General features: G+C 50.8%; 11 protein-coding genes and 2 non-coding genes across 50 annotated transcripts; 4 read left to right on the forward strand and 9 right to left on the reverse strand.

Annotated features, from left to right (window-relative positions):
• Positions 1–257: 257 nt before the first annotated feature.
• On the reverse strand, positions 258–8,033 carry CD19 (CD19 molecule). 4 transcript variants are annotated; one of them, XM_030924364.1, is made up of 16 exons: positions 7,891–8,032; positions 7,368–7,634; positions 6,847–7,050; positions 6,447–6,725; positions 4,385–4,495; positions 3,422–3,470; positions 3,023–3,111; positions 2,483–2,596; positions 2,244–2,348; positions 2,094–2,162; positions 1,937–1,993; positions 1,775–1,831; positions 1,021–1,077; positions 828–920; positions 621–727; positions 258–458 (listed from the first exon to the last, which is right to left on the reverse strand). In XM_030924364.1, exons 1-15 carry the CDS (start codon positions 7,976–7,978, stop codon positions 636–638), a joined length of 1,731 nt encoding a protein of 576 aa, XP_030780224.1. In that variant the 5' UTR covers positions 7,979–8,032; the 3' UTR covers positions 258–458; positions 621–635. The 4 variants fall into 4 exon arrangements, with proteins under 4 accessions (XP_030780224.1, XP_030780225.1, XP_010386954.1 ...); XM_030924365.1 differs by lacking the exon at positions 6,447–6,725 and having other exon boundaries at positions 7,891–8,033; XM_010388652.2 differs by lacking the exon at positions 1,021–1,077.
• Positions 8,034–15,353: 7,320 nt separating this feature from the next.
• Positions 15,354–38,242, forward strand: RABEP2 (rabaptin, RAB GTPase binding effector protein 2). Of its 3 annotated transcripts, none has more exons than XM_010388655.2 (13): positions 15,354–15,993; positions 16,484–16,696; positions 21,226–21,383; positions 27,361–27,471; positions 27,557–27,907; positions 30,984–31,079; positions 31,178–31,276; positions 33,698–33,853; positions 36,400–36,577; positions 36,719–36,730; positions 36,838–36,893; positions 37,149–37,262; positions 37,615–38,242. In XM_010388655.2, exons 1-13 carry the CDS (start codon positions 15,933–15,935, stop codon positions 37,714–37,716), a joined length of 1,707 nt encoding a protein of 568 aa, XP_010386957.1. In that variant the 5' UTR covers positions 15,354–15,932; the 3' UTR covers positions 37,717–38,242. The 3 variants fall into 3 exon arrangements, with proteins under 3 accessions (XP_010386957.1, XP_030780227.1, XP_030780226.1); XM_030924366.1 differs by lacking the exon at positions 15,354–15,993 and adding an exon at positions 16,243–16,296; XM_030924367.1 differs by lacking the exon at positions 37,615–38,242 and having other exon boundaries at positions 15,422–15,993; positions 36,851–36,893; positions 37,149–37,242.
• Positions 38,191–68,355, reverse strand: ATP2A1 (ATPase sarcoplasmic/endoplasmic reticulum Ca2+ transporting 1). 2 transcript variants are annotated; one of them, XM_010388654.2, is made up of 23 exons: positions 67,449–68,355; positions 67,117–67,134; positions 66,646–66,728; positions 65,222–65,326; positions 63,618–63,756; positions 61,570–61,650; positions 58,628–58,713; positions 58,179–58,476; positions 56,559–56,725; positions 50,631–50,719; positions 50,269–50,371; positions 49,923–50,054; positions 45,195–45,320; positions 44,868–45,086; positions 42,075–42,410; positions 40,572–40,792; positions 40,264–40,466; positions 39,985–40,070; positions 39,739–39,872; positions 39,504–39,621; positions 39,217–39,334; positions 38,918–38,961; positions 38,191–38,483 (listed from the first exon to the last, which is right to left on the reverse strand). In XM_010388654.2, exons 1-22 carry the CDS (start codon positions 67,564–67,566, stop codon positions 38,957–38,959), a joined length of 2,985 nt encoding a protein of 994 aa, XP_010386956.1. In that variant the 5' UTR covers positions 67,567–68,355; the 3' UTR covers positions 38,191–38,483; positions 38,918–38,956. The 2 variants fall into 2 exon arrangements, with proteins under 2 accessions (XP_010386956.1, XP_010386955.1); XM_010388653.2 differs by lacking the exon at positions 38,918–38,961 and having other exon boundaries at positions 38,197–38,483.
• Positions 68,356–72,125: 3,770 nt separating this feature from the next.
• On the reverse strand, positions 72,126–83,021 carry SH2B1 (SH2B adaptor protein 1). 6 transcript variants are annotated; one of them, XM_010388657.2, is made up of 10 exons: positions 82,847–83,021; positions 79,769–80,790; positions 79,372–79,473; positions 77,186–77,277; positions 76,900–77,075; positions 74,351–74,554; positions 73,933–74,144; positions 73,629–73,800; positions 73,070–73,169; positions 72,126–72,892 (listed from the first exon to the last, which is right to left on the reverse strand). In XM_010388657.2, the coding sequence occupies exons 2-10, from the start codon at positions 80,705–80,707 to the stop codon at positions 72,874–72,876; spliced, it is 2,016 nt and encodes a 671-aa protein (XP_010386959.1). In that variant the 5' UTR covers positions 80,708–80,790; positions 82,847–83,021; the 3' UTR covers positions 72,126–72,873. The 6 variants fall into 6 exon arrangements, with proteins under 6 accessions (XP_010386959.1, XP_010386958.1, XP_030780628.1 ...); XM_010388656.2 differs by having other exon boundaries at positions 73,576–73,800; XM_030924768.1 differs by lacking the exon at positions 82,847–83,021 and adding an exon at positions 82,460–82,840 and having other exon boundaries at positions 73,576–73,800.
• A 16,746-nt stretch (positions 83,022–99,767) lies between these two features.
• On the forward strand, positions 99,768–103,239 carry TUFM (Tu translation elongation factor, mitochondrial). The gene is made up of 10 exons (XM_010388659.2): positions 99,768–99,953; positions 100,066–100,257; positions 100,569–100,735; positions 100,994–101,098; positions 101,187–101,351; positions 101,498–101,630; positions 101,715–101,819; positions 101,948–102,099; positions 102,195–102,314; positions 102,896–103,239. The coding sequence occupies exons 1-10, from the start codon at positions 99,902–99,904 to the stop codon at positions 103,067–103,069; spliced, it is 1,365 nt and encodes a 454-aa protein (XP_010386961.1). The 5' UTR covers positions 99,768–99,901; the 3' UTR covers positions 103,070–103,239.
• Positions 103,240–108,581: 5,342 nt separating this feature from the next.
• Positions 108,582–124,223, reverse strand: ATXN2L (ataxin 2 like). 22 transcript variants are annotated; one of them, XM_030924896.1, is made up of 24 exons: positions 123,721–124,223; positions 121,868–121,904; positions 121,593–121,649; positions 121,432–121,503; positions 120,907–121,057; positions 120,303–120,427; positions 117,843–117,934; positions 116,652–116,852; positions 114,936–115,111; positions 114,656–114,766; positions 113,431–113,643; positions 113,263–113,334; positions 112,934–113,004; positions 112,461–112,756; positions 112,307–112,376; positions 111,615–111,761; positions 111,410–111,482; positions 111,132–111,319; positions 110,629–110,758; positions 110,417–110,538; positions 110,057–110,266; positions 109,693–109,882; positions 109,330–109,366; positions 108,582–109,064 (listed from the first exon to the last, which is right to left on the reverse strand). In XM_030924896.1, the coding sequence occupies exons 1-23, from the start codon at positions 124,017–124,019 to the stop codon at positions 109,335–109,337; spliced, it is 3,135 nt and encodes a 1,044-aa protein (XP_030780756.1). In that variant the 5' UTR covers positions 124,020–124,223; the 3' UTR covers positions 108,582–109,064; positions 109,330–109,334. The 22 variants fall into 22 exon arrangements, 21 of the variants coding, with proteins under 21 accessions (XP_030780756.1, XP_030780755.1, XP_030780754.1 ...); XM_030924895.1 differs by having other exon boundaries at positions 108,582–109,087; XM_030924894.1 differs by having other exon boundaries at positions 109,639–109,882.
• A 31,103-nt stretch (positions 124,224–155,326) lies between these two features.
• On the forward strand, positions 155,327–155,430 carry LOC115895363. Its single transcript, XR_004055565.1, has one exon. It is a non-coding gene; the product is annotated as a small nucleolar RNA U13 (small nucleolar RNA).
• Positions 155,431–162,544: 7,114 nt separating this feature from the next.
• LOC104682148 (eukaryotic translation initiation factor 3 subunit C) lies at positions 162,545–188,088 on the reverse strand. The gene is given in 22 exon segments (XM_010388681.2): positions 162,545–162,738; positions 162,836–162,998; positions 163,100–163,187; positions 163,271–163,336; positions 163,430–163,589; positions 165,587–165,950; positions 171,272–171,352; positions 171,354–171,497; positions 171,723–171,913; positions 173,515–173,608; positions 173,744–173,869; positions 174,064–174,205; positions 175,000–175,103; positions 175,228–175,387; positions 183,102–183,229; positions 183,616–183,725; positions 184,175–184,229; positions 184,416–184,541; positions 184,761–184,950; positions 185,050–185,115; positions 187,664–187,794; positions 187,933–188,088. Coding segments are annotated over 21 exon segments (2,742 nt in total). The 5' UTR covers positions 187,765–187,794; positions 187,933–188,088; the 3' UTR covers positions 162,545–162,655.
• A 6,947-nt stretch (positions 188,089–195,035) lies between these two features.
• On the reverse strand, positions 195,036–195,253 carry LOC115895383. Its single transcript, XR_004055581.1, has one exon. It is a non-coding gene; the product is annotated as a small nucleolar RNA U3 (small nucleolar RNA).
• Positions 195,254–201,895: 6,642 nt separating this feature from the next.
• CLN3 (CLN3 lysosomal/endosomal transmembrane protein, battenin) lies at positions 201,896–218,509 on the reverse strand. 5 transcript variants are annotated; one of them, XM_010388683.2, is made up of 17 exons: positions 218,373–218,509; positions 216,862–217,335; positions 216,555–216,676; positions 216,323–216,401; positions 213,557–213,653; positions 212,810–212,881; positions 211,820–211,899; positions 211,614–211,699; positions 210,730–210,802; positions 210,499–210,642; positions 208,367–208,479; positions 207,242–207,288; positions 207,093–207,161; positions 206,943–206,998; positions 206,721–206,814; positions 202,355–202,495; positions 201,896–202,253 (listed from the first exon to the last, which is right to left on the reverse strand). In XM_010388683.2, the coding sequence occupies exons 3-17, from the start codon at positions 216,598–216,600 to the stop codon at positions 202,134–202,136; spliced, it is 1,317 nt and encodes a 438-aa protein (XP_010386985.2). In that variant the 5' UTR covers positions 216,601–216,676; positions 216,862–217,335; positions 218,373–218,509; the 3' UTR covers positions 201,896–202,133. The 5 variants fall into 5 exon arrangements, with proteins under 5 accessions (XP_010386985.2, XP_030781496.1, XP_010386990.2 ...); XM_030925636.1 differs by having other exon boundaries at positions 216,862–217,037; positions 218,373–218,508; XM_010388688.2 differs by lacking the exon at positions 211,820–211,899.
• A 638-nt stretch (positions 218,510–219,147) lies between these two features.
• Positions 219,148–223,742, forward strand: APOBR (apolipoprotein B receptor). Its single transcript, XM_030925635.1, has 4 exons — positions 219,148–219,622; positions 219,972–222,767; positions 222,852–223,120; positions 223,207–223,742. Exons 1-4 carry the CDS (start codon positions 219,371–219,373, stop codon positions 223,274–223,276), a joined length of 3,387 nt encoding a protein of 1,128 aa, XP_030781495.1. The 5' UTR covers positions 219,148–219,370; the 3' UTR covers positions 223,277–223,742.
• Positions 223,743–224,132: 390 nt separating this feature from the next.
• IL27 (interleukin 27) lies at positions 224,133–232,230 on the reverse strand. 2 transcript variants are annotated; one of them, XM_010388692.2, is made up of 5 exons: positions 232,092–232,230; positions 229,145–229,317; positions 228,962–229,060; positions 227,388–227,546; positions 224,133–224,700 (listed from the first exon to the last, which is right to left on the reverse strand). In XM_010388692.2, exons 1-5 carry the CDS (start codon positions 232,120–232,122, stop codon positions 224,422–224,424), a joined length of 741 nt encoding a protein of 246 aa, XP_010386994.2. In that variant the 5' UTR covers positions 232,123–232,230; the 3' UTR covers positions 224,133–224,421. The 2 variants fall into 2 exon arrangements, with proteins under 2 accessions (XP_010386994.2, XP_030781498.1); XM_030925638.1 differs by lacking the exon at positions 232,092–232,230 and having other exon boundaries at positions 224,139–224,700; positions 229,145–229,387.
• Positions 232,231–260,757: 28,527 nt separating this feature from the next.
• On the reverse strand, positions 260,758–262,620 carry NUPR1 (nuclear protein 1, transcriptional regulator). The gene is made up of 3 exons (XM_010388693.2): positions 262,217–262,620; positions 261,417–261,566; positions 260,758–261,085 (listed from the first exon to the last, which is right to left on the reverse strand). The coding sequence occupies exons 1-2, from the start codon at positions 262,326–262,328 to the stop codon at positions 261,430–261,432; spliced, it is 249 nt and encodes an 82-aa protein (XP_010386995.1). The 5' UTR covers positions 262,329–262,620; the 3' UTR covers positions 260,758–261,085; positions 261,417–261,429.
• Positions 262,621–277,071: the final 14,451 nt, after the last annotated feature.

Here is a 277,071-nt window from a genome sequence, read left to right on the forward strand (position 1 = left end):
AGCTAGGACTATAGGCTCGCCACCACACCTGGCTAATTTTTGTATTTTTAGTAGAGACGAGGTTTCACCAGGTTGGCCAGGCTGGTCTCGAACTCCTGACCTCAAATGATCCACCTGCTTGGCCTCCCAAAGTGCTGGGATTACAAGTGTGGGCCACCGCACTGGGAAAAGGCCCTTTGTATGCAGAAGGCAGCCCTCCCTCCTCCGTGGGATTCAAGACACCTTTCCTTCCCTTCCCACACAAGGGCACTACTTCATAGGATTGGAAGAGCTCATTGAGTTTATTTAAGGAATACAAAAGGGACTGGAAGTGTCACTGGCATGTATACACACACACACACACACGTACACACATGCACACATCCTAAGCAACATTGCTCCAGAGGTTGGCATCATCTGCTCAAGGTCTTCAGATTTCAGAGTCAGGTGTGGATCTTGGGGACTTGAAGAGATCCAGGCTATGAAGAAGAAACAGTGATGGGGAGAAGTCCAGCAGCCCTCCCCTTGCCCACCAGGCCCTAGGAGCCCTGTTCCCTCTCCCTCCCTGAAAGCCAGCAGCCACTGTCATCCGTGCCTATCTCCCTCCCTCCCCCCTTTCCCTAGGGGCAGTCTCAGCTCACCTGGCCACCTGAGGATCACCTGGCACTCCAGGTGCCCATGTGGCCACCTCCTCCCCAGGCTGGGTCTGGCCCATCGGGATTATCCATGTTCTCATAAGAGTCTGCATCTGGATAGGACCAGGGAGGAGAACACGAGTGGCACTGGAAGTAGGCTGGGAGGCAAAGTCAGCCCAGGGGATAGCAGGGGACAGTGGCAGAAGCACCCACCTTCCTCATGATTGGGTCCAGGCTGGCCCCGAATGGAACGGAGCTGGGGGGCTGCATACAGGAGCCCTCTCATATCCTCATAGGACTGGGACCCTGCTTGGGCGGGGGATGGAGAATTGGAGGCTGGGGCACGGGAAGTACAGCCCATGGTAAGGAGGAAGAATGAGGGGCAGAGGAAGGTGAGGGGCATCACCTATGCTGTGCTGAGAAGGGGTGATTCGGTCAGCATCGGGTTTGGGGCCCCGGTTAGCTGTAGAGTCAGGGTTAGATATGGGTTAGATTATGGCTAGAGAAGGGGTCACGAACAGAACTGGGCTGGGCATGGTGGCTCACACGTGTAATCCCGGCACTTTGGGAGGCTGAGGTGGGCAGATCATTAGAGGTAAGGAGTCTGAGACCAGTCTGGCCAACATGGCGAAACCCCATCTCTACTGAAGATACAAAAATTAGCCAGATGTGGTGGCACGTGCCTGTAAGTCCCAGCTACTCAGGAGGCTGAGGCATGAGAATCGCTTGAACCTGGGAGGCAGAGGTGGCAACTGCACTACAGCCTGGGCGACAGAGTGAGACTCCAATTCAAAAAAAAAAAAGAGAGAGAGAGAGAAAAGGAAAAAGAAAAAACTGGAGGGAGCCAGAGTCATGAAGAAGCTGCAGAGTGAGCTGGGGTCTAAGTTGAGGTCTGCACTGAGGGGCTGAGGTGAGGTGGAGGTCAAGTCCAGGTTGATACTGGATCAGGATCGGTGTTGATATTCATAGTTAGGGAGGGGGTAAATATTGGGGGTCAGGATGGGGGATGGGGCTTAGTATTGAGGTGAGAGGAGTCAAATCCAAGGTCAGGACTGGGTTCGGGTTTGGGGTCAAGGTCAGGTCAAAGTTGGGTCTGGTGTCAGAGCTGAGGCCAGGTCACCCAAGCTGGGTAAGGCAGTCTGGTCAAAAGTATCTCTCACCCAGGGAAGTTGCTTCCCGGCTGGGGTCCCAGGCTGACCCATGGGGGCTCAGGAAGTCTGGAAAGGGAAGAGGGAGGTTATTATTCCTCCTGGCCTCCAGGCGTCCTCCACCTCCCCCCCCGCCCCCCGCCCCCCCCCCACTGTTGCCATCCTCACACACACCCATTGTCCTGGCGACCGGCTGGGTCAGCTCTTCATCCTCGTTCTCGTAAGACTCAGCTGTGGCAGAAGAGAGAGAACTCCAGGGACCCCTTCTAGGGGTGTCACAGCGCTGCAATTACACCTAAGTCTCTGAGGTCCCACAAAGGCCCCAAGTTACCGTTGGAGAAGGAGTCTTCATCCTCAGGACCCAGGGGCTCATCCTCAGGGTTCTCGTAGCCGCTGCCATCTGGTGGAGAAGGAGGGGTGTCCATGGGAGTCCACAGGCCACCGCAGAGAGGTGGGGGGCCACGGAGGAGGGCAGCCTTACCCTGGGAGAGTTGGTCCTGCCCAAAGTTGGAGTCGTTCTCATAGAACTCGGAGCCCTCCTCACTGTCGGGCTCTTCATAGCCCTCCCCTTCCTCTTCTTCTGGGCCTAGGGGTTTCGGGATGGGGATAGGGAACCGAGTCACGTCCCCTCTCCTCCAGGCCCCAGTCCACTATTCGGGCCACAGACCGCTCCAACCCCCTTCATGTGGGGAACGACCCTTCCCTCCCCCAATCATTCACCCGCTCCCGGAGGGCTCTGGGACCCCACGGCTCCATCCACTTGGACGTCGCTGCTTGGATTTCCATAAGACAGGGCGGTGCCCCCCAGGCCTGCGGCCCAACGCTGGGCGCGTCCTGGCGAGAGGGGCGGACGTTATAAGACGGGGTCAGAAGACATGGGGGCGGTCAAGGCTAAGGGTCCAAGCGGCGGGGTACGGGGAGAGAATGCTTTGGGCTCTGCAAATGGACTCTGAGTCTAGGAACCTGGCCTTGAACCATGGGGCGGGATCTAAATCTAGGGCAGAGGCCTTCAGTTCTGGGGCGAGGCTCTGCTCCTGATTTGGACTTCAGGCTCTGGGTCCTGGGGGCGTGGCTCTGAGCCCTGGAGGCGGGGCCCGGTTCTAGGGGTGGGGCTCATAGATGGGCGGGACTGCCCTCTCCGGTGGCGGAGTTCCGAGCTCCAGAAGGCATGGCGCACAGCGGATTGGAGGGATGAGGACAGTGTGGGTGGAGCCCTGGATCTGGAGCGGAGCTATAGGCTGGAGGGGCGGTGCCTCTTACCGAGGCCTGAGGTGGGTGTGGGGAGAGATAGCACGTTCCCATACTGGTTCTGGGGTCCGCTTCCCGGGGGAGGCGTCACTTTGAAGAACCTGGCGGGAGAAGGGGAAGTGCACAGTGAGGGCCAACTTGGAATGGAATGGCGGACCCACTCAAGATTCTGTCCAGGCCTTCAGAGATTAAACGTGATCACTTGTGCTGGGACAGCCAATAGAGGAGTCTGAGATGATCATTTCCAAGGAGGTCTTCACAGAGGAAGTAGCTTTGGAGCTGGGCTTTGAGGTTGGGCAGTATTTGAAACAGTAGAGACAGAACAAAGAACCCCTGGGCAGAGGAAACAGTAAGTGCAAGGCATAAAGTGAAGGTGGAGAGTGTTACCGAGGGGTGCACTGGTTGCATTACCTCCTGGTGGGGTCAGTCATTCGCTTTCTTTTCCTCCTCAGGACCAGGGCTGGTGGGAGTTAAAGGGAGTGATCAGAGGAGGGGCTGCTTGGCAGGATGAGGATTTGTGGGGCCAGGTACTGGGGAGGTCACTTGGTTCAACAGAGGAGACAGGAGTTCAAATTGCAAGGGGGACGGGCGCGGTGGCTCGTGCCTGTAATCCCAGCACTTTGGGAGGCCGAGGTGGGCAGATCATTTGAAGTCAAGAGTTTGAGACCAGCCTGGCCAACATGGTGAAACCTCGTCTTTACTAAAAATATAAAAATTAGCCGGACGTGGTGGTGGGCGCCTGTGATCCTAGCTACTAGGGAGGCTGAGGCAAGAGAATTGCTTGAACCCAGGAGGTGGAGGTTGCAGTGAGCCGAGATCATGCCATTGCACTCCAACATGGGCAACAGAGCAAAAACTCCATCTCAAAAAAAAAAAAAAAAAAAAGTTTGAGGGAGCCAGGGGCTGTAACTCACGCCTATAATCCCAGCACTTTAGGAGGATGAGGCCGGCAAATTGCCTAAGCTCAGGAGTTCGAGACCACCGTGGGCAACGTGGCGAAACCCTGTCTCTACTAAAAATATAAAAAATCGGCTAGGTGCAGTGGCACACACTTGTAGTCCCAGCTACTCAGGAGGCTGAGGCACAAGAATCACTTGAGCCTGGGAGGCAGAGGTTACAGTGAGCTCAGATTGTGCCACTGCACTCCAGCTGGGGTGATAGAATGAGACCCTGTCTCAAAAAAAAAAAAAAAAAAAAATGCAAGAGGCTTGGGAAGTTTGAGGGAGGCTAGAGGAAGACTAGGGGGAACAGGATTCTGGGGTCTTGCAGGGAGGGATGGGAGGAAAGAAAGATGGTTGTCAGACTGGCCAAAGCCGGCTTATCCTGGGGAAGATGGAGTAGGGTTTGGACAGACCCACTGGGGACATGACTCACCTCTTTGAAGATGAAGAATGCCCACAAGGGAACACAGGCAGAAGATCAGATAAGTCAAAGTCACAGCTGGGACCTTCCAGCCACCAATCCTCAGCAGCCAGTGCCATAGTGCTAGGGGGAAGGGGCTATGAGATGAGGACCCCAGGCTGGCATCTTATGTTCCAATCCCGAGATCTCAAAGAACCGCAAGTCTGGGGCACAGAGGCAAGACACAGACTTGGCGAGGTGCGGTGGTCCACGCCTGTAATCCCAGCACTTTGGGAGGCCAAGGCGGGTGGATCACCTGAGGTCAGGAGTTTGAGACCAGCCTAGCCAACATGGTGAAACCCTGTCTCTACTAAAAATACAAAAAAAATTAGCTAGGTATGGTGGCGGGCGCCTGTAATCCCAGCTACTTGGGAGGCTAAGGCAGGAGAATCGCTTGAACCCGGGAGTGGAGATTTCAGTGAGCGGAGATTACTGCACTCCAGCCTGGGCAACAAGAGCGAAACTCTGTCTCAAGAGAAAAAAAAAAAAGACAGACTCAAAATCCCAAAATGTGAGAAAAGCTCTCCTCTCTCTAAGGAGTCATGTCCCAGGAGGTCAGGGATTGTCACAGAGCCTGGCACATGACATGGGGCAGTGTCTTTTGAGCAAATCACAGACAAACCATGGCTGTATTCAGAGGCAATGTGTGGATTGAGGAGAGCATGATGATCAGTTTCCTGCTGCAATTAAGGACAGTCATGGTCAAAGTGAAGGGCAGAGTTGAGTTTGCAAGGTTACAGCTGGGATCCAGCACATTGCTTGGATCAAGTTTTGAGTGAAAGTTGGGGTTGGGTTTGTGAATTGCGGTTAGGATAGCATGATAGGATTGTATGAAGGAGAGAGAACTGGCAGAACACTGTGACCAGTTTGCTGGACAGGGTGAGGAAAAGGAAGGATGCCCAGGTTCTTAGCCTAGGCAAGGGAGCAGGTGGTTGTGCCCTCTGCTTACACAGGGCCACCAAGAAGATTATACTTGGGGAAGACACTGAGTTTGATTTTGTATCTGTTGAGCCTGAGGTGTCCATGGGACATCAAATGGCACAGGGGATGGCTGAATATGGAGCCTGGAATAGAGTCACCAAGGCATAGTGACCCAAAAAGCCATTAGGAGTCAAGGTCAAATGCGAAAGCGTGCAGACAGGGATAAGAAGAGGGCCCAGGGCTCCAAAAGTGAGGAGTTGGGGAGGAAGGAAGACTCCACCCAAGCTGGTGGGCAGGCACAAGCAATGGTAGGTGAAGACCCAGAAAAGTGTATTGGAAGTGAGGAAAGAAAGACTTGAAGTCTAGGCCAGGTGTGGTGGCTCACGCCTGCAATCCCAGTACTTTGGGAGGCCAAGGCAGGCAGATCACCTGAAGTCAGGAGTTCAAGACCAGCCTGGTCCAACATGGAGAAACCCCATCTCTACTAAAAATACAAAAATTAGGCCTGACCCTGCCCTGTGGCTCATGCCTGTAATCCCAGCACTTTGGGAGGCCGAGACGGGTGGATCACGAAGTCAGGAGTTCGAGACCAACCTGGCCAACATAATGAAACCCCGTCTCTACTAAAAATACAAAAAATTAGCCAGGCGTGGTGGTGAGCACCTGTAATCCCAGCTACTCGGGAGGCTGAGGCAGGAGAATCACTTGAACCTGGAAGGCGAAAGTTGCAGTGAGCTGAGATTGCACCATTGCACTCCAGCCCGGGTGACAGTGAAAGACTCCCCTCAAAAAAAAAAAAAAAAAAAATTAGCCAGGTGTGGTGGTGGGCACCTGTAATCCCAGCTATTCAGGAGGCTGAGGCAGGAGAATCACTTGAACCTGGGAGGCAGAGGTTGCAGTGAGCCAAGACGAGATGGCACCACTGCACTCCAGCCTAGGCGACAGAGCAAGACTCCGTCAAAAAAAAAAGACTTGGAGTCAATGTTCTGTGTGGAAGTTGGGGTTTGGGGTGAGGCTGGGAGTAGCCCTCAAGTTGGGGGAACCTAAGATTGACTGGCTTCCACTTCTTGCCAGTACCCCCACACAGATGCCTCCCAGTTGAGAAAAACTCTACCTGGCCGAGCAGTGATCTCCAGGTAGAATGACTTGGTCCAGTTGCCACGGTGACAATAATACTTTCCAGCGTCTTGAGCTGTGGCCCGGGTCAACAACAGACCCGTGTCCACTACCCACATATCTCTGTCTGGGCGATCGTCTTTCAGCTCTAGGCTCAACAATGAGGACTTAGGCCCCTTGGGGCGCACATGGGTCCAGGAGAGGGGGCCCCTGGACACAGAGTCAGGGGGTACCCCACAGGACAGCCAGAGTGTGGAGCCAGGGGCCATGGTGAGGTCTGGGGCAGGGAGAGATAAGACGAGGAAAGCCTGATCCTCAGGGTCTCACACCTCTTCAGTTTCCTCTCCCCTCCGTCTCTGGACCCCCACTTCCCGGCATCTCCCCAGTCATCACCTTACCCTGGCTCAGGCTCTGGTTCAGGCTGTCCCTCGGTGGGCCACACACAGGCTCTCCCTCCCAGATCTCAGGTCTGTCTTTGGCCCACACATACAGTTGGGAGCTGATGAGTTTCCCAGAAGGGGAGCTGGGGCCCTCTGAGGACCTGTTCTTCAGGCCACAGCCCAGGCCACCTAGGTCTGAAACATTCCACCGGAACAGCTCCCCTGGGAAGAGACCCAGAACCAAATGCAGAGACACCCAGGAGAGGGAGAGAGATAGAGACTCAAAGGCAGAGATAAATAGAGACAAAGACTCAGAGAAAGAGAGACAGAGAGAGAAGGCAGTGAGAGGTGGAGGGACAGGAAGCAGCTCATGCTGAAGCCACAAAGCCCCAGGAGTCTGCCCACCTAGCTCCGAGTTTCGCCCTCAATCCCTCCAGCCCCTCTTTCCAGCTCCATTGCGGCCGCGGACATCTTCTGTCCATGGTGGCCTCCCTTCTCTCCTCCTGCCCCTGCCCTAGCCCGGCCAGCCCGGCCCTCACCGCTGCCCTCCACACTGACTGTCCAGCCAGGCTGCCAGGCCTTCTCAGATGGGGGCCCCGACTGGCATAGGTAGAAGCCCCCCGTCTGGTTAGAGACGTTGAAGATTAAAAGCCAGATGCCCAGGGGCCCCATGCGGATTCCCATGCCTGGCAGCCCCAGGCTGAGATTTAAGAAGGGTTCAAACGGGGACTCCCGACACCAGACCAGCTGCTGAGTGGGGCCATCTGAGGTCCCCTCGAGGCACTGCAACACAGCGTTATCTCCCTCTGTGGAGAGAGAGGGAGAGAGGTGTGGGCATGGGTGGGGGGACCTCCAAGCCCCCCCACTCCTCACACCGGGTTATAGATCAGAGGACTCCAAAAACTGGGAGTGGAGGAGCCGGCAGAGTCCTTCTAACCCCTCCCTGAATTTTACAAATAAGAAAATGGAGGCTCAGAGAGGGTAAGTTACTCAGCCAAGGACACCCAGCCACAACCCAAGTTTCCACCTTCAATCCCTTCCCTTTCTGCCATTTGGACATACCTTCCACCTTCACCACTAGAGGTTCCTGGGGTCTGACTTCCATGGGGGTGAGGAAGAGGAGGAAGAAGAGGAGGCAAGGAGGTGGCATGGTGGTCAGACTCCCCGGGGCACCCAGCTTCGCGCAGGGGATGCTGGGGCAGGCAGGGGCCTGGAGGGCACTGAACCATGGGTGTCTGCGGGGGCGGCAGGCAGTCCCCCCAGAGAGGAAGGGGGTGGTCACGCCTCAGGCCCCATTCTCCAGGAACCCTCCAGACTCACATTTGCCTCCTCCCTGCCACGCTGTTTTATTTTCATCCCAGCTCTCACCACCATGGGAAATGATCTTGTGGGTTTACTTGTTCATTTGTGTTTTCTGCACAAGAATATGAGCCTCTTGGAGTACAGACCGTGTTGTTCACCACTAATTGCAAGTGCCCTAGAACAGTGCTGGGTACATAGTAGGCACCTGATAAATATTTGTTGCCTGAGCGGATTCAGCCTCCAGGGCTCCCTCCTTCTCCCTCTCCCTCCTCCTCTGAACCCCGGGCTCTGAATCCATGTCTCTTCACTCACACACACCCCATTCATTCATTCAGCAAACATTTTACCAGTCCTCCCTCTACCTCCACATCCACCCATTAATAGACTTTGGGCTCTAGCCGACCTGAGTTTGAATCTTGCGCCTCCACTATTTGGCTAAACTTCATCATTCAACACCTCAGTTTATTTCTCTGTCAACTGGGGATAATAATATTTCTATACAGGCTGGGCAAGGTGGCTCATGCCTGTAATCCCAGCACTTTGGAAGTCTGAGGCAGGCGGATCACAGGAGGTCAGCAGTTGCAGACCAGCTTGGCCAATGTGGTGAAACCCCATCTCTACTAAAAATACAAAATTAGGCCAGGCGCGGTGGCACACGCCTGTAATCCCAGAACTTTGGGAGGCAGAGGCGGATGGATCAAGAGCTCAGGAGATCAAGACCATCCTGGCTAATACGGTGAAACCTGATCTCAACTAAAAATACAAAAAAATTAGCCAGGCGTGGTGGCCAGTGCCTGTAGTCCCAGCTATTCCGAAGGCTGAGGCAGGAGAATGGCGTCAATCCAGGAGGCGGAGCTTGCACTGAGTCGAGATGGCGCCACTGCACTCCAGCCTGGGTGACAGAGCAAGACTCCGTCTCAAAAAAAAAAAAAAAAATTAGCCGGGCATGGCACTTAGGGAGGCCGAGGTGGGTGGATCACCTGAGGTCAGGAGTTCGAGACCAGCCTGACCAACATGGTGAAACCTTGTTGCTACTAAAAATAGAAAAATTAGCTGGGCATGGTGGTGCGTGCCTGTAATCGCAGGTACTTGAGAGGCTGAGGCAGGAGAATCCCTTGAACCCAGGAGGCGGAGGTTGCGGTGAGCCAAGATCACGCCACTGCACTCCAGCCTGGGCGCCAGAGTGAGACTCTGTTTCAAAAAAAGAAACAAAAGAAAACACTCCTATACAAATACTGTTTGTGAAGATTAAAAATGACAATATGTTCGGCACTATTAACCCAGTGTCCAGCACATAGCAAACCCTCAGTTAATGAGAAACAGCATCAATTAATGGCTAAGAGCTCAAGTCATCCTGCCTCAGTTCAAAACCAGGCAAAAGCTAGGCACAGTGGTGCATGCCTATGGTCCCAGGTCCTTGGGAGGCTGAGGTAGAAGGATCGCTTGAGCCCAGGAGTTCAAGGCTGCAGTGCACTATGATTATGCCTGGGAATAGCCACTGTGCTCCAGCCTGGGCAACACAACAAGACCCTGTCTTTAAAAGAAAAATCGTTTTAAAAGAACCCAGGAGTTCTAACTCCTGAATCTGTTCTTATTCTGCCCCATGCCTCTCCTGTCTCTCTGTCTCTCTGTCTCTCTCTCTGTCTCTGTGTGTGCGTGCGTGTGTGTGTGTGTGTGTGTGTGTGTGTGTGCGCCTCTGTGTCTTTTTCACTGCTGCAGGGACTCAGAAAAAGAGTTCAGGGACCCAAGAGACCCACTTTCTCAGTGGCTGATTCCCAGGCCCATCTCACCAGGCTGTGACTTCCTGTTTGCTGTGGGCAAACCCCAGGGGACCCTCCCTACAGGTGGCAGGGCCCCCACTTCCCTTTGGCCAGTTGAGGGGGCTGGGAGGCGGAAGAGTGAAGCACTGGGGAATGAAGGGGGCAAGTAGCAGGACTCAATCTGCCTTTCATTCAACAAAATCTCTAATCCCCTCATTAGCTACCCAGCTGCCCAGACTAGCTTTCACTAGAGCATGTCATTCCCCTGCTTAAAACATGTCAGTTACAGCCAGACACAGAGGCTCACGCCTGTAATCCCGACACTTTAGGAGACCAAGGCAAGAGGATCCCTTGAGGACAGGAATTTGAGACCAGCCTGTGCAATACAGCAAGACCCCATCTCTACAGAAATGTTTTAAAACACAAAAAATGTCAGTTACTTTTCATCTACCTAAAATAAAAACTCCAACCCAAGGCATAGTAGGCCGAGTGTTGCTGACCTACCTACATTTTCCACCTCATGCCTCACCACTCTCCCCCTTGCCAAGTGCTTCCCTGCCTCAGGACCCTTGCGCTTGCAGCCCTTCTGCCTGGATCTCTGCTGGGGGCTCTTTGGTTCTTTGCTGGACTGGTTCTTTTCATCATTCGGGTCTCAGTTCAAATGGTACTTCTTCAAAGAGGGCTTCCCTGTGCCCCCCGGTGCTTCAAAAATATATATATTATTATTTAAAAAAAAATATTGGCCGGGTGCGGTAGCTCAAGCCTGTAATCCCAGCACTTTGAGAGGCTGAGACGGGCGGATCACGAGGTCAGGAGATCGAGACCATCCTGGCTAACACAGTGAAAGCCCGTCTCTACTAAAAAATACAAAAAACTAGCTGGGCGAAGTGGCCGGCCCCTGTAGTCCCAGCTACTCGGGAGGCTGAGGCAGGAGAATGGCGTAAACCTGGGAGGCGGAGCTTGCAGTGAGCTGAGATTCGGCCACTGCACTCCAGCCTGGGTGACAGAGCAAGACTCTGTCTCAAAAAAAAAAAAAAATCTCAGGCTGGGGGAGGTGACTCACACCTCCCAGCACTTTGTGGGGTCAAGGCAGGCAGATTGCTTGTGCTCAGGAGTTGGAGACCAGCCTGGGCAATATGGCAAAACCTATCTCTACCAAAAATACAAAAAATTAGCCAGGTGTGGTGGCGCATGCCTGTGTTCCTAGCTACTTGGGAGGCTGAGGTGGGAGGATCGGGGGATGGAGGTTACAGTGAGCTGAGATGGCACCACTGCACTCTAGCCTGGGCAACAAGAGCCTCTCTCTCTATAGATAGATAGATAGATAGATAGATAGATAGATAGATAGATAGATAGATAGATATTATATGTTGGCTGGGTGTGGTGGCTCACGCCTGTAATCCCAGCATTTTGGGAGGCCCAGGTGGGCGGATCACTTGAGCCGGAGTTCAAGACCAGCCTGGGCAAAATGGAGAAATCCGTCTTTACTAAAAATACAAAAAAATGTATTTGGGCATGATGGTGCATACCTGTAGTCCCAGCTACTCGGGAGGCTGAGGTGGGAGGATCACTTGAGCCCAGGAGTTCAAGTCTAGCCTGGGCAACATGGTGAAACCCCATCTCTACATAAAATACAAAAAAAGACCAGGCACAGTGGTTCATGCCTGTAATCCCAGCACTTTGGGAGGCTGAGGCGGGCGGATCACTTGAGGTTAGGAGAACGAGACCAGCCTGGCCAACATGGTGAAACCCAGTATCTACTAAAAATACAAAAGAAAAAAAAAAAATAGCTCATGCCTATAATCTCAGCTACTCGAGAGGCTGAGGCAGGAGAACTGCCTGAACCCAGGAGGCGAAGGTTGCAGTGAGCTGAGATTGCACCACTGGACTGCAGCCTGGATGACAGAGTGAGACTCTGTCTTGGAAAAAAAAAAAAAAGAAGAGGAAAAAGAAAACCTCTTCAAATTCTCTTTACTCACATGCTTTTTTGATCTCATGCCCTTATTTCATTCTCAGCACTTGCCCCCAATCTCAAATTATTCATGTGTATTTGCTAGTCTTCTCATCTGCCTCCTGCACCAGAATGTTCTTTCTTTGAGAACAGAAATATTTACCATCCTTAGCTGTGCACAGGCATCTAGTAGACATCAATAGGTATTTGCTGGATAAAGGAAAGAAAAGAAGTTAGGGGCCAGGCAAGGCGGCTCATGTAATCCCAGCACTTTGGGAGGCTGAGGGGGGCTGATCATTTGAGGTCAGGAGTTCAAGGGCAGCTTGGCCAACATGGTGAAACCCTATCTCTACTAAAAATACAAAAATTAGCTTGGTGTGGTGACGCGCACTTGTAATCCCAGCCACTTGGGAGGTTGAGGCAGGAGAATCGCTTGAACTTGAAAGGCGGAGGTTGCAGTGAGCAAAGATCGTGCCATTGCACTCCAGCCTGGGAGACAAGAGCAAAACTCCGTTTCAAAAAAAAAAAAAACAAAAATAAGTTAGTAAGAAAACTCTCTCTCTTTTTTTGTAGAGACGAGGGAAACTTTTTTTATTCTGCTTTCTCACTACATTGCCCAGGCTGGTCTTGAACTCCTGGGCCCAAGAGATCCTCCTGCCTCAGTCTCCCAAAGTGCTGGGATTAAGGCATGAGTCACCATACCTAGCTGAAAGAAAATTTTCTTTTCTTTTCTTTTCTTTTTTTTGGAGATAGAGTCTCACTCTTGTTGCCCAGGCTGGAGTGCAATAATGCGATCTCGGCTCACTGCAACATCTGCCTCCCAGGTTCAAGTGATTTTCCTGCTTCAGCCACCCGAGCAGCTGGGATTACAGGCATGCACCACCACGCTCAGCTAATTTTTCTATTTTTAGTAGAAACAAGGTTTCACCATGTTGGCCAGGCTGGTCTCGAACTCCTGACCTCAGGTGATCCACCCGCCTCGGCCTCCCAAAGTGCTGGGATTATAGGCATGAGCCACTGCATCTGGTCGAAAATTTTATTTTCTCTTCTCCCACATGCACTCTATCATCAAGGCTAGTCCATTTTATATCCTAAATATTGATAGGATCAATTTTCCCCTCTGAATCCTTTCTTCACTATCAGAAGCAATTCAGCAGCCTCTCTCCTGGGCTCCCTGTCCCCTATGTCTTTTGGTTCCCATCTACACTCCGCATGTCAAGAGAACTTCTTTGATGTTAGTCATGTTCCCCTTCCCCTGCTCAATGGCCTTCAGTGGCTCCCAGGGCCTGCAGGATAAACTCAAGCCTGAGAGCTGTCAGGAAGGCCCTCCCCAAACTGACGGGAGGCTCATTTCTAGTCATCATTTCAGCCCCTTCCCCAGAAACCCTGCTGCATGCACAGGGAGTCTGGATTGATTGACTGATTGATTTTTATTTTTGTAAACAGGGTCTTACTCTCTCGCTCAGGCTGGAGTGCAGTGGCACAATCAAGCTCACTGCAGCCTCGGCCTCCAGGGCTCAAGTAGATCTTCCCCGCCTCAACCTCCTGAGTAGCTTGGAATACAGATGCACACCACCATGCCCAGCTAATTTTTTTTTTTTTCTCTGTCGCCCAGGCTGGAGTGTAATGGCATGATCTCGGCTCGCTGCAACCTCCGCCTCCCGGGTTCAAGCAATTCTCCTGCCTCAGCCTCCCGAGTAGCTGGGACTACAGGCACGTGCCACCACGCCCATCTAATTTTTTGTATTTTTAGTAGAGATAGGGTTTCACCGTGTTAGCCAGGATGGTCTTGATCTCCTAACCTCGTGATCCGCCTTCCTCAGCCTCCCAAAGTGCTGGGATTACAGGCGTGAGCCACCATACCTGGCCATGCCCAGATAATTTTTAAATTTTTTATAGAGACGAGGTCTCACTATGTTGTCCAGGCTGGTCTCGAACTCCTGGGCTCAAGTGATCCTCCTGCCATCGGCCTCCCAAAGTGCTAGCATCACAGGCGGGAGCCACCACATGCAGCCAGAGGTGGCCATTTTAGTTAGGGTGATCAGGGAAGGCCTCACTGAGGAGGTAACATCTGAACCGAGACCTCGGCTCAAAGCTTGGTGGAAAACACTTGGTTTTACACTTGGTGAAAAAGTAAGTGTGTGTTTAGTTTGGTTCAAAACTGCCATACTCTTTTTCCAGAGTGGCTATACCATTTCACATTTCCATCAACAAAATATGAGAAACCCAGTTTCTCCACATACTCACAAGCATTTGGTGTTAGCATTCTCATTTTAGCCATTCCAAGAAGTGCATAGTGATGAAAATGATTGTGGCTTTAATTTGTATTTCCCGAATAAACAGCTAATGATGTTTAACATCTTTTCATGCGCATATTGCCACCTGTGAGAGCAGTGAAATGTCCATTCATATCCTTTGTCCATTTTCTTTATTTCAAGTTCTGGGATACATGTGTAGGATGTGCAGGTTTGTTACACAGGTAAACGTCTGCCATGGTAGTTTGCTGCACGCATCAACCCATCACCTAGGTATCAAGCCCAGTATGCATTAGCCACTCTTGCTAATGCTCTCCCTCCCCCCACCCAACCCCCACCCCACAGACCCCCCCAAGTATGTAGGTCCCCTCTCTGTGTCCATGTGTTCTCATTGTTCAGCTCCCACTTATAAGTGAGAACGTGTGGTGTTTAGCTTTCTGTTCTTGCATTAATTTGCTGAGGATAACGGCTTCTAGCTCTACCCATGTCCCTGCAAAGGACATGATCTCGTTCCTTTCCATGGCCGTAGAGTATTCCATGGTGTATATGTACCACATTTTCTTTATCCAGTCCATCATTGATGGGCATTTGGGTTGAGTCCATGGCTTTGCTATTTTGAATAGTGCTGCAATGAACATACTCGTGCATTTATCTTTGTAATAGAATGATTTATATTCGTTTAGGTATATACCCAGTAATGGGATTTCTGGGTCAAATGGTATTTCTGGTTCTAGGTCTTTGAGGAATCACCACATTGTCTTCCACAATGGTTGAACTAATTTACATTGCCACCAACAGTGTAAAAGCATTCTACCTTCGGCCATTTTCAAACTGCATTGTCTGTTTTACAAAAATCACTCCAGCTGCTTTAAGGAGAATTAATTAATTAAAGAGCCGAGTCGACACTGTGGAAGTTCAGGAGAGGTGATGGGAGCTGGAACGGAGTGCTAGCGCTGGAGATGGAGAAAAAGGGGCACATTCTGGTATAGTCAGCACATTGGAAGTAGAGTTTACAGGACTTGCAGGAGGACACGAGAATCAAGGACTTCCAGGTTCCTGGCGTGTCCTTTACAGAGGGAGAAAAAGGTTTGGGGGAAGGGGAACCAAGGCTCTGGACATAAATCTGAATTGCCTGTCACCGTCCGGGTGGAGGTCACAGATAGAGCCTGATCTAGACACAGGCGGAGAGGAGAGGAGGGATTTGAAGGCGCTGGGAGGGGGAAAGGGGGGCCAGCAGGAAGCGGTGACTGGCTGAATAACAAAATGGGGGTGGGGACGTGCAAGTTTCAGACTCCGACTAACTACGCGGGGACTCCGAAGCGCTCAGAAAAATGAAGCCGACCCGGCCCTGCCCCGAGGGACACTCCACGAGGGCGGAGGTGCAGGGAGGGCCCCGCCACAATTCGCTGTAACGCAAGCCAGGCTCGGGCGGAAGGGCGGCCGGAGCCGATCAAAGGCTGGCTCCGGGCAGGGGCAGCGAGGGAGCGAGGGGGAGCGCTCGGCAGGCCGGTGTCCCGGAGGAGGCATAATTGGAGCAGGGCTTCCGAGGTCACGGAGAGACGCCTGGGAAGTCTTAAGGATCCTCTTCGGGGCTTGAAACGCAGGAGTACTCCCAAACCGCGCGACCCAGCCAAGAAGAGCCGGGGCGGGGCCTGGGCCGGGGGCCGACTCGGGAATCTCCGGCCGAGGCTCGCCAATCCCTCATCCTCCGTCCGGGGCCTCCAGCCCGGGGCCGATCCGGAAACAGCCGAGCGGATCCGGAAACAGCCGAGAGGACCCGGAAGCGGTGCGCTCTGTCACCAGGGAGTGCGGGAATCCGCCGTTTGCTCTGAGGCAATGGCGGCAGCTGCGCCGGTGGCCGCGGACAACGACGAGCGGCGGCGGCGGCCGGGGGCTGGTACGTGAGGGGGCGTCCGTGCATGCAGAGGGCGGTGAAGCTGGGGGCGGGGCCGACCTAGCCACCTGCGGATGGGGGGGTGGAGAGGGGTGATGGAGGAAGGGGCGGGGCCATGCCGTCGGGAAAGGGGGCGGGGCCTAGAGCTCTCGGCGAAGAGGGGCGTGGCCCGGCCATTCAAGGGGTAGAGCCAGTGACAGGTGCGAGGTGGGGCCCGGTGAGGAAGGGGCGCGGCCATTGGGAGGGCGGGGCAGGTTGGACTGAAGAGAGGATTGAGTGCAACTGGCCACCGCGAAGAGATGGAATGTAGGCAGCCCCCGGCAGAGCGAGTGGAAAGGGGGCGGGGCAGGGGCGGGGCCAGGTGAGCGGGGCGGGCCCAGGTGAAGGCGGTCCCGGGTGAAGGCAACAGTACCAGGTTGCAGGACTTGCTAAGCCGGTAGGTGGCCTGGGGTGTTAAGAGATGGGAAGAGAAGCTTATCCCTGTCCCCCACAGCACTGGAGGACCCCCAGCCCCAGGAAGGGGCAAATGGTGAGGCCGAGTCAGGTGAGCTCAGCCGGCTTCGGGCTGAGCTGGCAGGCGCCCTGGCAGAAATGGAAACCATGAAGGCTGTGGCAGAGGTGAGCGAGAGCACGAAGGCCGAGGCTGTGGCTGCGGTGCAGCGGCAGTGCCAAGAGGAGGTGGCCTCGCTGCAGGCCATCCTGAAAGGTGAGACGGGGGAATCACCTAGACTCCCCATCAGCCCCATACTGGGGAATGCATGACGAGAAAAGGATGAGGGGGCACAGATAAGCTGTGGGATAAGTTAGCAGGGCTGCCTAGCTCAGGGCATGCCTGTGGCCCGGAGGAAGGGCCGCCCTTTTAAAATTTGCATAGAGGCACTCCATGTGATAGCAGCAGCTCTGTCAGTTACAGCTAAGTTTAGCTCCCAGCTTCTATCTGTTGCCTTGCCCATGTCATTTCTTGTCCCTCACTGATGATTGATCAACCCTGAAGATGGGTGAGAAACTTCTCAGTTCCCCAGACCAACCTCATTTTAGTCTGGACTTCTGGGAAATAGAATCAGCCCTGGCCCAGTCTCTGTGAGTCTAATGCTCTGCTCTCTAGCCTTCCCCAGACACTCCCTCCTCCACCCCACGCCATGCACCAGCTTCCCTGCCTCCACCCCATGTTCTCTGTACTTGCTCCTCTGGCTCCAGAAGCCCCAGCTGCTCATCCTGTTTTCTACTCTCCTTCCTCTAGCAGAAGCCAGAGCCTCTGAAACAGATGTCAGAGCTGCCCCCGCTGCTCTGCCCCTGCTGTGGTGGGGCTCTTGTCAACTCTCTCCTGGACTTTTGTCCTAACTTTCTCATGGATCTCCCTCTGTAGTCTGGCCTTGACGTTGGCTTCCAGAGTAAACTTCCTAAAATTCCCTTCCCACCATGCGATTTCCCTTTCTAACAGCCGCTCCTGGAGACTTCTCTGGGGCCGTATTTCCCACATTTCAGGATCCACGTGCCTGTGCAATGTAGATACATCCTTGTACAACTTACTCTGCTATTTACTTAGTATTTGTTCTTTAAATAGATCCACATTTTAAAATTTTACATACATTTATTAAGGGAAACTTGTTATCTCTTCTATATAAGAAAAACCAGGTGTGTCCTAAATAATAACAATAGCTAGCTTTTTTTTTTTTTTTTTCTTGAGTCAATAAGAGTTTCACTCTGTCGCCCAGGCTGGAGTGTGTCACATCATGCTAGTGTGATCTCAGCTCACTGCAACCTCCAACTCCTGGGCTCATGTAGATCCTCCTACCTCAGCTTCCCAAGTAGCCGGGACTACAGGTGCATGCCACCATGCCTGGCTAATTTTTTGTACTTTTTGTAGAAACAGGGTCTCACTATGTTACCCAGACTGGCCTTGAACTCCTGAGCTCAAATGATCTGCCGGCCTTGGCCTCCCAAAGTGCTGGGATTACAGGTGTGAGCTACCGCACCTGGCCAGGTAGCATGTTTTGAGCACTCACTGTGTGCCAGGCACTGAGCTAAATGCTTTATGAGTAACTAATCTTCATAACAAACTCTGTGAGGCAGGAACTATTATCCATCTCCATTTTACAGGGGAAGCTCTGAGGCCGGGAGAGGTTAAATAACTTGCCCAAGGTCATACAGCTGGAAAACAGCCAAGCAGCCTAACAGCTGAACTTTTTTTTTTTTTTTTTTTTTAAGATAGAGTCTCACTCTGTTACCCAGGCTGGAGTGCAGTGGTGCGATCTCAGCTCACTGCAACCTCTGCCTCCCGGGTTCAAGCGATTCTCCTGCCTCAGCCTCCCAAGTAGCTGGGACTACAGGTGTGTGCCACCACGCCTGGCTAATTTTTTGGGTTTTTTTTTTTTTTTTTTGAGATGGAGTCTTGCTCGGTCACGCAGGCTGGAGTGCAGTGGCACGATCTTGGCTTACTGCAGGCTTCGCCTCCCAGGTTCACACCATTCTCCTGCCTCAGCCTCCCAGCTAGCTGGGACTACAGGCGCCTGCCACCACGCCTGGTTGATTTTATTTTAATTTTATTTTTAGCAGAGATGGGGTTTTACCGTGTTAGCCAGGATGGTCTCGATCTCCTGACCTCGTGATCCACCTGCCTTGGCCTCCCAAAGTGCTGGGATTACAGGCGTGGGCCACCACACCTGGCCCCATTTTTTGTATTTTTAGTAGAGATGGGGTTTCACTGTGTTAGCCAGGATGGTCTTGATCTCCTGACCTTGTGATCCACCCGCCTTGGCCTCCCAAAGTGCTGGGATTACAGGCGTGAGCCACCGCACCCGGCCCAGCTGAACCTTTACTTCTACTGTTAGTGCACAGTAATAGGTCAATCCCTATACAAACAAAAAATGACCAGGTTCTACCAAAAATAAAACAAGTCCATGTTACTCAGGTAAGAGGATCAGTTGAGGTCAGGAGTTTGAAACCAGCCTGGGTACCAAAATGAGACCCTTAGCTGGGTATGGTGGCAAGTGCCTGTGGTCCCTGCTACTTGGGAGGGTGAGGTGGGAGGTTCACTTGAGCCCAAGAGTTTAAGGCTGCAGTGAACTATGATTTCGCCACTGCACTCCAGCCTAGGTGACAGAGGGAGACCCTGACTCTCTTTTTTTTGTTTTCTTTTTTTGAGACAGAGTCCTGCTCTGTCACCCAGGCTGAAGTACAGTGGCACAATCTCGGCTCACTGCAACCTCCGCCTCCTGGGTTCAAACAGTTCTCCTGCCTCAGCCTCCCAAGTAGCTGGGATTACAGGCGCCCGCCACCACACCTGATTAAATTTTGTGTTAGTAGAGACAGGGTTTCACCATGTTGGCCAGGCTGGTCTCAAACTCCTGACCTCAGGTGATCTGCCCACCTCGGCCTCCCAAAGTGCTGGGATTACAGGTGTGAGCCAGGGCGCCAGGCCCTGACTCCCTAACAACATCAACAACAAAAAAGTCTATATTCTTTTTTTTTTTTTTTTTTGAGACGGAGTCTCGCTCAGTCGCCCAGGTTGGAGTGCAGTGGCGCGATCCCAGCTCACTGCAAGCTCCGCCTCCCGGGTTCACGCCATTCTCCTGCCTCAGCCTCCCAAGTAGCTGGGACTACAAGCGCTCACCGCCACGCCCGGCTAATTTTTTTGCATTTTTAGTAGAGACGGGGTTTCACCGTGTTAGCCAGGATGGTCTCGATCTCCTGACCTTGTGATCCGCCCGTCTCAGCCTCCCAAAGTGCTGGGATTACAGGCTTGAGCCACCGCGCCCGGCCAAAAAAGTCTATATTCTATCCAACATCACCTCCATCTCCTGCTGACCTGTAGGATAAGTTCCAAACCTCTTGGCGTCACATGCAAGGCCCTGGGAGCCACCTACTGCCTCCTTTCCAGTGTCTCCTTGGGTTCCTTTGCTGTTCCAACACCTCCAACATACCTCACCATGCCGCAGCCATGCCAGCCGCTCTTCCGCTGCTCACACTGGTCCTGTTAACTCATGCATGCTTTCCCTCCTTCACTGTCTACCACTGTCCTCTCCTTCCTGGCCAGGCAGGCAGAGTGAGGGCTCCTTCCTCTGCGATCTCCAAGCCCAGGAAGGGTCCTCTCCTTTACCTCTTCCCATACTGCATCCTAACTATTGCCACAGCCGCCCTCTTCATTGGACTGTGAGTTCCCGGTGGCAGGCTTTGTGTTGGATTGATTTCTGCATTTCCAGAGTCCAGCTCAGAGTCTGATCCAACGTAAATATTTATGACTATGATTAAGGGCCGGGTGTGGTGGCTCATGCCTGTAATCCCAGCACTTTGGGAGGGTGAGAGGGGAAGATTGCTTGAGCTCAGGAGTTCCAGACCAGCCTGGGCAACATGGTGAGACCCCATCTCTACAAAAAATGCAAAAATTAGCCAAGCGTGCTAGGGTGTGCCTGTAGTCCCAGCTACTCGGGACACTGAGGTGGGAGGATTGCTTGAGCCCAGGAGGCTGAGGTTGCAGTGAGTCATGATTGCAACACTACACTTCAACCTGGGCGACAGAGTGAGACCCTTTCTCAAAAATTAAAAAAAATGAGTCTGGGAGCAGTGGCTCACACCTATAATCCCAGCACTTTGGGAGGCCAAGACAGGTGGACCGCTTGAGGTCAGGAGTTCAAGAGCAGCTTGGCCAACATGGCAAAACCCCACCTCTACTAAAATAGAAAAATTAGCTGGGCGTGGTGGTGGGCACCTGTAATCCCAGCTACATGGGAGGCTGAGGCAAAAGAATCGCTTGAACCCAGGAGACGGAGGTTGCAGTGAGCCAAGATTGAACCACTGCACTCCAGCCTGGGTGACAGTGAGACTCTGTCTCAAAACAATAATAATAATAATAAAAAAAATTCTTAGTGTTCTTAAATATTGACTGTTCCTGGTATATATTAATAGGAACAGTGTCACATCTTCTGTGTGCCTGAGAAAGGGCTGGACACCTTGCCTGTGTCATCTCATCTATTTTTATTTTTTATTTTTTTGTACACTATCTTAGATATGTCATCTCATTTAATCTGTAGCCACCAGAAGGATGATCAGTAGTTTCCCCATTTTGCACCTAAGGACACTGATGCACAGAGAGGCTGAGTGATTGCCCAGGTCAATTTCTGCAAAGCCTGCCATGGCAACCGCTGTGGTAGACTGTCTCACAGAGTCAGTGCATCAAGAGTCCCCTGCTCGCCCACAGGCAGGGCCGGCTCATTGACCCTCCCTCTCCCCTACCAGACTCCATCAGTAGCTATGAAGCCCAGATCGCCGCCCTGAAGCAGGAGCGACAGCAGCAGCAGCAGCACTGTGAGGAGAAGGAGCGGGAACTGGGCCGCCTGAAGCAGCTGCTGTCCCGGGCCCACCCCCTGGACTCCCTGGAGAAGCAGATGGAAAAGGTTGGGGTTGGGATGGTTTCCCCACTGCCCTGGGATTTGGAAGGATGTTAAGGACTGTGGATGTCCCATTGCCTGGTCATGGGGTGCAGGGCACCCAGCAGTGATTCTAGGAATAGCACAGAGTTACCAGATGTTGTTGAGAGCTTGGCTCTGTGCTCCATAGGGTCCTGGCTTGCCCCTTATTAGTGGGTGACCAAGTTTGCTTGCTCCAAAATTAAGTTATGTAGAGGAAAGGAAACTTACACTTAAGGGTAACAAAAAAATTTCTTACCGTTATTAAATATTGACTGTTCCTGGTGAACATTACCGCTTGGTGATATATTGTTACCTCCTGGCTTGGTGCAGTGACTCACATCTGTAATCCCAACACTTTGGGAGGCCAAGGCAGGTGGATCACTTGAGGTCAGGAGTTCGAGACCAGCCTGGTCAACATGGTGAAGCCCTGTCTCTACTCAAAATACAAAAATCAGCCTGTAGCGCACACCTATAATCCCAGCTACTCAGGAGGTTGAGGCAGGAGGATCACTTGAACCCAGGAGGCAGAGGCTGCTGTGAGCTAAGATTATGCCACTGTACTCCAACCTGGGCAACAGAGCGAGACTTCGTCTTAAAAAAAAAAGATGGCCGGGCGTGGTGGCTCAAGCCTGTAATCCCAGCACTGTGGGAGGCCGAGGCGGGCGGATCACAAGGTCAGGAGATCGAGACCATCCTGGCTAACACGGTGAAACCCCGTCTCTACTAAAAAGTACCAAAAACTAGCCGGGCGAGGTGGCGGGCGCCTGTAGTCCCAGCTACTCGGGAGGCTAAGGCAGGAGAATGGCGTGAACCCGGGAGGCAGAGCTTGCAGTGAGCTGAGATCTGGCCACTGCACTCCAGCTTGGGCGACAGAGCGAGACTCCGTCTCAAAAAAAAAAAAAAAAAAAAAAAAAAAAAACATGCCTCTGATGCTTTAGGCACGGTGCTTAGTGCTTGACAGAGTTAGCCTCCCCAGTCCATTCCCTGTAAGGGAGGTCTATTAGATCCATTTATCAGATGAGTACGGTAAGGCTCAGGGAAATTCAGTACTTCTCCTGTTTATGCACATAAAAGGGAATGGAGTTGAGATTTTACAATCTAAGCAGAAGCCTGACTCATGCTTATAATCCCAGCAGTTTGGAAAGGCAAGGCAGGAGGATCACTTGAGGCCAGGAGCTTGAAGCTGCACTGAGCGATGATCTCACTACTGCACTCCAGCCTGGGCACCATAGCAAGATCCCATCTCTAAAAAATTTTTTTGTTAAATTAGCTGGGCATGGTGGTGCACACCTGTAGTCCCAGCTACTCAAGAGGCTGACATGGGAGGATCACTTGAGCCAGAAATCAAGCCTGCAGTGAGCTATGATCACATCACTGCACTCCAGCTTGGGTGACAGAGTAAGACCCTGTCTCTTAAAAAAAAGAGTCTAGGCATTCTGTTTTTTTTTTAACTGATTTATTTATTACTGAGAGAGTCTTGCTCTGTCACCCAGGCTGGAGAACAGTTGCGTGATCTCGACTCACTGCCACCTCTGCCTCCTGGGTTCAACTGATTCTCCTTCCTCAGCCTCCTAAGTAGCTAGAATTACAGGCACCTGCCACCATGCCTGGCTAAATTTTTTGTATTTTTAGTAGGGGTGGGGTTTCGCCGTGTTGGCCAGACTGGTCTCGAACTCCTGACCTCCAGTGATCGGCCCGCCTCCGCCTCCCAAATTGCTGGGATTGCAGGCGTGAACCACCATGCCCGGCCCAGGCTGGTTCGAAAGTGTTCTTAATCTCTATGATATGTCACCTCCTTTATTATTGCTGTTATTAACAATTATAGGAAGCACATATTTATTATCACATGCTTCACCTTTCAAAGCAAATTTGCATTGTTACTTCATTTGATCCTACAGCAGACCTGTGAGATAGATACTCCAATTAATATTCTTATTTCATGCATAAGGAAACTGAGGCTCAGGGATGGTGTCAATTACCTAGTTAGAAAGACAAAGATGAAGACAGGAGCCCAGGAAAAAAGACCTTCAAGCCACATCTTTCCAGCATCCGGGCTGCCCTGTGCATCCGGAATGTTCCTCAGGGAACACCTCAGCAGGTTGGTAAAGGACAGGGCCCCACTCAATGAAAGCCACCCAACACAGTGAAGGGAGCATCAGGGCTGGGCATGGTGGCCCACACCTGTAATCCTAGCCCTTTGGGAGGTTGAGGTGGGCAGATCACTTGAGGTCAGGAGTTTGAGACCAGCCTGGCCAACATAGGGAAACCCTGTCTCTACTAAAAAAGTACAACAATTAGCCAGCCATGGTGTCGGGCACCTGTAATCCCAGCTACTCGGGAGACTGAGGCAGGAGAATCTCTTGAACCCAGGAGGCAGAGGTTGCGGTGAGCCGAGATCACACCACTGTACTCCAGCCTGGGCAGCAGAGCAAGATTCCATCTCAAAAAAGAAAAAGAGATTTGGAGGATTAAACTGAGCTTGCTTGAGAAGATTTCAAGTGATTCAAGAAGTGGAAAGGGCATGAACTAGAAGTGGGGAGTGATGGGGACAGGGATGACTGGCAGATTTCTGCCTTGAACAGCTTGTGGCCAGCAGGGCCATTCTCGCTGGCTGAGTGCTTGTGGCAGGAAGAGCAGCATCCCTGAGTGGTTTGTTTTGGATGTCTATGATCAGAGGAGCCTGTGGAACATATAAGTGGAGATGTGTAGAGGCTGTTGTCTGCTCAACGTCAGCAGGATCCTAAGCTTGAAAAGAGATGGGAAAATATGGTCAGCTCTATGGTTGTGATGGGAGTGTGGGAGAACAAATCGATTAGGATGAAATTTGCCTGCATGTGATTGAAAACCCAAATTAACAGTGGCTTAAATGCGACATCTTTTTTTTTTTTTTTTTTTTTTTGAGACAGAGTCTTGCTCTGTCGCCAGGCTGGAGTGCAGTGGCACCATCTCAGCTCATTGCAACCTCCGCATCCCAGGTCCCGGTTCAAGCAGTTCTCCTGCCTCAGCCTCCCAAGTAGCTGGGATTACAGGCACGCACCACCACACCCAGCTAATTTTTCTATTTTTAGTACAGACAGGGTTTCACCATGTTGGCCAGGCTGGTCTTGAACTCCTGACCTTGTGATCCGCCCACCTTGGCCTCCCAAAGTGCTGGGATTACAGGCGTGAGCCACTGCACTTGGCCAGAAATTTTTTTTTTTCAGAGATGGAGTCTCACTCTGTTGCCCAGGCTGGAGTTCTGTGGTGCAATCTCGGCTCACTGCAACCTCCACCTCCCGTGTTCAAGCTATTCTCGTGCCTCAGTCTCCCTGAGTAGCTGGGATTACAGGTGCCCACTGCCACGCCCGGCTAATTTTGTATTTTTAGTACACACAGGGTTTTGCCGTGTTGGCCAGGCTGGTTTCAAACTCCTGACCTCAGGTGATCCATCCGCCTTGGCCTCCCAAAGTACTGGGATTACAGGCGTGAGCCACTGCACCTGGCTCAGAAATTTGTTTTTTCCTTCAAGTCCAGAGGTAGACATTTCAGGACTGGTAAGGCAGCTCGACAAGTTGTCAAGCAGGCTCCTTCTATATTGCTGTTTTGCCATAGGTAATATATTGCCTCATGGTCCAAGATGACTGCTTGAGTGCCAGCCATCATGTCCACATTCCAGCCAGCAAAAAGGAGGAGAAGGAGGAATAAAGAAAGGCACAACCTCTTCCTTTAAAGAGTTGTCCTAGGCCAGGCACAGTGGCTCACGCCTGTAATCCTAGCACCTTGGGAGGCCGAGGCGAGCAGATCATTTGAGGCCGAGGTGGGTGGTCTCAGAAGTTCGAGACCAGCCTGGCCAACATGGTTAAACCCCCTTCTACTAAAAATACAAAAATATTAGCTGGGCGTGGTGGCGTGCACCTGTAATTCTAGCTACTTGGGAGCCTGAGGCAGGAGAATGGCTTGAACCTGGGAGGTAGAGGTAGCAGTGAGAGGAGATAGTGCCATTGCACTCCAGCTTGGGCAACAAAAGTGACCTTTTTTTTTTTTTTTTTTTTGAGATGGAGTCTCGCTCTGTCCCCCAGGGCTGGAGTGCAGTGGCGTGATCTCGGCTCACTGCAAGCTCTGCCTCCCGGGTTCACGCCATTCTCCTGCCTCAGCCTCCTGAGTAGCTGGGACTACAGGCGCCCGCCACAGCGCCCGGCTAATTTTTTGTATTTTTAGTAGAGATGGGGTTTCACCATGGTCTCGATCTCTTGACCTTGTTATCTGCCTGCCTCGGCCTAAGAGTGAAACTTCTTATCAAAATAAATAAAAGTTGTCCTGGGCCAGGCACGGTGGCTCACACCTGTAATCCCAGCACTTTGGGAGGCCGAGGTGGGTGGTCTCAGGAGTTCGAGACCAGCCTGGCCAAAATGGTGAAACCCCATCTCTACTAAAAATACAAAAATTAGCCGAGCGTGGTGGCGGGGTGCCTGTAATCCCAGCTACTCATGAGGCTGAGGCAAGAGAATTGCTTGAACCTAGAAGGCGGAGGTTGCAGTGAGCCGAGATCATGCCAGTCCTCTTTAGCCTGGGCAACAGAGTGAGACTCCATCTAAAAAAAAATGTAATAATAATACAAATAAAGAGTTGTCCTGGAAGGTCCCCTTGGCTCATCTGTTTCTATCTCAGTAGCTGGAACTTAGCCAGATGATCTGTTTAGTTGCAAGGAAGTAGATAAATGTGGATGGTATTCTAGGATTTAGACCACATGCCCAACTAACAATGTGAGGTGCGCTGGACATTGGTGTAATCCCAACCCAGATGTTGGGAATTACACTTGTAATGCCAGCACCTTGGGAGGCTGAGGTGGGAGGATCACTTGAGTCCAGGATTCAAAACCAGTCTGGACAACATAGCAATATCCTGTCTCCACAAAAAATATAAAAATTAGCCCATTGGTGCACATGCCTGTAGCCCCAGCTACTCAGGAGGCTGAGGCAGGAGGATGGCTTGAGTCCTGGAGATGGAGGCTATAGTGGGACGCGATTGCACCACTGCACTCCAGCCTGGGGAACGGAAAGAGAGCTCATCTCTTTTTTTTTTTTTTTTGAGACGGAGTCTTGCTCTGTCGCCCAGGCTAGAGTGCAGTGGCCGGATCTCAGCTCACTGCAAGCTCCGCCTCCCGGGTTTATGCCATTCTCCTGCCTCAGCCTCCCGAGTAGCTGGGACTACAGGCGCCTGCCACCTCACCCGGCTAGTTTTTTGTATTTTTTAGTAGAGATGGGTTTCACCGTGTTAGCCAGGATGGTCTCGATCTCCTGACCTAGTGATCCGCCCATCTCGGCCTCCCAAAGTGCTGGGATTACAGGCTTGAGCCACCGCGCCCGGCCGAGAGCTCATCTCTTTAAAAAAGTTTTTCAAAAAGCCGGGTGCGGTGGCTCAAGCCTGTAATCCCAGCACTTTGGGAGGCCGAGGCTGGCGGATCACGAGGTCAGGAGTTCGACACCAGCCTGGCCAACATGGTGAAACCACGTCTCTACTAAAAATACAAAAATTAGCTGGGCATGGTTAAGCATGCCTGTAATCCCAGCTACTGGGGAGGCTTAGGCAGGAGAATGGCTTGAACCCAGGAGGTGGAGGTAGCAGTGAGCCGAGATCGTGCCACTGCAGTCCAGCCTGGGTGACAGAGCAAGACTTCATCTCAAAAAAAAAAAAAAAGGTAAAGTTATATTACAAAAGGAAAAAATGGATATTGGGGAAGGAAGATATGGTGAGTGACAGGGCCACAGGAAGAAGTCGTGACCTTCATCCTTGCCCTTATGCCCTGGGGCAAGTCGTGGAAGCTTCTAGAGCCTCTGTGTTCTTATCTCTGGAATGATGGTAGACAGCACCTTCTAGGGAGGATTAGGAGAGCTGATGTGCTTGGAGAGGAAGCTCTGAACAGACCTGGGGCTTCAGCACTCGGGAGGGGGGAACTACTGCTGCCAAACGCCACTCCCTCCAGGCCCACGAGGACTCGGAGAAGCTGCGGGAGATCGTTCTGCCCATGGAGAAGGAGATCGAGGAGCTGAAGGCGAAGCTGCTGAGGGCCGAGGAGCTGATACAGGAGATCCAGGTGAGGGCGCGGCCAGGGGGCGCTGGGGAAGGAGGGGTGCCAGAGGACCCTGGCCCCCCAGCCTCTTCCCTGCCCCCTTCCCTAGAGACGTCCCCGGCATGCCCCTTCCCTGCACGACTCCACGGAGTTGCTGCCCCTGTCCCGGGACCCATCGCCCCCGCTGGAGCCTCTGGAGGAGCTGAGCGGAGATGGGGGTCCAGCAGCTGAGGCCTTCGCTCACAACTGCGATGACAGCGCCTCCATCTCCTCCTTCTCCCTTGGTGGTGGGGTCGGCAGCAGCTCCTCCCTGCCCCGCAGCCGCCAGGGCCTGAGCCCTGAACAGGAAGAGACGGCCTCGCTGGTGTCTACGGGCACCCTGGTTCCCGAGGGCATCTACCTGCCCCCTCCTGGCTACCAGCTTGTCCCAGACACCCAGTGGGAGCAGCTGCAGATGGAGGTGAGTGTTGTGGGCAGGATGGTGGGGTGCGCCATCCCCCTCTCTGCTGGATGCTTCCCCTGCACCACCTGTTCAGACCCAGAGCTAGAGCCAGAGCTTCCATAGGGAGAAGAGAGGCCCCCCTCCTAGTGAAGGCAGGCAGATGTAAACATGCACAGGGGCCAGGTGCGGTGGCTCACACCTGCCATCCCAGCCACTCGGAAGCTGAGTGGGAAGATTGTTTGTGGCTAGGAGTTCAAGGCCAGTCTGGGCAGCATAGTGAGACCCTGTCTCTTTACAAAAATTAAAAAAAAAAAAAAAAGCCAAGTGTGCACCTGTAGTCCCAGCTACTTGGGAGGCTGAGGCAGGAGGATCGCTTGAGCCCAGGAGATTGAGGCTGCAGTGAACCAAGATCGTGCCACCGCACTCCATCCTGGGTCACAGAGTGAGAACCTGTCTCAAAAAGAAAAGAAAAAAGAAAAGGCCGGGCGCAGTGGCTCATGTCTGTAATCCCAGCACTTTGGGAGTCCGAGGTGGGTGGATCATCTGAGGTCGGGAGTTTAAGACAAGCCTAGATAACATGGTGAAACCTCATCTCTACTAAAAATATAAAAATTAGCTGGGTGTGGTGGTGCATGCCCGTAATCCCGGCTACTCGTGAGGCTGAGGCAGGAGAATCGCTTGAACTGTGGAGGCGGAGGTTGCAGTGAGCCGAGATCCTGCCATTGCACTCCATCCTAGGCAACAAGAGTGAAACTCTGTCTCGAAATATAATAATAATAATAATAGTAATGTGATGCAAAAAAATGAATTGTACATTTCACATGGGTAAATTATATGGTAAAGAACTTATAACTCAGTAAAGGTGCTTTTAACAAAAATGCACATGGATGCATGGGGAAGACATTGTTACCAGGGAGATGCCCAGAAAAAAAACTAAACAGGGTTGTGGGATAGAGACTGGCAGTGAGGGAGACTGACCTGGGTTCAGGCTGGAGCTGAGGCCCAGATGGTAGGAGGAGGAGCTCTTAAAGGGCAGGCTGGGCATGGTGGCTCACTCCTGTAATCCTAGCACTTTGGGAGGCCGAGGCGGGCAGATCACCTGAGGTTTCGAGTTCAAGACGAGCCTGACCAACATGGAGACAGGCGTGGTTGGCGCATGCCTGTAATCCCAGCTACTTGGGAGGCTGAGGCGGGAGAATCGCTTGAACCCAGGAGGCGGAAGTTGCAGTCAGCCGAGATCGCGCCATTGCACTCCAGCCTGGGCAACAAGAGAACAAGAGTGAAACTCTGTCGCAAAAAAAAAAAAAAAAAAGACCAGGGCACAAGGACCTGTGAGTTCAAAGGCCCTGAGGATGGAGAGACCACAGTGTGTCTGAGGAACAGGAAGCCCACCGGGGAGGAGAGAAGAGGAGACCAGAAAGAAAGGCAGGACCACATGAGTCCGGCCTTGGGGGCTGATTGTGCATTGTGCATCTTAGGAGATGTGAGAAGCACCTGCAGGGTTAATTTTAAGCAAGGGGAAGCCTCCCAGCTCCAGGCTTTCAAAAGCTCACTTGGGGCCAGGTGCAGTGGCTCATGTGTGTAATCTCAGCACTTTGGGACGCTGAGGTGGGCGGAATGCTGGAACCCAGGAGTTTGAGATCAGCCTGGGCAACATGACGAAACCCTGTCCTACAAAAAGATACAAAAAAGTAGCTGGGTGCGGTGGCATGCCTGTGATCCAGGCTACTCTGGGAGGCTGAGGTGAGAGGATTGCTTGAGCCCAGGAGGTCGAGGCTACAGTGAGCCAAGATCGTGCACCACTGCACTCCAGCCTGGGTCACAGAGTGAGACCCCATCTCAAAAAAAAAAAAAAAAAAAGCTTACTTAGGCGTGTGTTGGGGTAGGGGCCACAGGAGAAGCTGAGAGGCTGGGACTGTGGTGTACGGGAAGGTGATACCTTGGACCAGGGGATGGCCACAGAGACAGGAAGAAATGGGTGGATGTGGAATCCACTTTATTTTTTTTTTAGATGGAGTCTCGCTCTGTCGCCCAGGCTGGAGTGCAGTGGCACAGTCTCGGCTTACTGCAAGCTCTGCCTCCTGGGTTCACGCCATTCTCCTGCCTCAGCCTCCCGAGTAGCTGGGACTACAGGTGCCCGCCACCATGCCTGGCTAATTTTTTTGTATTTTTAGTAGAGACAGGGTTTCACCGTGTTAGCCAGGATGGTCTTGATCTCCTGACCTCGTGATCCGCTCGCCTTGGCCTCCCAAAGTGCTGGGATTACAGGTGTGAGCCACCGCGCCCAGCCAGAATCCACTTTTTTTTAAGATGGAGTCCCGTCCTGTCACCCAGGCTGGAGTGCAGTGGCCCAATCTTGGCTCACTGCAACCTCTATCTTTCAGATTCAAGCGATTCTCCTGCCTCAGCCTCCCCAGTAGCTGGGATTACAGGGGCCTGCCACCACGTCCAGCTAATTTTTTTTGTATTTTTAGTAGAGACTAGGTTTCACCATATTGGTCAGGCTGGTCTTGAACTCCCGACCTCGTGATCTGCCCACCTCAGCCTCCCAAACTGGTGGGATTATAGATATGAGCCACCGTCCCCGGCCCTGTTTTTTTTTTTTTTTTTTGAGACGGAGTTTTACTCTGTCACCCAGGCTGGAGTGCAGTGGCGCGACCTCGGCTCCCTGCAACTTCTGCTTCTGGGTTTAAGTGATTCTCTTACCTCAGCTTCCCAAGTAGCTGAGATTATAGGTGTCCCACCACCACACCCAGCTAACTTTTTGTATTTTTAGTAGAGATGGAGTTTCACCATTTTGGCCTGGCTGGTTTTGAACCCCTTACCTCAAATGATCCGCCCGCCTCAGCCTCCCAAAGTGCTGGGATTACAGGCATGAGCCACTGCACCTGGCACTGTGGAATTCACTTTGGAGATGGACCCGGCAGGGCCTGCTGATGGGTGGGGAGTGAAGGGAGAAGAAAGGATGGCTGGGCCTGTAACTCGATGGACTATGTGGATGAGGGCACCTCCCTGCAGAGGTGGGCCACGAGAAGTGTGGTGAGGGGGTCCTAAGTTCCCAGGAGATGCAGGCTGAAGGCAGGGTCTGTGGCAGGGCCGACAGCTGCAGAAGGACCTGGAGAGCGTCAGCCGCGAGCGGGACGAGCTCCAAGAGGGCCTGAGACGGAGCAACGAGGACTGTGCCAAGCAGGTGGGTCCCAGCCGCCACTGCAGCCCCAGCCAGGCCTCTGGTTGCCTTCCGCCCCCTGACATCCCCCTGTCCTCACTTTCACCCTCCCTCCAACCCAGATGCAGGTGCTCCTGGCCCAGGTCCAGAACTCAGAGCAGCTGCTGCAGACCCTGCAGGGGACTGTGAGCCAGGCCCAGGAGCGGGTACAGCTGCAGATGGTGAGTACCTGGGAGCCCTGGGGAAGGAGGGTGAGGAGTCCAACAGGAATCAGTTGCGTGTGGTGGAAGGGGGCACGTGGGAAGTCAAGGCACCTGTCCTGTCTCCAGCTGCTCAGGCCGCACCCTGGAACTGGTGCCAGGTAGGTAAGAGGGTTTTGGGGCAGCTGGTGCTGTGGCCAGAACAGGGCCTTTGCAGCCACACAGAGCTGTTTGATCTTGAGCTAATCCCAGACTCCCAGCCTCTGTCTCACCATCTATAAAACTGACATAGTGGGGCCTAGTTTTCAGAGTCATGAGGATTAAAAGCAAATCTGGCTGGGCAAGGTGACTCATACCTGTAATCCTAGCACTTTGGGAGGCCTAGGCAGTTGGATCACCTGAGGTCAGGAGTTTGAGCCTGGCCAACACAGCAAAACCCCATCTCTACTTAGAATACAAAAATTAGCCAGGCATCGTGGCGGGCACCTGTAATCCCAGCTACTCAGGAGGCTGAGGCAGGAGAATTGCTTGAACTCGGGGACAGAGGTTGTAGTGAGCCAAGATCGTGCCATTGCACTTCAGCCTGGGTGAAAGAGCAAAACTCTGTCTCAAAGAAAAAAAAAAAGCAAGTCAGATGCTGACCAAGACTGGGGAGGAGACATACGTGATTGAACAGGGCCAGGTGTAGGGCAGGAGGGCAGTGGGCAGCCTGGAACCAGAGGTTCCTGCAAGGTGCTCCTGCCTCTGGGCTCTGCTGACTGTGGCCACCTAAGAACACAGGTTCACTGCTGCCACATTTTCTGATTTTTCAAGAGAAACCAAAAATATGAATATTTGTGTATTGTCTCCTATTTTTTTTTTTTTTTGGAGACGGAGTCTCGCTCTGTCGCCCAGGCTGGAGTACAGTGGCCGGATCTCAGCTCACTGCAAGCTCCGCCCCCCGGGTTTACGCCATTCTCCTGCCTCAGCCTCCCGAGTAGCTGGGACTACAGGCGCCCGCCACCTCGCCCAGCTAGTTTTTTTGTATTTTTTAGTAGAGACGGGGTTTCACAGTGTTAGCCAGGATGGTCTCGATCTCCTGACCTCGTGATCCGCCCGTCTCGGCCTCCCAAAGTGCTGGGATTACAGGCTTGAGCCACCGCGCCCGGCCGTCTCCTATTTTTTTTTAAGAGTTGGTGTGATAGCGGCCGGGCGCGGTGGCTCAAGCCTGTAATCCCAGCACTTTGGGAGGCCGAGACGGGCGGATCACGAGGTCAGGAGATCGAGACCATCCTGGCTAACACTGTGAAACCCCGTCTCTACTAAAAAATACAAAAAAACTAGCTGGGCGAGGTGGCGGGCGCCTGTAGTCCCAGCTACTCGGGAGGCTGAGGCAGGAGAATGGCGGGAACCCGGGAGGCAGAGCTTGCAGTGAGCTGAGATCCGGCCACTGCACTCCAGCCCCGGAGACAGAGTGAGACTCTGTCTCAAAAAAAAAAAAAAAAAAAAGAGTTGGTGTATTGCTCAGCACCCAGGCTTGAGTGCAGTGGTACAATCATAGCTCACTGAAGCCTCAACTTGCTGGGCTCAAGCAGTCCTGCAGCCTCAGCCTCCTGAACAGCTGGGACTACAGGCTTACACCACCATGCCCAGCTAATTTATAAATGTTTTTTGTAGAGTTGGGGTCTTACTATGTTGCCCAGGCTGGTCTCAAACTCCTGGCCTCAAGTGACCCTCCCACCTTGACCGCCACCGTAGCCAGGATTATAGGTGTGTAGCACCACACCTGGCTTGTCTCTCAATTTTTAGAGTCGGCAACTACTTTAGGGTTTAAGAAATATATATGGGCTGGGCACAGTGGCTCACACCTGTAACCCCAGCACTTTGGGAGGCCGAGGCAGGTGGATCATCTGAGGTCAAGAGTTTGAGACCAGCCTGACCAACATGGTGAAACCCCTTCTCTACTAAAAGTACAAATATTAGCCAAGCATGATGGTGGGCACCTGTAATTCCAGCTACTTGGGAGGCTGAGGCAGGAGAATCGCTTGAACCTGGGAGGTGGAGGTTGCAGTGAGCTGAGATCATGCCGTTGCACTCCAGCCTGGGTGACAGAGGGAGACTCTGTCTCAAAAAAACATACTTTTTTAAAATTTAAATTTATATATATTTAAATAAATGTGTATATATGTGTGTGTGTGTGTGTGTGTGTGTGTGTGTGTGTGTGTGTATGGACCAAATAAAATACCCAGCTTGGGCCCTGGCAGCAGCCTGTAACCTGCGTGTTAGCAGGGACAGGGTGTCTGAAGAGCTTGGTAGCAAAAAGTGATCCTTCCTTGCTCAGGAGCAGAGGGGACATGGGCTCTCTTGCTGCCAGTCTGGGAGGAGGGTTCAAGGAGGTTTGGCCTCCTACGGACTGGAGACACCTGTCCTCTTCATTACTTTGTACTAACTGTCCATCCACAGGCGGAGCTGGTCACCACCCACAAGTGCCTGCACCACGAGGTAAAGCGGTTGAATGAGGAAAACCAAGGGCTCCGGGCTGAGCAGCTGCCATCCTCAGCCCCCCAGGGCCTGCAGCAGGAGCAGGGCGAGGAGGAATCACTGCCCAGCTCTGTGCCAGTAAGCCGAGTGTGGGCACTGAGAGCCTGGAGCCACCGTGAGGGCCCCTCCTCCCCAGGCAGAGCAGAGCATTGGTCGGGACCAGCCAGGGTGCTGTATATTTGCTTGGCCAACTCATTTGCCTTCTCTAAGGCTCAGTTTCCTCATCTGAGAAATGGAACCATACACCCTTTCCAGCATTGGCATCAAAAGAAAATGAGTTAACAGAATGCTTGGCAGGAAGGAAGCAGTCATTTGGTTGGTTTGCTATTTTTAAGTGACACGTGAGCCACAAGATTGAATTCATCATAATCTTTGGTTCATAGCAAGCTGCCATCATGGATCTGTGCCTGGCCTTTGTCAACTTAATTTCTTTATAATATGGCTTATTAGCCAGGCATGATGGCTTACACCTGTAATCCTAGCACTTTGGGAGGCTGAGGTGGGCAAATCACTTGAGGTCAGGAATTTGAGAACAGCCTGGCCAACATGGTGAAACCCCATCTCTACTAAAAATACAAAAAAATTAGTCGGAGCCGGGCGCGGTGGCTCACGCCTATAATCCCAGCATTTTGGGAGGCCAAGGTGGGTGGATCACCTGAGGTCAGGAGTTCGAGACCAGTCTGCCCAACATGGTGAAACCCCATCTCTACTAAAAATACAAAAATTAGCCTGGTGTGGTGGCGGGCACCTGTAATCCCAGCTACTTGGGAGGCTGGGGCTAGGGAATTGATTGAACCCAGGAGGCGGAGGTTGCGGTGAGCTGAGATTGCGCCATTGCACTCCAGCCTGGGCAACAAGAGCGAAACTCTGTCTTAAAAAAAAAAAAAAATTAGTTGGGCGTGGTGGTTCATGCCCATAATCCCAGCTACTCGGGAGGCTAAGGCAGAAGAATCACTTGAACCTGGGAGGTGGAAGTTGCAGTGAGCCAAGATGGCGCCACTGCACTCCAGCCTGGGCCACAGAGCAAGGCTCCATCTCAAAATAATAATATGGCTTATTAATAAATTGATTAGAAATAGATCACCTGGTGGCTGGGTACAGTGGCTCACGCCTATAATCACAGCAGTTTGGGAGGCTGAGGCAGGAGGATCATTTGAGCCCAGGAGTTCAAGACCAACCTGGGCAACAAAGCAAGATCCTGTCTCTACAAAAAACTAAAATAAAAGTATTAGCTGGGCTTGGTGGCTTGTGCCCATAGTCTCAGCTACTTAGGAGCCTGAGACAGGAGGATCACTCGAGCCCAGGAGTTCAAGATCAGCCTGGGCAACATAGTTGAGACCCCGTCTCTACAAAAAATACAAAAATTAGCCGGGTGTGGTGGCCTCCACCTGTAGTCCCAGCAACTCAAGTGTCTGAGGCGGGACGCTTGATCCTAGGAGGTTGAGGCTACAGTGAGCTGTGATCATGTCACTACACTCCAGCCTGGGCCACAGAGTGAGAGCCTGTCTCAAAAAAAAAAAAAAAAAAGCAAAAGACAAAAAACAATAAAAAAGATCTCTGAGGCGCCCTCCCCACTCTGAGATCCGTCCGCTTCCAGGCACCTCCTCCCCATTCCTTGACTCTGCTTTGCCCTCGCGGTCTTCTTTGGTGGTGTTTTCATTACATGTGTAGTGTGGTGCTTAACTTTCATTGTTCTTGAGTTTTACGAAAGAGTTTATTTTATTTTATTTTTAGAGACAGAGTCTCGCTGTGTCGCCCAGGCTGGAGTCTAGTGGCGCCAGCTCGACTCACTGTAACCTCCACCTCCTTGGTTCAAGCGATTCTCCTGCCTCAGCCTCCTGAGTAGCTGGGATTACAGGCGCGGGCCACCAGCTGGCTTTGTTGTTGTTGTTGTTGTTGTTTGTTTTTGTTTCTGTTTGAGATGGAGTCTTGTTCTGTCGCCCAGGCTGGAGTGCAGTGGCACGATCTCAACTCACTGCAACCTCCGCCTCCTGGGTTCAAGTGATTCTTCTGCCTCAGCCTCTCGAGTAGCTGGGACTACAGGCGCACACCACCACGCCCGGCTATTTTCTGTATTTTTAGTAGAAACAGAGTTTCACCATATTGGCCAGGCTGGTCTCGAACTCCTGACCTCGTGATCTGCCGGCCTCGGCTTCCCAAAGTGCTGGGATTACAGGCGTGAGCCACCGTGCCCGGCCTAATTTTTGTATTTTTAATAGAGACGGGATTTCATCTTATTGATTAGGCTGGTCTCAAACTCCTGACCTCACATGAGCCGCCCACCTTGGTCTCTCAAAGTAGTGAGATTACAGGTGTGAGCCCTCGCACCCGGCAAGGGGCTCTTGCTGTAAGTAATCTGCTGAACTTTCTGGTTGGGACTCTTCCTGAGCGCCCTCCACAGTGTGGGGCATGACCGTGTGTCCTGAGCTTCCTCCGCTGGGCCGGAGCGCGCCTATCCGCCTCCCAGACGATGGGCATTTTGGGGTCTTCCCTGCTTTAGCCATCTGCTTCCATCCTTCCTTCCTTCCCCGTTCCTCCTCCCCACAATCCCCGTCTGGCTGGTGGCCCCTGCCCTGCTGCCCTCCTGCCCCGGCCCAGCAGGTGACTCCTCGCGTCCCTTCCAGGAGCTGCAGCAGCTGCTGCGCCGCACGCGGCAAGAGGCGAGGGCCAGGCTGCAGGCCCAGGAACACGGGGCAGAGCGCCTGCGGATCGAGATTGTGACGCTGCGGGAGGCTCTGGAGGAGGAGACGGCGGCCAGGGCCAGCCTGGAGGGGCAGCTGAGGGTGCAGCGGGAGGACACAGGTGAGGGGAGGGGCACGAGCCCCCAGCCCCGGGCCCAGGGCCCCTGTCAGCCCTGCAAGGAGCCACCGGGGCTCCTTGGCAGCAGGGAGACAGGCGGTGGTGCACCGCTGGCCTTGACCTCTCTCTCTTTCCTTCCCACAGAGGTGCTGGAGGGTGAGTGTGTGCTGGAGGTGATCTTGGGGATCGCCCACCCTGGCTGGGCTAGGTGGGGAAAGGGAGGAGGCGTGGCCCTGACGTCTCGCCCTGCCCTGACTTCCCAGCCTCCCTGTGCAGCCTGAGGACGGAGATGGAGCGGGTGCAGCAAGAAGAGAGCAAGGTGAGGGGAAGGGCAGGGGGACTGGGAGGAAAGGGACCCTCCCCCACCCCTCCCGCCCTCTGTGTCTCCCTCAGGCCTGTTGGGAGGAACCCCGGGGGCAACGGCTGGGCTTGGCCGAGCCAGACAGAGGAGGTTGGAGTCAGGAGCGGTGTAGAAGGGGCTACTGTGTTGGGAACTCCCGTGCTGGGGCCACACACCCTCCCATCTGGCCCAGGCTGAGCCAGGCCCAGCTCAGTGTGGTGTCTGTCCCCGCAGGCCCAGCTCCCAGACCTCTCAGAACAGAGGGCCAAGGTGCTGCGGCTGCAGGCAGAGCTGGAGACCAGTGAGCAGGTGCAGAGGGATTTCGTGCGACTGTCCCAGGCCCTCCAGGTACGGCCTGTCCCAGCCCTGCCGGACTGGCTGGCTCCACTCCGGGTGACCTCTCCTGGGTCTTGCAAGGACAGTCCCCTGGTTAGGGGAGTCCTTTCTTCCTCCTGGGGCTGGCATGGTCCTGTCCTGAGCTATCGCTCAAAAAACCCTGAAACTCTCATGTGCACGTTGGTCAGTCACCTGAAGCCCTCAGTACAGGGCATGGTGGACGCTCAGGGCATTTGTGGCCTCAGCCCCACAGAGGTGGCCCCTGGGTCCACTGGTCCCAGGCCCTGCCCTTGGGGGCTAGCAGGTGGGGTAGAGGCTGCATTTCCCCACCAAGGCCGTCTGCTCCCCTCGTCTGACCGCACAGGTGCGCCTGGAGCGGATCCGCCAGGCAGAGACCCTGGAGCAGGTGCGCAGCATCATGGATGAGGCGCCACTCACGGACATCAGGGACATCAAGGACACCTGAGGGGGTCAGGGTGTTTTCCCCCCCCCCCGCCCTGGGAAAGATGCCTTTCCCCACTCCAGAACCGTGAGGCCTGGCTCTGGGGTCTTGGGTGGCTTCTCCACCGTCCCTGAGCCTGGGGTTGAGGGGACTGATGGGGCCACCACTGCCCTAGCCTCCAGCGCCTCCTCCCAGGGTGGCTGGGGCTCCTGCTCTCAGGGATTACACCTGGCTGAGGGGCCCAAGCCCCTCCTGGAACCAAAGGTGCAGGCTCAGGCCTGCGACTTTCTGGCTGCTGTGCTGCCTCCTGGGCTCCAGCCCTCCCCTGCCCCTAGCCCATCCCCTGCCCAGGGCACAGCTGAGCCATGGGGGCTGGGAGTCCCCATCAGAGGCAGTGAGGTGGGCCCTGGCCCTGGGACAGGCAGCTGCCTTCTGGTCTGCATGACACTAAGGCGCTTGTCCACAGCGTCGACCCACGCCTCCAAGCGCGCACAGAAGCAAGGCCAGACTTTTCTGTCATTTATTTTCAATAAATAAGCAGCTCAGCGCAGTCGGTTGCCTTGTCCCTGCAAGCCCCTCGGGGTTGGGAAAGGGGATTTACAAGGTTGAGAGGGAGGTGGGTGGCCGAGGGGGAAGGAAAGGGAAGGGGTCGTGTTTATAAACAGACACATGACGGGGCTGTGGGGGACAGGACAGGGGTCTGTGCCACAGCTCTGCCTGAAGATGCGTCACTATCAGGGTGGGGAGGACAGGGCAAAAGGACGTTCACTTCCTTCTTTCATCTTCTGGATCTGGAAGGGGAAAGAGAAGGGATGAGGCAGGCAGCGGGAGGACAGCGAGGTCCCTCCCAGGTGCATCTCCCAGGCACCTACTTACCTGGAGGCTCAGAAGCTTACCACCCCGCCAGTTCCTCCCTTACTCACCTGTGTCCCCAGACACCCCCCTCCCCACTGCAGCCCCACAGCAGAGACAGCCCAGCACACAGCCAGCGCAACGCAGCGCAGCAGACGGGCCCAAAGGCTGGCACTGCCCAGGGCCTGGGAGCCGAACTGACGCCCAGTGGGAGGCCAGCGGCCCACCCCGACTGGAAGCGCAGCAGCAGCAGCGGCAATGGCTCCAGGTGGAGCTGCGAGCGCAAGTGACCTTGGATGCGATGCGCAAGGGGCTGAGGGGCGCGGGTGGCAGGGGCACAGCAGCTGGGGTGAGGGCAAGAAGGGGGTGATACCTGTGACACGGGCTCAAAGAGATGGAGGAGGGGGAACAGTTATCCTATGGCCAGAGAGGACAAGAGGCACTGTTATCAAGGTGGGGAGGCAGTGTGGGGGCTGTGGGGGCTGAGGAGGCAGTGGGGCTGCCCTGGAGACGTGGCCCCTGCAGGTGCAGGGGAAACAGGTGGACACAGGTCCTGCCAGGGCTGAGGAACTTACCACCTGCAAAGTAGGGGGTGGGGCGGGGCAGGGGCAGCATCGGAGGGAAGGGGCTGTGGTGGAGCCAGGGCTTGGGGACAGAGAGGGCACTCCTTACCCTCTAGGTAGTTCCGAGCAATGAACTTGAGGATTTCGTCGAGCCCAATGACCGGCAGTGAGATCTTGAGGACCATGAGCCAGTGGGCGAGGTCCAGGGCCTGGAGCTTGAAGATCATCTGGGGCAGGGGACAAGCGCCCTCTCAGGAGCAGGTGGGCAGGGAGCCAGAGACTCGCACTGCCCAGCCCACTCCTACCAGCCTCCCACATCGGCATCCCTGGTGGGAGTGGTCATGCCGTGGGCTCCCCAGGGCTGGGGTGGGTGGCCCTGGGCGGAAGAAACCTCACCGGCAGGGGGTCAACGTAGAGGATGAGGAAGTGCAGGGACATGGAGAGGCAGATGGAGCCCACCAGCCAGATGTTCACCCAGGGTGGCATCCGCAGCAGGGACTGGTTCTCGGACAGGCTGCAGAGAGAAAGGGGAGGGAGAAGGCGCAGTGAGGAGGGAGGAGGCAGGTGGCACAGTGGAGGATGGGGCAGTGGCCTCAGGGGAGGGTGGCAGGCATAGCCGGGGAGGGCCCACCTGTTGAGTGCGTTGCACATCTCGATGGTCACCAGCACGGACAAGGCCATGGTCATGGGCTCAGAGGCCTCGAAGACCTCACAGTCTATGCCCTCGAAGTGGGCGTTGTCCTCGGTGCACTGCATGAAGTGAGTCTGCAAGGAAGGTATGGGAGACTGAGGTCCAGGGCCACCTCCATGCCACCCTCCTGGTCCCCTCCTGCATCCCCGCACCCTCCTGGTCCCCTCCTCTGTGGCCTCCCCCTACCAGCTGGCTGTAGTTGACATGAGGCCCGTCCTCAGCGTACATGAACCACCAGGCAGCCGCTCCCACGGTGGCTGCACCCACATAGCCTGTGGTGGAGAGAGGGGAGTTGGGGGTTAGGGCTGGGGAGATGGGGGGCATCGAGGGTTGAGGGCCTCAAGTGGCCATGGACAGGCTGGCCAAGGAAGAAGACCCTCTCAGCACCTGCGTGGGGAAGCTGGTGTCCCAGAGAGGGGGTTAGTCCCAAGGGGTGGGGAGGATCAAGGAACCCCTCCAGCTCACCCCCGATTGCCATGTAGCGGAAGAAGAGCCAGCCACTGATGAGAGGCTCCTTGGGGCTCCGGGGGGGGCGGTCCATGATGTCCAGGTCTGGTGGGTTGAAGCCCAGGGCTGTGGCTGGGAGCCCGTCGGTCACCAAGTTCACCCACAGCAGCTGCACCGGGATCAGGGCCTCGGGCAGCCCCAGGGCAGCAGTCAGGAAGATGCTGCGGGAAGGAGGTGGTCACATCTCTGTCCTGCCTCCAGACCTGCAGCCACCCCACCCTGACCCCGGCTTCTCACCAGACCTGGACGCCCACCCAGCTGCTCACCAGACCACCTCGCCCACGTTGGAGGAAATGAGGTAGCGGATGAACTGCTTCATGTTGTTATAGATGGCGCGGCCCTCCTCCACAGCAGCTACGATGGTGGAGAAGTTGTCGTCAGCCAGCACCATCTCAGAGGCAGTCTTGGCCACAGCAGTGCCAGATCCCATGGCAATGCCAATCTCGGCCTTCTTCAGGGCAGGGGCGTCATTGACGCCATCACCTGTCTGAGGGAGGAGGAGGAGGTGGGCTTAGGACACCTTCACACATCCCTCCTTTTTAAAAAAGTTTTCATTTTAGGGATGAGGTCTCACTATGTTGCCCAGGCTGGTCTCGAACTCCTGGGTTCAAACAGTCCTCCTGCCTCAACCTCCCAAAGTACTGGGATTACAGGCATGAGCCACCACACCTGGCCAAAAGCTCAGTTTAGAACAAAGATTGGCACACTTTTTTTTTTTTTTTTTTTTTGGAACTGAGTCTCACTCTGTCGCCCAGGCTGGAATGGAGTGGCGCAATCTCGGCTCACTGCAAACTCCGCCTCCCAGGTTCAAGCAGTTCTCTTGTCTCAGCCTCCTGAATAACTGGACTACAGACACGTGCTACCATGCATGGCCAATTTTTGTATTTTTTGGTAGAGATGGGGTCTTGCCATGTTGGGCCAGGCTGGTCTCAAACTCCTGACCTCAGGTGATCTGCCTGCCTCAGCCTCCTTAAGTTCTGGGATTACAGGCGTGAGCCGCTGTGCCTGGCTTTTTTTTTTTTTTTTTCTGAGACGGAGTCTTGCTCTGATGTCTAGGCTGGAGTGCAGTGGCGCAATCTCGGCTCACTGCAAGCTCCGCCTCCCGGATTCACGCCATTCTCCTGCCTCAGCCTCCCAAATAGCTGGGACTACAGGCGCCCGCCACCACGCCTGGCTAATTTTTTGTATTTTTAGTAGAGACAGGGTTTCACTGTGTTAGCCAGGATGGTCTCGATCTCCTGACCTCGTGATCTGCCTGCCTCGGTCTCCCAAAGTGCTGGGATTACAGGTGTGAGCCACTGCGCCTGGCCTTCATTTTTTTTTTTTTTTTTTTTTTTTTTGAGAGAGGGTCTCACTCTGCTGCCCAGGCTGAAGTTCAATAGTGCAGTCATAGCTCACTGCACCCTCAAACTACAGCGCTCAAGTGATCCTCCCACCTCAGGCTCCCAAGTAGCTAGGACCACAAACATGTGCCACTGTGAGGCTAAATTTATTTTTAAAGTTTTGTTTTAGTAGAGATGAGGTCTTGCTGTGTTGCCCAGGCTGGTCTCGAACTCCTTACCTCAAGTGATCTGCCCACCTCAGCCTCCCAAAGTGCTAGGATTACAGGCCCAGCCCACATACCCTCCTTTAGACTCTTCCTTCAGGATCTGAATCCCCACCCTTCTTGCATCTTACCAGGGCCCTCCTGCCCTGGGCCCCATTCTCTCCAGCACAGTCATCTGGTCATCTCTATGAACACTAAGGCCCAGCCGCCTGGGGCCTCTCACCATGGCTGTGATCTCATCGAAGGACTGCAGGTACTCCACAATCTTGGACTTGTGTGAGGGCTCCACGCGGGCGAAGCAGCAGGCACGTCGGCAGGCTTCCCGCTGTTCAGGCAGAGGCAGGTCATCGAACTCTCGGCCCGTGTAGGCGCGATCGGCCACCTCCTCGTTCTCCCCAAAGATGCCAATTCGCCGGCAGATGGCAATGGCTGTGCCCTTGTTGTCCCCAGTGATCATGATCACCCGGATCCCAGCGTCACGGCACAGCTGGATGGAGCCCATGACCTCCTTGCGTGGAGGGTCCAGCATGCCCACCACGCCCACGAATGTCAGGTCCGTCTGGGGAGATACAGCAGAGAGCCACTGGTCAGATGGGGATATGGAAAACTCCCCTGGAGGAAGCTGGTAGAGGGTAGCGATGGGGTGAAAGGTCAGGAAGTGGTGGGGGGGGACGGGAAGACTGAACCCTAGACTTGCAGCCTCAGGGCCTGGTATCAGACCTCAGTGGGGCCTTGGAAGCTCAGAGGCAGGAAATGTCTCATTCATCTAAGCACCTGCAGGTGCTGATGGTGCCAGGCCCATCATGGGTCCAGATCATACCTTTTTTTTTTTTTTTTTTCTTTTATTAGAGACAGGGTATTGCTCTGTCCCCCAGGCAGGAGTGCAGGCAGGAGTGCAGTGGTGCAACAGAGTGATCATAGCTCACTGCAGCCTCAATCTACCGGGCTCAAGCGATACTCCTACCTCACCCTCCCAAGTAGCTGGGACTACAGGCATGCACCACCATGTCCAGCTAATTTTTTTTTTTTTTTTTAATTTTTAGTAGAGAAAGGATCTTGCTGTGTTGCCCAGGCTGGTCTCAAACTCCTGGGCTCAATAGATCCTCTGGCCTCAGCCTCCCAGTGTGCTGGGATTACAGGCATAAGCTACCATGCCCAGCCCAAATCATGTCTCTTTCCTTTTTTTCTTTTTTGGTTTTTGAGATGGGCTCTTGCTCTGTCACCCAGGCTGGAGTGCAATGGCAATGGCATGATCTCAGCTCACTGCAACCTCTGCCTCCCGAGTTCAGGCGATTCTCTGCCTCAGCCTCCTGAGTAGCTGGGATTACAAGTGCGCACCACCATGCCTGGCTAATTTTTTAATTTTATAGTAGAGACTTGGTTTTACCATGTTGGCCAGGTTGGTCTCAAACTCCTGACCTCAAGTGATCTGCCGGCCTTGGCCTCCCAAAGTGCTGGCATTATAGGTGTGAGCCCTGATACGTGGCCCCCAAATTGTGTCTTTTTTTTTTCGGGACGGAGTCTCGCTCTGTTGCCCAGGCTGGAGTGCAGTGGTGCGATCTCTGCACACTGCAACCTCCACCTCCTGGGTTCAAGCGATTCTCCTGCCTCAGCCTCTGGGGTAGGAGGGATTACAGGTGCCCACCACCACACCCGGCTAATTTTTGTATTTTTAGTAGAGACGGAGTTTCACCATATTGGCCAGGCTGGTCTCAAACTCCTGACCTTGTGATCTGCCTGCCTTGGCCTCCCAAAATGCTGGGATTACAGACGTGAGCCACCACACCCAGCCAAAATGTGTCTTTCATAGAAAGAATGTGAACTGGAAGTGAGGTACTGCTTTCTGCTTTTGGCAGTGCCACTATGTGACCCACAACTTAAAAGAAATCCCCTGTATAAAATGAAAGGAGGAACTGGTGCCGTTCCGGGTGCTGGTCCAGTACAAGTAAGGAGTCTTTGCCAGAACACAGATCAATTGCCTCAAGACAGTCTCGCTACAGAAAACACAACAGCTGAACCCCCTATGTGCTCAGTGGCATTGGCTCATGTTCTGGTTCCAGTGGCTCACCTTGTCACCGAGCACAGATCACATTTAGAGTAACACTGGGCTAGACAATTCCCAAGGTTCATTCTTTCCTTTTGTGTGTGTGTGTGTTTTTTTTTCTATTTTGCTTTTAGAGACAGGGCCTTGTTTGTCATGCAGGCTGGAGTGCAGTGGTGTAATCATGGCTCACTGCAGCCTCCAACTCCTGGGCTCAAGTGATCCTCCCACCTCAGGCTCCCCAGTAGCTGGGACTACAGGTGTGTGTCACCATGTCCAGTTCATCTCTTTTCTTTTAACATTTTTAAAAATGTATTTTACTTTTTACCCAGACCCCCATGAATTTAACCAGCTAATTTAAAAAAAAATTTTTTTTTTTTTGAGATGGAGTCTCGCTCTGTCGCCCAGGCTGGAGTGCAGTGGCGTGATCTTGGCTCACTGCAAGCTCCGCCTCCCGGGTTTACGCCGTTCTCCTGCCTCAGCCTCCCGAGTAGCTGGGACTACAGGCGGCCACCACCTCGCCCGGCTAGATTTTTGTATTTTTTTTTTTTAGTAGAGACGGGGTTTCACCGTGTTAGCCAGGATGGTCTCGATCTCCTCACCTCGTGATCTGCCCAGTCTCAGCCTCCCAAAGTGCTGGGATTACAGGCTTGAGCCACTGCGCCCGGCCAAAAATTTTTTTTTTATAGAGATGGAGTCTCACTTCATTGACCAGGCTGGTCTTAAACTCCTGGGCTCAAGTGCTGTTCCCACCTCAGCTTCCCAAAGTGCTGAGATTACAGGTGTGAGCCATTGCACCTGGGCCTTCCAAGGTTCTTTGAAACTCTAGTGTCCTGTGATTCCATGGCCTGCACTAAGGAGCCATCGACTTGACTGACAAGGTAGGAAATGATCTGGGTGGTGAAGCTGTGAGTAGATGGCTGGGACCCAGCCCTTCACCAGCTTCATGAGAGTGGGAGGCTCCCAGCTGCTTACCTCATATTCTAGGAACCTGGCAGAGTCATCCAGGATCATTTCCTCTCGCTTCGGGGGGGTGTCCCTTGTGGCCAGGGCCAAGCAGCGCAGAGTGTCCCGGCCAGTGCCCCACTCCTTGATCACTGCCATGATCTTCTCCTTCACTGGCCCCGTCAGTGGCACCCGGGTGGTGCCAACTCGCACATAGTTACAGCGGTCGATGACGCCCTCGGGGGCACCCTAGGAGACCAGAACAGCATTCAGAGACCACCACTTTCCTTCCTGGGCACAGTGACAGGGGCCAGGAGTAGGAAGAAGAGGGGGCTGAGGCGCATTCTGATTTCTGACCTTGACAAACATCTTGTTGCCCACAGCAGCCCGGGAAGATTTGGCTGGGGAGCAATAGACAGACATGGACTTCCTGTCACGGGAGAACTCCAGGGTGAATTCCTTCTTCATTAGCTGGCGGATCACCTGGAGAGGAGACAGGGAGGGGAGACCAGGTCTCTTAAAAATGGTCAAAAAGAGGCCGGGCGTGGTGGCTCAAGCCTGTCATCCCAGCACTTTGGGAGGCCGAGACGGGCGGATCACGAGGTCAGGAGATCGAGACTATCCTGGCTAACACGGTGAAACCCCGTCTCTACTAAAAATACAAAAAAAAAAACTAGCTGGGCGAGGTGGCGGGCGCCTGTAGTACCAGCTACTCGGGAGGCTGAGGCAGGAGAATGGCGTAAACCCGGGAGGCGGAGCTTGCAGTGAGCTGAGATCCGGCCACTGCACTCCAGCCTGGGCGACAGAGCGAGACTCCGCCTCAAAAAAAAAAAAAAAAAAAAAGGTCAAAAAGAATCTGGAGGTCAGAGCAGACCCCAAGCTAAGGCTGAGACGAATGCTAAGTCTGGTCCCTACAGCACAAAAGGAGAAGATCCCAAGGCTAGTGTTGCCATGGTGCTTCAGGGTCCCAGGTTAAAGCACAGGAGAAACAGGATGGCCTATTGTGGCACTGTCCCATAGAACTTTCATTATCGGCCAGGCGTGGTAGCTCATGCCTGTAATCCCAGCATTTTGGGAGGCTGAGGCGGGTGAATCACTTGAGGTCAGGATTTCGAGACCAGCCTGGCCAACAAGTGAAAACCCATCTCTACTAAAAATACAAAAATTAGCCAGGCACAGGTTTCAGTGAGCCAAGATCGCGCCATTGCACTCCAGCCTGTGTGACAAAGCAAGACTCCATCTCAGATAAAAAAAACTTTCATTGTTTATTTTTATTTACTTATTTTTTCTTTAGAGACAGGATCTTGGGCTGTCTCCCAGGCTGAAGTACAGTGACGTGATCATGGCCCACTGCAGCCTTGGCTCTGGCAATCCTCCTGCCTCAGCCTCCCAGCCAGCTGAGTAGCTGGGACCACAGGTGTATGCCACCACTCCAGGCTAATTTTAAAAAAGTATTTTAAAGATAGAGTCTCCCAGCCTGGCGCAGTGGCTCAAGCCTGTAATCCCAGCACTTTGGGAGCCGAGACGGGCGGATCACGAGGTCAGGAGATCAAGACCATCCTGGCTAACCCGGTGAAACCCCGTCTCTACTAAAAATACAAAAAACTAGCCGGGTAAGGTGGCGGGCGCCTGTAGTCCCAGCTACTCCGGAGGCTGACGCAGGAGAATGGCGTGAACCCAGGAGGCGGAGCTTGCAGTGAGCTGAGATCCGGCCACTGCACTCCAGCCCGGGGCGACAGAGCAAGACTCCGTCTCAAAAAAAAAAAAAAAAAAAAAAAGATAGAGTCTCCCGGCCAGGCGTGGTGGCTCAAGCCTGTAATCCCAGCACTTTGGGAGGCCGAGACAGGCGGATCACGAGGTCAGGAGATCGAGACCATCCTGGCTAACCTGGTGAAACCCCGTCTCTACTAAAAAATACAAAAAACTAGCCGGGTGAGGTGGCGGGCGCCTGTAGTCCCAGCTACTCGGGAGGCTGAGGCAGGAGAATGGCGTAAACCCGGGAGGCAGAGCTTGTAGTGAGCTGAGATCCGGCCACTGCACTCCAGCCTGGGCGACAGAGTGAGACTCTGTCTCAAAAAAAAAAAAAAAAAAAGATAGAGTCTCCCTATGTTGTCCAGCCTGGTTTCACTCCTGGCCTCAAGCAATCCTCTTGCCTTGGCCTCCCAAAGCATTGGGATTACAGGCATGAACCACCACACCTGGCCCTATAACTTTCAGTAATAATAGAAATGTTCTGTGATCTTCACTGTACAATTGGTACAACTGAGCAATTGCTGTGGAGCATTGGAGGCGCTCTGTATATTATTTAATCTGAATTAATTTTTATTTATTTATATTGAGATGGAGTCTTGCTCTGTTGCTCAGACTGGAGTGCAGTGGCACAATCTTGGCTCACTACAACCTCTGCCTCCCAGGTTCGAGTCATTCTCCTGCCTTAGCCCCCCGAGTAGCTGGGATTTTAGGCACACGCCACCACGTCCAGCTAATTTTTGTATTTTTTAGTAGTAGACCAACCTGACCAACATGGAGAACCCCCGTCTCTATTAAAAATACAGAATTGGCCGGACGCGGTGGCTCAAGCCTGTAATCCCAGCACTTTGGGAAGCCGAGACGGGCGGATCACGAGGTCAGGAGATCGAGACCATCCTGGCTAACACGGTGAAACCCCGTCTCTACTAAAAATACAAAAACTAGCCGGGCGAAGTGGCGGGTGCCTGTAGTCCCAGCTACTCGGGAGGCTGAGGCAGGAGAATGGCGTAAACCCGGGAGGCGGAGCTTGCAGTGAGCTGAGATCCGGCCACTGCAGTCCAGCCTGGGAGACAGAGTGAGACTCCGTCTTAAAAAAAAAAAAAAAAAAAGAGAGACCAGCCTGACCAACATGGTGAAACCCCATCTCTACTAAAAATACAAAAATTAGGCCGGGCGCGGTGGCTCAAGCCTGTAATCCCAGCACTTTGGGAGGCCGAGACGGGCGGATCATGAGGTCAGGAGATCGAGACCATCCTGGCTAATACGGTGAAACCCCGTCTCTACTAAAAAATACAAAAAACTAGCCGGGCGACGAGGCGGGCGCCTGTAGTCCCAGCTACTCGGGAGGCTGAGACAGGAGAATGGCGTGAACCCGGGAGGCGGAGCTTGCAGTGAGCTGAGATCCGGCCACTGCACTCCAGGCTGGGCGGCAGAGCAAGACTCCGTCTCAAAAAAAAAAAAAAAAAAAAAATTAATTGGGTGTGGTGGCACATGCCTGTAATTCCAGCTACTCAGGAGGCTGAGGCAAGAGAATTGCTTGAACCTGGGAGGTGGAGGTTGCACTGAGCCGAGATCACCCTACTGCACTTCAGCCTGGGCAAAAGGAGAGAGACTCCGTCTCAAAAAAATAACCTCGCTGGGCGTGGTGGCTTGCATCTGTAATCCCAGCTACTAGGGAGGCTGAGGCGGGAGAATTGCTTGAACCTGGGAGGCGGAGGTTGTGGTGCGCTGAGATTGTGCCACTGTACTCCAGAATGGGTGACAGAGCAAGACTGTCTCAAAACAGACAAACAAAAAGAATGAAAGCCTTTTTCACCAAATGTATCATGGATACTTCTCCAAAAAATAAAACAAAAATAAAAGGAATAGAAAATCAATAGCCAGGAGAAATGGTGCATGCCTATAGCTTCATCTACTTGAAAGGCTGAGGCAGGAGGACCACTTGAGGCCAGGAGTTAAAGGCCGCAGTGCATTATGATCACACCTATGAATAGCCATTGTACTCCAGCCTGGGCGACAGGCCAAGACCCCATCTCAAAAATAAATAAATAAAAATTTATGTTTGCATTATAATTTATAAATGTTTAAAATTAATCCTCTCTTGATAAGTATTTAAGTTGCTTTCAGTTTGTTTGTTTATTTTTAAGACCGGGTCTTCCTCTGTTGCCCAGGTTCCAGTGCAGTGGTGCAATCACTGCTCACTATAGCCTTGACCTCCTGGGCTCAAGCAGTCCTTGCACCTTAGCCTTCCTAGTAGCCAGAGGACAGTTTTGCACCACCACACCCAACTAATTTTTTTCTTTATCTTTTTTTTTTTTGAGACGGAGTCTCGCTCTGTCGCCCAGGCTAGAGCACAGTGTCGTGATCTCAGCTCACTGCAAGCTCCGCCTCCCGGGTTCACGCCATTCTCCTGCCTCAGCCTCCTGAGTAGCTGGGACTGCAGACACCTGACACCACGCCCGGCTAATTTTTTGTATTTTTAGTAGAGACGGGGTTTCACCATGTTAGCCAGGATGGTCTCGATCTCCTGACCTCGTGATCCGCCCGCCTCGGCCTCCCAAAGTGCCGGGATTACCAGCGTGAGCCACCGCGCCCGGCCCTTTTGTTTGTTTGTTTGTTTGTTTGTAGAGATGGGGTCTCACTATGTTGCCTAGGCCAGTCTTGAACTCCTGGGCTCAAGTGATCCTCCCACCTCAGCCTCCCAGAACGCTGGAACTACAGGCGTGAGTCTCTGTCTCACCTGCTTTTTTGTTATATTAAATAAAGTAGCAATGAGCATTTTGCATATACAAAAAAAGAGAGAAAGAGAGAAATGTGGGGAATATAATTCACCAGAGAGAGGCGCTTAATGGAGACATTCAGCAAGTATCAATAGCAATAACTGGGAGTGACAGTCCCAGAAGTGGCCGGGTTCATCTGGCAAGGAAAGGCTTTCCCTGTAGGCGCAGCAGCCACATTTCCTCAGTCCTACGTTAGGGCTCATGATCTGCTGAAAACAAGTATGCTTCTAGAAACAAAGGGATAACAGATGAAGTTGGGGCTGCTCCTGGGTGGGTCCCTAGTAGTTTCCGTGTCCAGCTTTGTCCACTTCAACTCAGGACACAGCAGGCAGAAGTGATCATAGATCCATCAAGGGCATAGCTGCCAGGCAGCCCCAGGGACAATGGGTCCCACCCACATCAGCCTGCAGAGAAGCTGCGGGGGGCCGTCCACTGCCTAGGTGGGGTCCCAGCACAGGCACTAGGCTCTACTCAGTCCAACCAGGGCCTCTGCCTTCCTCTGGTCTGTGCCGCATAGAGTGGAGATGGCCCTGTGGCAGGGGTTCTGCAGGCTCACCGAGTTGCAGGCGTTGGCTCTCTCCACCTTCGAGAGGTTTCTCACATCTGTGTTGAATACATTCATCTTCTCCACCAGGGTGGTGAGTGCTGTCTCGGTGGCCTCGCCAACCTTCTCATAGACACCTTTGGCCTGAGATGGGCAGAGGAGGAAGAGGAAGTTGGTGGCCCAGGCTCCCACCTGTCACACCCACCTTCCACCTAGTGTAAGAAGGAAGCAAACCACTGCCTCCCTTGCACGCTGGCAGAGGACTGGGTGTACTGGGTCCCCTTCCTCCAACCCTTTCCTCCTGGCCTTCAGAGGAGGCTCAGACTCTGAGCCAACTGGAAGGGGAAGGAGAGGTTACCTCGTTGAAGTCCAAGGAGGAGTCATTGCAGAGGGCACAGATGGTGGCCAGCTCCACCAGCCCGTCATACTGCCCTGGCCGGACTGGCTTATCATTCTTCAAGCTGGCAGCAGGGTCGGAGGAGGAAGGGACAGAGACAGTGGAGAAGAACAGGGAATGAGATGCAGAGAGGGCACAGGAAGAGCAGGCAGCAGAGGGTCAGGAAGGACAGTGGGGAGAGCCAACTTGGATATCAGGAGAGAACAAGCTCAGGGAGGAAGGGGAGAGTGAAAGGAAAGCAAAACCACATGGAGGGCCCCAGGGAAAAAGGGGGTGTGGGGAGGGGCATGAGGAGCTGGGGAGAAGTTGCCTAGGTGACTTACACCTCTCCCTCTGGAGCGTAAGTGGAGCCAGTGATGGAGAACTCATTCAGGAGGCAGATGTCCCCATCCACCTTATCAATGATAAACATCTGCAGGGGAGAAGGGCAGGCACACAGATGTCCACCTCTCCCCATCCCGAGGCGGGCGCCTGCATCAAAGGAGGCCTACGCTGCCAACACCTACCCTCCCACCCTCCTACTCACCCCTCCCTGTCCCCCACCCCCCGTATACCCTACCCACTTCCCACCAAGCTATTGCAATCATTCTCCATCAACAGCCTTAAAACAATCGTTACTGAGACTGGGCGAGGTGGCTCACACCTGTAATCCCAGCACTTTAGGAGGCTGAGGCGGGTGGATCACCTGGCAGGAGTTCAAGACCATCCTGGCCAACATGGTGAAACTCTGTCTCTACTAAAAATACAAAAATTAGCCAGGCGTGGTGGCACGTGCCTGTAATCCCAGCTACTCCGGAGGCTGAAGCAGGAGAATCGCTTGAAGCTGGGAGGCAGAGGTTACGGTGAGCCGGGATCATGCCATTGTACTCCAGCCTGGCAACAAGAGCCAAACTCTCAAAAAAAAATAAAAAAATAAAAATAAAACACACACACACAAACAAGAGTGACTGCAGGCTGTGCTGGAGCTTCTGTAGATCAGTTAATAAAATAAGATGGAACACAATAAGGTATGGTGGGGACTGTGGCAAAGAGCCGACCTGTTGGCACCTGGACCATCTATAGCTCCAGCTGCATGTGGCCAGATCTTCCAGTTTTGCAGGAAGAGCTAGAAATTCAGGTTATCTTCCTATGAAATCTCTTGACTTTTTCTTCCTTTTTTTTTTTTTTTTTTGAGACAGGTTCTTGCTCTGTTGCCCAGGCTAGAATACAGTGGTGTGATCATAGCTCATTGCAGCCTCAACCTCCCAGGCTCAAGTGATCCTCCCACCTCAGTCTACCCAAGTAGTTGGGGCCACAGGCACATGCCACCATGCCTGTCTCTCTCGCTCTCTCTCTCTTTTTTTTTTTTTTTTGGTAGAAATTTGGTCTCACTATGTTGCCCAGGCTGGTTTTGAACTCCTGGGCTCAAGTGATCTTCCTGCCTTGGCCTCCCAAAGTGCTGGGAGTACAGGTACCCACCATGATGCTGGGAGTACAGGCATGCCCAGCCTCCTGACTTTCAAAAATATGGGCAATTCTTTTTTTTTTTTGAGATGCAGTTTCACTCTTGTTGACCAGGCTAGTGCAATCTCGGCTCACTGCAACCACTGCCTCCCGGGTTCAAGTGATTCTCCTGCCTCAGCCTCCAGAGTAGCTGGGAGTACAGGCATGCACCACCACACCCAGTTAATTTTGTATTTTTAGTAGAGACAGAATTTCGCCATGTTGGCCAGGCTGGTCCCGAACTCCTGACCTCAGGTGATCCACTCACCTTGGCCTCCCAAAGTGCTGGGATTACAGGCGTGAGAATTCATTCATTTTTATGAAACACGACAGGAGCCAAGTCACACAAGTGTGTGGTCTGGCTTTGTGGCCTGTGCATTAGAGGGATGTGGAGAACGCAGTGCCCAGGAGGAGTGGCCTACCCTGAACCCTGGGCAAACGCAACAGAGACTGGGCTTTTCATTCCCGAGAAGGGAGATTGTTAAGATGCGTTCCAAGACAAAAACCTGTGGTCAGAAAAAACCTTGGGAACCTCTGGGTTAAACAAAGCAGAATCCGTCATCTTTACACAGTCAGCCTCCTCTAAGGCTTTCAAATACCAGCAGGTGTTGTGGGTCTCTCCCAGGAGCCAAGGTTACAGCCTTTCTCGCCCTGATCTGACCACACAGCCCTCGCTTCTCAGAACAGCAATTTCTAGTTCATGGGTGTAGTCTTCCACAAAACTGTGTAGGGCAGGGGTTCTTGGCCTGAGGTCAGTGGAAGACCCCTCAAGGAGCCCAAGAACTGAGACAGCCAAGAAAAAAATGACAGCTTTTCTTGTTCTCAAGCTGACATTTGACATTTCCTTCCAGTTATGCATGTTGTCAACAGACCACATTAGTATTAGCAAAACCTGTGACTGTCACCAATTTAATCACAGATACTTTCCTCCTATCACATTACCGCTGTTGCAGATCTCTCAAAATAGCATAATTTATGCTCACCACTGCTTCAACACTATGATAGTGCTTAGACCCACTGCAAGAACTCCCTATTTAATGCCTTAATAAAGAAGCATGTATGTTGCCAAATTACAAACTTGTTTTTAAAATATTTTGATAGAACTATATTTCACAATCATTGGTTTCCTCTGTAACCCTATGTATTTTTCATATGTATTTTTATATTTTTTACTTTGTTATTTTCATTTTTTTTTTATTATTATTATTTGAGACAAAGTCTCTCTCTGTTACCTAGGCTGGAGTGCAGTGGTGCAATCTCAGCTCACCGCAACCTCTGCCTCCTGGGTTCAAGCAATTCTCCTGCCTCAGCCTCCCAAGTAGCTGGGATTACAGGTGCCTACCACCATGCCCGGCTAATTTTTTGTATTTTTAGTAGAGATGGGGTTTCACCATGTTGACCAAACTGACCTCAGGTAATCTGTCCGCCTTGGCCTCCCAGAGTACTAGGATTACAGGTGTGAGCCACCGCATCTGGTTACTTTTTTTTTTTTTTTTTTTTTTGAGACAGAGTTTTGCTCTTGTTGCCTAGGCTAGAGTGCAATGGCACGATCTCGGCTCACCGCCTCCGCCTCCCAGGTTCAAGTGATTCTCCTGCCTCAGCCTCCCAAGTAGCTAGGACTACAGGCATGTGCCACCACGCCCAGCTAATTTTGTATTTTAGTAGAGACAGGGTTTCTCCATGTTGGTCAGGCTAGTCTCGAACTCCTGACCTCAGGTGATCTGCTCACCTCGGCCTCCCAAAGTGCTGGGATTACAGGCGTGAGTCACTGTGCCTGGTCTTTTTAATTTTTTTTCAAGATGGAGTTTTGCTTTTGTTGCCCAGGCTGGGGTGCAATGGCGCGATCTCAGCTCACTGTAACCTCCACCTCCTGGGTTCAAGCGATTCTCCTGCCTCAGCCTCCTTAGTAGCTGGGACTACAAGCATCCGCCAACACACCCAGCTAATTTTTGTATTTTTAGTAGAGACGGGGTTTTGCCATGTTGGACAAGCTATCCTCGAAATTCTGACCTCAGGTGATCCACCTACCTTGGCCTCCCAAAGTGCTGGGATTACAGGAGTGAGCCACCGTGCCTGGCTTCCTATGTATTTTATTTTATTTTTTTTAGATGGAGTCTTGCTCTGTCGCCCAGGCTGGAGTGTGGTGGCACAATCTCGGCTCACTGCAAGCTCCACCTCCCAGGTTCACGCCGTTCTCCTGCCTCAGCCTCCCGAGTAGCTGGGACTACAGGCACCCGCCACCATGCCCAGCTAATTGTTTGTATTTCTAGTAGAGACGGGGTTTCACCGTGTTAGCCAGGATGTTCTCGATCTCCTGATCTTGTGATTCGCCGGCCTCTGCCTCCCAAAGTGCTGGGATTACAGGCGTGAGCTACAGTGCCCTGCCTCCTATGTATTTTTAAAATAGAATCCTGGCCAGACGCGGTGGCTCACTCCTATAAACCAGCACTTTGGGAGGCCGAGGCGGGCAGATCACTTGAGGTCAGGAGTTAGAGACCAGCCTGGTCAACATGGCGAAACCCCGTCTCTACTAGAAATACAAAAATTAGCTGGGCGTGGTGGCGTGTGCCTATAGTCCCAGCTACTTGGGAGGCTGAGGAAGGAGAATTGCTTGAACCTGGGAGGTGGAGGTTGCAGTGAGCTGAGATTGTGCCACTGCACTCCAGCCTGGGTAACAGAGTGAGACTCCATCAAAAAAAAAAAAAAAAAAAAAAAAAACAACAAAAACCAGAATTCTGTTTTATTTATTTTTTAATTTTCTATTTTATCTTTAAGAAGATGTGGTCTCACTGTGTTGCCCAAGCTAGTCTAAAATTCCTGGGCTCAAACAATCCTTCTGCCTCAGCCTCCCTAAGTGCTAGGATTACAGGCATGAGCCACCATACCTGGCCCTATTTTATTTCATTTTTTGTGTGTGTGAGGGTCTCACGCTGTCGTGCAGGCTGGAGTACAGTCGTGTGATCACTGCTCACTGTAGCTTTGACCTCCTGGCTCAAGCAGTCCTCTGGGTTCAAGTGATTCTCCTGCCTCAGCCACCTGAGTAGCTAGGACTACAAGTGCGCACCACCACATCGGGCTTTTTTTTTTTTTTTTTTTTTGGTAGAGATGGACTCTTACTATGTTGCTCAGGCTGGTCTCGAACTCCTAGGCTCAAGTGATCCCCATCCTCCCACCTTGGCCTCCCAGAGAGATTACAGGCGTGAGCCACCACCCCCGGCCTGTTTTATTTTATTTCATTTTATTTTACTTCTTTTCATTTCATTTTATTATTTAAGACAGAGTCTTACTCTGTCACCCAGGCTGGAGTGCAGTGGAGCAATCTCGGCTCACTGCAATCTCTGCCTCCTGGGTTCAAGCGATTTTCCTGCCTCAGCCTCGCCAGTAGCTGGGATTACAGGCACACACCACCATGCCCAGCTACTTTTTGTATTTTTAGTAGAGATGGGGTTTCACCATGTTGGCCAGGCTCATCTCGAACTCCTGACCTCATGATCTGCCCACTTTGGCCTCCCAAAGTGTTGGGATTACAGGCGTGAGCCATTGCACCTGGCCTGTTTTATTAGTATGCATTTGAAATATCATCCTGAGAAGAGCTCAACTGCAAAGGGGTGTGAGGCACAGAAAAGATTAAGAGCCCCACTTTAGGAAATGCTGTTCACGGTCAGTGTTGGCAGGCTGGGCGGGCCCTGTCATGAGTGACCATTCAGGAGGGCCATCCACTTCACAGGCAGAAGCTTTGGGGCCACACAGACTTGAGTTTGAAACTCAACTCTGTAACTTATTAACTGTGCATCTTGGGGGAAGTCATGTAATCTCTGAGCCTTTTTCTTCTTCTAAAAAAAGGAAGTTAGGTTGGGTGCTGTGGCTCACACCTATAATCCCAGTACTTTAGGAAGCCAAAGGGGGCACAACACTTGAGGCCAGGAGTTCAGGACCAGCCTGGCCAACATGGCGAACCCTGTCTCTATTGAAAATGCAAAAAAATTAGCCAGGCATGGTGGCAGACACCTGTAGTCCCAGCTACTAGGGAGGCTGAGGCAGGTGAATCGCTTGAACCCAGGAGGCAGAGGTTGCAGTGAGCCAAGATCACACCACTGCACTCCAGCCTGGGTGACAGAGTGAGACCCTGCCTCAAAATCATAATAATTTTTTTTAATTAAAAAAAATGGGCCGGGCCGGGCGCGGTGGCTCAAGCCTATAATCCCAGCACTTTGGGAGGCTGAGACGGGCGGATCACGAGGTCAGGAGATCGAGACCATCCTGGCTAACACGGTGAAACCCCGTCTCTACTAAAAAATACAAAAAACTAGCCGGGCGAGATGGTGGGCGCCTGTAGTCCCAGCTACTTGGGAGGCTGAGGCAGGAGAATGGCGTAAACCCGGGAGACGGAGCTTGCAGTGAGCTGAGATCCGGCCACTGCACTCCAGCCTGGGCGACAGAGCAAGATTCCTTCTCAAAAAAAAAAAAAAAAAAAAAAAAATGAAGTTAATGAGACAGTCCTCTGAATGGGCTATTGTGGGGGATGAGAGACAATGTGTGGTAGTGCCTGGTGCATGGATGGTGGTCGGAGTGAGCTGTCTGGCTGGGACACAAGGGTCCTCTCTGATCCCCTTCATGGCAGACAGGATGGTGTTCTACTGCCCTTTGAGCATTTTGCAAGCCCAGATGAGAAGCCAGCAGTGATGAAGGGAGACATCTATCTTTGGAGGGCCCATTTTACCCCCACAGGCAGCCTTCTGACTGAGTGCGCTGCCCACACTGCTCCTGACCTTGCAGACAGACATCTGGTTGGTGGTGAGGGTGCCTGTCTTGTCGGAACAGATGACAGAGGTGCAGCCCAGGGTCTCTACGGAGGGCAAGCTCCTTACAATGGCATTCTTCTTTGCCATCCGGCGGGTACCCAGGGCCAGGCAGGTGGTGATGACTGCAGGAAGACCTGTGGGGAGGGAGGGAGGGCGTGAGGGAACCTGCAAGGGGAGGGAGGGTATGGTCTATAGTCTGCTAAATAGTAGCCCCCAGCTGGGCACGTTGGTGCACACCTGTAATCCTAGCACTTTGGGAGGCTGAGGCGGGAGGATCGCTTGAGGCCAGGAGTTTGAGACCAACCTGGGCAACACAGCGAGACTCCTCTGATAATATTTAAAAATTAGCTGGGCATGGTGGTGATTGCCTGTGGTACCAGCTACTTGGGAGGCTGGAACAAGAGGATTGTTTGAATCCAGGAGTTTGAGATTACAGTGAGTTATGATTGTGCTACCATGCTCCAGCCTGGGCAACAAGAGTGAGACCCTGTCTCTATTAAACAAACAAACAAACAAACAAACAAACAATAATGGTCCCTAAAGATACCAGATCCTAATCCCTGGAGCCTGTAAATGTTACCTTACTTGGAAAAGGGGTCTTTGGGCCAGGCGTGGTGGCTCATGCCTGTAACCCCAGCACTTTGGGAGGCTGAGGCGGGTGGATTGCTTGAGCCCAGAGTTCGAGACCAGCCTGGCCAACATGGTGAAACCCCGTCTCTACTGAAAACACAAAAATTAGCCAGGCATGGTGGCGTGCACCTGTAATCCCTCCCAGCTACTTGGGAGGCAGAGGCAGGAGAATCACTTGAACCCAGGAGGAAGAGGTTGCACTGAGCCGAGATTGCGCCACTGCACTCCAGCCTGGGTGACAGAGAGAGACTCAATCTCAAAAAAAAAAAAAAAGAAAGAAAAAAAAGGCCGAGGGCCGGGCGCGGTGGCTCAAGCCTGTAATCCCAGCACTTTGGGAGGCCGAGACGGGCGGATCATGAGGTCAGGAGATCGAGACCATCCTGGCTAATACGGTGAAACCCCGTCTCTACTAAAAAATACAAAAAACTAGCCGGGCGACGAGGCGGGCGCCTGTAGTCCCAGCTACTCGGGAGGCTGAGACAGGAGAATGGCGTGAACCCGGGAGGCGGAGCTTGCAGTGAGCTGAGAGCCGGCCACTGCACTCAAAAAAAAAAAAAAAAAAGAAAGAAAAAAAAGGCCGGGCACAATGGCTCACGCCTGTAATCCCAGCACTTTGGGAGGCCGAGGTGGGCAGATCACGAGGTCAGGAGATTGAGACCATCCTGGCTAACACAGTGGAACCCGTCTCTACTAAAAACACAAAAAAATTAGCCAGGCATGGTGGCGTGCGCCTGTAGTCCCAGCTGCTGGGGAGGCTGAGGCCGGAGAATGGTGTGAACCTGGGAGGCGGAGCTTACAGTGAGCCGAGACGGCGCCACTGCACTCCAGCCTAGGCGACAGAGCAAGACTCCGTCTCAAAAAACAAAAAAGAAAAAAATAAAAGAAAGAAAGAAAGAAAGGAAAGGAGTCTTTGCAGATGGGATTGCAAATGGGAGGAGAAAAGAAAGGCTTTCGTACCTTCGGGGATGGCAGCCACAGCCAAGGCCACGGCAATCTTAAAGTAGTAGATGGCCCCGCGGATCCAGGAGCCCCCATGGACAGGGTCGTTGAAGTGGCCAATGTTGATGAGCCAGACAGCCACACAGATGAGGGAGATGACCTTGGAGAGCTGCTCCCCAAACTCATCCAGCTTCTGCTGCAAAGGGGTCTTGTCCTGTTCTGTGGCAGCCATTTGGTCTCGGATTTTCCCAATCTCAGTGCTCACACCGGTGGTGGCCACAATGCCCAAGGCCTTGCCAGCTGCAATGTTGGTGCCCTGGGAAGGGAAAGAGGAGGCAGGGAATCAGGCAAGAGGTGACCTTCATGCCGCATCCCCCCACGCCATCTCTTCTCACACTGCCATGTTTCTCTCCAACCCGGGCACCTGGCTTGACTAAGCGTGTGACAGCTGGTCCCAGATTGCTCACCGAGAAAAGCATGTTCTTCTTGTCCTGGTTGACAGCTCGGGGGTCAGGAACGGGCTCCGTGTGCTTGATGACAGATACAGACTCGCCTGTGGAGAAGGGGCCAAGGGGTTTTCGGATGACATCATGTCCTTCTCCCAGGCTTCCTGCGCCTAACTCCCTGCTCAGCAGGACAGCTCCTGGTAAGGACCAAGTAGCCATCCTGGGGGATGTCTGGACTCTAGAAGAAGCCACTGAAGGCAGCTAGGAAATCCATTGCTCCTTTTTTTTTTTTTTTTTTTGAGACAGAGTTTCGATTTTGTCACCTAGGCTGGAGTGCAGTGTCAAGATCTCAGCTCATAGGCTGGGCGCGGTGGCTCAAGCCTGTAATCCCAGCACTTTGGGAGGCCGAGACGGGCGGATCACGAGGTCAGGAGATCGAGACCATCCTGGCTAACCCGGTGAAACCCCGTCTCTACTAAAAATACAAAAAAACTAGCCGGGCGAGGTGGCGGGCGCCTGTAGTCCCAGCTACTTGGGAGGCTGAGGCAGGAGAATGGCGTAAACCCGGGAGGCGGAGCTTGCAGTGAGCTGAGATCCAGCCACTGCACTCCAGCCTGGGCGACAGAGCGGGACTCCGTCTCAAAAAAAAATAAATAAATAAAATAAAATAAAATCTCAGCTCACTGTAACCTCTGCCTCCCAGGTTCAGGCAATTCTCCTGCCTCAGCCTCCCAGGTAGCTGGGATTGCACATGCCATCACACTTGCCTGATTTTTTTTGTATTTTTAGTAGAGACGGGCTCTCACCATGTTGGCCAGGCTGGTCTCGAACTCCTGACCTCAAGTGATCTGCCCACCTCAGCCTCCCAAAGCGCTGGGATTACAGGTCACCGTGCCCGGCCAGAAGTCCACTGCTCTTAAAAAGACCTTGACCCGAGCCCAGCTTGACCACTAACAAGCTGTGTGACTTTGATCACCTAACTTCCATGTGCTCCTCTGTAAAACTGGGGACAAGGACATGTACACTGCAAAACAGTATCTTGGGTAAAAATCAAATAAGTGGACATATTTGGAACCACACTTTCAACTGTCAAGCATGTTTCTGGGAAGAAGGGGGACCCACCCTTAGAACCATGCCTCCCTCACCCTAAGAGCAAGGGCTCAGCAGCAAGCCTGGGCCAGCCTAGCCCTTGACCCCTGGGACCATGGGGAATGTTTTCTGTCTCTTCTTCGCTTCTCCCTGCCAGTGCAGAAGCAGAAGCAGCTATGGTGGTTTTATAGAGACAGGGTCTTGCTCTGTTGCCCAGGCTAGAATGCAGTGGTGTGATCATAACTCACTACAACCTCAAACTCTTGGGCTCAAGTGATCCTCCCACCCCAGCCTCCCAAACAACTGGGACTACAGGTGTGCAGTACAATGCCTAACTAATTAAAGAAAAAAAGTTATAGAGATGGGGTCTTGCTCTGTTGTCCATGCTGGACTCCTGTGGTAATCATAGCTCACTGTGGCCTCAAGCTTCTGGGCTTAGGCAATCCTCCCACCTCAGCCTCCCAAGTAGCTGGGACTACAGGTGCACATCACCCACCCAGCTAATTTTTAAAAATTTTTTTATAGAGATGGGGTCTCGCTGTGTTGCCCAGGCTGGTCTCAAACTCCTGACCTCAAGTAATTCTCCTGCCTCAGCCCCCCAAAGCACTGGGATTACAGGTATGAGCCACCACGCCCGGCCTAGCAGCCATGGTTTTCAGTGTATCTGAACCCCCTATCTTGTCCTAGAATCTCATGGCTCCTCCCTGGAGGATTTTTGAGGAGGCTGAAGGAGACAGGACAGTTCTCGAGGTGTGTGTGGCCTTATGTCCAGGTGGAAGGGGTGGGCTTGCGGCTATCTAGAGAGTGGGCAACAGCGTCCAGCCTTCTCCCACTACCCGTCCCATTTCAGGCTTGGGACAGAATGGAAACGTCAAGCAGGCTGGGCGCAGTGGGTGGCTCACACCTGTAATCCCAGCACTTTGGGAGGCTGAGGCAGGTAGATCACGAGGTCAGGAGTTCAAGACCAGCCTGGCCAAGATGGTTAAACCCTGTCTCTACTAAAAATACAAAAATTAGCCGAGTGTGATGGTGGACGCTTGTAATCCCAGCTACTCCAGAGGCTGAGGCAGGGAATTGCTTGAACCCGGGAGGCAGAGGTTGCAGTGAGCCAAAACTGCGCCACTGCCCTCCAGCCTGGGTGACAGAGCAAGATTCCATCTCAAAAAATAAAAAAGAAAACGTCAAACAGTGCTGCCACTGCCACAGCCACTGCTAGTGAGCCAGAGGGAGGCCCCAGTGCTGGGGTTTTTTTTTTTTTTTTTTGTCTTTTGCTTTTTTTTTTTTTTTTTGAGATGGGGTCTTGCTCTTGTTGCCCAGGCTGGAGTGCAGTGACATGATCTTGGCTCACTGCAGCCTCAGCCTCCTGGGTTCATGCGATTCTACTGCGTCAGCCTCCTGAGTAGCTGGGACTACAGGTGCCTGCCACCATGCCTGGCTAATTTTTGTATTTTTTGGTAGAGACAGGGTTTCACCATGTCGGCCAGGCTGGTCTCTAACTCCTGACCGCAGGTGATCCACCCACCTTGGCTTCCCAAAGTGCTGGGATTACAGGCATGAGCCACCTCGCCCAGCCTTTTGTTTGTATTTTGATAGAGACAGGGTTGCCCAGGAAGGAGTGCAGTGGTGTGATCACAGCTCACTGCAGCCTTGACCTCCTGTACCCAGGTGATCCTCCCGCCTCAGCATCCTGAGTAGTCAGGACTATAGGCCCTCAACAACATGCCCAGCTAATGTTTAAAATTTTTTTGTAGAGACAGGGTTTCTCTCTGTTGCTCAGACAGTGAGGGTTCTCTGTCTTTCCACTCACCTCCCCCTTGTTGTCTCTTCCTCCCCACATCCCACCCCCATGCATCTTCCCACCCAGGCCAGCAGACCTGTCAGGATGGACTGGTCAACCCGCAGGGTGGTGGATTTGATGGCGAGGATTCGGATGTCTGCAGGGACTTTGTCTCCCACTGTGGAGAGAGTAGGGAAGAGGGAGGTCACTTGGGAATGGAATTTTCTTCCTTCCTAAGAAAAACCCAATCTGTGTCTGACTCATTCTCCTCATCCATCCTTCAGGTCTCAGGGAGGCTCCCAGGGCTTGCATCAGGCCCTTGGCATGAGCTCCTGAAGCTGGCAACCACCCATCGTGACACCCATCCCTCTGCCCCTGTGTCTGGCGAGCTAGAGTCTCATTCTGTTCTCAGGTTGGTCTTGAATTCCCACATCTCTTCCCACTCGCTGTGGGCCCTGAGAAGGGATGGGCAGGCAAACTGCTCAGCACATAATACATGCTAAATAAATGCCCACTGAATGACTGGAGGGGAAATTAAGGACAGTCCAGCTGTAGGACAAGAAGCTAGAATTGAGAATGGGAGACAGGAGTGAGAAAGGCAAAGAGGAAAGGCAAGGAAAGAACTCAGGGAAAACAGGGTGTGTTAGAGAGAAGGGGTATTGGGGTGAGGGAATGAAGTGGACAGCCAGGAAAGGCAGGGAGAAATGGGAAAATATGGAAATTGAGATAATCGAGGGCAACCAAGAGAACAGTGGAGGGCAAGGCAGGAGAGGAGTGAGCGGAAGATATGAGTGGACAGGACTTAAGGCAGCAGGGGGCGTAGGGTGGTCATGGAGGGGACCACATATCAGGAACCTGACAGCTCTGTCTGAGCATCTCAGGGAGGCAGGGAGGTGAGGAGCTGGGGAGAGTAAGCTGGGAACATGGACAAGACAGGACGGATGGGGTGAGAGAGAAGCGGGGCATGAGCAGGAAATAGGTGTGGAGGAGCGGGGCGGGCAGCACAGGCTGGAGAGTGAATGGGTGGAGGTGAGGCCAGGGAGATGCACAGGTGGGTTGGCAGGCACATGGAAACCACCTTGGGGGCAGCTAGAGTGGTGGATGCCCAGCCAGACTCAGAGACCTTAGGAGGAGCCTAAGAACCTCCCAGGGCCGCTGCCTAAGTCCACACTGGTCCCACGGATGGTACTGGGGACAGGATCCAATCGCTTTCCTTTCCCTCTGTTTCTAAGGCCCCCTCCTGTGCCAGAGGAAATGGACCCAGGAGGGAGGAGGGAGGTCGGGATGGAGTCAGGCGGGACGCCCTGTCACCCAAGCCCGTGTGATATTTATAGACATTCATGGCGCTGACTCCACGCTGTCACGGCGGTAATGGGGCGCTGGGGTCTTCGGCCTGCCCTCACTCCCTCTCCCCAGGCTCCCTGGGGTAGTGACTTGGGTGTCTGCTACAGGGAAGGAGGCCTCAGAAGAGCCATTCCCCCTGGCAGGGGCCTGGAGCTTCGGGAAGGCCTGCTCAGGGCAAATATAAAAACCGCTGAAGGGGGCAGAATCCCAGTAATCTTAGCCACCCAGCCCCCACCCCTCCCTGGCCAGGCATTAAGTGTCCCTTGCCTCGGGCGGGGCCCTCCTTGAGCTCCCTCCTCCCCAGTCCCGTGCTCCGTGCAGGGCCTGAGTTTCCCTTACATGGCCGGGGGCTCGAGTCTTCGGCCTCCCTCCTCCCTTCTGCCCTCACTCCTTCCCCTTTGAGAGGCCTCAAGGGCACGGAGAGGTCAAGACTGAAAGCTGACCAAGCTTGGGGTGGGTGGAAGGAGGGGGAAGCCAGGCCCCGGGAGGGGGTGGAGACGGGGCCGTTGGCAGGGATGGGGTTCCACCTGTTGCCTGCAAGTGCTAGTGCAGGGTGAGAGGATGGAGAGCAGGGGGTCTGCCTGCAGCCTCAGGGACAGGACTGGCTGTTCCTGCTGAGACTCTGCTGGTGAAGGGGGGCCGTGGCCGGAGTGGCCTGGGATGACCTTCTGAGGAGTCGGAAAGAGAAGCAGACTCCGCCATCCTCCTGGACACCGGGATCTGAGCCTGACCAGCCCCCAGCGTCTCCTAGGCCTCGGTCCCAAAGCTTCGCATCCTGGACCAGCCGTCCCTGTCACTCACCAGCCACCTCCACGATGTCCCCGGGGACGATGTCCCGAGCCTTGATCCTTTGCACTGCCTTGCGGTCAGCCCGGTAGACCTTCCCCATCTCTGGCTCATACTCCTTCAGGGCCTCGATGGCATTCTCTGCGTTCCGCTCCTGAGGAGACAGGGTGGAGGAGGCACGGTTATGTACAGGAGGCAGGGTTATGGAGTTGTGGCTTCTGGCACAGGGGAGGCAACAAAACCCCACACAGGCAGGGGTGTGTGTGTGTTGAGGAAACTGTCACCTACAGCTGAAAACAGGTGAGAGGGTTTTGGGGAGAGAACAAAGAAGAATCAAAGAAAATCAGGCTGGGCGCGGTGACTCGCGCCTGTAATCCCAGCACTCTGGGAGACCGAGGCAGGTGGATCACTTGAGGTCAGGAGTTCAAGACCAGCCTGGACAACATGGTAAAACCCCATCTCTACCAAAAGTATAACAAAACAAAACAAACAAGCAAACAAACAAAAAACAAAGCCTGGCGTAGTGGCACGTGCCTGTAATCCCAGCTACTTGGGAGGCCGAGGCAGGAGAATCACTAGAACCCGGGAGGCAGAGGTTGCTGTGAGCTGAGATCACACCACTGCACTCCAGCCTGGGTGACATAACAAGACCCTGTCTCAAAAAGAAAAATCTAAATAAAAAATCAAAGAAAATCAGAGGCTGCCCTGCAGATGTTGTCCTAGACCTGCCAGCACCACAGACACAGTGGCTCTGCTGTACCTGTAACACTGGGGCAAAGAGAAAGTGCTATTTCTTTTTTTACTTTCTTATTTTTTTTTTTTTTTTTGAGACAAGGTCTCACTCTGTTGCCCATGCTGGAGTGCAATGCAATGGCACAATCTTGGCTCACTGCAACCTCCACCTCCCCGTTCAAGTGATTCTCCTGCCTCAGCCTTCTGAGTAGCTGGGATTACAGGAATCCGCCACCATGCCCAGCCAATTTTTTGTATTTTTAGTAGAGATGGGGTTTTACCATGTTGGCCAGGCTACTCTTGAACTCCCGACCTCAAGTGATCCGCCTGCCTCGGCCTCCCAAAGTGAGAAAGTGGCTATTTCTATCCTCAGTGTTCAGAAACCAGTGAGCACCAAAAAATGGCTTATAGCCTGACATTTCTTAGAACCAAAGCAAGGTAGCATTTGGGTTTTCACTTTGGAAACGACCTAAAACAAAACAAAACAAAACAACAACAAAAACCAGGAAGCAGAGGACAGGACATGAGAGGGTGGTCAGGTCAGAGGAAGAAGGAAATCAAGCTAGCGTCTATTGAATTCTTACTGTGTGCCAGGTACATCCATCATCTTAGTCGATTTCACACTGGATTGCTAGCCCCATTTTATGGATGAAGAAACTGAGGCTCAGAGGGATGAAGGAACTTGCTCAGGGTCACACAGCCAGGAAGTGACAGTGGGTCACAGTCTCCCACCTCTTCCCCACACTCCATCCCATTCCAGACCAGGGGATAGGACCACAGGAAGAGGCAAGTATGGGGGAGGTGATGGAGGAGGAGGAGACTGGAGGGAGGGTTGGCCTCTCCTTCAGTGTTGGGACATGAAGGGGTGAGGAAGAGTCAAAGCTAACCTGCCACACCCCCACGATGGCATTGGCAATGAGGATCAAGAGGATGACAAAAGGTTCAACAAAGGCAGTGATGGTCTCTTCACCTTCCTCAAACCAGGCCAGCACCTGGAGAGCAGGGGACAGGAGAATGACAGGTAATGAGGCACCGAAAGGGGTGGAGAAAGGAAGTGGCCCACTGCAGAGGGGAGAATTGCGCAGAAGCCAGCAGGGGGACCGGGTATCGTGGGGGCGCTGTGGCCTCACATTCGTCTGAGGGTCTGTCCACCCACTGCAGGCCCTGCCACCGCCTTACTCAGCGGGATGGGCGCGCACAGACTTGCACCACTAGGGGGATTAGCTGGGAATGCTTTCAGGTTTCCCTGACCAAGCTGCTGGCTTAGAAGCGAAGCTCGGTCCAACTCCCTGCACAGCCACATCCATCCCACGGGAGCCAAAACCCGAGAGGAAAAACCCTGTGGTCCTCGCAGGCCGTCTGACCCCCGCAGCCCTCCCCCTCGGCCAAGGCAGGGAAGCTCCGGTTTCACGAGGGAGCCAGAGCGGGGATAGGGTTACGGGGCCTCCTGCGCGCGCCCCGCCCCAGCTGTTGCCACCGCCAGGCAGCAGGCAAATGTCAAGGAGCAAATCTGAGAAGGGAGAGGAGAGGCCCTGCCAGCTTGTGCTTAACGCGACGGGGCCTGCGTTCGGAAACCAAGGTACAGGCAAGCTTTCGTTGCCTCCAGAGGCCCCAGCAAGACTCATGCTGCAGAAGAACCCGCGATACGCAGATGGACTGCGGGATGGGAAGTAGCCCCCAGGGAGGGAGAGGAGGCAGGGCCCTGGGGATGCCCGCGGCGGTGGGGGGTGCCTAGGAAGCGCGGGGAAGGGCTAGGGCCAGGCTGGGCTGGTGAGGCGAGGGATGCCAGTGCCCTCCCTCACTGGGCGCCGGGCTCCTTGGAGTCATCCTCGCACCGCCGCGCTTTCCCGCCACTAGGAGCGAGTCCTCCTCTCGACCAATCAGCGTCAGGCGGCCGGGGAGGGCAGGGAAGGGGCGCCGGCGGGCGCGGGGATTGGTGGAACGGCTGCCCGCCCGGGGCATGCCGGGAGTGGCAGTGGCCCGCGAGCTGCAGCCGGCATTGCTGCGGGACCCGGAGCCCGGGACTCGGGGGGTAACCCGAGCCCTCCAAGCTCTTGAAGCCGCGAGGGTGGCTTAGCTTCGGTGTTTTGGCTGAGAACACCCTTAAAGCTTAAAATAAAACCTGCCTGTGGGGTGCGGGGGAGGAGAGAGGAGGAAGCGAATCACACCCGCTGCTGCCCCCGAGCCCGCCCCGTCTGTAGAATTGGATGCTCGGGGCTCGGACGGGAGGATCCAGTGACTGCGAACCCCGCATTCACCCGATCCCAGCCTCACACCCCCAGCCAGCCCCCAGAGACCCTCCCACACTTACGAAGGAAATGCATGCGGCCAGGAGGAGGATCCGCACCAGGAGGTCTTCAAACTGCTCTATCACCAGCTCCCACAGGGTCTTCCCTGGGGGAGGAGGCAAGGGGAGGGCCCCGGGTTAAGGTCTAGGGGGTGAAGGTCTGGGATGGAGCGCCCTGGACTCCAGCCTGCAGTGAAGAGGCTCTAGGGTGGTGAGCAGGCAGCTTGGTGCCCAGAGAAGGGCTGAGAATCTCGCCTGGAGTCCAGAAACAGACTCCGCAAAGTGGGGAGCAGTTCAAGGGTTGGATGCTTCAAGGAGAAAGTGCCTGGGAGACTTCTGCCCTGGACAGGCTTCTAACCTTTAGGGAGGGAGATTTGCCTTTTGGGAAGGGGTATTTGCTCAAGAAATCTAAAGAAAAGGCAGGGAGGAGGGAGTGGGACGGGGCGGGGGAGAGGGGTGGTCATCTATGAGAGTCCAGGGATTTCAGTAACTTACCTTCCTCAGCAGGGAGCTCTACCCAGGAAAAAGAAGAAAAAGACAGATTCATTTGGGGTACACCCTCATGCCCCCCACACCCAAGACTTTGTGACTAAGGTAAGAGAATCAGGCCACCTTGAGGTTCATCAAGGTCATCCCATTAAAACCTCCCAAAACTCTGGATCTCGGAACTCTGTTTTCTCAGTATCCTCTTACCCCTGCGAGCATTGGACAACGGCCCAGCTCTTCCTTAAGATACCCTGAAGGGAGAAACGCGTGCATGCGTGTGCGTGTGTTTTGGGGGTGCAGGAGGGCATTAATTACCAGCCTCTCTTCCAAGGGACACTTACCATTGGGGCCGTATTTCTCCAGATTCCGCTTAACTTGGTCCGGGGTGAGGCCCGTGGTCTCACTCACCCCAAAATAGGCCAAACATTCCTCCGTGGTTTTAGCGTGAGCGGCCTCCATTGCGCTCCCTTCCTGGGGGCCGGGGCCGGTGTGTTCCTTCCAAGGGGTTCCCACTCGTGGGGGGTCTTCCTCAGTGTGTCCAACTGCCTGTCTGCCTGGGTTTCTTCTTTTTACTCTCCTGCTCCCTCCAGGTTTTTCTTCCTTCCACAAAGCTCTGACCCCCGTCCCACTTGAGCAGCCGGCCACCCCCCGGCCCCCGGCGGGTCCTTATGAGGGAGCAGGGGGGAGGCCGGGCTCCCCCCTCCTCCAGATCAGGGATTGGCTGGCTGAGACTCCAGCAGGAGGGGTCAGAAGAGAGATATTTCTGCTGACAGAGGGGGAACAGTGGGGCTGCAGCCTGAGATGTCACTCATGAGGGACGCAAAGGTAGCCCCAGCCCCAGGGAAGTGGGGTAGGGAGACTTCACTTTCTGTCATCTGCTACTGACCCCGCCACCCCATTGCCTCAACTTCCCCAGTTGCATTGAATTTCCCATTCCAAACTCATCCCCCCAGTTCTTCCCTGAGCCCTCTTCCATCCCCGGCCTCACCTGTCCCTTTCCTCACACCCCGCTTCCTGCCTCATCTGCCCGGAGCCTGTTTCCATTGCCGCAGTCTCCTTCCTCCTCACCTGCTTCGCTGAAGGAGTAGCAGAGATACCCCAAGCCTTTGGGGGACTGATGAAGGGAGACATCTTTTGGGGGCTAGAGGAAATGGCTCTTAGAGGGACAAGGGGAAGTGAAGAGGGGAGAGAGTCAAGGGGACAGGGCCGAAGATGGTAACCCTACCCTAGGGAGGGGTTGCCACAGCCATCAACAAGGGATTTAGTGTCCAGGCCCTGGTGAGCACTGCCTGTCTCTCCCCAAAACTGCCCCCCCTTCCCCATCGCTCTAACTCAGCCTCTGGGAACAGAGCCCTCAGGGCCGCCCCATCCTGGATAGGGAATCCCCCCCGCCCAAGAAAATGGGACACCAAGACAGCCAAGTAACCCAAGAGGCTACAGAATGTGCTGATGGCAGAGGGGGAGGGGTAACTGTCTCAGGATGGGGGCAGGGGTCACCCCAAGTCATGCACTGAGGGTCACCTCATCCCACACTGTGCTCTAATCCATGGTGTTTCCATGGCCAGCCCCAGAGGCCTGTGGTCTGTGCTGCACTCTGCCCTGCTGCATCTGCCCACGAGGGGAACAGGATCAGGCCCATGCTGTGTGTGCCGAGGAGCTGGGCAGGCCCCACAGAAAGGTGTCGGGGCCTGGGGAAGCCAGACCAAGAAGGGGTTCCAGATCAAAGGAATGGGGAAGGGTGGACTTCTGGGGACAGGTCTGGGGGAAATGAGGACAGATTAGACCTAGGGGGAGAGGGAGCAGAGACACAGAGTAACCAGGGTCGGAGGGAAGTCTGAGGAGCAGTGGGGAAGAGGGACAGCAGGGAGCCAGGTGGGCGGGGACCCCGGCGCTGGGTGCAAAGCCACAAGTTGTTGCTGAACACTGGCCTTGGTGTCAGCTTCCTCAGAGAAGCAGCTGCTTTGAGCTGCTCCTCCCCACCCCTGCTCCAGGATGGGGGCGTCTGTTGGTTACCACCAGGGCAGCAGCTGGAGGAGCCGAGGGAGGGTACCGGGGTGCAGGAAGGGGAGGACAGGCAGGCAAAGGCTGGATGAGAGTCAGTGTGAAAGGTCGGTGAGGGGAAGGGGCCTGGTGCCCTGGGCTCAAGTCCATCCTCCGTCTAGGCCTGTTTCCTGAAATGAGCAGAGGCGTGTGGACTTCCTAAGCGTGGCTTCTTAAGGCTGCTTTCCATTCTGGGGCTCAAACACCGAGGCAGAGGACAGAATAGGAGACAGCAAAGAAAAGGGAGGCCTCCACTTTTGGGGAGGGGGATGGCAGCAGGGGTGGATGGAACTTGAGGGTTCAGCCTCCCAGATGCATCTCTTCTGCCTGAACTTGGGGGAGGCGCGGCCTCCTGGGTGAGTTGAGGACAAGGCGTTCCTTCCCGCCTCCTTTTCACAGTTCCAACAAACTCCTCCCCTGAAGCAGAGTCCTGCTGTGACCTGAGGGGAGTGGGGGACAGTGGGCTGAATTGAGGGTCCAGGAGGGCATTAATTAGCAGTCTCTCTTCCAAGGGACACAGCCCCCGGCACCTCCACACAGCCCGGCACCCACCATCTCCGCTGGACTCAGACTCACACCCGCCAAGGCTTTTGGCGCTGGCCGGTGTCTCCCCACCAGCACCTGGAGGAGTGACAGGGGCTACTGTCTTACAGCAGTGGGAATGCCCAAACATGGAGAGGGGCAGACGGAGAGATGGGCAGCTTCAAGGGAGTTAAGAGCCTGAGACAGAGGGCAGGGGGCAGGCTTGGCAGCACATTCCTGCCAACAGGCCTTTAAGGTTATTCATTTCTACCTCCCCCAGCTTCCCAGAGGGGGAAATAAGCCAGGGAGGGAAAGCCATCCGCCAGGAGCTGCGGAAGGGCCACCCTCGGGGAGGCTGCGGATGTGAACTGCCATGGAGGGAGGCTGAGCCAGAGGCGCCCTTGGGGATCCCTTCCCATAGGGGTCTCCAAGCCCAGGGATGGAAAGTGATCCTCATATCACACCTGAGGGCTGGAGCTAAAAGCATGGAACACGGAGACAGCCTGGCCAGTCCCTGATGAGTGCAGAACTTTGGTTTAACCATCTGTAAAGAAAGGCTTAGAGCAAAAGTCTCTCAGGCCCCAACAGCCAAGACGTGCCGGTCTGAGGAGTGGGTGGGTGTCCCCGTCCCCCTCCCCTGCCCATCTTTGAAAGGCAGGTCCCTGGCAGGGCTGGGGGAGGGGAGCCTCAGAGCACCAGTTGCTGCTGGAAGATTAGGAGGGGATCAGGCCCTGCTTACCCCAGGGCGCCACAGCCTTCGCTGGTCATCTCACTAAGAACACAGCACCCGGCTCTCCAAAGTTTCCCCCACTTTCAAGGCTGGTCCTATCCCCAGTCTCCTGAGGCCAAGGTTTGGGGAGCCCCAGGAATTAGAGTAAGCAGGAGAGCCAGCAGGCTTCCCTCAGCTAGCCCCCCGCCTGGGTGGCCTGGAAACCCAGCTGTCTCCTGTCCATCTCCCGACAGGACACAAGGCCCAGAATAGCAAGGTCATGAGTGTGGGTAGGGCCTCCTGGAGGTGGGGGCTGAGGCTGAGGGGCATGAGGGTGTGGGCTCCATGCTGCCTGGGCGGGGAGTGAGGCAGGATGCTGAAAGGCAGAGCTGGACAGCGGGGAAGGGAGAGGGCCGAGCTCAGCGGGTGGGATTCTTCAGCCCTAGGCCCCTCCTTGTTGGCACCCAATGCTCCCAGAGCTGGGAAGCCCAGGGGTGCCCTCTGTCGGAGGGCACAGCCGCGGATCAGGAAGACTGATTCCAACAGCAGAGCCTGTGTTTAATGGGGTGGAGGGGTGTGCCACAATGTGGGTGGTATTATAAATTCAAATGCCCACAAGGCCAGGCCCTCCCAGGGAGCAAAGTGAGCTGGTGGGGATGGGGCAGATGTGGAAGTGGACCTGTACCACTGGATCTTCTGATTTTCAAGAGAAGCCAGTGAATTTTTTTTTTTTTTTTTAGACAGAGTCTCACTCTGTTGCCCAGGCTGGAGTGCAACGGCGCGATCTCCGCTCACCGCAACCTCCACCTCGTGGGTTTAAGAGATTCTCCTGCCTCAGCCTCCTGACTAGCTGGGACTACAGGTGCATGCCACCATGCCCGGCTATTTTTTTTTTTTTTTTTTGAGATAGTTTTGCTCTTGTTGCCCAGGTTGGAGTGCAATGGTGCCATCTCGTCTCACAGCAACCTCCGCCTCCTGGGCTCAAGCCATTCTCCTGCCTCAGCCTCCTGAGTAGCTGGTATTACAGGCGCACACCACCACGCCCAGCTAATTGTTTGTATTTTTAGTAGAGACAGGGTTTCTCCATGTTGGTCAGGCTGGTCTCGAACTCCTGACCTCAGGTGATCCACCCACCTTGGCCTCCCAAAGTGCTGGGATTATAGGCGTGAGCCACTGCGCCCGGCCTGTGATCTGAATTTTTAATGTGAAACTCAAATGGACACCATGTCCAGGCCAAGCAAACCATGTCAGCAGATGAAACTTCATATGTCACAGATGAGGATGCTCAGGCCCAGTGTGGCTACGCCTTGCCCAGGCCAGTGAGTAGCAAAACCTGGACAGAAGCCAATGCTCTCTGCCGTCCACCCTCCAGCCGGGCTCTGAGAAGGGGGGCATCGGGCCCCTCTGCGACTGCCACATTAATCTCTCCCAGCACAGCCACCGTGTCCCCCATCTCTCGCTGCCAGCTCTCTCTAGGGTAGGAAGCCATAACTCAGGAAGGGCCGCTGGAGATCCCTATGCCTGCCATTCACAGCACCGTCCCATGACAAGAACTCACAGGAGACCCCAAGAGCGTCATTTAGCGCTCCACAAACAAGGCTGTCAGAGACAGGGATGGCACCGAAAGCACAGCACTGCATAGTGACAGGGACTCAGCCTGGGCCAGCCCTCTGGCCTGTGGGCACTGAGTGAGCCGCCTTCCCAACCCAAATGCCCCAGTCCCCACAGCAAACACTGGCCATAGCCATCACGATAGAACCGAGATAAACCTTTTTATTTATTTATGCTTCTCCATTTTGTTTAAAACAACAACAACAACCACCTTAATATAACTGACAGCCCTTCCCCCTCACCCTGCCTCGGGCTGGGGGTGGTTAATGGGGAAATGGCCCCCAGGGTGGGGCTGACCAGAAGAGCCCCTCAAGGAGCTCATAGAGCCCAAATCCCCCGCCCTGGGGAGGGGACCTGTAGTGTGTGACGGGAGCTTCTCTTGAGCCTCTGCTTGTACCATCGAAGATGCCCTTGGCCGACAAGGGTCAGGAAGCACGGGGGAGGGATTTCGGCCTCCTCTGACCCTACTCAGCCCAATCTCACGAGCAGGGCTGGGGGGCTTAAAAAGGGTGGAGTGGGTGGGGTCGGCTCATACGAAGGAGTACTGGTTGTTAATGGCCCTGGGGTGGCCCCCTTCCTCTCCATCACCCCCTAGTGGTGACTGCTGCAGCTGCACCATTGGGGGCACCCCCGCCTCCCCACCAGACCCAGCGCCCTGGGCCTCGGAGCCTGGGGCTATGGCCTCTTCCAATTCAACCACGGGGACCAGCTCAACCACGGGGACCAGCTCTTCCGGGACCCCTCCACCGCCCGCTTTCTCTTTCTCTTGCCTCTCTTTGGCTGCTGCGGCTGCTGCTGCCGCCACTTCTGGCGCCCTCGACGCCTCTTCTGCCCCAGGCTGTGGGGGATCTGTCCATGAAGGGGGTTCAGGGGGCTGGGGTGGGTCATGGGAGGTGTTCGGTTCTGGATAGGAATGGTAAGAAAACAGACCAATTGTGGAGGCAGGTGAGCTCCTGCCGCGGCCTCCCCTTCACTCTGCCCTCCAGGAGCGTGGCTGTCTCCCCACATCCCATCTCCTGAGCAACCCCCCATCCATGGAAGATGGATCATGGGCGGTGGTGAGAGGAGGACCACACTTACACACAGTCACTCGCTCCGAAGGGCATGAGGGTGCAGGAGGCATCGGGGTGGCATCCATCTCCCTCGCACACCCCTGCATGGCTCCCAGCCTGCTCCCGGCCTGGGGGGAGGGGCAACGTGGGGACAGATGGGACGGTGGGGCAGGGGAAAGGGAGAGATCAGACAGGGACATGAGACATTGAGGGAGGAGGGAGGGGGATCAGACCGAGCGACCCCGGGAAGGGCAGGCCCAAGGCCAGGCTGCAATGGCGGGCAAAGACGAGGCCAGGATGGGTCCAGGAGACAGACAGACAATGGAACAGAGGATCCGATGGAATGGGGATGCGCCCGCCCACCTCTCAGCTGCCGCCCCGGCTCCAACCAGGAGCCTTCTACCTTCCTCTGTCCTATCAGCATATTTCTTTCCCTTCCAAACCCCCAGGCACAGCAGCCTCCTCTACCCTGCTCTCCCAAGCAAAGCTTCTCCTTGTCATAGCCCCCCCGCCCCATCTTTCTGGCACACACACCTCACTTCTTGGGTGCACGGGCACCTCCTCCCCTGCAGACCTGCTCTGCTCACCCTGCTGTCGCTGGGAGGATGGGACATAGCTGACAAGGACAACATCACTGGAGCCTCCTGACTCCAGAGGGATGGGGTGCACCCGGAAGTGCTCGAGCATATCGAAAATGGACTGGAACCACAGGTGCTGGACCCGGCACTGACCCTCCTCGTTCAGCGACAAACGCAGGTGCTGAGGGCAGGACGGGTGAGGTGAGGTAGGAGGCAAAGACCCTGCCAGGTACAAACCCCCTCCCCCAGCAGCACTCCGCCACCCCACCGCCAACTCTGCACAGAACAGAGCCTTTCCTGAAGGGTGGCTCACCTTGGCCTTGCCCTGGAAGTTGAAGGTGAGGACGTATTCACCCCGCCTTGTCTCACTCTGGCGCACCAGGAAGACACCGTGGGAGCCAGTGCCGCCAGTCAGCACCAACTGTGCAGCCTTGAGCCGAGAGAGCATCCCGTGGAACCAAGGATACCCTGAGAGGGGCTGGTCCCCCTCACCGCCCTCTGGCTCCCCCTGGAACAGGAAGGACCCTTCAGGAAGGAGAGAGGGAGGGAAACCGGGGTGTCAGGGCAGCCTCCCCCATCCTGGGAGAAAAAAGCCTTGCCTTCCCCTCGAGGCGCCTGCTCCCCACATGCGTCCCCAACTCCCCTGGGCCAGCTCCCTCGGGATCGCAGGAGAGGTGGTCAGGAAGGCAGGCACCCAGGCCTGGAGACATGCACACTCACACCTCCAGTACCTGTGGCTGTTTCCGGAGTGTCCAAGGGAGGGTAGGGGGCTGAGAGAGGATGAACTGTCCCTGCGGGGGGTCCCTCTTCAATGGGGATGCGGGGGGGCAACTCTGGGGGAAGCAGTTCCATCGAGTCAAAATGGGAGGCGGCAATGGAGGCAGAGCTGGGGGAGATGGACGCCGAGGGGCGGTCTGAGAGGCCCCCGTATGCCCCTGGAAAGAAAAAGGGCAAAGCTGAGAACCCAAGAAATTCCTCCTTAAGGACTGTCCTGGGCCCATTTCCTCACCAGTAGTCTACCCTGTGTGCAGTCGCTGGCCAGGATGCCAAACAGCTCTGTGCGTAGTGACCCCTGATGCTTGTACCAATGGCTCCCAGCTGATGCTTCCTGTGCTGCTGAGGGACTGCAGAGTTATTGCAAGGAGGTCCTAATGTCCAAATGTGTCTTTTTTCTGAATCAACAGCTGAGAGACTATTGCAGAAATGGAGGGTAGAATGTCTTAAATATATACATACGTGTTTTTGTAGAGAAGGGGTCTCTCTATATAATAGCCCAGGTCGGCCCTGAGTTCCTGGACTCAAGTGATCTGCCCACCTCAGCTCTGGGATCACAGGCGTAAGCCACCATGCCCAGCTGCCTCAAATATTTTGACATTCAAAAGGAGTCCTGGGCCGGGCGTGGTGGCTCACACCTGTAATCCCAGCACTTTGGGAGGTTGAGGTGGGAGGATCACTTGAGGTTAGGAGTTCGAGAGCAGCCTAGACAACATGGTGAAACACCGTCTCTACTAAAAATACAAAAATTAGCTGGACATGGTGTGCACACCTGTAATCCCAGCTACTTGGGAGGCTGAAGCAGGAGAACTGCTTGAACCCAGGAGGCGGAGGTTGCAGTGAGCCGAGATTGCTTCACTGCGCTGCAGCCTGGGTGACAGAGCAAGACTCTGTCTCAAAACACACACACACACACACATGGAATTCTGGCTGGACACAGTGGCTCACGCCTGTAATCCCAGCCCTTTGGGAGGCTGAGGTGTAAGAATGACTTGAGCCCAGGAGTTCAAGACCAGTTTAGGCAACATGGTGAGACCCTCTTACAAAAAAAATTAGCTAGGTGTGGTGGTGGAGGCACACGCCTGTGGTCCCAGCGACTTGAGCGGCTGAGGCAGGAAGATGGCTTGAGCCGGGGAGGTCAAGGCTGCAGGAAGCTGTGATTGCACCACTGCACTGCAGCCTGGGAGACAGAGCGAGACCCTATCTCAAAAACAAAAACAATAATTTTTAAAAATAAAAAAATTTTTAAAACACACAAGCAAAAAAAAAAAAGTGTCCTTTGTTGAACTATAGGACAAAGCCCCCTAACTCTAGGAGGCATCAAAGATGCTCCTTCTATTACTCCCCCAACCCACACCAACTTGATCTTTACCTTACCTTTTATTCATGTCTCTTCCACTTTAACCCAATTATCCCATCCAATTTGTCCCCATATCCTTGGCCCTCCCCGCAGGTCTCTGCTCTTGCCCTTTGCGTCCCCAGGCGTGTCCTCTCCTCTCCTCTCCTTGGCGTCGCAGTCCCTGTCTCTCCCACCTTCCTCTGCTCTCTTCCTCCCCTGAGCTCCCAACATGCTTCTTGCTTGTGCTGCTCAAGGGACACTAAGCTTTCTACAGGGAGTGATGTGAACCCAGCTGAAAACCTTCAGAGGACAAGGAGCTCATCTCAGGCATCCTAGCTACCCCATCCTGGCCCGGGACACAGCGCAGGGCCAGGTATGCACTAGGGGCATCCTCCAAGTCTGTCCAATGGGCAGGCCACAAGTGTCACAGGCAGGCAGTGCTCAGAACACAGGCATGTGGTGCACAGACAGCATGGCTTGGGAGACAGGGTGGCACAGCCCCTGTCTTCCTCAGTGACCCTCAGGTGTCCTCTCCCTGGTCTTAGCTACTGAGATCTGATGAGATGCAAGGTCCACTCTAGATCTAAGATTCCATGATTCATGTGTTCATTCACTGAATACAGCCTGTGTGCTAGGCACTATGCAGCTAGAACTCAGAACAGAGGGTCAGGAGAAAAGGCTATAGTGGAGGCCTAATCTGGAGATATGAGTTGGGACCAGGCAACACATCTTTGTGTGTTTGTGTGTGTGGGTTGGGTATACAAAAAGTACAGAGTCAAGAGAAAATGTAGTTGCCCCTGACAGACACAGAGATGCAGAGTAAGTGCAAAACAAAGATTTCTACGAAGTATTCCAGAAGCTTGGAGAAAACAACCATTATTTCCAGCTAGAGTGCTGGCCGGCAGGAAACTGACTGAAAAAGTGACAAGGCTGGGCGCAGAAGGCTGGCTAAGGTTTGCTTGGGGCCTGCGTGGGGTCGCGATGATTCTAAACAGCAAACTGTGGCTGTGTTCAGGGACAAAAGGCCAACATTTGGTGGGGTTGGGGTGGGGCATCTGGAAAACAGGGATGGGGGCACAGTAGAGTCTGGAGAGGTCATGGCGCCTGACAGCAGGGGCCCCGCAGGCAGGTTCTGAGGCTCCGAGCTCTCTAAGGCTCCACCCTTACCCTGCGACAGGCGGTCATTGCTCTCGCTGGGTCCAAGCAGCAGGTCCTGGCTGGGTAGACTCTCCGAGTGATTCAGGCAGGACAGCTCCAGGCTGTCTGTGTTCTCCCTTGTAAGGAATGAGGTCCCAGGGGCCAGAGGGAGGGTCATGGGGCGGGGACTGGTAGTAGGGCAGGGTCTGCAGAGACAGGGAAGATGGTGCTGGGAGGAAAGTCACCAGGTAAGAGGCGCGAGGCTGCTCCCCAACCCCACCCTATGTCCCTCAGCGACGGAAGTCAGGCTCCTCACCCTGGGCTCAGGCATTCTTGGATGTCAGACACCCAGGCCTTCACATGCTGGGCGTCCACTGTCTCCAGGATATACTCAGAGGGACCTTCTACCTACAGAGACGAGACGACGCCTCAGCTTGGGCAGGGGCAGGGAGGCGGCTTAATCCACACCTAATGAGAGCAATGTATGTAGGATGTCTAAAAACAAGATGCATTCCAATTCTTTCTGGAGGCCGGGTACAGAAGCTTACACCTGTAATCCCAGCACTTTGGAGGCCCAGGAGGGCAGATCACAAGGTCAAGAGTTTGAGACCAGCCTGGCCAATATGGTGAAACCCCGTCTCTACTAAAAATACAAAAATTAGCCAGGCATGGTGGCAGGTGCCTGCAGTCCCAGCTATTCAGGAGGCTAAGACAAGAGAATCGTTTGAACCCAGGAGGTGGAGGTTGCAGTGAGCCAAGATCATGCCACTTCAACTCCAGCCTGGGCAACAGAGTGAAACACTGTCTCAAAAAAATAAAAAATAAAAATAAAATAAAATAAAATAGGCCTGGTGCGCTGGCTCATGCCTATAATCCCAGCACTTTGGGAGGCTGAGGTGAGCAGATCATGAGGTCAGGAGATCGAGACCATCCTGGCTAACATGGTGAAACCCTGTCTCTAATAAAAATACAAAAAATTAGCTGGGCATGGTGGCGGGCGCCAGTAGTCCCAGCTACGGGGGAGGCTGAGGCAGGAGAATGGCGTGAACCCGGGAGGCAGAGCTTGTAGTGAGCCGAGATCGCACCACTGCACTCCAGCCTGGGCGACAGAGCGAGACTCCGTCTCAAAAATAAAAAATAAAAAAATAAAAACAGGCCGGGCGCGGTGGCTCAAGCCTGTAATCCCAGCACTTTGGGAGGCTGAGACGGGCGGATAACAAAGTCAGGAGATCGAGACCATCCTGGCTAACCTGGTGAAACCCTGTCTCTACTAAAAAATACAAAAAACTAGCCAGGCGAGGTGACGGGCACCTGTAGTCCCAGCTACTCGGGAGGCTGAGGCAGGAGAATGGCGTAAACCCGGGAGGCGGAGCTTGCAGTGAGCTGAGATCCAGCCACTGCACTCCAGCCTGGGCGACAGAGCGAGACTCCGTCTCAAAAAAAATAAAAAATAAAAAATAAAAAATAAAATAAATAAAATAAAATAAAGTAAGGCCAGGCACAGTGGCTCAGGCCTGTGATCCTAACACTTTGGGAGGCCAAGGGGGTGGATCACTTGAGGCCAGTTCGAGACCAGCCTGCCCAACATGGCAAAACCCCATCTCTGCTAAACATACAAAAAAATTAGCCGGGCATAGTGGTGCACGCCTGTAATCCCAACTACTCAGGTGACTGAGGCATGAGAATCACTTGAACCTGGGAGGCAGAGGTTGCAGTGAGCCAAGATCGCGCCGCTGCACTCCAGCCTGGGCGGCAGAGTGAGGCTCTGTCTCAAACGTAAATAAATAATAAAATTAGCCAGGCATGGTGTCACATGCCTGTAGTCCCAGCTCCTTAGGGGCTGAGGCAGGAAGATCACTTGAGCCCAGGAGTTGGAGGCTACACCAGACTACAGTGAGCTATGATCAGCCTAGGCAAAAGAGGGAGACCCTGTCTCTCTAAAACCACAATAAGGCCGGGTGCAGTGGCTCAAGCCTGTAATCCCAGCACTTTGGGAGGCCGAGACGGGGGGATCACGAGGTCAGGATATCAAGACCATCCTGACTAACACGGTGAAACCCTGTCTCTACTAAAAACTACAAAAAACTAGCCGAGCGAGGTGGCGGGCACTTGTAGTCCCAGCTACTCGGGAGGCTGAGGCAGGAGAATGGCGTGAGCCCGGGAGGCGGAGCTTGCAGTGAGCTGAGATCCGGTCACTGCACTCCAGCCTGGGTGACAGAGCGAGACTCCGTCTCAATAAATAAATAAATAAATAAATAAATAAATAAATAAAACCACAACAAAAACCCCACCGTTCTCTTTGAAGTGGAGGCATTATTCTTGAGTAAGAACATTTCCCTGTCTTTCCCTATCCCAGAAAAGCTGCAGCCCCAGGGACACACTCTCAAGGCACTGGACACATATACATACCTCCTTTCAGCGATGCCACTTGCTTAAATGCACTGAGGGCTTTCTCCTTAACACACTTAAGCACTGCCGGTGGGTGGGAAGTTGAATTCCTACCTTAACCACAAACGTATTCTCCCGGTCAGGCATCTCCAGGGCTGTGGTTGTCCGGACGTCTGTGATAGAAGAGCAGGGGATGCTGAGTCGGGGCCGAGAGGCCTAGGTCAGGAGAAAGAAATAGATCCAGGTGTTTGGTTTGCAAAGACCACCCTTCCCTTCCCTCTAGACATTCATCTTTCCTTCTACATCTTCGGGAAGTTAGACTAAAGGCAGCCACACTGCTTTCTCAGTCCTGCCCACAGCTGCTAAGAGAGCCAGGAGCCAGCTTTACAAACAAAAAGTGAGCGACGCCAGGGCCGTGGGTTGGTAAACCCCAGAGCTTATCTGCAGGGCTGTGACCACTCTGAGCACTCTCTCCCTCGCTCCCAGTCACCCACCCTCCATGGGGCCTCACCTTGGGTGGTACAAAGAACTCCAGGCGACTTCCTCCTCCTCCTTCTCCTTCACTTCGAAGCAGCAGGCGACACTTCTGCCACTGAGGCTGCCCTCCTCCCCCTGAAGGAGGCCCAGCCGCCCCTCCTCCCCGGCCCACTCCGGCTGGGTCAGGGGCTGCCTCCTCAGCCCCCATGAAACTCAGCAGCTCTTCCCTCTGCACCATCCCTGCTCCATCCTTCAAGGCGCCCCCTCCCCGACTGAGTCTCAGCCTCTCAAAACGGTGAGTCCATCTTTCCCCGGGGGACGGTCCATCACTGCCCAGTCCCCTACCAATAGTCCCAGCCCCGCCAGAGGAGTTGGAGTTGCTGTTTCCACCTAAGACTGGGGGACCTGATGAGGTCTCCAGGGGCCCAGCTGAAGAGGGAGGGTCAACGGTCCCCCGCCACTGCAGGATGCCACGGACTGAGCCTCGGACGGAGCGACCCACTGAGCGCAGGGAGAAGCGCTTCTTGAGCTTCGGCTTGGAGGAGGTTGTAGAGGAGGAAGAGACTGAGGAAGGGAGGGGGCCGGCCAGGTCCTCAGATGATCGAGAAGGGCCCAGCACAGCCAGGGGCCCACCCACCCTGCAGCTCTCAAGGGACAGGTCATGTGGCGAGATCTCCGCACCAGGGCTCAGGGGAGCCAGGATGGGTGGCGACAGGGAGCCAGAGGCCCGGGCCACCTCAGCTTCAAAGTGCTGCAGGAAAAGCTCAGCAAAACGGCGGGAGAAGGCAGCCTCAGCCCCAGGCCCCGCATATTGGGGGTGGGAGGCCAGGTAGAGGCGAAAACGGCGGGCAAAGTCCAGAGCCGCAGCCCGGGCGTGGGACTCACAGAACTCCCGCCAACTAGGGGGCGGGGGTGGGGGCAGCGGGGGAGACGAGGGGGAGGCCCCGTCCTCTGGGGAAGGGGCACCATTCATGATGGGCCCCAGGAGGTGGAGAGGGGGAGCCTGCGGGGCACAAAGAGGGAGGCAGCCAGAAGATGAGGGGTGGGCGGCAGCAGCTGCGGAAGGAAGAGAGAGGCACACACGAGGGTCACTGCTGAGGGCGCACTGGGGGCTGCATCCCACCCCCAGCCAGAGACGCTCATCCCTACTTCAGACTCCACAGAGAGCAATGGGGAAGGAAGCCCAACACCTCCCTTCCCTCTCCCAGATCCTAGCACCCCGCAGGCCCCAGCCAACTGGCTCCCAGCAGCCTGCCCCAGCCTGCCGCGTTTGCCCCCAATTTCCTTAGCTTTGGATCCAGCGGTAGAGGGCTTTGGAGCACCTTCCCTTTAAAAAAGAGAACTTTTCCACATCACCCCCCTTCTCTACGTCAGATCCTCCAATATTCATGTCACACTTCCCATGAGCCATTTTAGAGGCTCCCTCTTGGTTTTCTTACCTTTCCCTGTGAGAGGTTTCAAAGACCCCTCGAACAGATGAGGAAACCGAAGCTCAGAAAAGTTTCAGAACTTCAAGTCTACTATTTTCCCTACTCCACAGTCCCTGTCCCCAGGGACCAGCTGGGCCAGCCTCAGCCATAGCACCTCACCGCCCTAGCTCGCAGGGGGCTAGAGGGGAGCTGGGACTCTAGACCTTAGAGAGCCTGCCTCACACATCTTAGGGTCCAGCTCTTCGAAGGGGGCCGATTCACTGAGGATGGATGCATGACGGACCAAAACAGTAATTGTCTTGAAAGCTGACCCCAGAGTCCAGCACACACGCACTGCGTGAAGGAGATTTGAAATAGCTGCAGCCCACTTCTTTGGTATCCCTTCAGTATGGGGCCAGAGGCCACAAGGGCCCCAGAGGAGCAACTAGGTTGGGTCAGGTCAAGTCTTTGCTGGCCTCACGTAAACAAAACACAGGGAGACCTGGGGCCCTAGGATTTTTCACCTTCCTCTTCTCCCACTGGGGAATATGCCCCTAAAGGCAGGTTAGTCTTCTGGTTAAGGCCATGGACTAGAGTCAGACCAGGGCTGAAACCACCTTATGAGTGCCCAGTCCAGCCACCTTATGAGCGATGTTATCTTGAACAAACCCACGTCCTCTCTGAGCCTCCGTTTTTGTATCTGTTAAACAGAGCTCATGATCCTTCCCCCCTCGAAATGTTGAGAGAATTATGTGGAATGGGATATGTCAGCGCTGAATGCAAAGTAAGCATCCACTAAACGACTGCCATTGTTACTATCTTCATGTGGGAGAAAAACATTATAGTTCCAATTTTCTAAAAGAGAAATTAGAGATAGCAGGAGCCCTCTCAAGGTCTTACAACTAGAAAGTGGCAGAACTGGGTGTGGAATTTACAACCCTTGGCTCTTTTGTTAGCGCTCCTCCCCCCACGCAATACTGGAAGGTGACAGTCCCAGGACTGGGGCCAGGGCAGCTCAGGAAAGTATTCCCAAACCCTCAGCGACCTCAGACTCCTGTTCAAACCTACAGCCAGGCTGTAAGTCGGCGAACCCTCCCCTTCCTCCTGGGCCTCGACCCTACAAGCTCAGATGGCTCCAACCGCAGGGACAACTCCAAACCAACGAGAAAGAGTCAGGACCTGCAGGAGTCATGGAGCACGGGGGAACCCAGCCAAGAGGTGCAGAACAATCTCCAGCCAGCGGCCACCTCCGCTCACACAGGCCCACCCAACCCTCTGCACCGCAGACAGACCCAGCCCCCTTCAGGCCCGCTGACCCTGCGGCTCCTAAGCTGGTGACTCAGTTTCTCTTCTGCCAAGCAGGACTCAGTTTCCCGGTGCACCTGCTTCCTGGCTCAGTTCTGATATTTCCCGAAGGGCGGGTGGTGGAGGGTGCAGGCTCCGCTCTTGGCTCGGACCCTCCGGGCCCGGTGGTCCATCCACTCCGACCCGACCCTACTCCCTGGACACCCCCCAGGCGCCCATTCTCCGGGGCCGCATCCGCCTCGGGACCAGCCCTGTCTGCTGCACTCTCCAGGGCCGAGTGCCCCTCCAGCCCCCGGCCCTCCACGCCCACCCCCACCCAAGGATCCTCTCGGGTGCCAGGGCCGGGTCGCGGAGAGGGAAGAGGCACTTGAAGAGGGGGGTTCCGGTTCCGGTCCCACCTGCATCTCGGTCCCCGCGGTTAGCTCCGGCGGCAGCGGCGACTCCCGCTCCCTGCGCCCCCACCCACTACGCGACGAGGGCCCAGCCCGGTTCCGCGCAGGCGCCAGGACCCCCTTTCCCGTCGCTGACGGAAGCGACCATAGAGACGAGCGGCGGGAGGGAAAGGCACCTCCATACTTACTTCCGCCATTCTCCCTCTGGGCGCCGACCCCGGGAGACCGAAGACGGTGTGAATCTTGTAGGGTTTCAGTGCCTTCTCCAGTTGCACCTAAAAGCAGCCACAGACGCGGCGGGGGAAGGGCTTGGATCCCACCAGAGCGTCCTCCCGGAGGAAATTCGGGACAAAGGGGCGATGTAGACCATAGAGAAGCCGCCTTAGGGGATAGAGTTCCAGGGCCCGGCTGAGGGCTAGAGTAGCCGCCGAGCACCGGAAACCAGCGAGATGATGAGGCTGTGTGAACGGCCCGCTGCAGCCTAGAGCGCCGGCCCTGCTGCGGAGGGGCACGCGGACAACGCCCCCAAGGAGCTGAGCGGGGGAAGAAGCGGCTGACCTTGGGGCGGCCCTGTGGGGAGGCGGAGCCTGAACTTAACGACCTTGGTTTATCTGAGGAGAGGCAGGCGGTCGGGGAGTTTGTATCTCTGAAACTGGAGATGAAGATGGGGGGTAGAAATGAGATCAGGGCCGGGCGCGGTGGCTCACGCCTGTAATCCCTGCACTTTGGGAGGTCGAGGCCGGTGGATCACGAGGTCAGGAGTTCGAGACCAGCCTGGCCAACATAGTGAAACCCTGTTTCTACTAAAAATACAAAAGTTAGCCGGGCGTGGTGGCGCACGCCTGTAGTCCCAGCCCCTCGGGAGGCCGAGGCAGGAGAATAGCCTGAACCCAGGAGGTAGAGATTGCGGTGAGCCGAGATGGCGCCAGGGCACTCCAACCCGGCAACAGAGCTAGACTCCCTATCAAAAAAAAAAAAAGAATTAATGAGGTCAGGGCCGGGCACGGTCATCACTTGAGGTCAGGAGTTTGAGACCAGCCTGACCAACATGGTGAAACCCCCGTCTGTACTAAAAATACAAAAAAATTAGCTGGGCGTGGTGGCAGGCGCCTGTAATCCCAGCTACTTGGGAGCAGGTTGAGGCAGGAGAATTGCTTGAACCCGGAAGGCAGAAGTTGCAGTGAGCCAAGACTGCCATTGCAATCCAGCCTGGGCAAAAGAGCGAGACTCTGTCTCAAAAATAGTAAAAACAGTAATAATGAGGTCAATTTCAGACGTGCTTTTGGGGCATCTGTGGGCATGTAGTCTGGAGATCAGAAGAGACATCAAGGCCAGTTAGAGAAATCGAGAACAATTAAAGTATGGAGGGTAGTCGAAAGCATGAGCACAGTGAGATCCTCCACCCATCCAGTCTCTCATTGACCCGGCTCCAGCTGGCCTAAACAATAAAGGAAGCTATGGCCCAAGTAATCGAAAAGTCCAGAGCAGACAGATTCCAGACAGGTGAACACAGGGGCCAGAAGAGATCAGGAACCTGTAGCTCACCATCTCTGGTTCTGCCTTCTCCGTGCATTAGGCTTCACCCTCAGGCAGGCTCTCCTCTCTCAGTGGCAAAATGGCTTTTTGTAGCTCCAAGCTTGAACCCTAAAAGCTTAGCAACTCTCCTAGAAGAAGCATGCCTCTTTTCTGAGATTCCCAATGAAATTTCCAGAACTGAGTAGCTGATTGGATCAAGTGCCCATCCTGGAACACGAAGACAAATAACCCAAGAGGGGAAGATGGATAAATATCCTGACTCACCTAAGAATGTTCAAAGATGGCTGGGCGTGGTGGCTCACGCCTGTAATCCCAACACTTTGGGATGCCGAGGCGGGCGGATCACGAGATCAGGAGTTCAAGACCATCCTGGCCAACATAGTGAAATCCCACCTCTACTAAAACTACAAAAATTAGCCGGGCATGGTGGCACATGCCTGTAATCCCAGCTACTTGGGAGGCTGAGGCAGGAGAATCACTTGAACCCAGGAGGCAGAGGCTGTGGTGAGCCAAAATCATCCCACTGCACTCCGGCCTGGGCAATAGAGCGAGACTCCATCTCAAAAAAAAAAAAAAAAAAAGGCTGGGCACGGTGGCTCACACCTGTAATCCCAGCACTTTGGGAGGCTGAGGCAGGCAGATCACGAGGTCAGGAGATCGAGACCATCCTGGCTAACATGGTGAAACCCTGTCTCTACTAAAAATACAAAAAAATTAGCCAGGCATGGTGTTGGGCGCCTGTGAGAATGACATGAACCTGGGAGGCGGACCTTGCAGTGAGCGAGATCGTACCACTGCGACAGAGCAAGACTCCGTCTCAAAAATAAAAAAATGCCGAGCGTGGTGGCTCCTGTAATCAATCCCAGCACTTTGGGAGGCTGTGGTGGGCAGATCACTTGAGGTCAGGAGTTTGAGACCAGCCTGGCCAATATGGCGAAACCTTGTCTCTACCAAAAATACAAAAATTAGCTGGTGTGGTGGCGTGTGCTTGAAATACCAGCTACTTGGGAGGCTGAGGCAGGAGAATCACTTGAACGTGGGAGGCGGAGGTTGCAGTCAGCCAAGATCGTGCCACTGCACTCTAGCCTGGGCAACAGAGCAAGACTCTGTCTTAAAAAAAAAAATTCCAGAAGTGGGAGGAAAGATGTAGAGAGATGTTCTACACAGTTTGGCTGAAAAGGGAAGGAGAGAGATAAGGCACATTGTAAGTGTGAGAAGGTAGAAACGTTTGCTTGTTTGTTTCTATCTTGAGGAAGATCTGATTTCGTTGGAAATGTTAAGGGGAAAGGAATCAGTAGGGAGGATGTTCACTGAAGGAGCAAGGTTGCGGGGAAGGTTGGTGGGGACGTTACCCAGGGCCCAGGTTAAGTCAAGGCATTAATATGAAGGGGAGAAACCTTCTTCCTCAAAAGCAGGGATGTAAAACTCGGGATGCTTTCCGCTATAACTGCTAGAAACCCTAATTTCAGCTAACTTAAACATGAAAAGAAAGGGGGTCTATTGGTTTAAATAATTGAAAAATCAGAGATAGAATGACTTCAGGCATGGCTGGAGCCTAAGGCTCAAACGATGTTGATTTGAACTTGGTCTCAGTCTCTTTTAGTTCTGCTTTTCCCAGGACTTAGTTTCTTTTTCTTTTTCTTTTTCTTTTTTTTTTCCTGATACAGGGTCTTGCTCTGTCACCTGGGCTGGAGTGCAATGGTACAATCATAGCTTACTGCAGCTTCGAACTCCTGGGCTGAAGCGATCCTCTCACCTCAGCCTACCCAGTAGCTGGGACCACAGGCGTGACCCACCACGCCTGGCTCCCTGGACTGTCTTCATTCTCAGGCAGGTTGTCTTCTCGTAGGTAGCAAAATAGCCAAGCCTTATTCTACCAGCTTAAACAACCCTGGCAGAAAGAGTATAGCTTTCCCCATAGCTCCAGCAAATAAAATAGGGCTGTCTCATCAGCCCAGCTTTCATCACCCAATGATCTTCTGTCATTTAATAAAGAATTTATCTGTTGGGTACTAGGCTTAATACCTGGGTGATGATATGTACAATAAACCCCCATGACAGGTGTCTATCTATTTAATAAACCTTCATATGTACCCCCAAACCTAAAATTAAAAATAAGCTGGGCGTGGTGGCTCACGCCTGTAACCCCAGCACTTTAGGAGGCTAGGCAAATCACCTGAGGCTGGGAGTTCGAGACCAGCCTGGGCAACATGGTGAAACCCCATCTCTACAACAAATACAAAAAAATTAGCCAGGTATGGTGGCCCATGCCTGTAATCCCAGCTACTCAGGAGGCTGAGGGACGAGAATGGCTTGAACTAGGGAGGCAGAGGTTGCAATGAGCCAAGATCATGCACAGCAAGATCCTGCCTCTAAAAAAAAAAACAAATGATTTTTTTTTTTTTTTTGAGAAACAGTCTCTCTGTGTCACCTGGGCTGGAGTGCAGTGGTATAATCTCAGCTCACTGCAAACTCTGCTTCCTGGGTTCAAGTGATTCTCATGCCTCAGCCTCCCGAGTAGCTGAGATTATAGGCGTGCGCCACCAGGCCTGGCTAATTTTTGTATTTTTAGCAGAGACGGGGATTCGCCACATTAGTGAAGCTGGTCTCGAACTCCCAGCCTCAAGTGATCTGCCCGACTTGGCCTCCCAAAGTGCTGGGATTACAAGCATGAGCCACTGTGCCCAGCTAAATAAATAAAAATTTTTTTTTTTTTGAGACGGAGTCTCGCTCTGTCGCCCAGGCTGGAGTGCAGTGGCCGATCTCAGCTCACTGCAAGCTCTGCCTCCCGGGTTTACGCCATTCTCCTGCCTCAGCCTCCCGAATAGCTGGGACTACAGGCGCCTGCCATCTCGCCCGGCTAGTTTTTTGTATTTTTTAGTAGAGACGGGGTTTTACCATGTTAGCCAAGATGTTCTCGATCTCCTGACCTCGTGATCCGCCCGTCTCAGCCTCCCAAAGTGCTGGGATTACAGGCTTGAGCCACCGCGCCCGGCCTATAAATAAAATTTTAAAAAGAATTTGGCTGGTCTTTGTCCCAGGTTCCTGGTATAGAGCTTCCAAAACACTTGGAAATTCCTGAGTCATAGAAATGTCTGTTATTCAGAAGTTCCTTATGTAACACCTGAGTTTGTTTGTTTGTTTGAGATGGGGTCTCACTGTCTCCCAGGGTGGAGTCCAGAGGCCGGATCTTGGCTCCCACTGCAACCTCCACCTCCAGGGTTCAAGCCATTCTCCCGCCTCAACTTCCCAAGTAGCTGGGATTGCAGGCATGGGCCACCACACCCAGCTAATCTTTGTATTTTTAGGAGAGAGAGGGTTTCGCCATGTTGGCCAGGCTGCTCTCAAACTCCTAACCTCAGGTGAGCCACCCACACCTGCCTCCCAAAATGCTGGGATTACAGGCGTGAGCCACTGTGCCCAGCTCACACCTGAGTATTTGCTAATGAGGTGACTCATGGCAGGCCCAAGGTAGCTTCAGGATGGGGTCTGGTCACCAGAAAGACCAACCCTGTGATTAGAGGGTTGCGATTTTGAGCCAGCCCAACCCCCAGGGAGGGGAGGGGGCCCAAGGATAAGACCAATCACATGGCTAGTGATTTACTAATAAGAACTCCAGACACAAACTCAGTGGGTGTTCTGGTCAGCAAATGCATTGATGTGCTGGGAGGTGACACGCCCTACTTCCACAGGGGAGAGGGCACGGGAGCTTGGTGGCCCGCTCTCCCAGTGTTGGCCCTGCTTTGTATTCTTTGTAAAGCTGTAATCCCAAGTGTCGTGCTTTCCTGCGTTCTATGAGTCATTGTTTTTATTTAAGTAAAATATACATGTGTAATTTACATCTTTACCATTTTTAAGTGTACAGTTCGGTGGTAATAAATACATTTATATTATTTTTTGCCTCTTCACCCCCCCCCCCCCCACTCCCCATTATGAGCCATTCTTGTGAACTTTTGAACCTGATGGGGGACAGTGTGGCCTCCTCTGGGAAGCCATGCATGGGTGGTCCACCTAGGCCACCTCTCAACTACCTTTTTGTTTTTTTTTGAGACGGAGTCTCACTCTGTCACCCAGGCTGGAGTGCAGTGGTACAATCTCGGCTCACTGCAACCTCCACCTCCCAGGTTCAAGCAATTCTCCTGCCTTAGCCTCTCAAGTAGCTGAGATTACAGGTGTGCACCACCATGTCCAGCTAATTTTTGTATTTTTAGTACAGACGAGGTTTCACCATGTTGGCCAGGCTGATCTCGAACTCCTGATCTCAAGTGATCCGCCCACCTCGGCCTCCCAAAGCGATGGGATTACAGGTGTAAGCCACCATGCCCGGCCTCAAGTACCTTTTACTTAGTAGCTTTTGTGTGACATTCACTAAGTGCTTCCAGTTGTGATGTCTCCCATCGCATCAGAGTGACATGGGTGTGACGGGAGCCCTGGGTTTGGAAGCACACTCAGGGTTGGCATGCAGGGACCTGGGGAGGCAGGGGGCAGAGCAGAAGTTGGTGCAGTGGTCCACAAGAGGGCTGATGCTGGCCTGGCTATGGCGATGTAATGGGGTTGGTGCCAAGGGATTTAACCAGAGAGACTTCCCAGGCTCTTGGGAAGAGTGAAGAGTGAAGGATGCCTTTGAGTTTCCACTGAGGAAGGATTTATTCAGTGGCACCAAGGACAGTGTGCTGGGACCTAGTCCTTAATGTGCCACTAAGTTCCTAACTAGCACAGTACTCATTTCCATTGCACCAGACCCCATCCTCCTCTTAGAAGTTTTAGAGCTACAAGAAATCTTAGAGATCATCGTATGATTTAACCTCCACCCCAATTTGTAGATAATAAAGCTGAGGGCCAAGAAGGTACAGCGACTCATCTTTATTTATAAAAATGAACATGAATACAAAATTTGCTTTCCATTGAAAACCTCAGGAAACTTACTAAGCCCAAGGCAAATGCTCAACTGAAATGATTCAATAAATAATTCCTCCAACAAATACTGATTCACTTAAGCATTAGGCATTGTGGGTTTTTTTTGTTTGTTTGTTTTGTTTTTGAGACAGAGTCTCGCACTGTTGCCTGGACTGGAGTACAGTGGCGTGATCTGGGCTCACTGCAATCTCTGCCTCCGGGTTCAAGTGATTCTCCTGCCTCCCAAGTAGTTGGGATTACAGGCGCCCACCATCACCCCCAGCTTTTTTTTTTAATTTATTTTTAGTACAGACAGGGTTTCACCATGTTGTCCAGGCTGGTCTTGAACTCCTGACCTTGTGATTCACCCACCTTGGTCACCTAAAGTGCTGGGATTACAGGTGTGAGCCACCGCACCCGTCCTTTTATACTCTTAAGAACAATGCCAGCCGGGTGCAGCGGCTCACGCCTGTAATCCCAGCACATTGGAAGGCCGAGGCAGGCGGATCACGAGGTCAGGAGATCAAGAACATCCTGGTTATTGTAGTAGAATAACATCCTGGGGTTTTAGTAGAAACCCCGTCTCTACTAAAAACACACACAAAAAAATTAGCCGGGCATGGTGGTGGGCTCCTGAAGTCCCAGTTATTCGGGAGGTTGAGGCAAGAGAATGGCGTGAACCTGGGAGGCAGAGCTTGCAGTGAGCCGAGATCACACCACTGCACTCCAGCCTGGGCAACAGAGCAAGACTCTGTCTCAAAAATAAAAAATAAATAAATAAATAAATAAATAAAAGTAAGTTATTGGCCGGGCGCGGTGGCTCATGCCTGTAATCCCAGCACTTTGGGAGGCCGAGGTGGGCGGATCACAAGGTCAGGAGATCGAGATCATCCTGGCTGACACGGTGAAACCCCGTCTCTACTAAAAATAGAAAAATTAGCCGGGCATGGTGGCAGGCGCCTGTAGTCCCAGCTACTCGGGAGGCTGAGGCAGGAGAATGGCATGAATCCGGGAGGCGGAGCTTGCAGTGAGCCGAGATCGCGCCACTGCACTCCAGCCTGGGTGACAGAGCCAGACTCTGTCTCAAAAAAAAAAAAAAAAGTAAGTTCTTACTGCCATGAGCTGGTGAGATGGGAAGAAAACAAGCAAACTAGAAAGATAATTTTGGGCATATAGATGCTATGAAGAAAATCAAGGTAGAAACAATCATGGGGGCCGGGTGCAGTGGCTCACGCCTATACTCCCAGCAATTTGGGAGGCAGAGACGGGCAGATCACTTGAGGCCAGGAGTTCAAGACCAGCCTGGCCAACATGGTGAAACCCCCTGTCTTTAAAATACAAAATTAGCCGGGTATGGTGGCACTTGCCTGTAATCCCAGCTACTTGGGAAGCTGAGGCATGAGTGTTGCCTGAACCTAGGAGGCGGAGGTTGCAGTAAGCCGAGATCACCCCATTGCACTCCAGCCTGGGTGATGGAGTGAGACTCTGTCTCAACAGTAAAAAAAGAAACAATCATGGAATGTTTGCAAAATGAAAGGGGGGCCAGTGTGGGCCAGGCATGGTGTCTCACACCTGTAAGCTACCTTCAGAGGCCAAGGTGGGCAGATCACCTCAAGTCAGGAGTTTGAGACCAGCCTGGCCAACATGGTGAAACCCCGTCTCTACTAAAAATACAAAAAGTAGCAGGGTGTGGTAGCAGTCGTCTGTAATCCCAGCTACTCGGGAGGCTAAGGCAGGAGAATCGCTTGAACCCGGGAGGTGGAGGTTGCAGTGAGCTGAGATGGTGCCACTGCACTCCAGCCTGGGCGACAGAGGGAGACTCTGTCTCAAAACAAAAACAAAAATGAAGGGCCAGTGTGGCCAGGGGAGTGAAGGAAATGAAAGTTGTAGTATATGGGTTCAAAGAGGTGGACAGGGCCAGATTATACAGGCCTTGTGGGACACACGGAGAATTTTATTGTCATTATTATTTTGAGACAGGGTCTCCTTCTGTTACCCAGGCAAAAGTCCAGTGGCTTGAGCACAACTCAGTGCAAACTTGAACTCCCAGGCTGAATTGATCCTCCTGCCTCAGCCTTCCAAGTAGTTGGGACTCCAGGGGTGCACTACCACGCCCAGCTAATTTTTCTACTTCTTGTAGAGACGGGGTCTTGCCATGTTGCCCAGGCTAGTCTCAAACTCTCGGGCTCAAGCAATCCACCCTCCTTGGCCTCCTAAAGTGCTGGGATTACATACAGGCATAAGCCGCCATACTTGGCCTTATTATTTTTTTAATAAGTTTTATTGAGATATAATTCACCTATCATGATTGAGATACAAATCGCCCATTTAAAGTAGGAACTTGGATTTTATTCCAAGTGCAGTGAGGAGTCATTTAGGGAGGATTCATTTATGGTCAATATTTTATTTACATTATTATTATTGTTTTTTTTTTTTTTTTTTTGAGACGGAGTCTCGCTCTGTCGCCCAGGCTGGAGTGCAGTGGCCGTATGTCAGCTCACTGCAAGCTCCGTCTCCCGGGTTTACGCCATTCACCTGCCTCAGCCTCCCGAGTAGCTGGGACTACAGGCGCCCGCCACCTCGCCCGGCTAGTTTTTTTGTATTTTTTAGTAGAGACGGGGTTTCACCATGTTAGCCAGGATGGTCTCGATCTCCTGACCTCGTGATCCGCCCGTCTCGGCCTCCCAAAGTGCTGGGATTACAGGCTTGAGCCACCGCGCCCGGCCTATTATTATTGTTAAGACAGGATCTTGCCCTGTCACCCATGCTGAAATGCAGTGGTGTGATCACGGCTCATTGCAGCCTCGACTTCCTGGGCTCAAGTGATCCTCCCGCCCCAGCCTTCCACAGAGCTGGAACTACAGGTGCTTGCCACCATGCCCTGCTAATTTTTCAATTTTTTTGTAGAGATGGAGTCTCACTACGTTGCCCACGCTAGTCTTGGAACTCCTGGGCTCAAGTTATCTTCCCACCTTGGCCCCACAAAGTGCTGGGACGATGCACATTTTAAAGACTGATCTGGCCAGGCGCGGTGGCTCAAGCCTGTAATCCCACCATTTTGGGAGGCCGAGACGGGCGGATCACGAGGTCAGGAGATCGAGACCATCCTGGCTAACATGGTGAAACCCCATCTCTACTAAAAAAATACAAAAAACTAGCTGGGTGTGGTGACGGGCGCTTGTAGTCCCAGCTACTTGGGAGGCTGAGGCAGGAGAATGGTGTAAACCCAGCAGGCGGAGCTTGCAGTGAGTTGAGATCCGGCCACTGCACTCCAGCCTGGGCAACAGAGCGACTCCGTCTCAAAAAAAATAAATAAAAACTGATCTGGATGCTGCATGGAGAATGGATGTGAAAGGTACTGGGGGCTGGGCATAATGGTTCACATCTGAAATCCCAGCATTTTGGGAAGCTAAGGTGGGAGGCTTGAGCCAGAAATTTGAAATTTGTTTGAGCCCAGAAATTTGAGACTAGCCTGGGCAACATAAAGAGACCCCATCTCTACAAAAAAAAAAAAAAAAAAAAAGGGGGTGTGTGGGTGCCAGACATGGCGGCTCATGCCTGTAATCTCAGCACTTTGGGGAGGCTGAGGTGGGTGGATCATGAGGTCAGGAGTTCGAGACCAGCCTGGCCAGCATGGTGAAACCTTGTCTGTACTAAAACTACAAAAAATTAGTTGGGCATGGTGGCACACACCTGTAGTCCCAGCTACTTGGGAGGCTGAGGCAGGAGAATTGCTTGAACCCGGCAGGCAGAGGTAGCAGGTTGCAGTGCCAGACCAATATATGTATTTTTTATTTTTTAATTATTTTTAGACAGAGTCTTGCTCTGTTGCCCAGGTTGGAGTGGAGTGGCACAATCTCGGCTCACTGCAACCTTCGCCTCCTGGGTTCAAGCGATTCTTCTCCCTCAGCCTCCCGAGTAGCTGGGGCCACAGGTGTGCACCACCACACTCGGCTATTTTTTGTATTTTTAGTAAGACAGAGTTTCACCATGTTGGTCAGATTGGTCTTGAACTCCTGACCTTGTGATCCACCTGCCTCAGCCTCCCAAAGTGCTGGGATTACAGGCGTGAGCCACCGTGCCTGGTCTTTTTTTTTTTTTTTTGAGACGGAGTCTCCCTCTGTCACCCAGGCTGGAGTGCAGTGATGCGATCTCAGCTCACTGCAAGCTCCGCCTCCCAGGTTCATGCCATTCTCCTGCCTCAGCCTCCCGAGTAGCTGGGACTACAGGCGCCTGTCCCCATGCCCAGCTAATTTTTTGTATTTTTTAGTGGAGGCGGGGTTTCACCGTGTTAGCCAGGATGGTCTTGATCCCCTGACTTCGTGATCCGCCTGCCTTGGCCCCCCAAAGTGCTGGGATTACAGGCGTGAGCCGCCTAGCCCCAATACATGTAATTTTTTTTAAAAAAGAAGAAGGCCAGGTGCACTGGTTCATGCCTGTAATCCTAGCACTTTGGGAGGTTGAGGTGGGTGGATCACAAGGTCAGGAGTTCGCGACTAGCCTGGCCAACACGGTGAAACTCCATCTCTACTAAAAATATGAAAAAATTACCCAGGCGTGGTGGCAGGTGCCTACAATCCCAGCTACTCTGGAGGCTGAGGCAGGAGAACCGCTTGAACCCGGGAGGCAGAGGTTACAGTGAGCCGAGATCATGCCATTGCACTCCAGCCTGGGTGACAGAGCAAGACTTCATCTTGGGAAAAAAAAAGAAGAAGAAGAAAGGCATTGGGAAACAGAACAGAAGCCAGGAGACCCACTGGAGAGCTCCTGAGTCAGTAACCTGGATGAGAGATGATCCCGATTGAACCAGTGTTGACAGAGATAGTGAGACGTGGTCACACTGAGGATTCCGTTTGGAGAATCAGAACTGGGGAGGGGCGTAGGTGTGGGGAGAGGGGAGGGGCATAGGTGTGGGGAGAGGGGAGGGGAGAACAGCGGTGCCCCATGTTCACATGTATAAGGAGAGTGGGAGGAAGTGGAGAGTCCTGTTGTGGAGTTTTTTTTTTTTTTTTGAGATGGAGTCTTGCTGCGTCGGTAGGCTGGAGTGCAGTGGTGCAATCTTGGCACACTGCAACCTCCACCTCCCAGGTTCGAGCAAGTCTCCTTCCTCAGCCTCCCGAGTAGCTGGGACTACAGGCAAGTGCCACCTGCCCAGCTAATTTTTGTATTTTTTTAGTAGAGACATGTTTCACCATGTTGGCCAGGATGGTCTCAATCACTTGACCTCGTGATCCACATGCCTTGGCCTCTCAAAGTGCTGGGATTGCAGGCACCATGTCTGGCCCTTTTATTTTTCAGACGGAGTCTCACTCTGTCGCCCAGGCTGGAGTACAGTGGCGTGCTCTCGGCTCACTGTAACCTCTGCCTCCTGGGTTCAAGTGATTCTCCTGTTTCAGCCTCCCAAGTAGCTGGGACTATGGGCGTGTGCCACCACCCCCGGCTAATTTTTTGTATTTTTAGTAGAGATGGGGTTTCACCATGTTAGCCATGATGGTCTGTCTCCTGACCTCGTGATCTGCCCACCTCGGCCTCCCAAAGTTCTGAGATTACAGGCATGAGCCACCACCCCTGGCCCTTTTTGTTTTAGAGACATGGTCTGGCACTGTTACACAGGCTGGAGTGCAGTAGTGCTATCATTGCTCACTGCAGCCTCAAATTCCTGGGTTCAAGTGATCATCCTGTCTCAGCCTCCCTAGTAACTGGGATTATACAAGCATGTGCTGCCATATCTGGCTAATTTTTTTATTTTTATGTTTGTAGAGAAAAGGTCTATTTTGCCCAGGCTGGTCTCGAACTCCTGGTCTCAAGCAATAGCAGAAGTGGTTTCAGTGCCCCCAGCAGTAGCTATTACAGATGAGTCTAAATCCTGGCATATAGCATTTGATGGTAGTGACAGTAGCAGCAGTTTTCTTATCAGGTCAGATCAGTTCTATGGCTTGGAATTATCCAGCTTGCACCACAATTCTGTAAGCTGCCTAATACCCTTAACAAATCCCTCTTCTGCTTAACCCAGCCAATGTAAAATCTGTTGTCTGTAAATCAAGACTTCTGACTGAGCCATTCACTAATACAGAGGATGCTACGGTCAACAGCTCTAGAAAAAATTTTCTCCCTTTGGCTTCTTTTCTGAACGCCGTGTTTCTCAAAGTCTAGCCATTCGTTCACTACCTTCCAAAAAAATTGCCATATATTCATACCACCCATAATAGTTTTTATTTTACTTTTGAGACAGAGTCTCGCTCTGTCACCCAGGCTGAGTGCAATGGCATGATATTGGCTTACTGCAACCTCCGCCTCCTGGGGTCAAGCAATTCTTCTGCCTCAGCCTCCTGAGTAGCTGAGATTACAGGTGTGCACCATGCCCAGCTAATTTTGTATTTTTAGTAGAGACGGGGTTGCACCATGGTGGCCAGGCTGGTCTCGAACTCCTGGCCTCAAGTGATCCACCCACCTCGACCTCCCAAAGTGCTGGGATTAAGGGAAGAGACCACCCCTCATATTGTCTTATGCCCAATTTCTGCCTCCAAAGAAAGAAGTAAAAACTAAAAGGCAGAAATGAAATCCACAGGCAGACAGCCTGGCACCACATCCTGGGTCTAGCAGTTAAAGATCGACCCCTGACCTAATTGGTTATGTTATCTATAGATTACAGACACTGTATAGAAATGCACTGTGAAAATCCTATCTTGTTTTGTTGCGATCTAATTACTGGTACATGCAGCCCCCAGTCACGTATCCCCTGCTTGCTCAATCAATCATGACCCTCTCACACGCACCCCCTTAGAGTTGTGAGTCCTTTAAAGGGACAGGAATTGCCCACGCGGGGAGCTCGGCTCTTGAGACAGGAGTCTTGCCGATGCCCACAGCCGAATAAACCCCTTCCTTCTTTAACTAGGTGTCTGAAGAGTTTTGTCTGCAGCTCATCCTGCTACAGGATTATAGGTGTGAGCCATTGCACCCAGTGCACCCATAATATTATCTACTGAACAGTATTATTTCAAGTTGATTTGTTTTTTAAAACATGATTATTTACTTATGCCAGTTTTTTTTCAAGCTAATACACATTAAAATAAATATAGCACCACAATGGCCAGGCGCAGTGGCTCACGCCTGTAATCCCAGCACTTTGGGAGGCCCAGGCAGGCAGATCACGAGATCAGGAGATCGAGACCATCCTGGCTAACCCGGTGAAACCCCGTCTCTACCAAAAACACAAAAAATGAGCCGGGCATTGTGGCAGGCACCTGTAGTCCCAGCTACTCGACAGGAGAATGGAGTGAACCCGGCAGGTGGAGGTTGCAGTGAGTCGAGATCGCACCACTGCACTCCAGCCTGGGCGACAGATAGAGGCTCTGTCTCAAAAAAAAAAAAAAAAAAAAAAAAAAAAATATATATATATATATCACCACAAAAACAGAAACCATTAATTCAAATACCACTCCCAAAAAACTCACAACTTGCTAGTGGCCAATAGTGTCTTAGGATAAATTCCTACTAGGAGTGCAGTGACTTAGGTACAGAGTAGAAGCAAAGAAAACCCTTTTAGGCTGGGCACGGTGGCTCATGCCTGTAATCCCAGTACTTTGAGAGGCCAAGGTGGGCGGACTGCTTGGGCCCCGGTGTTGGAGACCAGTCTGGCCAACATGGTGAAACCCCGTCTCTACAAAAAATACAAAAATTAGCCAGGCGTGGTGGTGTATGCCTGTAATTCCAGCTACTCGGGAGGTTGAGGTGAGAGGATGGTTTGAGCCTGAGGAGGCTGAAGCTGCAGTGAGCTGTGACTGCCCCACTATGCTCCAGCCTAGGAGACACACAGCAAGGCTCTGTCAAAAAAAACAAAAACAAAAACAAAATTCGTTTATACTACACACGATACCAGCCTTTCCTAAGCAGAGCTGATTGACTGGAGGGCCAGGAGAAGTCTTAGCAAGTTCTTCACTTTATCTGAGCGTAAAATGCTAGTTAAATTATATACAGTCTGGCCGCGCATGGCGGCCCACATCTATAATCCCAGCATTTTGGGAGGCCGAGGTGGGCGGATCTCTTGAGTTCGGGAGTTCAAGACCAGCCTGGCCAATATGGCGAAACCCCATCTCTACTAAAAATACAAAAATTAGCTGGGCGTGGTGGCAGGCGCCTGTAATCCCAGCTACTAGGGGCGCTGAGGCAGGAGAATCACTTGAACCCAGCAGATGGAGGTTGCAGTGAGCCGAGATCGTGCCACTGCACTCCAGCTGGGCAAAAGAGTGAGACACTGTCTCAAAAGAAAAAAATATATATATATGCTACAGTGCAGTGTGCACGCTTTTTGGGGTTTAGCGGTGTTGGATTCCTTAATCACCCTGACCATCAGTTTTCATATCTGCAAAATGGGAGAAATAATAGATCCTACTACCCAGGGTAGCACTGGGAGCGCTGATGGTGAAACAATATGAATGCCTGAACATCATAAAGCTCTAGTTCAGAGTTTCTCAAACTCCTCTGAGTTTTCATTTAAAAAAATTTTTTTGGAGACAGTCTCGCTCTGTCGCCCAGGGTGGAGTGCAGTGTGGCATGATCTCAGCTCACTGCAACCTCCACCTCCCGGGTGCAAGCAATTATTCTGCCTTAGCCTCCCAAGTAGCTGGGACTACAGGCACACACCGTGAAGTCCAGCTAATTTTTTGTATTTTAGCAGAGACGGGGTTTCACCATGTTGCCCAAGCTGTTCTCGAACTCCTCCTGAACTCAGGCAATCTGCCCACCTCGGCCTCCTAAAGTACTAGGATTACAGGCGTGAGCTACCACGCCCAGCCAAAAAAATTTTATAGAGATGGGGTTTTTCTTGGCCAGGCGTGGTGGCTCACGCCTGTAGTCCCAGCACTTTGGGAGGCCACGATGGGTGGACCACTTGAGGTCAGGAGTTCGAGAGCAGTCTGGCCAACGTGGTGAAACCCCGTCTGTACTAAAAACACTAAAATTAGCTGGGCGTGGTGGCACACGCCTGAAGTCCCAGCTACTCAGGAGGCTGAGGTGGGAGAATTGCTTCAACTCGGGAGGTGGAGGTTGCAGTGAGCCAAGATCGCCTCATTGCACTCCAGCCTGGGCGACAGAGTGAGACTCTGTCTCAAAAAAAAAAAAAAAAAAAAAAAGAGAGATAGGGTTTTTCTCTGTCACTCAGAGTGGGGTGCAGTGTCACGACCATACCTCACCATAGCCTTGAACTCCTGAGCTCAGGCCATCGTTCTGCCTCAGCCTCCTGAGTAGGAGGGGCTACAGGTGCACGCTACTGTGCCTGGCTAATTTAAAAACTTTTTTTTGTAGAGATAGAGTCTCCTAATCTGCCCAGGATGGTCTTGAACTCCTGGCTTCAAACCATCCTCCCACCTCAGCCTCCCAAAGTGCTGGGACTATAGGCATGAGCCACTATGCCCAGCCTCCTCTGAGTTTTGGAAGGGTGTTTGTTACATAGCTTCCCAGTCTGTGCATAGACTCGACGGAATCATAGCTCCAGGGGAGGAATTAGGGAATCTTTGAAACAAACACTGTCCACTGAGTCTCAGGATCTGATGAGTTCCGAAACATAAATCAGGGTTAAGCAACTACAATTAACACTTTGGAGTGCCATGTGGAAGCTGGCATGAGATGATGGATGTTGAAGTTAAGGGACATTGACTACCCTTGCACTCATTCATTCAACGTTCACTGCATGCTCCACTCTGTTAGGTGCTGGGGCCACAGACAGAATAAAGCAGACTCAGGCTGCCCTTAAAGGCTCCCCTAGCTGGCTCCTCATCTGCAAAATTAGATGGGTGGGGCGATGCCCAAAGGAATTGCTCCTTAGGCTGCTGAGGGGCTACAGGGGTGGGCAGCGAAGCTGTCTTGTGGGCTCTGGCCCTGTGAGGTTTAGCAGTACAGGGTCTCCGCAAGCTGCCTGACCTCACAAGGCCCAACCTTGACTCCTACCCAGTTAATCTCCTCTCAGGGCCAGAGGTCAGGCTCCCATTTTACAGATTAGAAAACAAAGCCTCAGCGGATAGAGAGGTCACACTTCACCCCATCCCCGAAAGGCGTCCAGGACCTGGTCCCCTACCTCCAGCTGCGGCAGAAGGGGCCAGATATCTTGCAAGACCCGGGTAGCGAGTCGGACTCCAGAGGACTCGGGGTCTCTCTCTGCCGGGCCCAGTTGGTTCCTGAGCAGTCGGAGCCGCACCTGCCTCCCGGAGCCCGAGCCCCTCCCTCCGGGTCCGGCCTAGCCCGCCTGACTCCCATGCTGAGCACCTCCACAGCCCGTCGCCCTGACAACTAGTACGCCCATGAGCCTTCGCGGCGCCGGTGCTTTAGGGGACGCTCCCCAGTGCCCCCCACCCGACCGCCAGAGAGAACTATGTTGCTCCTCAGCCCGTGAGGCCCGAGTGGTGGAAACCCTCTCGATCATTCTCCGCCCCCGAGACACCAGCCCCCTCCATGACGTCTTCGACCGCGCGACCGACGTCGGCGGAGACGGCCATAGACACTGGTGGCTAGAGAGGCCCGGACTTGCCCTCCCAGTCCTTACTTCCGTCGGAAGTGCCTTCCTGCGGCAAGCGCCCTTCCTCTGATGCACGCTCGGGCTCCTAGGCCTCGTTCCCCGGTTCCCGGGTCGCGAGTATGACCACAATGGCGGCAGCCACCCTGCTGCGCGCGATGCCCCACTTCAGCGGTGAGGGGTCGGGGAGGGCGATGGCGGCCCAGGAACACTTTGGGGGTGTGGTAGGTGGCTGGGTTCGGTCTGACCCCTGCCCTGCCTGACTCCCAAGCTTCGGTCCCGGCAGGTCTCGCCACCGGGACCTTCCTGCTGCAGGGTCTGTTGCGGCCGCTGAAGACTCCGGCATTGCCTCTCTTGTGCCGCGGCCTGGCCGTGGAGGTCAAGAAGACTTACGTGCGCGACAAGCCACATGTGAATGTGGGTACCATCGGCCATGTGGACCACGGCAAGACCACGCTGACTGCAGCCATCACGAAGAGTGAGTGGGGTTGAGGAGTCCAGTAGCGCCCTATCTACTGATGGGACCTGGAGCCAGGGAGGCAAGGCTAGCAGAGTGTCTGCTGGAGGTGTTTACTGTGGCTCCACGAGCAGAGGCTGTACCCTAAAGAAGTCACAGGGCAGACCCTTAAGGCCCCCTAACATTTCGTTCTGACCCACAGTTCTCTCTGCTAGAAGAGTTAGAGATTGGAGGAGGTTATGTATTTAGGTGGGAGGGTTCAGGGGCGTGGTCTAAGCTCTGCCTCTAGCACTGAAACTTTAGCTGAGAAGTGTGTTCTCTTCCTCCTTTAGTTCTAGCCGAGGGAGGTGGGGCTAAATTCAAGAAGTACGAGGAGATTGACAATGCCCCGGAGGAGCGAGCTCGGGGTATCACCATCAATGCGGCCCATGTGGAATATAGCACTGCCGCCCGCCACTACGCCCACACAGACTGCCCGGGTCATGCAGATTATGTTAAGGTGAGGGTTGCTGGGACACTGGAGACAGGGCCAGAAGCTGCCTCTTGTCAGGATAAATGTTAGGCTTGTGGGGAGGAGATTAAAATATTCAGTGTTTGGATATGAGATGGCAGGTTTGTGGCCATGGCCACTCAGAATGGGTGATGAGGAGATAATAGAGAAAGGTGGGCCTGAGATTCTAACTGCTACACTTGCCTATATGGATGTGGACTGAAGAGCTCGTTGAACTTGGCTGTTTCCTCTCCTTCTCCTCCCCAGAATATGATCACAGGCACTGCACCCCTCGACGGCTGCATCCTAGTTGTAGCAGCCAATGACGGCCCCATGCCCCAGACCCGAGAGCACTTACTACTGGCCAGACAGGTACTCAGAGCCTGGGTAAAGGTGCAGAGGGGAAGAGTGGGGAGTTGGGCCCCTCTGGATACTGTCCCTGTCTCTCTGCTGTCTACAGATTGGGGTGGAGCATGTGGTGGTGTATGTGAACAAGGCTGATGCTGTCCAGGACTCTGAGATGGTGGAGCTGGTGGAGCTGGAGATCCGGGAGCTGCTCACCGAGTTTGGCTATAAAGGGGAGGAGACCCCAGTCATCGTAGGCTCTGCTCTCTGTGCCCTTGAGGTGAAGGCTGGGTCAGGCAGGGTGGCTGCTGCAGAGGGTGGGGCTAGATGGGCACCCAGAGCTCTGCTTTGTATCTGGGAAGTGGCTCTTGATAATCGAGGGGAGTAGAATGGGGATTTCAGAGTCCTGTCGCTTCCCCTCAACAGGGTCGGGACCCTGAATTAGGCCTGAAGTCTGTGCAGAAGCTGCTGGATGCTGTGGACACTTACATCCCAGTGCCCACCCGGGACCTGGAGAAGCCTTTCCTGCTGCCTGTAGAGGGGGTGTTCTCCGTCCCTGGTGAGGACTCTGCCTGTTCCCACGCACTCTCTCTAGCAGCAGCCTAGCTCGGGGTCCCTGATGTCCTGTCTTATTGCCTCTCAGGCCGTGGCACTGTGGTGACAGGTACGCTAGAGCGTGGCATTTTAAAGAAGGGAGACGAGTGTGAGCTCCTAGGACACAGCAAGAACATCCGCACTGTGGTGACAGGTACGGGAAGCCAGCCTAGGGACCAGGGGCTGACTGCAGGGTGGCCTTACCCCAGCAGATCCCTTGTGCCTTCCCTCCATCTCACACTCACCTTCCTTCTCCCCACTCCTTTTCCCCTTCCCTCCTAGGCATTGAGATGTTCCATAAGAACCTGGAGAGGGCCGAGGCCGGAGATAACCTCGGGGCCCTGGTTCGAGGCTTGAAGCGGGAGGACTTGCGGCGGGGCCTGGTCATGGTCAAGCCGGGTTCCATCAAGCCCCACCAGAAGGTGGAGGCCCAGGTGAGGGCTCCAGGTGACAGTGGGCAGAGCTGAGCCAAGCTGTCCCCAGCATTCCAGCCGAGCCCATCTCACCCTCATTGCTCACTCTCCTCCAGGTTTACATCCTCAGCAAGGAGGAAGGTGGCCGCCACAAGCCCTTTGTGTCCCACTTCATGCCTGTCATGTTCTCCCTGACTTGGGACATGGCCTGTCGGGTTATCCTGCCCCCAGAGAAGGTACGGTGGGTGGCAGGAATGTAGGGTGGAGGGAGCACTTTTTATATCACCTTTGTTTCACTCATAGTTCCAAAGATACACTGTGACAACCCAAGTGACTTTATTTCCTTAGGTGGAAAGGGGCTGCTTGCCACTGCTAGAGAAGGGGCATGGCCCATGGACTTAGGGGTGGGAGTCCTCATCCAGTGTGCCCTAAGCTGAAGCAGGTTAAAAGCTTAGCTCTGCCAGCATGTACCCACAGAAAGATTTCCTAGAAAAGGTCTCTTCTTTCTGAGAGTTTCACTATATATGAAAGCTCAGGAAGCCCTGTGACCAAGAAACCTTCATAACCCACAACTTCTAGACATTTTTTCCTCAAGAACATACCATAGGAACACTCATCACTGGTCTCTTTCATGTTTTCCTGTCTCAATATGCTGTTTGCATCTGCCTGACAGCCTGGGATGGATGACGCTGTCCCCAGGCAGAACCATTCCCCTGCTGCATTCTCCCATGACTCTTAACCTCCGAGGTACCCAAAAAAAACTTAAGGAATGAAGGCATCCTGGAGGCCACGCATGATCCTTCTCTTCCTACTCTAGGAGCTTGCCATGCCAGGGGAGGACCTGAAGTTCAACCTAATCTTGCGGCAGCCAATGATCTTGGAGAAAGGCCAGCGTTTCACCCTGCGAGATGGCAACCGGACTATTGGCACTGGTCTAGTCACCGACACGCTGGCCATGACTGAGGAGGAGAAGAACATCAAGTGGGGTTGAGTGCAGACCTCTGCTCAGCTTCCCTTGCGTTTAAGGCCTGTTCTAGCCAGGGCTCCCTCATGACACAGGCTGCAACCCAGCAGAGGGCAGCTAGGTGGACATTTCCCCTGGTTGAAAGGGTTGGCCTGCCTGACTGGGGAGGTCAGTAAACTTCTGTGAATAGTAAGCCAGCCTGTGTCCTGTGTCCTTTGTGTGAATTGGAGAGGACAGGGGAGGACAAAAAGGGTGTTGAACCCCAGACAGATGTGGAGCTTGTGAGATCCCAGGGCAATTTTAACGGAGAAATCGAGTCCAGTGAGCTTAGTGATTGCCTAGACATGGTAGGATACCATTGAATAGCCTCCTGGGAGATACTGGGAAAGAATGTTCTATCACTCTGGAGCCAGCATGGCCTCAGCTCAGGCTCCAAACCCACCTTGTTTCCTCGGAATACTAAGTGAATGTCTAGTGTCCATTCACGTTCTATGGGAATGGGGACCGGACAGGCATATCTCAGATGCTGTAGGTTTGCTTCCAGACCACCACAATAAAGCAGGTCACAAATTTTTTGGTTTCTCAGTGAAGTTATGTTTATATTATAGTTGACCCTTGAACAATGCAGGGGTTAGGGGTGCCAGCCCCCCTCCATGTAGCCACAAATCTACATATAATTTTTGAGATATTGCCAGCTTTGCACAGTGGCAGTATCATAGCCAATGACTCCATGATGACTTGAAATATAATCAGCATTGGCAATTTTCGACGGTCTCTATGGGGAGGCTGAACAAAGGGAAAAAAGGAAATACAGGGTCTCACTGTCACCCAGGCTGGGTGTGCGGTGGCACCATCCTAGCTCATTGCAGCCTCAGACTCCTGGGCTCAACCTTGGTCTTCCAAACTGCTGGGATTAGAGGTGTAAACTACCGTGTCCAGCTCCTGACATATAACTTGACTACCCCAAAACGTAACTAATAACCTGCTGCCAGCCAGAAGCCTCACTGATAGCATGCAAAAGCGTACTTTGTGTGTTATAAGTATTATATACTGTATTCTTCAAACTAGAGAAAGTGTTAAGAAAATCATAAGGAAAATATATTCCCTATCAAGTGGAAGTGGATCATCATAAAGGCCCTCATTGCTTCACGTTTCTTAGGAGGAGGCCAAAGGGAGATAGGCAGACTTGGTGTAACCTGTATTTGAAAAAATTCACATGTAAGTGGACCTGTGCAGTTTGAACCCCTGGTCACTCAAGGGTCAACTGTACACTATATTAAATGTGTAATGTCTAAGAAAACTTTATTTAAAAATACTTGAGCCAAGGCTGGGCACGGTGGCTCACGCCTGTAATCCTAGCACTTTGCGAGGCCAAGGCGGGCAGATCACCTGAGGTCAGGAGTTTCAGACCAGCCTGGCCAACATAGTGAAACCCTGTCTCTAATAAAAATACAAAAAAATAAGCCGGGCATGCTGGCAGGTGCCTGTAATCCCAGCCATTTGGGAGGCTGAGGCAGGAGAATCACTTGAACTTGGGAGGTGGAGGTTGCAGTAAGCCAAGATCGTACCATCGCACTCCAGCCTAGGGAACAAGAGCAAAACTCCATCTCAAAAAAAAAAAAAAAAAGCTCGAGCTGAGATTGCGCCATTGCACTCCAGCCTGGGTGACAGAGCAAGACTTGTCTCAAAAAAAAAAAGAAAAAAGCTTTAGACCAGGAGGCCGAGGCGGGGAGATCACGAGGTCAGGAGATCGAGCCCATCTTGGCCAATATGGTGAAACCCCCCCTCTACTAAAAATACAAAAAAATTAGCTGGGTGTGGTGGAGTATGCCTGTAGTCTCAGCTACTAAGGAGGCTGAGGAAGAAGAATCACTTGAACCCGGGAGGTGGAGGTTGCAGTGAGCCTAGATAGCACCACTGCACTCCAGCCTGGAGACAAGGTGAGACTCTGTCTCAAAAAAAGAAAAAATAAAAACATAAAATTAAGAAAAGAGGCCATGTGTGGTGCCTCACACCTATAATCCCAGCATTTTGGGAGGCCAAGGCAGGCCTTGGCACTTGAGGCCAGGAGTTTCAGAGCAGCCTGGGCAACATGGCAAAACCCCATCTCTACTAAAATATAAAAATTAGCCAGGCAGGCCGGGCACGGTGGCTCACGCTTGCAACCCCAGCACTTTGGGAGGCCGAGGCAGGCAGATCACCTGAGGTCAGGAGTTTGAGACCAGCCTGGCCATTATGGTAAAACCCTGTCTCTACTAAAAATAAAGAAAATTAGCCGGGTGTGGTGGCGGGCGCCTGTAATCCCAGCTACTTGGGAGGCTGAGGCAGGAGAATCACTTGAACCCGGGAGGCAGAGGTTGCAGTGAGCCAAGATTGTGCCACTGCACTCCAGCCTGGGTGACAGAGTGAGACTCTGTCTCAAAAAAAAGGAAAGAAAAATTAAATAAAAAAAAAGAATAAAGAAAATGACCACTTCTCTAATATGCAGGGAATAAACTATGAGTGGATTTTCAAAACCTTGGGAGTGATGACTGGCAAGGATGCCAACACCAAGTAAAGCAAGGCTCGGCAGAGGTTAACAGGCACCCCTATCACAAATGCATCCTGACAAATGAATACACACCCAGGATGGCTAAGATCAGCTCTCAGAAGGGAGGGCTCTTGGGCCCAACTTAAGAGCTGTTTCGAGAAAATGCAAAACCTGATCTTTGACTCCAGAACAGAGGCAAACTAAGGGAAGTGGGTGAGAGCAGAGGAAGAGGGAAGAACTTTGCAAAAAGAACTGTCCAATGACAGGGCAGATTTGTCTTCTCAGTGCTCAAGGCAAGGCTGCCAAGAGCTGCCAAGGGGAATTTCTGGCTGGCTGAAGGCTAAGTTCCCTTCCAACTTTTGAGATTTCTGCTCAAAGATGGTAAACATACAGTAGTCTCTGCCCTTATCCCTGGTTTCAGTTATCCACTGTCAACCTGGTCTGATTATTTCTGGAATTTTTTTTTTTTTTTTTTTTTTTTTGAGATTGTCTCGCTCTGTCACCCAGGCTGGAGTACAGTGGCACGATCTCGGCCCACTGCAACCTCTGCATCCTGGGTTTGAGTGATTCTCCTGCCTCAGCCTCCAAGTAGCTGGGATTACAGGCACCACCACCATGCCCAGCTAACTTTTTATTTCTAGTAGAGATAGCATCTCACCATGTTGGCCAAGCTGATCTCAAACTCCTGACCTCAAATAATACACCTTCTTCGGCCTCCCAAAGTATGAGATTACAGGGGAACCACTGCACCCAGCTGGACTTTTTTTTTTTCTCTCAGACAGAGTCTCGCTCTGTTGCCAGGCTGGAGTGCAGTGGCACGATCTCTGCTCACTGCAGCCTCAAGCCATTCTCCTGCCTCAGCCTCCCGAGTAGCTGGGACGACAGGGACGTGCCACGATGCCCAGCTAATTTTTGTATTTTTAGTAGAGACAGGGTTTCACCATGTTGGCCAGGATGCTCTCGATCTCTTGACCTCATGAACCACCCACCTCGGCCTCCCAAAGTGCTAGGATTACAGGTGTTAGCCACCGCGCCTGGCCTGGAATTTTCTATTTAACAGTTCAGATTTTAAGTGGAGCACCATTCTGAGTAGTATGATGAAATATTTTGCCATCCTGCTCCATCCATCCTGTCAGGACGTGAACCATCCCTTTGCCTGTTAGTCACTTTAGTAGCCGTGCTGGTTATCAGACTGATCGTTACAGCACTGCAATGATTTGTGTTCAAGTAACCCTTATTTACTCAGTGATGGCCCCGAAGCACAAGAGTATTGTGCCTAATTTAGAAACTAAACCTCATCATAGAAATAGGAAAAAACATAGTATACATAAGGTTTGGTACTATAGGCATCCACTAGGGATCTCAGATCACACCCCCCACAGATACGTGTGAAGTGCTGTACAATCTGCAGTCCTTCCAGAAAGCATCAAAATGACTACTCAGCTGGGCGTGGTGGCTCACACCTGTAATCCCCAGCACTTTGGGAGGCCGAGGCAGAACTGCTTGAGCCCAGGAGTTCAAGACCAGCCTGGCCAACATAATGAGACTCCGTCTCTTAAAAAAAAAAAAATTGAAAGATTACTCAGTAATACTTGTCATATTTCACAGTAGATACCCATCTCTCCATCTGCACTTCAAACATCCTGAGCCCAGCTGAAGCCTTGCAGCTCCTGCATCACCTCACATCCACCTGCTGAGTGCTCTTGGGACTCCAACTCTGCCCATTTTTAGCATCCAAGTGGCTACCACATAAAATCCTTTTTTTTTACCTCTTTAATAACCCCTTTTCTCCTCCCCACCATGCACACCTATTACCAAGTTCCAAATCTGCATACACTGGGATTCTTCCCCAATACTGTAGCCTTTACTCTTCCTGTCCTGGTCTTAGCCAGCTTTCTCTGGCTTTGGTGAGAGCTGAAACACCCCAGTCTACCACCGAGCACCAGCCACTTCCTTAAAATCCTGGAAAGGTGAAATCACCTCCATTTTATAGACAAGGAAACCAAGATCAGGTCTTCGAAAAAATTCCCAACCTCCTTGAAAAACTACCTCCTCTGGAGCCTGATGTCATTTCCACATCCCATGCTTCAATCTTCTTGTCCCACCAATAATGCCTGATTTCGCTCCTGCTCCCCAGTAAGCCCAGTTCCCAACCAATCCTTTCCCCTCTTCTCCCACTAACAGCTTCACCTTTACAGCTCTCATCCACAATGTCAGCTGCGCATCTATCAGGACTTTAATTACCATAAACATTCACCCTTCAACATAAAGAGGTGTATGTAATTCATGAGATACTCCTATTAGAAATGAAACTTTAAATCACACCTTGAGATGAGGCCAAGTTCAAGGTGAGAAAATAGTCACTAGACAGCTGGGTGAGCTATCTATGTAGCAGTTCCAGAGCGAGCCAGGGACAGCGCCCTCAGGAACTGTGCCACTGCACAGTCCCATCCCGGGAAGGGGACTCCCATCTCACGTGCCATCTGGTCACCCAGAACCTCAGTCATCAACTACATAACTTCACAACATCAAGTCTGGAACCGACCTTCAAATCAATGGCACAAGACCCTGATCTGGCTCCCCATCATCCTGGATTTCAAAAACTGGCCACCATTTTTTGAGTCTTGCTCTGTCACCAGGCTGGAGTGCAATGGAGTGATCTCAGCTCACTGCAACCTCCGCCTCCCAGGTTTAAGTGATTCTACCACCTCAGCCTCCCAAGAAGCTGGGATTACAGGGATGTCCCACCAAGCCTGGCTAATTTTTGTATTTTTAGTAGAGACGGGGTTTCACCAAGTTGGCCAGGATGGTCTCTATCTCATATTGACTCGGTGATCTGCCCGCCTCGGCCTCCCAAAGTGCTGAGATCACAGGTGTGAGCCACCATGGCCGGCCACTGGACACCATTTTTACATGGAAGGAACGGGTGACAATGAGCACCTACCAATGCCACAAAAGACTGACAGCTGTCACCCCACTCTAGTCTCCTAGGAGGAAACTCCAGGCAGGTTAAGTTAGTTTAAAATTTTATTTTTTTATTTTTTAATATTTTTATGTAATAAAAAGTAAAAGTCCTTGTCCAGCCATCCTCGTGGGGCATCTGTCTGTCTCTCACACAGGTCACTCAAGTTAATGGGAAAGAAAGAACAGGGGGCCCAAGTCTGAAGTTATAAATAATAGAAAATAAAAGATCTTCCGTCTCCAGCGGGGAACAGATGAGAGGATGGGAGGGCAAGACTGGGTGGGGACGGGCAGGGGCAGAGCAGGAACCCCCCACCCCTGCTGGACCCTGGCCCTGCCCTCTGTGAGGCCCCTCCCATTCAAGGTGCTTGGCAGGAATTCCCCAGCTCCCCCGGGGGGAATGGGGGGATGGGGGGCTGGGAGTGGTCCGAGCTGCTGGGGGAAGAGACATAGATCACTCTTCCCTCCACTCATGGAGGTCTCAGGTCGCGGCCAGGACAATCTTCAGTTCCCCGGGGGGTGGAAGGGGAGCTGCTGGGAGGGATGAGATTGAACTGGTTGGAGGGGAAAGAGAAGAGAGCAGGAGCATTAGAACCCAAGCAGCTGTCCCTTCCTCCAATGCCGTCCAGTGGGGGTGTGGGGGTGTGTCTGGGAAGGAGCGGCCTCCTCAAGGTGTCTCGGGGGCTGTCAGAAGCACAGGTCAATCGCTGTTTCCCAGTAAGCCAGAGCCCTCACTCATGTGCCCAGCTCAGCCCCCCACACCCCAGTCTGGCCCTGTCTGCTGCACTGACCTTACCTCGGCTAAGTCAGGAGACAGTCGGGGTCACTGAGAGCTGGGGAGGCAGTGGGGAGGGGGGCTGCTGGATCACAACTGAGCGAGGACGGAGGGAAGCAAAGGACAGAGCCAGGAGCAAGCCCCTGGCGGCGGCGACTGTGGCTTCTGCCCACCCTACATACTTCACAGACAGGTGCAGGTCGGCGGGCGCCCTGTGGGACAGCCCTGCCTCCAAGACCCCTCACTCCCCACCCAGAACCCGTGCATCCTGCCCCACCTGCAGCCCCTCAGCTCTTCCATGCCAAATTCCCCCAGCTAATGAGAACTCACGAATCCTGTCATCGGCTCCTCCTGGAAATCCAGGCGCCTGGCCAGGCTGCTCACCTTGGGGGTGTCCGATGTAGGGGTAGGGTGAGGGTGTGGAAGCTGAGAGTGCAGGCACCCCACTCTGGGGCACCGCGCCTTGGGGGGGCCCCCCATGACTCTGGGGTGGGTGCAGCAGCATCACCTGGGGCGGGTGGGGAGCCCCAGGGTGAGGGGGCGGGGCTGCTGTGATTCCAGTTTGGACATGGGCCTGTGGAGAACAAAAAAGCAGCAGGGAAGACCACAGAATCCTGAGACAGACTCTGAGAGCCAGAGTTAGGGAGGACTATGGCAAGAGTAGCACCAGGGTCTTGGGAATGGGATGACCCCCATGGCAGATGAGCCCTGGCAAACAGACCCAGAAGTGGGACAGCTGGGCTCTTACCTGGGTAACATGGGCCATGTTGGTGAAGCCGTGGGGCAGCTGCTGGTGGTGGATGGCATACACAGCGGCTGGCTGGGGGAAGCTGCTCTGAGGGGACTGGGCAGAAGGTCCCGGTGGCAGAGAGGGTGGTGTGCCTGTCAGGGCCCCTGGGTGGTACAGATTCTGCTGTGGCTGTCCACTGCCCAGGTGTGGGGCCTGCCCCGCCTGATGCTGTTGGGGAGGGGAAAGTTGAGTGCCACCCAAGCCAGCAACTCACTGGCCCCTGGTTCTCACCACTCAGAAATGACCCCTAGCTCTATCCCACTCTTCCAGCCACCCATTCCTGCACCCCGACCACTCAGCAACCCCCAGAGCAGGCACCTGGACAGGACTGGGGGCCGCATGCTGGGACTGCGGCTGGCTTCCAGTAGGCGTGGTAGCCGGCTGCGGCTGGTGGGCATGGAGCTGCGTGGCATGGTGTGGGTAGGACTGGTGAACAGTGGCTGCAGCAGGAAGGAGGGAGAACCAGTGCTGAGCACACCAGAGGGGGCTGGCACACAGCCCAGAGCAGAGGGACCAGGCGTAGGACTCACCATAAAGGGCTTGGGGGGTGGGCTGCTCTGCAGAAGGGTACTGAGGGGTAGAGGATGACACGATGGCCTGGGGATGGCTGCCCGACGTCAGCATGCGTGGGTTGCTCTGAAGCATGGGGGCAAACACCGGCTGGCAGGACAGAGAGAGGAGTGGTTAGCACAGCCGCCAGGTGGGAAGGTGTCCTTCTGCCAGTCACTGCGTGCACAGCACCGCTTGGGCCTCCTCACAATCACCCTATTGATTCAACATTCACAACGATCCCACCCAGCAGACGCTATTTCCTCTACACTTCACAAACACACATGTCCAATGCCTTGTTACAGGTCCCATCAGAGCCACGGCTCAAGCCCAAGTCTGACGACACCAATCCCACGGCTGGTCAGGCTGGCCAATCCCACCCACAATGCTGCCTGCTGCCCCCAGCCAGCTCCCAAGTCTCTGGAGAAAATGGGATCCCTAGCAGAGGCCCTGGATCCTCACTGCCCTCCTGGGCTGCAGTCACCTGTGAGGGGTAGTGGGCCATGGGCTGCATCATGGCAGGCTGGCCTGGGAACTGCTGAGGGTTGTAGGGGATGTAGGAAGAATAGGGCGTGGCAGCCACCAGAGGTGGGCCAGCAGCCGCGGCGGCCTGCATCATTGGTGGGGCTGAAGCTGGCTGGTGTTGGTCTGAGCGCTGCGGGGGCAGGGAGCCTGGAGAAGGAGGAAGAGAGCAGAGATCAAGCTCCACCTGCCAGTAGGCCCTTGGCAGCCTCACCACCTGCCCCTCCTAGACCTGCTCACCTTTTGCTCCCCGGTACTTGCCCTGTTGCCCAGGCACTGAATTGGATACAGGATATGGATACATCTGAGGTGCCTGGGGATGAGGACACAGATGAGGCTGAATGACTCACTCACGAGTGCCCAGAATAGGCCTGACCTGGTCCCTCAATCAGCTCAACCAAATCCCACCCCGATAACCCTGGGCCCAGCCAGTCTCTCTGCACACCTGCACAGCTGGTCCCATATGGATCTGAGGTATGTAGGAGATGTACTGGGGGCTGTATAGCCCACTCTGGCCTGCTGTCAGCACCGGGATGGAGGGAGTTGAATGAGTCCGGGGCCCCGGAGAAGTTGGGGTACTGGTGGATTTATTCTGCAAAAAACAAGGGAGAACAATTTTATTTTGTATCTTCCCCTCTACTCCTGGCCGTGCCCAGAGTAGTAACAGCTAACATTCATTAAATGTTGGGTACCAAACACATTCTGCACTTATCTTGATAAAGCTTGCATTAAACCCTATGAGGAGATGAGCATTCTCAAGTTACAGGTGAGACAGAGAATGTAAATGAAGGCCAAGATCACAAACCTTCCAAATACAGGGGCTCAAGCCAAGTCAGCTGGCCTCTGTTCATGACTAACCCACTCCAGTACTCCCTCAGTCAAATGCCAAGAACAAAAGAAAAGCCTGTTAACCCCTCATCAGACTCACTGGGATCCCTGATCACCCAACCCTGGAGACCTGTGTCCATTTTCCCCAAGCCAGCCCCAAAGTTGCCATCCTTACATTTTTATGACATCTCCTCACATTGCCTGCCAGGCAAGTGGTCCTGGAAGTGAAGTGCTCCCCCTATTCATCTATAAGCACTGCCCAAGTCTCCCCACAGAAACCAAAGTCCACTTTCTCCCGTCCCAGCTCACCACAGACAGCAGAGGCTTTGTAGGATTGAACTCCTTAGCATTAGGGTTCAACGTTGATTTCTTTACTTGTCTGTGAGAGAAAATACAGTAAATCTTCACGGCTTGCTCCCATCTCTCCTGCCACCCTCCCAGAGCCCCACTCCGCTCCACTTACTCAGCAACAGGGCCCTCATCCTTGTCTTCTCCCTTGATGAGGCCCACTGGGGGGCTGCCAGTTTGGCTTGGGCAAGGTGGTGGGGGCTGCTCTGGCCCCTCAGTGCCTCCTGCTGGTGCCAGGGGTGGTTTGTCCTCCTTATCCGATACAGACTCTGTCTTGGAGGAGACGGGAGACCCCATGGGCTCCGAAGTCAACAGACCATCAACCTCCTTCTCCTTTCCTTTGGGCTCCTCCTTTAAGATCCGGGGAGGAAAAGGATCCAGGCTGTTCTCAGGGGAGCTACTGGGCTGAAGCTGGAAGAGAGAAATACACACAGTCCAGTATGACCCAGACCCTAGGTCCGGCTTTCTTCTTTCATCCTTTCTTGATCTCATCTCTTTGACCCCTACCCAGTCCTTTGCCTCGTCTATGAACCACTCCCAACCCCTTTACCCTGCTAATATACCAGCTCACTTCCACAGTTCTCTCACCTTAAACTGGGCCCCAAACTTTCTCAGTTCTTCCAGTTGGAATCGTTTCTGTTCATTCTGAAGACCAGGGACTATGAGAAAACAATCAAAAAGAAGAAAATACAAAACATGCTTTCTCCAAGGTGGCTACACAGTGCCAACAGAACAAAGAACAAGGAAGCAAAGAAAAAAGAGAAACTCTTGAGAATTACAGAAGTGAAATTACAATCCAAGGGCTGATAGACATTGCCTCTGATTTCCAACAAACTTCCCAACTGAAATACTCTCCCCTAGAAAAAGAAGCATTAACCCTCAGCAGAAAAAAAAAAAAAAAAAAAAACCACCCTCACCTTTCCCAGCTATCCGAGCCAGCTCCTGGGGCTCCAGAGTTCTCCCAGGTTCCTTGGTAGAGAGTTCTTTTACTGTGTAAGGAGAGAGAAATGCCTAAAGGTCCTTCTGTCCAGAACCACAAATCACACTAAATATGCATTAATGGCACTCAAACACCTAGCTCTTACCATCTGTGGGGGCCAGGGAGATCTTTGGAGAAGCTGGGGAAATGGAGCCCACTCCAGGATCTGAGACTGATGAGGTCACAGGGATGGAGGCTGAAGAGGTTGGCACTGCTGAACCAATGGGAGGCTCAGGACAGGAAGCTGAGATTGGGGCAGGGGCAGCAGACTTGGGAGAACGCGGGGGATATATCCGGCCCACTGGAAGAAAAGGGGGAGCTGTAGGATGGTTACTGCTAAGTCAACAGCAGCGAATACAAGGGCCTTACTCAAAACAGCAAGAAATTTTACACATTATACAACCAGAGTCACCAACTTAAATGTCTAGAAGGTCAAGGCAGGTAACATAACCAGGTAAATGGCCTCATGGGCATCATCGGTGACTGGAATGCTTAAAGGGGTGGCTGGGATTCTGTCCCAGTCAACTTGAGCTATGCAGCAAAGCAAGCTCAGTTGGTAGAACTTCCTGTAATTCAAAAGAAACTAAATATTTTCTATGGCTTCTATTGTTTTATTTATGTAGAGATAGGGTATCGCTCTGTTCCCCAGACTGGAGTGCAATGGTGTGATGCCATCTCACTGCAACCTCAGCCTCCTGGGCTCAAGCGATTCCCCCCACCTCAGCCTCTCAAGTAGCTGGGAGCACAGGTGCACGCCATCATGCCTAGCTAATCAATCTTTTTATTTTTTGCAGAGGGGTTTTGCCATGTTGCCCAGGCTGGTCTTGAACTCCTGGGCTCAAGCAATCTGCCTGCCTCAGACTGTTTTAAAAATTAGCAACTGGCAGGATGCGGTGGCTCATGCCTGTAATCCCAGCACTCTGGGAGGTGCGGTGGGCGGATATCCGGGAGGCTGAGGCAGGAGAATCACTTGAATCCGGGAGGTGGAGGTTGCGGTGAGCCAAGATGGCACTACTGCACTCCAGCCCAGGTGACAGTGCGAGACTCCGTCTCAAAAAACAAATAAACCAAAAAAAAAACCCAGAAAAGTTAGCAACTGATTCAAATCTAAACAAAGGATGTCTGCCAAGCAGACACAACTCATGAATTGCCAGGTTGAGATTTCTGCAGTAGGGAAATTAAAGAACTATTTCCCAATATGACTAAATCCCAAACGCCCAAAATATCTATCTTAAAATTATCTCCCATTCCAGCATTGTAACAACTGAACATATTTGCATCTCTTTACAAATTTCCATCCGTTTCTTCATCCAACACTACTAAAGCTTTACCTGCAGGAGGAGGTGGAACAGAAGTTTCTCCAGAAGGCCTATTACTGGGTGAAGACAGAGTCTTGGCACCTCTCAGAGGCCGCTGTGCCTTTGGGGACATGCGGGAAGGGCCTGTGTTTTTTTTTTTTTAAGATGAAGAAAACGTCAGAGGAGGCAGACAACCTATTATATTCCCACCGATGCAGTGTCATTCCAACTCCCCCAAACCCCTCCAGTTACCCTCCTACCTCCTCGGCATCCCCTTCCTTGCCCTGCCCCTCAAAGTCACCTCATAACTCACCTCCATTGATACCACGGGCCTCAGAACCTGGGCCAGGGCTGCTATTGTCCAGATGGTGAGGGCCACGAGGTGGCAAAGAGCTAAGGCCAGGACGACCGCCCCGAGAGCTGCTGCATCGAACTCCTCCCCGGGGACCTTCCCGGACTCGCTGAGGCAGAGGGATATACTTCCCCTCCCTGAGGAAAGAGTTCAAATAAGGCCAGGTAGTCACGAAACCCACGTTTTAGAAAGATGAAGCTGGCCGGGCGCGGTGGCTCAAGCCTGTAATCCCAGCACTTTGGGAGGCTGAGACGGGCGGATCACGAGGTCAGGAGATCAAGACCATCCTGGTTAACCCGGTGAAACCCTGTCTCTACTAAAAAATACAAAAAACTAGCCGGGCGAGGTGGCGGGCGCCTGTAATCCCAGCTACTCGGGAGGCTGAGGCAGGAGAATGGTGTAAAAACTCGGGACGCGGAGCTTGCAGTGAGCTGAGATCCGGCCACTGCACTCCAGCCTGAGCGACAGAGCAAGACTCCATCTCAAAAAAAAAAAAAAAAAAAAGAAAGAAAAATGAAGCCATTTCTTCTTCTAAAGTCTCTCCCTTCTGCCCTCAAACACACATACACTGCCTGGCTCCAGCACTATTCCACTTGAAGATCTGCCCCAGTTTAATGTTCTATGGCTACAGACTTATGACCTTATGTGACATCAACTCTGAGCCAACCAACCTGGCCAATGCTCCACAATTCTACAACTCCTGACCTGTGACAAAGTTAAGATCACACCATAGTTCCTGGGAGTTTTTTTTTTTTTTTTGAGACAGAGTCTCGCCCTGTCCCCCTGGCTGGAGTGCAGTGGCGCGATCTCGGCTCACTGCAAGCTCCGCCTCCCGGGTTCCCACCATTCTCCTGCCTCAGCCTCCCAAGTAGCTGGGACTACAGGCGCCTGCCACCGGGCCCGGCTAATTTTTTGTATTTTTAGTAGAGACGGGGTTTCACCGTGGTCTCGATCTCCTGACCTTGTGATCCGCCCGCTTCGGCCTCCCAAAGTGCTGGGATTACAGGTGTGAGCCACCGCGCCCAGCCCCAGGGACAGTTTTTATAAGACACAAATAATGTAGTTATATTTCACTTTTTTTTTTTTTTTTTTTTGAGACGGAGTCTCGCTCTGTCACCCAGGCTGGAGTGCAGTGGCGCAATCTCGGCTCACTGCAAGCTCCGCCTCCCAGGTTCACGCCATTCTCCTGCCTCAGCCTCCCAAGTAGCTGGGACTACAGGCGCCCGCCACCTCGCCTGGCTAGTTTTTCATATTTTTTAGTAGAGACGGGGTTTCACCGTGTTAGCCAGGATGGTCTCGATCTCCTGACCTCGTGATCCACCCGTCTCGGCCTCCCAAAGTGCTGGGATTACAGGCTTGAGCCACCGCGCCCGGGCTTATATTTCACTTTTATAAGAAAAAATAGCACATATATAAAAATGAATACAAAGAAAAAAAGAACGTAAACCAAAATTTTCCAATTTTTTTTTAAATCTACAAGCTTCAGCTTTGTTACTCAGCTTTTTTACTTTGGGCAAATTACATAATCTCACTTTACTTCAACCTCCTAAACCTGTGTATGACATTTCACATGGTCGCAGGTCGCAAGACTTAAACCACAGCACCCATCAACTCTGGGCCCAGGTCCCAGGACATTCCCGGAAGCCCCAAATAGTCCTGGCCGTTCACGACAGTCACCTGGATGCCAAGCTGGGGCTCTCTCGCCCCGAGCCCTGCCGCTGGACCGCACTGTGCTTCTCCTCTTCAGTGCGCCCATCATCGTTTTCCATGGCTATCCGCAGGCGGTACTGGGGGCTTGATTCAATCTCTCGAGCCAACTGGGCCGCACGCAGCTCTCGCTGACGAAATTCTTCTGAGTTGTCCTTTTCTAAGGGCACCCTGAGACAGCACCCACAGACCACCACCATCCCAGTGCCAGGGGACAAAAGAGGAAAAAAAGAAAAACATTTCAACAAGTCCAATCACCAGTTCAGGCACGTAAGTATTTAATTCTTTTTTTTTTTTTCTGAGACAAGTGTCTCGCTCTGTCGCCCAGGCTGGAGTGCAGTGGCACGATCTCAGCTCACTGCAAGCTCTGCCTCCTGGGTTCACACCATTCTCTTGCCTCAGCCTCCCGAGTAGCTGGTACTACAGGCACCCGCCACCACGCCCAGCTACTTTTTTTGAATTTTTAGTAGAGATGGGTTTTCACCACGTTAGCCAGGATGGTCTCGATCTCCTGACCTCGTGATTCGCCCGCCTCAGCCTCCCAAAGTGCTGGGATTACAGGCATGAGCCACCATGCTCGGCCAGTATTTAATCCTTTCAACTCAACATCTGGGTAACGGGCACCGACTACGTCCCAGGAAGAGCACCAAGGCTTATCTGGGAATGTCAGGAGCACTTACGTGCTTAAAACCTTTGAGGGAGGCTGGGTGTGGTGGCTCACACCTGTAATCCCAGCACTTTGGGAGGCCGAGGTGGGCGGATCACGAGGTAAGGAGATCGAGACCATCCTGGCTAACACAGTGAAACCCCGTCTACTACAAATACAAAAAAATTAGCCAGGCATGGTGGCGGGCGCCTGTAGTCCCAGCTACTTGGGAGGCTGAAGCAGGAGAATGGCGTGAACCCGGGAGGTGGAGCTTGCACTGAGCCGAGACTGCACCACTGCACTTCAGCCTGGGTGATACAGCAAGACTCCATCTCAAAAACAAAACAAAACAAAACCTTTGAGGGAATAGTTCCACAAGGCAGAGTAGGAGCAGGGGCAGTGACCCTGGACACCCAGAGAAAAAGGAGCAAAAACTATGTTCTACCTGGAAAACTGTCTTCACTTAGTGACCCCATATCACCAACACATCACCTGGAGAGCACCAAGACACTCACGTATAAGAGGAAAGACTGCTATCATAGGTGGTCTTCACACCGTAGTTCTCCTCATTAAACTTGAACATTTCATTGGGGTCCCATCCATTGGACTGGGGAAGGAGAAAGCAGGTTTTAAAATCCAGCAAAAAAAGCAACATTGACAAGTCACTTCCATCAGATTAAAAACTCCAAGATGTGACCAAATTGGCTGGGCACAGTGGCTGAAACCTGTAATCCCAGTAGTCTGGGAAGCTGAGGCAGGACGATCTCCTGAGGCCAGGAGTTTAAGGCCAGCCTGGGCAACACAGCAAAAGCCCATCTCTACAAAAAAATAATGAAACAGGTGGGTGTGGTGGTGCCTGCCTGGGGTCCTAGTTACTCACTACTCAGGAGACTGAGAGAGGATCACTTGAGCCCAGGAGTTTGAGGTTGCAGTGAACTATTACGGCACCACTGTACTCAGGTCTGGGCGACTGGCTGGGCGTGGTGGCTCATGCTTGTAACCCCAGCACTTTGGGAGGTGGGTGGATCACCTGAGGTCAGAAGTTTGAGATCAACCTGACCAATATGGTGAAATCCCATCTCTACTAAAAATAAAAAATTAGCCATCCGTGGTGGCGCATGCCTGCAGTCCGGGCTGAGGCAGGAGAATCGCTTGAACCTGGGAGGCAGAGGTTGCAGTGAGCTGAGATCGAGCCACTGCACTCCAGCCTCCAGCCTGGTTGACAGAGCAAGACCCTGTCTCAAACAAAAAACAAAACAAAACAAACAACAACAACAAAAACCCAGGCAACAGAGCAAGATTCTGTCTCAATAATAAGTAAGTGAACAAGACTGAAAAAATAAGGATGTGGCTGGCAAAAGTAATCGACTAATAATTGTAATTACTAACGGCAATTTTTTTTTTTTTTGTGACAGTTTCATTCTTGTTGCCCAGGCTGGAGTGCAATGGCACCATTTTGGCTCACCGCAACCTCCATCTCCTGGGTTCAAGCGATCCTCCTGCCTCAACCTCGCCAGTAGCTAGGATTACAGCATGTGCCACCATGCCCAGCTAATTTTGTATTTTTAGTAGAGATGGGATTTCTCCATGTTGGTCAGGTTGGTCTCAAACTCCCAATCTCAGGTGATCCGCCTGCCTTGGCCTCCCAAAGTGCTGGGATTACTGGCGTGAGCCACTGATCCCGACCTGCAACTGTTAATAATTACTAACAATTGCAGCAGAAATTAGCGGTAACTAGTAAACCTGAAAAGTCATAAGATCTAAGAAGTCTATTTCCAAGACATCCCAGAAAAATTCTGGCACATGTGCATAGGTAATACGAGTTCTTAAAGTCCAGCAAGGTACTATTTTTAGTAGCAAAATAATGGAAACAAAATGCAGATGAATAAGGAAAAGGACAAACACAATTTGCTGTGTATACATACGTGTGTGAATATAAAGAAAACATTACACAACAATAAAAGCAAAGAACTAGATCTATGTATCACCATGAGAAGTTCGAAAAGGCAAAAAAAGCGAATTCTTGTACAAACCAAACATAACAAAGCAATAAGGTATTCATTCACAAGACATTTGTTTCTCAACAGACATTCTCGCTATGATGCCCAGGCTGGAGCACAGTGGCCATTCACAAGTTCAATCGTAGTGCACCAAAGCCTGAAATGATTCTCCTACCTCAGCCTGAGTAGCTGGGACTACAGGTGTGGGACCACCATGCTCAGCTCTATTCATGAGCAGTTTTTATTTTTTTTTTTGAGATAGCCTCACTGTCATTCAGACTGGAGTCCAGTGGCACAATCTCAGCTCACTGCAGCCTCAAACTCCTGGGCTCAAGTGATCCTCCTGCCTTGGCCTCCTAAGTAGCTGGGACTACAGGAATGAGCCACTGTGCTCAGCCTCATGAGAGATTTTAAATGTCTCAGAGTAGCTGATTTTGGGAAGATAAATGGGTCTACGCAGTAATCTTACTTTTTGTTATGTTGAAAAATAATGTGATGCAAATGCTAGAAATGGTTAATTATAGATAGTAAGAAAATAAGTTAATGTTTTAGTTTTTTTTTTGACAGGGTCCAGTCAGGCTGGAGTGCAGTGGTATGATCACTGGGCTCAAGTGATCCTCCCACCTCAGCCTCCCAAGTAGCTGGGATTACAGGTACATGCCACCAAACCTTGCTAGCTTTTATATATCTTGTTGCAACAGGGTTTTGCCATGTTGCCCGTGCTGGTCTCGAACTCCTTGACTCAAGTGACCCACCAGCCTTGGCCTACCAAAGTGCTGGGATTACAAGCATAAGCCACTGCACCCAGGTAAGAATAGGTATTTTTACTTTGCTATTTTCTATACCTTTTTATTTGTTATCTGACCACCTTCAACGGGCAACAGTAAATATTTCCCTCCCCCCTCAAATGAACCTCACTGTCGACAACCCATTCTGTCTGTCAAGCTCCCAGGTTCTCAGGGAAGGAGGCTATACCATGTCGGACTCGAGGTCGTAGTCGTCGCTGTTGCTGTCACCCCCCTCCCAGCGCTGAAGCACCTTCTCTTTGTGTTCCCCATTCACTTTCGAGTTCATGGCAATGGCTGAATCGGTGAACTTGTCTGTGGGGGCAGAGGTGAAGATCAGCAGTCAGGCCCTACTTCACAGACTTCTTTCCAATAACCCCCAACCCCACTCCCCGTAAGTAGTAGTTCAGGAACAAAAAGTTTGAGAAGCCCAGAGTACGTGTGCCTGTGTGTCAGCACGCCCAGGGGGTGGGGAGACAACAGAAAAAAAGTATAAGAAGTCTATCAAGATTATGATTCCAAAGAAAAAAGAAATTAAAAACCAACAAAGAAAATATGAAGAACTACAACATGGGCTGGAATTCATTACATTATATATTAGACATCAAGACATATTTTTAAGAAGAAAAATCCACCCACCTCACTCAGAAAAAATAAGAAAAGGCATTAAGGCAAAAAAAAAAAAAAAGAAAAAAAAAGAAACCAAACACATCACCTTGTTCCACCTGCACAAAAACTGCCCTCTGTCCTCTATGCACACAGAGTAGGTCTGAGGTAAGAGCCTAGGACAATACCTTTAGTAGCGTAGTTGAAGTCAACATTTCGGAAGTGCACGAGCATGACGTCACTTGGCTTAAACACCATGGTGTCCACAATGTCCTCCCGGCGAGGGCCACCTGCTGGCTCAGATGCTTTCCGGTGCACAGCATCCACTGCTAGTTCAAACTACAAACACCCCATTCCCCACACCCACGGGTCAGTTTCAAGAAATGTGAAGGCAAAAATAGGACTGGATTTCTCTTACCCTTCCTGAACTTTTCACAACACTACATCCTCAATACGCTTGGAACCAAGTGCATTGTTTTCTCAACATCAGCCACAGGACTTAGCAAAAGTCTCACAAAAATTTAAACTTAAATACTTTAACGTAAAAGTACCCAGCCCTCAAATGTGTCTTTTTTCCCTGCAGCACTATTCAGCACAGGCTCACAGAAACAACTAAAGGCATACTCTGACATCACCCAATTGACACCTTCAATCAGTCTATTTCACTCTCCTACTCTGCAACTCCAAAAATAATCAAATTTGAGTACACTGACCTTTGAGCTTAGCGTCTTGAAGATACCCTCATAGGTGGTACCATTTTTCACCTTTACATCACAAGTGGAGCCCTGGCAGAGGGGGAAAAAGAAGAAGAATGTCTCCAGAAAGTAGATGCAGTACGTTCCTCAAACAACCCAGGGGTTAAGTACCAACTTACCACAACAGCTGTAAGGAAATGCAGCATTCTGGAATTGTTGTAGACGCCTTCAAACACCTGTCAGTTAACATAGGAGGGAGAATTAAAGGAGTAATCAGTCAACACCTCACTGTCTTTTCTAAATGCCAGCACTCTATTCATTCTGCTTTGTGTGTGCTGAGCCCACAGCCCTCCTGAGTACATTAGACTCTATCGAGACCTAATGTGCTCTGTATTTCCACATTATGCATCTTTTAGGTCCATGTAGCTTAAAAAGGGTGGGAGAAGACACTCACAGGTGACTGTGGGGGTCCCTTTCCTGTGCTCTGTCCCCTACAAGAAAAGAAAACAAGAAATTATGTCTGTTCAAGCCCTCTTAGACCACTATGAAATTGATGTTAAATCCTAGAAGTATATACCACCTGATGCTGATTTAGACTACAAAATCGTTAGTAAGATTTTTCTTTTCTATTTTATTTTATTTTTTTGAGACAGGGTCTCCGTCTGTTACCCAGGCTGGGGTGCAGTGGTACCATCTCAGCTCACTGCAGCCTCAACTTCCCAGGCTCAAGCGATCTTCCTGTCTCAGCCTCTCGAGTGGCTGGGAGTATAGGTGCACACCAGCACTCCTGGCTTTTTTTTTTTTTTTTTTAATTTTTAGTAGAGATGGGATTTCCTATCTGTGTTGCCCAGGCTGGTCTCGATCTCCTGGGCTCAAGGGATCCTCCCACCTTTGCCTCCTAAAGTGCTGGCATTACAGGCGTGAGCCACTGTGCCCGGCCAATAAATAAGATTTTCCAAATTCTCACCTTGTAGAGGAAGAAAGAAATAGACGTTAAAAAGCCAGCAAACACATTTCCTCCAAATGCCAGCAAAAAAGATCTCAGTCAACAATGGTTGTCAATTGTTCTAAGAACCAACGAGAGGCTAGGGCTGCAGGCTACCAACACATCAATGCTACAGTATTAACCAAAAACCCACCTCAGCTGTGTGGGCAAAAGCTCCAGGAGTGCAGCTTCGGAACTACCTAGCTCAGGCATATTACCTCCCAAACAGAAAAGACAATCATTTTCAGCAGCCTGACGCCTCAAACTGTGGAAGGAGGGGTATCCCCTCCACACCCCATCCCCTCGACCTCATGACTCATTCAGCCCGTTACCCACTCTGCGGGGATCACCAATCGCCAGGTAACCCTGCTTGTCGCTGGCTGATGTAACCGGCGGTTGAAGAGGGCGAAGAGGGGGCCGCTGGCAGGGCTGGGGGACAGCGCAGCCGCAAAAGCCATCCACCGGGAGGCCTCGCCCGCTCTGCGCCTGCGCACTAAAGCCCACGGGCCTTTTCGAACCCCCACCTCCCGCGATCAGAGCCCACTGCGCCTGCGTGTGCCGCCACTATTAATTCCATTAACACACACGCGCGCACAGGAAAAACTGAGCAGGGCCTCCACTACTCATGGACCGCCACCAGACGAGCCCCTCCACGAACCAGCCCCTGCCCTTGGTGTTCCCGCGGCGCGCGAATGCCCGGGTCATGAGACCTAGCATCCACGCGCACGTACGGGAAGGGGGCGCGCGCGCCAGAGGCTCCCGGGCCGCAGTCCTCCCAGTCATCCCTCCTTCCGTCCCCCCGCCCACCTCGCTCCCCTCCTACTGGCCAGACCGGGAAGGGGGAGGCAGCAACCCGCTCCCAAGTCCCTCCCTCCCCATTGGCCAAACTGTGGGCCGCGCGCCCCCCTCCATTGGCTACGGCCGGGGACCCCTTCCCGCAGCAGACTCCCCATTGGCTGAAGCCAGGGACCGCGAGACCCTTCGTGGTAATGGAACCGGGGACCCCGATCAGCTCCTCGCCCCCCCCCCAACTCCCCGATCCGACAGCGCCGGCGGGATGCGCCCCGCCTCCCCTGTAGGCCGGGGCTGCGAGCCCTGACTAGGCCCCGAGAGCCGAGCGCGGCCCCTCAGTGCTCCGGTGACCGCCCGGGGACCCTTTCCCTCCCACCTGCTCGGACCTGAGGGGGCCCTCCCCCAGCTTCACGGGGACTCCCCACCCAGCCGGTGCCCCTCACGGTGCCGGGTTGGGGTCTGCCCCGCCGGAACCGAGCCGCCGCCTCCAGGTGGTCGCAGGTCCCTCGCCCGGAGCCCACCCTCCTCACCTGGCGCTGCCGATGGCGGCGGCCCCTGGTCTCTCCTGGTGCTGCTGCTGCGGCGGCGGCGGCGGCGCCAAGATGCCTTCGGCTCCCCGGCGGAGCCCGCTCCCGGTAGCGGCCACAGGCCCTAGGCAGGGGGAGGCGGCCGCTGGAGGCCCGGGAGGAGCCGCGGAGGTGGTCAGCGGCCCCGGGAGGCCGCCGTTGGGAGGGCTGGTGCCCCCGGGGGGCCGGCGGGCCACGGCCTGTTGCGTGGGGGGTGGCTGCTGGGGCTGGGAGGGCTGTTGTGGCGGCTGAGGCTTCAACATGATGGCAGCGTCCGGAAGGGGAATTAGAGGGAAGGGAGGGAGAGAGGGGGCCGGGGCTGGGGCCCCGCTGGAGAGCGCGGGAAGCGAGGGGGATCGGGCAGCCGGGACCCGCCGTTGGCGGGCGGGGGGAGCCCCGCGGTGTCGGGGGTGGAGAGAGAAGACCGCGGCGCGAGGAAGCGCCGCGAGGCGGAAGGGGAGGGGGTCTCGCGGGCTGGAAAGCGAGAGGGCGCGAGCCGGGCTGGCGCGCGTGCGCGTCGCCGGGGCGCGGAGAGGGAGGAGCGCGCGGGCGGGAGCTCCTGGGGGGAGGGGCGGCAGGAGCGAGCAGTGGCGCGAGGTGCCGCGCACACCGGCGCGGTTAGCTCCCGGCGGGAGAGAGGGAGAGAATCAAGTCGGTGAACCTCGCACCCCTAGCCCTGGGAGTGGGTAAGGAGCGGCGCGGGCGCTCACGCGCGCCAAGGATTTAGGGTCTCAAGGTCTCAAACCGCCTTAGAAGCCGGCGGCCGCTGTCGCTTCACAATGAGCGTGTGAGGCGCTGGGGGAGGAGCCGAAGGCGCCAGAGGAAGGGCCGGCCGCTCCGCCCACGCCGGCGCTGCGTCTCGATGCCTCCGCGGGAGTGTGAAGGCACGTCGTGCGTGAGGCTCTTCCGCCACCTGGGGGCCCGTGGGCGGAGCTTTAAGTGCCAAAATATCTCCGGGACTGGACCACCCGAGCGACTGCGCTTTTAGGCAGGTGGTAGGTTTCGCAAGGAGCTACCCCCCCACCCTGTTTAAGTAACAGACTGATGAGCATTAAAGTGATTCGTTTGAGCGTGTTGATCTTTGCAGATGAGTTTACGTCTCGTACTAAATTATTTTAAATTTTTGTGATTTTGACCTAACTTGTTCCTCTATCCCCGAGAATGAATCTTTAAACTGTAGTAACAAAGACTGAAGGCCAAAGTTCCGAGTTCAAAATCCTCCACCCAACCCTGCATTGAAGGCAGCTTCGTTCATTCAAAATGAGTTGGGCGTTGGGGTATTCAGTTAGTTGTTTTGGACAAAAGGATAATTAAACTGCTTCCTGCTCTCGAGTTCATGCTAGTGGTGGATTCAGAGAATTTGACGAAATCTAGTAGGTGAAGGCACAGGGCATTACAAGAGCAAATGGGAGTGACACCTAATCTTAATCTAGTTTTGGGCGACCAGATAACGGACAAGAGGGCTGGACGCGGTGGCTCACACCTGTGATCCTAACACTTTGGGAGTCCGAGGCAGAAAGATCGTTTAAGGCCAGGAGTTTGAGACCAGCCTGGGCAACAAAGTGAGACTTCGTCTCTACAAAAAATGAATTTTAAATTAAAAAAAAAAAACTGATAAGGGGGTAGGGAGATGGGTTTCTAAGCAGGGGAATAGGATATGACAAACTAAGAAAAACCCAGCTTGTCCTAAGCATAAAATTAAAGGGGGGAAAGAGGTAGATAACCTGGGATCAGGTTTTAAAGGCTCCCAGGTCTTGTAAGAGACCTGGACATTATCCTCAAAGCAGTGGGGAGCTTATTTAAGAAAGTGAAAAGAGGCTGGACATGGTGGCTCAGGCCTGTAATCCCAGTACTTTGGGAGCTTTGAGGTCAGGAGTTTGAGACCAGCCTGGTCAACATGGTGAAACCCTGTCTCTACTAAAAACGCAAAAATTAGCTAGGCGTGGTGATGCATGCCTGTAATCTCAGCTACTCAGGAGGCTGAGGCAGGAGAATCATGAACCCAGGAGGCGGAGGTTGCCGTGAGCCCAGATTGCACCACTGCACTCCAGCCTGGGTGACAGAGCAAGACTCCTTCCCCCCAAAACAAACAAAAAACAAGTGAAAAGTCAGATTTGCATTTTTAAAGGTTTACTCTTTGCAACGTGGAGAATGGAGTGGAGCTGTTACCTTCATGTGGTCTTAATCCCAGCGAAATTCTCAATGTCTCAGTCTCTTTGCTCTAAATATTAGCATTTGAACTCTTCCCAGCCCCACTGCACCAAACACATGCACAACTAGCTACGACACTGCCTTACTCTTTGGGTAATAGTCCTTCGCCCTGCCTCACTCCTGCCTTCAGATGTGCTAGTTTCCCCTCCTATGTGCTCGTGCTTGTGTTTGTTTTTGAGATGGAGTTTCATTCTTATTTCCTAGGCTGAAGTGCAATGGCACAATCTGGGCTCACCACAAACTCTGCCTCCCAGGTTCAAGCGTTTCTCCTGCCTCAGCCTCTTGAGTAGCTGTGATTACAGGCATGCGCCACCACCACACCTGGCTAATTTTGTATTTTTAGTGGAGACGGGGTTTCTCCATGTTGGTCAGGCTGGTCTTGAACTCCCGACCTCAGGTGATCCACCCGCCTCAGCCTCCCAAAGTGCTGGGATTACAGGCATGAGCCACCACGCCCGGCCCAAATGCTGTTTTAAAGGCCATCATGTCTCCTGGGTTCCCTAACACAGTTCAGCTTTTTCCTGGCATTACCTGGACCACCTCGGGCCATGACACGTCTCTACCCTCATTGACAATTGTGAGCACTGAGTGCTCTAACCCTCTTCCATCTACCCCATCCGGCTCCACACTCAAATTCTGAGTTTTAAGCCCCATGAAACTTCTTTCTCCATAGCTTGCCTTGCCCTTGCTAGTGGCAGCTAATTCGCATGGGGTCTACAGCAGCCTCAATTCTTGCCTCCTCAGAAGAAAGAATTCCACCAAGGAGCATAAGGCAGAGGGAGAGACAGGCAAGTTTTAGAGCAGGAATGAACGTTTATTAAAAAATTTTAGAGCAGGAATGAAAGGAAGTAAAGTACACTTGGAAGAGGGCCAAGTGAATGACTTGACAGATTCAAGTCCCTGATTTGACCTTTGACTTGGAGTTCCATACGTTGGCATGCTTCCAGGCGTTTAGGGTTTGCATCTCTTCTCCCCTGATTCTTACCTTGGCGTGGGCTGTCCACATGCACAGTGGCCTGCCAGCACTTGGAGGGGCCACAAGCACAGTGTGTTCAGTATACTGAAGTTATGCACATGCCTACTTGAGGCAGTCTTCCCTTATGGGTCTAGCATTCCTGGAGGAAGGGCATGTACCATTAAACTCCGCCATTTTGCCTCTTGGTGCACTTTTCCCCAACTTCTGAGATCTTATTGAGAAGCTGTTGATCACCACTTTCAAGTGTTTTCCATCTATTGAGAGACTGCCTTTCCCCGGTGCTGACTGCAACCAATTACTATTTTAGAGACAAGTTTAACAACCACCTGACCATCACCTGATGGTTGCCTGACATTCCTGGTGGTGGGGTTGGGGCAGCACTCCTGCCCGGCTCATGTCTCACTAGCTACCTACTGTAACACCCTTATTCAACTCTTCCATACAAGCACTGTTCACATAGAATTCTCTTACAATTCTCTACTTTCTCGTTCTTCAAGCCCAAGTATCAGTTATTTGGAATATCCTGTATTACTGAGTCCCTCCTCTGAGCTCCCAGAGCAGTGTATGTTTTTGTTTATATTTGTCTCACCTTTCTTTTGGAATTTGAGGTCATAAAGGGCATTTCTCTATCCCTCATGCCTAGCTCAGTGGCGGGCACCCACCCCCTCACTAAGTCGTTGAGGTAACAACGGGAATGTTGTCTTATCGTGTGCAATTTAAAAATTTTATCACTATGGCGGGACTCAGTGGCTCACACCTGTAATCCCAGCACTTTGAGAGGCCGAGGCGGTCAGATTACCTGAGGTCAGGAGTTCGAGACCAGCCTGGCCAACATGATAAAACCCCGTTTCTACTAAAAATACAAAAATTAGCCGGGCATGGTGGCAGGTGCCTGTAATCCCAGTTACTTAGAAGGCTTGAGGCAGGATAACTGCTTGAAGCCGGGAGGCGGAGGTTGCCGTGAGCCAAGGTCACACCATTGCACTCCAGTCTGGGGAACAAGAACGAGACTTCATCTAGAAAAAAAAAAAAAGTATCACTATGATTAAATATGGAGTGATTTTCAAGGTACAATTTTTTTTTCTTTTTTTTTTTTTTGAGATGGAGTCTTGCTCTGTCACCCAGGCTGGAGTGCACTATCTCAGCTCACTGCAACCTCCACCTCCCGGGTTCAAGCGATTCTCCTGCCTCAGCCTCCCAAATAGCTGGGACTACAGTCACCTGCCACCATGCCCGGATAATTTTCGTATTTTTAGTAGAGATGGGGTTTCACCATATTGGCCAGGCTGCTCTCAAATTCCTGACCTTGTGATCCACCCTCCTTGGCCTCCCAAAGTGTTGGGATTACAGGCATAAGCCACCTCGCCCAGCCTTCAGGGTACAATATTATGTAAAGAAAGCAAACTTCGCTGGGCACAGTGGCTCATGCCTGTAATCCCAGCACTTTGGGCAGCCAAGGTGGGTGGATCGCGAGGTCAGGAGTTCGAGACTAACTTGGCCAATATGGTGAAACCCCGTCTCTACTAATAATACAAAAATTAGCTGGGTGTGGTGGCTCGCGCCTATAGTCCCAGCTACTCGGGAGCCTGAGGCAGAAGAATCGCTTGAACCCGGGAGGTGGAGGTTGCAGTGAGCTGAGATCATGCCACTGCACTCCAGCCTGGACAACAGAGCCAGACTCCATCTCAAAAAAAAAAAAAAAAAAAAAAAAAGAAAGGTACTGTGCTACCTTTTGTATAAGGAAGAAGGGGAAATATGAAAACATAAATGTATCTGCAGGTTTTTGCCAAAAAAAAAAAAAAAACAAGTGTAAACCATAAACTAATCACGTTGGTTACCTGTGATGGGGGGGTTAGGGGAAAATGAGGATTGCTTGAGCTCAGGAGGTCCTGGCTGCAGTAAGCCGTGATCTTGCCACTGCACTCCAGCCTGAATGACAGATCCAGACCCTATCTCAAAATAAAAACAAGACAGTATGGGGAAAATGGATACATTTGGAATATAGACTACAAAGTATTGCATCCATGATAAATTTCCTGAATGTATTATGACTCTGCTGGAGATACGGAAGGATGTATTCTTTCCTGTGGTTGTTAAGACAGGGTCTTACTCTGTCACCCAGGCTGGAATGCAGCAGTGGGGTCTTGGCTCAATGCAGCCTCCACTTCCCAGGCTCAAGAGGTCCTCCCACCTCAGTCTCCCAAGTAGTTGTGACTAGAACTATAGGTGTGCACCACTACGCCCAGCTAATCTTTTTTTTTTTTTTTGGTAAAGATGGGGTTTTGCTGTGTTGCCCATGCTGGTCTTGAACTGCTGGCCTCAAGCTATCCACCTGCCTCTGCCTCCCAAAGTGTTGGGATCACAGGTATGAGCCTGCCTGGCCAGGGTGTTTTTTTGTTTTCTGAGACAGAGTCTCCCTCCCTCTTGTCGTCTAGGCTAGAGTGCAGTGGTGAGATCCCAGCTCACTGCAACCTCCATCTCCTGGGTTCAAGTGATTCTCCTGCCTCAGCCTCCTGAGTAACTGGGATTACAGGCATGTGCCACCATGCCTGGCTAATTTTGTATTTTTAGTAGAGACGGGGTTTCTCCATGTTAGTCAGGCTGGTCTTGAACTCCTGATCTCAGGTGATCCACCTGCCTCAGCCTCCCAAAATGCTGGGATTACAAGTGTGAGCCACTGCACCTGGCCTAATTTTTGTATTTTTAGTACATACGGAGTTTCGCCACCTTAGCCAGGCTGACCTCAAGTGATTTGCCCGCCTTGGCCTCCCAAAGTGCTGGGATTACAGGCGTGAGCCACCAAGCCCAGCCCAAGGTATATTAGTAAATATACAGACAAGTATGATGGGGCAAGGGAGTGTGATAGATGCAACCTACTCTCAAATGTTTCCAAAAGGCCAGGTGCAGTGGCTTATGCCTGTAATCCCAGCAATTTGGGAGACTGAGGTGGGTGGATCACTTGAGGTCAGGAGCTCGAGACCAGCCTGGCCAACATGGTGAAACCCTATCTCTACTAAAAACACAAAATTAGCTGGCCATGGTGGTGCACGCCTGTAATCCCAGCTACTCGGGAGGCTGAGGCAGGAGAATCGCATGAACCCGGGACACGGAGGTTGCAGTGAGCCAAGATCGTGCCATTGCACTCCAGCCTGGGCAAAAAGAGTGAAACTCCGTCTCAAAAAAAAAGAGGCCGGGCGCGGTGGCTCAAGCCTGTAATCCCAGCACTTTGGGAGGCCGAGACGGGCGGATCACGAGGTCAGGAGATCGAGACCATCCTAGCTAACACGGTGAAACCCCATCTCTACTAAAAACAAAAACAAAAAACTAGCAGGGCGAGGTGACGGGCGCCTGTAGTCCCAGCTACTCGGGAGGCTGAGGCAGGAGAATGGTGTAAACCCGGGAGGCGGAGCTTGCAGTGAGCTGAGATCCGGCCACTGCACTCCAGCCTGGGAGACAGAGCCAGACTCTGTCTCAAAAAAAAAAAAAAAAAAAAAAAAAAAAAGAATTTGCACATAAATAGTAAAAAGTTCAAAGTTTTTGGAAATAAAACATAAAAATAGTAAAATTTTGCCAGGTGCGGTGGCTCATGCTTGTAATCCCAGCACTTTGGGAGGCCGAGGCAGGCAGATCACGAGGTCAGGAGATTGAGACCATCCTGTCTAACGTGGTGAAACCCCGTCTCTACTAAAAATACCAAAAACTTAGCTGGGCATGGTGGTGGGCGCCTGTAGTCCCAGCTATTCAGGAGGCTGAGGCAGGAGAATGGCATTAACCCGGGAAGCAGAGCTTGCAGTGAGTCGAGACTGCAAGGCCACTGCACTCCAGCCTGGGCGACAGAGCAAGACTCTGTCTCAGAAAAAAAAAAAAGTAAAAATTGCCTAGGCGCAGTGGCTCACACCTGTAATCCCAGCATTTTGGGAGGCTGAGGCAGGTGGATCACTTGAGGTAAGGAGTTCAAGACCAGCCTGGCCAACATGGTGAAACCCTGTCTCTACTAAAAATACAATAATTAGCCGGGCCTGGTGGCGGGCGCCCGTAATCCCAGCTACTTGGGAGGCTGAGGCAGGAGAAATCGCTTGAGCCTGGGAGGTGGCCAGAGGTTGCAGTGAGCTGAGATCATGCCACTGCACTCCAGCCTGTGCGACAGGTGGAGACTCCATCTCAAAACAAAAACAAAACAAAACAAAAAAAACACAGATGAATGCATAAAGAAAATGTGGTACATATATGTAATGGAGTACTATTCAGCCATAAAAAAGAATGAGATCTTATCATTTGTGACAACATGAATGGAACTCGAGGTCATGATGCTAAGTGAAATAAGCTGGACACAGAAACAAGCTTCCAAAGTTTTCACTTATTTGTGGGAGCCAAAAATGAAAAACAGTTGAACTCCTGGAGACAGAGAGTAGAAGGATGGTTACCAGAGATTGGGAAGGGTAGTGGAGGAGGGGAAGGCAGAATGGATAATGCATACAGAAATATAATTAGATAGAATAAATAAGATCTAGTATTTGTTTGTAATGACTTCTGGATTAAGCATTTTAAAAAAGATCTTAGCTGGGTGTGGTGGTGGATGCCTGTAGTCCCAGCTACTCGGGAGGATGAGGCAGGAGGATTGCTTGAGCCTGCTGGGAGGTCAAGCCTGCAGTGAGCAGAGATCACGTCACTGCACTCCAGCCTGGGTAACACAGACAGACCCTGTCAAAAAAAAAAAAAAAGATTAAAAAAATTACTTGATAGCACAACAGGGTGACTACAGTCAACAATAATTTATTGTACATTTAAAAATAACTAAAAGAGGGCTGGGCGTGGTGGCTCACGCCTGTCATCCCAGCACTTTGGGAGGCCGAGGTGGGTGGATCACTTGAGGTCAGGCGTTTGAGACCAGCCTGGCCCACATGGTGAAACCCCCTCATTACTAAAAATACAAAAATCAGCCAGGTGTGGTGGCGGGTGCCTGTAATCCCAGCTACTCAGGAGGCTGAGGCAGGAGAATCGCTTAAACCCGGGAGGTGGAGGTTGCAGTGAGCCGAGATCGCACCACTGCACTCCAGCCTGAGTGCAAGAACGAAACTCCACCTCAAAAAAAGGCCGGGCGCGGTGGCTCAAGCCTGTAATCCTAGCACTTTGGGAGGCCGAGACGGGCGGATCACAAGGTCAGGAGATCGAGACCATCCTGGCTAACACGGTGAAACCCTGTCTCTACTAAAAAATACAAAAAAAAACTAGCCGGGCGAGGTGGCGGGCGCCTGTAGTCCCAGCTACTCGGGAGGCTGAGGCAGGAGAATGGTGTGAACCCGGGAGGCGGAGCTTGCAGTGAGCTGAGATCCGGCCACTGCACTCCAGCCTGGGCAACAGAGCGAGACTTCGTCTCAAAAAAAAAAAAAAAAAAAAGGTCCAGGCATGGTGACTCACACCTGTAATCCCAGCATTTTGGGAGGCTGAGGCAGGTGGATCACCTGAGGTCGGGAGTTTGAGACCAGCCTGACCAACATGGAGAAACCCCGTCTCTATTAAAAAATATGTAAAAATTAGCCAGGCATGGTGGCACAAGCCTGTAATCCCAGCTACTCGGGAGGCTGAGGCAGGAGAATCACTTGAACCCAGGAGGCAGAGGTTGTGGTGAGCTGAGATTGCACCATTGCACTCCAGCCGGGGGGGACAAGAGTGAAACTCCGTCTCAAAAAAAAAAAAAAAAAAAAAAAAAAAAAAAAAAAAAGGCTGGGCAGGGTGGCTTATACCTGTAATCCCAGCACTTTGGGAGGTGGGCGGATCACGAGGTCAGGAGATCAAGACCATCCTGGCCAACATGGTGAAACCCTGTCTCTATTAAAAGTACAAAAAAAAAAAAAAATTAGCTGGGTGTGGTGGCGTGTGCCTGTAAACCCAGCTACTTGGGAGACTGAGGCACGAGAATCGCATGAACCTGGGAGGCAGAGATTGCAGTGAGCCAAGATCGCGCCACTGCACTCCATCCTGGTGACAGAGACTCCGTCTAAAAAAAAAAAAAAAAAATTAGCCAGGCGTGGCGGTCAGGTCAGCTACTTGGGAGGCTGAGGCACAAGAATCGCTTGAACCCGGAAGGTGGAGGTTGCATGAGCTACTGCACTCTAGCCTGGGTGACAGGGTGAGAGTCGGTCTCAAAAAAAAAAAAGGCTGGGTGCAGTGGCTCACACCTATAATCCCAGCACTTTGGGAGGCCAAGGCAGGCGGATCATGAGGTCAGGAGATTGAGACCATCCTGGCTAACACGGTGAAACCCCATCTCTACTAAAAATACAAAAAATTAGCCGGGCGTGGTGGCGGGTGCCTGTAGTCCCAGCTACTCGGGAGGCTGAGTAAGGAGAATGGCATGAACCCGGGAGGCAGAGCTTGCAGTGAGCTGAGATCGTGCCACTGCACTCCAGCCTGGGCAACAGAGACTCCATCTCAAAAAAAAAAAAAACCAGAAGAATGAGATCTAATATCTCTCCTTGATTCTGACTTGTATTCTGGCCGTAAGGGAAAAAGCACTACATAATGGTCTCTCATTAAGACAGCAGTATTGGCCGGGCGCGGTGGCTCAAGCCTGTAATCCCAGCATTTTGGGAGGCCGAGATGGGCGGATCATGAGGTCAGGAGATTGAGACCATCCTGGCTAACATGGTGAAACCCCGTCTCTACTAAAAAACACACACACACAAAAACTAGCCGGGCGAGGTGGCGGGCGCCTGTAGTCCCAGCTACTCGGGAGGCTGAGGCAGAAGAATGGCATGAACCCGGGAGGCGGAGCTTGCAGTGAGCTGAGGTCTGGCCAATGCACTCCAGCCTGGGCAGCAGAGCGAGACTCCGTCTCAAAAAAAAAGACAGCAGTGTTGGCCAGGCGCGGTGGCTCACACTTGTAATTCCAGCACTTTGGGAGGCCAAGGCAGGCGCATCACCCCCAGGTCAGGAGTTCAAGACCAGCCTGACCAACATGGAGAAAACTTGTCTCTACTAAAATACAAAATTAGCCAGGCATGGTGGAGCATGCCTGTAATCCCAACTACTTGGGAGGCTGAGGCAGCAGTATCGCTTGAACCTGGGAGGCGGAGGTTGCAGTGAGCCGAGATTGTGCCATTGCCCTCTAGACTGGGCAACAAGAGTGAGACCCTCTCTCAAGAAAAAAAAAAAAAAAAAGATAGTAGTGTGCATGCTATAAAAAAGAATCCCAGGCTCTGTGCGGGAGAAAAACCCAAACCATTCTTTCTGGGGTGTGGTCTCTAAAGTGATTCCTTAACCGCGTGGGCAGTGGCATGATCTCGGCTCACTGCAACCTTCACCTCCCAGATTCAAGTGATTCTCCTGCCTCAGCCTCCAGAGTAGCTGGTATTACAGGCATGCACCACCACGCCCGGCTAATTTTTGTATTTTTAGTAGAGACGGGTTTCATTGTGTTAGCCAGGATGGTCTTGAACTCTTGACCTCGTGATCCGCCCGCCTTGGCCTCCCAAAGCGATGGGATTACAGGTGTGAGCCACCGGGCCCGGCCCTCTGGTTAACTGTCTTGACAGGAAGTGGAAGTTCCAGGGACTTTCCCTTAGCCCTTTCCACCATGATTCTCTCACTCCATGGGTGGGAGAGCCAGTGTGGGATTTGTCAGTTGCCATTGATGGTTATTCTTATTATACTCTCAGAAATTTGGAAATAACCACAGGGTGGGACCATAGAACAACTGAGCCCTCTGTGAGTTGGTGTGAGTTGGGGCTGAGCTAAGACTCCATCTAGCACCTGACCATCTGTCTTTAAGCCCCTACTTTTAGTGATGAGCCACAGTGGCATTTTGTGGTTTTTTTTTTTTTTTTTTTTTTTTGAGACAGAGTGTCACTCTGTCACCCAGGCTGGAGTGCAGTGGCCAGATCTCAGCTCACTGCAAGCTCCGCCTCCCGGGTTTACGCCATTCTCCTGCCTCAGCCTCCCGAGTAGCTGGGACTACAGGCACCCGCCACCTCGCCCGGCTAGTTTTTTATATTTTTTAGTAGAGACGGGGTTTCACCGTGTTAGCCAGGATGGTCTCGATCTCCTGACCTCGTGATCCGCCCGTCTCGGCCTCCCAAAGTGCTGGGATTACAGGCTTGAGCCACCGCGCCCGGCCCCACAGTGGCATTTTGGATCCTCAGAAATCGACATTAATTCAGAGCCAATGTCTAGGAATCCTCAAAAGGTCTGGGTATTTTCTTCTCCCTGATGCACACTCTAGTAAACAGGGCATAGTTCCTCTCTCAGGGAGAACCAACCTTCTCTCCAATTAAGTGACTCCTCTGGATCTATGCTGACTTCGGTCTAAAATCTGGGCGAGAGACTACGACTCTTCACTGTGGCAACTCAACTTAAGTTTTTGGCTACTAGAGCAAGATTTTTTTTTTTTTTTTGAGATGGAGTCTTGCTCTATCAACCAGGCAGGAGTACAGTGGTGTGATCTTGGTTCACTGCAACCTCCGCCTCCTGGGCTCAAGCAATTCTCTTCCTTCAGCCTCCTGAGTAGCTGGGATTATAGGTGCATGCCACCACACCTGGCTAATTTTTGGATTCTTAATAGAGATGGGGTTTCACCATGTTGGCCAGGCTGGTCTCGAACTCCTGACCTCAGGTGATCTACCTGCCTCAGCCTCCCAAAGTGCTGGGATTACAGGTGTGAGCCACTGTGCCCAGCTTTTTTTTTTTTTTTGACAAGGTCTTGCTCTGTTGCTCAGGCTGGAGTGCACTGGTGCAATTATAGCTCACTGCAGCCTCGGACTCCTGGGCTCAAGCCATCCTCCCGCCTCAGCCTTCAGAGTTGCTGGGACTACAAGTGTGCACAACCACGCCCAGCTAACTAAAAAAAAAAAACTTTTTGGTAAAGACATGGTCTCACAATATTACCCAAGCTAGTCTCAAACTCCTGGCCTCAAGCAAATCTTCCTGCCACAGCCTCCCAAAGTGCTGGGATTACAGGCATAAGCCACTGTGTCCAGCCAGAATTTGATGTTTTGACATATATTTTAATTTATACCTGTGAAGTCATTACCACAATCATCATAGTGAATGTATGCATCACCCAGAAGTCTCCTTGTGACTGTAATCTCTCCCACCTGCCCCTCTTTGACCCCTCACACCCAAGAAACCACTGATCTGCTTTCTGTCAACATAAGTTGACTTGCATTTTCTTTTTCTTTCTTTTCGAGACAGAGTTTCGCTCTTGTCACCCAGGCTGGAGTGCAATGGCGCAGTCTCAGCTCACTGCAACCTCTGCCTCCCGGGTTCAAACAACTCTCCTGCCTCAGCCTCCTGAGTAGCTGGGATTACAGACATCCGCTATCACGCCCGGGTAATTTTTGTATTTTTAGTAGAGATGGGGTTTCACCACGTTGGCCAGGCTGCTCTCGAACTCCTGACCTAAGGTGATCTGCCCCCCTCAGCCTCCCAAAGTGCTGGGATTACAGGTGTGAGCCACCATGCCCTACCCGATTTGCATTTTCTAGAGCAGGGGTTGGCAAATGTTTTTTGTAAAGGGCCAAATAGTAAAAATTTTAGGTGTCGTACGACAACAGATAAATATTAGTATATTATGGCCGGGCGCAGTGGCTCACGCCTGTAATCCCAGCACTTTGGGAGGCTGAGGAGGGCAGATCATGAGGTCAAGAGATCGAGACCATCCTGGCCAACAAGGTGAAACCCCATCTCTGTTAAAAATATAAGGCTGGGCGCGGTGGCTCAAGCCTGTAATCCCAGCGCTTTGGGAGGCCGAGACGGGCGGATCACAAGGTCAGGAGATCGAGACCATCCTGGCTAACACGGTGAAACCCTGTCTCTACTAAAAAATACAAAAAACTAGCCGGGCGAGGTGATAAAAGTTAGCTGGGCGTGGTGGCAGGTGCCTGTAGTCCCAGCAACTCAGGATGCTGAGGCAGGAGAATCGCTTGAACCCGGGAGGCAGAGGTTGCAGTGAGCCAAGATCACACCACTGCACTCCAGCCTGGGTGACAGAGCAAGACTCTATCTCAAAAAACAAGACAAAAAAAGAACAAAGTCAGTGTTCCCTATCATCAAAATCCATGACAAATGTTTACCTGTTAATTCTAATCTGTAATGAGATTTGGCAAAAATAGGTTTTCCTGCAGATAGGTATTGCCAAATACAGACAGCAATCCACAAGCATATGATGTCACGAGAACATTCATCATTTGAAAGGCATTTATAGAATTCTATTTGGATTCTGGCCAGGTGCAGTGGCTCACTTAATCCCAGCACTTTGAGAGGCCGAGGTAGGTGGATCACTTGAGGCCAGGAGTCCCAGACCAGCCTAGGCAACATGGCAAAACCCCCCTCTCTACTGAAAATACAAAAAAAATTAGCCAGGCATGGGGGCATGTGCCTGTAATTCCAGCGACTTGAGGCACAAGAGTCATTCGAACCTGGGAGGCAGAGGTTGCAGTGAGCTGAGATCGTGCCACTGCACTCCAGCCTGGGCACCAGAGCAAGACCCTGTCTCAAAAAAAAAAAAAAAAAAAAAAAAAAAAAAATTCTATTTGGATTGACTTTTTCTCTTGATATTTGCCTTTTCGCATGTCACTACATTGTGGTTTAATCACTTGAGATGTGTCTCAATTTCACTGAAGTCCTAAAAATGCTGCTGGAACTATAGTTTGAGATTGGAAATGTAGCTCCTGAAAATTCATGTGGGAATGGATATCTTGCTCTTTGTTTTAACTTTTGATATGATGGGCTGTGTATAAGGCAGCTTGACATCGCTTGTTATTCAAACAATATACCATCAACAAAGTTACTTTACAGCAGCATATGTTAAACATATAAGTGCTGTTTTGCCTTATAATTTTAGGTTGAATTATCAAGAGATATTATCACGGCTGCTTCAAAAGCTAGCTACCAAAGCCTCTCAGTGTTTGATCGCAGTGGTTATGTGTGGTTCTTCTTTTTTTTTTTTTTTGAGACGGAGTCTCACTCTGTTGCCCAGGCTGGAGTGCAGTGGCATGATCTAGGCTCACTGCAACTTCCAACCTTCCGGGTTCAAGGGATTCTCCTGCCTCAGCCTCCAGAGTAGCTGGGACAACAGGCACATGCCACCACGCCTGGCTAATTTTTTGTATTTTTAGTAGAAACGCAGTTTCACCGTGTTAGCCAGTATGGTCCTCAAGTGATCTGCCCACCTCAGCCTCAGAAAGTGCTGGTATTACAGGCGTGAGCCACTGCACCTGGCCTGGTTCTTATTTAGAAAAATTTCAGGCTGGGTGCAGTGGCTCACGTCTGTAATACCAGCAATCTGGGAGGCCAAAGCTGGTGGATTACCTGAGGTCAGGAGTTCCCAGCCTGGCCAACACAGTGAAACCCCGTCTTTACTAAAAATACAAAAAAAATTAGCCGGGTGTGGTGGTGGGCACCTGTAATCCCAGCTACTTGGGAGGCTGAGGCAGGAAAATCCCTTGAACCCAGGAGGCAGAGATTGCAGTGAGCCAGGCTGGAGTGCAGTGGTGCACTCCAGCCTGGGTGACAGAATGAGACTCAGTCTCAAAAAAACAAAAAAAAAAAAAAAAAAGAAAAGGAAAAATATTTTCCATCTCAGCCCGGAGTTAAAAACCATATGGCTGTGTGTGGTGGCTCATACGTATAACCTCAGCACTTTGGGAGGCCGACACAGACAGATTGCTTGAGCCCAGGAGTTCAAGACCAGCCCAGGCAACATGGCAAAATCCTGTCTCTGCAAAAAAATGCAAAAACTAGCCAGGCATGGTGGCACATGCCTGTAGTCCCAGGTACTTAGGAGGCTGAGGTGCAAGGGTCGCCTGAGCATGAGAGGCAGAGGTTGCAGTGAGCCAAGATCACACAACTGTACTCCAACTTGGGTGACAGAGTGACACCCTGTCTCAACAAAACAAAACAAAAACATAAAATTTAGCACGGCCAACACATCAAACTGCTGTATGGCACTGCAAGTCAGAATATTCAGCTTGTATTTCTAACAATTTATGGAACTAATCACAGTTAAGTCCACACAAGCAAATGAAGTTCACAATTGACAGTGCTGGTTCAATATCTTATGACAGATTCAAAAATGTCTGCAAAGTACCTACTGATGAATCATACAGTTAATAACCATAGGCTTTTTTCTTTTGAGATGGAGTCTCGCTTGTCACTCAGGCTAGAGTGCAGTGGCGCGATCTCTGTTCACTGCCTCCCAGGTACAAGCAGTTCTCCTGCTTCAGCCTCCCGAGTAGCTGGGATCACAGGTGTGTCCACCATGGCCGGCTACATTTTGTATTTTTAGTAGAGACGGGATTTCATCATGTTGGCCAGGCTGGTCTCAAACTCTTGACCTTGTGATCCGCCTGCCTCGGCCTCCTAGAATGCTGGGATTACAGGTGTGAGCCACTCTGCCCGGCCCAGATATTATTATTGTTTTTGTTACTTATTATTGCAAAGATTCTCTCCCAATTTATGGCTTATCTTTTCACAGCTGGAGTGCAGTGATATGATCTCTGCTCACTGAAACTTCTGCCTCCACGGTTCAAGTGATTCTCCCACCTCAGTCTCCTGAGTAGCTGGCATTACAGGTGCCCACCACCACGCCAAGCTAATTTTTATATTTTTAGTAGAGACTGGGTTTCACCATGTTGGCCAGGCTGGTCTCGAACTCCTGACCTCAAGTGATCCTCCTGCCTTGGCCTCCCAAAATGCTGGCATTACAGGCGTGAGCCACCGTGCCCAGCCTAGCCCACATACATTTTAGAAACAGTATATTGATTTGTATTCTACTCCCTTTCTAAAATCACTTATCAGTTCTTGGAACATTTTTGTAGCTTTCATTGGATATTCTACACATAGACGATCATGTCCTCTGTGAAAAAAGACAGTTTTACTCCTCCCTGGGAGGGGAAATTGTCTGTTTCTCCATCTTGGAAGCAGGATTCCTCCACACAATTACGTTTTTGTTTTCCACTTTCAGCAAAATCAGTCTTTTGGCTACAAGAAATAATCGATACTTTCGGGGCTTACCGGGGAATATTCCTGGTTCCCAGATTGTGACATGCGCTGAGAGTTTAAGGACCCAAGTTTCTTGGTTTTTTTTTTTTTTTTTTTTTTGGTGCGATGGAGTCTTGCTCTGTCACCAGGCTGGAGTGCAACGGCACAATCTCGGCTCACTGCAACCTCCGCCTCCCAGGTTCAAGCAATTCTCCTGCCTCAGTCTCCCGAGTAGCTGGGACTACAGGTGTGTGCCACCACACCCAGTTAATTTTTTAGTAGAGATAGGGTTTCACCATGTTGGCTAGGATGGTCTTGCTCTCCGGACCTCGTGATCCACCTGCCTTCGCCTTCCAAAGTGCTGGGATTACAGGCGTGAGCCACCAGGCCCAGCCAAGCTTGTGGTTTTCTTTCTGGAAGTGACGCGGTGCACTGAGAAGAATCCATCCCACACCACGGCCCTTACAGTCATCGTTATTGACATCACAGTCAAGTACAGCAGCCACTTGGGCTCCCAGGGCATGCGCTGGAGTTGGTACTTCATAAAGACAAGCCGTAGGCGACAGTCTGATTAACTCGATGCCACAACACATCACAGATTACTAACGTCCAGTTCCCATTCCCTTGGAGCTCAGACAAAGCTCAAACCCAAGGGCATGGACAGACCAGTCCCCAAATGCTATCCTTGTGGATCTATCTCCAGGCAGCCCTCTTGTACTAATGCTGCATCGATCGGGATCCAGTCACAAGGCGGAAACCAGAGTCATTTAAACAGGGAAGTTTTAACAGAAGAACAATGAACTATTTACAGGGGATTGCAACTAAGTGTGAATCAAAGAGAACTCTAAAAAACACCCATAGGGCCAGGCGCGGTGGCTCACGCCTGTAATCCCAGCACTTTGAGAGGCTGAGACAGGCAGATCACGAACGAGGTCAGGAGTTTGAGACCAGCCTGGCCAATGTAGTGAAACTCCATCTCTCCTAAAAATATAAAACTTAGCTGGGTGTGGTGGCATGCACCTGTAGTCCCAGCTACCCGGGAGGGTGAGGCAGGAGAATCGCTTGAACCCAGGAGGCAGAGGTTGCAGTGAGCCGAGATCACACCACTGCACTCCCGCCTGGGTGACAGAGGGAGACTCTGTCTCAAAAAAAAAAACACACACACACACACACACACACACACAAACAACCACCACCACCACCAAAAAAACACCCAAAGGGTGAGGGAGAGAGCCCAGAGAAAGAACAAACCTGGAAGGGGGTAGCCTTGTTAAGGCTGGGGCTCAGATCTCACTGGAGAGAGGTGGCTGCAGCCCATTGGATGGTGAGGTTGGCTGGGTTACCACAGGTCACAGCTGGTCCGCAACCGGCAGGCAGGAAGTTGAATGCCACTGTGTGTCCGGTGCAGGGCTGCCTGCCACAGGGCGGGGGGGGGCGGGGGGGGGGGGGCGGGGGGGGGGGCGGGGGGGGGGGAGGGGGGGAGAGAGGAGGAACTAGGACAAGCCCCTTCCTCCTGTAGCCTCCCTCCGGCGCCCTCTACTGGCAAAGAAGAAATGTTTGCCATTCCACATCTGGTAGCAAGCGGGGCAATGAATGGATTTGGAGCTGGGAGGCAACAGATAGAAAACTGGCACTAGTACGTGCTCACGGTGAAAAAAAAAAAAAAAAAAAAAAAAAAGGAAAGGCAAGTCTTGTTTCTCTCTCTCTTTCTTTCTTTATTATTTTGAGAGAGGTTCTTGCTCTGTCACCTAGGCTGGAGTGCAGTGACATGATCTGGATTCACTGCAGCCTCGAACTCCTGGGCTCAAGTAATCCTCCCACCTCAGCCTCTCAAGTAGCTGGGACTACAGGTGTGTACCACCATGCCCATCTAATGTTTATTTATTTGTTTATTTATTTATTGTAAAGATGAGGGCCTCACTATGTTGCCCTGGCTTGTCTTGAACTCCTGGGCTCAAGCTATCTTCCCACCTTGGCCTCTCAAAGTGTTGAGATTCTAGGTTTGAGATTCTAGGTTTGAGCCACCACACCTGGCCGCAGTTTCATTTCAGAATGTCCTTGTTGAAGCAGTAAAAATGATCAATTTTATTAAATCTCAACCGTTGAATATATTTCTTCTTAATATTCTGCGTGTCAAAATGAGAAGAATGGATAAAGTGTTTAGATTAATCGTAAATCCAATGGTTACCTCTGGAAAGGCTCTCAGAGATGGAGTTGTGGGATGAACCAGCCACCACCTGTCATGGAACACCATTTACACAAGGAAGAACCAAGAACAACTATTATTATTTTGAGACGGAGTCTCACTCCGTCGCCCAGGATAGAGTGCAGTGGCGCGATCTCGGCTCACTGCAACATCTGTCTCCCGGATTCAAGCATTTTCATGCCTCAGCATCCCGAGTAGCTGGGATTACAACAAGCATGCGCCACCACGCCCGGTTAATTTTGTATTTTTAGTAGAGACGGGGTTTCTCCATGTTAGGCTGGTCTCAAACTGCCGACCTCAGGTGATTCACCTGCCTCAGCCTCCCAAAGTGTTGGGATTACAGGCATAAGCTACCGTGCCCAGCCAGATGAACTATTATTAATAGACACTTCCTGGCCGGGTGCGGTGGCTCACGCCTGTAATCCCAGCACTTTGGGAGGCTGAGATGGGCAGACCATGAGGTCAAGAGATGGAGACCATCCTGGCCAACATGGTGAAAACCAGTCTCTACTAAAAATACAGAAAATTAGCTGGGTGTGGTGGCACGCACCTGTAGTCCCAGCTACTTGGGAGGCTGAGGCAGGAGAATCGCTTGAATCTGGGAGGCAGAGGTTGCAGTGAGCCGAGATTGCGCCACTGCACTCCAGCCTGGTGACAAATTGAGACTCCGTCTCAAAAAAAAAAAAAAAAAAAAAAAAAAAAAAAAAGAATAGAATAAAATAAAGTAAAATAAAACACTTCCATCCATTTGTCTGAGACCTTCTATCTCATATGCAGGCAATTCTGGGAGAGGTTGGGGTTACAAGGAAGTTGAGGGCAATAGTGAGAAGAACCTAAAAACTTAGGAGTGGTTATTCCCAAGAACTGTCATCTTGTGGACAAAGGAGTGTTGAAGAAATAGAGCCTCTGATTCTATTTTATTTTATTTTAATTTATTTAATTTATTTATTTTTTTGAGACGGAGTCTCGCTCTGTCGCCCAGGCTGGAGTGCAGTGGCTGGATCTCAGCTCACTGCAAGCTCCGCCTCCTGGGCTTACGCCATTCTCCTGCCTCAGCCTCCCGAGTAGCTGGCACTACAGGCGCCCACCACCTCACCCGGCTAGGTTTTTGTATTTTTTTAGTAGAGACGAGGTTTCACCGTGTTAGCCAGGATGGTCTTGATCTCCTGACCTCGTGATCCGCCCGTCTCGGCCTCCCAAAGTGCTGGGATTACAGGCTTGAGCACCGCGCCCAGCCCTTTGATTCTATTTTAAAAGGCTCAGGGAGGTCGAGCGAGGTAGCTCATACCTGTAATCCCAGCACTCTGGGAGGCCGAGGTGGGAGGATCACCTGAGGTCAGGAGTTCGAGACCAGCCTGGCCAATATGGCAAAACCCCATCTCTACTAAAAATACAAAAATTAGAGCCAGGCGCGGTGGTTCATTCCTGTAATGCCAGCACTTTGGGAGGCCAAGACGGGCAGATCACCTGAGGTTGGGAGTTTGAGACCAGCCTGACCAACATGGAGAAATCCCATCTCTACTAAAAATACAAAACTAGCCGGGTGTGGTGGCACATGCCTGTAATCCAAGCTACTCTGGGGGCTGAGGCAGGAGAATCACTTAAACCTGGGAGGCGGAGGTTGTGGTGAGCTGAGATCGTGCCAATGCACTCTAGCCTGGGCAACAAGACCAAAACTCCATCTCAAAAAAAAAAAAAAAAAAAAAATTAGCTGGGTGTGGTGATGCACGCCTGTAATCCCAGCTACTAGGGAGGCTGAGGCAGGAGAACCATTTGAACCTGGGAGGCGGAGGCTGCAGTAAGCCAAGATCATGCCACTGCATTCCAGCCTGGGTGACAGAGCCAGACTCAGTCTCAAAAAAAAAAAAAAAAAAAAAAAAAAAGTGGGGGGCTTGGGAAAAGTGATGAGAGAAACCTAAGGTCTGACAGGTGCATGGGGAAGTCTCACCTGTGACCCAGAAGAGGGTCTTGCTGTGTTGCTCTGCGTTTCGCAGGACATGCTGCATTAAAAAAAATAATTTTTTAAAAATTATTATTTTCTCGAGATGGAGTCTTGCTCTGTCGCTCAGGCTGGAGTGCAGTGGTGCAATCTCGGCTCAATGCAACCTCTGCCTCCTGGGTTCAAGGGATTCTCCTGCCTCAGCCTCCCAAGTAGCTAAGACTACAGGCGTCTGCTGCCATACCCGGCTAATTTTTGTATTTTTAGTAGAGACGGGGTTTTGCCATGTTGACCAGGCTGGTCTTGAACTCCCGAGCTCAGGTGATTCAGCCACCTTGGCCTCCCAAAGTGCTGAGGTTAAAGGCATGAGCCACCCACCGTGCCCGGCCATATTATTATTTTTTGAGATGGGGTGTTGCTTTGTTGCCCAGGCTGGAGTGCAGTAGCTTGATCACAGCTCACTGCAGCCTCACCCTTCCAGGTTCAAGCAATCCTCCCACCTCAGCCTCCTGAGTAGCTGGTGCTATAGCACGTTCCACCACACCCTGCTAAATTTTTGTAAAGGTGAGGTCTCTCTATGTTGCCAAGGCTGGTCTCGAACTCCTTGGCTAAAGCCATCCTCCCACCTTGGCCTCCCAAAGTGCTGGGATTATAGATGTAAGCCACCGAGCCTGGTCTCCTAGCTTTTATTTTAGATTCAGGGAGGCGTGTGTGGCTTCGTTACCCACGTATACTGCATGATGCTAAAGTCTGGGCTATGAATGATCCTGTCATCCAGGTAGTGAGCATAATACCCAATAGTTTTTCAACTCTTACTCTCCACTGTCCTTCCCCACTCTAGGAGGCCCCGGTGTCTATTGTTCCCATCTTTATGTCCATGTGTGTATTCTTTTTTTTTTTTTTTTTTTTTTTGAGATGGAGTTGAGCTCTGTCACCCAGGCTGAAGTGCAATCGTGCAATCTCGGCTCACTGCAACCTCCACCTCCCGGGTTCAAGCGATTCTTCTGCCTCAGCCGCTCGAGTAGCTGGGATTACAGGCACCTGCCATCATGCCTGGCTAATTTTTGTATTTTTGTAGAGACCCAGTTTCACCATGTTGGCCAGGCTGATCTTGAACTCCTGACCTAGATGACCTGCCTGCCTCAGCCTCCCAAAGTGCTGGGATCATAGGTGAGAGCCACCGCGCCTGGCCATGTGTACTCAATGTTTAGATCTCATTTATTTATTTATTTTTTTGGTGACGGAGTCTCGCTCTGTCGCCCAGGCTGGAGTGCAGTGGCCGGATCTCAGCTCACTGCAAGCTCCGCTTCCCGGGCTCACGCCATTCTCCTGCCTCAGCCTCCTGAGTAGCTGGGACTACAGGCGCCCGCCACCTCGCCCGGCTAGTTTTTTGTAGTTTTTAGTAGAGACAGGGTTTCACCGTGTTAGCCAGGATGGTCTTGATCTCCTGACCTTGTGATCCGCCCGTCTTGGCCTCCCAAAGTGCTGGGATTACAGGCTTGAGCCACCGCGCCCGGCCTTAGATCTCATTTATAAGTGAGAACACGCAGTCCTTGGTTTTCTGTTCCTGGGTTAATTTGCTTAGGATAATGACCTCCAGCTGCATCCATGCTGGAGCGAAGAACATGATTTCATTCGTGTTTGTGGCTGGGTGTGCAGCATTCTTTCACTGCTGACTGAGCATCAGCAGGGAAGCATTGCCTTGGGAACAGAACTTGATGGGAGGCCTCCTTGGGACCTCTCTTCTCCTCCACCTCCTCCTCACTCTCCTCCTTCCTGAGACTCTGTCTCAGGAAAAAAAAAAAAAAGTATTTTATACATGAAAAAGTTGGATTTATTCCTGGAATGCACAGATATTTTAATACATGAAAATTAATCAATGTCATATACCACATTAATAGAATAAAGGGAAAAAACTTATAATTGTCTCAGTTGATGCAGAAAAAGTATTTGGCAAAATCCAATACTCTTTCAAGATTTAAAAAAAAACACTCAGCCGGGCACAGTGGCTCATGCCTGTAACCCTAGTACTTTGGGAGGCCGAGGCAGGTGGATCGCTGGAGCTCAGGAGTTCAAGACCAGCCTTGGCAACATGGCAAAACCATGTTTCTACCAAAAGCAAAAATTAAGCTGGGCATGGTGGTGCATGCCTGTAGTCCCAGCTACTTGGGAGGCTGAGGTGGGAGGATGGCTTGAACCCAGAAGGTGGAGGCTGCAGGGGGCCATTATCAGGCCATTGTACTCCAGCCTGGGTGAGAGAACCAGACCCAAAATAAAACTAGAACTAGAAGAATTTTCCTCAACATGGTAAAGGCCATACATGAAAAACAGAGTTAACATCATATTCAATGATGAAAGACTGAAAATTTTCCCCGTAAGATCAGGAACAAAACAAGAACAACCACTTTGGCCACTTCTATTTAACATAGTATTGGAATTTTTAACCAGAGAAATTAGGCAAGAAAAATAAGTAAAAAGTACCCGAATTGGAAAGGAAAAAGTAAAATTATCTGTACTTGCAGATGACATGATCTTATAAGAACATAAGGTTGGCCGGGCGCGGTGGCTCAAGCCTATAATCCCACCACTTTGGGAGGCCGAGACGGGCGGATCACGAGGTCAGGAGATTGAGACCATCCTGGTTAACACGGTGAAACCCCATCTCTACTAAAAAATACAAAAAACTAGCCGGGCGAGGTGGCGGGCGCCTGTAGTCCCAGCTACTCGGGAGGCTGAGGCAGGAGAATGGCAGTAAACCCGGGAGGCGGAGCTTGCAGTGAGCTGAGATCTGGCCACTGCACTCCAGCCTGGGTGACAGAGCAAGACTCCATCTCAAAAAAAAAAAAAAAAAAAAGAACATAAAGTTTATATACACACATAACTATTAGAGCTAATAAATGAATTCAACAAAGTTGCAGTATACAAAGTCAACACACAAAAATCAGTTGCGTTTCTTTACAGTAATGCTGAATAATCCCAAAGAGAAATTAAGAAAACAACTCTATTTAAAATACCATGCGGCCGGGTGCGATGGCTGACACCTGTAATCACAGCACTTTGGGAGGCCAAGGGGGGCGGGTCACCTGAGGTCAGGAATTCAAGAGCAACATGACCAACATGGAGAAACTCTGTCTCTACTAAAAATACAAATAAAATTAGCTGGGCGTGGTAGTGCATGCCTGTAATCCCAGCTACTTGGAAGGCTGAGGCAAGATAATTGCTTGAACCCGGAAGGCGGAGGTTGCGGTGAGCCGAGATTGCGCCACTCAACTCCAGCCTGGGCAATAAGAGCAAAACTAGGTCTCAAAAAAAAAAAAAAAAAAAAAAAAAAAATTAGCTGGGCATGGAGGTGGGTGCCTGTAATCCCAGCCACTTGGGAGGCTGAGGCAGGAAAATCGCTTGAACCCAGAAGGTGGAGGTTGCAGTGAGCCAAGATCGTGCCACTGCACTCCAGCTTGGGCAAAAAGAGCGAAATTCCATCTCCAAAAAAAAAAAAAAAAAGCCACGAGAAGGAATCAAATAGTTAGGAATAAATGTAACCAATGAGACAAAATATTTGTAACTGAAAACTACAAAAAATTAAAGAGACATAAATAAAAAGATATCCTATGTTCATAGAATGTAAGATTTATTGTTTGTTTTTTGAGACAGAGTCTTGCTTTGTCGCCCAGGCTGGAGTGCAGTGATGCAATCTCAGCTCACTGCAACCTCTGCCTCCTGGGTTCAAGTGATTCTCCTGCCTCAGCCTCCTGAGTGGCAGGAACTACAGGCATGTGGCACCACACCCAGCTAAATTTTTTTTTTGTATTTTTAGTAGAGGCAGGATTTTACCATGTTGGCAGGGCTGGTCTTGAACTCCTGAACTCAAGTGATCTGCCCACCTCAGCCTCCCGAACTGCTGGGATTACAGGCGTGAGCCACCGTGCCTGGCCTGAATGTAAGATTTAATATGGTTAAGATGACAGTACTACCCAGAGCAATCTACAGTTTCAGTGCAATTTGTATGAAAATCCAAATGGTATTAATATTTTTGCAGATATAGAAAAACCCATCCTAAAATTTATGTGGAATCACAAGACATCCTAAATGATGCAAAAAAAGAGGAAAAAAAAGTGTGCAGAAAAAGAGGACACCAGGAGGACTCTCATTTCCTGATTTCAAAACTCACTACTAAGCTACCACAATCAAGAGTGTGGTACTGGCATAAAGACAGACATACAAGACCGCCTGTAATCTCAACAAATTGGGAGACTGAGGTGGGTGGGTGGATTGCTTGAGCCCAGGAGTTCAAAATCTACCTCGGCAACATGGTGAAACCCAGTCTTTACAAAAAATACAAAAATTAGCCAGGCGTGGTGGCCTGCACCTATAATCCCAGCTACTCAGGAGGCTGAGGTGGGAGGATCACTCAAGCCTAGGAGGCAGAGGTTGCAGTGAGCCGAGATCATGCCAGTGCACTCCAGCCTGGGCAACAGAGTGAGACTCTGTCTCAAAAATAAAAAAAGAGAGAAAAAAATAGACACATATATTAGACCAGTGGAATAGAGAACCCAGAAATAAACCTTCTTCTATATGGAAAATTAATTTTTGACAAGCGTTCTAAGACCACTTAATGGGGAAAGAACAATCTTTTCAACAACAGCAGTGGGACAACTGGGTATCTATATGCAAAAGAATGGACTGGGCAAGGTGGTTCACACCTGTCCAGCACGTTGGGAGGACAAGGCAGGCAGATCACCTGATGTCAGAAGTTCAAGACCAGCCTGGCCAACATGGTGAAACCCCATCTCTACTAAAATACAAAAAAATGAGCCGAGCCTGGTGGCACGCACCTGCAATCCCAGCTACTTGGGAGTCTGAGGCACGAGATTCACTTGAACCTGGGAGGTGGAGGTTGCCATGAGCTGAGATTGTGCCACTGCACTCCAACCTGTATGACACAGCACAAGTCTTTACTTATAATAGACGAATTTAGATTTTATATTTCTTTCTTTCTGAGATGGAGTTTCCCTCTTGTTGCCCAGGCTGGAGTGCTATGGTGCAATCTCAGCTCACTACAACCTCTGCCTCCTGGGTTCAAGTGACTCTCCTGCCTCAGTCTCCAGAGTAGCGGGGACTACAGGCACATGCCATCATATCCAGCTAATTTTTGTATTTATTTATTTATTTATTTTTGACAGAGTCTCTCCCTGTCACCCAGGCAGGAGTGCAATGGCACAATCTCGGCTTACTGCAAACCTCCACCTCCCTGGTTCAAGTGATTCTCTTGCCTCAGCTGGGATTACAGGTGTGCGCCACTCGCCTGGCTAATTTTTTGTATCTTTAGTAGAGACGGAGTTTCACCATGTTGGTCAGGCTGGTTTCGAACTCCTGATCTCAGATGGTCCATGTGACTTAGCCCCTCAAAGTGCTGGGATTACAGGTGTGAGCCACCATGCCCGGCCTAGATTTTATATTTCTTCTTAATTTTGGTGTTTAAATTCCCCTAAGAATTTGTTCATTTCATCTAATTTGTTGGCATACAACTATTCAGTGTTCCCTGATAATTCTTTTACTTATCTAATGTTGGCAGCGATGTCTGCTCTTTTGCTCCTGTTTTGCAGTTTGAGTCTCCTGTGTTTTTCTTGGTCAGTCCATCTAAAGGTTCATCAATTTTATGGATTTTTCAAAGAACCAAATTTTGGTTTTACTTACTTCCTCTATTGTTTTTTATTCTCTGTTGCATTTATTTCTGCTCATTTTTATTATCTTTTTTTTTTTTTTTTTTTTTTTTTTTGAGACAGAGTCTCTTGTCACCCAGGCTGGAGTGCAGTGGTAAGATCTCAGCTACTGCAAACTCCATCGTCTGGGTTCAAGCGATTCTTGTGCCTCAGCCTCCTGAGTAGCTGTGACCACAGGCATGTGCCACCATGCCTGGCTAATTTTTTTATTTAGTACGGACAGGGTTTCACCATGTTGGCCAGGATGGTCTTGAACTCCTGGCCTCAAGCTATCCATCTGCTTCAGCCTCCCTAAACCGGGATTACAGGTGTGAGTCACCATGCCTGGCTCCTCCTTCTTCTCTTTCTTCTTCTTCTTCTTTCTTCTCTTCCTCTTTTTCCTTCTTCTTCTTTTGTTTTTGAGGCAGAGTCTCACTCTGCTGCCTAGGCTGGAGTGCAGTGGTGTGATCACAGCTCACTGCAGCCTCAATCTCTTAGGCTCAAGCGATCCTCCTGCCTCAGCCTCCCAAGTAGCTGGGACTATAGGTGCATACCACCACACCTGGTTAACTTTTTTTTGGTTTGTGTTTTTGAGACACAGTCTTGCTCCGCCACCCAGGCTAGAGTGCAGTGGCACTGTCTCGACTCACTGCAACCTCCGCCTCCCAGGTACAAGTGATTCTCCTCCCTCAGCCTCCTGAGTAGCCGGAACTACAGGCACGGGCCACCATGCCCAGCTAATTTTTGTACTTTTAGTAGAGACAGGGTTTTGCCATGTTGGCAAGGTTGGTCTCAAACTCCTGGCCTCAAGTGAACCACACGCCCCTGACCTCCCAAAATGCTGGGATTACAGGCATGAGCCACTGCGCCCTGCCTCAATTTCTTTCTTTCTTTCTTTTTTTTTTTTGAGCTGGAGTTTCGCTCTTGTTATCCGGGCTGTAGTGCAGTGACTCGATCTTGGCTCACTGCAACCTCTGCCTCCCGGGTTCAAGCGATTCTCCTGCCTTCCGAGTAGCTGGGATTACAGAGACCTGCCACCATGACCAGCTAACTTTGTATTTTTAGTAGAGATGGGGTTTCATCATGTTGGTCAGGATGGTCTTGAACTCCTGACCTCAAGTGATCCACCTGCCTCGGTGTCCCAAAGTGCTGGGACTATAGGCGTGAACCACCGTGCACGGCCACAATTTATTTCTTATCGTAAATTTTGTCTTGTATAAGCACTCCAGCTTTCTTTTGCATATTTCTATCCTTTTACTTTCAACCTATATATATCATTGGACCTAAAGTGTCTCCTGTAAACAGCAAATAGTTGGATCATCAGGATTTTTTATTTATTTATTTATTTATTTTTTTAAACTTCTCAGGTAGGCCGGGCATGGTGGCTCACACCTGTAAAACCAGGACTTCGGGAGGCTGAGACGGGAGGGCTGCTTGAGCTCCGAGGTTTGAAACAAGTCTGGGAAACATGGCAAAACCCCATCTCTACAAAAAAAAATACAAAAATCAGCTGGAAATCCGCTGGGCATGATGGCTCACGCCTGTAATCCCAGCACTTTGGGAGGCTGAGGCAGGCAGATCACGTAAGGTCAGGAGTTCAAGATCAGCCTGGCCAACATGGTGAAACCCAATCTCTACCAAAAATACAAAAATTAGTCGGATGTGGTGGCACATGCCTGTATGGGAGGCTGAGGCAGAAAAATCCCTTGAACCTGGGAGGCAGAGGTTGCAGTGAGCCGAGATCGTGCCATTGTACTATGGCCTGTGTGACAGAGCCAGACTCCACTCAAAAAAAAAAAAAAAAAAAAATTAGCCAGACGTGGTGGCACATGTCTGTGGTTCCAGCTGCCTGGGGGACTGAGGAAGGAGGCTTGCTTGAGCCCAGGAGGTCAAGGCTGCTATAAGCCATGTTCACGCCACTGCACTGCAGCCTGGGCAACAAAGTGAGAACCTGTCTCAAAATAAAAATAAGTAAATAGGCCAGGTGCAGTGGCTCACGCCTGTAATTCACCCAGCACTTTGAGAGGCTGAGGCATGAGGATCACGAGGTCAGGAGTTTGAGACCAGCCTGGCCAACGTAGTGAAACCCTGTCTCTACCAAAAATACAAAAATGAGCGAGGTGTGGTGGCACACACCTGTAGTCCCAGATACTCGGGAGGCTGAAGCGGGAGAATCGCTTGAACCCGGGAGGCAGAGGTTGCAGTGAGCCGAGGTTGTGCCATTGCACTCCAGCCTGAGTGACAGTGAGACTCTGTCTCAAAAAAAAAAAAAAAAAAAAGTAAATAAATAAAGCTTCCCAGGGGATTCTGTTTGCAGAGTGTGTCGAGAATATGAAGCCCAGAATTCAAGACTGCACATGGACTGTGAAGGCTGAGAAGGGCTGTGAGGGTAGAGTGGGTAGGTTAAAGGAACAGAGGGGACTGTCATGCCCTTTGGCTCTTCTATAGGAAAAGACGAAAGAGTGAGCCTTGAGCTGTGTTTTGTGAGGGAATAGTACCCTCCCTCTGTGGGGAAGCAAAGTTGGCTCAGAAGATGAAGACAGATGAGTCAAGAACGTCAGGGTGTCAGGGGTAGTACAAAAAGAAGGCAAGATATGCCCTTCTACACTCAAACTTGAAGGTATTCGGGGCCTGGTGGCTGGATCTGAGGCCATGCTGGGTCCTGAAGAGGAGACCAAAGTCTTGCTTTGTGAAAACTATCTAGACTGTCCTAGCAATTCCATTTTTTTTTTTTTTTTTTTTTTTTTTGACAGAGTCTCACTCTTGTCACCCAGGCTAGAGTGCAGTGGCACCATCTCAGCTCACTGCAACCTTCATCTCCCGAGTTCAAGCGATTCTCCTGCCTCAGTCTCCCGAGTAACTGGGATTACAGGCGCCTGCCACCGCGCCCAGCTAATTTTTGTATTTTTAGCAGAGACAGGGTTTCACCATCTTGGCCAGGCTGGTCTTGAGCCCCTGACCTTGTGATCCACCTGCCTCGGCCTCCCAAAGTGCTGGGATTACAGGTGTGAGCCACTGTGACTGGTGTTTTTAAAATTTTTAATTAACTTTTTTTTTGAGAGTCTCTCTCTGTCTCCCAGGCTGCAGCGCAGTGGCAGGATCCCAGCTCACTGCAACCTCTACCTTCCAGATTCAAGCAATTCTTCTGCCTCAGTCTCCCAAGTAGCTGGGATTACGGGCTAATCCCACCTGGCTAATTTTTGTATTTTCAGTAGAGATAGAGTTTCACCATGTTGGCCAGGTTGCTCTCGAATTCCTAACCTCAGGTGATCCTCCTGCCTCAACCTCCCAAAGTGTTGTGAGTACAGGTGTGAACCACCACCACACCTGGCCTCCATTCTCATCTCTTCTGATTGCAGACCTCGGTTCTCCAGAGCACAGAAGTAGCACTTCCTTCCCCTGGTCCCTGGAGAGTAAGGTCTTGTTCACATCTGTGAGGGCTCAGATCAGGGCCTGGTACAGAGAAAGTGCACAATAAATAGGTGTTTAACTCTGGGCACGGTGCCTCACTTCTGTAATCCTAGCACTTTGGGAGGCCAATGTGGGAGGATCGCTTGAGCCCAGGAATTCAAGATCAGCCTGGGCAACATAGCAAGACCCAAATCTCTAAAAAAAAAAAAAAGAAAGAAAAATTAGCCACGTGTAGTGGCACGTTCTAGTTACCTGGGAAGCTGAGGTGAGAGGATTGCTTGAGCTGGGAGGCTTCAGTGAGCTGTGATTGTGCCACTGCACACCAGTCTGGGGGACACAGTGAGACCCTGTCTCAAAAAATATAATAAAATAAAAGTCTAAAAAATAAATGGGGGCCGGGTGTGGTGGCTCATGCCTGTAATCCCAGCACTCTGGGAGGCCAAGGCGGGCAGATTACCTGGACTCAGGAGTTCAAGACCAAACTAGGCCATAGGTTTCTCTATGGCCAACATAGAGAAACCCTGTCTCTACTAAAAATACAAAAATTAGCCAGGCATGGTGGTGGGTGTCTGTAATCCCAACTACTCGGGAGGCTGCGGCAGGAGAATTGCTTGAACCCAGGAGACGGAGGTTGCAGTGAGCCAAGATCATGCCATTGCACTCCAGCCCGGGCAACAAGAGCAAGACTCCATCTCAAAAATAAACAAACAGAGGCCAGGTGCAGTGGCTCATGCCTATAATCCCAGTACTTTTGGAGGCTGAGGCAGAAAATTCACTTGAGGTCAGCAGTTCAAGACCAGCCTGGCCAACATGGCGAAACCTCATCTCTACTAAAAATACAAAAATTAGCCAGGCGTGGTGGTGCATGCCTGTAATCCCAGCTACTTGGGAGGCTGAGAATTGCTTTAACCTGGGAGGCAGAAGTTGCAGTGAGCCAAGATTGTGCCACTGTACTCCAGCCTGGGTGACAAAGTGAGACTCTGTCTTAATTTTAAAAAGTAAAATAGCCGGGTGTGGTGGCTCATGCCTGTAATCCCAGCACTTTGGGAGGCCAAGGCGGGCAGATCAACTGAGGTCAGGAGTTCAAGACCAGCCTGGCCAACATGGTGAAACCCCATCTCTACTAAAAGTACCAAAATTAGCCAGGCGTGGGGGTGGGCACCTGTAATCCCAGCTACTCAGGAGGCGGAGGCAGGAGAATCTCTTGAACCGAGACAGAGGTTGCAGTGCCGAGATCGTGCCACTGCACTCCAGCCTGGGTGACAAGAGCAAGACTCCCTCTTTTTTTTTTTTTTTTTTTTTTTTTGAGACGGAGGCTTGCTCTGCCGCCCAGGCCGGAGTGCAGTGGCCGGATCTCAGCTCACGGCAAGCTCCGCCTCCCGGGTTTACGCCATTCTCCTGCCTCAGCCTCCCGAGTAGCTGGGACTACAGACGCCCGCCTCGTTTTTTTGTATTTTTTAGTAGAGACGGGGTTTCACCGCATTAGCCAGGATGGTCTCGATCTCCTGACCTCGTGATCCGCCTGTCTCGGCCTCCCAAAGTGCTGGGATTACAGGCTTGAGCCACCGTGCCCGGCCAAGACTCCCTCTTAAAAAAATAAAATTAAATACATAAATCAAATAAAAAACAAACGGGTGTTTAAATGAATGATGTTCATGGAATCTCTCCCCAGTGCTTTGCTTTCCACAAAGGTCTGCATGGAAGTCTCAATAAATTGTGGTTGAATGCTTGACACTTAGTAACTGTGATGAAAGCAGAATTCACCATTCATCACCTGACCAGCAAATGTTTTGCTTGTCTTATATAGTATTGACCAATAGAATGTCTTTTTTTTTTTTTTTGAGCCAGAGTCACTCTGTCGCCAGGCTGGAGTGCAGTGGCGTGATCTCGGCTCATTGCAACCTCCGCCTCCTGGGTTCAAGTGATTCTTCTGCCTCAGCCTCCTGAGTAGCTGGGACTACAGGCTCACACCAGCGCACCCAGGTAATTTTTGTATTTTTAGTAGAGAGACAGGGTTTCACCATGTTGGCCAGGATGGTCTCAATCTCCTGACCTCAGATGATCCACCTGCCTTGGCCTCCCAAAGTGCTGGGATTACAGGCGTGAGCCACCGGGCCTGGCCAAGATGTGTTTTAAATAATTAAATCCAGATCCTTTTGTAGTTCATAAACGTGATGACTGGGTTTTCACACTCATGTGTGAGCTGCACCTCCCTCAAACCTTGTTTTGACATTGACACATTATCTGCCGGATGTAAAAATAATGAAATCCAATATACTAAGATGGGGAGATTTCACAATAAAATCCAAATTTCTGTTTCTTTTAAAAAATCAGGCCAGCCACGATGGCTCGTGCCTGGAATTCGAGAAGTTTGGGAGGCCCAGGCAGAAGGATCACTTGATCCTAGAAGTTCAAGATCAGCATGGTCAACACAGGGAGACCTGGTCTCAATTTAAAAATTAGCTGGGCATGGCACTTTGGGGGACAGGTGGATCACCTGAGATCAGGAGTTCAAGAGCAGCTTGGCCAATATGGTGAAACCTCATCTTTGTATTAAAGAAAAAAAAAAAAAAAAAGATTAGCCAGGCATGGTAACCAGTGCCTGTAATCCCAGCTACTCGGTAGGCTGAGGCAGGAGAATCACCCGAACCCGGGAAGTGGAAGTTGCAGTGAGCCAAGATCTTGCCATTGCATCTGAGCCTGGGTGACGAGTAAGACTGTCTCAAAAAAAAAAAAAAAAAAAAAAAAAATTACCTATAGCCCCAGCTATCTGGAGGCTGAGACGGGAGGATCACTTGAACCCAGGAGTTCGTTCAAGGCTGCAGTGAGCTATCACTGCGCCATTGCACTCTAGCCAGGATGACAGAGCAAGACCCTGTTTCAAAAAAATAAATACTCTGGGAGGCCAAAGTGGGCAGATCACCTGAGGTCAGGAGCTCGAGACCAGCCTGGCCAACATGGCAAAACCCCATCTCTATTAATAAAATACAAAACTTAACTGGGTGTGGTGGTGTGCACCTGTAATCCCAGCTACCCAGGAGGCTGAGGGAGGAGAATCACTTGATCCTGGGAGGCGGAGGTTGCAGCGAGCTGAAATCACGCCACTGCGCTCCAGCCTGGGCAACAAGAGCAAAACCCCATCTCAAACAGATAGACAGACAGATATAAATAAATAAGTAAATAAATAGTTACTTTATGTTATTTCACCTTAATAATTTTAAGTAAAATAAAATTAGATAACTGACAGCCGGGTGTGGTGGTGGACGCCTATAATCCCAGCTACTCGGGAGGCTGAGGCAGGAGAATACTTGAATATGAGAGGCAGAGGTTGCAGTGACCCAAGATCGCGCCATTGCACTCCAGCCTGGGTAACAGAGCAAGACTCCATCTCAGAAAAAAAAAAAAATTAGATAACTGATCAGAAGGTACTGAAACAATTTTGTCTGCCATCCTTTGGAAACGATCCTCTTCATTAGAAAGATGAGGATCCTGAGGCCCTACAAGGGGAAGTGTCAGGTCAGTGGAAGAGACTGAAAGGGAAGTTTGGTTTCCACGCCGGCAGCACAGTCACTGCCTTCTCTCCCCTTTATTTAGGCTGTGAATTCAGGTGTGATACAGATCACAACCCGTTCATCATAGGTTACACCCCACATCTTCTGGCTCGGACCCTGGCACTTGAACTGTCATCCTCCAAGTAGCTGGGACAATAGACCAGCTCAACAAATGCCCCCTGCTCATTAAAAAAAAAAAAAATTTTTAAAGCTGGGGTCTTGCTATGTTGCCCAGGGTGGTATCAACTTTCTGATCTCAAGCAACTCTCACCTTGGCCTCCCAATATGCTGGGATTATAGGTATGAGCCACTGTACCCAGCCTTGATGTATTACTTTTTTAATTTAAAAAAAATTTTTATAAAGACGGGAGTCACTATATTGTCCATGCTGGTCTCAAACTCCTGGGCTCAGGCAACCCTCCCCACTTGGCCTCCCAAAGTGCTGGGATTACTGGTGTGAGCCGTGCCTGGCTTGCTTTTGTTTTTGTTTTTGAGATGGAGTCTCACTGTTGCTCAGGCTGGAGAACAGTGGCGCGATCTCGGCTCACTGCTACCTCCGCCTCCTGAGTTCAAGGGATTCTCCTGCCTCAGCCTCCTAAGTGGCTGGGATTACAGGTGTGTGCCACCACAACTGGCTTATTTTTGTATTTTTAGTAGAGATGGGGTTTCACCATGTTGGCCAGGATGGTGTTGATCTCTTGACCTCGTGATCCACCTGCCTAGGTCTGGCATTGTAATTAAAAAAAATTTTTTTTAAGTACTTTTTTTTTTTTTTTTTTTTGAGACGGAGTCTCCCTCTGTCACCCAGGCTGGAGTGCAATGGCAGGATCGTGGCTCACTGCAACCTACGCCTCTTGGATTCAAGCGATTCTCCTGTCTCAGCCTCCCAAGTAGCTTGGACTATAGGCACGCGCCACTACGCCTGGCTATTTGTATTTTTAGTAGAGACAGGGTTTCAACATGTTTGCCAGGCTGGTCTCAAATTCCTGACCTCGTGGTCCACCTGCCTCAGCCTCCCAAAGTACTGGGATTACAGGCATGAGCCACCATACCCGGCCTAAAGTACTTTTCATTAGAGATAATACTTTATTCAAACTGCTTCTCTTCTCATGTTTTTTCGTCTTGAGACAGAGTCTCAGTCTGTCACCCAGGTTGGAACGCAGTGGTGCAATCACATCTCACTGAAGCCTCGACCTTCTAGGCTCAGGTGATCCTCCCACCTCAGTCTCCTGAGTTGCTGGGACTATAGCTGTGTGCTACCATGCCTGGTGGATGAATGACTCTTTATGTAGGAACACTTGTTAATTGTAAATTTCCTCCAAAACCACCCAGTTGTTGCAGAAATGACAGGCTGTGAGCACTGTAGCGACCCATACATTCCTTCCAGAGCACTATGCTTTTGCTCCAACACATCAGCGCTGGGTCTTGGGGCTGCGGTGTGGAGATCTTTCATGGCGTCCCCAACACCATGCTTTTGTGTGTAAGTTCCTTAATAAATCACCCCAAACTGACAAACTGGATTTGTCTGCCTCGTTTTTTTTTTTTTTGGCTCCTTTGGCATGAGGGTCACTTGGCATATATGGCCCTTGCATGGAATGCACAGCAACTCCAACAAAGAGATATGATTCTTTCACAGATGAAGCCACTGAGGCTTGGAGAAACGAGATTGTCCCAAGGGTGGCAGCTTCTAAGGGAAGGGCTGGAATTTGAACCAGGCGTCTTGACTTGAGCCTTGTTCTTTTGGCCCCTATGACCTCCCACCTCCCCAGGGGATTAGCGAAAATTTAGGAAAGCAGCTCATGTTATGTAAAGGGAGGGGAGGCCAGGCATGGTGGCTCACGCCTGTAATCCCAGTACTTTGGGACACCGAGGCGGGAGGATCACTTAAAGCCAGGAGTTCAAGACCTGCCTGGCCAACATGGTGAAAACCTGTCTCTACTAAAAATACAAAAATTAGACAGGCATGGTGGTGGGTGTTCCAGCTACTAGGGAGGTTGAGGTTGCAGTGAGCTGAGATTGCACCACTGAACTCCAACTTGGGTGACAGAGCAAGACTCTGCCTATAAAATAAAGACATTAAAAAGAAATAAGTAAAATTTCAGAAAGCAGCTCATGTTATGTAAAGGGACAGGAAACAGCAATGGATGACATATATATAGGATGATTCCATCTAGCAATAAATATACACACACCAGAAAGAGAGGCATTAAAAAGTTAATGGTAGTTAACAGCCTGGGCAACAGAGCGAGACTGTCTCAAAAAAAAAAAAAGTTGTTGTTAAGAAGAAAAGGAGTGACAATCCACATGTGGCCCACAAAGCTTAAAATATACACTATCTAGCCCTGGGCAGAAAAGGGTTTGACAATGCTGTTCAAAAGTCACCACTGGTAGATTGGAAACTGAAAAACGTATATACCCTGGCACTGGACAACACAATGGCTGTGCCTCCTGCCAAAGAATGCTGAACTGGCCAAGTGAGGTACTTGGCAGCCCAGCCCTGAAATGCGTAAGCTCTCCGGCCTTTCCATCACTGCTCCCCTCTGGTTCTTCACCTCTGGCCACTCCATCCTCTGGCTTCCCTTCCACCAAGTACTCACACGTTGAGTCCAGTCCCTAGCCTTCTCCTCCAGGCTGCCCCCTCTGGAAATGTAAGCAGCACCAGGTATAAGAGTCAGGCACAGGCTGCCTTAATGTGCACCTGGACCCCTTACTTCCCCGTTGTGTGGAAGGTAAATCACTTATCTCTTTGAGCCTGTTTTCCCATCTACAAAATGGGAATGACAATAGGGTTATTCTGAGATTAAGTGAGATAAGGTACCTAAAGCATGCAGCACGGAAATGGTCAACATGCTGGCTCTGACCTCAGCCATGAGCAGACTTTGGACTATTTATAAGCCATTCGCTTCAAACCCTTTCTCTGTATTCTTTCTCTTGTGTGACAGACTAATACTTGTGCCCCCTCCCTTCGTTTAGAAACAAAACGCCCCAAGTTTTTTTTTTTTTTTTTTTGTTTTGAGACGGAGTCTCGCTCTGTCACCCAGGCTGGAGTGCAGTGGCGCGATCTCGGCTCACTGCAAGCTCCGCCTCCCGGGTTTACGCCATTCTCCTGCCTCAGCCTCCCGAGTAGCTGGGACTACAGGCGCCTGCCATCTCGCCCGGCTAATTTTTTGTGTTTTTTAGTAGAGACGGGGTTTCGCCGTGTTAGCCAGGATGGTCTCGATCTCCTGACCTCGTGATCCACCCGTCTCGGCCTCCCAAAGTGCTGGGACTACAGGCTTGAGCCACTGCGCCCGGCCTGAACGCCCCAAGTTTAAATGAACGTTTAACTATCCAGCTAGAGGCATTTCAGTCTTGTGTATAGGGTGGTAAGCTGAGACTAAGTTCTGGCCAATGGGATCAGTGTAATTTCCAGGCCCTGTATTTCTGCTTCCTTTTTCATGGGCTTGAAGGAGGACTTGGGGCTGGTGAACCACTTTAACCACAGATGACAACCTCGGGGATGCAGGAGCAACATGACAGCACGGCCCTGGGTCCCTAGATGATTCTGCGTTAACAGTTGTTGTCTAACCCTAACCCTGGACCACTCACCTCTGAACTGTCACATGATGAATAACCTATTTTGCTGAGTCACTGTTTTGGGCTCCTTGTGACAGAAGCTGAGCCTAGAGTCTAGTTAGTACACGTCCCAAGGCTTCTCTTCAACCTATCAGTCCGCCCTGCAAATGTGCTGTTCTTGTACTTCTGAACACAAAGAATATTCCAGCTATTTCTTGAAAATAGTCATATTTGTTTTTTTTTTTTTTTTTTTTTGAGACGGAGTCTCACTCTGTCGCCGGGGCTGGAGTGCAGTGGCCGGATCTCAGCTCACTGCAAGCTCCACCTCCCAGGTTCACGCCATTCTCCTGCCTCAGCCTCCCGAGTAGCTGGGACTACAGGCGCCCGCCACCTTGCCCGGCTAGTTTTTTGTATTTTTTAGTGGAGACGGGGTTTCACAGTGTTAGCCAGGATGGTCTCGATCTCCTGACCTCGTGATCCGCCCGTCTCGGCCTCCCAAAGTGCTGGGATTACAGGCTTGAGCCACCGCGCCCGGCCTGTTACTTTTTTTTTTTTAAGAGACAAGGTCTTGCTCTATTCCCCAGGCTGGAGTGCAGTGGTGTAATCACAGCTCACTGTACCTTAACTTAAATAGACCTTAAGCTCCTGGGCTCAAGTGATCCTCCTGCCTCAGTCTTCCTAGTAGCTAGGACTACTGGCACACACTACCATGTCTGGCTAATTTTTAATTTTTTTGTGCCCTGCTACTGGCCTCAAGTGATCGTACTGCCTCAGCCTCCCACAGTGCTAGGATTACAGGTGTGAGCCACCGCGCCCAGCCCCAGCTGTGAATTTGTCTATAAAAGCCCAGAGCATTGAAAGTTTCAAGAGACGGCCCAGGTGAGTCTCTAGTGCATCTCCGGCACACGTGCCACATGTGCGTATACTAATCACGCCACTCTCTCACTTCTCCAACCCTTTGAGCTTGCACTTTTTTCCTCTGCCCACATCAGTGCTTCTCAAATGTTGTAAAAGATCATTTAAAAAAAATTTCCAATCTAGACCGGGCATGGTGGTACATACCTGTAGTCCCAGCTACTTAGAGGGCTGAGGCGGGAGGATTACTTGAGCCCAGGAGTTCAATGCCAGCCTGGGCAACACAGCAAGATCCTATCTCTTAAAAAAAAAAAAAAAATCCAATCTGTTTTGGACCCGTACTTATATAAAACACAATAAGGCTGGGCGCGGTGGCTCACGCCTGTAATGTCAGCACTTTAAGAGGTGGAGGTGGGCAGATCACGAAGTCAGGAGATCGAGATCATCCTGGCTAACACAGTAAAACCCCATCTCTACTAAAAAAAAAAAATACAAAAATTTAGCCGAGTGTGGTGGCAGGCGCCTGTAGTCCCAGCTACTCAGAAGGCTGAGGCAGGAGAATGGCGTAAACCCGGGAGGTGGAGGTTGCAGTGAGCTGAGATCGTGCCACTGCACTCCAGCCTGGGTGACAGAGCGAGACTCCATCTCAAAAAAAAACAACCAACAACAAACAAAAAACACAATCAACACAACTTAGATGATCAGAAAACAACCACATGCTTAGATATCACAGCAAAGGCCCAGTCTCTAAATGCACCCTCTTACTGATGGCACCTGTCTTGTTATGAACAGGTAACAGTGCATCTACACTTGTCTATACCAGCTCTCCCTTCTCCCTGCCTGGTGAACCCTGAGTCCAACCGTCACTACTGTCTCCACTACGCCTTTCCTGATGTTCCCCCCACCAACCCCCCGATCACATCCTCAATACATCCGTGACTTTTTTTTTTTGAGACAGTGTCTCGCTGTTGCCCAGGTTGGAGCACAGTGGCGTGATCTTGGCTCACTGCAAAACCTCCACCTCCCAGATTCAAGTGATTCTCCTGCCTCAGCCTCCCAAGTGGCTGGGACTACAGGCATGTGCCTCCACGCCCGGCTAATTTTTGTATTTTTAGTAGAGAGGGGGTTTCACTATGTTGGCCAGGCTGGTCTGGAACTCCTCATCTCACGTGATCCACCAGCCTTGGCCTCCCAAAGTGCTGGGATTACAGGCGTGAGCCACTGCACCTGGCCTTTTAAAACACCCATTATAACTTATGTTATTACAATTTTCTGTTAAATGTCAAAAAGCAACAAGCTCTTCAAGGTCAGGAATGTGTTCAGTTCACCTCTGCATCCAAACCTTGTGTCTGTCATGTGGGTAGAAGCTCAGAAATATAATCAGCAAATGAATGGGCTCAACACACCTTTGTGGCAACAAGCAATCAACCATAACAACTTTAAATAGACTTTTAATGCCTGAGGTGTGGCTTAGGACTTCAAGGTTGGATAGTCTAGGCGTGAGACAGAGTGGAGAGCTCAGTAGGCTGTTTGAGATGGCTGCTGGCGGTAGCCACCGCGGCGCATGTAGCCCTCGTTTTTGCGGTAGCCGTCCTTCTGGTCTGCAGGAGAGAGATGGGAAGGATTGGGAGGGAGTGCCAGGGGAGAGGCTGTGAGGGTACCAGAAGCCGGGCGAGGAGAGGAGCCGGAAGCACTCACCTCGGAAGTAGCCCCCGTAGGTGCCCTGTTTGTGGTCAAACACTCGCTCGTTGTTCTCCACCAGGCTGCCCAGCTTCTCGGCCAGCTGCAGAGCCAGGTTCTGCTGGGCAGTGGGCTCGGTGCGGTGCATTACCACTGTCTGCGTTGGCTGGTCCAGGGAGGCCTGACAGGTGCGAGGCAGAGGAGGGGACACGATACAGATCAGGCCCCTCCACTCCAATCCCTCCATGGCTCCACCTGCCCGCTTCCCACCCCGGCCCCTACCATCAGCTCCTCATTAATGATCATTTTGCTGATGATGGAGTGCACAGTGGGCAGATCCAGCTCAAACATGTCTGACAGTGTCTCCATGCTGGGGAGAAAGGAGAGGACGGGGCAGTCAGGACCCTTGCCCACAAGGCTGGGGCCCTTCTGTGTCCCCAGGGCCCAGCCTACCTGATGGAGTCGTAGACACTGCTGTAGGTGAAGAGGTAGGTCCTCAGTGACTCTTCCTGGATCTTCCTGTGGGAAGAGGGGAGAGAAGGGACAACGGGGCCTCAGGCAAGGGGACAACCAGTCTCTTCTCCCCCGACCCATCACGGCCTGTCTGCTCACCTAACCAGCATGGTGCGGACTTTGTCAGCCTCGGGAAAAAGGTCCCACACTTTCCCATTCATCTTCTCATTGATGATAAAACTGTGACAGGTCTTCCAATCACCCATCTTCATGGCCTTGGAGGCAGCGACCACATGTTCCCGCATGGACTCAGGAGGACCTGACAGGGTGGGAATGAGGCAGAGCCTAGGGAAGTTGGGACCAGGACTCCTGCCCCATTAGCACTCTTTAAGGAGGAACAGAGGCTGGAGGAGTAAACCATATTAGATAGAGACTCTCCCTGCCTCTCCACCAAAGAGCCATGCAGTCGCCCAAACCACTCCATCTGCACAAACATACTTAGGTTTGAACTCAATCAGTCCATAGACACACTTCAGGCGACTGCTGAACACCTCGAAAATGTTGACAAATTGTGCGTGTGTCCTCATGTACATCTTCCTGGGCTACAGAGCGAGACTCTGTCTCAAAAAACAAAACAAAACAAAACAAAACCACCTCTGCCAGCTCAACTGGAATGGAATTTACCAACCCTTCCTCACTCACATCACCTTCATGAATGGTGCCATGCCCATGCATCAATTACACTGTTGCCAGATTATTATTCTTCCAAGCAGGTTACTTTCTTTCCTTAAAAAACTTAGCCCTGGTCAAAATTATCTCTAAAATCACAGGTTTTATGTATTAATTATAAACTCAGGCCCCCAAATACAATCCTAAGACAAGCCAGGACGGTAAGACATGGTACACCGTAGTAACTGGAATTCAGGGTAGACAAAAGTGCAAAAGTTCTAAGGCTAGAAATGGGTGGCAGACAGAGAAACATGAACATGCAGACTCCGAAGCAAGCACAGCAAGCTCAATGCGAACAGGGATCAGGTGCAAATGGAACCACAGGAGCAGGGCTAAGTGTAAGGAAAGGCACACAGCCCTCCTGGATGAACCTCCATTTTAACCATATTAACACTTGCAAAAGGCAAGGTTGGTCCGGGCGCGGTGGCTCACGCCTGTAATCCCAGCACTTTGGGAAGCCGAGGTGGGCGGGTCACCTAAGCTCAGGAATTCAAGACCAGCCTGGCCAACATGAGGAAACCCCATCTCTACTAAAAATACAAAAAATTAGCCAGACGTGGTGGTGGGCACCTGTAGTCTCAGCTATTTGAGAGGCTGAGGCAGCAGAATCACTTGAACCCGGGAGGCAGTGGTTGCAGTGAGCCAAGATCGTGCCACTGCACTCCATCCTGGGTGACAGTGAGGCTGTCTCTCAAAAAAAAAAAAAAAAAAAAGACAAGTTTAGAGGGTCAAAGAATATTTCTCTACAAGCCAAACAACAGTGCAAAGCTGATGCAAACTGGCTTTTGGAACTACTGTAGGGAGAAATTGAGAGGCAGGGACTGTGGAGAAGCAGATAGCCCTTTCCCATCACTGTTACTTCAGCTCCAGCCAAGGCTAGCTCTGCAGGAAGGCAGGGCCAGGAGTGACAGACTGCCAATATTCTAAGACATGAAAATTCCAATTCTCACGGGAAATTTCTGCACAAAGTAAGTCTCACTACATAAGCCAAACAAAAATGTGCCTAAAGGAACCTGCCCTTTAGCCCAGACATATACATGACCAGGAGAGGAAAAATCTGTAGGGGGATGTGGCTGTGGACACTGGGCTTGGCTCACTCGTCAAGCCCTCCTGTGGGCCAACGTCACAGGAAGGGCGCAGCTCAATTCCTTTCCAGTAAGTCACCACTCACTGCAACCCTGCAAGATCTGTCTTTCAAAAGGGACCAAAGGAATCAATGTTAGCTTCTTGAACAATAAGGCTCTATGACAGTTGGTTTGGCTGGAATGTAATGTACATCATGGGAAGAAAAGGGAAAGGTCAGAGGTACACATGAGCTGTGTTAAACTCGGGCGAGTCACTTAACTTCTCTGTGCCTCAGTTTCTCCACTGGGAAAACGGGTATTACTAATATCTACAGCATAGGGTTATTACTAAAGCAGATTAAGTTAATTATTTGTAAAACACTTAGGACAGTACCAGGCAGAGGAGGTGTCATTACATCAGACGGAGTTGAGTGGTGGGAGAGTTACTCCCTTCACTTCTCTTAATCCTCATGTGTAATCAGGGAGTGAGGCAGCCTGCTGAACCCTGGAGCTCCACACTCACCCAGCAGGGGCTGTCGCTCGCCCACGCGGAGCTGGTGGTGGAACTGCTTGCTGATCATGCGTCGGCGGGCATCGCTCTCGTGGGCGGCCATGTAGGGGATCTCCAGGAGCATGGCAGACACCAGGTAGACACACTCCAGCAGCTCCAGGTTGATGTGCAGGTGGAAGGGGACCTGCCGGCGCCGCTCCACCTTCTCCTGCTCCTGGTTGCGCTCCTGCAGGCTGCGCAGCAGCAGGCCCTGGCCCAGAAGCTCCTTGGCTCGGCCACTCGACTGGATGTCCAGCAGGGCATTGTGTGCGTCCTTGGTCAGGCCTTGGCGAAAGGCACAGATGCCCAGCTGCACCATGGTGCGGTTGTAAAGAATCTGGGGGCAAAGGGTAATAATGCACTCAGAGGTGACAGCCGTAAGACAAGTCTTCATTTATTCCATAACTAAGCCGGGCGCGGTGGTTCACGCCTGTAATCCCAGCACTTTGGGAGGCTAAGGCGGGAGGATCACTTGAGCCCACAGGTTTAAGATGTGCCTGAGTAACATGGAGACACTCTATGGCTAAAGATAAAAAACCAAAACAAAACTAAACAAATCTACTTTAAGTGCCTACTATGTGCTGAGCAATAGGCTGGGAGGGAGAACAAAATAGACAAGTCCCCACCCTGCATGGAGCTTACATCTAGGGGTGGGGTGTGGGGGGCACGAGAGCCGCACTATGAGGACGGTGACTCACGCTGAGAAGAAAAATAAAGCAGAGAATGGAGCCAGGAAGGGAGTCTGTGCGGTGGTGGAGGCTCAAACGTTTACATAACTACAGAAGGCCTCATTGGGAAAGAATGTTTGAGTAAAGACCTAAAGAGAGAGCAAGTCATGCAGATATCTGGGGAAAGAATATCCTATAAAAAGGAAAAGTAAACACAGTGATCCTGTGGAAGAACCGGGCCAGGTATATTCAAGAAACAAGGGGGCTGGGCGCGGAGGCTGTAATCCCAGCACTTTGGGAGGCCGAGGCGGGCGGATCACGAGGTCAAGAGATCGAGACCATCCTAGCTAACACGGTGAAACCCCGTCTCTACTAAAAATACAAAAAATTAGCCGGGCTTGCTGGCAAGTGCCTATAGTCCCAGCTGCTTGGGAGGCTGAGGCATAAGAATGGCGTGAACCCGGGAGGCGGAGCTTGCAGTGAGCTGAGATCCCGCCACTGCACTCCAGCCTGGGAGACAGAGCGAGACTCCGCCTCAAAAAAAAAAAAGGGAAACAAGGGGCGTGACACAGCTAGGGCTGGGAAAAGACACCACCACAAGCTGGGGGATGGGCAAGCACCAGTCATTTTATGAGTTTTAAGACAGGAAACCATGGGAAGGTTTTGAGCAAACAGGTGACATGATCTGACATAACTGAACAGGTTAATCTGTATTATAAACAGAACAAAGGGACTGAAGAGACACAAAGGCAGAATCAGAGAGAAGTCAGATGATGGTGGCTTAGAGCAGAGGGTACAAGCAGAAGTGACAGGAAGTGTTCTGATAATGGACTGTGAACAGGAACGGCTGGTGAATCAGATGCAGTATATGAGGGAAAAGTTCAAAACAAGAATGACTCCAAGGTTTCTGGTCTAAGCAACTGGGAAGAGGGACTTGGCACTAATAGGAGAGACGGTAAGTAGTACAAATCTTGGGGGAAAAGGCTAAGTGTATTCATAACAACAACAAAAATGTGGAGATCAATGCCAGTCATAAGCTTACATGCAAAAAGCCTTAAATATGTTAGCAAACAGAATCCAGCAATATATAAATATAAAAGAGACAATATACATGACCAAACTGGATATACCTCAGGAATAAAAGGTTAGTATAAAAATGTAATGAACTCGGCTGGGCATGGTGGCTCATGCCTGTAATCCCAGCACTTTAGGAGGTAAAGGCAGGTGGATCATGGGGTCAGGAGTTCGAGAGCAGCCTGCCCAACATGGTGAAACCCCGTCTCTACTAAAAAAACAAAAGTTAGCTGGGTGGTGGTGTGCACACCTGTAATCCCAGCTACTCGAGAGGCTGAGGCAGGAGGATTGCTTGAGCCAGGGAGGCGGAGGTTGCAGTGAGCTGAGATTGCGCCACTGCACTCCAGCCTGGGCGACAGAGTGACACCCTTTTTCAAAAAACAAAAAACACACAATAATGAACTCATAGTTATTCATTATATGAATAGAATGAAGGAGAAGTAACCGGGTATTTCTTTCTTCTTTGAGACAGTCTTGCTCTGTTGCCCAGGCTGGAGTGCAGTGGCGTGATCATGGCTCCTGCAGCCTTGACATCCTGAGCTCAAGCAATCCTCCTACCTCAGCCTCCTGAATAGGTGGGACTACAGGCGTGCACCACTACGTCTGGCTAATTTCTGTATTTTTTTGTAGAGACAGGATTTTGCTCTGTTGCACAGCAATGAAGATAGTATGGGACTTGCTTAAGGACAAAAAGAAAAATGAATGGGACAGAAGGGAATGACCTGAAAAACACCTACTCTTATAGGTAATGTGGTTTTTCACATTATTTTCCACAAAGACACCAAACCAATACAATAGGGGAAAGGAAGTCTTTTCTACAAATAATGCTAGAACAACTAGGTATCCATATGGAGGAAAAAAGAAACCCTGATCCCAACCACACCAGATGCAAAAATCAAACCAAGACCAACTATAAGACTCAATGTAAAAGCTAAAACCCATAGCAACTTACGAAAAAAAAAAAAAAGAAAAATTCAAAAAATCCTCATGAATTTCAAATAGGCAAAGGTTTTTTAGACAGGATCCAGAAAATAATTACTATAAAAGAAAAAACTGGGCCGGGTGTGGTGGCTCATGCCTGTAATCCCAGCACTTTGGCAGGGTGAGGCGGGTGGATCATGAGGTCAAGAGATTGAGACCATCCTGGCCAACATGGTGAAACCCCATCTCTACTAAAAAATTTAAAAAATTAGCTGGGCGTGGTGGTACGTGCCTGTAGTCCCAGCTACTCGGGAGGCTGAGGCAGGAGAATCGCCTGAACCCGGGAAGTGGAGGTTGAAGCAAGTCAAGATCAAGCCACTGCACTCCAGCCTGGTGACAGAGCAAGACTCTGTCTCAAAAAAACAAAACAAAACAAAACAAAAAACGGATATATTAGATTTCATCCAAAGGCATGGTTAAGAAAACGAATAAGCAAATCAGACTGGAAGAAATATTTTCAAAACATATCTGAGGTCAGGGGTTCCAGACCATCCTGGCCAACATGGTGAAATCTCGCCTCTATTAAATATACAAAAATGAGCTGGGTGTGGGGACACACGCCTGCAATCGCAGCTACTTGGGAGGCTGAGGCAAGAGAATTGCTTGAACCTAGGAGGTGGACATTGCAGTGAGCCGAGATTGCGCCACTGCACTCCAGCCTGGGCAACACAGTGAGACTATGTCTCCAAAAAAAAAAAAAAAAAATCGGACTCAGGACTAGTTATCCAGGATAGATAAAGCACTCCTATAACTCAATAAAGTAAACAATCCAATTGTTTTAAATGGGCAAGAATTGACCAGATATTTCACAAAAGATAAATGGCCAATTAACATAAATGGCCAATAAACATAAAAAAGTAGCCAATATCCATAGTCACCAGGCAAATGCAAACTAACACTACGATGAGATACCATTAGACAACCAACTAAAATGTAAAAGACCTTTGAGTAGACGGGTGTGGTGGCTCACGCCTGTAATCCCAGCACTTTGGGAGGCTGAGGTGGGTGGGTCACCTGAGGTTCAAGACCAGCCTGGCCAACATGGTAAAATCTTGTCTCTATTAAATATACAAAAATCAGCCTGGTGTGGTGGCACATGCCTGTAATCCCAGCTACACGGAATGGTGAGGCAGGAGAATGGCTTGAATCTGGGAGACAGTGGTTGGAGTGAGCCAAAATTGCACCACTGCACTCCAGCCTGGGCAACAGAGCGAGCCTCTGTCTCAAAACAAAAACATACACACATACACACACACACACACATACACACACACCCACACCAACTAAAATATCTTTGAGACCAGCCTGGGCAACATAGTGAGACCCTGTCTCTACAAAAAATAAAAAATTAGCAGGCATGGTGGCACATGCCAGTAGCCTCAGGACTATGGAGGCTGAGGTGGGAGGATCACTTGAACCTGGGAATTTGAGGCTACTGTGGGCCATGATCATGCCACTACACTCAGCCTAGGTGACAGTGCAAGACCTTGCCTCAAAAAACAAAAACAAGTTTAAAAGACCCAATATCACTGTCGGCACGATGGTTCACTCCTGTAATCTCAGCACTTTGGGAGGCTGAGGTAGGCAGATCACTTGAGGTCGGGAATTTGAGACCAGCCTGGCCAATGTGGTGAAACCCCAACTCTACTAAAATACAAAAATTAGCCAGACATGGTGGCGGGCGCCTGTAATCCCAGCTACTCAGGAGGCTGAGGCAGGAGAATCACTTGATCCTGGGAGGTGGCGGTTGCAGTGAGCTGAGATTGCCCCACTGCACTCCAGCCTTGGTGACAGAGCGAGACTCCGTCTCAAAAAAAAAAAAAAAAAAAAGACCAACACCACCAAAAATTGACAAGGAACCTCCAAACACTAGCAGGAGAGTAAAATGGTATAACCACTTCTGAGTTTCTTACAGCCAGGCTTTCCCATCTGTCCCCAGTCATTCCAGTCAACCCATCCCTCTTCTGCACCCATCAGAAAAGTCTAGTCAGTGTGCCCCAAAAAGGCCATCTCCCACTCCCAGGACCCAGAACCTTCCCGTCCCACAGCTTTGAAAAAAATCCCAACTGCCAACCTGCAGCAGCTTCCTACATCAGAGCCAAAAACTGGAAATAAACTGGGTGTCCACCAAGAGGAAAACAGATACAGTGATATGTTCATACCGTGCAATAAAAACATAAACAGAAGGGCTGTTTAAAAACCACCATTGCCGGGCGCGGTGGCTCAAGCCTGTAATCCCAGCACTTTGGGAGGCCGAGACGGGCGGATCATGAGGTCAGGAGATCGAGACCATCCTGGCTAACATGGTGAAACCCCGTCTCTACTAAAAAAATACAAAAATCTAGCCAGGCGAGGTGGCGGGCGCCTGTAGTCCCAGCTACTCAGGAGGCTGAGGCAGGAGAATGGCGTAAACCCAGGAGGCGGAGCTTGCAGTGAGCTGAGATCCAGCCACTGCACTCCAGCCTGGGCAACAGAGCGAGACTCCGTCTCAAAAAATAAATAAATAAATTAAAAAACCAGCATTACCCCCAGACAGGTTCACCAGGTGCTCTACACATAAACATTTCCTAGTTGCCTTGAATACACTTTTACAGGATCTACACTTCCACACACAGCTTTTTTTTTGTTTTTGTTTTTGCTTTTTTTTGACACAGAGTCTTGCTCTATTGCCCAGGCTGGAGTGCAGTGGCAATCTGAGCTCACTGGAACCTCTGCCTCTTGGGCTCAAGCGCTACCAAGCCTGGCTAATTTTTTTTTTGTAGACAAGAAATTATGTGTTTACATGCAGGAAGACTGCAGGATGCTGGCATCTGGGAAAGACTAAGTGTCTAGTTAAATTTGCACCAGTCACACACGCGGCCGTTCTGGTTAAGCCAGTTTGCCAAGAGGCCAGGGGCCTGGCATCTCCTTCACCTCCAAGGCCTCGCCATCCTACCTGCACTGGCGGGTCTGCGTGCTGAATGTTGTCCTGCAGGTGGCTCATAAGCATGAGGTCGCGGGCCTGGTACCAGCGGGAAGTGCAGAGCGTGGTGGTAGATGTGGCAGAGGATGGCGCATGTGCGGATCCGGTCTGTGCGGTCCTTGGCATAGATGTACTTGCACAGTCTCTCCATCAACACGGCCGAGTCCTCGCCCTCATTTTCTGCCTGGTCTTGCTCAGACTGGGGAGGAAGGGAGGTTATTTGCAAAGGAGATCCAGCTTTAAAAGGCACAGGTTCTAGCAACCAAAGATGAGACTCTATCCAGTCTCTTTCTAATACGTCAGTTTCCCTCCCTGCTCCACCTGGGGAAATCTAGAGAGTAACAGATTTGCCGTCAAGTCCTCACAGAAGAGGAGGGCAGGCGGACACACCCGTTCCCCTCTGCCATGACTGCCATGCGCTCACCTTTGAGGAGCCCTCGGGCGGGGTCAGCTGCCGCTGATGGGCCTTGTAATCAAACTTGTAGTAGGTGTGCAGGATGCGCAGCAGGTAGATGCGGCAGACCTCCTCGGTAGTGCCCTTCTCCTCCAGGTAGCGCTGCACGCGCTCGATGATGGCACACACCTGGGCTTCATCCTTCAAATGCTCCACATACTCTGGCAGGGAGAGCACTCATCCTTGTCTCAATTGGGCAGCCAGGCTTTCCCATCTGTCCCCAGTCATTCCAGTCAACCCATCCCTCTTCTGCACCCATCAGAAAAGTCTAGTCAGTGTGCCCCAGAAAGGCCATCTCCCACTCCCAGGACCCAGAACCTTCCCGTCCCACAGCTTCGGAAAAAAATCCCAACCGCCAACCTCTGCCAATAAGGGTCTACAAGGCCTGGCCCTTGCCTGGTCTCCCACGATTCTCCCTCTGCCTTCCTGTGCTGGAGTCACACTGGCCTTTTTACTCCTGGAACATCAGGCTCGCTCTCTGCTCCTCCTGTCAGGCACTGTCTTCAGCTGATTCTTCCCCTAACTCCTCCTCGTTGGATCTCACCTCTGGTGGCCCCTACTTAAGGGTGCTTTCTCCAGCTGCCGGCTACAGCAGCCACCCCTCCAGTCACTTTTTACCACAGGGCCCTATTTTAACTCCGAACTCATACTTTACATCATCTAGAATTATTATTATTTTTTGAGGTGGAGTTTTACTCTTTCGACCAGGCTGGAGTGCAGTGGTGCAATCTCCGCTTACTGCAACCTCTGCCACGCCGGGTTCAAGGGATTCTCCTGCCTCAGCCTCCCACATAGCTGGGATTTACAGGCACCTGCCACCACTCCTGGCTAATTTTTGTATTTTGAGTAGAGCCGGGGTTTCACCATGTTGGCCAGGATGGTCTCAAACTTCTGACCTCAGGTGATCCAACTGCCTCAGCCTCTCAAAGTGCCAGGATTACAGGTGTGAGCCACTGCACCCGGCCCAGAATTATCTTGTTTAATATCTTTTTTTTTTTTTTTTGATATGGAGTCTTGCTTCTGTCACCCAGGCTGGAGTGCAGTGGTGTGATCTCATCTCACATGCAAGTTCCGCCTCCCAGGTTCATGCCATTCTCCTGCTTCAGCCTCCCAAGTAGCTGGGACTATAGGCGCCTGCCACCACACCCGGCTATTTTTTTTTTTTTTTTTTTTTTGTATTTTTAGTACAGATGGGGTTTCACCATGTTAGCCAGGATGGTCTCGATCTCCTGACCTCGTGATCCGGCTGCTTCGGCCTCCCAAAGAGCTGGGTTTACAGACATGAGCCACCGCGCCCGGCCATATCTTACTATTATTATTTGTCAAACTGCCTTTCTCCATCCAGCACAAAAGGTAAGCTTTTGGCTGCCATGTTAATCACTACACCCTTGACTTGATGGGCACATTCGCACTTTTACTGAGTAAACTATGCTGCCCTTTCACACCCCAATGCCTCTCATCCAAGCTAAACAAGAGAATTGAATAGATGCCTTACCCCAAAGGTTCTCAAAGTATAGCCCTGAGACCAGCAACCTGGGAGCAGGCTACAGGTGCACGTTCTCAGGCCCCACCCAGACCTACGAAATCAGAAACGATGGGACTGGGAGCCAGCATCTCATCAGGCCCTTCCACGTGAATGCTGGAGTAAGGAAACGCTGGCTTTTCAAGCACTCTGACTTTGTAAAATCCTTACAAAGTTCTAAACCTAGTATTATTCCCTGAAGTTTTCCTCTCAGCAAAGCTCACGCTTGCTCAGGCTCACCTTGGGAGTGAGGGTCAGTATTTTGCATTATTTTGGTAAATTCTTCATCCATTCGTTCCACCAGAGTTAGGATGCAGCCACGGACACGCAGTGGCTGAAAAGGAAGGCGAAGGAGGAGTCAACAAATTAGCCCAGATCTCAGTCTCAAACCTCAACCCTAGGGTCCCACTGAGCCTTCCCAAAGCATAAAACACACACCTCCAGTTATCCTGCCAACTCCTCCCTTTACCTGGTCAGCATTGTGGAGGTTCTCACTCTCTTCCAGAATATTCTCTCCAACAAAAATGTTGGGATTTGCAAACAGGATGTCCATAAGCTCATTGATGCAGTCCAGGCACTTCCCCCACATCTCTGGCTGCCAAGATTTCAGACCACAGCAGAGTCAGAGGAGTGAAGGTAGAGTAAGCGGATGCCTCCCCCTTCGGCAGGAATCTTGGGGCCTTCCACCACCAAGACTGCCTCCATAGCCCCTGAGTCTTAAGACGCTAGGTACCCTCTTCCCCCGACCCACTAGCTATGCCCTGAGATGCTCCTCTTCACTGCTCTCACCTTCATGTAGGTTGCCAGGTTGGGGTTGTAGTCATAGAGAGAGGCGATGATATTGAACTTGATCTTGACAATGACGCCCTCTCCCAGGTTGTTTTCTGCTGCAATCTGAACCAGCAGTTGCAGCAGCTCAATCTGGGCAGCACTAGAGGGCCAGAGAGCTGGGTGAGGCTTTAGAGACAAATCACAAAGTCTCTCCCAGGATGCCCTCTTCAGATAACACCCTGTCCTCACCACCCGTATCCCTGCTTCTCCTTTATAAATTCCAAACAGAAGCAGCAATAAACCCAACCATCCTGGAATGCTGTGAAATGCTTCACACCGACCACCATTCTCTGTTACCTAATAACTAAAGAGGGTAAACACTCTTTCAGTTTTTTAATCTTAAAAAAAAAAAAAAAGAAAAACAAGGGCTGAGAGTAGTGGTTCATGCCTGTAATCTCAGCACTTTGGGAGGCCGAGGCAGGCGGATCACTTGAAGTCAGGAGTTTGAGACCAGCCTGGTCAACACGATGAAACCCTGTCTCTACTAGAAGTACAAAAATTAGCCAGGGATGGTGGCAGGTGCCCGTAATCCCAGCTACTCAGTAGGCTGAGGCAGGAGAATCGCTTGAACCCAGAAGGCAAAGATTGCAGTGAGCCGAGATCGTGCCACTGTACTCCAGCCTGGGCAACAGAACAAGACTCCAAAAAAAAAAAAAAAAAAAAAAAAAAAAAGGAGAACATTATCTCATTGTATAGATGGGAAAACAGACCCAAAAGATTAAGTGATTGGTTTTAGGTCACAAGAAGAGTAAACAAACAGCAGATAACGGACTGAGGTGTCCCAAGCACACCATTCCTCTACTATAGCCACACACAGACCCTCCCAACAACCCTTCCCCCAACCTCCACCCTCTGCCACCCTGCAATCCCACCACCCAGGCCCATGAATCTTACCGATCAGTTCCCTTCTTTCCTCGTGCCTGTAGGATCTCATTCAACTTCTTGATAACAACAGCGTGGGTGATCTCAGTTCCCTTGGCAAACATTTTTGGCTTCTCCTGTATCAGTACATATCCTGTCATGTGCATGCCAGCGGGAACCTGTTTTTGCCTTTTCCCCACAAGGGGACCTTTATGCCCTCCCAAACTGTTCCCCAATTCATTTTACCTCTGAAATCCTCACCTTAACCAAGGGCACTCCACCCCGGACCCTTTCCCACTCCCCGCCTTCATTGTCCTCCTCCTCCTCATCCAGGCGCTTGGATTTCCTGTCGTGCTTCTTCTTAGCTTTGTCCTCCCGTTTCTTCTCGGCTGCCTTCTTGTCCTCATCTGTGGTGGGTGCCCTGCCAGCAGACATGGGAAAAGATGACAGATCAGCCTTCCCCACCTCTAAGGCTTCTTCCTCCCATCAACTTCCTCTTTTCCTCCAACAGCTCCTGGGTCCAAGTTATGCTCTATAAGAATGACCTAGAGAGCACAGTTAACCATAACCTAGCCATCTCTAGTAAGACAGAGTACTAACCAGGCCACTGTAGACGTATTAATAGAAACAACCTGTTGGCTAGGCGTGGTAGATCACTTGACATCAGGAATCCAAGACCAGCCTGGGCAACATGGTGGAACCCCATTTCTACCAAAAGTACAAAAATTAGCCGGGCACGGTGGCGCACGCCTGTAGTCCCAGCTACTTAGGAGACTGAGGCACGAGAATCGCTTGAACCCGGGAGGCAGAGAAGGCTGCAGTGAGCCATGATCACGACACTGCACTTCACCCTGGGCAACAGAGCGAGACTCAGTCTCCAGGAAAAAAAAAAAAAAGAGAGAGAAAAGAAAAGAAATAATCTGTCATTTTGCTCCAAAGCTAACATCGACAGTTTTCCAAAGAATCCACAAATAACTTATTTTCTTTGATACCAGTTGCTTTCTCCAGACTGACCAACTAATCATTCGCCAAAAATGAATCAGTTTCCCCAAATGTATAAAACATTTTTTTCTCTTTTTTACTCTTCCTAAACTGTTTCATCCCTTTCTCTCCTCTCTTCTTATGACAACTGATTAATCTAAATTCTGAATTTTAAAAAAATGTTCACTACAAAAAAGGTCCCCACAAAACAGAAAAAGATCACCAGCTACCTTGAAATGGTCTTAGACTACTGGATGTTGCCTGAAACCATCTCCAGACTTTCACATGTATTCATGTAACAAAATACAAACCAAATGGCAGAGACAAATTACTTCAAACTTTGCACAGATACTGAAGAATAAATCTTTCCAGAAACACTCAATATTTTTGAAACCTCATATGTAATTATCATAATCTACCATTTGAACATTTAAAAATAAATTTCATTTTCACTGCTTAGTAGGTTTGAATATGCTTTTGGAATAGTCTATAAGTTTACCAGTTAAATTAAAGTCTTCCCTTGCCAGAAGACCAATGCCATAACTCTCAACAAAAGTGTATGGACTGGCCAGGCACAGTGGCTCAAGCCTGTAATCCCAGCACTTTGGGAGGCCGAGGTAGGTGTGTTGCTTGAGCCCAGGAGTTCAGGACCAGCCTTGGCGACAACGGAAAAAGTCTGTCTCTATTAAAAAACAACAACAACAAAAGCTTACGGATCTTTCCCCTGTACCACACTCTAATAATGATGATTCACTCTATAGGTAAAATCCTTTGCAAATATGCAAAGTATGTTCATTAAACTAAAACCTCTTGGTCTAAACCATCTCTATAGCTCTGAGATCAGAAGAGCTAAAGCTATTTTTTAAAATTAATGCTTCAAAAGAACTTAATCTTCCTTGGCCTAAAATATTACTCCTAGCACTAAAGATAGTATGATACACACCTCAAAACGGAAATGTACTATTATACAAAATTCTAACTGAAAGACCTAAGACTTGGCTTGACCTCTCCCATGACAGACTGTATTCTGGTATATTCATATCTTGTTAGAAATTATCAGATAACAAATGTTTATATCCTCAGCTATATAATCAACAGATGCAAGTGACATTTCTAAATGAGTATTTCCTCTAGTTAATACACAGTTAAGAGACTAAAAAGTCATTATTGAGAGACACCAACGGAAGTCAGGCCTAACTACACTGCAAGGGACCACACCATTTTCCCATGCCTTCCCAACCACAACTACTGATGGAAAGCCCTAGATGTATACCCTGGCTAAGGATCCTAACTTGTATATTCGGTCTCACTAGAGATCCTGGGGTTCACTTAAAAAACAAAAACAAAAAAACGCCTCCAGAATCAAGTAACTCTCAGAAGTAGAAAGCAGCTCTGTAAGAGTTCACAAGTCGCTGGGCACGGTGGCTCACGCTTGTAATACCAGCACTTTGGGAGGCTGAGGCAGGCGATCACGAGGTGAGGAGATCAAGACCATCCTGGCTAACATGGCGAAACCCCGTCTCTACTAAAAATACAAAAATTAGCCAGGCGTGGTGGTGGGCGCCTGTAGTCCCAGCTACTTGGGAGGCTGAGGCAGGAGAATCGCTTGAACCAGGGAGGCGGAGGTTGCAGCGAGCCAAGATTGCGCCACTGCACTCCAGCCTGGGCGACACAGCAAGACTCCATCACAAAAAAAGAGTTCACAGGTCAATCATGACATCAGGTATAGATGAACTTTCCTCCTAAAACCTTCAGATCACCATAAGACAACAGATGGCCTTATCCTACATCAAAGAGGCTGAAGCTCATGAGAATAAACCCACTCCTTTACAAGCTTGTTTTGAACAAAAGACGAAGGATGAGAAATGCTGATGAGGGAAAGGGTATATTTAGACTGGCTGAACCTGGAGTTGCTGAAAACCCTCACTGGCAGAGGGCCTATCACGTTTTCTAGAACATCCACCAACCATGGGTGGCATACCCAAGGAGAGTTAATATCAGAGTTTACACAGAAAAACGGACAAGCAGAATCCACTGTTCTGTGGTTTTGCTCTCTCTCCTTATCCCTCTTTCTCCTATATAAATCCTGCTTTTGCTTAGTTGGAAATTAATCTGAAAATTTGTCTCCCTTGTTATACAAGAGAAATAGTGTCTGTGAATTATTCTTCTACACTGCAAAGCCACAAACTCTGAATGTCAAAAAGCTTCTGACACTTGAAATTCTAAACATTGTTTTTTCAAGGGTTTTCCTCAGAACGTTGATTCAACTAATTTTAGATTTTTTTGATCAGGTATACAAGTTAGTTTACAGGTTAATAAAAAAAATTTGGCCAGGTGCGGTGGCTCACGCCTGTAATCCCAGCACTTTGGAAGGCTGAGGCAGGCGGATCACGAGGTCAGGAGATCGAGACCATCCTGGCTAACACCGTGAAACCCCATCTCTACTAAAAACACAAAAAAATTAGCCGGGCGTGGTGGCAGGCGCCTGTAGTCCCAGCTACTCGGGAGGCTGAGGCAGGAGAATGGCGTGAACCCAGGAGGCAGAGCTTGCAGTGAGCCAAGATCGCGCCACTGCACTCCAGCCTGGGCAACAGAGCAAGACTCTGTCTCAAAAAAAAAAAAAAAAAAAATTCAAGGATAACCTCTAAAAGCATAGCATGTAACTCCCAAACCAGCAGAGACAAACAAAATGAATAATAAGAAAATATATATAATCTAGAAATGGCGGGGGAGGGGTGGGGGGAAGAGGATGAGAAAATACATGTATGCTAGGCGCAGTGGCTCATGCCTGTAATCCCAGTACTCTGGGAGGCTGAGGCAAACGAATCATCTGAGGTCAGGAGTTCGAGACCAGCCTGGTCAACATGGTGAAACCTCGTCTCTACTAAAAATACAAAAATTAGCTGGGCTTGGTGGTGCTCACGTGTAGTCCCAGCTACTCAGGAGGCTGAGGGATGAGAATCACTTGAACCCAGGAGGCAGAGGTTGCAGTGAGCCAGGATTGCACCACTGCATTCCAGCCTGGGCAACACAGTGAGACGACTCCTCAAAAACAAAAACAAAAAACAAAAAACAAATAAAAGAAAAATAAAATACAGGTTGAATATCCCTTATCTGAAATGCTTAGAATCAGAAGTGTTTCAAATTTCAAATATTTGCATACATATAAAATAAGGTATCTTGGGAAGGGCTCCAAGTCTAAATATGAAATGTGTGTGTTTCATCTATACCTTATACATACAGCCTGATAGTAACTTTACACACTATTTTAAATAATTTTATGCATGAAACAAAGTTTTGACTGCAACCTGTCACATGAGGTCAGATGTGGAATTTTCCACTTATGGCACTCTAAAAGTTTCAGACTTTGGAATTAGAGATGCCCAATCTTTAGAAGACAATGAATTTCAAAATAATTATAATGAAAGAAACTACCCCCTCCAAATTACATACTGTTGATTCCATTTACATAAAATTCTATGAAATGCTAACTTACCTAGTGATAAAAAGCAAATTAGTGGTTGCCCAGGGAGAGGGTGAGGAAACTGAGGCAGGGGAGAAGTATTACAAAGTCGAAGGTGGAAATGTTTAGGTGTGAAATTTTTAGGACATTATGTTTTGATTGTGGTGAATTCTATGGGTGTAAACACAAGTCACAACTTATTAAATTTAACTTTAAGGCTGGGGGCAGTGGCTCACGCCTGCAATACCAGCACTTTGGAAGGCCAAGGCAGGTGGATCATGAGGTCAGGAGATCGAGACCATCATGGCTAACACAGTGAAACTACATCTCTACTAAAAGTACAAAAAATTAGCCAGGTGTGGTGGCGGGCGCCTGTAGTCCGAGCTACTCAGGAGGCTGAGGCAGGAGAGTGGTGTGAACCCGGGAGGCGGAGGTGGCAATGAGCCGATATCGCATCACTACACTCCAGCCTGGGCGACAGTGCAAGACTCCGTCTCCAAAAAAAAAAACAAAAAAATTTAACTTTAAACAAGTGCAGTTATTGTATGTCATTTACACTCCAATAAAGCTATTACAAAATCTAAAATAAAGAGGATAAACAGAAAGTATAAGATATCATAAAATGGTCAGAATAAATACATTGATAACCACAATAGGCTGGGCACAGTGGCTCACGTCTGTAATCCCAGCATTTTAGGAGGCCCAGGCAGAAGGATCACTTGAGCCCAGAAGTTCGAGACTATTCTGGGCAACAGGGCAAGACCCCGTCTTGATAAAAAGTAATTATGTAGACACATATAAAGAACGATTTTATACATATATAAATAACTACAATAAATGTAAATGAACTAAATTGCCAGAAAAGCAGAGATCAAGTTCTGGTGGTCATTGCACAAAGTGAATGTACTAAATGCCACTGATTTGTACACTTGAAAATGGTTAAAATGGCAACGTTATGTACCACAATAAAAGAAAAAAAAGCAGAGATTTTATGAGATTAAAAAAAAAAAAAAAACAAAGACTTAGCTGTGCTTAGAGACACTCTTTTTTTTTTTTTTCCTCCTGAGATGGAGTCTTGCTCTGTTGCCCAGAGCTGGAGTGCAATGGCATGATCTCGGCACACTGCAACCTCCGCCTCCCAGGTTCAAGCAATTCTCCTGCCTCAGCCTCATGAGTAGCTGGGACTGTAGTCACGGGCCTCCACGCCAGCTAATTTTTTTGTATTTTTAGTAGAGATGGGGTTTCACCACGTTGGCCAGGCTGGTCTCGAACTCCTGACCTTGTGATTTGCCTGCCGCTGCTTCCCAAAGTGCTGGGATTACAGGCGTGAGCCACCATGCCCAGCCAAGAGATACTCTTAATCAGAGCATGGCAGAGTTAAAAATAAAAAGACAGGAAACCTCCTTTTCATAAATGTCCTTTATCAGGTAGAGGGAAGCTCCCTTCTATTCCTAGCTTCCATCTTTTATCAAGAAGAAATACTAGGATTTTTTTCAAATGCCTTTTTTTGCATCTGCTGAGATGACTCTATGGCTTTTGTCTGTTATTCTACTGATATAGCGTATTAGTTGATTTTCATATTAAAACATCCTTCTATTATTGGGATAAATCCTACTTGGTTATTAAATTTTTTTAAAAAAACTTTTTTGGGAGATGAGCCCACCCATCCTCCATCCCCCTACAGGCAAGGAGGGGGTGCTCCCATATAATCCTTATTGTATGTCACTGGGTTTGGTTTTCTACTATGTTGTTGAGGACTTTTGAGTCTATATTTATAAAAGTATAGCTTTACAGTCTTACAGTTTCCTTTTCTTTTGTTTTTTTTTTGTGACAGAGTCTCGCTCTGTCACCCAGGCTGGAGCGCAGGGGTGCAATCTTGGCTCACTGCAACCTCTACCTCCTGGTTCAAGCGATTCTCCTGCCTCAGCTTCCCGAGTAGCTGGGACTATAGGCGCCCGGCACCATGTCTGGCTAATTTTTTGTATTTTTAGTAGAGATTGGATTTCACCATGTTAGCTAGGATGGTGTCAATCTCCTGACCTCGTGATCCGCCCGCCTCGGCCTCCCAAAGTCCTGGGATCACAGGTGTGAGCCACTGCGCCCAGCCTTGATATCTTAAGTTTAATTTTAGGTCCCACTTGCTCCCTCAGACAGGAGCATTTGTGCAACACATATGTGCAGTGCACATCACACACCAGAGTCCACACAATGGGAGACTTCAATACACAATTATTCAAAGACAAAAACGCAAAGTATAGTAGATATAAAAGATCTGAACCAATAGTAACCTGATAGTTCTGCAAGATGTCAACAGGTTAAAAAAATGAGTTTCATGATCAAGCAACTTTTTGAGACGGTTAATAAAACAAAGTTAGGCATATTTTATTCTCATGGAACTTTTCAGAGGTGGTTGTAAACCCTCCAAGAAGGGGCTGATAGTCAATGTGGCCCAGACCTTGACCAGCGTTCCCTGAAGCACTTGACAAAAAAAAGCTTCTCAACAAAATGCCCACCAAGTAAGTTGTTCAGCCTGTCTAGACTCCTAGAGGGTTGGAAACTCACTACCTCCCTAAAGTAGCATGATCACAACATTTAAACGCAGGAAAGCAATCTTAAGAGCAATAATCTTCCCATTAAAAGGGTACTATTTGTCTGGGTGCAGGGGCTCACGTCTATAATCCCAGCACTTTGGGAGGCTGAGGCAGGAGGATTGCTTGAGCCTAGGAGTTCGAGATCAGCATGGGGAACATGGTGAAACCTCATCTCTATTAAAAGCACAAAGAATTAGCCAGGTGTCCTGGAGTGTACCTGTAGTCCCAGCTACTCAGGAGCCTGAGGTGGCAAGATCACCTGAGCCCAAGAGGTTGTGGCTGCAGTGAGCCAAGATTGCATCTCTGCACTCCAGCCTGGGAAGAGCGAGAGCCTGCATCAAAAGAGCACTACTTACCTGTAGTTTGCCCAAACTGGCTAAGAAAAAATAAATAAAAACGCTATTTTTAGTGAGCTTGAGATTTCACTCCCATGGAACACAAAGGAGGAGGTATCACTTTTATTTCAAAAGAAGAAACTGAGACTTAAGGTCAAGTAACTTACACAATGTTGTACAGCTGCTAAAGGCTGGGAGACAGAATCCACACTGGGATCCTGCCCCATTCTGACTGTCCCAGTAAAGGTCATGAACACTTGCAGCAGTCTGTATGCTGTATGTGTACTAAGAAGTTATCAGGAAGGGTAACAACAGTAGCAATGCACACGGAGGGCTCACCACACGCCAGTCCTAGATGAACTACTGTCTTACATTACACCTCCCTGTATTCCTGCAGCTATTCTGGAAAGGAGGGTTCCCTGCCTTATTTTACAGATGAGAAAACTGAAGATTAGACAGGTTAAGTAGTTTGTCCAATGTCCCACAGCTATCGGGTGCCAAAGTGAGATGTGCACCCAATCTACACATAGCAAGTAAAGCTGTGGGTACATATTTGGACTCTGGAGTCTTCAATTCTCATCTTTAGGATGCATTAGCTTTGTGACTTTAGCCAACTAATATACTTGACTCTCTAATCCTACTGTAAAATGCTAACAGTTGGCTTCTCCAACCTAAAAGGACTCAAGGAAGAATCAGTAATCTTTGAGACAGTTAAGGGCTTTCCACCAGTTCCAGTGTAATCCTAGGTCCCACTACTTTCCTTACTTTTTAAGAAATCTTGAGGCCAGCGCGGTTTGTTTCCCTTCTTCCTCCTCTGAGTCGGAATCAGAAGATGTGGAACCTGTGTCCCAGTCCTCATCATCTTCAGAATCTTCTGAGTCCTCATCTTCATCCTTAGAGGGAAAAAAAGACGATCAGCAAGAAGAAGATAGGGAGATTGACCAGTGTCTCTACCCTCTTTACTAACGTGTATATGAGATTTATTTTCATGAGTAGAACAAGAGCGGCTACTCATGGAATCAAGATATCAAGGTCTGGAACTGACCATCAAGTCCCAGAGTGATGCTGCAATTTGGCTGCAGGGACACACACAGCTTCCCCTAGCAGAGCTGGGCCCAGATCCCTGTTTGCCCACTGCTGCCAATGTAAGAGGAAGCCTGTTCTCAATTCCACTAAAATTCACCCCTTCCAACCCTAGGGGTTTGAGTCTTATCTTTTTCCCCCAAGGACTCAGGAACGACCTCTGGCAGGAAATCACCCATCTAACCCTGGCTCTTACATCCATCTTTTTGAGGAACTTGCGACTCTCCCCAGAAGGAGCTTCTGATTTCTTCTTCAAGAAAGTTGCAGCACTGACTCCGTCCTCATCCTCATCCTCATCTGAAGAGCCTAGTGGGAATGGAGGGAGAAAAACATCCTGAATGTTGGCCAGGTGCGGTGGCTCACGCCTGTAATCCCAGTACTTTGGGAGGCTGAGGAGGGCGGATCTTGAGGTCAGGAGATGGAGACCATCCTGGCTAACACGGTGAAACCCCATCTCTACTAAAAAATACAAATTAGCCAGGCACGGTGGCGGGCGCCTGTAGTCCCAGCTACTCGGGAGGCTAAGGCAGGAGAATGGCGTGAACCCGGGAGGCGGAGCTTGCAGTGAGCCGAGATCGTTCCACTGCACTCCAACCTGGACGACAGAGCAAGATTCCATCTCAAAAAAAAAAAAAAAAAAAAAAAAAAAAAGATCTTGAATGTTGAAAAGCCAGACTGGAGGGCAGACAAGAAACCAGGCCAAGGGCAGTGCTAACACTGGACTTTCTATTTGCAACAAAGGTTCTTTTGCTCACCTTCTGAATCTTCCTCGTTTTTCTCAGCATCTTCATCCGCAGACTGCTCGGGGTTCTGGACAGAGGGAAGTGAGAGAACAATCATGGATGCTCTCCAGCCATCAGTCCACCCCACCCCTCCACCCGACAGTTCTGTCATGCTTCCCGCTCCAGTCACACCTCCCACTAACAATTCCATCTTTGGGCCTCCGTCATGGGGTCACCATTCCCAGTTCAGTAAGTGTGCCTCTAGCCTCCCCACCTGCTTGTAGCTTGTGATATGGGACTCAAAATCACGGTTGTATTTTCGGATCTTCTGGCGCAAGGTGCTCAGAGCCTTGGCATTGTTCTTGTTCATCTTCTTCTTCCCTTCCTTATCTTCCCAAAGCTAAAGGGAAGAAGAGGAGAGAAACAGAGAACAGTGATCTGAAACTAAGTAACATTTCCTAAACTCCAGGCTTCTCCACTTTTGAGTCTTACTATCAGTACACCACTGGTACTGCTTATTAACTACATCTGTTAGCTCATTTTTAAAAGATCCTATACATCCCACCACTAAAAGTACAAAACCATGAATAAGCGGTGGTAATAAATATAGGCATCACACCTCATTAAGATAGTCCTCTAGGTCAGCCAGGATGCGGATATAGAACCGGGGGACACCTTCTTTGTCCACAATGCTTTTGGCCTTCCCATATGCTTTTCCCAGGAGCTCAAACTCTTCCAGGCACTTGGTGACATCACGAATCTTCATGGCATTACGGATGGTCCGGATAAGGTTGGTCAGCTCCTCAAACCTGGGTTGGGAGCCCAATATCACATTGAACCTGACCACTGAGGGAAAACTCACCACTGCTCCCAGAGACTCCCATCACCCAGCCTCCCCATGGCTTCACCTCTTGTCCTTGGCACTACGGACAACTCTCTTGGTATCTTCTTCATCCTCGCTCAGCAACAATGGCCTGTTTGGAAGGAACACAGACCATTAACCTCCTTTCCCACTCTTTCCAAAAGACCGCTATTTCCCTTCTCAGGACAGGTAGAACTGAGTAATCCAGGTCATCCACACCACACCCATAACCTTTTTGACTCCTCATTAAGGCCACTTCATATACAACTCAATCTTTTAAGTGTGCGCTAAGTAAGGCCTTTTGCTCAGTGTTGTAGCAAACACAAAGATGACAGCCACTATCCTCTCAAAAACCAACAAATAAAGGTGCTTATTTACTGTGTAACTAATGACATAGAGACATAAGTCACTACAGAAGAACTGAAAAAAAGAGGTAGTGAAAAACGATACTTGAGCTATAATGAACAGAAAAGGCTTCAGGGAGGTGGTACCTAATCTAGATCTTAGCAACATTTCCCAAAGTATGACAGGCCAATAGCAAGGAGAAAGTCTCAATGGCATTAACACCTCCACTGCTAGTATTTTCCTACAATAGTTAAGACCAGACCACAGGCTCACAGTCAGCAATAGTATCTCTATTTTTTTTTTTTTTTTTTTTTTTTTTTTTGAGACGGAGTCTTGCTCTGTCGCCCAGGCTGGAGTGCAGTGGCCGGATCTCAGCTCACTGCAAGCTCCGCCTCCTGGGTTCACGCCATTCTCCTGCCTCAGCCTCCCGAGTAGCTGGGACTACAGGCGCCCGCCACCTCGCCTGGCTAGTTTTTTTTTTTTTGTATTTTTTAGTAGAGACGGGGTTTCACCGTGTTAGCCAGGATGGTCTCGATCTCCTGACCTCATGATCCGCCCCTCTCGGCCTCCCAAAGTACTGGGATTATAGGCTTGAGCCACTGCGCCCGGCGTATCTCTATTCTTTTTGTTAAGAGACAAGGTCTCACTATGTTGCCTAGGCGGCCTCCAACTCCTGAGTTTAAGAGATCCTCCCACCTCAGCCTCCAGAGTAATTGGGACTACACACATGCACCATCTTGCCTGCCTCTTTTTCCTTTTTATTATTTTTTGGGTTATTTTGGGGTTTTTTTTTTTTTGAGGCAGAACTTTGCTTTTATCGCCCAGGCTGGAGTGCAATGGTACAATCTCGGCTCACTGTGACCTCTGCCTCTCAGGTTCAAGCGATTCTCCTGCCTCAGCCTCCTGAGTTGCTGGGGTTACAGGCAGGTGCCACCACACCTGGCTAATTTTTGTATTTTTAGTAGAGATGGGTTTCACCTTATTGGCCAGGCTGGTCTCAAACTCCTGACCTCAAGTAATCCGCCCACCTCAGCCTCCCAAAGTGCCGGGATTATAGGCTTGAGCCACCTGCCCAGCCTGGATTATTTGGTATTTTATGGCAAATGACATTGGTTTCCACCTGTGGAAGTGACATGAAATCATATGCACACTGGCCTATACATGTGCAATACATACTTTTTTTTTTTTTTTTTTTTTTGAGGCGGAGTCTCACTCTGTCGTCCCGACTGGAGTGCAGTGGCCGGATCTCAGCTCACTGCAAGCTCCGCCTCCCGGGTTTAGGCCATTCTCCTGCCTCAGCCTCCAGAGTAGCTGGGACTACAGGCGCCCGCCACCTCGCCCGGCTAGTTTTTGTATTTTTAGTAGAGACGGGGTTTCACCGTGTTAGCCAGGATGGTCTCGATCTCCTGACCTTGTGATCCGCCCGTCTCGGCCTCGCAAAGTGCTAGGATTACAGGCTTGAGCCACCGCGCCCGGCCACAATACATACTTTTAAAACAGTAGCACAAGCATATGGCAGATGTTTAAGAAACACCATTCCAGCGGGGCATAGTGGCTCATGCCTGTAATCCCAACACTTTAGAATGCCAGGCAGGAGGTTCACTTGAGCCCAGGAGTTCAGAACCAGCCTAAGCAACACAGTGAGATCCCTTCTCTACAAAAAATTAAAAACAATTAGCCCGCCGCGATGGCGTGCGACTGTAGTTTCATCTACTTGAAAGGCTGAGGTGAGAGGATAGCTTGAGATCTGAAGGTCGAGGCTGCGAACTATGACCCCTCAAAAAAAAAAGGGGGGAAAGAAAAACCATTCTATTGTTTCAAAGGGTTAAAAAAAAATTATGTACAGAATCGGGGGATGGGCATTTCCGTAGAGGTGAACAGACATATAAAACGTTTAAGCACCTGCGTACACAGCAGGTGGCCAGACTTCAGAGTCACATCAGGGGGCTCCCAGATACCAACCAAGCATTTTGCATTTCCTTCTACGAGCAGTGAGAAGTCACTAAGGACTTCTCGGCGGTAAGATGAGAGGAGAAAGGTAGAGGCTGTAGACTTAAGGCCAGTTAGGAAGCTGATGCAACGGATCTCGCCAGTGGGAAACCCGTGATTCTATCCCTTGTGCCTGGTGGGTGGCCTCCCGCTATCACAGTCCTCTAAGGCTGTCTCTCCAACACCGCTCAGATCCCGCAAACTGGTCATTGTCCGAACCCGCTCTCCCCGCCCTCACCTCCATCCCCTCCCATGTACACTGCTTTCCACAGCCCGCCTAACCCCGCACTCCCAGAATCGTCACGGGCATCGCCCCTGCAACTCACTGTTTGCCATAGTTGCCTCCGACAGGTTTAGTGACTAGCTCCTCCCCGGACAGGGACGACTCGGACTCGCTGTCCGAACCCGTAGTGAAAAACCGCGACATGGCGACTGCGCGGAGGTGCTACGGCCGGACCTGCCGGGGAGCCAAGGCGTCACCGGCCACGCGAAGAAGCCCGGGCCACCACCTCCCGATGCCCGACCCCTCACCGGCCCCACCCGGACCTCCACCCGGGTCTCCCACCACGAAGCACGAGGCCCAAAGAATACCAACCAGCTGAGCTCGCGAGTCACACCGCAGATCCGTGACAGCGGAAACGCCGAGAGAGACGGCGGGTCCTCACCTCACTTCCGGGAAGTGCCGACGAACTACACTGGGAGACTACAAGTCCCAGTGGCCTTCCCACGATACGGGGGCGGGGACAAGCCTGAGGTAACCGAGCACTGAGACCTTGACTGCAGGCGTTGCGAATCCTGCCGCGCATTGGTGTCGGGATTTAAAACACGAAGATCGGCGGGGCGAGGTGGCTCACGCGTGTGATTACAGCATTAATAGGCATTAACAGTATAGAAGTAGATAATCCTGCCGGGTGCGGTGGCTCACGCTGTAATCCCAGCACTTTGGGAGGCAGAGGCGGGCAGATTACCCGAGGTCGGGAGTTCGAGACCAGCCTGACCAATATGGAGAAACCCCCATCTCTACTGAAAATACAAAATTAGCCAGGCATGGTGGTGCATGCCTGTAATCCCAGCTACTCGGGAGGCTGAGGCAGGATAATCGCTTGAACCCGGGAGGCGGAGGTTGTGGTGAGCCGAGATCGAGCCATTGGACTCCAGCCTGGACAACAAGAGCGAAACTCCATCTCAAAAAAAAAAAAAAAAAAAAAAAAAAGAAGAAGAAGTAGACAATACTAGCCAGGTGCAGTGACTCACTCCTGTAATTCCAACACTCTGGGAAGCTGAGGTGGAGGCTGAGGTGGGTGAATTACCTGAGGTCAGGAGTTCGAGACCAGCCTGACCAATATGGAGGAACCCCATCTCTACTAAAAATACAAAATTAGCCAGTCGTGGTGGTGCATGCCTGTAATCCCAGCTACTCGGGAGGCTGAGGCAGGAAAATCGCTTGAACCCGGGAGGTGGAGGTTGTGGTGAGCTGAGATCGTGCCATTGGGCTCCAGCCTGGACAACAAGAGTGAAATAACATCTCAAAAAAAAAAAAAAAAAAAAAAAAAAAAAAAAAAAGAAGTAGACAATGCTAGCCAGGTGCAGTGGCTCACACCTGTAATTCCAACACTCTGGGAGGCTGAAGTGGGCGAATCACCTGAGGTCATGAATTTGAGACCAGCCTGGCCAACATGGCAAAACCCCGTGTCTACTAAAAAATATGAAAATTAGCCGGGCATGGTGGCACCTGCCTGTAATCCCAGCTACTTGGGGGGCTGAGGCTGGAGAATCACTTGAACCTAGGAGGAAGAGATTGCAGTGAGCCGAGATCACACCACTGTACTCCAGGCTGGGCGACAGAGCGAGACTTCATCTCAAAAAAAAAAGTAGACAATGCTAGATCTTGCAGGTCTTTATAAGCCTGTGGTTTGGAGCCACCATCGGCAGAGGTTTTAGTGCAAGGGACTGTGTTACATTTTCAAGGTGGTTTTGATATGGAAGTGAGACAGGGAAGTGCTGGGAAGGGAAGAGCATGGTCCCTGGCTAGGGCTTCACCCCCCGGCGCCTGTGCCCACTGACCTCAATGAGGACAGGCATTTCTATTTTCATGGCCAAAGGTTGCATTTCCCAAGACCACCCTGGCCCGCTACGCCGCCAACCTGTGCCTGTAAAAATCCCAAGACCCGGCTGGGTACACTGGCTCATGCCTGTAATCCCAGCACTTTTGGAGGCCACGGTGGGTGAATCACCTGAGGTCAGGAGTTCGAGACCAGCCTGGCCAAACAGGGTGAAACCCTGTCTCTACTAAAAATTTGAAAATTAGCTGGGTGTGGTGGCGCGTGCCTACTTGGAAGGCACTTGAAAGACTGAGGTACGGGAATCACTTGAATCCAGGAGGCAAAAGTTGCAGTGAGCCAAGATTGTGCCCCTGCACTCCGGCCTGGCGACAGAGTGAGACTCCGTCTCAAAAAAACCAAAAACAAAACAAAACAAAAAAAAACAAGGCTGGTTGCAGTGGTTCATGCCTACAATCCCAGCACTTTGGGAGGCTGAGGTGGGTGGATCACCTGAGGTCAGAGGATCGAGACCAGCCTGGCCAAGATGGTGAAACCCCGTCTCTACTAAAAGTACAAAACATTAGCTGAGCGTGGTGGCAGGCGCCTGTAATCCCAGCTTCTTGGGAGGCTGAGGCAGATAATTGATTGAACCCAGGAGGCGGAGGTTGCAATGAACCGGGATTGCACCACTGCACTCCAGCCTGGGTGACAGAGCAAGACTTCGTCTCAAAACACACACACACACACACACACACACACACACACACACACACAAACCAAGACCCTAGTGGGCACTCACACAAGCAGCTGGACAGCATAAAAGTGCACTGACAGGTATGGGCAGGCCAGCAGGCCATCCACCAGCCGAATGATGTAGAGTTTGGCCAGAAGGTGGAAGGAGAGCTGCTGAGTGGCCTGACTCAAGGGGAATACCACCTTCCCACTCCATCTCCCTCTGGCTCACCCATCTGCTGAAAGCTACTTCCATTTAATAAAGCCTTGCACTCATTCTCCAAGCCCACGTGTGATCTGATTCTTCCGGTACACCAAGGCAAGAATACTGGGATACAGAAAGCCCTCGGCAGGGGGTCTAATTGAGCTTATTAACACAAGCTGCCTATGGATCCTACAAACGGCAAAACTAAAAGAGCACCCTGTAACACACGCCCCCTGGGGCTTCAGAGCTGTAAGCTTTCACCCGTAGACACTGCCGTGGGGTCACAGCCCCACAGCCTGCCCGTCTGCTTGCTCCCCCTAGAGGATTGAGCAGCAGAGCACTGAAGAAGCAACCACACCCCCATCACATGCCCTGCGAGGGGGATGGGGAAGGAACTTTTCCCGTTTCAGTTTCATACATTCAGCATTTGCTGCATGTCTAGCTCTCTTTAGCACTGGAGGGACGATACTCTCCTGAAAGAATAGCGGGAATTAGCAGATTGAGAGGAAAGAAGGAGGCCATTTTCGGTAGAGGGAACAGTATCGGCAAAATCCTGGAGGCACTAAAGTTCAGGGCACATTCAGTGGCTGGTCTGTTAGGGTTAAAATATGGCAATGCCTCTGCACACACCCTAGCTGTAACCCTTGTTTTCCCTCCTCCGTCCTCCTCCTTCCCTCTCTTCTGTCTCTCTCTTTCCCCTCCTCCCATCTCTTCTCTCCACAGAAATTGAAACAAACAAAAAGAATGAGACAGAGCGATATGCACTGATACAGAATGAGCTGCAAGATGTATGAATAATGAAATAAGATGCAGGAAACACTGGTAGGGATAGATATGTTCCAGGTAGACACACACACACACACACGCACACCCCCTGATCTATACAATTTGTATATACACACACAATACACACATCTATCTATATCCTTTCTCTCTCTATCTCTATCTACTCATTCCTTGGTATCCTCAGGGGATTGGTTCCAGTACTCCCGGGAGATACCAAAATCTGTCCATACTCAAGTCCCATAGTTGCCCCTGTGGAACCCATGGTTACAAAATGTGGGCCCTTGGTATACACGGGTTTCAAATCCAATAAATACTGTTATTTTTGATTGGCATTTGGTTCCAGATGTGGAACCCACCTGTATGGAGGATTGACTGTATTTATTGAATAAAATCCACATATACATAAACCTGCACATGGTTCAAGGGTTAATTGTGTGTGTGTGTGTGTGTGTGTGTGTGTGTGTGTGTGTATACACACAGAGATACGGAGAGAGAGGGCACAAAGCGACATCTGGAAAATAACGCTATAAACTGACAATTGTGTTTGCTTTTACAGAGAAAAGCTGATGAACCGGAGATCAGGGCGGGAAAGAAACATTTTTTCCTGCATATTCTTTTTCTTCCTGTGTATTCTGTTGTACCATTTACATTTTGTAATAATGTACACATAGTATTTTAAAGTAAAGAGAGCCAGGCGCGGTGGCTCACGCCCGTAATCCCAGCATTTTGGGAGGCCGAGGTGGGCGGATCACCTGAGGTCAGGAGTTCTAGACGAGCTTGGACAACATGGTGAAACCCCTTCTTTACTAAAAATACAAATATGAGCTGGATGTGGTGGTGGGCGCCTGTAATCCCAGCTACTCAGGAGGCTGAGGCAGGAGAATTGCTTGAACCCATGAGGCAGAGGTTGAAGTGAGCCAAGATAACACCATTGCACTCCAGTCTGGGCAAGAAGAGCAAAATTCCATCTCAAAAAAATAAAAAAGATATTTGTGGATTTACAGATGTGCAGTGAACCCTGAGACAGAGTTTCGCTCTGTTGCCCAGGCTGGAGTGCAGTGGTGTGATCTCGGCTCACTGCACCCTCCACCTCCTGGGTTCAAATGGTTCTCCTGCCTCAGCCTTGTGAGTAGCTGGAATTACAGGCATGTGCCACCATGTCCGACTAATTTTTGTATTTTTAGTAGAGACAAGAGTTTCACCATGTTGGTCAGACTGGTCTTGAACTCCTGAGCTCGACTGATCCACCCGCCTTGGCCTCCCAAAGTGCTGGGATTACAGACGTGAGCCACCGTGCCTGGATGATACTCATTTATTTTTATATTTTTAGAGATGGAGTCTCGCTATGTTGTCCAGGGTGGTCTCAAACTCCTGGGCTCAAGTGATCCTCCTACCTTGGCCTCCCAAAGTGTTGGAATTACATGTGTGAGCCAATGCTCCTGGCTTCAATATCCCCTTTCTAAAATAAATATCTCAAAAGACATTCGGGCTGGGCATAGTGGCTCATGCCTGTAATCCCAGCACTTTGGGAGGCTGAGGTGGGCAGATCATGAGGTCAAGAGATCGAGACCATCTTGGCCAACATGGTGAAACCCCGTCTCTACCAAAAATACAAAAATTAGCTGGGCATGGTGGCACGTGCCTGTAGTCTCAGCTAGTCAGGAGGCTGAGGCAGGAGAATCGCTTGAACCTGGGAGGCGGAGGTTGCAGTGAGCCGAGATCACGCCACTACACTCCAGCCTGGTGACAGAGGGAGACTTCGTCTCAAAAAAAAAAAAAGACTGAAATTCACAGATAACATAACTTTCTGACACACACAATTTTATTGTATTTTGCTTTGTATTTAATTTTCTCAAATAAACCTCGAGTACCTTAAAGACAGGAATGTCTTAGTATCCCCCTCAGTGCATTTCACATAGTACATGTTCAATAATGTGTTTTCATTATTATTATAAATTTTTTGTTTGGAAACAGAACCTTGCTCTGTCACCCAGGTGTGAGTGCAGTGGCACGATTTCTGCTCACTGCAACCTCCGCCTCCGAGGCTCAAGCAATTTTCCTGTCTCAGCCACTGGAGTAGCTGGGATTACAGGCATGCACCACCACACCCAACTAATGTTTATATTTTTAGTAGAGACAGGGTTTCACCATGTTGGCCAGGCTGGTCTCAAACCCCTAGCCTCAAGTGCTCTGCCTGCCTCAGCCTCCTAAGATGCTGGGATTACAGGCATGAGCCACACACCCTGCCTATTATTGTAATTATTGAAAGACAACATACATATAGCTAAATGAACCAACTGCACTAATCAATCACTGGTTTAGTGTCTATCATCTTCTATTAGTTTTGCCTGTTTTTTGATTTTTTTTTTTACTAGTGACAAGATCTCACTTTCTTGCCCAGGCTGGTGTGCAATTGCGAGATCCCAGCTCACCAGCCTTGAACTCCTGGGTTTAAGGGATCCTCCTAGCTCAGCCTCCCAAGTAGCAGGGACTACAGGTGTACACCACCAAGTTCAGCTAATGTTTTTTGTGGGGTTTTTGTTTTTTGTAGAGATAGGGGCCTTACTATGTTCCCAGACTGGTCTCGAACTCCTGGCCTCAAGCAATCACCCTGACTCAGCCTCCCAAAGCACTGGGATTACAAGCGTGAGCCACTGCACCTGGCCAGTTTTGCTGGTTCTTGAGCTTCATATAAACAGAATCGTAAGGCATATCCTCTTTTGTACCTGGCTTCTTTTGCTGACCATAATACTTATGAGATTCATCCGTGTGAAGTGCACCAGTATGGTAGGACATTCTTGTTTATTTGTTTGTTTGTTGAGACAGAGTTTTGCTCTTGTTGTCCAGGTTGGAGTGCAATGGCGCGATCTTGGCTCGCTGCAACCCTGCCTCAAGTGATTCTCCTGCTTCAGCCTCACAAGTAGCGGGGGTCACAGGCATGCACCACCACACCTGGCTAATTTTACATTTTTAGTAGAGACGGGGTTGCTCCATTTTGGTCAGATTGGTCTCGAACTCCTGACCTCAGGTGATCTGCCCACCTCGGCCTCCCAAAGGTGCTGGAATCAGAGGCGTGAGCCACCGCGCCTGGTGCAGTCATTCTTTTTAAATTCCTGAATGGTTTTCAACTGAATGATGATACCACAATGTATTCATTCTCCTGTTTTTTGTTTTTTGTTTTTTTTTTTATAGAGTCTCACTGTGTTCTCCGTGATGAAGTGCAGCGGCACAATCTTGGCTCACTGCAACCTCCGCCTCCCGGGTTCAAGAGGTTCTGGTGCCTCCCGATTAGCTCAGATTACAGGCATGCACCATCATGCCTGGCTAATTTTTGTATTTTTAGTAGAGACGAGGTTTCATCATGTTTAGTAGAGACCAGGCCAGGCTGGTCTCGAAATCCTGATCTCAGGTGATACTCCCACCCTGGCCTCCTAAAGTGCTGGGATTACAGGTGTGAGCCACCATACCTGGCCACATTATAAATAAAGCTTGTATCAACATTTTTTTCAATATTTACATCATATGTTTTAAACTTTTATTATTAGGTACAGAGTAGTTTTTTTTTTCTTTTTTTCTTTTTTTTTTTTTAACCCACCCTGACCAACAATATGAAATCGCCACTCTACTAAATATACAAAAACTAGCGGGGCCTGGAGGCGAACCTGCAGTCCCAGCTACTCGGAAGACAGAAGCACGAGAAATGCTTAAAAGATGGAAGCTGCAATGACCCGAAAATGGGCCATTGCACTCCAGCCTAAGATGACAGAACAATGCCCCGACTCAAAAAAGACAACAACACAGCACATATACACACTCCACGAGTCTCCAAAAACAAAAAAAATAACGAGCATTGCCTTAAGCTATAATTAATAAGAAAAAACGCTGACTAATTAACACACAAACTACTTTTAGTACGCGAATAATAACGCCGGAGCCACTCAGACTGCGTTCTCTCCCTCCTATTCTCCCAAAGGAAGAAAAGAAGGATCATCAATGGCAAAAGGCAGTCGCAAACGAAGCGATACCAAACGCCAGCTTCACGCTCAGGAGACAAACACTGCGCTTCCTCCTCGTGGTTTCCGGTGCTCTACACGTTCAGAGAAACTTCTCTAGTAATAAACTATAGAAATGATCCCTGAAAGTATAGTCTTCAGAGTAGTTTTTGTTATACATCCCTGTTGAATTGAATATTTTATTATTTATTTATTTATTTATTTTTTGAGATGGAGTCTTGCTCTGTCACCCAGGCTGGAGTGCACTGGCATGATCTCAGCTCACAGTAACCTCCACCTCCTAGGTTCAAGCGATTCTCCTGCCTCAGCCTTCCAAGTAGCTGGGATTACAGGCATGTGGCACCACACCCAGCCAATTTTTGTATTTTTTAGTAGAGATGGGGTTTCGCCATGTTGGCCAGGCTGAGACTATTTTATTATTATGAGATGACACTGTTCATCTGCAGTAATACTTTTCGTGTGAAAGTCTATTTTTTCTGATATTAATGTAGCTTTTTCCAACTTCATTTTAGTTGGTATTGGCCTGATGTTTTTTATTAATTGCTTTTCAATATTTTTGTATAATGATATTTATACACATCTTGAAATAGCATATAGCTAGTAGCTAGATTTTTTCTTTTTTTTTTTTTTTTTTTTGAGATGGAGTTTCACTCTTGATGCCCAGGCTGGAGTGCAATGGCACTATCTCAGCTCGCTGCAACCTCTGCCTCCTGGGTCAAGTGATTCTCCTGCCTCAGACTCCCAAGTAGCTGGGATTATAGGCACCCACCATCACGTTCAGCTAATTTTTGTATCTTTAGTAGAGACAGGGTTTCATCATGTTGGCCAGGCTGGAATCGAACTCCTGATGTCAAGTGCCTCAGCCTCCCAGACTGGTGAAATTACAGCCGTGAGATACTGCACCTGGCCTATGCTTACCATTTTTATACTTAGAATCATGGTGACTGAGGCACTGCAGTGCAGCTGGTAAGTAATGGACTTTACTATGTGTGTTGCCTTCAGTAAAGGAATTGTCCAAGTACAGCGAACAACTCTTGGTAAAGATCCCAGTGAAGCAAAATACATCTTCCTTCAATGACCTGAGATTTTAGTCAGCTCAGGCTGCTATAACAAAATACCATAAACAGGGTGGCTTAAAAAACAATATTTATTTTTCACAGTTCTGGAGGCTGGGAAGTCCAAGATCAAGGTGCTGGCAAAATTGATTTGGTGTCTGGTGAGGGCTCTGTTCCTGGTTTGCTGACAGCTGCCTTCTTGCTGTATCGCCACTTGGTGGAGAAAGAGATTACTTGTCTCGTTCTCTTTCTGCAAGGGCCATCATGAAGTCTCCCACCCTCATGACATAATCTAGCCCCAATTACCTTCCAAGATCCTCACCTTCTCACCTTCAAATACTATCACATTGGGGCTTCAACATATGCGTTTGGCAGGAGAACACAAACATTTAGTTCATACTAATACATGATAGTTGAATTCTTGAAAAATTCAATGTATATTAAAACCAAGTAAGAAATACTTTGGGTTTAGACTGGGCACAGTGGCTCACGCCTGTAATCCCAGCACTTTGGGAGGCTGAGGTGGGTGGATCACCTGAGGTCAGGAGTTTGAGACCAGCCTGGCCAACATGGTGAAACCCCCTTCTTTACTAAAAATACAAAAATTAGCCAGGTGTGGTGGTGCATGCCTGTAATCCCAGCTATTCAAGAGGCAGGGGCAGGAGAATTGCTTGAACCTGGGAGGCGGAGGTTGTGGTGAGCTGAGATTGTGCTATTGCGCTCCAGCTTGAGAGACTGAGCAAGACTCCATATTGAAAGAAAAAAAACCTTTGGGTTCATATGTAATGTAAAAGGAAGTTAGATTCTTAGCACATATTGTTGGATGTCCGGGGCGGGGGGGGGGGTATATTAAAAAACCACTAAAACGTAGAAGAATCTCTCTTCATCCAGGACCATACCATGCATGGCAGGATGGCTTTGCTCTCTCCCTTTAAGCACACTGTCATATTCACAGTGAGATCAAAGCCCCCACAAACAAGCTTCCAAAATGACCCTAGGGGGTAGTACTACCCCACTGAAAGAAAGAAAAAAGAAAATACAGGAGTAAATCCTCATGACCTTGCATTTGGCAACAGTTTCTTAGATGTTTGTGGGGTTTGTTTCTTTGTTTTTTTTTTTTTTTTTTTTTTTTTTTTTTTTTTGGTGGAGTCTCCCTCTGTCTGCCTCCCAGGTTCACACCATTCTCCTGCCTCAGCCTCCTGAGTAGCTGGGACTACAGGCGCCTGCCACTACGCCTGGCTCATTTTTTTGTATTTTTAGTAGAGATCGGGTTTCACCGTGTTAGCCAGGATGGTCTCGATCTCCTGACCTTGTGATCCGTCTGCCTCGGCCTCCCAAAGTGCTGGGATTACAGGTGTGAGCCACCATGCCCGGCCCCTCTTTGTTTTTTAAGACATAGGGTCTTTCTCTGTGCCCAGGTTGGGGTGCATTGGTATGATCATAGCTCATTGCAGCCTCGAATTCCTGGGCCCAAGTGATCCTTCCACTTCAGCCTCCTGAGTAACTGGGAGTCACGTATGCAGGACAACACCCGGCTTATTTTATTTATTTTATTTTATTTTTTGAGATAGGGTTTCATTCCTGTCACCCAGGCTGGAGTGCAATGGTTCAATCTCAGCTCAAAGCAAGCTCCACCTTTCAGGCTCAAGCAATTCTCCTGCCTCAGCCTCCTAAGTAGCTGGGACTATAGGCATACCTTGCCTGGATAATTATTATTATTTTATTTTTTGGTAGAAACAGGTTTTTGCCATGTTGCCCAGACTGGTCTTGAACTCCTGACCCAAGTTGTCCTCTCGCCTCCCAGAATGTTGGGATTATAGGTGTGAGCCACCACATCCAGCCTCATTTTATCATTTTTTAAATGTTTTACAGAGATGGAACCTTGCTATGTTGCTCATGCTGGTCTCGAACTCCTGGTCTCAAGCAAACCTCCCACCTTGGCCTCCCAAAGTGCTGGGATTACAGGCATGAGCCACTACACCTGGCTCCCACTTAGGTATGTTACCAGAAGCACAAGCAACCAAACAAAAAATAGATAAATTGGACTTCATCAAAGTAAGTGTCTTTCCGTACCAAAAGACAATATCAAAAAAGTAAAAAGACAACACAGAATGGGAGAAAATATTTGCAAATCATATATCTTATAAAGGACTTCTGTCTAGAATATATGAAGAAATCTCACAACTCAAAAAGACTTCAGATCTCTGGCTCTTCAATAAAAAAAGACAAACAATCCCATTTAAAAATGGGCAAAGATCTGAGTAGACATTTCTCAAAGAACTATATGTACGGTCAATAAGGACATGGAAAGATGCTCAGCATCATTAGTCACCAGGGACATGCAAATCAAAACCACAATGAGGTACCACTTTACACTCACTAGAAAGGCGATAATAAAACCCAAACCAGCCAACCAAAACAAAACAAAACAAAAAACAGAAGAGAAGCTGGGCACGGTGGCTCATGCCTGTAATCCCAGCACTCTGGGAGGCCGAGGATGACGGATCATCTAAGTTTAGGAGTTGAGACCAGCCTGGCCAACATGGCGAAATCCCGTCTCCATAAAAAATACAAAAATTAGCCAGGTGTGGTGGTGTGTGCCTGTAGTCCCAGCTACTGAGGAGGCTGAGGCAGGAGAATAGCTTGAACCCGGGAGCAGAGGCTGCAGTAAGCACAGATTGTGCCACTGTACTCCAGCCTGGCGACAGAGCAAGACTTCATCTGAAAAAACAAAAAACAAGAATTAGCCGGGTGTAGTGGCGCATGCCTGTAATCCCAGCTACTTGGGAGGCTAAGGTGGGAGAATCACTTGAACTTGGGAGACTGAGGTTGCAGTGAGCCAAGATAACACCACTGCACTCCAGCCTGGGCAGCAGAGCAGACTGTTTCAAAAAGAGAAAAAAAAAAAGGCAGGGGAATCGCTTGAACCAGGGAGACGGAGGTTGCGGTGGGAAAAAAATGGAAAAGAGCAAGTATTGGTGGGGACATGGATAAATTAGAGTCCTCGTACACTGCCAGTGGAATGTAAAATTGCAGCCACTTTGGGAAACAGTAGGGTAGTTCCTCAAAGGATCAAACAAAATTACCATCGACCCAGCAATTCCACTCCTTGATATTATCCAAGAGAAATGGAAAACATGTGTCCACACAAAAACTTTATATAAACATTTATAGCAGCATGATTCATAGTAAGTCAAAAAATTGAAACCCAAATATCCATCAACTAACAAATGGATAAATAAAATATTGTGGCTGGGTGTGGTGACTCATGAATAATCCCAGCTCTTTGGGAGGCTGAGGCAGTTGGATTGCTTGAGGCCAGTAGTTCCAGTCCAGCCTCAGCAACATAGCAAGACCTCGTCTCTACAGAAAACATTTAAAAATTAGCCAGGCAGGGCCGGGCGCAGTGGCTCACACTTGTAATCCTGGCACTTTGGGAGGTCAAGGTGGGTGGATCACTTGAGCTCTGGAGTACAAGACCAGCCTGGACAACATGGTGAAACCCCATCTCTCTCAAAAATATAAAAATTAGCCAGGTATGGTGGTGCATGCCTGCAGTCTTAGATACTCAGGGGACTGACTGAGGCAGGAGGATCCCTTGAGCCAGGAGGTTGAGGCTGCAGTGAGCCATGATCATGCCACTGTACTCCAGCCTGGGTGACAGAGCAAGACTCTTGGTCTCCAAGAAAACAAAAACAAAAACAAAAGCAAGGCCTCCAGTGCACACTAAGGTTTGAGAAACACGGGTATAATGCAATGCAAAGGTGAGAGGCAGGAGTCGTATCATAGCATGATCAGAGCTGATGTTTATTGGGTGTTGACATGATCTCATGCAGTTTCCAAAAGCACCTTATGAAGTGCTGGTGCTATTATTATCCCATTGGAGAAATCAGGAAACTGAGGTGCAGCGAGGTGAAGTGACTTGCCCAAGGTCATACAGCTAGTGAATGGCAGGGTTGGCACCGAAAGTCAGTTCCTTCTGCCCTCAAAGCCCATGCTATTAACCAGTGGGTCAGCATTTCCTAGATCTGGGTCCACAAACATCACTGGTCATGATGGAGTAGTCTCAGGAGGAACTTGTATGTTCATTTTAAACTCCAATAGTTACATAACTATTTAAAGTGTAGTAGAAAATACATATATATCACCTCAAACTCATGATTTTAATAATGATGTTTCCCTTTAAAATAACTGAATTTATATTAAAGGTTAGTTGCTTTAATGAACTAGGTATGTTCATTTTTGAACCAGGTATAAACTTAATAGTTTAAGTAAATAAAAGTACTGTTAGGTTCAAATACGGTAAATATAGTAGAAAGGGTAACAATGAAGTATGAGAAACACTAAGCCAGACTCAGTTATTTTTCTTTTTGAGACAGAGTCTTGCTCTGTCGCCCAGGCTGGAGTACAGTAGCGCAATTTCAGCTCACCACAACCTCTGCCTCCTAGGATCAAGCAATTCTCGTGCCTCAGCCTTCCAAGTAGCTGGGACTACAGGTGCATGCCACCACACCTGGATAATTTTTTATATTTTTAGTAGAGACAGGGTTTGTCACATTGTCCAGGCTGGTCTCGAACTCCTGACTTCAGGTGATCTGCCCGTGCCCGCCTTGGCCTCCCAAAGCGCTGGGATTATAGGCATGAGCCATGGCGCCTGGCCCAGACTCTGTTTACTGTAAAAATATGTAACAATTTATACTTTTTACTGTGTATATAAGCTGTACCTAATAACAGGACTATAGGCCAGGAGCAGTGGCTCATGCTTTTAATCTCAGTACTTTGGGAGGCCGAGGCAGGATTGTTTGAGCTCAGGAGTTCAAGATCAGCCTGGGTAACATAGGAAGATCGCATCTCTACAAAAAAAAAAAAAATACCTGAGCTTGGTGTCGTGCACTTGTAGTCCCAGCTACTTGGGAGGCCAAGGTGTGAGGATTGTTTGAGTCTAGGAGGTCCAGGCCACAGTGAGCCATGACTGTGCCACTGCACTTCAGCCTGGGTGACAGAGTGCAACCCTGTCTCTAAAAATAAAAAATAATAATAAAAAATAAAATGCCTCAGCAGGGTGTGATGGAACAGTGAGCGGATAGATTTGATGGGGGCTGGACTACATGATAAAGCAACTGTAACAAAATGTTAACATAGAACCTGGTAGTGCACACTCAGGGTGATTCACTGCACAATTCTTTCCACTTCTCTGGAAACTTTCATGCTGGAAAGAATGTCCAACATGATTGTTTATAGATTGTACCATACAATGAATACATGAATGAATGAATACATAAGGCCTAAAAACAGCAGAGGCCAGGCACAGTGGCTCACACCTGTAATCCCAGCACTTTGGGAGGCCAAGGCGGATGGATCACCTGAGGTCATGAGTTTGAGACCAGCCTGACCAACATGGCAAAACGCCATCTGTCCTAAAAATACAAAAACTGGCCAGACGTGGTGGTGCACAGCTGTAATCCCAGCTACTTGGGAGGCTGAGGCAGGAGAATTGCTTGAACCGGGAAATGGAGGTTGCAGTGAGCCAAGATCGCGCCATTGCACTCCAGCCTGGGTGACAGAGCGAGACTCTTGTCAAACAAAACAAAACAAAACAAAACAAACAAAAAGAGAGGAATCTGCTGACATACCTTCTTGATGCTGTCTATATATAGGAAAGTGGTCATGTATTACTTTTATAATAAAAGTATTTTCTTTTTAGAGACAAAAACAGCACAAGAAGTCCATGGATAAAATCGGCTTTTATTCAGAGGGCATGATGCCAGGAAGAAACTCCCTGAGCAGGAGACAATGGCTGACCCCCGCTGCAAGGGGAACAAGGTCTCAGCCCTTCCCTACTCCCAGCCCTGCTGGAAAGGCCAGGAGCACAGTTCGTGGAGGGGCTCTAGGGTGGGCCTGGCTATGTGACCTGCCCCTCTGCCCACAGGTGAATGTGACCTGCGTCCCAAGGATCCCAAGTATCAGGATAGCTGGCAGAGGAAGTCGTGCAGAGGCAAAGCCAGGAGCCCCGACAGGGAGATCCCCAGCGTGTCAGAGATGCAGGTGGCCGCCATTGCAAACTCCCGGTGCTCATCACTGGTCTGGGAGGGCAGAGAGCAGGGGTGAGGCTTCAGTTCCAGACATCCCTGCCCTGGGTGTCCCTGGACAGGCCACCCACAGCCCTTGCCCGGCCGGTGCTGACCTCCAGGGCGATGTTGTGGAAGGTGTTCACGTAGGCTGCGCCTCCCAGGAGCCCCTCATACAGAATGATCAGGAAGACGAAGTAGATGCTTGGCAGAAAGCCGAACCACACGTCCGCCAGCAGGAATGCCAGGTTGAGGCACTGTGAGCAGAGGGAGAGGCTGAGCCTGGGCCCAGGGTGGGGCAGGGAGGGAGAGGGGGCCTCTCCTCCAGGGGCCCTTGGTTCTAGGAGATACTGGTGAAGGAGAGGGCTGCCAGGCCTAGATAAAATCTCAACACCAGCCCAGGGTGGTGGCTCAAACCTATAATCCCAGCACTTTGGAAGGCTGAGGCAGGCAGATCACCTGAGGTCAGGATTTCGAGACCAGCCTGGCCTGGTCTCTGCTAAACATGGTAAAACCCCATCTCAACTAAAAATACAAAAATTAGCTGGGTATAGTGGTCCTGTAGTCCCAGCTACTTGGAAGGCTGAGGCAGGAGAATCGCTTGAACCTGGGAGGCAGAGGCTGCAGTGAGCCAAGATTGCACCACTATACTCCAGCCTGGGCAAGAGAGAGAGACTCCATCTCAAAAAAAAAACAAAAAAAACAAAAAAACAAACAAACAAACAAAAAAATCCCAACCTCAGCCTGGTGCAGTGGCTCATGCAGGTAATACCAGCACATTGGGAGACCGAGGTGGGACGATCACTTGAGGCCAGGAGTTTGAGACCAGCCTGGGCAACATAACAAAACTCCGTCTCTATAAAAAAATTGAAAAATTAGTTGAGCGTGGTGGCATGCACCTGTAGTCCCAGCTACTCGGGAGTCTGAGCAGGATTGCTTGAACCCAGGAGGTGGAAGCTGCAGTAAGCTATGACTGTGTCACTGTACTCCAGCCTGGGTGACAGAGCAAGATCCTGTCTCAAAAAACAAACAAACAAACAAACAAACAAACAAACAAACAAAACCGGAGGCTTCCTAAAGGAAGTGGGACCATCGAAACCAGGATTTCTCAATTGCAGCACTCTTGGCATTTGGTGCTGGTCGTTCTGTGTGGTGAGGGCTGTCCTGTGTACAGCAGTGCATTTAGCAGCATCCCTGACTCTGCCCACTAGATGCCCATAGCATCCCCTAGTTGTAACAACCAAAGAATGCCTGCAGACGTTGCCAAACATCCCCTGGGCAGCAAAATTGCCCCTGTTTGAAAAACCACTGGTTCACTATCGTAAAACAAGGTGGGAGTAGGCGGGCATCCTATTCAGCTGGGCTTGAACTCCTGGCCTCAAGCAGTTGCTGCCCCTCTGCCTCAGCCTCCCAAAGTGCTGGGATTATAGGCAGGAGCCACCGCACTTGGCCAGGAAGCCTCCTTGGTCCCCACTCCAGGGTGTAGGTCCCACCTCTGTATCCCAGTCTCTCAGGGAGGTGCCATTCTCCTAGCCCTGACCATGCTACGTTGCCTCTTGTGTAGTGTGTAGGCAATCTCCTGGCGGTTCATATATTTCATTTACGTAAACATTGCCTGGGGATCTAGGTACAAATGCCCCAAGCAGGGCTTACCCTAGAGGTCCTAATTCATTAAATCTGAGGTGGACTTAAAGATGAGCATTAAAAAGGACACACCCCTAACCAGGTGTGGTGGCTCATGCCTGTAATCCCAGCACTTTGGGAGGCCAAGGTGGGTGGATCACCTGAGGTCAGAAGTTCAAGACCAGCCTAGCCAACATGGCGAAACCCCATCTCTACTAAAAAATACAAAAATTAGCCAGGTGTAGTGGCACGTGCCTGTAATCCCAGCTACTCAGGAGGCTGAGGCAGGAGAATCGCTTGAATCCCAGAGGCGGAGGTTGCAGTGAGCTGAGATCACGCCATTGCACTCCAGTCTGAGCAACAAGAGCGAAACTCTGTCTCTAAAAAACAAAACAAAACAAAAATTTATCCGGGCGCAGTGGCGTGCACCTGTAATCCCAGCTACTCAGAAGGCTGAGGCTTGAGAATTGCTTGAATGTGGGAGGCAGAGGTTGCAGTGAGCCAAGATTGCACCACTGCATTCTAGCCTGGGCAATGGAGCAAGACTTTATCTCAAAAAAAAAAAAAAAAAAAAATTATAGCTAAAAACATGTAGCTTAAAACCATAAGCTACATATTTCAGTGGTATCTAGAAGCACCCCAAGTTATAAATCTGGGGTTTTGTGGGTACAAACCCTGGGCTTGCAGCACTGCTCAGATAAATAAGGAAAAAGGTTGGAGGATATTTACATGCTTTTGCCATAATATTAAAGTGTAATTTTTTTTTTCTTTTTTTTTGGGGGGGATAGGGTCTCACCCAGGCTGGGATACAGTAGCATGATTATGGCTCACTGCAGCCTGGAACTCCTGGGCTAAAGCGATCCTCCCGCCTCAGCCTCCCAAGTAGCTGGGATTACAGGTGAATGTCACCACACCCTGTTGTTTTTTGTAGAGATGGGGTCTCATGATGTTACCCAGGCTGCTCTCTCAAACTCCTGGGCTCAAGCAATTCTCCCGCCTGTTTTTTTTTTTTTTTTTAGAGATGGGGGTCTCACTATGTTGCCCAGTCTGGTCTCAAGCTCCTGGCTTCAAGTCATCCCCCTACCCTAGCCTCCAAAAGCACTGGGATTACAGGTGTGAGTCACAACACCTGGCCTAAAGTATAATCTCTATTTCTGTATTTTGCTATCACAGAATTGAATTCCTAAGGTTTTCTTTTCTTTTTTGGAGATGGAGTCTTGCTCTGTGTGGCCCAGGCTGGAGTGCAGTGGTGCGATCTCAGCTCACTGCAACCTCTATCTCCCAGGTTCAAGCAATTCTTCTGCCTCAGCCTAGCGAGTAGCTGGGATAACAGACAGGTGCCACCACGCCCGACTAATTTTTGTATTTTTAGTAGAGACGGGGTTTCACTACCAGCCAGTGTTGGCCAGACTGGTCTCGAACTCCTGACCTCAGGTGATTCGCCCACCTCAGGCTCCCAAAGTGCTGGGATTACAGGTGTGAATCACCACTGGTGGAGTTCCTAGATTTCAAGAGCAGAGGACTTTCCTGTCACAGTTGACAGTTTATTGTAACAGTTACCTCCAGGGACTGTGGATTTGTAACTTTGAAACAATGAATACTGGTTATATGAAACTCCTTTTATTAGACTGTTGTAAGGAAGGGTGTTTGTGCCCTTAAAGCTGTAAACTACTGTTTGCCAAGGGCAGTGGAATTTGCTCACCACCCTTAAGATAAATAACCCATTGACTACAAAGTCACCAATTCTATTATAATTAACTATCTAGAATAAAGGAACTGTACATTTTCTTATAGTTAGAAACATTATTTGAAAGCCTGTTTCTTTGCATGAGGTAAGTGACCTATGATCATGCCACTGTACTCCAGCCTGGGCGACAGAAGAAGGTCCTGACTTTTTCTTTCTTTTTCTTTTTTTGGGAGACAGGGTCTCGTTCTGTTGCCTAGGCTGGAGTACAGAGGCATGACCTTGGTGCACTGCAGCCTTGACCTCATAGGCTCAAGTGATCCTCCCATCTCAGCTTCCTAGTAGCTAAGACTACAGGTGTGCACCACCACACCTGGCTAATTTTTGTAGAGATGTGATTTTGCCATGTTGCCCAGGCTGGACTTGAACTACCAGGCTCAAATGATCCACCTGCCTCAGCCTCCCAAAGTGCTGGGACTACAGGCATGAGCCACCTGGCCCAGCCCAATCACCACACAGCTTAAAACACACACACACACGCATACATACACAATATAAACCCTTGTTCTTCCATTCTTCCTTTCATCTCTATTTCTTACAACTACTCTGAAAAATAGGTATTGGCCACACCCAATTTATACATGAGGAAATTGCGGCTCAGAGAGGTTCTGAGACCTGCCCTAAGTCACTCAGTGGCTGAGTACTGAAGCTCGGTTTTGCTTGGTTCCTAAGGCTATACATTTTACATGGAGCCCTGCTGGACTTCGGTACCCTGTGCTAAGAAATGATAGTGTACAATTTACACTTCCCTGTAATCCCAGCACTTTGGGAGGCTGAGGTCAGCACATCACCTGAGGTCAGGAGTTCAAGACCAGCAAATATGGAGAAACCCCATCTCTACTAAAAATACAAAAATTAGCCAGGTATGGAGGTAGGCGCCTGTAATCCCAGCTACTCGGGAGACTGAGGCAGGAGAATCACTTGAATCCGGGAGGCAGAGGTTGCAGTGAGCCAAGATCGTGCCACTGCACTCCAGCCTGGACAACAGAGTGAGACTCTGTCTCAAAAAAAAAAAAAAAAAAAAAATTACACTTCCTACTGATAGTGGGAAGCAGGGGAGTTTGGGGAAGCTGGGAGCCAAGGTGGGAATGGAGTGAGGGGCAGGGGTTTGGTACCTGCAGCAGGGCCAGGGCCCAGGTGAAACGGATGTGACAGCAGCGGAGAGAAGAGCGGGAGGCAAAGACGCCAGCCTGGTACAACATCTGGTACCTGAGGTTAGGGTAGGGAGTAGGAGAGGACGCTCCTCCAGGGACCATCCCACTCCCCCAGGTCCCTACTGAGCAGGGCAGCCCCATCACCACGGCACCCTCCCAGCCCACTGCCCTCGCTCCTCTTACCAGCGGTATTGCTGAGCGTGACTCAGGGAAGTGTTCCGGAAAAAGAGGAGTTCAAACTGCAGCAAAGACCAGACGGGGGAGATGGACGGGGCCGTGTGGGTCCCAGCCCCAGTCACCACCTCCACACCCCTCCCAGCACCCCTCACTCACAAGTCCCTGGTTGATGAAATATTCGGCAAAGTAAACCACGACCAAGGGGACAATGTACCACAGCAGACCCTGGAAAAGGCAGAAGATATAAGTGGGGGGCCCGGAGGTGAGCAACTCCCACGGGGACACACCCCAGCCATCATCCGAACCTTGAACACTGTCCACCTTTCCTGAAGGGAGAGGCTGGAGCTGGAGCCTGCAGGGGAACAGAGAGAGAAGGGCAGATGAAGTTTTCACAGTGAAGACTTGGCAAAGAGGCACCGGTGTGACAGAATTAACCAGACCACGCAACAGTGGGAAGTGACTTACATGCCACTGGATTGGACACTTAAAAATTGTTAAAATGGCTGGGCGCAGTGGCTCACGCTTGTAATCCCAGCAATTTGGGAGGCTGAGGCGGGCGGATCACCTGAGGTCAGGAGTTCAAGATCACCCTGGCCAACATGGAGAAACCTCATCTCTACTAAAAATACAAAAATTAGCCATGTGTGGTGGCGGGTGCCTGTAATCCCAGCTACTCAGGTGGCTGAGGCGGGAGAATCACTTGAACCCGGGAGGCAGAGGTTGCAGTGAGCTGAGATTGCGCCATCACACTCCAGCATGGGCAACAAGAGTGAAACTCCATCTCAAAAAAATAAAATAAGATAAAAAAATAAATAAAATGGTAAACTTCGAGTAATATATATACTTTTTACCATGATGAAAAAAAAAAGCTAACCAGGTGAGACCTCTTCATGTCTCTTTTTAAATTGTTTTTATTTTTTGAGACAGAGTCTCACTCAGTTGCCCAGGCAGGAGTGCAGTGGTGCGATCTCGGCTCACTGCAACCTCCGCCTCCTGGGTTCAAGCTTATCCCTTTGAACACTTCCAAAGGATCACTTGAACTAGAACATCCCAGCTTATCCCCACCGCAGGGCCTCAGCACTTGTGACTGGAATGCCTGGCACATGGTAAGTACTCAATTAATACCTCTCCCTCCCTCCCTTTCTTTTCTTTCTTTCTTTTCTTTTTTATGACAGGGTCTTGCTCTGTTGCCCAGGATGGACTCAAACTCCTGAGCTCAAGAGATCCTCCTGCTTCAGCCTCCCAAAGTGCTGGGATATTACAGGCATGAGCCTCTGTGCTGGGCCTCAACAAGTATTTCTCAAATAGACAAAGGCTTTTCCCATAACCAGTACACTCACTCTCTTTCCCCTCATAACTGTGTCCATTGCAGAGAGGAAAAGGCCAAACCCAGAGAGAAAGTGACCTTTCTAAGGGTCTGTGTCTCCCACCTGGCTTCAACTCCGGGGCCTCGGTTCTTATGAGGGGCTGCCGGGATGAGCTCTCTGCCTCTTCTTCCCCTCCAGGGTCCTGGGCCTCAGGAGATGTGAGCAACAAGAAATAGCTAGGAGTAGGATGAAAGCAGGGTCAGAGAACCCTACTGACTGGGAAGGATCCCCAGGGACTGTTTAGACCACTCTTTTCCCAGGGAACACCTCTACCTTTGAACACTTCCAAAGATGGGTAGCTCACTGCCTCTAAGGTGCCTACACTGTGCTGGAGAGCTCCAATTGTAGACAAAGGCTTCCTTCTTTGGAGCTGAATTTATCTCCTTGTTGTTCCTATTCACAGGCCTTTGTTTTGTTGTGATTTTTTTTCAGAGACAGGGTCTTTCTCCATCACCCAGGCTGGAATGCAGTGGTGCAATCATAGCTCACTGCAGCCTCGACCTCCCAGGCTCAAGCAATCCTCCTGCCTCAGCCTCCCAAGTAGCTGGGACTACAGGCATGTGCCACCAAGCCCGCCTCATATTTTCCATTTTTTGTATAAATGGAATCTTGCTATGCTGCCCAGGCTGGTCTCAAATTTCTCACCTCTAGTGGTCCTCCAGTCTACTAAAGCACTGGGATTACAGCCATGAGCCACTATGCTCAGCAGGTCCTCGTTTGGACTGCTCGCTCATACCAAGCAAGTCAGTTCTGTGTTCTGGCCATTATTATTCTAATGGTTGCTCTAGTTCCCATTAATTATACGTTCACTCTGTGCTAGGCCAGAACTTCCTCGATTTTAGTCACTTAGGTTCTGGCTTCATGTTATCTGCCATATCCACTTTCCTCCTGTGTGTATATATATATACTTACTTAATATTTTCCTTTAAATGGACTCACTTTTTCTACCTGGACTTGTCCTAAGCACTAATCTTGTGAAGGGTCAGGTGTGATTGGCTAGTTCAAAGTGTTTCCTTTTTTTTTTGTTTTTTTTTTGCGATGAGTCTCACTCTGTTGCCCAGCCTGGAGTGCAGTGGCATGATCTCGGCTCACTGCAACCTCTGCCTCCTGGCGATTCTTCTGCCTCAGCCTCCCGAGTAGCTGGGACTACAAGCAAGCGCCACTAAGCCTGGCTAATTTTTGTATTTTTAGTAGACACGGGTTTCACCCCACCACCATGCCTGGCCAAAGTGCTTCCTAGTATGTATGAAAATACAAGAACTACATCAGGTCAGGCACAGTGGCTCACGCCTGTATTCCCAGCATTATGGGAGGCCAAGGCAGGCGGATCACTTGAGGTCAGGAGTTCAAGACCAGCCTGGCCAACACAGTGAAACCCGTGTCTACTAAAAATATAAAAAATTAACCAGGCCTGGTGGCATGGGCCTGTAGTCCCAGCTACTTGGGAGGTTGAGGCAGGAGAATCACTAGAGCCCGGGAGACCGAAGTTGCAGTGAGCTGAGATCACACCAGCCACTGCACTCCAGCCTGAGTGACAGAGAGACTTCATCTCAAAAAAAAAAAAAAAAAAAGAACTAATCAAAGTCCACCCTCATCCTACTTCTAATCACCTTGGGAACCACACTGCGCTGAATGTATTAGCCTCATCACCTCCCAGGAAAGCAAGAATGACTGCCATTTGAGATATGGGGAAACTGAGGGTTCAGAGAGGTGGAGTAACTTGTTCAACGCCACACAGCTAAAAAGTAGCAGCTCCAGGACTCACACCTGGGGCTATCAGAGTCCAGATTCCACCTCCCTTCAGAGCAAGGTAGGGACTTGAAGGTTGCAATCATAATCAAGTTTTCTTTCTTTTTTTTTTTTCCTGAGACAGTCTTACTCTGTCGCCCGGGCTGGAGTGCAATGGTGAGATCTCGGCTCACTGCCACCACTGCCTCCAGGGTTCAAGCAATCCTCCTGCCTCAGCCTCCTGAGTAGTTGGGACTACAGGCACCCGCCAACACACCTGGCTAATTTTTGTATTTTTAGTAGAGACGGGGTTTCACCATGTTGGCTAGGCTGGTTTCCTGACCTTAGGCGATCTGCCCTCCTCGGCCTCCCAAAGTGCTGGGATTACAGGCGTGAGCCACCACGCCTGGCCATGGCCAAGTTTTCTCTCCTTGGATCCCTCTCCCTCCTAGTTCAGGGCAACTCACCTGGCCAGCAGCAGGGCAGGGATACCCAGCATGGAGAGCAGGGTCTGCTGGGGGGAGAGGCCAGCCTGGGTGAGGCCCAGGTAGGACAGGGCCCCCAGCAGCCCAGCTCCCCCAGTCCCTGAGGACCACCAGGAGATCACAGCCCTGGGAAGGAGAACACAGGAGCATTCAGGAGGACCAAGGCCGACCATGTGACAGCCTCTCCCCACATTCCCTGCTCCACCTGCTTACCTGGGGTAGAAAGCAGTGAGGGAGAGGAAGGTGACCTCCCCGAGGCCTGATGAGATGCTAGCCAAGACCACACCTGGGGGGAGGACAAGCAACAGGGTGGTAACACCTCGCCTTGCCACATCGCCCAGGCCCCTAAGGTGTCTGGCCATGGCCTCCTCCATAACACCTCATAGAGGCTCCAACAGATCTCGTGTACACGCCAGGTTCCAGGTCTGAAGCAGAGTCCCCCTCCCCTGTGTGCCCCTTCATGGAGAGTGGCACCTCCATCCACCCAGTTATCAGACCAGGAGCAGACATGCACCCTTGATGTCTCTGCCCCTCCATCAGTCTTTTTCTTTTTATTTTCTTTTCTTTTTGGAGATGGAGTCTCGCCCTGTCACCCAGGCTGGAGTACAGTGGCGTGATCTCGGCTCACTGCAACCTCTGCCTCCCAGGTTCAGGAGATTCTCCTGCCTCAGCCTCCTGAGTAGCTGGGATTACAGGCTCGTGCCACCACACCCAGCTAATTTTTGTATTTTTGGTACAGACAGGGTTTCTCCATGTTGGCCAGGCTGGTTTCGAACTCCTGACCTCAGGTGATCTGCCTGCCTCGGCTTTCCAAAATGCTGGGATTATAGGCATGAGTCAATGTGCCCGGCCCATCACAGAGTCTTGACTTTGTTCACCTCAATCTCCGTCTAATTCATCCATTTTTTCCCATCTCCTCCACTGCCTACCCCTTCAAATTGTCCCAGTATCCCATCTCCTACTGCTGATAGCCCTAGCAGGCTTCTAAGGGTGACAGAAAGAATCCCTTCCCTCTGGGAGGCTGGGAAGACTCTTCCCACAAATGCTCTGATGCGGTTCCTCAGGGACCCCCATCTGACACAGAATCACACACTCACCACACAGGCTGGTCCCCACAGAATGAGAAAAGGCAACCAGGATGAAGCTTCCAGCAGCACAAATCCCACTGACAAGAACCCGGGGGCTGAGGGGGCCAGAACAGAAGAGAGAGGGAAGGTCAGTCTCTACTCACAGCATCTCAGCCCTCCCGGCCTCCCCATTCTCAGCTCCTGCCTGCCCTGCTTCCTGCTACTCCCACCCAGACCTGTAGGGCAGCAGGTGAAGGCCAAGAGGAGCCAACAATTTGATGACGAGCGTGGGGAGGATGTCTGCCAGGAGCACGGCCTGGGACAGGAGAAAGGAGTGAGACCCCAGAGGTTCCAGGGGACAACCCTCCCAACCACGTGGCCAAGGAGAGGTAGGAGCCGGGCTGCTACAAACACAGGCTCTGGGGTCAGGCACACCTGGGTTCAAGTCTCAGCTCTGCCACTCCTTAGCTGTGTGTCAAGAGTTTATATTCTATCAGCTTCAGTTTCCTCATCTGGAAAATGGGGATATCAAAGCGCCTAGCTCACAGGACTGCTGTGTGGATTAAACGAGCTAATATATGCTACATACAGAAAGGGCTCAGAAACTGTATACATATATATAAAAACCTTTATATATATATAAATATAAATATAAATATATATACATATATATATATATATATTTTTTTTTTTTTTTTGAGACGGAGTCTTACTCTGCCACCCAGGCTGGAGTGTAGTGACTCGATCTCGGCTCACTACAACCTCCACCTCCTGGGTTCAAGTGACTCTCCTGCCTCAGCCTCCCAAGTAGCTGGGATTACAGGTGTGCACCACCACATCTGGCTAATTTTTGTATTTTTAGTACAGATAGGGTTTCACCATGTTGGCCAGGCTGATCTTGAACTCCTGGCCTCAAGTGATCTGCCCACCTCAGCCTCAGAAATTATATTAAGGTCTCGATTATTACATATACCCTTTTTTTCTCTTTTCCCTTAAGATGGGGTCTCACTATACTGCCCAGGCTGGTCTCAAACTCCTAGGCTCAGGTGATCCTCCCACCTTGGTCTCCCAAAGTGCTGGGATTACAGGTGTGAGCCAATGCACCCAGCCCAGGTCTCAACTGTTTTAATCATGACAGGCCCAGCTGGGTAGTGAAGGGCTGGGAGTGGGGTCTCTAGACCCAGGGGCCCTGGGTCAGGAGAGGACCAGGTGAGATTAGTACGCACAGCCGTAGAGACAGAGTTGCAGTCAAATCGTGATGAACTGTTGTGGGGGATGGGCGCTGGGCCTGGGTCCACCTGATGGAAGAAAACAATGTCTTTCACCCTGGAAGCAGAGGGATAGACACACAGAGCCAGCTCCCATCCCAGCTCTGCCTTCAGTTGAAGGATGGCTTTGGGTCAGCAGTGACTGACCTCTCAGGACCTCAGCGTCTCTGCATGCACAATGAAGAGGGGTTTCCATATGAGTCTCACCCTACTAGACCACAGGCCACAGATGGCCCCGTAAATGGACTTTGTTTAGATAACACATTCAAGAGCTTTCTTTTTTTTTGAGATGGAGTCTCACTCTGTTGCCCAAGTTAGAGTGCAGTGGTGTGATCTTGGCTCATTGCAACCTCTGCCTCCTGGCTTCAAGCAATTCTTCTGCCTCAGCCTCTTGAGTAGCTCAGACTATAGGTGTGTGCCACCACACCCAGCTAGTTTTTGTATTTTTAGTAGAGTTGGAGTTTCACCATGTTGGCCAGGTTGGTCTTGAACTCCCGACTTCAAGTGATCTGCCTGCCTCAGCCTCCCAAACTGCTGGGATTATGGGTGTGAGCCACTGTGCCCAGCCAGAGACTGGAAACTTTACCCCTCCTTGTGCCATCCCTTGGCCACCCCATTCCATGAGTTTTTCAAGGGGGCCTCTGTCCCATGCCCTCATCTTCCCACAGGGACTAACCATGGTGGTGGTGGTAGAGAGTCACTTACATGGCTCTGGTTTCCCGATGTCCTCTCGTGGCTAAGGATGTCATGGGCAGCACTCAGCATCACCACATAAGAGAAGTTGTTGCAAAGGCCCAGCAGCCTGGAAGGAGGACAGGTCTCAGCTCCCTCCTGATTCTGCAGCCATCTGTAGCCTTTGTGCCAAACCTCCCCTTACCTGTGCCCTTCAATCAGCTCCCTCTTTTTTTTCCCCTCTATCACCAGATCCCATCTTCATTCAGTGTTGGGGTCAGAAATACAGGCTTTGGTGCTTGGGCAAGATAGTGAGACCCCCGTCTCTACAAAAAATTAAAAAATTAGCCAGGTGTGGTGGCTTGAACTGTAGTCCCAGCTACTTGGGCGGCTGAGGTGGGAGGATTGCTTGAGTCCAGGAGTTAGAGGCTGCAGTGAACTGTGATCATGCCACTGCACTCCAGCCTGGGTGACAGAGCAAGACCCTGTTACAAAAATAAAAAATAAAAAGGAAGAGGCCGGGTGCGGTGGGGCTACCTTGGCCAGCACTTTGAGGGACCAAGGTAGGAGGATCACCTGAGGTTGGGAGTTCGAGACCAGCCTGACCAACATGGAGAAATCCCATCTCTACTAAAAAATACGAAATTAGCTGGGAGAAGTGGCACATGCCTGTAATCCTAGCTACTCGGGAGGCTGCGGCAGGAGAACCACTTGAACCCGAAAGGCAGAGCTTGCGGTGAGCCGAGATTGCGCCATTGCACTGCAGTCTGGGTTCAAGAGCGAGACTCCATCTCAAAAAAAAAAAGAAAAAGAAAAAAAAAAAGGAAGAAATAGGGGCTTTGGGATCACAGAGTTGGATTCACTTCCAGCCTCCCAGGCCTCTCCTAGAAGGTCTCCATGACCACTCTCTCCTCTGAGCTCCCACTGTGACTCAGTTCCTGGGGCACTTCTCATCCTCTGATGCACTGCAGTACAGTAAAAAAAAATAAAAATAAAAATAAAAATCCTGGGGAAGCCGGGCGCGGTGGCTCACACCTGTAATCCCAGCACTTTGGGAGGCTGAGGCGAGTAGATCACTTGAGGCCAGGAGTTCGAGACCATCCTGGCCAACATGACAAAATCCCGTCTCTACTGGAAATACAAAAATCAGTTGGGCGTGGTGGCTCATGCCTGTAATCCCAGCTACTTCGGAGGGTGAGGCACAAGAATTGCCTGAATTGGGAGGCGGAGGTTGCAGTAAGTAAGCCAAGATCCTGCTTTTTTGAGACTCTGTCTCAAAAAAAAAAAAAAAAAAAAAAAAAATCCTGGGGCTCGAAACCAAAAGGACTGTGTTCAAGCCCCAAGTCTGCTGTTTAGTAGTCTCAGTCTACTCATGTGCAAAATAGGGATACAAATTCATCTCCTGACTATTCCCCCAGCAGAATGCTATACGGATCAAAACAAGGTAAGATCAAAGGCCTTTAGGATTCAGGAAGGGTTTTGTTTGTTTACCCTCATCTCCCAGATTTGCACTCAGTGATGGGAGGGAATCTGGGTCTGGTGCCAGAGATTTCATTAGGGGCCTTTTCACAAGACTTTGAAGTAGAACTACAATACTACTCTTCCCATTTGACTGTAGAGGAACCAGGGTCAGAGAGGTTAAGTGACTCTTCCAAACAGTACATGGGAAGCCACTTCCAACCCAATCCAGAAGTGGGTGGAGGATCCAAGTCCTCAATGTTTAGGTTAATGCTAGAAGTATTTCCGGAGGCTTGGTATTTGAATGATTTTAGAAGGTATATGGATGACCTTTTAAAAAGTTTCAGTGCGGGGCACGGTGGCTCACGCCTGTAATCCCAGCACTGTGGGAGGTGGAGGCAAGCGGATCACCTAAGGTCAGGAGTTCCACACCAGCCTGACCAGCATGGTGAAATCCTCTCTCTACTAAAAATACAAAAAATCAGCTGTGTCTGGTGATGCGTGCCTGTAATCCCAGCTATTCAGAGGGCTGAGACAGGAGAATCGCTTGAACCTGGGAGGTGGAGGTTTTGGTGAGCCGAGATCGTGCCCCTGCTCTCTAGCCTCGGTGACAGAGTGAGACTATGTCTCAAAAATAAAATCAAATTAAAAAAAGGTTCAGGCCCAGCATGGTGGCTCATGCTTGCAATCTCAGCACTTTGGAAGGTTGAGGTAGGAGGATCACTTGAGGCTACGAGTTTGAGATCAGCCCAGGTCCCATAGTGAGACCCCATCTCTATAAAAAAATTAAAAAATTAGCCAGGTGCGGTGGTGCACGCCTGTAGTCACAGCTACCTGGAGGCTGAGGTGGGAGGATCACTTGAGCCCAGGAGTTCCAGGCTACAGTCAGCTGTGATTGCATCACTGCATTCCAACCTGGGCAACAGAGCAAGACCCTGTCTCAGAAAGAAAAAGAATAAGATAAAATAAATAAAAAAAATAAAAGTTTTAGTAGTGATGCATTTATTTAAACGTTCATTAGGAAAATGCTGGTTTTCCATGTGGAGTCGTGATTTAAAGTTTTCTTTTAAAAAATATGTGCATTAAAAAACTTTAAGGCTGAATTGGTTGGAGGAAAAATGTAAATAATCCTACAGATGCTATGAGGATCTGGCGAAATCCGGAAGGTGATAAGGAGTGAAGTTTGGAAATTTTACATGCTGCCCCCGGGCAAACCAGTGGATTCGGTAAATATTTGTGGGTTCAGCTCCTTTGCGCAGCTTAACTCTTTCTTCCTCCTTTCCTCCTGTCACTTCCTTCTTCCCACGCCATTGTCACTTGCTGAACTCTCAGGCCACTCACCAGAAGCCCACCGCGTTCTTCCAATGCGCGCCCTGATGGTCCAACAGAGGGAGCCGTGGCTCCGGGACGGTCTCCTCACCTGGGAGAGCGAGAAGAGGGCATGACCCCCACCCACTCTCAGGCGCACGACGGTCCCAAGCGTGTCCTCCCGGGGCGGAGTCAGCTCTCACTCCCCTCAGGTGGGCTGCGAGCCAGAGGTGGTCGCTCCAAGAGGGTGGGCCGGATTACTCACCCTCGGAATCCGAAAGGCGCCGCCGCGAGCCCGCACAGCCTCCCATCGTATCAAGTTCAGGTCCCCCAAGGGTCCAGGGTCATAGAGTGTCCAAAGGGGGCTCCCACGGGAGGGATGAGGGTCTGCGACAGGCGACAAGGATCAACGCCCGATTGCCGGTCCCAGCTCCGGCTTGTCTGGGGCACTCGCGCCCCGCAATCCATCAAGGAAGCTGGGGGCTCCATCTCGAGCGCCCTACGACCCACCACGCCCCACCCATCGTACTCTGCCCCCGCCCCGTCTACAGCAGGGACCCTGCGGCCTGTACCTTTAAGAGCAGCAGAACGTTCTGCACTATGCAGAGGCCGGCTGTCGGATCACGTGACAGCACCCGCGTGTTCCCCCATCACGTGCTCAGAGGTTTTCCCTACTTCCGGGTCCTCTCTATCTTCGCTTTGGGCCTTCTCGGCTTCGGAGCGTGAGAAAGGGAGGGGCCGGAGAACCCTGGAACCGCAGGTTTTAAACTGGAGGGGGTGGGAGCAGCAAGCGGAGCCATGACCTTAGATCAGTGGCGCTCAGGACCGAGACGGTATCCTGCCAGGACCAGTTATGGCTGTGGGAGGCTTCAGTTCCTTTCCTTCACTCACGTGCCAGAAACAAATATGGACCTGCTTACTCCTCCCTTTTTGTTTTTGTTTTTGTTTTTTTTTTGAGGCAGGAGTGTTTCTGGTTTCGAACAAAGACGACCAGCTTCAGGTCATTCTTATCCCCATCTGTTGACTTTACAAATTGTTTTAGAGACCTAAATAAACATAACACCCATTTAAGGGGATTTCATTAATTATCTATTGACAGTATCCAAGATGTTAAGAGATCCCTATTTCCAAATTATCCTAGAACCAAAAAATGTCACAGCAGTTCAACCCCTGGTGTTACAGATGAGAAAACCAAGGTACAAATACATATATAACTATATATATGTATAATATATATATATATAAAACAAAAATTAGCCGGGCATGGTGGCTCATGCCTGTAGTCACAGGTACTTTGGAGGCTGAGGTGGGAGGATCACTTGTGCCTAGGAGGTGAAGCTACAGTGAGCTATGATCATGCCACTTGCACTCCAGCCTGGGCGACAGAGTGAGAGCCTCTCTCAAAAAAAGAAAAAGTAAAAAAGAAAAGAAGATATAAATATATGTGTGTGTGTGTGAAAAATTGGAAAATTGTTGACGATCATACAATGTTATACCTAAAGGTGACCTTAGAGACCTGTATGGTGATAAGAAATAGAGCACCACAGGGCCACTGGGTTGGCTCCAGGCTGCTGCAGGATTCCTGCCTCCATCAAAGGTGGTGCTTAGACCAGATTTCTTTCTTTCTTTCTTTTTTTTTTGACAGGGTTTTGCTCTGTTGCCTAGGCTGGAGTGCAGCGGCAGGATCTTGGTTTGCTGCAACATTGACCTCCCAGGCTCAGGCAATCCTCCCACCTTAGCCTCCTGAGTAGCTGAGACAGCAGGTGCACACCACCATGCCCAGCTGATTTTTGTATTTTTTGTAGAGATGGGATTTTGCCACGTTGCCCAGGCTGGCCTCAAACTCCTGAGCTCAAGCAATCCACCTGCCTTGGCTTCCCAAAGTGCTGGGACTACAGGCGTGAGGCACCGCACCTGGCCAGACTAAATGTTTTTAAGGCCTAAGATTCCGATGCTGTGATTTCATCCAATTGCCCTAATTGGAATAGGAAAGTGGGGCTGGGGAGGGGAGAAGGAGGGTATGGGGAAGAGAAGTAGAGCAAGGTCACTTTATGTAGTTCCAAATAAGGAATCATACTCTTACCTTCCCCTAGGTGGAAAGCGGCATCCTGCATTCTCTTCTTGTCCTTGGCCTCATCTCTGCTATGGGCTGTGCCACCTCTATCTGCTCTTTCTCACCACCAGGCCTTCAGAATGCTGTTTGAAATGTGCCCTCTGGTCTGGGCGTGGTGGCTCACATCTGTCATCCCAGCACTTTGGGAGGCCAAGGTGGGCAGATCACCTGAGGTCAGGAGTTCAAGACCAGCCTGGCCAAATGGCAAAACCCTGTCTGTACTAAAGATCCAAAAATTAGCCGGGCATGGTGGCACGCACTTGTAATCCCAGCTACTCGGGAGGCTGAGGCAGGAGAATCACTTGAACCAGGGAGGCGGAGGTTGCAGTGAGCCAAGATCTCGACACTATATTCCAGCCTGGGCGACAGAGTGAGACTGTCTCAAAAAACAAAAAAAAAAAGAAAAAAAGAAAAGAAATGTGCCCCCTCTAGTGTGCCTCCCAGGTCACTCAGCTGATGGAAAATGGAATCCTACTACCGTGCAGGGCTCTAGAAATTCAGCAGCGTTTCATACATGGCATCTGCCATCAAGAAAGTCACAGGAAGGTGGGAGGAAGACACAGATAGCCACAATATAAAGTTTAGCCAAGTTCTCTTTTGCAAGGCTAATCATAGATGAGGGGATGCACCCTAGAGCCACCAATCCAGCCCCTTCCGCCTCTGGCGGAAACATTAATGACACTGAAATGTGTCAGAGCTCCCACCAGCCCCCTCTTCACTGCTACTCTTTCTTTCCAGGCAAAATAGGAACCACAAACCCCAGCTTCCTCTTGCAGAGTGGCTGTGGCTTGTAGGGGAGACGGAAATGGCTGAGGTGCACATACAAGACCTGAGTCACTTGAGCTGCTATTGCCACATGTCCCCTCACTCTCCCCCTCCCCAGTTCTAAAGTCTCCTGCTCCCACTTTGACTTTTCTGGCCTCTCCCTTACCCTTTATTTCCAAATGTGCACCTGAGTCCCCTGTGTGATGTACACCCATTTCCCGGGCTGCAGTGGGGGCTGCTATGGGCATCAGGGGCCGTGGGCAGGGCCTGGGGTGGGGACACATCAGGGAGACACAGGGGAAGAGGAAGTGCCTTCGGTCCTCGGGAAGATTGGCTTGTCTTGCTGGGTGGGGACGGTCATTATCAGCTTTCTGGACACACAGACACAGACAGACAGGATGGACTTCCTCCGGCTACACCTCCCTGGGCTACACCAGGCCTTGAGGGGGGCACTGGTGAGAGGGGCAGACAGCTGCCAGAGACTTGCACCCCATTCCCTGGGGCCTCACCTCCGGGCACCTCCCCTGGGGCCTCACCTTTCCCCTCCTCCTTCTGATCTCCTCAGACTAGAGATTGCTTTCTCAGGATCAGGCAGACTCCTGGCCTAATCTTTCTGAATTTTAGGCCCCACCTCCACCCATGCGTCCTCATACCCCTAATCGATGCCCTTTCTGGCTCCTTCTGCAAATCCTCTTCTCTCAGATCTCAGTACCCTGTTCCTTAACCTGGGCTCCTCCAGCCAGGACCCCCAGGGAAAGGACTGGGACTCCCCTTAATGCCTCTCTCCTCCCTCTTTTTTCCTAGGATTCCCTTGGCACCTTTGTCTCCTACCTCTTGGGAGATGCAGTCCCCACTGTAGAGCGGGAGGCACAGGAGGCTGAAGAACCGGGGGCGGTGGCCGTGGGAAGGACGGGGAAGATTGTAGAGGAGGAAGCCCAGGAGGCCCTGGAGGGCCTTAGAGGCAGCCAAAACAAGGGGGCTGGAGGGCTGAGAGGGCCTGGAGAGGACAGAAGACCTGAAGCGGGGAGCTCAGCTGTGGAACAGACCTGGGGCTCGGGAGATGGCAGCTCCCATGGGTCCCAAGCAGAGAGGCAGGACAGTGGGGCTGGTGAGACAGCCAAGGCTGCCAGGTGCCAGGAGCCAAGTGCCCCCTTGGAGGCCAGAAAGAAATCCAAGGCAGGGTCTGGGGCTTGCCAAGAGAGGAGTGGCCAAGCCCAGGAGAGGCAGGAGCCCGACGAGCAGGAAGTGAACAGAGAGGAGAGGCTGAGAATCTGGGAACAGGAGGAGGAGGAGGAAGAGGTCAGGGCAAGAGAGCCAGGGATGGCCAGAGGGGCGGAGTCAGAGTGGACCTGGCACAGAGAGCCAGAGGGGAAGGCTGGTGCTGGCGGGCCAAAGGCGGCAGGGGACAACTGGGAGACGGAGCAGGGGGTCAGGAAGGCAGATGCAGGGGAAACTGAGGAGCCTGGGGCCGAAGGGGCTGGGAAAGGAGAAGAGGTGGTGGTGGTAGAGAAGGCCTGTGAAAGCACTAGGGCATGGGGGACGCGGGGCCCAGGGGCAGCGCCTGAGGACTGGGGAATCTTAGGCAGAGAGGAGGCCAGAACAACCCCAGGCAGGGAAGAGGCCAGGACAATTTTAGATGGGGAGGAAGCCAGGACAATCTCAGGTGAGGAGGAGGCCGAGACAGCCTCAGGCAGGGAGGAGGCTGGGACAGCCCCGGCCAGGGAGGAGGAGGCCGGGACAGCCTCAGGAGGGGATGAGGCTTGGACAACCTCAGGCAAAGAGGAGGCTGACCTCCCGGGAGTCAGACAGACAGAATATGGAGCAGTCCCAGGAGAAAGGCTCCTAGAGGCTACTGGAAAAGTCTGGGTCCTAGAGGAGGAGGGGGATGAGGAGAGAGAGGCTGAGGTGAGCCCTTTCCCCAAACAGGTCCAGGTCTTGGGCACTGAGAGAACAGAAGAGGCTGCTGAGAGCCAGACAGCAGGGAGGGAGGCTGTGGGAGGCCAGGAGGCAGGGGAGAGTCTTGAGGGTCAGGTGGACCTGTGTGGGAAGGAGGCTGAGATGAGGTGGGACTTGGAGATCAGGGCTGACCGGGCCAGGCTGGAGGAGCTGGTACAGGCAGAGGAGGCCCAGGAGGAGAGAGGGAGCGGCAGGGATCCAGCGGCTGAGCTGCCCTCAGATGGAGAGGCTGAAGGCGCTGCCGACTTGGAGGTGACTTCAGAGGCCAGGCCTAAGGAGGAGCTCACAGGGGAGGAGAGCGAGGCAGCCCAGACTAGCTGCGGCCCACGGGGGGTGGAATGGGGTGGCCTCACACACAGGGTCACCAAAGGCCAGGGACCTGAGCAGATGGGAGGCGCCCAGACCCCAAGTAAGCAACCCGAGGAAAGGGAGGCAGGTGAGGTGGAGCTCCAGGGAGTTCTGGCCTGGAGCAAAGAGGAGCAGGAGAGGAGCCTGGAGGCAGGTCCCAGGCACACGGAGTCTGTAAAGCCAGAGGCCTCCGAGGCCTTCCCAGGAGCATGGGAAAACCGCACGAGAAGGGACATGGAGAGAGGAAATACCCAGGAGGATGCGGCCGATGGCGAGCAGTGGGAGGAGGAGGCTGTGGGAGGCCAGACCCCGGTGGCTGAGGCTGAAGGAGACCGAGAGTCTGAACTATCAGAAGTCCCAGAAGCAGGCGGGGAGGGGCTGCTGACAACCCAGGACACGGGATGTGGAATTGAGGAGGGAGAGGCATCTGTCTCAGAGAACCAGGATCTGGATGGAAGCACGGGAACAGACGCAGGGCCTGGGCTGTCACTGGGAGAGGCCTATGCCAGAGAAACCAAGGATGGGGAGGCGGAGGCTGACAGAACACCCAGGAGAGGCTGGAGGCTGCAGGCGGTGGCTGTGGGCCTCCAGGACCCTGAGGATGCACAGACTGGCACTGTAGCTGCTGAGGTTATGGGGGGTGAGGTGGACCCAGACGTCAGCGCTGCTGGTGCTAGTGAAGCTTTGGAAGGGGCGCTTGGGCAAGGCTGGGACTTGAAAGAAAGGGAAGAGACAGCAGCAGGAGAGCATGCAGGTGGGCAGGAATTTGGCCTGGAGGGCTCAGCAGAGGAAGAGGTGGCTGGCAGAGGTGGCCAAGCAGAGGCTTTTGAGGCCAGGGAGGGAGGACCTGGGGGAGGGCGGGTAGAGGCAGAGGAATCTGTAGGTGCAGAGGACAGCTGTGGGCTGGATCGCGTGGGCTCCCAGACAGCGAGGGCAGATGGGATGGGAGCCATGGTGGAGGCTGCAGGGCTTCTAGAAGAGTGGATGCTGTTGGAAGAAAAGGCTGTCGGATGGCAGGAGAGAGAACAGAGGGAAGACAGTGAGGGGCGGCGTGGGGACCACCACCCTGAGGGAGAGGCACCAAGGCTCCTTGATGCAGAGGGTCTCATGGTGACTGGGGGCTGGAGGGCAGAGGCCAAGGAGACTGAGCCAGAAAGCCTGGAAGACGTCAGGGGCCAGGAGGAGTGGCCAACACACCAGACCCCTACAGAAGCTGCACCAGGGTCAGTCGGGGAAGCCGAGACAGCTGAGGCCACAGGCAGTGCCAGAGGAGGTGCTGCCAGCAGCTGGAGTGAGGTGAGGGCTCTTAGTGGGGGCTGGGGGGGAATGAGTGGAATCCTGAAGCCGGTCCCATGGTCCTCTGTGCTCCCTTTCCTGCAGGCCCCGCTCCCTGGGTCCCTCCTAGATGTCTCTGTCCCAAGGAGCCGCGTGCACCTCTCGAGAAGCTCCTCACAACGTCGCTCCCGGCCCTCTTTTCGTCGGACTCCAGTCCTGGAGCAGCAGGAGGAGCCCCCAGCCCCCAATCCTCCTGAGGAGGAACTATCGGCCCCTGAGCAGAGACCCCTCCAGCCGGAGGACCCCCCAGAGCCAAGCCCTCTGAGGCATGATGGGACCCCGGTGCCAGCCAGGAGAAGGCCCCTGGGACATGGGTAGGCACAGGGCAACTCGGTTGGGGTGGGGAAGAGACCGTGGGCACCTGGGAACCCGTTCTCATGGGCCTGACTTCCGCCTTCAGGTTTGACCTCATGCACCCTGGCATGATGCAGGAGCTGCAAGCCCGTCTGGGCCGGCCTAAGCCCCAGTGACTGAAACCTGGCGCTCTGGGAGCCAGGCCCTGAGTGGGGGCCAGAAGGCTTGCTCCGACGCCGCTGAGCCCTGCTCCCTCTGCCACCGTGGACACATCCTCTCCACCCTCTGGGCCCCAGTGTCTTGATGTATCATTCATGGAGCAGGCAAAACCAGACGTCTGGGAAGACCTTGACTTAAGGAGTCTGATTCTCCAACACAGGCTGGTGTACCACCTACTCCACTGAGACCACTTCTCAGGGTGCCTGCCCTGGTTCCTCTCCAGCCTGAGTCAGCTATCTGGACTGCACGGAGGCTGGGCACGGGGGCTCATGCCTGTCACCCCAGAGCTTTGGGAGGCCAAGGTGGGAGGAGCGCTTGAGACCAGGAGTTCGAGACCAGCCTGGGCAACATAGCAAGACCCCCATCTTTTAAAAGCAAAATAAAAAAATAAAGACTGCAAGGAAGACTGAGAGGGAACAACGACCATTCTCCTTACAGGCCTCCCTCTCTGACTTCCGCTTCCCAGCCCAACTCCCTGCACCAAGACCCTCAGAACTAAGCAGGGGTAACACAAACCTCTGGAGTCGCATCCAGGTCAAAGGAAGGTGGTTAGGAGGACTTAAGGAGCACTGCTCAGAATCAAAGACGAGCTGTCTTGAGCTTCCAAAACGGTAGCTCGGCCTCAGGATGCCACTGTTTACTATGGCAACTGCCTGGCTGAGCAGGACATAGTAGGGGAAGATGGGCCAGGGACCCCAAAAATGTAAGAGCAGAGAGGGGTTCAGGATGGCTAGAGGTTGCTGACTCCGTTCCAGGCTGCCCTGCCCTCTGGGTGTCAGCAGCCCTTCCCTGAAGATAAGCGGAGGCCAGGGGTGGATGAGAGTGCTTTATTGGGCACCCAGCACAGGGGCTCAGCCTGAGGAGGACCAGCAGGCTCCGAAACAATAAATAAACCATCATCTCTCTAACAATAAATAAATATCCAAGAAATAAATAGCTGGCAAGGACCAGAGGGGCTTTCAATTACTGGGTAGGGCCTGGGGCAGGGGGCTGGAAGAGCCCTCCCTTGTCCAACGCTGATGATGCAGAGGCTGCCCTGATGCCAAGACTCCAGTCCTAAAGTACTAAAGGGTGAGGGGCAGGGGGCTAAGAAGCCACCCAATCAGGGCTGGGGGCCCAGTGTTGGGAACCCCAAGGGCCAGACTGAGTGCCCGGCCTTGGACAGCAGCAGCAAGTCCCGCACGGCCCGAGATAAGATGAGCTCCAAGGAGTGCAGCAGGCGGTACGTGGAGAGGAGTTGGGGCCAGGACACCTGGGCCGGCCCCTGTGAGGCACTGCCCAGTGCCCCTGGGAGCAGCCCCTTCCTCTCCTCCTCCTCCTCCTCTTCCTCCTCCTCCTCCTCCTCCTCCTCCTCCGTGAGGTGGAATCCTGCAGCTAGCACCTGTGAGGAGAGGCCATGGGTTAGGGAGGGGCCAGGCCGAGAACCTGAGCGAATCCTCATTCCCTATATTTGGCCAGCGGCTCCTAATGACATCAGTGACCACAAGGTCATGATTTCCCCGGACATTCCCTACTTGATTTTCCATGATGTCACCCGCTAACGCATCTCACCTCATCTTTCAGTTCGAGAAAATGGAAGTCAAGGAGCAAGAGGATGCTCACAGAGCTAGATCACCCCAAGGACTGCCCCGAGGGGTGGGTTCAGGAAGTTTCTGCTGTTAAGGTTGCTCTTGGGTTGGGTCAGCAACAGGCAGAGGGTGACACAGTTCAGATTTCCTGCTGCTTGCCCTTCCTTTCTCTCTCTCTCTCTCTCTCTCTCTCTCTCTGTCTTCCTTTCTTGGAGTCCCGCTCTGTTGCCCAGGCTGGAATGCAGTGGGGCGATCACGGCTCACTGCAACCTCTGTCTCCTCAGTTTAAGCAATTCTTTCCTACCTCAGCCTCCCGAGTCATTGGGATTACAGGTGCCCACCACCACGCCTGGCTAATTTTTGTATTTTTAGTAGAGATGGGGTTTTACCCTGTTGGCCAGGCTGGTCTTAAGCTCCTGACCTCAAATAATCCACCTGCCTTGGCCTCCCAAAGTGCTGGGATTCCAGGCGTGAGCCACCACGCCCGGCTCTGCTGCTTGCATTTTCTATTCTCATTTCATTAAGTGTAAAATTCTGATTTCCCTTTGAAAGGTTCTGGAAGATCTGGGTGACATCAGAGAATCACAGGGAGAAGGGAAACAGGAGGCAGATGCTGTGCTGGGCGCTCAGGACAAACCCCGAGTGACTTCACAGCCCAGTGGCCTCCTGTTCAAGGTGGAGCCCCAGGAGAATGCCAAGATTGAGGGGCGGCACCAGGGCCTGGTGTGGCTGCACGCGCCCGCGCACACACACGCACACACTCACACACATACTCATTCTCACAACGCAGTCACAGTCATTCCCATACAGTCACATTCAAACAAAACACATTCATGGCTGGGCACAGTGGCTCACGCCTGTAATCCCAGCACTTTGGGAGGCCGAGGCGGGCAGAGCACGAAGTCAGGAGTTCGAGACCAGCCTGGCCAACATGGTAAAACTAAAAATACAAAAAAATTAGCCAGGCGTGGTGGTGCATGCCTGTAATCCTAGCCACTTAGGAGGCTGAGGCAGGAGAATTGCTTGAACCAGGGAGGCAGAAGTTACAGTGAGCTGAGCATGCCACTGCACTCCAGCCTGGGCGACAGAGTAAGACTCAGTCTCAGAAAAAAAAAAATTCATTCACGTACCCACACAGTCACACTCACACTCATCCTCACACACTGACACACCTATACCCAAACTCTCACCCACACACCTCACTTTAACACAACACTCACATTTACACACCTACCCACACACTCACACACTCTCACACTCACAGACCCACACACTCACACACTCTTACACTCACAGACCCACACACACTCTCACACTCACAGACCCACACACTCACACACTCTTACACTCATGGACCCACACACACAGTCATGCTCACACTCATACAGACCCCCCACACACACACTCACAGTCACACCCACACACTTTCACACTCACAGACCCACACACACACTCTTACACTCACAGACCCACACACTCACACACTCACAGACTCACACACACACTCTCACACTTATGGACCCACACACACAGTCACGCTCACACAGACTCACACACACACTCTCACACTCATGGACCCACACACACAGTCACGCTCACACTCATACAGACCCCCCCACACACAGTCACACCCACACTCACACTCACAGAACCACACACTCACACACTCAGTCACACACTCACATACAGACCCACATACACACACACACACACACACACTCATACAGACCCACACACACACAGTCATGCTGACACTCATACAGACCCACACACAGTCACACCCATGCTCACACTCACAGACCCACACACTCACAGTCATGGACCCACACACACACAGTCACGCCCACACACTCTCACACTCACAGACCCACACACAGTCACACACACACTAATGGACCCACATACGCAGTCACAGTCACATTCATACAGACCCACACACACACTCACACCCATATACTCTCACAGTCACATACACTCACACAGACCTACACACTCACACTCATGGACCCACACACACACAGTCATGCTCACTCATACAGACCCCACACACACAGTCACACCCACTCTTACACTCACAGACACACACACACTCATGGACCCACACACTCACAGTCATGCTCACACTCATACAGACCCCCACACACAGTCACACCCACACACTCTCACACTCACAGACCCACACACACTCTCACAGTCACACACACGGACCCACACACACACAGTCATGCTCACACTCATACAGACCCACACACACTCACTGTCACACCCACATTCTCACAGTCACACACACACTCTCACACTCACCCACACACTCACACTCTTACCAGTCACACTCTCACACTCTTGGACCCACACTGTCACACTCACACTCTCACACTCGTGGACCCACACACTCACAGTTATGCTCACTCTGTCACACTCACACACACTCAGAGCATGGGATCACTGGATGAGCCAGCAAGTCTTCTTTCCCACGTGGTCTGGGGTGGCCAGGCTTTACCTGGAAGCGCAGGTGCCGCTGCAGATCGCGGAGGTCCAGCCTCATGGCCCACAGCTGCATCCTCTCCGTGTTGGTCCAGCGGCCCTGGGTCCCCAGCCCTCCCAGCAGGGCACGGAAGGGCTGAAGCGTGGTGGAGAGGAAGCAGAGACGCTCCAGGTCCTGAAGGGAAGGCAGATGGTCAGGAAAGGCTCACAGGCCAAGGATGGCCATGTCACACCCACCCCCTCCCTATCCGGGTCTCCTTCCCATTCCACACTCCAGCCTCCGGTCTATACCCATAGCTCTTCCCCACCTCAGCCCAGCTCCGTCCCCATTCCTTCCATCTCCACTGTCTGGGACATTTGCCCCATCTCCTTTTCCAGCCTCCCTTTCACTCCCATGCCCATGATCTTCTCTAACCCACCCCTCTCAGTCCCTGAAGCACTCTCCTTCTGCAGCCCTGTTCCCTTCTCTCCTTCACCACCCCATCATACCTCCTGCCTATGCATTTCCATCCCATCTTCGGCCCCATTCCCATGCCTAACCCCAACTCCATCCTTCCTCCATGTGCCCAGACTCACTCTTTCAATTTTTCCATCCCATCTCCAACCTCATTCCCAACCCCATCCATTCCATTCCCCACCAGCAACTCCCATCCCTTCTCCATCCCCTGCTTAATGTTCACCCTCATCTCCAACTTCTCGTCTCCAGCTATCCGCATTCTCACCCCCAGTGCCACCTCCACCCACCCTCCATGCTGCTGTGATCTCTCTCCAGTCTCATGCCAGTCCCATGCCTGCCGCGTTCCACGCCCAGCTCCACTCTTACCTCTTCCCAACCCCACTTCCTTATTCCGGCTTCATCTTTATTGTTTGTTTGTTTGTTTTGAGATGGAGTCTTGCTCTGTTGCCCAGGCTGGAGTGCAGTGGCGCGATCTCATCTCACTGCAACCTCTGCCTCCTGGGTTCAAGCAATTCTCCTGCTTCAGCCTCCTGAGTAGCTGGGATTTCAGGCACACACCACCATACCCGGCTAATTTGGTATTTTTAGTAGAGACAGGGTTTCTCCATGTTGGTCAGGCTGGTCTTGAACTCCTGATCTCAGGTGATCCGCCCTTCTCGGCCTCCCAAAGTGCTGGGATTACAGGCATGAAGCACCACGCCTGGCAGTTTATTTATTTTTCTGAGACAGGGTCTCCCTCTGTCCTCCATCCTGGAGTCCAGGATTATAACTCACTGCAGCCTCCAACTCCTGAGCCCAAGCAATCCTCCCATGTCAGCCTCCTGAGTAGCTGGGACCAAAGGTGTGTACCACCATACCTGGCTAACTCTTAAATTCTTTTGTAGAGACGAAGTCTCTCTATGTTGCCCAGGCTAGTCTTGAACTCCTGGCCTCATGCAGTCCTTCCACCTTGGCCTCTCACAGTGCTGGGTTTATAGGTGTAAATCACCGTGCCTGTCTTTCATCTTTATGTCCAATGACATATTCAACATCATCCAGGTTCTATCCCCAGTGCATCTCCAGCTCAATCTCCATCCAGTCTCATCACAAGTCTATCACAAGCTTCCCGCCCCACTCCACCAGCCCTCACTCACAGAGAGGCGGCGCCAGGCCTGGAAGGTCAGGGAAACATCAGGGAGCTGCTCTCCCAGGGGCAGGAGGTCCAGGTTCACTCCTGGCAGGTGAGATTCCGCCTGGGGGGCAAGGTCTGTTAGTGGGGGCCAGAAGGGATTGGGGGTCTGCCTGTCCCCAGCACCAGCTGCATTGCGGGGACTTACAAAGCGGTGGGCCTGGCCCCGAACCTCGGAGAGCAGCTTCCTGGCGAGATGCAGGCTGACCGTGAACTCCCTCTGCAGCTTCTGCACGCTCAGCTGGGGCCTCCCTGGGGGCCTTGGGAATCCCCAGACACCAGCTTGAACCAGGAGCAAGGGAAGCAGCAACAGGCTGAGCCCTGGAGAGATGGGGAGAGGGTGGGCGAGACAGGGAGACAGCTTGAGAACTCGGGAGAAGGAAGGGAACATGCCTTTTCTGAGCCTGTGCTAGCTGTGAGCATAGTGCAGGCACTGTCACCATCATCATTCCTCTGCCTCCTCAAAACCACAGTGGAGGCCAGGTGCGGTGACTCATGCCTGTAATCCCAACAATTTGGGAGGCCGAGGCGGGCGGATCACCTGAGGCCAGGGGTTCAAGACCAGCCTGGCCAACATGGGAAAACCCTGTCTCTACTAAATATACAAAAATTAGTCAGGCGTGGTGGTGCATGCCTGTAATCCCAGCTACTCAGGAGGTTGAGGCAGGAGAATCGCTTGAACCCGGGAAGCAGAGGCTACAGTGAGCTGATATAACACAACTGCACTCCAGCCTGGGCGACAGAGCCAGACTCCGTTTCAAAAAAACAAACCAAACCAAAACAAAACCAAACCCCATGATGCAGCCAGCATGGTCCCCATATGGCATCTCTGTATGGAGTGCCCACTTTTGCAAAAAGACCAGAAGCCTGATCCTGTTTTTTTTTTTTTTTTCTTTTGAAACAGAGTTCTGTTCTATCACCCAGGCTGGAGTATAGTGATTTGATCACAGCTCACTGCAGCCTTGAACTCCTGGGCTCAAGTGATCCTTTCGTCTCAGCTTCCTGAGCAACTGGGACCAAAGGGACACACCACTGTGCCTAACTGTTCCTATTTTTTGTAGAGACAGGGTCTCACTACATTGCCCAGGCTGGTCTTGAACTCCTGGCCTCAAGAGATCCTCCCGCCTCAGCCTCCCAAACTGTTGGGATCACAGGCATGAGTCACTGTGCCAGGACAGAGGCTGGATTTTGACCCCCATAAACTCCATTGGCCAAATGCTTTTTTCAGTGAGCAACCTGCACAACCACATGTGGCAGCCTCAGTGCTATTGTTCTCCCTATTTTGCAGATGAGGCTCAGTGAGGTTGACTTGCCCAAGATCAAATAGCCAGAAGGTGGGAAGCCAGGACTGGATTCCAGATTTTTCCAAATGCAAGGCCCATGGGTTTTCCCCAGAGAATGCAGAGGGAGGCAGCCACCTGCCCCAGGAGTGGGCACACCATGTTCTGCCAAGGATTCTTTGGGCTCAGTCAAGCGGCTCTAATGGCTTGAACTGGCCATGAGGTCCCCAGGGATGGGCTAGCAATGCCAGAGGCTCTATCCCAGGGAATCAAAAGGACAGGTTGGTCCAGTTTCCATCACGGCAGGTGGATCCTGGCAGGGTAACCTGCCTGGGGCGAATCCACAGTGTGGGAGCTTTTTTTTTTTTTTTTTTTTGTAAGACAGAGTCTCACATTGTCACCTAGGCTGGAGTGCAGTGGTGCGATCTTGGCTCACTGCAACCTTCATCTCCTGGGTTCAAGCAATTCTCCTGCCTCAGCCTCCTGAGTAGCTGGAATTACAGCCATGCGCCACCACGCCGGGCTGATTTTTATTATTTTTAGTAGAGCGGGGTTTTGCCATGTTGGCCAGACTGGTCTCCAACTTCTGACCTCAGGTGATCCACCTGCCTTGGCCTCCCAAAGTGCTGGAATTACAGACATCAGCCACTGTGCCCAGCCCAGAATGGCTGATTCCGAGTGTGCTTCCTGACCTGTGTTTTCCTGGAAAGAGGGGCAGCGGATGGGCGCTCTAGGAAGAGGGTAGCATTCATCAATTTCCCCCTCAGGGAGAGGAAATCTAGCAAGCACAAGAGTTACACAATTCTCCTCGAAACACAAACCAAAACTGGCCCGAAGTCCATTCTGCTCTCCCTACTCTCCCTGCCTCTTCCCTGTCCTCTCTCAATCTGTAATCCCTGAGCTCTGCTCTTCGAAATGTCCCGATAAAGGTGAAGGGGAGCTTTTAGGGACATCTGCCTCCCTCATGGACTTCTAGATGTGGTGGGCATTGCCTAACCTAAGATCTCTGGCATTCAGACTCCCTGGCTTGGGGGCCACTCGGACCCTCTGACATCCTGGAGACTTACGGCAGAGTGGGGTTCTTCCTAGCTCAATGTTGGGGACAGGGTGGGTGCCCCCAGGCCCTGGTGGATCAAGCCCAACCATAAGTGAGCTGTGCCATCTCCGACCTGAGCTCTGGAGCCCCCAGACCCCCTCCTTACCCTCTGCAGCCGATCCTGGGTCATTGGCTTTGGCCTTTGAAGGTTCTGTCTCCATCGTCCAGCCTTTGGTCCCTACCTGCCCTATGTAGCATGTTACCTTCTCCTCTGCCTACTGCTTTGGTTCTAGCCCCTGAGTTCTGCAGCCACCAGCCGCAGATTGGACCTCCTTCTAACGTCAAACTAAAGACCTTTGACCCAGTGAGGCTGCTGACATCTTGGTCCCAGCGCCCCACTTGTGCCAGCACTTGTTCTGTTCTTCCTTCAGCCGGCCTCATTCTCAGTCTTAACCAAGCTGTTTGGCTTCTGCTTATTCACTCCAAACTCTTCATTTATCTGCCTAGACCTGGTCCTTGTCAAATTGCTGGTCCCACCCTCCCCATTCCTGCTAGCCAAGGCTTCCTTCCCATCCTCTGCCCAGCCCTGGGTCAAAACACCACCCCACTGCCCCAAGCCCCCACCCAGTCACGCCAGCCTCCCTTCCCATCCAGCAGCCAGCCAAATCCTCAGTCTTGGCCAAGTTGCTGCTCTCAGCTCTCGACCCCATGCACCAGCCAAGCTCATCCATCCTCTGCCCAAACTCAACCAAGCCCCCCATCCCTGTCTTCAAACTCACGCCAGCCAAGGTTGCCTGCCGTCTGGCCCATGGCGGGGCCCGGCCTCTTTGGTCAGCCATCTCCTGGGTAGGGGGGGTCTTATACTGGGGGCTGTGCCCGGTTTCACTTTCCGTCCTGCTTGTACTTTCAGCTTTGTGTTCACTCACTCTTCCCTCTCGCCACCCCTTGCTAAAATGGGGAAATGTAATTTCCCTTCCCGGAGGGGGTGGGAGGTATGATGGGGGGTGACGGGAAGCTGGAGTTTCAGGACACCCAAGCTCCAGACCCACTGCTAAGCTCCCACGGCCAGCTCTGCCCTCAGTGCCCCATGCTTGGGTGAGCCATCCAGCCCTATTCACTGGTTGATCCCAGAGTCCCAAATCCCCTCCTGATTCTTGGCTCTGCCACCACCATCCTAGGGCCTACTGTCCTTCCAAAGATGCATGGCCAGGTAAGGGGATTGCCCACCCGAGGGGACTCGGGGTTTTGAGTCATCTGACTCCCTTATGGTTTACCAGATGGCTGAGGGAGGTGGCGCAAAGAGAGTCAGTGCTTAATGGGTGGCTGGGATGCACCCTTGCTTGGGGCCAGGCAGAGGCTCAGTGTGATGGTGGGATTGGAGCTCAGTTTGTAACTAGGATCAGGGCTGGATAAAATTAGGTCCGAGGCCATATCTGGGACCAGGGTTAGGGCTTTTTCCAGGGTCAAGGGCTCTGTCTCCATCTTTAACCAGAGTCAGATATAGGATTTGAGTTCAGTCTATAATCAGGATCAGGGACTCAGTGTACAGCTGAACTCACGGCCTAGTCCCGGGCCAATGTCCTGGCTGTGTCTGTGTTTAGGGTCACAGCTATCGGTGACCTGGAGCTTTGCTTGTGGCCTGTAGGGTTGGGTCTAGAGCTTGGTCTTTGGCCAAGGTGCTGACTGGGACTGGGACTGGGACTCAGTAGGGGGTCCAGGCCTGGGCTGGGATGAGAGCTCAGTCAATAACCAGGATCGGGGCTCAGCCTGTGGCCAGGCTCAGGTTGAGTGAGGTCAGGATCAGCGCTCAGCCAGGCCCAAGAATAATCTTGGTGTTTCTGCTCTGTAGAGGCCATGGTCAGGGCTGGGCCGCATGGACCACAGATCTCCCTTCCAGCACAGCCCCACCCTCAGCCCCGCCCTGGATTTCCCATCTTCAGGGAGAGGATGGGGTTTCTTGGTCTTCCCCGAGAACAACTGCTGCCACTTTCTTTTTAGGACCTGTGGGGTTTCCCTGCCGGGTCCCTGGTGTGAGATAGAAACCAGGGGGGGCTTCCCCTTCCTGCTGTCTGCCTCCTTGGCCTGCCTGGGCACTGCCCACCAGGCCACGTGGGAACAAGTGCGCCAGGGAAATACCAACATCTGCTGAGGGAGCAGCCCCACAGGCCACTGGAGACGGACAGGGAACTGGGGCTGTAGTCCAGACAGGTTTCCCCTGCAGCACCCCCCAGTGGTGGCAGCTCACTCCCCGGCAGCCCATGCAGCTGGGGCTCCCCACAGCGGGTCCTAGAGGCATGCCACCTGCTCACCCCCTTGACCACATGGGGCCTCCCTTTGGCTGTCTCCATGGTCCCTCCCAATCTCTACTGTCACCCAGGAAGTTGAACCCTGGCTGGGCGACTTGGCTCTCACCTGTAATCTCAGCACTTTGGGAAACTGAGGTGAGAGGATCCCTTGAGGCCAAGAGTTCCAGACCAGCCTGGCCAAAAGAGCAAGACCCCATCTCTATTAAAAACAAAATAAAATAAGGCCAGGAAAGGTGGCTCACGCCTGTAATCCCAGCACTTTGGGAGGCCAAGGTGGGCTGATCACGTGAGGTCAGGAGTCTGAGACCAGCCTGGCCAACATGGTGAAACCCTGTCTCTACTAAAAATGCAAAAACTAACCAGACATAGTGGTGGGTGCCTGTAGTCCCAGCTACTTGGGAGGCTGAGGCAGGAGAGTTGCTTGAACCTGGGAGACAGAGGTTGCAGTGAGCCAAGATTGTGCCACTGCCCTCCATCCTGGGCAACAGAGCAAGACTCCGTCTCAAAAAAAGAAAAAAAGAAAAAAAGAAAAAGAAAGGGTAGGGGGTGGTTGGCTGGGTGCTGTGGCTCATGCTGGTAATCCTATCACTATGGGAAGCTGAGGCAGGAGGATCACTTAAGCCCAGGAGTTCAAAGTCAGCCTGGGCAACATAGTGAGACCCCCCCTTCTCTAATTTAAAAAAAACATTCTTAGGCTGGGCGCAGTGGCTCACGCCTGTAATCCCAACACTTTGGGAGGCCGAGGCAGGTGGATCATGAGGTCAGGAGTTCGAGACCAGCCTGGCCAGCATGGTGAAACCCTGCCTCTACTAAAAATACAAAAAAATTAGCCAGGCATGGTGTTGCGCACCTGTAGTCCCAGCTACTCGGGAGGCTGAGGCAGGAGAATTGCTTGAACCTGGCAGGCAGAGGTTGCAGTGAGCCAAAGTCACGCCATTGCACTCTAGTCTGAGTGACAGAGCAAGACTCCGTCTCAAAAAAAAAAAGAAAAAAAGAAAATCTTGAACCCTATCTTCTCTTAGGGCTCCCTGACACACCCCAATCCCTTGCTGCTCCTTTGCACTTCTGTTTTTTTTTTTTGAGATGGAGTCTCTATCACCCAGGCTGGAGTGCAGTGATGCAATCCCAGCTCACTGCAATCTTTGACTCCCAGGTTCAAGTGATCCTCCCGCCTCAGCCTCCTGAGTAGCTGAGATTATAGGAGTGTGCCACCATGCCTGGCTAATTATTTTACTTTTATTTTTATTTTATTATTATTTTTTGAGACAGAGTCTTGCTGTGTCACCCAGACTGGAGTTCAGTGGCACGATCTTGGCTCACTGCAACCTCCGTCTCCTGGGTTCAAGTGATTCTTGTGCCTCAACCTCCCTAGTAGCTGGGACTACGGGCATGCACCACCGCGCCTGGCTGATTTTTGTGTTTTTAGTAGAGACAGGATTTTACCATGTTGGCCAGGCTGGTCTCGAACTCTTGGCTCCAAGTGATCCACCCGACTCAACCTCCCAAATTGCTGGGATTACAGGTATGAGCCACTGAGCTTGGTCTGTAGTTTTAGTAGAGACGAGGTTTCACCATGTTGGCCAGGCTGGTCTGGAACTCCTAACCTCAAGCAATCCACCCACCTTGGCCTCCCAAAGTGCTGGGATTACAGGCATGAGCCACTATGCCTGGCCTCCTCTTCTCTTCTTAACCTGGCTTCAGCCAGTGCCTCCAGCCTCATGCCTCATTTTCAGCCTATGCCAGCTCCAGCAACTTGCTGCTTGTGTGAAGGTGATGAGCCATCCGGTACTTCCTGGCCCTTGTGCAAGCTCTTCTCTCTGCCTGGAGTTCCCTCTCCCCAATCCCTGTACCATACCCCTCGTCTCTGGCTCCCCCACTGAATGGCTATCCTTTACTGCCATAATTCTTGTCTCGAATGAACATTTCACTTTTACATTTTTTTTTTTTTTACATTTTTAAAAGTTTTTTCACTTTTACATTTTATTAATTTAAAAAATTATGTATGTATTTTTGTAGAAACTGAGTCTTGCTCTGTGCCCAGGCTGGAGGCAGTGGCGCAATCACGACTCCCTGAGGGCTCAAGCGATCCTCCCACCTCAGCCTCCTGAGTAGCTAGGACCACGGGTGCGTGCCATCACACCTGGCTATTTTTTAAATTTTTTGTAGAGATAGGGTCTTGCTATGTTGCCCAGGATGGGCTCGAACTCCTGACCTCAAGCAATTCTCCTACTTTGGGCTTCCCAAAGTGCCAGGATTCTAGGCTTCAACCAACACGCCTGGCCCCATTTACTTTTTTGTCTGTCTCCATTCATTAGAATACAGTTTCTACAAGCCGGGTGGGTCTTGGCTGATGGGCTGAGGCTTGGGTTAGTGCCAGCAGGAAATGGAAGGAAGGTAGTGAGGGGTAAGGACAGAGAAGGGAAATCGGGAAGCCTGGGATGTAGACACCTGTGTGTAGCCACCCCTTCTGGTCACCCCAAGGGAGTCACTGGCCTGCTCTGGACTTCATTTTCCTCATTGAAAAGTGAGAACAGGCTGGGCATGGTGGCTCATGCCTGTAATCTCAGCACTCTGGGAAGCTGAGGAGGGAGGATCACTTGAGCTCAAGAGCTCAAGACCAGGCTGGGCAACATAGCAAGACCTCGTCTCTACTAAAAACCAAAAAAATTAGCTGGGCATGGTGGTGCACACCTGCAGTCCCAGCTACTCCAGAGGCTGAGGCAGGAGGATTGCTTAAACCCAGGAGGTCAAGGCTGCAGTGAGCCATGATCGCACCACTGCACTCCAACCTGGGTGACAGAGTGAGACCGTCTCTAAATAAAATAAGAAATAAATAAAAAAGAAAAGTGATAGCAAACCATTATTATTACATAGGGAAATTAAAACGTGGACAACAACAAAAAAAAAAAAAAAAAAAGAGAGAGAGAAGAAAAGAAAAGAACCACGCACCAATTTTCGGGTTATTTTCCAAGTCCTGTTATGGCTCTGACCCTGTGGGGCACTCTGTGGGCTTGCCTGGGAATCCTGAGCTCAATACAGAAGTTGGAGGCTTCAGATGTGACATGAAGATGGAATCAGGGAGGGGAAGTCTTGTTCAAGGTCACAAAGCCGGTTGGTAGCAGAAGGAAGACTGGAACTCGAGTCCCTTATTTTCAGCATGGGCCAGCGCGGGGAATCCCTGCACTCCATGATGTCAGCTGCAAGGCCTGGAACTAACCCCTCGGTGAAACCAACATGGTTTTGTGAAGACAGGAAGGCTGGGGGAAGGTAAAGCCAGGCTGGAGCGGAGCTCTCACCTCAGAGGTTCCCGAGTACAGATGGTGAGATCCCGAGGCTACGACAGCTCCTGTCCCCCAGGAAAGGTGCTGTGGCTGAGACCCACAGTCCCTGGACTTCTGATACCTGGACCTTCCTCCCTTCATGCACACAAACCTCACACCACACTAGGCCTGGACTCTGCCCAGACTTCTCCAGCAGTGTGCACTCTGACAGCAGCAAGAGGCTTTTGTGTCTAGCCCCCTCCAGCCCACTGTTGGGACTGTCCCTACGTGTTTTTTTGTTTTGGTTTGGTTTTGTTTGTTTGTTTTTTTAGAGATGGAGTCTCACTCTGTCTCCCAGGCTGGAGTGCAGTGGCACAATCTCAGCTCACTGCAATCTCTGCCTCCTGGGTTCAAGAGATTCTTCTGCCTCAGCCTCCCAAGTGGCTGGGATTACAGGTGTGTGCCACCACACCCAGCTAATTTTTATATTTTTAGGAGAGACAGGGTTTCACCATTTGGCCAGGCTGGTCTCGAACCCCTGATCTCAGGTGATCTGCCTGCCTCAGCCTCCCAAAGTGCTGGGATTACAGGTATGAGCCACTGCGCCCCATCTGCCCTTAAGTGTTATATCTGTCATGGGACCAACAACCCTGGGAAGGGGGAAAGGGTTATCTCCCTTGGTCTCATCTCTTTTTTCCTTTTAAGGGGGATGCCGGCTACCCCCATACTCTTGCAGCCATGGCAGGCACCTGGGGAGGCCTGAGAGGAAGAGATTGAGGGGCCACTCTTCCCGGATATAAATGACATGTGAATGCAGGCCTGGGAAGACTGAGATCTGAGGGTGTGGGAAGGTGAGAGGCCAGGGCTGTTGAGTTCAGAGAAGGAAGAGCTTGCAGGAGGCAGGGGCTGCAGAGGAAGATTACCAGCCTGCGCATGAAAAGTCCCAGTTCAATTTCCGGCTGGGCTCTGCCACTTCCTGTGTGTGCCCGCTTGGGCAAGATGGCCACACACTCTAGGCTTCAGTCAAGGCCTGACCCACAGGAAATTCTCCAGACACATCAGTTGTCATAAATAAATGCAAGGGAAAAAATAATTAGCTGGGCTGGTGGCACATACCCCCTCTGTCAAATGAGGCCTATGCTCCCAGCCTTGCCCACCATCTGTCCCAAAATGAACTTGGAGCCGGGTGCGGTGGCTCACGCCTGTAATCCCAGCACTTTGGAAGGCCGAGGTGGGTGGATCACCTGAGGTCAGGGGTTCGAGACCAGCCTGGCCAACATGGCCCTGTCTATATTTAAAAAAAAAAAAAAAAAAAAATTAGCCAGGCGTGGTGGCAGGCATCTGTAATCCCAGCTACTAGGCAGGCTGAGGCAGGAAAATCACTTGAACCCGAGAGGCGGAGGTTACAGTGAGCCCAGATCGTGCCATTGCACTCCAGCCTGGGTGACAGAGGAAGACTCAGTCTTAAAAAAAAAAAAAAAAAAAAAAAAAAGACGAGGTCGGGCGCGGTGGCTCACATCTGTAATCTCAGCACTTTGGGAGGCCGAGGCAGGCGGATCACGAGGTCAGGAGATCGAGACCATCCTGGCTAACGCGGTGAAACCCCGTCTCTACTAAAAATACAAAAAATTAGCCAGGCGTGGTGGCGGGCGCCTGTAGTCCCGGCTACTCGGGAGTCTGAGGCAGGAGAATGGCGTGAGCCTGGGAGGCGGAGCTTGCAGTGAGCCGAGATTGCGCCACTGCATTCCAGCCTGGGTGACAGAGCAAGACTCTGTCTCAAACAAAACAAAACATAAAAGACAAACTTGAAAGTGGTCATGGATCCAAGACCTGCCAGCTGAGTCGGGAGCCAAACAGACCTCTACCCCTTCCCTCAGAACTGCAGCACTTCCCAGTGTGTGACCTTGATCAAGGCCTGAAGCTGCTCTGTGTTTGTCGGCTCAACTGCCAGTTGAGGACCGTGCTTATGGCAGTTGGAAAGGACCTGCTGTGACCATTATGCATCTAAAACGGCTCTGCCACTGAAGAGCTCTGTGATCTCAGACAAGTTACTCAACCTCTCTGTGCCTCAGTTTCATCATCTAGAATGTGAGGGAAATAATACAAATGCATACAACTGCTTAAAGGATTCAGTGAGTTACTGTGTGTAAAGCACTTAGAAGAGGGCCTGGCCTGTGGTAAGACTCACAGGTTTTAGCTGTTATTAGCAGCACAAGGCCTGACCCACAGGAAATTCTCCAGACACATGAGTTGTCATAAATAAATGCAAGGGAAAAAATAATTAGCTGGGCTGGTGGCACATACCTGTGGTCCTAGCTACTCGGGAGGCTGAAGTGAGAGGATTGCTTGAGCCTGTGAGTTCGAGGCTGCAGTGAGCTATGATTACACCACTGCACTCCAGACTTGGTGACAGAATGAGACTCTGTCTCCCACCTCCCCCTGCAAAAAAAGGCAAAGGAGAGCCACACAGGGAGAAGTGGATGGAGTCGTAAGTCAGAACAGAGTTCAGGCCAGAGGCAGAAATCTCAGGGGCCCGGCCAGTCAGGCCCTGGTACAGGGTGTGCGCAGCTTCAAATGCAAGGACCACTGGGTGGGACTCAGCTCCCAGACCAGCTGGGTGGGGTGGGCTCTACCCCAAGTGCCGCTTGTATTCAAAGCCCTCTCCTTGCACAGCGGCAGGCACCTCCAGCCGGCTCATCAGTCTCCCTGGGATGAGGACACAGACAGGCTGAGCCCCCAGGACAGGCCCTGCCTAGGGTCTGAGAGGGCAGCAGGCCCTGGGCTGACACGCCTGGTCCTCCAGTGGACCCTGGCTCCCAGGCTAATACGGGGCCCCATGCCTGTCCCAGAGCCCTCAGCTGGCTGCCTCCATGGGGGCTCAGTCACTCCTGACTGTCATGTCCTGTCCACTGCCGTGGAACCCCCAGGCGAGTGCACCATTTACTCCTCGAGGACACACTTGGAACATGTGTCCACTCGCTGCTCATATTTTTATGTATTGGTTGATTTGTACAAAAGAATCTACGGGCCAGGTGCAGTGGCTCACGCCTGTAATCCCAGCACTTTGGGAGGCCGAGGTGGGTGGATCACCTGAGGTCAGGGGTTCGAGACCAGCCTGGTCAACATGGCAAAACCCTGACTCTACCAAAAATAGAAAAATTAACGAGGCATGGTGTCTCACGCCTGTAATCCCAGCTACTCAAGAGGCTGAGGCAGGAGAATCACTTGAACCCAGGAGTCGGAGGTTGCATTGAGCCGAGATCCCACCACTGCACGCCAGCCTGAGCAACAGAGAGACTCTGTCTGAAAAAAAAAAAAAATCTATGAACCATGTATGTTTCTGCTACCCCCTCTACCTTGCTTCCTCTGCCTCAGTTCTGGTTTGGGGTCCCAATAGGCTGCCTGCAGGATTCGCTCCCTAATTCCCATGGCTCCACATTCCTTTTCTCTTTTTTGAGACAGGGTTTTGCTCTGTCACCCAGGCTGGAGTGCAGTGGCACAACCTCAACCTGCTGTGCTCAAATGATCCTTCCGCCTTAGCCTCCCCAGTAGCTAGGACCACAGGCATGCACCACCATGCTAGGCTAAATGTTTTATTTTTTGTAGAGATGTGGGTCTTACTATGCTGTCCAGGCAGGTTAAACTCTCGGGCTCAATCCTCCCGCCTTGCCCTCCCAAAGTGTTGGGATTACAGGTGTAAGCCACTGTGCCTGGCAAGAAGTGTTTTTTTTGAGACAGTGTGTCCCTCTGTCACCCAGGCTGGAGTGCAGTGGCACAATCATAGCTCTCACTGCAGCCTCGACCTCCTGGGCTTAAGCAGTAAGAATCTTGATTATTATTTACTCTGAGCTCCTAGATCCAACCATTTCTGAAGTAATTACTTCTGAAATGTTCAGTTTCATGAGTTAGTCCTGAGTTTTTGTTGAGCCAGTTCAATCTGTTTCTGCCACTTGCACCACATGTTCCCCTTCATTTTGATCTACTCTTCTAAATTAATTTTCTAATGTTAAAAATCAGACTAGATAGGCTGAACGCAGTGCTCATGCCTGTAATCCTAGCACTTTGGGAGGCCAGGGCAGGCAGATTGCTTGAGGACAGGAGTTCAAGACCAGCCTGGCCAACATAGTGAAGCCCTGTCTCTACTAAAAATACAAAAATAATTAGCTGGGTGTGGTGGGAACCTGTAATTACAGCTCCTCAGGAGGCTGAGGCATGAGAATAGCTTGAACTGGGAGGTGGATGTTGCAGTAGGCCGAGATCGCACCACTACACTCCAGGCTGGGTGACTGAGCAAGACTCTGTCTCAAAAAAAAAAAAAAAAAAAAAAAAAATCAGACTAGATAAAGAAATCATGGCCGGGCACAGTGGCTCATGCCTGTAATTCCAACAATTTAAGAGACTGAGGCCGGTGGATCACTTGAGGTCAGGAGTTTAAGACCAGCCTAGCCAACATGGTGAAACCCTGTTTCTTCAAAGAAAAAAAAACCTAAACACACAAAATTAGCCAGGTGTGGTGGCATGAGCCTATAGTCCCAGCTACTTGGGAGGCTGAGGCAAGAGAATCGCTTGAACCCGGGAGGTGGAGGTTGCAGTGAGCCAAGATCATGCCATTGCACTCCAGCCTGGGCAACAGAGCGAGACTTCATCTTAAAAAATAAAAAAAAGAAATCATGACAAAGTCAAACAGTATATTACAGTGGAAAGAGCACTATGTCAGAAGCCAGCAGGGAGGGCAATTTAGATTAAAAAGTGTCAATATTTCAGTCAATATTTACTGAGCACGAAGTCAGTATGCCCCAGTCATTTTTCTAGGCATTGGAGATACAGAGATGAATGAAGCTGATACAAAACTCTGTCTGTGTGTTTAATGGAATAAAATAAAATAACCATTAAAATAGAATCAAACACTTATATGTGCCAGGCACTTCTCAACTATTGGCTTATTTAATCCTCACAATAGGCCAGGCACAGTGGCTCATGCCTGTAATCCCAGCACTTTGGGAGGCCGAGGTGGGAGGATCACTTGAGGTCAGGAGTTTGAGACCAGCCTGGCCAACGTGGCGAAACACCATCTCTACTAAAAATATAGAAAAAGTAGCCAGGCGTGGTGGCAGGTGCCTGTAATCCCAGCTACTTGGAAGGCTGAGGCAGCGCAATCGCTTGAACCCAGGAGGCAGAGGTTGCAGTGAGCCGAGATTGTGCCAACGCACTACAGCCTGGGTGACAGAGTGAGACTCTGCCTCAAAAAATAATAATAAATAAGTAGATAAATAACACATAAATAAAATTCTCACAATAGGTTATCTATTATCTAAGTTATTGCATGTTTTACCTACAAGTAATATTATTGTTCATGTTTTTTAAATATTTTATTTTATTAATTTTATTGTATTGTATTATTTTATGTTTTATTTCATTATTTTATTGTTTCCTGAGGCTGAAGCCGGGGCTGGAACCAGGGCTGGGGCTGGTTATGTTCATTTTATACAAAAGACAAAACAGGCCCAGAGAGGTTAAGTGACCTGCCTATGGTCACAGAGCTAGGCTTCAACTCTAGGCAGTCTGGCTTTCTTTCTTTCTTTTTTTTCTTTTTTTTAGACCGAGTCTCACTCTGTCACCCAGGCTGGAGTGCAGTGGTGCAATCTCAGCTCACTACGACCTCTGCCTCTTGGGTTCAAGTGATTCTCCTGCCTCAGCATTCTGAATAACTGGGATTACAGGCGCACGCCACCACACCCGGTTAATTTTTGTATTTTTAGTAGAGACAGGGTTTCACCATGTTCGTCAGGCTGGTGTCAAACTCCTGACCTCGTGATCCACCTGCCTTGACCTCCCAGAGTGCTGGGATTACCGGCGTGAGCCACCGCGCCTGGCCAGCTTTCTTAACTACTGTACGATGCTGCCTGGTGTGGCGGCCAGCATTTACTGAGCCTCCCCTGTATGCCAGACACTCTTCTAGCAGCTTTACATGCAAAACTCATGTACAGTAGCCCCCTCATCTGAGGTTTCATTCTCTTGCTTGAGTTATGCCGGGTCAACTGTGGTCCCAAAATAGGTGAGTCCGTGAGTTTTAAGTCAAGGCCAAGTTAAAGATAGGTGAATATATTACAATAAGATATTTTGAGAGAGAGAGGGAGAAAGAGAAACTACGTTTACATAACTTTTATTACAGTGTATTGTTATAATTTTTCTATTTTATTATTACTTATTATTTTTTTTCCAGCTTTCTAGCTTCTACCTGTATTCTCTCTCGCTCCTCCGTATTACTTATTATTTTTAATCTCTTAACTGTACATAATTTATACATTAAATTTTCCCATAGGGGTCAGGTGCAGTGGCTCTCACCTGTAATCCCAGCACTTTGGGAGGCCGAGGTGGGTGGATCACCTGAGGTCAAGAGCTCGAGACCAGCCTGGCCAATATGGCGAAACCTCGTCTCTACTAAAATTACAAAAATTAGCCTGGCATGGTGGCAGACACCTGTAATCACAACTACTCGGGAGGCTGAGACAGGAGAATCGCTTGAATCCAGGAGGTGGAGGCTGCAGTGAGCTGAGATCTCACCACTGCACTCCAGCCTGGGCGATAGAGCAAGGCTCTGTCTCAAAAAAAAAAAAAAAAAAGAAAAAAGAAAAAATTCCCATGGGTATAGATATATAGGAGAAAACAGTATATATAGGGTTTGGGACTATCCGTGGTTTCAGGCATCCACTGGGGGAGAGGGGGAGTCTTAGAACATGTGCCCCATGGATAACAGGAGGCTACTCAGACAATCCATTTTACAGATGAAGAAACTGAGATTAAATAACAGTGACAGAACTGAATTTTTTTTTATGGAGATGGGGTCTCACTCTTACCCAGGCTGGTCTTGAATCCCTGGGATCAAGTGATCCACCCTTCTTGGCCTCCCAAAGTGCTGGGATTACTAGCGTGAGCCACTAGACCTGGCCCAGAACTGAACTTAAAAATTTTTATTTTTTATTTTTTATTTTTTTTCTGAGACAGTCTTGTTCTGTCACCCAGGCTGGAGTGCAGTGGTGCGATCTCAGCTCACTGCAACTTCTGCCTCCCAGGTTCAAGCAATTCTTCCACCTCAGCCTCCTGAGTAGCTGGGATTACAGGCATGTGCCACCATGCCCTGCTAATTTTTGTATTTTTAGTAGAGACGAGGTTTCACCATGTTGGCCAGGCTGGTCTCGAACTCCTGACCTCGTGATCCACCCTCCTTGGCTTCCCAAAGTGCTGGAATTACAGGCATGTAGTTCCAGCACTTTTTTTTTTGTTTTGTTTTGAGACACAGTCTCGCTCTGTTGCCCAGACTGGAGTTCAGTGGTGTGGTCTTGGCTCATTGAAACCTCTACCTCCCGGGTTCAAGCAATTCTCCCTGCCTCAGCCTCTTGAGTAGCTGGGATTACAGGCACCTGTAACTATGCCCAGCTAATTTTTGCAATTTTTTTTTTTTTTTTAGTAGAGATGGGGGGTTCGCCATGTTGGCCAGGCTGGTCTTGAACTCCTGACTTCAGGTGATCTGCCTGCCTTGGCCACCCAAAGTGCTGGGATTACAAGTGTGAGCCACTGTGCCCCGCCCAGAACTGAAATTTGAACCAAAGCAGCCTGGCTTAAGTGTCCACATGCTTAACCACTAGTCCACACTGCCTGTAATGGATGAACAAGAGAATGAAGAGAGGGCAGGGCTGGGCCCAGTGGTTTATACCTGTAATCCCAGCACTTTGGGAGGCCACAGCCGGCAGATCACTTGAGATCAGGAGTTTGAGACCAACCTGGCCAACATAGTGAAACACCGTCTCTACTGAAAATACAAAAATTAGCAGAGTGTGGTAGCAGATGCCTGTAATCCCAGCTACTCTGGAGGCTGACGCAGAAACACTTGAACCTGGGAGGCGGAGGTTGCAGTGAGCCGAGACTGGGCCACTGCACTCCAGCCTGGGCCATAGATTGAAACTCTGTCTCGAAAAGAAAAGAAAAGAAAAGAAAAGAAAAGAAAAGAAAAGAAAAGAAAAGAAAAGAAAAGAAAAGATCCCACGCATATTCATTCTGAGAGCGTGATGCAGCCTACTCGCCCTACCTCCCACATCTTGACCCAATGGCTGGACCTGTCTGTGTTCCCAGCATGGAGTCTTGCTGTGATGACAACAGTGTGTAATGGATGTCAAAAGCAGGCAAGGGACTGGGGGTGGTGGCTCATGCCTGTAATCCCAGCACTTTGGGAGGCCAAGGAGGGTGGATCATGAGGTCAGGAGTTCGAGACCAGCCTGGCCAACTCTTTGAGACCCTGTCTCAAATTAAAAAAAAAAAAAAAAAAAGTTAAAAAGGCAGGCAAGGAACGGAGAGACAACGAGAGGGTAAAAGGGAAGAGTTGGGCATGGTGGCACACACCTGTGGTCCCAGCTACAGTGACTCAGGAGGCTGAGACAGGAGAATCACTTGAACATGGGAGGTGGAGTTTGCAGTGAGCCAAGATCATGCCACTGCGCTCCAACCTGGATGACAGAGCAAGACTCCGTCTAGAAAAAATACAAAAACCAAAACCAAACAAAAATAATAAATAAAAAACATAAATGAGAGGGTGGAAGAGAAGAAGGTGTGGGAGTCAGGAAGTCTACCAACCACCTGGGACTCCACACATTCCCCACCAGAAATCTCATAGCCATTCCCCTAATTCTCCTATTGCTCTGGTAATTCAGGGGTGTGAATATGCATTCCAAGCTTTCTCAGTAAATGCCAGGAAATTCTTAAGAACCTAGCTGTCAGAAAGGGAGCTGGGGCAGGGGTCAGAGGTCACAGTTAGGCTTCCCCAGTGCACTTCTTTGACCCCCATCCTGGCTCACACCCACCTCTGTAGGTGATACAGCTTATAGGTAAACTGTTCCTGCTCACCAGGTGTCTCCCATGCAGAGCTAGTTGGTCAGGACATCAATGTCTTCACCACCATTGTTGCTGCTCTGAGCCTCAGAAGACTACAGTCCCGCTTGGTACTGAAGGAGAATAGAGCAGGCGCACCTAACTCAAATAGCAGCAGCAAAGTTATACCGACCACCCCTGTCACTCTGTTCTCATTTAAAGGGGAAGCAGGCCTGTGTGGTGCCTCATGCATGTAATCCCAGCACTCTGGGAAGCCAGGGTGAGCAAATCCCTTGAGGCCAGAGTTCAAGACCAGCCTGGCCAACAGAGCAAAACCCTGTTTCTACTAAAAATACAAAAAATTAGCTGGATGTGGTGGTGCATGCCTGTAGTGACAGCTACTCGGGAGGCTGCAGCAGGAGAATTGCTTGAACCGGGGAGGTGGAGGTTGCAGTGAGGTGAGATCGCACCACTGCACTCCGGCCTGGGCGACAGAGTGAGACCCTGACTCAAACAAAACAAAACAAAATAAAACAAGGGGAGGCAGATATAGACACAAACTACCCTAAAGTAGGTGGGACTGTAGCAAGAGGTGCAACGAGTATAAGCTCTGGGTAAGGAGAGAGTCATTCTTATGAGGAGATGTGGCCGGTGAGCCTCCTCCACCTGTGGGCAAGCCACGCGCGATGTCACTCATACAAACTTGCTGTCTTTCACTGTCCACTCAAGGGAAGCTAAGAACCCTGCTGAGCTGAGGGCTTTGCCTGCATCATCCTGGCGACTACAAAGGGACAAACAGGATACAGGGGTCTTTGCTCATTGCAGATGGGAGCTGGGGAGCTGTAACTCTAGGGCTGTTATCACCGGAGAGCTGCGCTGGACCTAAGGGCTCTTTTCAGAGTGGTTATCTTTCCTGGAGACTAACAAGCCATGGGACCCCTGGGAAAACCTTTACCAGGACCCCAAATTAAAGGCCATGGGCACCATTTGGCGTCCATGGACAGGTGAGTGTCCTCTTTGCCTCCCCTGAGACCTGGTGAACCAGAACATGAGAACAGGGCCCCTGGCTTGGTGGCCAGTTCATTGTCCCTATGCCCAGGATGGGAGCACACCTCGCTGGCTACATCCTCGTTCTCCCTCCCTTTTCTCTCTCTCATTCTCTCTCTCTTTTTTTTTTTTTTTAGAGACAGGGTCTTGCTCTGTGGCCCAGGCTGGAGTGCAGCAGTGTGATCTCAGCTCACTGCAGCCTCGATGTCCCAGGCTCAAGCGATCCTCCCACCTCAGCCTCCCGAGTAGCTGGGACTACAGGTTCGTGCCACCATGCCCATCTATTTTTTATTTTTTTAGAGATGGGGGTCTCACTGTGTTGCCCAGGCTGGCCTTGAACTCCTGGGCTTAAGTGATCCTCCCATCTCTGCCTCCCACAGTATTGAGATTACAGGCCAGAGCCTCTGCGCCAGCTCCATCACCCCTTCCCTCAGATGTTTTTCTCTTTAGTTTCTAATAACCAAGCGATTGGTGATTGCACTTTTCCTGTTCTTAGTGCAGAAATGCATGCTTATACTTATTTTGTGCCTTTGTAGTCTGCTTTGGCTATGTGGGCAATTGTTTTTATTTTATGTTAGGAAGGATATTTTGAATCTTTTTTTTTTTTTGAGATGGAGTTTCCCTCTTGTCGCCCAGACTAGAGTGCAATGGTGGGATCTCGGCTCACTGCAACCTTCGCCTCCCAGTTCAAGCGATTCTCCTGCCTCAGCCTCCCGAGTAGCTGGGATTACAGGTGCCCGCCACCACACCTGGCTAATTTTTGTATTTTTAATAGAGACGGAGTTTCACCATGTTGGCCAGGCTGGTCTCGAACTCCTGACCTCAGGTGATCCACCCAAACTGCTGGGACTACAGGCGTGACCCACTGTGCCCGGCCCTGTTTTGAATCTTTTGTTATTTTGAGAGGTCCCACACTGGGGTGACTCTTGGACACCAGAGTCATGTGTTTCCTGCTAGGATTGTGGGCTGGAGTCCCACTGTAGGGGGATATTGTGGGCTGGAGTCCTACTGTGACTGTTGGCTGCACCCTTCCCCCCACCTTACTGCTGGCAGTGGGGTGGTTTCCAGGCCCTTGGTGGCTGAAACCTGAATGCTCTGAATTCTTTGGCATCTCTCTATGCTCTGTTAGCGTCTTTTTTGGTCATCTTTGTCATCCCTCTTTTGCCCAACACCATAACATTATCTTTGCTTTTTGTGGAACTCAGACTATGAGTCCTGTCCCCTATTTTCACCTCTCCTTCCTATTTTCACTGCTCTATCTGTACTTTGCTTATTAAAACACCTCTTTGGTTGCATTCCATTTGCTAGTCGTGTCTCATAAGTCACTTTGGTTGCACCCTGCTGACTATACTCACTCCCTCTTTGCAGGAATTGGTAGTGATTTCCCTGCTGAGCTTTCTTGAGGAAAAAGAGAGGTGGGAATTTGAATGGGAAAATAACTGCACTCTAGCTAGACTTAGAAAACTCCCTGTGTCTAGCAGAGATCCTCGGTGTTTTTTTCTATTTTTATTAGATATGGTCTCGCTGTGTTGCCCAGGCAGGTCTCAAACTCCTGGCCTCAAGTGGTCCTCCCACCTCGGCCTCCCAAAGTGCTGGGATTACAGGCGCGAGTCACTGCACCCAGCCTAGTAGTAGAGATCCTTGTTAGACAGGGGGACAAGAATGAATGACTTGCCACCAGAGTGCCTTTTAGGCTATTGGAGCAGATTCCTTCATGAAGCCTTCCTATCTGCTTCCCCTAGGACACACATGCCTGCCCCTCTGCCTCCTCAGTTCCCTGATTCTCAAGAGGGTTCTTCCAGTCTTCTGGTGCAGGATTCTACACCAGGTCATCAGACACCCCCCCTTATCCAACGAGCCCCAGCCTATAATCCCTGCTTCTAAATTCTGGAGGAAGTAAGTTTAACCAGTACCATCAGGAGTGGACCCCATATCAGCCCCTGAAGTCGAACCTATGTTCATTGAGGGAGGTAGCTGACAGAGCTGGAAGGACAATCAGAGCACACGTGCGTTTTTTTTTTTATGTCTGATTTAGCTTTCTGCCAGGAGAAATTTGGCCGGGTTTTGGAGGATCCAGGGAAGTTTATAGAGGAGTTGTTAAGTCGACCATGTCCTTTGACTTAAGTTGCCATGACTTGCAAATATTGTTTGCAAGTAGGTCACTCCTGACTTCAAGTGATCTGCCAGCCTCAGTCTCCCAAAGTGCTGGGATTACAGGCGTGACCCACCATGCCTGGCCTGGGACTTACTTAATAGAAGGTATGAGGCTGGGCAAGGTGGCTCACGCCTGTAATCCCAGCACTTTGGAAGGCCGAGGCAAGTGGATCACCTGAGGTTAGGAGTTCGAGACCAGCCTGGCCAACACAGCGAAACCCCGTCTCTACTAGAAATACAAAAATTAGCTGGGCGTGGTGGTGCATGCCTGTAATCCCAGCTACTCAGGAAGCTGAGGTAGGAGACTTGCTTGAACCCAGGAAGCAGAGGTTGCAGTGAGCTAAGATCGTGCCACTACACTCCAGCATAAGTAACAGAGACTCCATCTCAAAAAAAAAAAAAAAAAAAAACAGGACGTTGCAAAGAAGGCAGCTCAAACCAGCTAGGACTAGGAATTATAATACATTTGCATAAGACACTTCCACCAGCACCATGACAATTTATAAGTCCCATGGCAATAAACCCAAAAGGTACCTTATCTGGTTCCAGGAACACCCCGCCCCCTTTCCAGAAAATTTGTGAATAGCCCGCCCCTTAATTAGCATGTGATTAGAAGGAGGTATCAGTAGAGCCAGGGAGTGTCCTCTGCCTGTGGGACAGCCCCACTCTGTCTGTGGAGCAGCCATCTTGTTGTATACTGTTGCACAAATAAACTTGCTTGCTTTCACTGTCTGCTCACTCTTGAATTCTTTCCTCCGTGAAGCCCAGAACCCTCCTGAGCTGAGCCCTGATTTTGGGGTTCTCTTGTATCCTCACCAATGGCTGATCCTCCAGGAGGCCTTTCCTGGTCATCTGACAAAGATTCCCTCCTTGGCTAAGCTAGCCAGACACCAACATAGTTTTTTCTGTATTTTTATTTTGAGACCAGGTTATGATGTAGCAGGACCAGCCGCAGACAAAATTCCTCAGATGCCGGATTAAAGAAGGAAGAGGTTTATTCAGCTGGGAGCGTCAGCAGACTTGTGTCTTAAGAGCCGAGCTCCGTGAAAAAGAAATTATTGGCCTTGGCCGGGCGCGGTGGCTCAAGCCTGTAATCCCAGCACTTTGGGAGGCCGAGACGGGCGAATCACGAGGTCAGGAGATCGAGACCATCCTGGCTAACACGGTGAAACCCCGTCTCTACTAAAAATACAAAAACTAGCCGGGCGAGGTGGCGGGCGCCTGTAGTCCCAGCTACTCCGGAGGCTGAGGCAGGAGAATGGCGTAAACCCGGGAGGCGGAGCTTGCAGTGAGCTGAGATCTGGCCACTGCACTCCAGTCCGGGCGACAGAGCGAGACTCCGCCTCAAAAAAAAAAAAAAAAAAAAAAGAAATTATTGGCCTTTTGAAAGGCTTCCAGCTCTAAAAGGTCCACGTGAAAAGGTGATAAATCGAGCAAGCGTGGAGAACGTGACTGGGGGCTACACGCATCAGCTAAGAGAACAGAATGTTTTGCAATGCTTTTTCATACAATGTCTGGAATTTACAGATAACACAAGTAGTTTAGGTCAGGGGTTGATGTTATTATTATTACTTTTTTAACTCCTAGGGCTGGGTAGTGGTGCCAAGGTTGTCTGGCTATTTATCTTACTTTTGTTTCTTTTTAACTTTTTGCTTTTTTTCTTTCCTCCTGTCTTGTAAACTAGGCAAGGTGGGGGAAGGAGGACAGCAGGAGTAGTAGTGGTCTCCTTCCTTATCCTGCCCTTATTAAAAAAGTAATAATAATAACATCAACCCCTGACCTGAACTACTTGTGCTATCTACAAATTCCAGACATTGTATGAAAAAGCATTGCAAAATTTTCTGTTCTGTTAGCTGATGCATGTAGCCCCCAGTCACGTTCCCCACGCTTGCTTGATTTATCACGACCCTTTCACGTGGACCCCTTAGAGTTGTAAGACTTTCAAAAGGCCACAAATTTCTTTTTCAGGGAGCTCGGCTCTTAAGACACAAGTCTGTTGATGCTCCCAGCCAAATAAACCTCTTCCTTCTTTAATCTGGCATCTGAGGAGTTTTGTTTGTGGCTCATCCTGCTACAATGAGACTGGCTAATTTTTGCATGTTTTTGTAGAGATGGGGTTTCACCATGTTGCCCAGCCTGGTCTCGAACTCCTGGGCTCAAGTGATCTGCCCACCTTGGCCTCCCTAAGTGCTGGGATTACAGGCATGAACCACTGTACCCAGCCAAACACTGACATAGTTTCTAATAGCTCAAGGTCTCATCCCTGGAATGATCCCCTAAAAGTTACCTGCATGAGAAAACTCAAGGCTGCCAAAAGAACTCACTGTTTGTTCCAGCCAACACCTGAGGATAGGGCCCGTCTCCCAGCCCCTGTGGGAAAGTACGAGCCCAACGTCGCTGCTGATAAGCACCAGTTAGCAAGCCCAGATGGGTTTCATCTGGGCCAACACCTCCCCTCTTCATGTATTTTGTAACTTTTCACTGCCTTAACTTTACTGAGCCCCTGCTCCTCACCCCCACTCCTGTTCCCTCATTCTCTGTACGAATAGAAGTTGAATTCAGTTCATGCTGGACTCTGTTCCCTATTACAACAGTATATTACAGATTAAGACTGTCCTTGTGACTTTAACTGCTATCTGGCTTTGTTTCCCTCTCTCTTGCCCTCTTCTTTGGTTTTTGGTGTTTTTCTTTTACAGATAGGGTCTCGCTCTGTCACCCAGGCTGGAGTGCAGTGGTGCAGTCATAGCTCACTGCAGCCTCAACCTCCTGGGCTCAAGTGATCCTCCCACCTTAGCCTCCTGAGTAGCTGAGACTACAGGTGCATGACACCATACATGGATAATTTTTTTGTTTTTTTGTAGAGGTGGAGTTTCACCATATTCCCAGGCTGGTCTCAAACTCCTGGCCTCAAGCAATCCTCCCACCTCAGCCTCCCAAAGTGCTGGGACTACAAGCGTGAGCCACTACGCCTGGCCCTGCTTATTTTCTTCAAAGCATTATTAGTCCATCAATATTTATTAAGCACCTACTATGTTCAGGCACTGAGGAGACAATGGTAGAAAAAATCAGCCAATAAATAAATAAGTAAAATACATAGCATGCCAGATGGTAATAACCCGCTCTTAAGGAAGCAAACAGGAATTTCAGCATGACTGAAACTTCCTTCTGACCTTTGCTGAAGTGCCTCCTCAGTGAAGCGTTGCTGAAATTCTTATTTGTTTGTTCACTTATAATTGTTTGTCTGTCCCCACTGGAAGGTAAGTTCCACAAGGAAAGGACAGTGTGTGTAGTTACCATGGTGTCTGCAGTTTTAGACTATTCCCTGGCGTATGATAAGTACTCAGAAAGTATTTGTTGAGGGAATAAGTGATATTTCCCCGAACAGTTAAAGAAATGAAACTTTCCAGTCAGGCGCGGTGGCTCATGCCTGTAATTCCACTACTTTGGGAGGCTGAGGCAGGCGGACCACCTGAGGTCAGGGGTTCAAGACCAGCCTGGCCAATATGGTGAAACCCCGTCTCTACTAAAAATACAAAAATTAGCTGGGTATGGTGGCTCACACCTGTAATCCCAGATACTTGGGAGGCTGAGGCAGGAAAATCGCTTGAACCTGGGAGACGGAGATTGCAGTGAGCTGAGATCATGCCACTGCACTCCAGCCTGGGCGACGGGGCAAGACTCCACCTAAAAAAAAAGAAATGAAACTTTCCGAACTAGTTTCCAGAAAAGAGAACAGGATATGGTTGCACAGAGCTGATATGAGAATTCCATGAAGTACTGATTCCATGAAGTGCTGACAGAGAAACATTAATTTTATAATTTAAATGTTTTTGCAGGCCTGTCATGGTGGCTCATGCCTGTAATCCCAGCACTTTGGGAGGCCAGGGCAGGAGGATCGCTTGAGCCCAGGAGTTCGAGACCAGCCTGGGCAACATAGTGAGACCCACCCCCTACCCATCTCTACACACACACACACACACAAATATATATATACACATACAAAAATTAGCAGGGTGTGGTGGCATGTGCCTGTAGTCCCAACTACTCAGGAGGCTGAGGTGGGAGGAACACTTGAGACCTGGTAGGTCAAAGCTTCAGTAAGCCGATATTGCACCACTGCACTCCAGCCTGGGCGGCAGAGCAAGAGCCTGTCTCTAGAATAAAACATAAAATAAAAGTAAGTGTTTTGCAAAAGTTGGAGTTCAGTCATGGGGACAAAGGACAGATAGACCAGAGGATGGGGATTATCTTGCGATTCCACAGCAATAACTTCTTTTGTAATCAGAAAAGAAAAGAAAACTTTTGTTTTACAAAAAGAAGAAAATGTTTCTATAATAGTCGACAAAGCCCTGGGTGCTGATTCCAGCTGCCAAGGACAGCTCTCCTCTGTCAAGGCCGCTGATAGCAGGGTACTTAAGGACTGGGTGCTCTAATCTTGCTCCCCTGGGACTCCCTGAAGGCCACAGAACTCTCTAGAAATCAGAGGCATGGGTATCAGCACACTTGGTTCGCTCTTGGCTCAGCCTCCAACCAGCAGTGAACCCATGACCCAGGTGTTTTTCCCTCCTGCAGGCTTCGGTAAATATCCAGTGTGATAATAATTGCTGTGGCTGGAATTTTTTTTTTTTTTTTTTTTTTTTTTTTGACGGAGTCTCACGCCCAGGCTGGAGTGCAGTGGCGTCATCTCGGCTCAGTGTGACATTTGCCTTCTGGGTTCAAACAATTCTCGTGCATCAGCCTCCCTAGTAGCTGTGATTACAGGCACGAGCCACCATACCTGGCTAATTTTTGTATTTTTAGTAGAGACGGGGTTTCACCATATTTACAGTTAATTTCTTTATTTTATTTATTTATTTTTTGAGATAGAGTCTCGCTGTGCTGCCCAGGCTGGAGTGCAGTAGCGCGATCTCAGCTCACTGCAACCTCTGCCTCCTGGGTTCAAGCGATTCTCCTGTCTCAGCCTCCCAAGTAGCTGGGATTACAGGTGCCTGCCACCACGTCCAGCTAAATTTTTTTGATAGTGATGGTGTTTCACCATATTGGTTAGGTGGGTCTCAAACTCCTGACCTCAGGTAATCGACCCTCCTCAGTCTCCCAAAGCTGGAATTACAGGCGTGAACTGCCGTATCTGGCCTACAAATAATTTCTAATTATGACATATGACCGTGGGTTTCCATTGGTAGTGGTTATATGCTGTAGCTTCCTTTTTAAGTATATTTGAGTGAAAAGGATAAGGAGGTTGTTTTGTTTTGTTTTTTGAAACAGAGTCTTGCTCTGCTGCCAGGCTGGAGTGCAAGGGAGCAATCTTGGCTCACTGCAACCTCTGCCTCCCGAGTTTAAGCAATTTTCCTGCCTCAGCCTCTCGAGTAGCTGGGATTACAGGTACCCACAACTGCGCCTGGCTGATTTTTGTATTTTTAGTAGAGATGGGGTTTCACCATGTTGGCCAGGCTGGTTTCGAACTCCTGACCTCAGGTGATCTGCCCACCTTGGCCTCCCAAAGTGTTGGGATTACAGGCATGAGCCACTGCGACTGGCAGGAGGTAGTTTTTAAATGCTAAGGAAATATAGCATAATAAATAAAGTATAGTTTGAATGTACAGACAGCAGAAATCAATCACAAAAGTGCTATGGGAGCCGGGCGCGGTGGCTCAAGCCTGTAATCCCAGCACTTTGGGAGGCCCAGATGGGCGGATCACGAGGTCAGGAGATCGAGACCATCCTGGCTAACACGGTGAAACCTCGTCTCTACTAAAAATACAAAAAACTAGCCGGGCGAGGTGGCGGGCGCCTGTAGTCCCAGCTACTCCGGAGGCTGAGGCAGGAGAATGGCATAAACCCAGGAGGCGGAGCTTGCAGTGAGCTGAGATCCGGCCACTGCACTCCAGCCCAGGTGACAGAGCAAGACTCCGTCTCAAAAAAAAAAAAAAAAAAAAAAAAAGTGCTATGGGAAAAATTAAGTTGGGAAAACCCTAAGGTAGATCATCAATAATGGTAGCTGGGACTATTACTGTCATTGGCATTAACTTTAGGGGATTCTAGTTACAAAATCAATTTTGGGGCTGGGCACAGTGGCTCATGCCTGTAATCCTAGCACTTTGGGAGGCCGAGGCAGGAGGATCACTTGAGGACAGGAGTTTGAAACCAGCCTTGGCATCATAGCAGCGAGGCCTCGTCTCAACAAAAAATTTAAAAATTAGCCCAGGAGGTCGAGGCTGCAGTGACTGCACCACTGCACCCCAGCCTGGGTGACAGAGTGACACCCTGTCTCAAAAGAGAGAAAACTCAGGGTGATTCTGAAATTTAAAAATGCACTCCCATATCTGTGAGCTGGCCTTTGAGAAAGGGGAAGGTGGAAGAGAATCAGGTTGTTTGCAGAACAGACAGACAATCCCACAGTGAGTTTCTCAGTCCTCTGCAGGGAGTCGGGAGTCCTTTGAGTTATAGAAGCCTGACAGGGCCGATTCTGTAAGCCCCTGGGGTGGAAGAGAGGTCAGTGATGGCTCTAGTTCTCGGGGGATCTCCCCAAAATGGGGAAACAGATATTGCATGCAACCAGAAGAAAAAGAAAGCGTTTAGGAAAGGGGATGAAGACAGAAGAGGAAGATTCTGGGTAGGATCACTTTGGATCCAAAAATTCTGCAATTCCAAAAATTGCCTTAATTCCCAGAACAGCCACTTAAAGGCCTCTCAGGCAGAGGCTGTGCCAGGCAAGGGCGAGACCAGGAAAGGCCAGTCAGTGGTCAGGAGGGAGGGGCACTGTGTGAGGCCTCCTGGCTGGTGTCAAAGGACCCAGGACAGGGAGTTGCCATTCCAGCTAGGGACACAATGCTTCCCAGCCTTCATTTTCTCTTTTGACACAAGAGAGGCCAGTCTCACCATTTGACCTGTGAGGAATTCCAGGCCCAGAGGAGTAATTTACCAGAAATTAACGAGAGTTTAGGATTCCTCATTGTCAATACATGGTTCTTCCCAGGCATGTAGCAAATGAGAAAAAAAATCCAGGCTTTAAAATTCAGACAGACCTGAGTTCATAATCCCAAGTCCTACAGGTTGTGGCTGTGTGACTTTGGGGAAATTACTTAACCTCTCTGAACCTCAGTATTCTGGTCTGAAAACAAGGGGGATCATTAATAGTATGTCCTATTGGGTTATTGTAAGGATTAAATGGAGCAAAGCCTATAAAACACTTGTCACAGAATAGGAGCTCCAAACACAGGAGAGATGTTTCTAGGATTTTCTGAAGCCAACACACCAGGTCTGTGCTGGGCTGAGGGCCGACTACCTGGTGTTGTTCCTGCCATTTGCTCCCTGCGTTCTAGAGCTGATGGTGGCCCTAGACCTGGTTCCAGTCATATCAGGATTCTATTTGTCCCTCTCAGCAGCACAGGCCTCCAGCAGGGTCCTGGTAACTCAGTAGGCATCCAATAAGCATTGATTGAGTTAATACGTAATTGGTATGGAAAGAGGAGTTGGAGGCAAAATCTGAAGGATTTCCAAGATACATTGTAAGATTCTGGGCCCAGGCTTCTGTGTGATCCCAGAGGAGGGGTCAGCCCGGGGTGGAGGTCAGGAGATGGGTGGAGGATTGCAAGTCAAGGAAAACTTTGGTTTTTGGTTTTTGTGGGTTTTTTTGAGACAGGGTTTCACTCTAACGCCCAGGCTGGAGTGCGATCATGGCTCACTGCAGCTTCCACCTCCCAGGCTCAAGAGATTCTCTCTCACCTCAGCCTCCTGAGCAGGTGGACCCACAGGCACAAGCCAGCAAACTGGCTAATTTTTAATTTTTTGTAGAGAGAGGGTCTTGCTATGTTGCTAGGCTGGCCTAGAACTCCTGGGCCCAAGCAATCCTCCCACCCGGCCTCCCAAAGTGCTGGGATTGCAGGTATGAGCTTCTGCACCCAGCCATCAGGGAGGACTTTGAAGAGACGGAAACACCTAAGCTGAGCCTCATGAGGTGGGGTGGGGGGAGGAATTAAAGTCATCTCAGACAGAAAGGACCAGAAAAACATAAGCTTATTTAAGGGCAGGTATGAGAGACAGATTTCAGCCCACATGAACGATTTGCCCTGAGATAGAATTAGGCAACCTTTGTCGGGCGGTGTGGCTCAAGCCTGTAATCCCAACACTTTGGGAGGCCGAGGCGGGAAGATCATCTGAGGTCAGGAGTTCGAGACCAGCCTGGCCAACATGGTGAAACTCTGTCTCTACTAAAAATACAAAAATTAGCCGGGCATGGTGACACACACCTATAGTCCCAGCTACCAGGAAGGCTAAGGCATGAAAATCGCTTGAACCCGGGAGGTGGAGGTTGCAGTGAGTTGAGATTACACCACTGCACTCCAGCCTGGGTGACAGAGCGAGACTCTGTCTTCAAAAACAAAACAAAACAAAACAAAACAAAAACATTCGGCAACCTTCAAACACAGCAAGTTTCCCCTCCATAAGTGGCATTCAAACAAGCAATACCCACTGTTGAGTGGGGAGAGTTGGGCCAGAGGTCTTTAAATGTCCTTTCCGGTCATGGATTCATTCTATGACTGTGATTAGGCTGGACTCAAGGGAAGCGGATGGATATAGGTCCCCAATGGTTCAAGCTGGTCGTAGTCTGACGTGCATCTGTTCCTGCTCTATCAGGTACCTCGGTCCTCTGTGAATGTCCTTGGGTCCCCAAGAACCACTGACTCCAAGTTCTGCAGTGTGGGACTTACGTGAAAGGGACAGGCGAAAAGGAAACGGGCTCTGCCTGGGGCCCAGTCTCAGAGTTTTCTCCCCCAACATCTGTTGAGTCTGCGTGTGGGCAATGTTTCTTGCTAGCTTCTTCCTGCATTCACTCTCTCTGGTTTCCTTTCATCATAAAACCCTGCCATTGCCCAAGTTTTGGCTACCACGTGGCTAAGTAGCTAAATGCTACATTTCCCAACCTCTCTTGTAGTTGGGTGTGGCCCTGTAACCACATTCCCAGCAAATGTGATGTGTTCTACTTTTAAGTTACGCCCTAAAATTGAAGAGGTGTGGCCTCCTCTGTCTCTTCCACACTCTGTTTCCACAGGCTGATATGCAAATGTGATGGCAGGTCCTGTAGTAGCTATTTTGGGCCTCAAACTGGAAGCCATGTTTTGGGTGTGGCAGAACAATGAGTAAAAACAGCTGGAATCCTCAACACACTGGAGCTTCCATTTGAACCCAGGAGGACTTGGGGCTAAGTAAGAGAGGAGTAACTTTCTATCCTGTTTTGATTCTTCATAACAGCAACCCAAACCTGTATCTCAATCAATAAATCATCTCAGCTCCAACCACACTTCTTGTTTGCCCCATATTTTTCTGCAACTCTGGTCCTGAGACATAGCACTGGATAAGAATCTCCCTCCCCCATCTCACTTCCCAGAACCCTGTCCCACAGCCCCCTTGGCCTGGGGACCCACCTCACATCCGAAGACAATAAGATCCCTGAATATGAGCCCTGAGTGAGCAAGGGCAAATCCCTCAATATTTCCTTCCCTCCCTCCCTCCCTTCCTCTTTTTTTCCCTCCTTCTCTCTCTTTCTCTCTCTCTCTCTCTCTTTTTTTTTTTTTTTTTGAGACGGAGTTTTGCTCTTGTTGCCCAGGCTGGAGTGCAATGCATGATCTCGGCTCACCACAACTTCTGCCTCTTGGGTTCAAGCGATTCTCCTGCCTCAGCCTCCCAAGTAGCTGGGATTACAGGCATGCGCCACCGCGTTCAGCTACTTTTATATTTTTAGTAGAGACAGGGTTTCTCCATGTTGGTCAGGCTGATCTCAAACTACCAACCTCAGGTGATCTGCCTGCCTGGGCCTCCCAAAGTGCTGGGATTACAGGTGTGAGCCACCGTGCCCATTCTCTCCTCCCTCCCTTCCTTCCTTCCTTCCTTCCTTCCTTCCTTCCTTCCTTCCTTCCTTCCTTCCTTCCTTCCTTCCTTCCTTCCTTCCTTTCCCTTTCTTTCTTTCTTTCTTCCTTTCTTTCTCTTTTTTTTATCCTTTTTTTTTTTTTTTTTTTTTTTTTTTTTTTTTTTTTTTGAGACGGAGTCTTGCTCTGTCGCCCAGGCTGGAGTGCAGTGGCGCGATCTTGGCTCACTGCAATCTCTGCCTCCCGGGTTCACGCCATTCTCCTCCTCAGCCTCCAGAGTAGCTGGGATTACAGGCGCCCGCCACCTCGCCCGGCTAGTTTTTTGTATTTTTAATAGAGACGGGGTTTCACCATGTTAGCCAGGATGGTCTCGATCTCCTGACCTCGTGATCCACCCGTCTCGGCCTCCCAAAGTGCTGGGATTACAGGCTTGAGCCACCGCGCCCGGCCTCTTTCTTTCTTTCTCTCTCTCTCTCTCTCGCTCTTTTTCAATACACAGTTCCACTCTGTTGCTCACACTGGAGTGCAGTGGCACCATCATGGCTCACTGCCGCCTCCAATTCCTGGGTTCAAGGGATCCTCCACCTTCAGCCTCTGAGCAGCTAGGACTACAGGCATGAGCCACCATGCTTTGCTAATTTTTAAATTTTTGTAGAGACAGAGTCTTGATATGTTGCCCAGACTGGTCTTGAACTCCTGGCCTCAAGCAATCCTCCCTCCTTGGCCTCCCAAAGGCTGGGAGGCTGAGGTGGGCAGATCATTGGAGGTCAGGAGTTAGAGATCAGCCTGGCCAACATGGTGAAACCCCATCTCTACTAAAAATACAAAAATTGCCTGGGCGTGGTGGCTCACACCCGTAATCCCAGCACCTTGGGAGGCCGAGGCGGGTAGATCACGAAGTCAGGAGATTGAGACTATCCTGGCCAACATAGTGAAACCCCGTTTCTACTAAAAATACAAAAATTAGCCCGGCGTGATGGCAGGTGCCTGTAGTCCCAGCTACTCAGGAGGCTGAGGCAGGAGAGTGGCTTGAACCCAGGAGGCAGAGGTTGCAGTGAACTGAGATCACGCCACTGCACTCTAGCCTGAGCAACAGAGTGAGACTCTGTATCAAAAAAAAAAAACAAAAAAATGTGTAAAGATGAGGTCTTACTGTGATGCTCAGGCTGGTCTCGAACTCCTAGTCTCAGGTGATCCTCCCACCTCAGCCTCCTAAAGTGCTGTGATTACCGGCATGAGCCACTGCTCCTGGACTTTAGTTTTTTTTTTTTTTTTTTTTTTTTTTTTGAGACAGAGTCTCCTTCTGTCACCCAGGCTGGGGTGCAATGGCACGATCTCGGCTCACTGCAACTTCTACCTCCCGGGTTCAAGTGATTCTACTGCCTCAGCCTCCTGAGTAGCCGGGATTACAGGCGTGCACCACCATGCTTGGTTAATTTTTGGTATTTTTAGTAGAGACGGGGTTTTACCATGTTGGTCAGGCTAGTCTCAAACTCCTGACCTTGTGATCTGCCTGCCTCAGCCTCCCAAAGTGTTGGGATTACAGGCATGAGCCACTGCGCCTGGCCCTGGCCTTTAATATTTTAAATCTCAGTTTTCTCCATCTTTTAGATGGTATCCATAAGTAGCATTCCCGTCTATGAACAGGACATAATCAACAAAAACAGGCGCTGGGGAGGGCCGTGTTTCATGGGTAGTATCGCAAAAAAGCAGAAGAAATTGTTTTCCACTACGTAGGAGCCCACAGAAATGTATGCACTAAAATATATGCAAGCAGAAACAAACGAACCAAAAGCCACATTCACAGCGTAGACCCCTGTAAGAGCAGGAATACTCCCTGCCCCAGATACATATAGCAAACACTAATACACATCAAAGATGCTCTCCCGGGATCATGCATGTGCAGGCACAGGCAGGCACACACGTGCCTGAACAAAAACACAGAAAGAGCAAGGGTGAAAACACACCCAAGCTGTGGCTGCTGTGCGCGTCTATTTATTGTTGCTGCCGCCCTATAGGAGCCCCAGTTTCTTCTGTAGCTTTCTTTTCTGGGAGTATCTTCCTGGCTCTGCCCCTCCATTCCCTTCCTCTCACTCCCCATCTTGCACTTTTGCTGGGGTTGGAGGTGCTTTCCTTGTAGCCCCTCAGAGACTCAGTCAGCGGGGATAAGTCCTAGGGGTGGGGGGTGTGGCAAGCTGGCCTGGATCCTGTCTTGGTTCTTCCTTCCTCCACAGTCCTGTCTCCATTGCTGGGTGTAGTGTCCATGGTTCGGCCTCATCTGAGGGGCGAGGAAAAGCAGGTGATGAAAGGGACAGAGATCTGGGTTCTAATTCTGCCTCTCCCACTTACTTGATTTGTGACTACAGGGAAGGACCCACCCTCTCCAGCCTCAGTTTCTGTCTCTGTAAGTCAAATTTCCCTCCAATTGGAAAGGTTCTGTGTTCCCCTTTGCTCTGGCCGCTAGAAAACAGTCAAGCGTGTGTCTCATTTTATTCTGCATTGAGACAACAGTTGTCTGATCCCTCCTCCCCATCCAACCGCGCACCTTCCGGCTGTCCTTCATGGCAGAGGCGCCACCTTGAGCTCTCTGGGCCCCCCCAGCTCCTTACCTCCAGCTCTGTCTCAGCGTCGTGCCCCTCGCTTCTTCCTCTCTGAATTCTGCAGCTTGGTCACCAGTTTCCTCTCGTGCCCGCCAGGGCTGGGGCGGTTGGTGTTGGCAGCAGCTTCTCTCTTGGTGCGACCTTTCCGGCCTCCACCTCCTGTAACCAAGGCAGGAGTCAGAGGTGAAGTGGGCAAAGGCACGATGAGAGGCCCTGTCAGAGGAGAGGCAGGGGGTTGGAGTTGCGGGGATAGGAAGAGCAGGGGGAAGCCTGCTGCTTCCCCTCTGTGGAATGTGGGACCCCAGATGTGTGTGAGGTCCCAGGCTGAGTAACACAGCACTCTTGGGATAAGGGACTAGACAGGGGTGACATGAGGGTCCAAGGAACAGGCTGGCTAGAAAAGGGTGAGTAGGCTGGGCAGGGTGGCTCACTCCTGTAATCTCAGTGCTTTGGGAGGCCAAGACAGGAGAACTGCTTGAGCCCAGGAATTCGAGATCAGCCTGGGCAACACAGTGAGACCCCACCTCACCACTACAGGTGGTGCACACCTGAAGTTCCAGCTACTCGGGAGACTGAAGCAGGAGGATCACTCGAGCCCAGGAGTTTGGGGCTGTGGTGAGTTGTGATCACACCACTGCACTCCAGCCTGGGTGACAGAGTGACTCTCTCAAAAAAAAAAAAACAAAGGAAGAAAGAAACGAAGAGGAAAGGAAAGGAGAGGAGAGGAAAGGAGCGGGTGGGAAGTCCATGGAGGGGTCCTGATTTCGGGAGAGGAGGAAGGACCGTGGAGATGGCTGAGTGGGCCTTACCCAGGTAGGAATGGGCCAGGCTGTAGAGGTCAGATTCATCCAGGCTGGGGTCCTCGTCCTCTGGGCCTAGGGGCTGCTGGGGGGCGCTGGTTGCTGGTGGGAAGGTGGCCATGGTGCCTGGCTTGTCCTCCCTGCCTGTCTTCTTCTCCTAACGCTTTGTCTTTCTCTGCTTTCCTGGCCCCCGTGCCTCTCCACTCCCAGTCCACTCCCTCAACTTATAAGGCTGTGTCTCCTCCTCAGACCACAGTCTGGCTCCAGCCCATCGTCTGGCTCCAGCCCATCAGGCCCTGTCTGATGCAATCTGGCCCCTTCTCAAAATCCAGGCCAGTAAACACAGTCATGAGACGGGAAGAGTTGGTCCCTGAGTCCAGCCGCACTCACCTCCTGCCTCCCAGGCTCGCCCAGCTGGATATTTTCCGTAGAGGAGGTCCCGCTTCTCGGCAGAAAGCAGGGAAGAGGCAGGATCTGGGCTTAAACACTCCTTGGGATCATGGCCTAACCTGATTGAGGGCTTCACCTGGGCCTGGGATGATGGCCACACAGCTAACCCCAGCACACCAATTCTCACTGAGATGCAGGACGTGAGGAAGGAGGGGGAGGGGATATCAGCACACCTGTGCCAGGGACAAGTCAGCGGCTTCCACCCAGTCACACTCAATATCTTGTTTCTTTCCTCTTTTTTTTTTTTTTTTTTTTTTGAGATAGAGTCTCTGTCGCCTGTTTGGAGTGCAGTGGTATGATCTCGGCTCACTGCAACCTCCCCCTCCTGGGTTTAAGCAATTCTCCTGGCTCAGCCTCCCGAGTAGCTGGGATTATAGGCACCTGCCACCACACCTGGCTAATTTTTGTATTTTTAGTAGAGATGGGGTTTCACCATGTTGGCCAGGCTGGTCTCGAACTCCTGACCTCAAGTGATCTGCCTGCCTCAGCCTCCCAAAATGCTGGGATTATGGGCATTAGCCACACCCCCTTTTTTTTTTTTCTATAAGAAACATCTTGGAAAACCCCTTAATATCCTGAAACAGGGTCCCCAGTAATGTAATCTCCCTCACCTAGGAGGAGGGTGGCAGAGGGTTGGAGAATTCAGGGTCTGGAGCCAGATGCCCTCGGTTCAATCCCCTGACCCACCACTTTCCGTGTGACCTTGGGCGAGGCCCTTCACCTCTCTGTGCCTGGTTTCCAATTCTGTAAAACAAGGATGATAATAATTGTATCTTCTTCCTAGAGTTGGGGAGAGGATCAATGAGATAACGTTTAAAAGACACTTGCCACAGTGCCTGGTGACAGAGGGAGACCCTGTCTCAAAAACAAATTATTATAAAATAACATGTATTTCAAAATATGGATTATACTGAGGCAGAAGACATGAGGTCAAGCGCAGTGGCTCATGCCTGTAGTCCCAGCACTCTGGGAGATCCACAAGGTGGGTGGATCACCTGAAGTTAGGGGTTCAAGACCAGCCTGGCCAACATGGCGAAATCCCATCTCTACTAAAAATAAAAAAATTAGCCGGGCGTGGTGGCAAGTGCCGGTAGTCCCAGCTACTCAGGCGGAGAATCACTTGAACCTGGGAGGCAGAGGTTGCAGTGAGCCAAGATGGAGCCACTACACTCCAGCCTCAGCGACAGAGAGAGACTGTGTCTGAAAACAAAAACAAAAACACAAAAAGCTGAACTTCTGCTTGTGTTTCTCCCTTGCCTGAGCTGGAATTGAATGTAGCCTTTGTTTTCCCAGATTTGGATGATGTATGAGTTCCTTAACACCCAGGAAATGAAAGTGAAGACAGGATACTTGAACGAAAACAAGGTTGGGGCAATAATAACAGACCAGGTGATCAGAGAAAGAGGAAAATAATATTAAATCAAGCAAAGATCAGCCTAGTACGGTAGCTTATGCCTGTAATTCCAGGGCTCTGGGAGGGTAAACTGGGAAGATTGCTTGAAACTGGGAGTTCAAGGCTAGCTTGGGCAATAGAGCAAGACTCCGTCTTTTTTTGTTTGTTTGGTTGGTTGGTTGGTTTTTTTTTTGTTTTTTTTTTTGTTTTTTTTTGTTTGTTTTTTTTTTTTTTTGAGACGGAGTCTTACTCTGTCGCCAGGCTGGAGTGCAGTGGTGTGATCTCGGCTCACTGCAACCTCTACCTCCAGGGTTCAAGTGATTCTCCTGCCTCAACCTCCCAAGTAGCTGGAATTACAGGCATGTGCCACCACACCTGGCTAATTTTTATACTTTCAGTAGAGACGGGGTTTCACCATGTTGGCCAGGCTGGTCTTGAACTCGTGACCTCAGGTGATCCGCCCACCTTGGCCTCCCAAAGTGCTGGAATTACAGGCGTGAGCCACCCGGCCAGTATCTTTTTTATTGTTTACTTCTCCATTATTTGTCCCCACTGGCATGCAACCGTTGGTTTAGTTTAGTAAATGGTTAAAGGAGTAAGCTCTGGAACAGGGCTTCCCGGGTCTAAAGCTTGGTTCTACCCTCTAGTTAGCTGTGTGCCCTTAGACAAGCCTAGCCTCCACGTTTGTTTACTCATCTATACAATGGAGTTAATGGCACCTAGGCTGGGTAAGATGAGGCACACCTGCAATCCCACTGTTTTGAGAGGGTGAGGTGGAAGGATCACTTGAGGCCAGGAGTTTGAGGCTGCAGTGAGCTATGATCGTGCCACTGCACTCCAAAAAGAAAAAGAAAAGAAGGCCGGGGCCGGGCACGGTGGCTCACACCTGTAATCCCAGCACTTTGGGAGGCCGAGGTGGGTGGATCACGAGATCAGGAGTTTGAGAGCAGCCTGGCCAAGATGGTGAAACTCTGTCTCTACTAAAAGTACAAAAAGTAGCTAGGCGTGGTGGTGTGTGCCTGTAATCCCAGCTACTCAGGAGGCTGAGGCAGGAGAATCGCTTGAACCCAGGAGGCAGAGGTAGCGGTGAGCCGACATCGCGCCACTGCACTCCAGCCTGGATGACAGAGTGAGATTTGGTCTCAAAAAAAAAAAAAAAAAAAAAAAAAAGCCTTAGTGCAGTGCCTAGAAGACAATCAGTGTGCAATAAATGCTTGCTATTTTAATTATCGTTATTCTTGGGGCAGGAATCTTGCCTGACATATTGTATTCTCAATGCCTGGCACTCAGTCTGAGCTCAGTAAATGTCTTGTTGAATACACAAGGCTTGGCTAAGATCAGTGTTGCTTGTTCAGCTTCCACCTGCTCTGCAATGCAGGAACTGAGAGGCCAATTCTAGCCTCAGAGGGGACCACAGAAACACTGTGATTGTCCCAGATGGAGCCAGGGAAGGAGGTCTCCCTGGCCTTGATCTTGCAGGTGCTGGAAGAAGGAAGCCTACAAGAGAGAAGGAGGCGGTGCATGGTGGCTCACGCCTGTAATCCCAACACTTTGGGAGGCCGACGAGGTTGGGTGGGTCACCTGAGGTCAGGAGTTCGAGACCAGCCTAGCCAACATGGTGAAATCCCATCTCTACCAAAAATACAAAAATTAGGCCGGGCGCGGTGGCTCAAGCCTGTAATCCCAGCACTTTGGGAGGCCGAGACGGGTGGATCACGAGGTCAGGAGATCGAGACCATCCTGGCTAACACGGTGAAACCCCGTCTCTACTAAAATACAAAAAAAAAAAAAAAAAAAAAAAAACTAGCCGGGCGAGATGGTGGGCGCCTATAGTCCCAGCTACTCGGGAGGCTGAGGCAGGAGAATGGCGTGAACCCGGGAGGCGGAGCTTGCAGTCAGCTGAGATCCGGCCACTACACTCCAGCCTGGGCGACAGAGCGAGACTTCGTCTCAAAAAAAAAATTAGCCGGGCATGGTGGTGGGCACCTGTAGTCCCAGCTGCTGGGGAGGCTGAGGTCGGAGAATGGTGTGAACCCGGGAGGCGGAGCTTGCAGTGAGCCGAGATCGCGCCACTGCACTCCAGCCTGGGCGACAAAGCGAGACTCCATCTCAGAGAGAGAGAGAGAGAGACAGAGAGAGAGAAGGGACTGCTGGAACCCATCTGGCATGGACCTGCAGGGCTCTAGACATGGCTCCATGGGAAAAATAGAGGTGTGCTTTTTGTTACAGGACCAATAGATTTGTATGCCCGCTGCCCTGTCACAGACCTATTACACTGGACAGCAGGGATGCTGTAGAGAGAGTTTCATGATCACAGGGCACTGTGCGAGGGGATGGGAGGAGACCTGCAAATCCATCTCCCCAGGAAATTCTGGGATGGGGCTTTTAAGGGGATTATGGAGGGTGAGGGGCTTGAAAATTGGGGTCACTGGTAATAGCAAAGGAGATGAAATCATCACGATGTGAAAAAGACATTTTTGGGGAGTCAGCTCCTGGTGGGGTTCTTCAGGTTGGCAGAATCAGTCGCTTCACTGGCACACAGGACCTGAAGGAATTTCTCAAAAGGAACATTTAATGTTTCATAATGTTCAAGTTGCTATCTATAGTGCAGTTAAGGGGAACTATGATCTTGTAACCAGGTCTACATGATTCTAGAACAGCAGGCACCAGACAACTAAGAGGAAGCAGATCAGGGGCAGCTGACCTCATGGTCAACGCTGGGTGTGCTGCAAGCCTGGCTTGTTTCCATTTCTCCTCTCTGTTCTCTGATTAATTTCATGAGGTTTACAGGGACAGTCTCATTTTCCCAACCTCAAGCCTCCAGGTACATGTAAAATCTGCCACGAGGAAGTTGATTTTCTTCCTGCTTAGGGTGATACCTTCGTGACGCTGCTAGGCACACCCATGACAATGCAGCGTCATCATCCTGGAGTAAACGCAGAGCTCCCAGGAGGGCGCCTAACCTCTCTGGAGATAGGGAGATGAAGGCACACTTCCTGGAGGAGGTGAAGCTTGTTTTCTAATTCCTTTATTTTAAAATTATTTATTTATTTATTTTAATTTTAATTTTCTTTTCTTTTTTTTTTTTGAGACGGAGTCTTGCTCTGTCACCCAGGCTAGAGTGCAGTGGCGTGATCTTGGCTCACTGCAACCTCTGTATCCCGGGTTCAAGTGATTCTCCTGTCTCAGCCTCCTGAGTAGCTGGGATCACAGGCATGCACCACTACACCCAGCTAATTTTTGTATTTTTAGTAGAGACAGGGTTTCATCATGTTGGCCAGACTGATTTCGAACTCCTGACCTCAAGTCATCCGCCCGCCTCGGCTTCCCAAAGTGCTAGGATTACAGGCATGAACCATCGCGCTCGGCCTGTTTGTTTATTTTTGAGACAGGTTCTCACTCTGTCGTCCAGGCTGAATACAGTGAAGCAATCTCGCTCACTGCAGCCTCGACCCCTAGGGCTCAAGGGATCCTCCCACCTCAGCCTCCCAAGTAGCTGGGACTTTAGGCATGCACCGCCATGCCCAGCTAATTTTAGTTTTTGTAGAGATGAGGTCTCCCTGTGTTGGCGAGACTGGTCTGGAACTCCTGGGGTAAAGTGATCCTCTTACTTTGGGTTCCCAAATTGCTGGGATTATAGGCATGAGCCACCACGCCAGGCCTGGAGGCAAAGTTTGAATAAGAATGGCTGTTTGTGGGCCAGGTGCAAAGGCCCAGCACTTTGGGAGGCTAAGGCAGGAGGATTGCTTGAGCCCAGGAATTCAAGATCAGCCTGGGCAACATAGCAAGATCTCATCTTTACAAAAAAAAAAAAAAAAAAAAAATCCAAAAATTAGCCAGGCAGGGTGGTGCATGCCTGTAGCTCCAAGTACTCAGGAGGCTGAGGCAGAAGGATGACTTGAGCCCGGGAGGTTGAAGCTATAGTGAGCTGTGATCGCACCACCACACTCCAGCCTGGGCAACAGAGCGAGACTTCCTCTCTGTTGGATAGCCTGAGGGATGTGCGAAGTCACTAGCTCAAAGGAACAGAAGCTTCCTAGGCTAAAGGCAGGATATGTAATTAAGGCGGATTGGACATTGCTGTGTTCCAAGAGGACACAAGAAATCTAAATGAAATTAAACAAAATATATCCATATGATCTCACAACCCCATTCCAGATAAAAATGTCAAATCTCGCAGCTGCATTTGGATGTTTTCTTGGCTGTGTGATATTATCGTTTTAAATGTCAATGGATGCTGTCTTTTTTTTATTTTATTTTTTTTTTATTTTTTGAGACAGAGTTTCGCTCTTGCTGCCCAGGCTAGAGTGCAATGGCGCAATCTCGGCTCACTGCAACCTCCACTTCCTGTGTTCAAGCTATTCTCTTGCCTCAGTCTCCCTAGTAGCTGGGATTATAGGCAGATGCCATGATGCCTAGCTAATTTTTGTATTTTTGGTAGAGACGGGGTTTCACCATGTTGGTCAGGCTGGTTTCAAACTCCTAACTTCAGGTGATCCGCCCACCTCAGCCTCCCAAAGTGCTGGGATTACGGGCATGAGCCACCACACCTGGCTGGATGCTGTCTTTAATGGGTGGTTTGGCAACATTGATAAGATTTTGAAATGCTCATATCCCCCTGATATTGCAGTTCCACTTTCAGGAGTCTCTCCTACAAAAATCCTCCAAGCGGTGAGTAAAGAGGCAGGTACAAGGAAGTTCACTTCTTTGCAGTAGTGAAAAACAGGAAACCCAGCCTGGGCAACATAGCGAGACCCCATCTCTTAAAAAAAAAAAAAGGCCTGGCATGGTGGTGTGTACCTGTAATCCCAGCTACTCAGGAGGATGAGGCAGGAGGATTGCTTGAGCCATGATGGTGCTATTGCACTCCAGCCTGGGCGACAGAGCAAGATGCTGTCTCTAAAAAAACAAAAAATGGGAAACAACCTAAATGTCCATCAGTAGGTGACTGATCAGTTTCCTTCTGTGAAACACTAGCCATTCAATACTCTTTAGAGAGAGTCTGTATCTCTATCTCTGATGAGGAAGTTGTCCATAATACATTGTTAATGAAAAACACAGGTTGCAGAACATCATGTACACTACAAATTATATTTTTGCATTAAATATATAGATAACTGTGAGTAATACACAGTTTTCACCATAATAGAGGTGTGACACTTTTCTCCTGACAACTAAAATAGACAGCCAGATAAAACACAGTAGTAGAAAAATCTAGAATAAGGCCAGATGCGGTGGCTCATGCCTGTAATGCCAGCACGTTGGGAGGCCAAGGCATGTGGATCACCTGAGGTCAACAGTTCGAGATCAGCTCGACTAATATGGTGAAACCCCATCTCTACTAAAAATACAAAATTAGCTGGGCTTGGTGGCACATGGCTGTAATCCCAGCTACTTGGGAGGCTGAGGCCGGAGAATTGCTTGAGTCCTGGAGGTGGAGGTTACAGTGAGCTGAAATTGCGCCACTGCACTCCAGCCTGGGCAACAAGAGTGAAACTCCGTCTGAAAAAAAAGAAAAGAAGAAGAAGGAAAGGAAAGGAGAGGAAAGGAGAGGAAAGGAGAGGAAAGGAGGAAAGGAGGAAAGGGAGAAAGGAAGAAAGGAGAAGGAAGGAAGGAAGGAGAGAGAAGGAAAGAAAGAAAGGAAGGAAGGAGAAAGGAAGGAAAGGAAGAAAGAGAGAGAATGGAAAAATCTAGAATAATAAATTATATTACTGATGTCTTTTGAGAGATCAGCAAATCCGATCCCATTTAACAGAAGAGGAAAGTAAAGACCAGAGAGGCATGCATTCTCTAGTCTACAAATGTTTAGGGTACTAATGATGTGCCAGACACTGGCTTGGTGCTGAGGCTATAAAACTAAACATGGGGCTGGGCGCGGTGGCTCATGCCTGTAATCCCAGCACTTTGAGAGGCCGAGGCGGGTGGATCACCTGAGGTCAGGAGTTCGAGACCAGGGTGGCCAACATGGTGAAACCCGGTCTCTACTAAAAATACAAAAAATTAGCCAGCGTGGTAGCAGGCACCTGTAATCCCAGCTACTTAAGAGGCTGAGGCAGAAGAATCACTTGAACTTGGGAGGTGAAGGTTGCAGTAAGCCGAGATGGCGCCATCACACTCCAGCCTGGGCAACAAGAGTGAAACTCCATCTCAAAAAATAAAAATAATAAATATAAACTTGGGCCAGGCGCAGTGGCTCTTTCCTGTAATCCCAGCATTTGGGAGGTCGAGGTGGGAGGACTGCTTGAGGCCAGGAGTTTCAGATCAGCCTAGGCAACAAAGCAAGACCTTGTCTCAACAAAAAATGAAAAATAATTTTTTTTTTTTTGAGATGGAGTCTCACTCTCACCCAGGCTGGAGAGCAGTGGCAGGATCTCAGCTCACTGCAACCTCTGCCTCCCGGGTTCAAGCAGTTCTCCGACTTCAGCCTCCCAAGTAGCTGGGATTACAGGCGTCCGCCATGGTGCCCAGCTAATTTTTGTATTTTTAGTAGAGACGAGGTTTCACCATATTGGTCAGGCTGGTCTCGAACTCTTGACCTCAGGTGATCCACCTGCCTCAGCCTCCCAAAGTGCTGGGATTACAGGCACGAGCCACTGTGCCCGGCCAAAAAATAAATTATTAATAGCTGGGTGCAGTGGTACGCTCCTAGTCCCAGCTACTTGGGAGGCTAAGGTGGGAAGATGACTTGAGGCCAGGAGTTTGAGCCATGATCACACCACTGCACTCCAGCATGGGCATCAGAGTGAGACTCTATCTCTATAAAATAAAAATAAAGTAAACAAAACACAGTACCTATTGTCAAGGAGTTCGCAGCAGAGTGGATGACAGTGCGCGACGAGCAGGACATTATCATACAGCTTAATGAGTAATGAGAAAAACATGTTCAAGCTGCAATGCGTACCTAATCTAGGCTTGGGAACTCCCAGAGAAGGTCATGTGTGAGCTTTCAGACCTGGAAAGAATAAACAGAAGTCATATTAGGAGGTCAGGGAACGGTGTCCCAGGAAGGCCAAGGTGAGAGAGGACACAGTGCATTTAGTTAACCAAAGGATTTGGAGTACAAGGGAATTTTAGTCCTGAATTTAGGGGACAATTGCTTCCTGACTCCCAGTTCGGTACTGTTTTCAAAATACTTCCTGTCGGCCAGGCGTGGTGGCTCACGACTGTAATCCCAGCACTTTGGGAGGCTGTGGCGGGTGGATCACCTGAGATCAGGAGTTTAAGAGCAGCCTGGCCAACATGGTGAAACCCTGTCTCTACTACAATTACAAAAATTAGCCGAATGTGGTGGTGCATGCCTGTAATCCCAGCTACTCGGGAGGCTGAGGCAGGAGAATGGTCTGAGCCCAGGAGGTGGAGGTTGCAATGGGCCACTGCACTCAAGCGTGAGCGACAGAGCAAGACTCTGTCTCAAAAATAAACAAAAACACAACAACAAAAAAACTTCCTGTCTCTCTAGGTCTATTGACAAGTATGTGATGATTCAGCACATATATCAATACTCTTGCACACAAAAAAAGGAAACAGCTGGACCTAGTGTTGTAATCCCTGCAATTTGTGAGGCAAAGGCAGGCGAATGGCTTGACCCTAGGAGTTCGAGACCAGGCTGGGCAACATGGCGAAATTCCCATCTCTACAGAAAACACAAAAGTTAACCAGGTGTGGTGGCTCATGCCTGCGGTCCCAGCTACTCAGATGGCTGACACCAGAGGATCACCTGAGCCTGGGGAGGTCACAGCTGCAGTGAGCGGTGATTGTGCTCCTGCGCTCCAGCCTGAGCAACAGAGTGAGATCCTGTCTCAAAACAAAATTAAAAAAAAAACATTTTTTTTTTAAAAGAAGGAAAGAAAAGGGGAATATGAATGGCTTGTGCTTACCAGGTGTAGACATAAAGATTCTTCCAAACCCTCTTGCTTAAAATATATCTTTAAAGAAACAGTTACTTCATAGTATAGATCTTCCTTCAAGCTAAAATGTTTATAGCAATTGGGTCATGCCATAAAGCTCTTAAACATCTGGAAAGAATTTTAAGGGAGCATTTTGGGACAGGGCAGTGGGAGCAGTCCCCCACCCTGGTCCAGGCTGTCTGTAAAGAACTTAATCATTAAACTCATCCAAATCATTCTGCCTTCTGTTATCACTATCAATTCCCAACAATGTCAGTAATAAAATATGCCTCCCTGCCACTGCGAACTGCTCCTAGGGACTCCTCCTTACCTCTTAGTACTGTTAAAAAAAAAACGAGGCCAGGCATGGTGGCTTACGCTGTAATCTCAGCACCTTGGGAGGCTGAGGAGGGCAGATTGGTTGAGCCCGGGAGTTTGAGACCAGCCTGGGCCACATGGCAAGACCTCGTCTATACAAAAAATACAAAAATTAAGACCGGGAATGGTGGCTCATACCTGTAATCCCCACACTTTGGGAGGCTGAGGCAGGCAGATCACTTGAGGTCAGGTGTTCCAGACCAGTCTGGGCAACATAGTGAAACCCCTGTCTCTACTAAAAATACAAAAACTAGCCCAGCATGGTGGTAGGTGCCTGTAATCTCAGCTACTCAAGAGGCTGAAGAAGGAGAATCACTTGAACCCCAGGAGGCAGAGGTTGCAGAGAGCCGAGATCGTGCCATTGCACTCCATCCTGGGCGACAGAGCAAGCCTCTGTCTAAAAAAAAAGAAAGAAAAAGGAAAAAAAAAAAAAACCCACCACACACAAAAAGCAAAAATTAGCTAGGCATGGTGGTATGTACCCGTAGTCCCAGCTACTTGGGAGGCTGAGGAGGGATGATCGCTTGAGCCAGGGAGGCAGAGGTTGCAGCGAGCTGAGATTGTGCTATTGCACTCCAGCCTGGATGACAAAGCAAGACCCTGTCTAAAAAAAATAAAGAAAAGAAAACCCTGAGGTACCCATATTAGCCATTGATTCAGCCCATTCACTTTCTTTCTTTCTTTTTTTTTTTTTTTGAGACGGAGTCTCGCTCTGTCACCCAGGCTGCAGTGCAGTGGCGCGAACTCGGCTCACTGCAAGCTTCGCCTCCTGGGTTCAAGCCATTCTCCTGCCTCAGCCTCCCGAGTAGCTGGGACTACAGGCGCCCGCCACCATGCCTGGCTAATTTTTTGTATTTTCAGTAGAGATGGGGTTTCACCGTGTTAGCCAGATGGTCTCGATCTCCTGACCTTGTGATCCGCCCGCCTTGGCCTCCCAAAGTGCTGGGATTACAGGTGTGAGCCACCGCGCCTGGACCAATTTCTTTTATAGACAGTTTGATTAGTCAACATCATACTTATAAAAAAACCCATAAAAATGTCTACCGTCCTAAACTTACGATATTTAAGCTCCAGTGAAAATTCTCAAGTCTCAAATGTGTTTGCAGCTGGGGCCACTGACATCTGATGTCCAATGCCGGAACTTCTGGGTTTTCAGGTTCCTGGTCATCTTCTCCACTGGGTTGTCTGGCCCATGCCCCACAGGGTCAACATTGAGGGGTCTTTAACGCCCAGGTGTATGTCAAAAAAACAGGGAGGGCAACACTGCACTGTAATTTTTGGTGAAGGCTTTTTGATTGGGATAGCAATTCAGGTTTCATCTGCTCTGGCTGACTTTCTGCCTGAGCGCCCCTGGATGGAGGCACGTTCATCGTGCCACTTGGTGGGTACTGGACTTCAAAGGTGGAGTTCTGCTGAAGGTCAAGAGGATCCAAGGGCTTGGTTAGGGGGACCTTGGAGCTCTGCTTGGCGGTTTATCTAGCCTGCAGCATCAGTCCATCCTCTTAGGGAAGATGTATTCAATTTCTTGCAGGTCAAGTGCGTCTTCCTGGTGTCCTGTCCCTAACACGATGGGTGGACCTGGGCCGGCTCCACTGGGAAGCGGTGTGGGTGTAGACAGGGTGCCCTACAAACAGTGCGTTGTCCCACCCCACCCACCCCTGGGCCACAGACACCGTCCCCTACTCTCCCCCCTCAGGCCAAGGGGCCGTGCTCCCCTACCCCATGCCCCATCCCATGTAGAATGAAGCAAACCCAGACATCATTGTTGCCCCTGGCAACAGCACATCTATGCTCCTATTTTTGTAAAAAACATTATTTTCTTTTTCTTTTTTTTTTTTTTTTTTTGAGACGGAGTCTCACTCTGTCTCCCAGGCTGGAGTGCAGTGGTGCGATCTCGGCTCACTGCCTCTGCCTCCTGGGTTCAAGCAATTCTCCTGCATCAGCCTCCCAAGTACCGCGTAGCTGAGATTACAGGTGCAGGCCACCACGCCTGGCTATTTTTTGTATTTTTAGTAGAGACGGGTTTCACTATGTTGGCCAGGCTGGTCTCAAACTCCCGACCTCAGGTGATCCCCCTGCCTCGGCCTCCCAAAGTGCTGGGATTATAGGCATGAGCCACCGCACTCGGCCAGAAAAATTATTTTCATTATTGAAAATAAAAGTGGAGGGGGGGCAATGAGATGTGAACCAAACTCTCCAAAGTGGTTATATCCTAGACTGGGGTTCTGGATAATTTTTACTTTCTCCATCATAGACTCTAGATCTCTGTAGTGTTGGACTTTTGCAGAATGTGTATCTATTTTATGATCAGAAAAAAAGGCAATATTTAAGAGTTAATGTATTTCATCGCCTTTTTCCCTTTGGATTGCAGGCATACTATGCCACCTTCTGGTCATGATATGGCTACACGTGCCTGTAGCAGGGACGAAAACCATTAAATTGTGAATAGTTACAATTTCCTCTTTGCCATGGGAGGTCAGATCCTGAGACAGCTGTGTGTGTGTGTGTGTGTGTGTGTGTGTGTGTGTGTGTGTGTGTGTGTGTGTGTCTGTGTGTGTCTGTGTTCTGAGAAATGGTCTCACTCTGTTGTCCAGGTTGGAGTGCAGTGCAGTGGCATATTCACAGCTCACTGCAGCCTCAACCTCTTGGGCTCAAGTGATCCTCCCGGCCCACCTCCCTGCCCCCAACCATACTCGACTGATTTTTTTTTTTCTTTGAGACAGAGTCTTGCTCTGTCACCCAGGCTGGAGCGCAGTGGTGCAATCTCAGCTCACTGCAACCTCCACCTCTCGGGTTCAAGCGATCCTCCTGCCTCAGCCTCCCGAGTAGTTGGGACTACCGGCGAGCATCACCGTGCCCAGCTAATTTTTTTTTTTTTTAATGAGGCTGGAGTGCAGTGGCACCATCTCAGCTCACTGCAACCTCCGCCTCTTGGGTTCAAGCGATTCTCCTGCTTCAGCCTCACCGAGTAGCTGGGATTACAGGCATGTGCCAGCACACCCAGCTAATTTTTGTATTTTTAGTACAGACAGGGTTTCACCATGTTGGCCAGGCTGTTCTCGAACTCCTGACCTCAGGTGATCCACCCGCCTTGGCCTCCCAAAGTGTTGGGATTACAGGTATGAGCCACCCTGCCTGGCCTGATTTTTAAATTTTTTGTAGAGATGAGATCTCACTCTGTTACCCAGGCTGGTCTTGAATTCCTGGGCTCAAGCGATCCTCCTGCCTCAATTTAAGTAGTAGTAGCTGGGACTACAGGTGCGTGCCACCATGCCTGGCTAACTAAAAAGAATTTTTTTGTAGAGACAGGATCTTGCTATGTTTTCCAGGCTGGAGTGCAGTGGCACAATCATAGCTCACTGTTGCCTTGAACTCTTGGCCTCAGTGATCCTCTAGCCTCAGCCTCCCAAAGCAGTGGGATTGTAGGCATGTGCCACTCTGGCCAGAATAGATGAGGGGAGATCATTTAAGACGGCATTGCTCAGTCTCACTAGTGGGCATACATCTCAGAGAAATCTTCACATAGACCACAGGGAATGAGCATGAGGTTGTTCACTGTGGCATTGTTTGTGGTAGCCAGTAATAGCTGGCGGCAACTTACAGGTCCATCATAACTAAAATGTGAGTGCCCACTTTGAAATATTGCATAGTTGCTGTAAGTCATAGGTAAAGTGTGCACACAGTAACAGGTGTAGAAAGCAGAGGGCTGAGGCCTGGCACGGTGGCTCATGCCTGTAATCCCAGCAACTTTGGGAGGCTGAGGTGAGTGCATCACCTGAGGTCAGGAGTTTGAGACCAGTTTGGCCAACATGGTGAAACCCTGTCTCTACTAAAAATACAAAAAATTAGCTGGGCGTCGTGGCGGACGTCTATAATCCCAGCTACTCTGGAGGCTGAGGCAGGAGAATCGCTTGAACCCGGGAGACAGAGGTTGCAGTGAGCTGAGATCGTGTCATTGCGCTCCAGCCTGGGTGACAAGATTGAGACTCCATCTCAAAAAAAATTTAAAAAAGGGAAAGAAAGCACAAGGCTGAGTAGAAAAAGAAATCAATGAGGTTTATAGCACAATACCATTTAGGTAAATTGAAAATACACACACACACTAAACAACACGTTTTATAAGGACATTCCCACACACTTGGCAAAGGGGTGAGGAGAGGAGGAAAGGGTTAAAACGACATAAATATATAAAACAATGCCTGGCATGGTGGCTCACACCTGTAATCCCAGCACCTTGGGAGGCCAAGGTGGGAGGATCATTTGAGGTCAGGAGTTCAAGACCACCCTGGCCAATATGGTGAAACCCCCATATCTACTAAAAATACAAAAATTAGCTGGGCGTGGCGGTAGGCGCCTGTAATTCCAGCTACTTGGGAGGCTGAGGCACAAGAATCGCTTGAACCTGGGAGGCAGAGGTAGCAGTAAGCTGAGATCGTGCCACTGCACTCCAGCCTGAGTGACAGAGAGAGACTGTCTCAAAATAAATTTAAATATAACAAATAAATAGAGAGGCCATGCAGAGCCCAATGACGAAGCATGTCATTAAGTAGAAATAAGTAACTCAATCTTAGTACCAGCGATTAAAAAACAAAAAGCCTTTGGCCAGGCGCGGTGGCTCACATCTGTAATCCCAGCACTTTGGGAGGCCGAGGCGGGTGAATCACAAGGTCAGGAGATTGAGACCATCCTGGCTAACACGGTGAAACCCCATCTCTACTAAAAATACAAAAAATTAGCCGGCATGGTGGCAGGCACCT

This window comes from Rhinopithecus roxellana, chromosome 20 (assembly GCF_007565055.1).
Source record: "Rhinopithecus roxellana isolate Shanxi Qingling chromosome 20, ASM756505v1, whole genome shotgun sequence".
In the NCBI taxonomy this organism is placed as follows: Eukaryota; Metazoa; Chordata; class Mammalia; order Primates; family Cercopithecidae; genus Rhinopithecus; species Rhinopithecus roxellana.

What these genes read in the sequence shown, in the direction of transcription:
- NUPR1 (XM_010388693.2), bottom strand. Translation starts at nt 262,328, where the DNA reads ATGGCCACCTTCCCACCAGCAACCAGCGCCCCCCAGCAGCCCCTAGGC. An exon ending in CCTGGCCCATTCCTACCTGG is followed by an intron (nt 261,567 to 262,216) that starts GTAAGGCCCACT and finishes CCTTGGTTACAG; the next exon opens with GAGGTGGAGGCCGGAAAGGT.
- APOBR (XM_030925635.1), top strand. Translation starts at nt 219,371, where the DNA reads ATGTACACCCATTTCCCGGGCTGCAGTGGGGGCTGCTATGGGCATCAG. An exon ending in CTGCCAGCAGCTGGAGTGAG is followed by an intron (nt 222,768 to 222,851) that starts GTGAGGGCTCTT and finishes CCTTTCCTGCAG; the next exon opens with GCCCCGCTCCCTGGGTCCCT. An exon ending in AGAAGGCCCCTGGGACATGG is followed by an intron (nt 223,121 to 223,206) that starts GTAGGCACAGGG and finishes TTCCGCCTTCAG; the next exon opens with GTTTGACCTCATGCACCCTG.
- CLN3 (XM_010388683.2), bottom strand. Translation starts at nt 216,600, where the DNA reads ATGGGAGGCTGTGCGGGCTCGCGGCGGCGCCTTTCGGATTCCGAGG. An exon ending in GCAACTCTGTCTCTACGGCT is followed by an intron (nt 211,900 to 212,809) that starts GTGCGTACTAAT and finishes CTCCTGTCCCAG; the next exon opens with GCCGTGCTCCTGGCAGACAT. An exon ending in GGCCCCGGAGTTGAAGCCAG is followed by an intron (nt 207,289 to 208,366) that starts GTGGGAGACACA and finishes GTTCCCCTGCAG; the next exon opens with GCTCCAGCTCCAGCCTCTCC.
- IL27 (XM_030925638.1), bottom strand. Translation starts at nt 229,387, where the DNA reads ATGTTCCCTTCCTTCTCCCGAGTTCTCAAGCTGTCTCCCTGTCTCGCC. An exon ending in GGGGCCAGGCCCACCGCTTT is followed by an intron (nt 229,061 to 229,144) that starts GTAAGTCCCCGC and finishes CTTGCCCCCCAG; the next exon opens with GCGGAATCTCACCTGCCAGG. An exon ending in AGCGGCACCTGCGCTTCCAG is followed by an intron (nt 224,701 to 227,387) that starts GTAAAGCCTGGC and finishes CTCTCCTCACAG; the next exon opens with GTGCTAGCTGCAGGATTCCA.
- ATXN2L (XM_030924890.1), bottom strand. Translation starts at nt 124,019, where the DNA reads ATGTTGAAGCCTCAGCCGCCACAACAGCCCTCCCAGCCCCAGCAGCCA. An exon ending in CAAAGCCTCTGCTGTCTGTG is followed by an intron (nt 111,762 to 112,306) that starts GTGAGCTGGGAC and finishes TGTTTTTTGCAG; the next exon opens with AATAAATCCACCAGTACCCC. An exon ending in AGGAGCCGATGACAGGATTC is followed by an intron (nt 109,490 to 109,638) that starts GTGAGTTCTCAT and finishes CTGTCTGTGAAG; the next exon opens with TATGTAGGGTGGGCAGAAGC.
- SH2B1 (XM_010388656.2), bottom strand. Translation starts at nt 80,707, where the DNA reads ATGAATGGTGCCCCTTCCCCAGAGGACGGGGCCTCCCCCTCGTCTCCC. An exon ending in AGAATACGTTTGTGGTTAAG is followed by an intron (nt 77,278 to 79,371) that starts GTAGGAATTCAA and finishes TCGTCTCTGTAG; the next exon opens with GTAGAAGGTCCCTCTGAGTA. An exon ending in CAATGACCGCCTGTCGCAGG is followed by an intron (nt 74,555 to 76,899) that starts GTAAGGGTGGAG and finishes TTTTCTTTCCAG; the next exon opens with GGGCATACGGGGGCCTCTCA.
- ATP2A1 (XM_010388653.2), bottom strand. Translation starts at nt 67,566, where the DNA reads ATGGAGGCCGCTCACGCTAAAACCACGGAGGAATGTTTGGCCTATTTT. An exon ending in TGACCAGTCCATCCTGACAG is followed by an intron (nt 58,714 to 61,569) that starts GTCTGCTGGCCT and finishes CCTTCTCCACAG; the next exon opens with GCGAGTCTGTATCTGTCATC. An exon ending in TGTGGCTGCCATCCCCGAAG is followed by an intron (nt 56,726 to 58,178) that starts GTACGAAAGCCT and finishes CCCTCCCCACAG; the next exon opens with GTCTTCCTGCAGTCATCACC.
- CD19 (XM_030924364.1), bottom strand. Translation starts at nt 7,978, where the DNA reads ATGCCACCTCCTTGCCTCCTCTTCTTCCTCCTCTTCCTCACCCCCATG. An exon ending in GAACCAGAGCCTGAGCCAGG is followed by an intron (nt 6,726 to 6,846) that starts GTAAGGTGATGA and finishes TCCCTGCCCCAG; the next exon opens with ACCTCACCATGGCCCCTGGC. An exon ending in CCCTTCTCAGCACAGCATAG is followed by an intron (nt 921 to 1,020) that starts GTGATGCCCCTC and finishes CCGCCCAAGCAG; the next exon opens with GGTCCCAGTCCTATGAGGAT.
- RABEP2 (XM_010388655.2), top strand. Translation starts at nt 15,933, where the DNA reads ATGGCGGCAGCTGCGCCGGTGGCCGCGGACAACGACGAGCGGCGGCGG. An exon ending in GCTGCAGGCCATCCTGAAAG is followed by an intron (nt 16,697 to 21,225) that starts GTGAGACGGGGG and finishes CTCCCCTACCAG; the next exon opens with ACTCCATCAGTAGCTATGAA. An exon ending in AGCGGGTACAGCTGCAGATG is followed by an intron (nt 31,277 to 33,697) that starts GTGAGTACCTGG and finishes GTCCATCCACAG; the next exon opens with GCGGAGCTGGTCACCACCCA.
- TUFM (XM_010388659.2), top strand. Translation starts at nt 99,902, where the DNA reads ATGACCACAATGGCGGCAGCCACCCTGCTGCGCGCGATGCCCCACTTC. An exon ending in GACTGCAGCCATCACGAAGA is followed by an intron (nt 100,258 to 100,568) that starts GTGAGTGGGGTT and finishes TTCCTCCTTTAG; the next exon opens with TTCTAGCCGAGGGAGGTGGG. An exon ending in CATCCGCACTGTGGTGACAG is followed by an intron (nt 101,820 to 101,947) that starts GTACGGGAAGCC and finishes CTTCCCTCCTAG; the next exon opens with GCATTGAGATGTTCCATAAG.